General features: G+C 39.8%; 1 long non-coding RNA gene across 2 annotated transcripts; it reads right to left on the reverse strand.

Annotated features, from left to right (window-relative positions):
- Positions 1-36,822: 36,822 nt before the first annotated feature.
- On the reverse strand, positions 36,823-196,308 carry LOC115030088 (uncharacterized). 2 transcript variants are annotated; one of them, XR_003835708.2, is made up of 7 exons: positions 196,184-196,308; positions 194,786-194,868; positions 124,055-124,179; positions 118,052-118,232; positions 45,442-45,537; positions 38,587-38,643; positions 36,823-37,251 (listed from the first exon to the last, which is right to left on the reverse strand). It is a non-coding gene; the product is annotated as an uncharacterized LOC115030088 (long non-coding RNA). The 2 variants fall into 2 exon arrangements; XR_015045375.1 differs by lacking the exons at positions 36,823-37,251; positions 38,587-38,643; positions 45,442-45,537 and adding exons at positions 109,508-109,745; positions 110,306-110,899.
- Between the last annotated feature and the right edge of the window lie 87,048 nt (positions 196,309-283,356).

Below are 283,356 nucleotides of genomic sequence, written 5' to 3' on the forward strand. Positions count from 1 at the left end.
TTTCCTATGCATTGGGTTTTGGTGGTGGTGGTGTGAGCAGGACTGGGGTCCATGATGCAAAACTGACAAAGAGTGAATAAAAAGTTCAGAACAGTCTAAGAAGAGAAGCAGACACTGTAACCTCTTTAGGGAATGCATAGTATATTCTTTGAAAATTCTTGGTGATTAAAATAGTATCTTAAACACATAAGTATCTGCAAACTTCAACTCTGGAGATAACCTGCATTTGTGAGAAACCAGGAAACAAAAAGAAGGAAGCAAACTCAGAGTCCAGGAAACAGAATATTCTGGAAAACACCACTCAGCTCTGCACAAAGTATGGCCATATGAGAAGGGTCCACAGAGTCCAATTCACAACAATGGGAAGGGAGTTATGTACAAACTGTGAAACTGAAGGGACATTACTAAGTTCTGTGAAGACAATATTTCCATTTTTGGGACAACTGTAATAATCTCATTAGGGCCTGGGTAATAGAGAATTCCAAGAACTGCTTGTTCCAAGAAGTTTGACACACTGAGTAATAAAATATCTTCCACTGTATGCCCTTTCAAAGATGAATAACCTAGCATCTGAAACATTGCTTAATGCACTTCTAAAACATTTCATGTTTTTATTTTTAAGAGATAAATCAAGAGGATAAATCATTGTGGTAAAGTCTTGATAATCTTGGCCAAAATAGCTACTGGCTCTATGGTTTTTTGAAAAACTTAAGATTATTGGTATGAATCTACAACATGGTCAGCTTTAATGAAATTCATCTCTTTATGAAGCTGCACAAGATTCACCATTATCATAAAGCTATCTGAATACTTCCAGAAAACAACTAAATTGCTGTATTGACTGCTGGACTCATTTAATGCACAAATAAAGAGCACTTAAAATTGCCATTACTGTATCCAATTGGTACGCTTATCTGAAAATATTTTTCATATACACACCAGGGTAAATATTGACATTGAAGCTCAGAAATCCTCCATATTGAACATAACAGCATAGTACCCGACAAGGGAACTACACACATTTCCATTTCCGTTAAGACATCCACTCCCAATTTTGTTTTGTCTTTTATCTTTTCCTGTGGCTGGACAGTAAAGTACAGAATGATACCTAAATTTGCATACTAGCCCTGGGGGCATGGCTCACTTGCAGTACTTATTATGCAAATGATGAGGACCTCACTTGCCCCCACCACCCTCCCCCAAGAACCCCTGTTAAAAGCTAGCTGTTAACAGGTAGCAAGGACATGAAATCTTAGCACAGGGGAGGTGGACACAGAGATCGCTGTGGCTCACTTGCTAGTGAGCCTACTTAACATACTTGGAGGTTATAGAGAGACTATCTCAGGAAAATACAAACTGAACAGTGTTGAAGAACAAACACCCAAGACCTCCTCCTCCTCCTCCTCCTCCTCCTCCTCCTCCTCCCTCCTCCCTCCTCCTCCTCCTCCTTCTTCTTCTTCTTCTTCTTCTTCTCTCTCTCTCTCTCTCTCTCTCTCTCTCTCTCTCTCTCTCTCTCTCACACACACACACATGAACATATACACATCCAAAAAAAAAAAAAAACAGTCTATGAAAGAAATAAGCTGTTGGCTAAAGCTAGAATAACCCTCAAGGATTGAACTATGAGAAAGCATAGGATGTGCATGGAAAAACCCTACATCCCTGTTTCTACTCAATTTTTCTGTTCCAGGACCCAAAAACTGAAGTATCTGTTGGTTGCCAACAGACTCCAGTTTCCACACTACTCCAAGTCCACTGCTGTTCTAGGCCTACTGCATGTGTTATTTCTAACTAGATCTGCCATTGTGTAAAAATAGTATGTCATAGCCACTCCTCAGCAGTGAAAGCAGATTCAGAAAGCAACTTGCTCTAGGGCACAGTTCTCCCAGAGGTCTCTCTGAAAGCAAAGACGGAAGCACTTCTACTACCAGCATAAGAATCCCTGACATGTTTCATATTCTAAAATGTCCATAGACTGGTTATGAATAGTATGATTCTCTTCAAAGGAATAAACAAAGGCAGCCAATATGCAGACCACTGCAAATAATTAGATACATCTTGGCACATTTTCATATTTGTTCTAGATATTCTTTCAAGGAGCAGAAAGGTGGAAAGGGACCATAGTGTTTGTGAGGTACCCTTGTGAGGGCCTGCCAATTGACTCCAATTATGTGGCTTGAAATCTAAATGACCTCTGGCAAGTAAACCCGCCTTAGTCAGTCCATGACACCATGGAAACATAAATTATAGCAAATGGATGTTTCAGGAATAGAATAAAACTAAATGTGAAAATACCTAACTCAGTGTCCGGAATATAGCTGACTTTCTAAATGGCAATCATTTTTGCTTACCCAATTTTTTTTTCTGATTTGTGCAGTACACAATTCAAATCACTACTGTTCTTTGAAGGCTATTTAACAAAAAGTATTCATTGCTAGTAGCAAAATCAACATATCACTTTTATGTAAATAAAACAAATAGCCACCATATAAAATGTCTCCATGTAAAATTCTAGGTTTTAATCTAACATGAGAACTAAGTCAGGGCCAAAGGCTGCTTTGAAACGGACAGAGGTACATAATTCTCCTACAACATGACTGTAGGAGATACTGTCTCATCTGCATTACTGGACTCTTGTACACTCTTCTAGACAAGTGCTCTTCAGCCACATTAGAGACTCTGCCACATATTACCTATGCTTGAAGAAAATCGAGTAAGCCAAAACAATTAAAGCCTGCTACCACCATTTGGAGGGGGTTAACTAAATGCTTCTAAATTCAGCAATAATCTTGGTAGCATGATATTGAGACTTTAACCTGTACATACTCTTCAAAACGTTTTAGTATTCAGATCATATTTATGTTAATGGGGAAACACCCTAAGGACAAAGACAGACAAGCCACTGCGATTGTTAGAACTACAAAAGGATTAAGATATACTTTCACAGAAAAACATCTGGGAGCTGTATTTAGTAGTAGCCCTCTATGATGCTCAATTTGGCCACAGATTTGAAAGAAAAATCACTTTAAGATAAATCTAGGGCATCTTCCTCTCTTATCTCCAAAGAAGTACTCAAGTTCAAACGATACTACATTTTCTACTTTTAATTAGTTGCCATTTTGAAGTCAGCCTCTAAACAGCATGAAAGGCATCAGCTCACAGGAAACTGTGTGACAAAAAAAAAAAAAAATCAAGACATCTAAAACACAAAATGCCACCCTCTTTACTTTTGAAATTTCCTGTCCTTGCTGTTGTATTTGGAATGGTAGGCAACACTGATGAACGACAACTCCATGTCCTCCTCCTCCTCCTCCTCTTAATGAACCCGCTCCTTTTTCGCAGCTTTATCGAGTTGGCCAGCAGAGGTTAGCCCAGGAGAACAAGACCTGCTTCATTTCCAGAGTAAATCTCACAAGTTCGTCACAGGGCACACAAGAGACCAAGGTGTTTTACAATGTCCCAATAGCTGCCAGTATTAAAATACTTGAAGTCATTATTTACTGGGTATTAAAGAAAAACACAAGATGGAAAAGCTTCCTGAAATTCAGGTAAGAGGCAGATAGAAGGGTATATGATTTATGGGCTGATGTGTTCAAAGTGAACCAACACATCTGTGAATGTGAATTTTAGTTCTATATAGAACTACAAAATATAAACATAAGACAATAGGTAAGTAATACCATAATGAAATGTCTTAGTACTTAATACCTATTTGTGAACAATAGAAAGAGGATCTTGGTTTTTTTGTTTTTTTAATTGTCATGGTTTATTCACTCATTGAAATTGTGGAGGGAGAACTAGGGGTAGCAACTAGAAAGTCTCATTTGCCAGGGACCCAATAGGTTCCCAGGACCCAACAGGGAGGACTTTAACCGAAATACCCAACAAAGGGGAGAAAGAACCTGTAGAGACCATATCCAGAGGATAAGCATGGCCCCCAGTTGAGGGATGGGGCCACCCACACAACTCAAAGATATTAATTCAGAATTCCTCCTGTCAGATCTTCCATGCTCATGGATTGACAGAATTAATATAGTAAAAATGACATCCCACCAAAGGGAATTTACAGATCGAATGCAATTCCCATCAAAATCCCAACACAATTCTTTAAAAACATGGAAAGAGCAATTCTCAAATTCATCTAGAAAGGCAAAAAACCCATAATAGCAAAAACAATTCTTAACAATAAAAGAATGGCTAGGGGAATCACCATCCCTGACCTCTAGCTTTACTACGGAACAATAGTGATAAAAACTGCATGGTATTGGCACAGAGACAGACACGTTGATCAACAGAATAGAATTGAAGACCCAGAAATAAAACCACACACTTACAGTCACTTGATCTTTGACAAAGACACAAAAATAATACAATGGGAAAAAAAAGCATCTTCAATAAATGATGCTGGTCTAACTGGCTGTCTCTATGTAGAAGAATGAAAATAGACCCATATTTGTCACCTTGCACCAAGTTCAACTCCAAGTGGATCAAGAACCTCAACATAAAACCAGATATACTCAATCTAATAGAAGAGAAAGTGGGAAAGAGCCTTGAACTCATTGGCACAGGGGGAAATTTCCTAAACAGAACTCCAATGGCTCATGCTCTAAGATCAAGAATTTATAAGTGGGACCTCATGAAACTGGAAAGCTTCTGTAAGACAAAGGACATAGGCAATAAGACAAATAAGCAACCTACAGATTGGGAGAAAAAAAATCTTCACTAACCCCACATACTATAGAGGGCTAATATCCAAAATATATAAAAACTCAAGAAACTAAATACCAGAAAACCAAAAAAAAAAAAAAATCGAAAAATGGGGTATAGAACTAAACTGAGGATTCATAACAGAGGAATCTCCAATGGCTGAGAAGCACCTAAAGAAATGTTCAAAGTCCTTAGTGATCAGAGAAATGCAAATCAAAATGACCCTGTGACACCAATCAAAATGGCTAAGATCAACACTTCAGGTGACAACACATGTTGGAGAGGATGTGGAGAAAGAAGAACACTCCTCCATTGCTGGTAGGATTGCAAACCGGTACAACCACTCTGGAAATCAGTCTGAAGGTTCCTCACAAAATTGGAAATAGATCTGAAGACCCAGCTATACCACTCCTGGGAATATACCCAAAAGATGCCCCACCATGCCACAGGGGCATGTGTTCCACTATGTTCACGAGGGCCTTGTTTGTGATAGCCAGCAGCTGGAAACAACCCAGATGGATTGGATGGAATGGATACAGAAAGAATACCACTCAGCTATTAAGAATAAGGACATCCTGAGTTTTGCAGGCAAATGGATAGAACTAGAAAATATCATGCTAAGTGAGGTAACTCAGACCCAAAAGGACATGGATGGTATGTACTCACTAATAAGTGGATACTAGCCAAAATAATAATAATAATAATAATTTTTTAAAGGTACAGGATACTCAAGATACCATCCACAGAACTCAAAAAGGTCAACAAGCTGAAGGGCCCAAGTGAGAACCACCTCAATCCCACTTAGGAGGGAGAAGAAAGCAATCACAAGTTGGGAGGGAGACAGAGACCTGGGAGGAGGAAAAGTAGACAGGGTAGGGGGAAAACCTGATCTGGTATTGGGTGAGAGAAAAGAACTGAAAACCCTGAGGGCTACCAGAAAGAATAGAAACAAGCAATCTCAGGAGATAGGAGGAGAGGTTGGGGGGAACCCTTCAGAATGCACCAGAGACCTGAAAGGAGAGACACTCTCAGGACTCAAAGGGAGGGGCCTTAAATGAAATGCCCACCTACAGCAGGAAGTCAGGGCATCACATGAGGGAGTGAGTTGCCATCCCACAGTCAAAACTCTCACCCATAATTGTTCCTGTCTGAAAGAATTACAAGGATGGCAATGGAGAGGAGCCTAAGGAAAAGAAGATCCAGTAACAGGGGTCAAAGTGGGATCCAGCTCAAAGGGAAACCCCAAGGCCTGACACTATTACTGAGGCTATGGAGCACTCACAAAAAGAGACCTAGCATAACCACACTCCGGAAGATCCAACAAACAGCTGAAAGAGTCAGATGCAGATATTTTCACCCAACCAACGGAGAGAAGCTGCTGACCCCTGTGGTTGAACTAGGGAAAGGCTAAAATAAACTGAGGAGGAGAACGACCCTGTAGGAGGACCAGCAGTCTCAATCAATCTGGACCCCTGAGATCTCTCAAATACTGGACCACCAAACAGGCAGCAGACATCAAATGATATGAGACCCCCAACACATATTCAGTAGAGGACAGCCGGGTCTGTGTGCAAGCAGAGATGATGCACCTCACCCTCAAGAGACTGGAGGCCCCAGGGAATTTAGAGGTCAGGTGGGGTTGGAGGTCAGGGGTGGGGACATCCTTGTGGAGACAGGGGTTGGGGAGGAGGCATGGGATGTGTAAAAGTTTGAGAGTAGATGGGGGTGCAGAACAAAATCTGGAGTGTAAAAAATAAATCAATTAATTTTTTAAAAGAAAAGGAAATGCAGGAACAGAGCAGAGCAAAAACTGAATGAAGGAGCTAGAGAAAGCACCCAAGGAGCTAAAGGGTCTGCAACCCTATAGGAGGAACAAAGATATGAACTAACCAGTACCACCCAGAGCTTGTGTCTGTAGTTGCGTATGTAACAGAGGATGGCCTAGCCAGCCATCAGTGGGAGAAGAGACCCTTGGTCTTGCAAAAATTACATGCCCCAGTACAGGGGAATGCCAGGGCCAGGAAGCAAGAGTGGGTGGGTTGGGGAGCAGGGTGGGGGGAGTGTATAGGGGACTTTCGAAGAGAAAACTAGGAAAGGGGATAGCATTTGAAATGTAAATGAAGAAAATATATAATTTAAAAAAAAAAAAACTGAAGGAAAGGCCATCCAGAGACTGCCCCACCTAGGTATCCATCTCATCTGCTGACACCAAACCCAAACATGATTACTGATGCCATGAAGTACTTACTGACAGGAGTCCAGTGTAGCTGTCCCCTGAGAGGCTCTGCCAAAGCCTGACCAATACAGATGCTCACAGCCAAACAGTGGACTGAGTGCGAGGATCCCAGTGGGGAAGTTAGGGCAAGGCCTGTAGGAGCTGAAGGGGTCTGCAGCCTCATAGGAAGAGCAGCAATATCAACCAGCCAGACCACCCAAAACTCCCAGGGACTAAACCACCAACCAAAGAGTTCATAGGGGTTACCCATGGCTCTAGCTGGATATGTAGCAGAGGATTGACTTTTCTGGCATCACTGGGAGGGGGATCCCTTGGTCCTATGGAGGCTTGATAACCCAGAATAGGAGAACACTAGGCCGCTGTGGCAGAAGTGGGAGAGCAGGTGGGAGAGCCCCGTATAGAGGCATGGGGGAGGGAACAGGGGATAGGGTTCTTGTAGAGGGGAAACTGGAAATTGGGATAACATTTAAAATGTAAATAAATAAAATGACCAATAAAAATGGGGGGGGAAGAAATTGTGGTTGTCAACTTGTATGTATATAAAAATCATAATGGGTGCATGTTTCAAATTTTGAATCATGAAAATTAACCAGGAAAGTTCTGGTTGAGCAGACCTTGAAAAGGATTCAGGGAATCTCAATTTTTATTTAATAAGCATTCCACATAATTATAGTTCACATGGTTTAAGGACTCAATCTTGAAAAACACTAAACAAAACTAGAACCTTGCCTCTCAGTGAGCGGAGTCAAACTCAAATCCCAAACTTTAAATATCTATGTAAAATTGGTGTCCAAAAACATGAAAGCCAAAGAAAATTATGTTTGAAATCATGCCACAGGGCAGAGAAGCAGAGCTCAGACAGACAGCACATTCCAGGCCTGAAACTGAAAGTCACATGGAGAATACATAAGTCAAATCTTCTTTTTCCAAGATAAAAGGAGGATATGTAAATGGGTAAGTAGTGTAACTTACTGAGACTGGTTACAGCTCTTGGTTACAAGGAGAAATAAGAAAAGTTCACCAACTTCCTAGTTGAGTTGGTTTAAACACTGACTTGGGCACACATATATGTATATATACACATACACACACACACACAGACAGACACACACACATGTGCACATTTAAAGAAAGAAAACCATCCTTGATGAGAAAAATTCCTGCTCATCTAGAATATGCTCATCACCACCCCCTCCCAATTCGATTATTCCACAAGTGAATGTGGAAGGAAATATTTACCTCTCTCAAAAAAGAGAACTCACATGAGATTGTTTCCAGTGTAGCATTGCTGTACACTCAAAAATAAAAAATTAAACAGGTAGGCAAACAGATATTGAGTGGTATCATGAGAGAAGGGAAATATAACAGACGAATAGAGAAACAACTTCTATCAGAATCTGTTGGCCATAAAGCAGAAAATGTTCATATACAATCCCTTAACTTTTAAAACTCAAGAACTTACACTTATGCTAAATGATCTCACAATGCAAGTGAGAATTCAGGGTAGAGATGGAAGAAAATCTAGAAAGAGATGAACCAAAATCTAGAAAGAGATGAATCATGACAAGCAGAGTAGAATGTGGGGATGGAGGTATGGAGAGTGTTGATCAAGTATTAGGAGAGAAATAAAATGAAATATTTACTGATATAAGATCAACACAGCTGAGAACAGATGTTTGGAAAGTAGACGTAAAGTGAGTAAAGCATCTTGTAAGTGTATGTTTATTTATTTTATATATTTTTATTGAAGATATTTTTATGTAAGAATGAATTATATAGCTTTTTATTCAGAAAGAAAAGGCAAATGATCCAGCAGGGAGTATACTTGTCCTCCAGGACAAATGGGCAGTAGATCAGGAACATAAATTAGGGAGAGGAAACTACTCCAAAGAAAAAAGAAATGTCAACTGTGCACAAAGGGACTCTGTGTCCTTAGGAGAACTAACTCAGGAAAGGAAAGACCAGGAGAAGCCTAGCAAAATTTTTATGTTGGAATGATGATAAAACCATCATTTGAAAGGAATATTGCCTAGAGAGATTTTTAGAAATCTGGCTTGGTCTTGGTTTTCTCCACAGACACTCGATGTCCTTCAGAACACATTGAGAAAATTCATACAGATTCCTAACATATGAATCATGAGTCTGATATTTAGTCATATAAATCTGTTCCAAGAATTTTAACGTATTCTAGATAAGCACTTCACTTTGTAGGTCATATTAAGTAATTTTTTTTTATCTTACAGAGAATGTCAAGAAGACCAGCTACAAGACTCTTCCATGGGAGGTATCTGCTGCGTGCATGACAGCTTCTCCTCCAAGTACAGTGGCTTCTCTTTGGTCATCCAAGTACCTTATGCAAGCTCTGCTTGGGAGGGAAGCTGGGAAACAGTTTGCCCACAGCACCTACTAAAGAATGGAGCACAAAAGTAGACACGCCTAAATGAAACATAGAATGAGATCCATTCCCCCAAGACAAACCAGTCTCACAGGCACTGTCCTCTTGTTTCCTATGAACCGAAGGAGGACTATAATGAATGGTCAGTTAGTTCTATTTTGATATCCTGTGCCACATGATCCTGTGACTCACACAAAAGCATATTCAGGACTGATTGAGGGTTTAATCATTCTTCAAATTAGTAGCTCATCAACTACCACAATGAACAGGGAGGACAGAACAACAGTTGCATCCGTAACTGCTTCTAAAGAACTACCATCTTATTCCTTCCTACAAATATTCAAACATAAGCTCTGGGAAAATCCTTTGCTATTCTGGTTATTCCTGCTAACAAAAGTTACCTTGACTATCGAGAACATTATCAGTTTAGCATTAACCTTATTCATTCTCACCAAAATAGGGAAAATTACAGTAGATGAAAAATAGGCTTCTTCAAAAACTTCCTTAGCTCTGTCTACATTGAGTCAGAAAACTCTAGTTACAAAGCAAGCAGGAGGAGGAGCAACTCTATTTTACAAGGTTTCAGATTCTTCCCTCCTCCATCAGGGCCCATATGACCTCTGATCCCTTCAGAGTTAGCACAGAAAGGAGGGGAGTAAGCAATAGAAAATACTCTTGGGCACTACAGGAAAACCCTGTTTCTTTCATTACAATATATATCAGTCTAGGGCTTAGACACCAAACAAATCTACACTTTTCAGCAGACACCAACTGGGTGTCCTACAGACACACCCAATTAAGGGCTAGGCTCACAGGAGTATTCTTCCCGCTTCAAATGTCATTGTAAGTATGGAGTAGACATTTCTGCAAATCACAATTTCCCAAAACCCCTTCTTCCTGTTCATTCATTTGCTATAATGGTGCGTAGAAATCAACATACTTTCCTATTACTAGGTTTTTATATTGAGTACCACAAAGGGTAAAATGAAGACACAGATAATGAGGAATGCAGGGCAAGATCTAGGGAAATCTCAGTTACAAGAGCTTCTGTCCTGTAACTTCATTTGGGGTTTTGGAAGACCCCAGCAAACAGGTCTTTGGGCTCAAAGTTCTATTCCTCTAATCGTGTCTTGTTATCTCCTATGCTCTCACAAGATCCTGAAGCCACCAAGACCCCAGACACTTACATCTCGTTAGCATCACTCTAAAGAGTGCCGCTATTATGTTGGGAAGCACAAGCTGAGATAAAATAGTGAAACACTAGATGCTCTGGTCATCCCATAGCTCACAAATGGAAAGTTCTAGAAACTCCATTTATAGATAGGGGGTTGAACAACATACATATTTCTTGTTTAGTCATACTGACACAACTACCCCTGAACTTAAATGGTCCTTGAAGCTGCCATGCCCAAACAGAACACATTATGAATGATATAGAAACCTCTCAATACCAATGTTCCCTTACCTGCTTTACCTGTAGTACAAATATTTGCCCTCTGATGGGGTAACTACACTCTCCCCTTGAATTCCTCATAGCACCCCTTTACAGATGACCACAGGCCAGTTTGTTTGCCATGTCCCAGTGGCGGTGCATAGGAATGGGTTTACATGGCACTCATATTTGAAAACAAAAGTTTCCAATTTTTTAAGACAAATTTTGAAGGGTTTACTTTTAAGATTTCAAATTCTACAAGGATTTTAGCTTGGTGGGAACAAGGAATCTAAGATATTATGAAAGTATATTCACTGGTCACAAGTGAGATGTCCCCATGTCAAAGAGGCATGCCAAGTGGAGTAGGCAGGCTATAGTAGGACCCTATTCAGAGTTTACAAACAGGCTTCACAGGCATAAATCATCTTAAAAGAGGCTGTTACAGCCTAGTTTGTTTCACAGACTTCCTATTCTTCAATTGTTCCTCTCCATAACCACCCCACACACTGAATACAAATTCACATGAGTACTTGGAACTAGACCTAAGAGGGGAAAAAATATTTTTGTAATCAAGCAATGACCACATCCCACTCCCACATTCTGAACTTAGAGGCAGAACACAACAAGCCAACTTGCCTCTATAGTCAATGGGGACAATCAAGTGGATGGTTTTAAATAAGCTACTCCTAACTTGCACAGTGGTATATACATTCTTATATCTCAGGGGTGCACCATTGTGCATGTATTAACTAAGCCCATTTTCATGACAATACTATGAAGGAGACACTAGTGTCCAATGTGAAGGAATGGAAACTATGAACAGACCATTAAGGTTAATTGCCCATTTACTATCTAGTACCCATACACTCACACACCAATGTTTCTAGGCCAGGCTCAGGAGACTTTGTTGAATACTGTGTCAAGGAAGAGTCAAATAAAAAGCAGACTAGGACTTTTTTTTTCTCTCTCTCTTTCTTTTTTTTTTTTTTTAAATTTTTTATTAGGTATTTTCCTCGTTTACATTTCCAATGCTATCCCAAAAGTCCCCCATACCCCACCCCCTTCTCCCCTACCCACCCACTCCCCCTTTTTGGCCCTGGCATTCCCCTGTACTGGGGCATATAAAGTTTGCAAGTCCAATGGGCCTCTCTTTCCAGTGATGGCCGACTAGGCCATCTTTCGATACATATGCAGCTAGAGACAAGAGCTCCGGAGTACTGGTTAGTTCATATTGTTGTTCCACCTATAGGGTTGCAGTTCCCTTTAGCTCCTTGGGTACTTTCTCTAGCTCCTCCATTGGGGGCCCTGTGATCCATCCAATAGCTGACTGTGAGCATCCACTTCTGTGTTTGCTAGGCCCCGGCATAGTCTCACAAGAGACATCTATATCTGGGTCCTTTCAGCAAAATCTTGCTAGTGCATGCAATGGTGTCAGCATTTGGAAGCTGAATATGGGATGGGCTTTCTTAATCAATGTTGTTGTCCTACTCTGGCTTGCAACACGAATGACACACAGACACGGGTTGGGTTCACGAAGCAACTTTACTTCGGCCTTTTTCTTTTACAGCTCTCTTCCCCAGTAGCTTCTTCTTAGGGCAAGGGCTAAACTACTCCTATTCTACTTCTGGCTTCTACCTAGGGCAAGGGCTAAAACTCCTATCTTCACTACTCCCACCGACTCACCTCCTTCTAGCTCCACCCCACCTCATCCAATCAGAATTCACACATGCTCCAGGCACAAGCTTAGGTAGTTCACAGATAGGCTGACAGGTCCGGATCATGAGGAACTGTCCAGCCTGGCAGGCAGCCCACGCATGCAGCCTCACTGCACATGCTCGGGCAAGGCAGTAACAAGTGGGTTTCACAGGGCCTGTGGCCGCACCTGCAAATTAAAACTTTGAGAAAGCAGAGAGACTTGCCCAAGATTTTCATAGTAAACAGATCTTATAGGTATGGGGTCCTCAAAGAAAAAACATTAACTTCATACTGAATAGGGACTCGGCTAAGAGGGAACGAGGGGCAGTTACCAGGAGCTGTTTTGTTCTTGCTGTCCCAATTACAATTACTCTTCTGAAGCTATCAATTATGGTCTAAAGTTATAGGGACTGTGCCAACCTTACAGTGCCAATGACTGCATCTTCACCGGAAGCCTGTTCTTAGGCGCTTTCCTGTTAAGACCTATCCTTAGCTCAACTTGATGCCTCAAATCCCATCTTGACTGATTGCCTAGATGCCACATCATCACCTTTCACAGGGGTTTGGGGAGACTATCCTCCACCCTTTACGAACCTCCAACACACTACAAGGCCTTACCTTCCACTGGACTGTTCTAGCCTATCCAGTAAAATGTTCAGCGTTTTCTTATTTCCATCTTCCTTTTCTTTTCCACCCATAAGTTCTAATATATAGCTTGTCAGTCTGTAGCATAAAAGCAATATAGAACTCGAAGTCAAGATAAATTTAGAGGTCAGAAGAGATGACTCAGTCTAAATCCCATCTCTGGAATGCAGCGGGATTTGTGAACAGTACAGAAAAGCTCTGAAGAGACACCTAAGACCCAATATATCAGGCAGACATCACAATTCCCAAAGCTCTTATGGTTAGATCAGAAGCCAATTCTCCCTGAATATTTGATGTGCCAAAAAAAGGCCTATCTACAATACACATATAAAAAGATGCAATGCCAGAATTCTCAGCATGAACTAACAGTGCTCTTTAATGGAACTCCCTAAACTCCCTGGTATACATATGTCCAGCTGTATACATGTAAACACACAAATCATTTATACTACACACAGAGAGAAAGAGGAGAGAGAGAGAGAGAGAGAGAGAGAGAGAGAGAGAGAGAGAGAGAGAGAGAGAGAGAGAGAGAGAACCATTATTGCTTACTGACCCAGAACAGATTCCCATGATTTCTCAGGAAGGTATCGCTTTGAGTTACTTCTAAACAGGGCTCCTGTTTCAAAATCACTTTGTGATGCTGGTCACCTAAAGACCTTCTTTCCAATAGCCTTCGTTATAGCTCAAGGCTGAAGTATGGTGTTCCTAATTCAGGACATGCTTGAGGTGTTCGAATTTGCATAACCACTCTAGGAAATTTTTCCTGTAAGGACAAGTACTGACCTCATCACATATTTCCATTAAAGCAACACTAAAAATGTTTTCTATGGTGCAGACGCAGCCCTGTCTATTAGAAAATAGGTCAGTAGCCTGCCCTACTGAGCTCCCCTGCCATCAGTCAAGGAGAAGGCAGAAAGAAGGCAGAAATGACTCAGCATTCAACATGGACCAAGTGGACCAGAGTCTACTTTTCAAATGTAAATGCTGGAATCCTGATGGCTCCTTGCTTAGACTTTGTACAATCTCTACAGATAAGCATATCCCCAAACACACCATTGTAGCAGCATTTAGAACCAAGAACTGAAAGTGTGCTATACGTCAGTCACATTGCAGGCTTCACTCTCTAGATAGTAAATAAATATTTCACCATAAATAAGGCAGACTTCATAACAAATAAATTGGTGAAAGCACTGTAATTGTGTCTCAGAGTAAGTATTGAACACAGCATCCCAGGTTCTTTAACCAATAATTAGTGTTGCCACTTTAGCAAAGAACTTTAACTTGGCAATTTTATTGTGTATCATCTCTTACACTTTAATCTGAGGGGTGGGGGAGATGCATTATTGAGCCTGTGCTTGTGGGAATGGGTCAGAATGGAGATTCTTTGCTTTCTTATCCATGTAGATCTGAAGCTATAAAAATTTTACGTTGCGATTGATCTTTTTTATATATATCAGGGAAAGGTTTTCCCAACACAATATAAATCAGTGAGTACTGCAGAATTCAAACACTGACGTAAAAGAAGTCTTTGCATCTTGCCATTAGCCAAGAGGAAGGAATACCCTCTTGGGGAAATGAAGTCGTTGTCTTTGGGGAGTTACACACAACTATGTATAATAAGCCCTTGTATATGTTGGATACTGGCCCCTTATTGGATACACAATTTGCCCACATTTTCCCACTACTCTTCAGCTTGTCTTTTCATTATGCTTTTTTTCTTTGCTATTCGGGCATTTCACTCTCCAAAACAGTAAGTTAAATATGCTTCACCATAAGAAAAAAAGTCATTAAAACAAACAAATTGGCAGTGTCCCTTTCATTGTGTCAGAGTAAATATTGAACACAGCTTTGCAACAGTAATCAGTGTTGCCAGCTTAACAAGCAACCTGAACTTTAATTGCAGAATGGGGTCCTTCCTTCTGCCTTTGTTGCCTGTACATTTACGGTTGTAACATTAGTTGGCATTAGCTGCATCAGTATGACAGCTTCCCCGGTTTTCCCTCTGTGTGTTTAAGTTTTTAGAATTACATCATTTTATTTTCTTTCTTTCTTTTTTTTTTTTCTTTTTCATTTTGGTTTTTCGAGACAGGGTTTCTCTGTATAGCCCTGGCTGTCCTGGAACTCACTTTGTAGACCAGGCTGGCCTTGAACTCAGAAATCCGCCTGCCTCTGCCTCCCATGTACTGGGATTAAAGGCATGCGCCACCATCGCCCAGCTCAACTGATTTTTATAATCTAATTTCAGTTACTGCTTTTTGAAGGGATTGTTTGTTCTCAGTCCTTTTTGCTTTCTCAAAGTGAGTTTACCATGCATGTGTGTGTTTCTGGGTTCAATGTTCTGTTCCTTTTATTTATGCATCTGGCTTTGGTCTAGCACCATACAATATTGATTACTATGTCTTCAAAATGTAATTTAAAATTAGACAAGGTGGCTTCTCTCTCTCTCTCTCTCTTTTTTTTTTTTTTTTTGTCGGGGGGTGGGGTTGGTTATGATTCCTTTAGCTGTTCAAGGTTTTTTGTGATTCCATATGAATTTTAGGGTCTATTTCAGTAATCCCACTTCCTTTTTAATTTATTTGTAATTCATTTTTTTATACTCCATATTCCACTCCCTGCCCCTCCCCATTCACCCTCCGACTGCTCCACATCCTACACTTCCTCCCCTCCTCATCCTGTCTCCACAAGGATGCTCCCACCACCCACCACATCTGACCTCCAGTCTCTTGAGCGCTAGGTACACCATCCCTGAACGAACACAGCCCGGAAGTCCTCCACTGTATGTGTGTCAGGGGCCTCACATCAGCTGGTGCGTGATATCCATTTGGTGGTCCAGCTTTTGAAAGATCTCGGGGGTCCAGACCAATTAAGACAGCTGGTCTTCCTACAGAATTGTCCCTCTCCTCAGCTTCTTTCAGTCTTCCCCAGTTCAACAACACGGGTCACCTGCCTCTGTCTATCGGTTAGGTGGAAATAACTGCATCTGACTCATTCAGCTGCCTGCTGGGTCTTTCAGGAACTGTAGCCATGATAGATCCCTTTTTGTGAGCGTTCCACAGCCTCAGTAATAGTGTCAGGCCCTGGGACCTCCCCTTGAGCTGGAGTAATCCCATTTCTTATTACATATCCATAGGTAATAAAAATTGGTCTGTCCAAGATTATCTGTACTTCCATGTTCATTATAGTATCACTCATAAGTTAATGTATAGAACTTAAATGTCATCTGTGAATGAATTTTTAAGAATTATTTTTATATACATATAGATTGCCATGTAACTTTAAAAAGCAAATAATTTTCATTTTCAGTGAAGTGGAGAATATTGTGGTAAATGAATTCAGATACAGAAACACAAAAGCTGTGTAACTAATTTGTATACATGGAGAACTTGAGCATTCTCATCATTAAAAGAGGTAGAGGCAATGTACACATTAATCTAAGAGCAAGCTACTATGCTTCCATTGGTGATTTATTGTTATTGGAATGTTGTAAATAATATAATAAATATGAAGGCTGGTGTATTCTACCAGCTGATGGCTACCATAATTCTATGAACATTAGCCAGTAAATAGTTTACCATCTGACAGTAGAAGCTGTTTATTTAGATAGTAAACACAGTGGTGCCCAAATTAAGTGCATACTTAATTTGGTGAAGTGAAGACTATAATTTTCTGACTTCATCTTCTTGGCCCAGTCTCAATTTGCAATTTGTAATTTAATGGTCTGAATAGGTTATAAGCCCTCAGATCACACTAAGGATTAGCCTCCAAGTCCACCAAGTGGGTACCTAGCCTGTCTCTAAAATGTTTCACACAGGACAACTGGAACAAAAGCCAGCTTCGCTGCCAGCAGAAGTGGAGTTGACCTAATGAGATGTGGCATGCAGAGGCTTCTACTGCCTTCCCAGACTGCCACGGTCCTTCCATCCTCCAGAGCCTCTATGTGAACTCACAAACTCTAAGGGAAAAATAAATTTCAATCTCAAAAAGGATTGCAAATACCCTGAGGGGGGAAGCCGCTCAGCTCCCTCCCTCTCCTTCACCCAGGTTTCCTCTTTCCACCCATTCCTCTTACTACCTTGAAGTAACCAAACACCTGTCCCTCAAGCCCTCTCCCCTTCACAGGCAGGCTTGCCACTCTATCAGACAGGATAGTCTGGGTCTCGTTTTCAATATTAGAGTTATTCCTATGACAAAATGGCAAGAATAAATCAACAGTACAAAAATCATTTACTTGTCAAATCTTTGATAGAGGTTTGATGAAGGACAAAAATATTTTAAATTCATTCTATTCTCTTTGTAATACAGAAAAAAACTGTTGATGCATTAGTATCAAAATATTTAACTCTTAAGTTGCTAAAGCTTTTTCTAAAAAATTCTTTTTCGAGCAAAATTTCATTACATTGCTTAAAATATCAGAGACTGGTAAAATGGTTCAGTGTGTGATACACTTGATGCCAAGCCACCTGCGTGTGATCTCTGGAAGCCAAAATGTGAAAGGAGAAAATTAACTCTCAGAGTTGTCCTCTTCCATTTGCATATGTATATATGCACATACATGTGCCCTTTCTCAAGTGCATTTAAGCACACGCATATACACAGTCAAGAAAACAAATTTTAATACTTCAACAAAAGAGCATTGTTATGTTATTAGCAGAATAATACTATGTGGATGCTGGAAGATAGTTACATTAAAAGGCTTAAAATATTTTTCAATGGTATTTTCTTTTTTTTTTTTTCCATATTGTTTGTATGTAATGAGATAGCTGAGGCAAGTGGCTTAAAAGTATAACTGAAAATCATTAACTTATTAAAGTAAGACTGAACATGCCTTCCAAGTTATACAAATCATACCAAGACATTCAAAGGGAGTTACTTTGACACCTTACACTGAAACTATTCCTCTATCAGATGTAGGGTTGTTAAGATTTTTTTCCCAATCTGCTGGTTGCCATTTTGTTCTATTGACAGTGTCCTTTGCCTTACAGAAGCTTTGTAATTTTATGAGGTCACATTTGTCAATTCTTGATCTTAAAGCATAAGCCATTGCTGTTCTGTTCAGGACATTTTCCCCTGTGCCCATGTGCTCTTCCCCACTTTTTTTTTATTAGTTTCAGTGTATCTACTTTTATGTGGAAGTCCTTGATTCACTTGAACTCGAGCTTTGTACAAGGAAATAAGAATGGATCTATTTTCATTCTATGGCATGCTAGCTACCAGTTGAACCAGCACCATTTGTTAAAAATGCTGTCTTTTTTTCACTGGATGGTTTTAGCTCCTTTGTCAAAGATCAAGTGATAGAGGGCTAATTAATATCCAACATTTCCAAAAATCTCAAAAAGTTAGACTTCTGAGAAACAAATAACCCTATAAAAAATGGGGTACAGAGCTAAACAAAGAATTCTCAACCAAGGAATACTGAATGGCTGAGAAGCACCTACAGAAATGTTCAACATCCTTAATCATCAGGGAAATGTAAATCAAAACAACCTAAGATTCCACATTACAACAGTCAAAATGGCTAAGATCAAAAACTCAGATGACAGCAGATCCTGGCGAGGATGCAGAAAAAGAGGAACACTCCTCCATTGCTCGTGGGATTGTAACCTGGTACAACCACTCTGGAAATCAGTTTGGTGGTCCTCAGACAATTGGACATGGTACTACCAGAGGACCCAGCTACACAACTCCTGGGCATACACCCAGAAGATGCTCCAACTTGTAATAAGGACACATGCTCCACTATGTTCATAGCAGCCTGATTTATGATAGCCAGAAAATGGAAGAAACCTACATATACCTCAACAATGGAATGGATACTGAAAATGTGGTACATTTACATAATGGAATACTACTCGATACAAAAAACAATAAATTAATGAAATTCTTAGGCAAATAGATGGAACTAGAAAATATCATCCTGAGTGAGGTAACCTCATCATAAAAAGAATACACAAGGTATACACTCAGAATACCCAAGACACAATTCACAGACCAAATGAAGCTCCAGAAAAAGGAAGACCAAAGTAAGAATACTCTGGTCCTTCTTAGGAGGAGGAACAAAATGCCCCTGGGGGGGAAATACAGAGTCAGAGTATGGAGCAGAGACTGAGGAAAAGACCATCCAGAGACAGCCCGAACCTGGAGATCTATCCCACATACAGTAACCAAACCATGACACTATTGTGGATGCCAACAAGTGCTTGCTAACAGGAGCATGATATAGCTGTCTCCTGAGAGGCTCTGCCAGTGCCTGGCAAATACAGAGGTGGATGCTCTCAGCCAACCATTGGACTGAGTACAAGATCCCCAATGGAGGAGCTAGAGAAAGAACTAAAGGAGCTGAAGGGGTTTGAAGTCCCATAGATGGAAAAACAGGAGGAACCAACCAGTACCCCCAGAGCTCCTTCGGTCTAAACCACCAACCAAAGAGAACACATGGAGGAACCCATGACTCCAGCTGCATATGTAGCAGAGGATGGCCTTGTTGGACATGAATGGGAGGAGAGGCCCTTGTTCCTATAAAGGCTCTATGCCCCAGTGTAGGGGAATGCCAGGACAGGGAAGGAGAGTGGGTGGGTTGGTGAGCATGGGGAGGGGTGATGGTATAGAGGTTTTCGAAGTGGAAACCAGGAAAAGGGCTAACATTTGAAATGTAAATTAAAAATATTTAATTTTAAAATGTAAAAACAAAAATTTTTTAAAGAAACTATTCAATTTTTTTAAATTTTTTTATTACGTATTTTCCTCAATTACATTTCCAATGCTATCCCAAAAGTCCCCCATACTTCCACCCACTTCCCTACCCACCCATTCCCATTCTTTTGGCCCTGGCATTCCCCTGTATTGGGGCATATAAAGTTTGCAAGTCCAATGGACCTCTCTTTCCAGTGATGGCCGACTAGGCCATCTTTCGATACATATGCAGCTAGAGACAAGAGCTCCGGGGTACTGGGAAATTATTCAAATTTGAAACTACTAATTAACCCCCAAATAGAAACTTCCCATTCCAATCAAAGAAATGTTTTTTGTTAATTCTTCAACCACAACAATAAAAATTTTTGATGGCATCCTTCCTGTAGGAGAATGAGCTGCTGTCCTCTGGCACAGACTCTTTAATACTCAAACAGGAAACTTCAAATGTGCTAAGTTCTTTGTGAATCATTACAACACAGGTTCCATGGATTGAAATGTGGAATGCTTTGAGCATAGTTACCATTTCTGAGGAGGAAGTACAGAATAGATTCACAGTTGTGTAATATACAATTTTAAAAGGCAGGACACTGTATTAATTTGTTAACTCAAGTATGAAACTAAGATTTAAGATTGCAACTATTTCCTATAAAGCATAGATCTAGTTAGATTTCTCAGCTTGACACAGCCAAGTTATCGTGGAAGAACAAACTTCAATTGAGAAAATACCTCCATAAGACTGGACCATAGGCAATGTTGTGAAAGCATCTTTTCAGTTACTAATGTGTGATGGTCAAAGCCACTTCAGGAAGTGCCACCCCTGAGGCAGTGGTCTTGGGTTGTATAAAAAGCAGGCTGAACTTCTTTACATTTTGTTAAGTAAGTAGCAAGCCAGCAAAGTTCCTCAATGGCCTCTGCTTCAGTTCCTAGCTTAAGTTCCTGTCCTTTGAGTTCTAAGATGAAATAAACCCTTTACTCTCTAAACTGCTTTGGGTCATGCTAAGACACTCATCAAAATAAAAATTCCTGGAACAAGAAAAGTGAGTTTTCACTTTAAAACTTCTTAGAATCTTACAGTGAATTAATTCTGAGTGATAGAAATTCTATTCCCAAAAGACCAGATTGTTTAAAGGGGAATTTATTAACCATTTCGATCCTAACAGTGACAGTATCACTTAAGAACAGGTACAAAGTTTAGGAGGCATATCTTTGAATGACTGACTTCATTGTGTAAACACATCACAAATGCACAAATAAAGTTATGATATTTCTAGGTGATATAACCATATATGTCCTACATTGTGTGTGTACTCCATCACTGCCAAAATATTATGTTCTACATGATTGTGTTTAGCAAGCTCCAAGCTCAGCCATGAGAAGGAGGATCTGAATTCTATGAAGCCAATATCTCTTTCCTCTCCTCTCCTGTGTGTTGATTACATTTGCAGTGGCTTCCTAATTGAAACAAGAAAGGTCATGGAAGTTGTTGCTGACAACGCAAAGCTGCATCAACTACCAATTCAGTAAGCACTATGGCAAGGAATCTTGTCCTAACCCTCCCAGGAAGATCTAACAAGTTCTGAGTTAGCCAGCCTCAAATTGGAGGTGAACCTATCTGTGTAAAATGCATGGAACAACAACAGGAAGTTAGTCATTACCCACCATAGAGAAGACAGCTTTTGCAACCATCCAACAAATGGAAACTCTGGTGTCTCCTACAATTCCTGTTTCGAAACAGTGACAAGAAACATATTGTATGGATTGAAACCAATCTCCTCCATCTGTCAAGGTAAACAAGAAAAGCTTCACTCAACCATGCAGCACAGAGAAGGAAAAGACTGGTTTGGGGAGCCCAGTTCAAGTATATAATGAACTATATTTCTGAATATTTTACCCAGGTGCATAATCATTACCACAATCAGTGTTAGAACAGCTTCTTCATCCCAAGATGTCTATCATCAATCAGAGCACCCGACATGCACCAATCTACATGCTCATTGCTGTTAATATGCAAAAACCCACTCATACTCAATATGCCAAACTTAAGTCCACACATATGCATACAGCTGAGACACAGCCATAATTAAAGTAACATACGTGTCTATCACCTCTAAAAATTTCTTCTCTTCCTATGGGGTTACAATTCCTGTCAGCTCCTTCAGGCTTTCGACATAACAACAACAACAATATCAACTAACTAGAACCCCCAGAGCTCCCAGGAACTAAACTACCAACCAAAGAGTGTACACGGATGGGTCCATGGCTCCAGCTACATATTTAGCAGAGGATTGCCTTATCTGTTATCAATGGGAGGATAGGCCCTTGGTCTTGTGAAGGCTTACTTCCCCAGCATAGGAGGATGCTAGAGGAGTGAGAAGGGAGTGATTGTGTCAGGAAGCACCCTCTTAAAGGCAAAGGGGAGGGAGGATGGAATGAGGGATTTGTAGAGGGGAGACCAGGAAAGGGGAACAGCATCTGAAATAAATAAATAAATAAATAAAATAACCAATTAATAAAAATTCTTTTCTTCTCAACCTTTTCTATGTTTTTTTTAATTTGTTTATTTCTTTTTGTTTGTGTTTTTGTAATTTTGGAGCTTAGGAGTAATTGGTTGAATGGGGTGGCACTAGCCCTTGCTGTGAGATCTCTAGCTTCCTAGGAAAATCTTGAGTGAACAATCTTGAGTGAACTGTTCGTACTGGAAGATACAGTAGACCATTGATGACCACCATTCTCCTCTCTACATTTACTGGTTTCATTTGTTCTTACAAACATAGATCTTTTCTCCTCATCCCAAGATAAGGAGGTCAGCAGGTTCTCCCCTCTACAACTAGAAATGCCTGTCCATGAGAATTAAGTCTAATAATAAATGATATGAAAACTTCAGTTATCTATTAATTATAAATTACAATTTATTCAAAGAGGTTTGTGGGAACTAAAAGGGGGTAGGGGAAGAAGGAAGAAGAGAGGATAGCCCACATCTGACCAGAGTTCCTCCTATGCTCTGGGCAGGTGGATTTGGGAGGGCTGTCAGACACTTTCCACTCAGCCCCGGGTGGGCATCTAAGCCACTGACCTCATTCAGGGTTATGGGAGAGAGGGCTGAGGGAGAGAGGTTCCCATGCAGGTGAGAGTAAGTGCAGCGGGCCTTGATGAAGAGAGACAGTCAATCGTTTTAGAGCTTTATTGTAGAAAGGCAGGGGGAAAGAGAGAAGGTGGAGGGAGGGCAGGGGGAGGCAGGCCATGGCCAGGAGAAGAGAAAGGAGAAAGGAGAGAGAGAGAGAGAGAAGAAAGGCAAGAGAGTAAGAGGGAGAGAGTAAGAGGAGAGAGGAGAGTAAGTGTAAGGGGAGTATGAGTAAGAGAGCAAGGTGGGGCCAAGCAGCCCCTCTTATGGTATGCTGTTATCTTTACTGTTGCTAGGTAACTTGGGAGGAGTCTAGCCTGAAGGTCAGAAGCTTGGGACATTATCTATGTAACTAAAATCCATGCTTCTCCTGTAGGGGATGTGGGGGCGGAAACTTTGACAGGAGCCAGGGTCCGGGAGACATGAGAGAACTCCTTCCATCCCATGTAGGTGAATTATAACCACCGGGTCTCGGGGTTCAGACCTCAGCTCGATTGGAGACCAAACTGTCTGTGTATAGCCCAATGCCCCACAAAGGTTTTTCCACTGTGCCTTTAACAATAGATTGCTCAATGAACATTATTATGTTTACCTATACTCATCCTAAGAAAAGCACTATAGTAGTTCTATTTTTCTCTCAGACAATGCAATCTAGTAAAGTATCTCAGAGTCAATGCTTTAATGAGAATTTGTTGATCTGACTTGGTCTTTAATATTCTAAGAGAAAAGGTTCATTTGTTTTTCTTCTCATCACAAAACTACAAATTCCTGGGGAAAGATACGAGCTGTCTGTATCATATAAATTTTTTGAAGATATGTAGGTTTTACTCTAAAAAGGAAAAATATTTCTTTTTTTTTTTTTTACATCCATTGGTAACTCAGGAATTTGGGAAATTCCTTCAATACAAATAAAAATTTGAACTTTATTTTAAAGAAAAAATACTATCTTACTTTAAAAAAAAAGTAATTGTCTTTATGAGTATTTGTGTAGTGGCTGCAGAGGCCTGACAAGAACAAATGTTCACCTGGACTGGCAGGTGTACATGATTCTTGTACCACAACTGCTGCGAGACTTGTCTGTGAAAGGGAACTGAGATTATGGTCCATCATTTAAAAACAAAAAATTTATGAAGATACCATCTGGGAAAAAAAATCCCCACTCTCTCAGCATTTTTCTAAGATCAATGTACAGACTGAAGATTGTAACCTGCTCTCAAATGTTGCATCTTGATAAATACATGAAACCTGAGGGACATGAAGCCTAATTTTGGCCAGTGTGAGGCACAGTACTCCTCCTTTGTGTCAGGAATACAAATGCCATGGGTGTGCCCTCTGGATGTGCTTGCCTGCTTCATTTCGAATAGCCATACACTCTCCTGCAGAGGTAAGATGTTTTGCCTTGCCAAATACTTAAACTCGGATCCTTTTCATGTTACTCCAAACCCATTTCTTACAGTGCTGGGTACAGAGCCTGGGTCCCATAGTACATTTCTTAGTTGCTAAACCATCTCTCTAGTCCCTTTTACTCTTGGGGTACTTTTTTATTTTGTTTGCAAATAATTTTGTAACACTGAGATCAAATGCAAATCATACCTATTTACTGTGATTTCCAATAAAATAGCACAATTATAAAACCTTTTGGTTTTTAGTTTTAGTAAAGCCCGTTTACGATTCACAGCTAACACTACGATGTGCCAAGTATTCTTTCACCAATTACTTGTACTTCTAAGTGGCTTGCAGGTGCTTCATTATTTTTTTTTCTAAAGCTCAATTTTATTTTCTTCCTGGAATCTATCAACTGAAATCTTTCTCCTCTTGGGAGATCAAGTTTAGACTGATGGATGAATGTATTTATTCTAATTCGTTTATAGAAGCTGAAGCCATATTGAACACTCAATTATATCAGTTAACAGTTTTTCCCAAACCTCATAAAACTATGTTAACTGATAAATTTTACACAGAAGAGCATTGAAGAAATAAACGTCCTGGTTATGAATTTACAAGAGTCGCAAATAGTGGAAACATGAGAAGTGGGGGTACTATTCAGATTAAAACATCACCAAGATGGTACTTACATGCAGAACACAGCAGGCCTGACATGTTAAACTTTACTTTGCCTTTCAACTTTCTAATGGAGTAGTAACTCGTAGAGATGGATAGAACCATTTCAAAATATGTTTTGCTCTGTCTTCTATCTTAACAAATATTTTCTGTTTTAGCTTCTTTCTCTTAGCAAATGGTTTCACTAACTATAGTTCTTGAGTTATTCTACACCAATAAGTTAAACGGTGGACAAATGCAACTGGGTCATTAAAAATCTTATTTTCCTTTGATGATACTATGGTATCAACCCATGACTCTATAGATAGAATTATAATCAAATGTTTAACTGCTAAGCATCATAACCTATGATTCACATTTTATTTCCAAACATCAGTGGGTACCAGTAAGTAAAATGCTGATAACATATAAGCCATCACAGTTATACCAATGAGCATACAAACACTGAAGGAAACTCATAACCAGGCCATTTCTTCAGTGCTCTTCTGTGTAAAAAGAACTACAATCTTAATTGCTTTTGTTCTCCATAATACTAAAGCAAAGCTCTATAATACTCTGGAGGGCAAGAGAAGGGCACTTGTCTTTTCTTTTTTTTTTTCCAAAAATATCATTTGAAGCTCATTTTATTCCATGTGTCCTCTCCCGAAAGTTCTAAATTTGCAGAGAGCAGCCCATTTATTTAGGTGGTTTCCAACACATTTGAGAAGTCGGTGCATAAAGAAAAGCACTGGAAGGCTTTTAAAGTTTTAAGTCAAGCACTTTGCCTTTACCTCTGTTGGCTTCGAGCAGAATAGTAATGAGGCCATCTGAAGCGTATTCACTGGGGTCCAAGCACTGTAAAATGCATTTCCGGAAAGAGAAGTAACACAAACGGTGCTGCCTGCAGACCTGAATCATGTAGTCATTTCCACAAAATTTGCCTAACCCATCCCAACCTAAAGCTGAAGGCTTCAGGCTATTTCTCTGTTGCTCTGTTAAATGTCACCTTATACACTTGTTACTAGACAGCCCAGAGTGGCTTACAACCCAACCCAAATCCACTTCTTCTAAGGAATCAACAGTAATTTGTCATCTTCCATAACTTGACTCATTGCTCATAAAGAGTGTTGGCCTTTCCTCTTCTCCATGCAAACCTATACCCTGTAATAGAGGTCTCACCTGACTTTTATAAAAATAGCATACAGTGCTAATGAGCTATCCCAGTTGCTTCCAAATACCCAGTGACTAAATCATTACACTTCTGTTGCTACATAGTGCTAGGGATTGAACCTAGATCCCTCACAAATCAGTCAAGCACTGTACCAATAAGCTACAATCCTGGCACTAAACAGACATCTCAGAGTCTACTTCTCATCTATAAGCTAGTAACATAGCCCTGTGCTTCCAAGATTGTTCCATCAGAAGGACAGGTTTCTGGACAACGAATAGTTAAAAGACAAAGCCCGTGCAGAGGGCCTACGAAGCACAGCAGGTGGGGAATCTGCCACAGCTGTTCATCATTTTCCACTTAGCTCCTTCCTCTTAATCCTGAGAAACTCCCACACCTGTCTGATCTCATATTCCTATTTTCCAGTCTTCCTTTTCTTCCTTTCCTTGTCTCTTCTAGGATGTCACAGAGCAAGAAAAAGGAAGCAATATAGAATCAATTATGCTTCCTCTGCTTCCACACCAACCCCACCCAGTTTCAAATCATGATACTATCATTTTGTGAGACATTGTATACAAAACATGAGACAAGAACCACATAAAACAAAATAGAGTATACATGCATCTGGAGTCTATACACACCCTTAAATACAAAGCTACAGAACAAACTCAGTCCAAGATGAAAAGAATCCACTGTTTGCAGACTGAGATACTTACATGGAAAGCCAGAAACATGGCTCAGGGACACCATTTTTGTTTGTATTATACTTTGGATCTGTGCTACATGAAACAGAATAAAAGGTGTGTGGGTGTGGGAGTGTGCCCTATTTTGACTCAAATTCAATGTTATTCTACCTCTGAAATACAGTATCCTTAATGAAAAGCAGAGTCAAGAGAAGAGAAGAGAAGAGAAGAGAAGAGAAGAGAAGAGAAGAGAAGAGAAGAGAAGAGAAGGTTGATGAAGGATGTGAGGAACAGATGTAGAAGAGAGGGGTAAAGATATTTAACAGGAAAAACACTCAGAAAGACTAAAGAACAGAACAGATTAGGGAACAGTTTTGAGAAGTATAATTCTAGTAAACAAAGGAAAGAAAAATACAGAGATGAGGAAAACACTACTGGAGAAGTAAGGGGAAAGGGATGAAATGGGGAAAGGAGAGGAGAGAAGGGAAGGGGAAGGGGAAGAGGAAGAGGAAGGAGAGTGCAGCAAGAGAAGCCCAAGAAACAAACCAGGAGGGGATTATGTGTAACCAAGGGCACCTGAGGGGCTAAAAAGTTTACAGAGGGTTCATCAGCAAAGGGGGCCAGGTGAAAGAAAACAGGAGCAAAGATTAAAGAAATTAATATAAAAGCAGCGAGCCACAATTCTAATGTTTCAGACCAACAATTTGAAATGACATTAGCATAGTTAATTGGTTTAAAAAAAACACCTCAATACAGAAAAGCAATGAACTTTTGTAGGAGGAGAGAATTGGGTCAGGGGAAAGTTGAGGTGTCATTTGTAGAGGCTTTGGAGGGTTCAGAAAAAAATCTCTCACCATTTTTAAAGGCAATGACAGAAAATGGTCATCAAAAGTTGAAATAATCTGGTAAAGTGCTAGAGGATTTTTTAAAGCACTTATGAATCATTCCAACTTGCAGCAAAAAGATAAAAATGCTATGTCACTGCACACCAAAAGAATGAGCTTGTTAAATATTTATTGATAGAGTGAACTTACTTATTAATGCTGTAAGACAGCATCTTGGGTCATAAGACATTTGAAATTCTACAATTAAGTTGCAGTTAATTTTTTAAGTTAGTATATAAACAATGGATTTCATCATAACAGTTTCATATGTAAGTATCATTGCATCTTGCTCCAAGTCACCTTTTACTGTTCTTTCCCATCCTTTGCTGGGTCTATTCTTCCCCAAACCCCACTTCTGCTATCATTCCACCTACATATGTGTGTCTACTGTTAGATAAAGACTCCACTCACAAGCAAAACAAAAACCAAAAAAAAACAAAAAACAAAACAAAACAAAAAGCTTTTGTCTTTTCCATTTATCTTTTCCATTTATTTCCCACAGTCAGTCTTCTGCAGACGTTTAGACAGAAGTGCATATGCAGATTTGAAGTATTAGTGGGAGAATAGGATGCACAGACATGGCGTGCTTGCTTATTCGATGTCAATAAAGTTGTTGTCTTCACATAAAACTCAGGGACTAGATCCATGAGTCAGGAAGTAAGGAGTTAAAACAGGAATCTAAATAGAAAGGATGGAATCAGAAACAAAGAAACAAAAAAAAGTTAAAGTTGGAATACATGAGAATGGGCAGAAATAAATGCACACACATCTCTCACCACCTCTGACCTTAAAAAAAAACATGTCTTCCAAGAGCTGGTTTCCATTTCCACACAAGCAAATTCACCACTAGAAAGGCTAAAGGAGAACCCGAGGATGTCATGGTGGCAGAACGGAATCCTGTGGTACTAAGACCAACAAGAAGACAAGAAACTCTGCTAGCAAAGCATCTGACCAATCCTTGGAGTATAAAGCCAAAATGGGCATGGCTTCTGTCTTAGTCAGGGTTTCTATTCCTCCACAAACATCATGACCAAGAAGCAAGTTGAGGAGGAAAAGGTTTATTCAGCTTACCTTTCCACATTGCTCTTCATCACTGAAAGAAGTCAGGACTGGAACTCAAGCAGGTCAGCTCAGGGAGCAGGAGCTGATGCAGAGCCATGGAGTGATGTTCTTTACTGGCTTGCTCCTCCTGGCTTGCTCAGCCTGCTCTCTTACAGAAGCAAGACTACCAGCCCAGAGATGTCACCTCGCACAAGGGGACCTCCCAGCCCACCTTGATCACTAATTGAGGAAATGCCTTACAGCTGGATCTCGTGGAGGCATTTCCCCAACTGAAGCTCCTTTCTCTGTGATAACTCCAGCATGTGTCAGTTGACACAAAACTAGCCAGTACAGCTTCTCATCTCCCTCCCTAAATAGAATATATAAAGTTGGAGGAAATTTTAAGAAATGAAGCCCAGATGGGCCAAATTAGAAAAGTATGATCTCTTCCTTGAGTTTAAAGGACCGACTTTTCTGGAAGCTAGAGCTTATCCTTCCAGCACCCTTCCCCCATTGTTCCCTGCAACAGTTCACTGAAGCCAATGTGCAATGGGACTTACAAGGTCCCTTGTTGTCACAACAGCATCCTCTATGCCCATTTGTCACTCCTTCTGATTCTGTTAAACCTCCCAACTCACATGCTTCTCCAACATGCTCACTTGTTAAAATAAGACCACCCACAGTTAAATGCACCCCAGTACCTACAGCTGCAAGGCAGGAGCACACCTGAAATGACTACATGCTGTTTTCTGCCTTACTCTAAAGTTCATAGATTCCATCAAGTTCACTCAACTCAAGGGGTTCATGAGACAAAATTGTACTATGTTGCTCAGACTTGTTTCACACTCATGATCCCCTGCCTCAGTTTCCCAAGTGTTGGCTGGTGAGTGCTAGAACAGGCAGCCTTGAGTAAATTGTTAATACTCCCCAGAAGCCCTCCTTTATTTCCCTAGCTAATTCTAGAACATTCCTGGGTGTGCCATCACCCACTGCACTATTTCATGTGTTCTACTGAAATTTCAAACACATGCTCCCCATTTTCACACTTAGCTTGTGACCTTGCTACCTATTTACATCAGTGGTAGGTCCATCTCTGTATAACCAAGCACTAAAACAAGGAGCTTAAAGCAAAAACACAAACAAATAAAAACACAATGAAAACTGCCTTATTGTTAGAATAAGTCACTACTAAGTGACTTGATATGTCGAGATTACATTGTCCTCCTCAGATGGCTTCCCCCATGTGTAGGAGTCTCAACGGAAGCAGTCAAATAGCCATGGAGTTCTTCTGTGTGGTGTACAGCAGGATGCACAGCAACAGTGGAAGATTCGGGGCCTTTTAGAGCTGGCGATGGGAGCTCATACATCTCTTATACTGTGTTATATGGATAGCACACTTAAAAGGACTATGGAAATAGGCTCAGCCCCTTGGGGAGAGGATAATTTGTGACTATCTTTACAAACTAACCCAAGGTTTGATTATCCATAAATGAGCCAATGTAGCATCCATAGTAAGAGAGAAGAACCAAAAACCAAAGAAGATATTTTAACCAGTATGCTCATACAATCACAGCTCATAATTAGTTATCCAATATTCATGCTACAGTTTTAACCATCATACTGTATACTGTAGCTTTTTTGAGAAAGGATGACAGTATATAAAGGGCAAATTCAAGATGTAAAGACAACTTTATAAATAATAATAAAAAAAAGTTTGATTGGAAGGCAGTCTTGTTCATTCACTTAGGTATTTTTCTTGGCTGTTTCCAGTACAGCAGTGGCGTATGTTACACATACGCCAGGGTGTACTGAGGTACACAGGGTACTGAGGAGAGCCCAAAGCAGCAATTACAACCAAATTCAGTTTAGGAAATCAATGAGTTTATTGAGCTAGTTTATAGAGTATGCATAGTTATGGAGGTATATGTAGACACCACCACCACCACCACCACCACCACCATCACCACCACCACCACCATCACCACCACCAAACAGTCATACAACCAGAAAGTCTTGGCCTGAATGGATGCTACCTAACACGCAGGTGCATAGATGAGGTTCTATCTTCAGTTACCCTTCCATTCTCTGTGTAGTCTTGTACCCTAGAAGGCAATGTGAAGCTGGGTTGAACCACAAATTACATAGTTAACAAAGCCTAAAGTATTTCATGTCTGGCCTTATACAAAAAGAAAAAGAAAAAGTTTCCAACCAGCTTACCAGCTCTCCAGTAAATGACATTATTAAGTCTAACTCCAACAGACATACTGTCCGTTATTCAAATATTAAAAGATTGTGCAAAAGACCTGACTCCACAGGGCCAGAGGTTATATCTTCTGCTATCCGTGTTGTTAGGCATTACATTCATAGACATTGCCGAGTCCCACACATGAAATAGTTCCCACAGCAGAACAAACTCCCCTTTGCAGAGAACACAGTGCAAACAGCACTAGAAACTAAGCAATGTGGAAGACCTCTTTTACCTTCAATATAAAACTGTCTAACAATATTGAAGAGAGTGAAAACCTGAACACAGTTCTTAGGCATTATTGTACATCAGAGACATGGTGCAGAAAGTTTAAAGGATGACCCAGAAGCTGTATTTTTAGCAAGTACTACAATAATGTTGCATGGTGAGTTCATATTATATTTATGTGCAATCTTACTTTGAGAAACTCTGAACTAAATGGGCTAAGAAATAAAAAAAAAAAAAGTAAATAGGACTTAGTTAACCATGACTTTTCTTTCTTTACTTTCTGGAGAAAAAATACTCTATTCTCTGTATTTTAATATGTTAGTTATATATCTCATAATAACATACTCATTATTATATATTAATAATATATGATTCTTCAATTTTTATCCAGAAGTTGATGAAAAGCCATCCTTAAGCATTTTTGATTCAATTCCTAAAAATCACAGTATTTAACTTCTATTGCATAAACCCTTTCTGAGGAAATATGAACAAACATCTCTTTACTATGCACAGGGTACTGAGGAGAGCCCAAAGCAGCAATTACAACCAAATTCAGTTTAGGAAATCAATGAGTTTATTGAGCTAGTTTATAGAGTATGCATAGTTATGGAAGTATATGTAGACACCACCACCACCACCACCACCACCACCATCACCACCACCAAACAGTCATACAACCAGAAAGTCTTGGCCTGAATGGATGCTACCTAACACGCAGGTGCATAGATGAGGTTCTATCTTCAGTTACCCTTCCATTCTCTGTGTAGTCTTGTACCCTAGAAGGCCATGTGAAGCTGGGTTGAAGCATAAATATTTGGCAAAGATGCACAGAAGAAAACGGCTGAAATCTCAGATGAAAATCCACTGATTGTCCCTACTCCTTCCTTTTATTCAGGAATGTCAAAAGGCCTGAATCTGGGAGCCTTTTGAAGAAGACATGGCTGTTCTAACAAATGTGTAAATGTTTGTTATTCTTAGAGGGCAGCTATCCTTGTGCTTTTTCTGACAATATTGTGTGTGTTTTCTTTAAGAGTGTGTGTGTGGGTGGGTGGGTGATAACATGCATGATGAACCCTGCAAAGGCCAAAAATGGACATCAGATCTCCTGGAGCTGGAGTTAGAGATGTTGTGAGCTGCCCAGCAAAGATGCTGGGAACCAAAATGTGGTCCCCTGAAAAAGAGCAGCAAGTGCTCTTCACTGTTTTAGCCCCAGTCCTGTCATCGTTTTAAAATCATTCACATATTGAACATTACTGATGCCCTGGAAAACTTTTCTAGTTCTTCCTCTCCCTAGATTCTCCCTAGAACATTATATGCTGAAGTTTCACCTAAACAAATGTTAAGTATCTTGATATCAATACATATGTCTGCCTTGTATAGAGTTTAATAGTTTTATATATGTGTGTGTGTATAATGTCGATTCAAATTTTCAAAAACAATTCGGTGCTGCAGACAGTTAATTGAAATTAAAAGTCAAATATGACAAACCCAGTATGTGTGTGCTCTCAACGCAGCATGGAAATTGGGATGGGTTAGACTAACTGTTGTTTTTTGTATTTTCAAAGTTCCAGTCTGAATTTTTTTTTCTATCTACATTCATACAACGAGATCTTTAAAATGAATTTCAAGGTTCACAAGTAATTCTTAGGTAATAAACAATGGATACAAATCAATCAAAAAATATTGTATCCACCTTCATTAGCAACCTATGCAAAAACTAAGAAGAAGAATTTAAATTGACATGAATGGAGGAAATAGTGCCTTCTCCTTTTAAATCAATGAACACATTTAGGGTTCATTTCACTACCATTCCAATTCGATGTGACTCTATCACTTGGATATTGCTAGTGTAATCTAATGACAACTTGGGCTGTCAGCTCACTGGTGAGTAACTAAGACACCATACTGAATTTTTTCTATTGTCATAAATAATGTTCAAAGAGAAGTCTGTGGTAGTAAAGAATTTCCTGCAGTTCAGTCTAAAGCACAGATTCCCAGGGACCAGAAGTATTGTTTGTTTTCCATTATTTTCACTTACGTAGCACTTATTCATGAGATAACTTAAGTCTCATGAAAAGAAGAAGCACTGAACTGTCCCTAGATGAACCAAATCAACCAGATTTCAGGAGAAGCACAGAGGGAAGACAATGTCCCATATATTTAATAGGAAACCTGTATTCATTGCTTTTTGCATTGCTTCAGTGGGGTGCCTCATAGAACGAACAGAAATAGGGTTTTCTCTGGGCCACTGCATTAAGGCCACTCTGCCACAAAGAGGTATCACACCTGCAGCAGAAAGCAGAACATGAGTGCTGGGCCTCCACTTGCTTTCTCCTTTTTATCTTTTCTGAGACTGCACCACACGTAAGAGTGGGTTCTCATTCAAGCTAAACCTCTCAAAACACTCTTACTGATACACTCAAAGGTATGAGTCCTATGAGATTCTAAATCCTATCAAGTTGTTAATTAAACTTAATCATCACCTAAGCCCAAGACCACCCTTTGTATACCTGGTTGCTGTTTGTCTACTTGTGTACTCATATGCACAGATGCCACAAAAAAAAAAAAAACATAGTGATTTCCATCAAAGGCAACTATTAGCCTATGTACACATTAAGAAGAAAGTGGACAGTAGGCCCCAAGAAGAAGACACAGATTTTCCAGCAAAAAATTCCTGAATACATGTACTAGCAATGGCAGAATAAGGAATAGCACTCTCCTAAATATTCACATATTGTAATTTCACAAACACAAATTCTGGTTGGAGAAAACATTATAATTAAGTTGTTTAAAAAAATACATAGAACCAGGATTTAAGAGCAAATCTGATTTTATTTCGTCCTTTGTCTCGATTCAAATAAGTACAGTGGAACACATCTAATCCAAAACTCCAAAACAAAGACTATACATTACCCCAAATCGGTAACTTCAAGCATTGACCTAACTCCACAAGTATGAAACATACAACAGGCCTCTGTTTTATGTACAATGTTTTTGAATATTGGACAGAATTACTCTTAGGCTGTTTATAAAGTGATCAAGAAACATAAGTAAATTAAACTTAGGTCCCATCCCAAAATATGCAAAGTTCATTTTTTCAAAAAGCATGAAACTGTACTTATCATTTAGGATAAGAGAATATCAGCCAGAAACGGTGACTTCTACTTCTCAAAGACCTTAATCATTTATTGGTCTAAAATTGTTGCCAGCTTTTCAGTGCCCTCTTCTAACTCTTAATTATTTCTTCCCTCCTTCTTCCATCTCTTCCTCTCTCATTTTATAATGTTCCCTATTTAACCCTACTGGGCCTGACCTTCCTGCCCTGGCTCCCTGAGTGCTAGGATGGCAGACATGGGCATCACATCTGAATTTCTAAACTGTTCCTGGGAGGCGCCTACATAGGCTCTTTGGTGCTTAACAAATGACTCTTCTTTTCCTTTACTCCTTGTTCTCCATAATGACTCCTCAGTGGAGTTTTAATTTTGCATCTAAAGTGGAATTCTAGGCTGATGAACATAACATACTCTCAATGAAAACTGAGTAATGACAATTGACACTAACATGTGATCTTGGTACATTTTTACATATAGCTCCTAAGCAAACTAATGTGTCTGTCCATGTATAGGCTGATGATGGAGACAGCTATGGACTAACAGTTCTTCATAGAATGAAGGACCATGTCCATTTACCTGACTAAGAGGTTTCCTAGGTCCTAGGACTTACAATAAAAATCAAACTGTTCCCACAATACCAAGTTCACTGCAATTGTATGGATGTCTTCCTAAAACTAATGTGGCATTGAAACATAGAGCTTTTTTTAGTTGATTAGGCCACAAGAGCCCCACACCTTTGAACAGGACATTTACAAGTAGTTTTTCTTTGCTCTTCTGCCCTTGTGATAATATAAAGAATAGTATTCCTCACCTCTGGAAGATTTGATGATAAAGTAAACATATTCAGTACATATGACTATGCCTCAGCTTTAGACTTATCAGCTTTCAGAACCATACCGAATGAAATTCTGTTCTTTACAATTACCAAGTCTCAGATACTCTGCTATAGCAGCACAAAACAGACTACAAGTACCTATTCTATTTCCTCTAAAATAATTCTATTGATAGTCTCTCAGGGTAGACGTCCACATGCAAGAAAACTATATGTTGCTTTATTCATACCAACTCATATTCACACCAGGCTAGCTAGTTTTATACCAAATTAATAGAAGCTATAGCCATCTGAGAGGAGGAAACTACAATTGAGAAAGTGTCTCTATAAAACTGGGCTGCAGGCAAGACTGCTGGACATTTTCTTAATTAATGATCAATAAGAAGGGTCCAGCCCATGGTAGATGGTGCAATTCCTGGACTGATAGTCTTAGGTTCTATAAAAAAGCAGACTGAGCAAAGCAAGAGGAGGAGCAAGCCAGTAAGCAGCACTCCTCCATGGCCTCTGCATCAGTCCCTGCCTCTAGGTTCCTGCCCTGTTGGAGTTCCTGTCCTCACTTCCTTTGATGATGAACTGTGATGTGGAAGGACAACTCAAATAAACCCTTTCCTTCCCAAGTTTGGTCACAGCTTGTTTCATCACAGCAATAACTCTAAGACACAAGCATAATAAGCACAGGCAAATGTTGAAGAGGGGATGGTTTTGACCTAATGAAATCTCATCTTAATCATGAGGCTTCTATACAATTACAAGGAGCAGCAAGGTTCCCTCTCATGATCTCTCACCATCTTGGGTTGATTGGGGATTTGACTTATTCAAATATTTAACATTTGCATTATATAAACCTCTTCCAAACTGTGTTTACTAGCAACACAACTCTGTACTCATTTGCTTCCTCCTAGATAAGGAGCAAATGAGACTTAGAGCTCCCTCTCACAAATGTGTACTTATTTGTACTTGAAGATAAACTACAAACTGAAGCACTGTTTGTAATTTTATATGTAAGAATCTCATCAAGACTCGCTCCATAAGAAGCTACCCTTGCATCTTTGAAATAACCTAGTAATCTAGGTGTAGTATGATGTGCGATGCTATAACAGAATATCTGAAGCTAGGTAATTGTAAAGGACAAAATTTCATTCCTTATGGTCCTAAAAACTGATTTAAGTCTAAAGCCAAATAATCTAGGTTCACTTTCTAGAAATTGTTTTCACAAACTATATACCAATGAAAAGTGGAAGTTGGAGACTTCTAGACTAAAGCAGTAGGCAACAGCAGTACAATTGTCCTTGAAACACATTCTCAGAGAAGTACCTAAAGGCATTGAAAACTTAAGGTATTTATAGACTGAAATTGCCAACAACATGAAAACACAAATTATATGACATTTAGCAAAACAAGAATATATCTATGTATATTGAAAAATATTATATAACATAGTTTGTGCACTGGAATTACCAACTGACAGTAATAACCTTTTTTTTTTGATCCTTTAAATTTTATTAATTCAGAAAAATGTGAAAGAGGATTTTCTTTTTTTAATTTTTTTAAACTTTTTATTTTTACTTATTAACTTTATATCCTGCTCACTGCCTCCCTCCCAGTCACCCCCTCCCACAATCCTTTCCCCCTCCCCATCCCTTTCTCCTCTGAGAGGGTGGGTCTCACCCATCCTAGCACTTCAAGTCTCTGAGATGCTAGGTGATTGCTCTCTCACTGAGGCCAGACAAGGCAGCCCAGCTAGAACAACACATACCAAGTACAGGCAACAGCTTTTAGAATAGCCCCCATTCCACATACAGGACCCACATAAAGACCAAGATGCACACCTGCTACATATGTGTGAGAAGGCCTAGGTTCAGCCCATATATGTTCTTTGGTTGGTGGTTCAAGCTCTGACAGCTCCAAGGGTCCAGGTTAGTTGACTCTATTGATCTTCCTGTGGAGTTCCTATCCCCTTAGGCATTGCAATCCTTCTTCCTGTTCTCCTGGAAGAGTCACCAAGCTCCAACCACTGTTTAGCTGTGGGTGTCTGCATCTGTCTGAGTCAGTAGGTGGGTGGAGCCTCTCAGAGGACAGCCATGTTAGACTTGACTCTGCAAGCATAATAGAGTATCATTAATAGTGTCAGAGATTGGTGCTTATGCCTGGGATAGGTCACAAATTGGGCCAGTTATTGGTTGGCCTTTCCCTCAGTCTCTGCTACACTGACATTCCCTGCATTTCTTGCAGACAGGATAAATTTTGAGTGAGTTGGTGTTACTATAGCTTCACCAGAGTTCCTGCCTGGCCACAGGAGGTCACCTCCCAACGCTCCATATTCCCATTGCTGAGTCACAGCTAAGGACACCTCCAATGAATATTTGATGCATCTCTTATCCCAAGTCTCTGTCTCTTTATGGAGATACCCCCTACCTGCCCCACATCAGTTGCAGATTTCCATTCATTCTCATGGATACCTGGTCATCCCCCCTGCTCCTCCACTGACCCTGAAACTCCCCACTCCCCTCTCCCACCCAGTTTCCTCCCTCCATCTGCTTTCCATGACCATTCCATTCCCCATTCCAAGTGAGACTCAAGCATCTTTGCTTGTACCCTCCCTCCTTCCTGTCTAGCCTCCTCGGATCTGTGGAGTGTAGCATGGGCATCCTGTATTTTATGGCTAATATCCACTAAGTGAGTACATACAATGAGTGTCCTTTTGGGACTGGGTTACTTCACTTAGGATGACATTCTCAAGTTCCATCCATTTGCCTGCAAATTTCATGATGTCTTTTTCATAGCTGAATATTATTCCAGTATATAGATGTACCACATTTTCTTTATTCAGTCCTCAGTTGAGGGACATCTAGGTTGTTTCCAGTTTCTGGCTATTACAAATAAAGCTGCTGTGAACATTGTTGAGCAAGTGTCTTTGTGAGATGGTGAAGCATTTTTCAGGTATTTCCAGGAGGGGTATAGCTAGGTCTTAAGGTAGAACTATTCCCAGTGTTCTGGGAAACCACTAAATTGATTTCCAAAGAGGCTGTACAAGTTTTCACTCCCACCAGAAATGGAGGAGTGTTCCTCTTGCTCCACATTCTTGACAGCATGTGCTATCACTTGAGTTTTAAATCTTAGCCATTCTGACCAGTGTAAGATGGAATCTCAGGGTTGTTTTGATTTGCATTTCCCTGATAACTAAGGACTTTGAACATGGCTTTAAGTGCTTCTTGGCCATTCAAGAATCCTCTGTTGAGAATTCTCTGTTTAGCCCTGTGCCCGAATGACCAATTTAAATAATAAAATATCTATACATATTCTACTGTAATTTTTAAAGATTGCATATTCCATGAACCTGCTTAGGCATGTGAGGCTCTCTTACCCACGTCTGACACTAGTTGGAAAGAAATTGAAAAAGGAAAGAAAAAAAAAAACAATGAAGAATTTACCAATATATGATTGTTCATAACAATCTTGAATCTTGACAATCCCAGGTCTTCTGGATTCTGGGTGGAAAAGAGCAGAAAAGGTAGGAAGGCAAATTCACTGGCAGAGAGGAGCTGAAGAATGCATAGAAAATGGTTTGCAGGCCATTTTCTCAATCACATGGTGCTTCCTCCTTTTCTTTACACACAAACCACCTCTTCCTCCCATAAAATACCTTTCACTACAAGAGCTACAAAGACTCTCCTCCTTTTGATTTTATTTTTTTCCTCTGGAGCCAACCTTAACAGTAAATAGCCAAGAAAGTAGATTAAAACAAAAGTATAACTTTTGTATATCTAGAATTACTCCCTCATTTTGTGAAAATTTAGTCATAGTAAACTAAATTTTCCTCACTATATACTGTGTTATTATTTTTTTAGATGCCCAGTGAGTAATTGGGTTTTTAATTAAACAATAAACTCCTGAAAATTAAATGTAAATGCTTAACTTTAAAATTAATGAAGAGGGGACAAAGGATAAATGATGTCAAGAATTCCTTTTATTCTTGACAAAAGGAACTCTTCCCTGCTTTTAATAAGTAGTTTGCATTGCTCCCTATTCTGTTCTCAGAATTTAAAGCAATGAGGATAGAAGAAGATTCAGTCCCATGGGGAAGTCAGAGTCCCAGTTGGCCATCTCTTGTCACCAAATGAAGCTTCCAGTACCAGGATTCTGTTATATCTTAATTAAGTTGTATATCAAAGGGGTCCTATGGAAATCCCCAAACAGCCCATGATGTTTTCAAGACTATAGCTTGCTTTCCACAAACCTATGGCAAGATTCCATTGCTGAAGCCAACACCTACACAACTCATTAAGAAATGTCAAAACCATCAGCCCTTTGTGCTGCTGTCTTTGGGTATGGGAAAGTACTCATGCCAAAAGAGGAATGTAAACACAAAACCTTTGATCTACAATAATGTCCTGCCTAAAAAATATGCTAGGGCAATAATGACACAAAGCTTGGGGAAGTAACCAACCAATGTCTGGTTTGACTTAAAGCTCCCTCCAGGAGATGGAGCCCTTGCCTGAAACTGTTTGAGTGGCCAAGAACGAAAATTAGCCCAGAAACCAGTAAAACCAAAAACTACTGGTCATAATAATAATAATAATAATAATAATAATAATAAGTTGTGATAAAAATGCCTTTTAATGATATTCTGCTATACTCATAGACCAGTGCCTTGCTGGAGCACTGTCACAGAAGATTTCTCCTGCAATAGATGGGAACAAATATAAAGACATTATACAGAGGGAGGGACCTTGGAACACTCAGACATTAATGGATGTCTCTATCAAATCTTCCCCCTTAGGGCCCAGCGAACCCCAGGAAAGAGTAGGAAAAAAAAAAAGAAGAAGAAGAAGAAGAATATCACATCCAGAGGGGATGAAAAACACTAAGAAAACAAGGCCCACTAAATCACATGATAAAAGCTTACATGAATTCAGAGGGATTGAAGCAAAAAGCACAGGTCCTGCGCAGATGTCTGCTCCAGGTCCTCTGTGTATATTACTATGGAGAGGAACTGGGAGGAATCAAGGGAGGGGAAAGCATAATCAGGATACATTATATAAGGGAAAAAAATCTATTTTCAATAAAATGAAAAAAAAAAGTCTCTTCCGGTTAGGGAACTAGTCATCATTTGCACATGCATGTTGCTGTCCACATGCTGGGTACCTTAAAGATGCTTTTCATTTGTCAATGAAAGTGAGTAAGTACCTCCGTAAGGGCCTGGCCCAGAGGGAAGGTATCTCCACTTATCAGGAAAAGCTTAACCAATGCAAGTGATTTGACCAATTATATACATATGTGTATGTATACATACATAAACTAGGCTTTTAATAAAGCTGTTTCAGTTCCCAGTGATATGTCTTTAAACACTCTTAGCTTGCTAAGGAAAAAAACTGTCTATTTACAAATATGATATCAAATTAACAGTCAAATTTAGTGAATACTTGAGCAATATAAAGCTACACACAACATTGTAAACAAATCCTCAATTTTTTAAACACATTCTACATTAAAGAAAGGCAGATCAAATATATTATTATATTATTTTATTTACAATAACAAATATAGGACCATGTTACATAATATATTTCAATACACATTGATATGCTCTTATTTGTGCTATACAGTAAATATACTCCATATTGAATACTTATTTGAAAATTACAAATACTTGTTACATTTGTATTATGTAAACTTCAAAACGGAAGAAAGTATATCAATGTAGCTAGAATTCAGTTCTTTGAAAATGAGGGATAGTAACTGGAAAGAAAAAAATAGTGAGGGGAATAGTTCTCTAAGTCAAGAATTTATTATCATGCAAGTATAAGGACTGGAGCTCTAGCCCCAGCACCTAAAAAAAAAAAAAAAAAAAAAAAAAAAAAAAAAAAAAAAAAGAAAGAAAGAAAGAGTGTAGTATGTAGTGGTGGAGACAGGAGGGAGAAACAGATGGATCTTTCTAGCTCACTAGTCAACCAATCTAGCAGAATCAGGGAACTGCAAGTTAATAAGAGAACTTGTCTCAAAGACCAAGATGGACAACTGAAGAACGATAGCCAAGGTTGACATCTCTCACTCTCTCTCTCTCTCTCTCTCTCTCTCTCTCTCTCTCTCTCTCACACACACACACACACACACACACACACACACACTGGCTTCCTCTTTCTCCCTTCTTCCTTCCCTCACTTTCTCTCTTACTCTCTCACCACACACACATACACACGTACTTGAGAAGCTGTTGAGTCTGTTTTTTCTCACCCTGAGTGTCACTAATGTGGCATGGTAATTTGTGACAATGAATCAAACTCTGAACTATGACACGTGCCAATATTTGCATGTTTTTATTCCAGTAGACAGTTTTGAAGACAAGAGATGCTATAGTTGCCTACATGCCTGTGACTTCTCCCCTGCCACTCACAATTTTCAAAAAGATAAAAGGGAAAGAAGTTATTTGTAGTTCCCTGTATTTAATAATGCTTTGAATATTCAGCCTCCATTTTCTTTGGGGTAAATGATTAGAAATGAACTTTAAGGATGATGAGAAACCCGAACAGCCCATAATTAAGGAACTTGTTAATGAATAAAAAACCTTCTCCCTGAACATCTAGACAGACCCACCACTCCCCCAACACTGCACATAGACTCCCTCACAAGCACTCTAGCAGCATCACTAGAATACAGTGGAAGGGAAGTAGTGTTTCAGCCTCCCTTTAGAGTGGATGTGAAAAAGAAAACCAAAAGCTTTACCAAAAAGATGTAAGAACAATAATATTTAATTTCATGGCTCTAAAACCCTCAGAACATGAGTTACAAACAAGATATATCTTTCTCTAAACTGCCGTCTGGACCTTTTGAGCCAGAGACAATGAATAAAGAAAAAAATAAGGAAGAAAACACACCACATTTTCAAAGACTGTTTCTACTGGAAATCCAGTTTCGACAACTCTGTCACCTGCTTTATATCATTAAACTGAAGGAGACTATGAATAGGAAGGGGTGGTAAAGAGACTCTGCTAATAAAATATTTAAGAACATCAGGAAAAGCCATGCCAGGCTTTTAGTTTACCCAGGAAAAGCATCTTCTAAAGTATCAGTCAAATATGATTTACTGTATTAATAAAATCACCTTCCGATTACGAAGGTGGCTCACATACATAAAAGGCAGAGAGATGCCTATTTTTAAAATCTGGACGTAAAGGACAGAGTATTCTGGAGGAAAGACAATGTCAAGGCTCTTGCTCTTTGCAGCTGCAGAACTGACTTTGACCTCATCATTCACAGGTGAATGGTATGAGTCTCTGTCTCTGAAAATATCCTGGAGCCACACACTAGCGGGGCGGGAGCGCTCCTGTAATCTTACATAAGATTTAGTATGCCTTGGAACAAACAAGAATGACTATATAGCTAACGTCTGAAGAGCACCTCCCGGGCAATTATTATTGCTCCAGGAGATGAGTGATTGATTGCACGGGTTGGGGTTTACCATCTTTCAAATCTGCATTTTCCTCTAGAACACTGGAATAATGATGGTCCCAGAGAGTCATGAAGATTACCCAATCTATCAGCATTTTTCTCTGTGTTTGACTTTCATTCCTCTGCATGTGATTGCTTCTGAAATAATGGTCGTGGAATTGAAAGTGTTCTTTAGATTCCCCAGTGATTTTCATTTGTAATAGATAAGCAAATGCATTTTTTTCCTATTACACTAACCAGAGAAAGACACCACCACATAGAAAACCCTATAAATAGCAGGGACAGGAGTCCACTCCGGACACTAGCCCCTCCAGAGGAAAGAGAAATAAAGGATTCAGAACAATGAAGCAAGCAGACTGATTTCATCCACAGATGCCTGCAGAATGTGTGGATAATATCCCTGCCAGCATGAAAAGTTTATTTCTGACTTAGTTTAGGCCTATATTTTACACGGAAGTGCAGGAGTCTAACACAACGCTGCAAGGTCAGTCTGTGCTACTCCAAAGGCTGTGAGACCCTTCCATTGTCAACCGTTTATGTATCCAAGTGTCCACTTGGACCAGTTTCTCTACATGCAAAGTCTCTCCCTACCCTGGCCTTGGCCTCACCCACATATTAGTCTGGTTTTTGAACAATGAGAAGTTGTTTTCTTAATGGCATTTGCTGTTTATCGCTGACTGCGGAGGGGTCTGCGGAGGAGCATTCCTAAGAATTTTTCGAGAAAATGTGAGCTGTCAGCCTGACTGACCCTTCATCTCATCTATTTTTGCTTTTGTTTCCGATTATAACTGGGAAAATAACAGGAACAGAAAGTATTTTAAAAGCCCAACTTTAGGCTTGTTTCACTCCATAATTTGTTACTTTCTTTTTCTGGCAAGAAGAACTTAATTATGTAAAGTAGCGACAGCTCAACCAGATTCTTCACTGATCCACACCACAGATAAGCAATTCTGAGAACTTAAATATGCAGTGAAGACACTACTAATCACTACGCCAGGAGCAACCTGAAAGAAAGATTCTCCTGCACATTGTGAATGTGTCCATCGTTTGAACAGCTTTGCAAATACTTTAAATTAAAATAAAAAAATAGAGCCTTTGGGGAAAATAACTCTTTCATACATTATAATATATAAAGCCATGATAATAAAGGTGTTACAATACTCTGAAATTAAGACAGAGGCTAGTCCTTATAATTGCAGAAAAAGAAAAACACACATTCTAATACATAGGATGAAATCTACAAATTTAATCAGTTCACTGAAAACTGTCTAAAGGCAATGCACCATTCTATAGATCCAGCAATTCGTCCTGAGTGTTTCTAACTAGTATCAGAAATTCTATCTCCCATTTGGGGGAAGAATCTGGCCAACAACCTCAGGATGGGAGCCTGCACACATACTACCTTATTTTATCACATTGTATTGGACCATAAATTATGATTAGAAAATCTTCTTAACCTCGGAATTCAACCTGTTCTGTTTGGATAATTTCATAGTTTTTAGAAAATGCACTAATACACACATGTAAAGCAAAAGAATAAAACTTAAAGGCCAGTGAAAGTATAAGTAAAAGTGTAATAACATAAAACAGGAATGAGATATCGAAATTTTTGATTTGAGCAGTAGCATAATACATTTTACAATTTTAGATGGCATTTGGTACATGGAGGAATAACTCATCATGTATTTATAGCACATGTGAAAGACCTTCTGTGTGTGTGTGTGTGTGTGTGTGTGACTGTGTCCATAACTGTGTGTCTGTGTGTGTATTTGTGTCTGTGTGTGTGTGTGTCTGTATGTGTCTGTGTGTGTATCTGTTGTATCTGTGTGTATGTTTCTGTGTATGTTTGCATGTGTGTGTGCCTGTATATGTGTCTGTGTGTTTGTGTCTGTTTCTGTGTGTATCTGTGTTTCTGTTTCTGTGTGTGTGTGTGTGTATGTATCAGTGTTTATGTGTCTGTATCTGTGTGCTTCTATGTATGTATATGTGTGTGTGTGTGTGTGTGTGTATCTGTGTTTAGGTATCTGTGTCTGTGTCTATGTGTGAGTGTTTGTGTGCCTGTATATCTGTGTGTCTGTCTGTGTATGTGTCTGCCTGTGTGTGTGTCTGTGTCTCTATGTGTGTCTTTGTGTCTCTGGGTGTCTGGGTGTCTATGGGTATATGTCCCATACATGTCACATATGGGTATGTGTCCAAGTGTGAGTTTCTGGGTTTGTGTGTGAATGTCTGTGTGTCTGTATGTCTGTATGTCTGTGTGTCTGTCTATGTATGTGTCTGCCTGTGTGTGTGTGTGTCTGTGTCTCTATGTGTGTCTGTGTGTGTCTGTGTCTGAGTGTCTATGGGTATATGTCCCATACATGTCACATATGGGTATGTGTCCAAGTGTGAGTTTCTGGGTCTGTGTGTAAGTGTCTGTGTATCTGTATATCTGTGTGTCTGTCTGTGTATGTGTCTGCCTGTACGTGTGTCTGTGTGTGTCTGTGTCTGAGTGTCTATGGGTATATGTCCCATACATGTCACATATGGGTATGTGTCCAAGTGTGAGTTTCTGGGTCTGTGTGTAAGTGTCTGTGTATCTGTATATCTGTGTGTCTGTCTGTGTATGTGTCTGCCTGTACGTGTGTCTGTGTGTGTCTGTGTCTGTGTGTCTATGCATGTATGTCCCATACATGTCACATATGGGTATGTGTCTGAGTGTGAGTGTCTGGGTCTGTGTGTGTGCTGCTCAGGACAAAAGCAAGCTCTTGTCTATGAGAAGCCTGTGCTCTACCTCTCAGCTATACCCCTATCTACTCCATGAATTCTTGGCTTACATTGCATTTTCTATGATAACTCACCATGTTTTCTGAGCCCATGTTTCCACAATAAACATTGTGCTCTTCTTTTCTTTCTTCTCTTTCACTCTTTACATCAGTCTTCCTCCCACTGCAGTTCTGCATTGAAGCAAACATAGAATTCACTTTCTACAGCACAAGTAATTAATTGTAATGAAAGTTTGGGGACACCAAAAAGTTTTGCATCCAGAAAGAAAAATAAATGAGAAGAAGAAAAAGAAGAAGAAGAAGAAGAAGAAGAAGAAGAAGAAGAAGAAGAAGAAGAAGAAGAAGAAGAAGAAGAAGAAGAAGAAGAAAAAGAAGAAGAAGAAGGAATTCATCTCCCTGAGTCATAGATGCCCTTGTGTATAAAGAACATTGACAAAGAGCAGCCCTTCTCCACTGACTTTCTCCCCTTTTTTACTGGGTGCTTTGCTTCCCAGCTCTCATAATGTGTTCTGCAAATTGTTATGCAAATGATTTCATCTCCCCCCTACAGACTTAGACAATGAGATTCCCTTCCCACATGTAAGGAAATGTGTTTATTTGTTTTGAGACTGACTCTCACTACATCACCCTAGATGGCCTAGAACTTGCTATGTAGACCAGGTTGGCACCTAATTCACAGAGATCCACCTTCTTCTGCTCCAAAGTGTTGTGATTAAACACATGCCAACTATAAGGACATTGATGAGATATTTTTTTTTCTTGTGAAACCCAGTCCTTTTACAAAGATGAATCCTAGTGTTTGCTCTTAAGGTGATTGTTCCATCTCATACTCATTTGGCCTTAACAGTACCGTGTTTTAGGAGAGACATATTGTTACACCATTACGTAGACAGAAGGTAAACAATATTCAGAGAGATGAAGCAGCTACAGCATTTTGTGACTTAATAGAGGCAAGACGGTGACCCAGGTCACCTCACTTCCTCCTAAGCCGCCATCTGCTTCTCTATCGATTGTTCTTCTCTCCTTCAACTAAAGAACACAATGCCTCAGGAAGCACAGGACATGTGTCACATGGTTCCGTAGCACTCTAGACTGTGGGACTATATGTTAATCAGTTTCTTCTTCTTTCTAAGAGAGAGCCATCCATTTCCCCAACACCTTCAATGTAGCCAAAGGAATGTAAACAAACTGATGTCTACTGTTTCCCAAGGGACTTGTAGAAGCTTAGAAGCTTTCAAACCACACACATGGCACTCATGAAACTCCACCTCTGCTGTCATCAAACAAGTAAGTATAGTGACCACTAAAGGTATGTAGAAAAGACAATGTAGCCTTCTATACAAGGATCTGGGCATCTGAAGTACTACTTGAAGGAAAGCCACAGTTGGTCCACAACACCTAATATGTTGCAGGTATGCCAGGCTGGTCTGTAATTCCAGCTCTCAAGACACATAGGCAGGAGGATAGACAGTTCAAAGTCATCCTGGGATACCCCATCTCAAAATTCAATAAGTGAATAAAATTATAAGTTTTTGTTGAGGTGTCCGATATGTGTAAGCCACCTGAGGATAGGTGTTCGTCCTAATTGCTAGAGTCATCTTTACCCAGGCATGCAACTACTGAGTTGTCATCATTTCTAGGCTTCTAAAGAGGAAAGGTAAGATGCATGGAAGTGAAGCTACCCCCTCCAAACCTATGTACCCAATTACTGAAGAAATAAACCATAGAAATTTTCCCTAGGTTCTAGCTTAAGAGAAAAAGTCATGAATGAGATCTGGCTTGTTCCTTAATGGGAAGAGGAGACAGAGAGCAAATAAAAAGACAGGTCTAGGTTCTAGGAAAAGGAAGAGTAGAGGCCACAAGATGAATCCCATGGCATAGCTCATGGAACTCCGCATCTTGTGATTTGATGTGTGTACGGGGGATAGATGAGGATAGGGGAAGGCAGTCCTTTAAAGTTAAATATTGAGCATCTGGGGCCATTATGGGCAATTAGAATTATTGGGAAAGGGTCATTCATCTATCAAGGCCTTCACTAAACTGCTCTGGTTTCTTAAGTAGCATAGTGAAGCCTAGGATTCTTGTCCCAACTGTGGAATACAGGATGCTTTCCTATCAGCTAAGTTTCAACACTTTTCGCCTCAAAGGTCCTTTCGTATAAATATCATTTCCTTCTCTCATATTTCACGCTCTGAGGCATCTAGAGGTTAAGCATACTGAACTTGGCTGCACAGTCAATGTTTTAAGAGTTCTGACAGCTTTATTGACTAGATTTCCACGATAATCAGAGATTCATTTGTCCATGAGAAACTACAGGTAGTGAAAATAATCCCCAAATCCTCCATTTTTCATGAAAGGATGTGCACAGCGCTGAAAGAAGTGAGAAATGGAAAGGTTTGGGGCCGAAGGGATGCTCGCAGACTGCTATTGATCCTGACACAGCGTATTGATTGACCATGGAACTCTGCTCACTGTAATGTCTAGCCAAAAGAAAAAGTGTGGCAGCAGATAAAAGATCTCAGCAATGTCGCCAGCTATGATCACACGTTTCCAGAAGGGATGGGAACAGCCAGTGAAGCATCTTTAGTATTGGATCCTGCAGGTGTATTGTCAAGGGTTTATCTCAGTAAGACTGGAGAGTACATCTCAGTCATGTGCAGTTCTAATGTCAAGGCTCCTTGTCTACATTCTCACTTCCATTTTTATGCACTTCCACGTGGACAGAGTTTTAAAGGTTTTGCTTTTAGAAAGCCCTTTAGTGTGTGAAAACTATGTTCCATCAGTCACTAAACAGATCTCAGATGGGAGCAGCAGCACGATACAGAGGCCCACAGAGCCCAGAGCCAACTCAGCTTCCATTTTAGCAGTGAAAGGCTATGTCTTTGAGAAAGTTAGATGCCTAATATGTACCTCATTTTCTTGAACTATATGATGAAGGTAATTAATAGTAACTGTATTGAGTAATCAAATGAGGGCTTTCTTGCTTGCTGGTGGTGGTGGTGGTGGTGGTGAACAGGGTCCAACTTACTCAGCCTGGTCTTAAACTTCCACCCTTCCTGCCTCACCCTCCAGAGAAGCTCAGCTTCCAGGCTTGCATCACCAGATTTAGTCAAGATTACAATTTTAAAGTGCCTGTTATCTAACAGGGGACATACCAGTGTTTGGTAAAATAGTATTTCAATGAAAGTTCATGCTGAGCAGCAGGATAAAACTTAAGAACATGCTAGACTTTGTTACTGTTGATATGTTTCCTGTTAGACAGCATCACAAGATAAAATGATTTGGGCTGCACCCTGCAATGAGCTGTGTGGTTTCTGAAAACTGAAAAGTAAAAAAGGTATTTACATACTATTCAAAAAGTCTTTACATCCCACTAATCTCAACTAAAACTGCCAAAATCAACACACACACACACACACCTGACTCATGTCTAAAACCAAAAAAGAAATCACAAACAATCCATCTCCTTTGTTAGAGAAATCTTTAACCTCCTCCGTTAGGTAACCTCTGCTGCTCAGCAGGCTCTCCCATCCATCAATTATTGAGTATTCAGGGAATGCCAACCAATTAACCTGAGCAAACAAGAATAAAAGGATAAACTCCCAATGGTGAAAGCCATATGATGCTCTCAAAATGCTTATGCTGTGTGTGAATTATCTTCATTGATTCTCATAGCCTCTTCCCTTACTTAGAAAGTAGCTATTGAGCATAGAGAGATGTCCCAGTAGTCAAGAGCACTTGATGCTCTTGTAGAGGACCCAGATTTGCTTATAAGCACCCATATCCTGGTTCACAACCACCTATAATGCCAATCCCAGGGAATCTGATTCATTCTTTGGGCCTTTGCCAACATCACGCATGCACATAATGTATACACATACATGCAAGCAAACATTCATCATACATGTAAAATAAAATAAAAATAATTGTTTTTAAAGTTGTCTGTATACATTTTTCTATAAAGCTAACTTTTTCTGAAGGGTATAAAAAGTAAACAGAGTTAAAAATGAGACCATTAAACTAATGATCAAAATTATGTACCTCAAGAAGAAAAAAAAAAAAAAGACAGGGAAAGATGTAGAATGACCACAGGTTAAAACAGAAACCATTTGTCTAAGTGGGGGCGGGGAATCAACATTCAAGGACAGCTGCACAATTTTTGAGACAAAGTGCGCAGGCACCATGCTGCCGTTGCCATGAGGACATGAGCTGAGAAACAAAATGAGGACACGTACAAATAAATTGGAGTTTAGAGGCAAGTCGAGAAGCATCTAAAGAATGGGAAAAGTGAAGGAACTTACTAAAGTGGTATAGACTGGGACTGAAAATATGGCGCAGAGGTAGACAGATCCCTTACCAAGCACATGATCAGCCCATAACTTGTGGGGGGCAGGGGGCAGTATCTTAAGAGAAACAAAGCTGAAAAGTATACAGACAAAATGACCTGGCAACACAAATCTAATTTAACTCTGCCTGTCCAATGCACAATGGAAACATAAACAATAGGCATGTATGAATATGTCACAATGGGGTTCTTTCATATAACTTCTATATGCTAATAAAATGATAACTTTTCAAAATGGAAGTTAGACCAAAAAAAAACAAGGTCATATTTGAGACCCTAAAAGGAACAATGCACAGCCTTCATATATAGGCAGCAACCGTTCCGGTTACCCTAGGAGCCTAATTAAAAGTGGGGCAGGAGAGAGAAAAAGACAAATGTGTTATGTAAAGGTTCTTTCAAGTCCTTTGAGTAGGAAAACATCTAAATGCATCTAAATGTGGGTCAATTTTTTTTTTTTTTTAGAATACAGAGGATGTGTGCCGATTGAAACTATAGTAAATCATAACTGACTTTTTTGATGACAGGAGATATAAGGTACTTGAACATAAGCAGGCAAAATGCCCCATTATGAAACACTGTTTTATGCTGCACAAAAGTCAGGAGTTAGCTATTACATAAATGATGGTCAAAACGAACTCCCAGCCACTAAACACAACCAGGAAGAAGACAGAATAGATGTATAATGCAGGCTTACTTCACATTTCTAGTGCGTGCAATACTCAAAGACATCAAGTGCTGGTGTATATGCTCTGATATGAATAATAAATTCAGTGCATCAAATGAACTGGATACTCATATCTGTTAGCTTCACAACTCAATAAAGTTACAATTGCTCAAACCCTGTTTGGAGTCATCTTTCTTTATGTTAACATTTAACCTGGTGAGATTTTTAAGTTCTTTGTTTTTGTTTTTGTTTCTTAAACTGGAAAATAAACTAGAGCAAAATTTAAAAATTCAGAAAAATTCTTTTTTTGTGATTTGAATGAGTTCTGAAAATAAGATAAAAAGGAAATTTAGCAAATATAAAATGCTAACAAGAATATGTATCAAGTACACAAACTATCATCAACATAAATACCTAAGACTCTAGTGACTCAGAAAAATCACAATTAAAAAGTTACTTTAAAGACAATATAAACAAGCAATAGCTTCCTATTGAATGGATGACGATAAGACTCCAATAGGTTAAGACATGCTTAAGAATGTGGCTTTGGCTCTGGGATAACTATGGCTAAAACTTAGCTCACACTTTTTCTCATCATCTTTCCACATCACTTAGAACATTTGCCAAAATGCTACAACCTCCTAGAAAGTCATCAAGACATATAGGTATCAATGAACAGGATGAATCGTCATGGTTCTGAAAGTCGAGTCAGTCAGCCCAGGTTGTCATGACAATAATCCTCCCAGGCTGGTGACTGAGTATGTAAAATGCAGTCGACCCAGACAGGAATAAACCTTATTAAAACAGCATTCTAAAAATGGCAGAGCCTATCTGGTTTGCTCATTCTGAATTGCAGAATCTTGACTGAAATTGTCATCCAAGTTAAATTCGGTACAGATGACCACATTTAACAGCATCAGAAGATACTTATTTTTAAAGATTTATTTTATTCTTACTTGTGTGTATGTGTTCATGGTGCATGTGTATGCAGGTGTTCGAAAAACTTCAGAAGAATTCGCTGGAGCTGGAATAACAGGTGGTTAGGAGCCACTGGATGTGGGTCTAAGAAGCAAAGTCAGATCCTCTGCAACAGTAGTGTGTGTTCTTAACTGTAGAGCCATCTTTACAGCCCCAGAATGCATTATTTCTCTAGGGACTTCAGGGGGGAAATATAATGGTCAAGAGTAGTGATTGACATAAGGTAAAGTTTGAAAAGCTACTGTGTGCCTATAAAATGATCACACACACGCGCGCACACACACAAAGAAGCTGGGTTCTGACACAGAATCCCTTCAGTAAGAATTAACAGAGCTCTGTCTTCCTAATATTCTCCCTTCTTTTTATTAGAGTCTGTTTTCCCTGGTGCAGACTGTCGTTTTCAGGGCTGGCGTGTTGTTATGGTGGTTTTAGTATAACAGCATGAACACGGGCTCTATGTCTACAGTCATTCAGAATTCATATCCACAATAGTATCTTCTTCCCTTGCTTTATAATCTAAAAGAACAAAGGAGGGAGAGTAGAGAGAGAGAGTCTGTGACAAGTTCTAGAATGTATTTTTCATTCTAGCATGAAATTTTTATTCTAGTGGATTTTATTCGAGTCTTGTCGGTAAGGAGAGAACACTTCACATATAGCCTAACCTAAAAACTGATCATCCACCCCCAATCCTCCCTGCCCCTCCCCCAGCCCCCAAGGCAGAAGCAGCAGTCTTGAGGTTCAACTTAACCAACTTCCACAACCTAAGATTCACTCAATGGAAGAATCCTATGATGCATACCACATTTCAAACTTATGTAAATATTTCACCAAAGCACAGTTTTGTTTTGTTATGTTCCTTCAAAGCTTCTGATCGTGCCAAACTGGCCTGTCACGTGTATGTTCACTAAAACATCCACTCTCTGAACAGAACAATCATTCTAGAAAATGGAAGTTATCTGAGACCTTCGGTGCAGGCAGTGTGGACATCCTTGTCCGCTTCCTGACTCCTCTTCTCCCCGCTCTTCCACTCACTGTGCTTTCCGCAGCTTCAGAGCTCTGACCCAGAAACCCACTCCTGCTAACACCTCCGCCTCAAATTTCCCTTTGCCTGTGCTAAAATTATCTAAAATTGCTCTCTTGCAGCTGTCTTCGAGATAGAAACTTCTCTGATCCACAGTGCTACTTCTAAACCTTTCATTTCTCTAAAAGCATTGATATCCACAGCTTCGGAGCCTATGAGAACTTACTAGCCGCTCACCTCTCCTCTTGACTGCATTTACATGGGACCTCCTACTACCAGAAGATATCTTCTGACCCCCTACATTATTATTATTATTAGAATTATTATTATTATTATATTCCATATGTTTACATCTCAAATGATACCCCCCTTCCCGCTTACTCCTCCACAACCCCCCCATCCCCATCTGCCCTCTCTCCCTCCCCTTTACCTCTATGAGGGTGATCTCTCACCTACCAAACTGCTTCTGTCCCACCACTCTAGCATGCCCCTACACTGGGGCATCAAACCTCCACAGGATCAACCCTTCCCATTGATGTCAGATAAGGCCATCCTCTGTTACATAGGTATCTGGAGCCCTGGAGCCCTTCCTGTACTCTCTTTGGTTGGTGGTCTAGTCCCTGGAAGCACTGGGTGGTCCGGCCAGCCAACACTGTTCTTCCTAGAGGGTTGCAATCCCTCTCCACTCAAGTCCTTCTGCCAGCTTCCCTACCAGGGTCCCTGAGCTCAGTCTGATGGTTGGCTGCGAGCATCCACATCTGTATTGGTCAGGTGATAGCAGAACCTCCCAGGGAACAGCCACACCAGGTTCCTGTCAGCAAGTGCCTTGGCAACCTCAACAGTGTCAGGATTTGGTGTCTGCAGATGGGATGGATCCCTGGGGGGGGGGGGGGGCGTCCCTGAATGGCCCTTCTTTCAGGCTCTACTCCATTTTTTGTCCCTGTCTTTCCTTTGGACAGGAACATTTCTGGGTTAAAAACTTTGAGATGGGTGGGTGGTCCCATCCCTCAACTAGGGACCATGCCTATCTACTGAAGGTGGTCTTGACAGGTTCTATCTCCCCTTTTCTGCGTGCATTTTGGCTAACGTCATCCCTGTTGTGACCCCTACATTCTCACACCCTTCCTCAGTGCAGTATTTCATCAGCCTTGTGGATGCTTCCTCCTAAGCTTGGTTTACCACTTGTTCAACCGTGCTTCCTGTAACCTTAGTAACCATTTCTGGTCTAATCTGCAAGACCTTATTATCTTCACAGAAGACACTTCCTTAGGCTGTTGTCTGTTGCATAGCACAATACTACTGACTGTGTCATTTGTAAAGAGTGAGGTTTAATCAAGTGTTAGTTCTAAGAGGTAGGAGGACCAACATAGAGGGGCCACACATAGTGAAGGACTGTGACAGGTTCTAAGACAGTTCAGGACACCTCCTTTTGAGAGGGATGCAATACAGACACAGAGACAAACTGATTTTTTTTAATTAGGTATTTTCTTCATTTACATTTCAAATGCTATCCCAAAAGTCTCCCGTATCCTCCCCTCACCCACTCCCCTACCCACCCACTCCCACTTCTTGGCCCTGGAGTTCCCCTGTACTGAGGTATATAAAGTTTGCAAGACCAATGGGCCTCTCTTTCCACTGATGGCCAACTAGGCTATCTTCTGATACATATGCAGCTAGAGACACGAGCTCGGGGGTACTGGTTAGTTCATATTGTTGTTCCACATATAGGGTTGCAGATCCCTTTAGCTCCTTGGGTGCTTTCTCTAGCTCCTCCATTGGGGGCCCTGTGATCCATCCAATAGCTGACTGTGAGCATCCACTTCTGTGTTTGCTAGGTCCTGGCATAGTCTCACAAGAGACAGCTCAGTGATAATTCATTTAGCTCTTGAATGGATTAATCCACCCCTGAGTATAGATCTCTGATGACCTCATAGTCATCTTTAAAGACCCTACCTCTTAATAATTTATGATGGAGCTTAATTTGTAATTAGTTGTAGTTAGGATATCCATACCAGAGCATAGATCACCCCAAAGTCTTCATTTGAGACATGATCTTTCCCTTCTTCAGAACCCTCTAGAGCAGTGGTTCTCAGCCTTACTAGTGCTGTGATCCTCTAATACAGTCCCTCATGTTATGGTGACCCCCAACTATTGTTATTTTTATTGCTAATTCATAACTGTAATTTTTCTACCATTATGAATCATAATATAAATATCTGTGTTATCTGATGGTCTTAGGCAAAACCTGTGAAAAGGTCATTAGACCCTCGCCCCAGGGACATAACCCATAGGTTGTCCATCTGTTCTTTGGTTCTTCACTGATCTCAATCTATGATGGCATCACTAAATCTTCACATCTCTCCTATCTGTTTTTTTCTTCTCAAGGTCATTGATATCCCACAGTTTGGGGATATAATCTAGTACCTGTGAGCTTTAAAACTCCTTACCCTGTCTTACTTGACAAAACTTAACATGTAGAACTCTCTTCTCTCTCTCTCTCTCTCTCTCTCTCTCTCTCTCTCTCTCTCTCTTCCTTCTTCCCTCCCTCCTTCTCTCTTCTTGCCTGTGTTTATGTATGTGTGTCTCTTTCTCTTGTTTGTCTGTCACTCAAAAGCTACATATTACTATACTTTAATTAATTGAGCACACCTTAGTTTCATCCCAACAAATTAAAACAATTGGTCATGGCTCCCAGCAGTACTAAACTCTTCCCAAGCAACTTTATAGCCTCACTTTGAAGGTAGCCTTTTCTCCTCGAACTTCCCTTTGCTTTCAGAGGTAGATCTTGCTTCAAAGTCATTGGGGGGAAAAACAAATTGGCTAGATTAGAATCCCCTCATAGCGTTACCACCAACTCTACAAATGCTTGCAGTCTTCTCATGTCTTTACAACCATCACGAAAAATTGTCTCCATGCATGCTTTTGCTGTAGGTATGTCACCTTCTCAAGGATTTTCAGCTTCAGTAATCTCCTCCTGTTTTGCCATCCACTGTCTCTGCTAGGTCATTTCCATGAGGCTGCAAATATTCTTCTTCTAAGTTTCACTTTTACTTGAGTGGGCAGAACTTACAAACAAATAAAAAAGAGAGGAAGGAAGGAAGGAAGGAAGGAAGGAAGGAAGGAAGGAAGGAAGGAAGGAAGGAAAACAAAAGAAAAGAAGAGAAGAGAAGAGAAGAGAAGAGAAGAGAAGAGAAGAGAAGAGAAGAGAAGAGAAGAGAAGAGAAGAGAAGAAGAAAAAGAAAAAGAAAAAAGAAAAAGAAAAAGAAAAAGAAAAAGAAAAAGAAAAAGAAAAAGAAAAAGAAAAAGAAAAAGAAAAAGAAAAAGAAAAAGAAAAAGAAAACCCACTGTCTTCAGCTCATATCACCCCAAAGCTAACAAGAATTTTGTTTTTCTTGTTTCTGTAACAAAATACCTTATCTATATCAGCTAGCTCTGAATTCTTTTCTCTTTATCTGTCAAGCTTTCAAATCTGTTTAAGATCACCAATAACCTTTGGTTGAAAAGTATATGATCACTTTCCTGCTTTATTGTTAAGTCTTCAATGACATCTTTGAATAATCACATGTAGCCTTACACTTTTAAAAGTCATCTGGGGTAATGTTTCACATTTATACCTTGATATAAGCCCAGCCCCCCACCAGTTTCTACTTCTAAATGCATCTTGAATTTGTAATGGGCATCTTATAAGACAAAAACATAGCTCTTCCTCCAGGTAATTTCCAAGTCAGGAAACAGAACAACCAACTACTGAATCATTCAAGTTAAAATCAATGAATCTTTCCTTTCCCCATACTTTCTAATCCATCAGCAAGTCCTGTTGGTTCTAGCTCCAAAATACAACTCAAGTCAATCCCCTGCCCTCTGCTGTATCACTGCCAGTTCCCAAGGCACCAATGCCCCTACCAGCACTACATTCAAAGTATCAAATTGCTTTGCTGTTTAATATCACCCTTACAATACCAATTATTTGTGCTATAAAAAAGAGCCAGATGAGGACCAGTAAGATGTCTCACTGAACAAAGGCATTCGTCACCAAACCTGATGACCAGAGTCCCATCCCCAGGCCCTATGTGATGAAAGGAGAGCACAAACTTCTATAAATTATCTTCTGACAACCATACATATACCATAGTATGGGCATATGTGCACATACATGCACACATAAGCAAATCTTATTTTCTTATTTTTTTTAAGAACCAGATGCACTTAAATGTAACTCAGATTTTATTCCCCCTTGCTTGAACCCCTTTGATCTTGTTCCATTTCTACAGAATAAACCTAGAATCCTAACCACGGAACTGGGATCGTCAGTCTTATTTTGTTACAGTTCTCAGAGTTTTCTCCTATTCACAATGGTCCACAGCATGACAAGTCTTTATGCTCCTTACCTGTATACACCAAACCTTTTCTATTAATTAGAACTGGAGATAGAAACTAGTCTAGACAGAGAAGAGACTTCAGAGTAACAGTTCCAGAAATGTCCTTACTTGAAGCAAAGACACTAGTAGAGAATTTTGCTTCCTGTTTCCCCATTGTCTTAAATGAGTCCCTCTGCCTATATTCTATATGTGCCTACAAGACTGAATGTGAGAATAGGCATCTGAACACCTAGTTGAACTAAGTGGGTTGAGCAACTCATCCCCCTACCCATCCCTCATTCTATATCATAAGTCCTGTAAAAAAAAAAAAAATCCTCATGCTATTGATGCTTCCCCATTTCTACCTTTTCTACTTTACAGCAGTTCTGATCATTCTCATTCATACTCTCTCTCTCTCTCTCTCTCTCTCTCTCTCTCTCTCTCTCTCTCTCTCTCTCTCTCTCTCTCTCCTCTCTCAATATATATGTCATTTTAAAGACACCTCCATAGTCCTGTATAATTTATCTTTAAGCCTTTGTCTCTCTGAAGTACACACCACATACACACACATACACACACACATACACTGAGAGTAAATCAATCAATCAAAATCTAAAAGTTAAAAAAAAAAACTGTACTGCTATTATCATTAACTTTAGTTAACCTGTGAATGATAAACCTTTGTTAAACCAACCAAGTTATAGTACATAAACACACAACTGGGGTGAGAAAATGGCTCAGTGGTTAAGAGGGCTTGCTCTACAAGTATGCAGACCTGAGTTTGAAACCCCAACACCCATGTGAAAAATGCTGGTATGACTGTGAGTGTCATTAGCTCCTAGCTGAAAAAAATAAATTGGTGTGCTTCCTACCTCTTCAGAAAATATCCCAACGGAGGAAAGATAAAGTGATAGAGGAACACATTTAACATCCTACTCTGGGTTATGCATACATACAGAAACATGATCACCTACACATTCGTATCTGAGTGATGCACATACAACACACACACATACACACGAATGGAATGACAACATACATTCAACAACATGCAGTTTTGAAGTACTTCCCTTGTCCAGGTACTGCTAAGAACTCATGGTGTATACTAAACTACTGAAGTAATTATTCAACCTACTTTGTGAATGACAATATCCAAATGTCTCCTGACTTGAAGCAGTCACAGTCAGGCAACATTCTGTGATTCTCTTCGTTAGAATGCAGGAGTAATATCAGTTGAGAGTGACTAATAAAACACTAACTGACAACTTCCAAACCACAAAGGTTGAAAGGCTTTCCTGAATCTTGATTTTAAAAGCTGCTGTCATTAGCATAACGAGAGACATAATGTATTTAAACCAACAAACTAAATACTTTAAATCAAATGTCTCTCTAGATGTATATTTAGATCAGTGGTCCTCAACCAGTAGATTGTGGGGTTTTTTTTTGGGGGGGGGCGGGGAATGAACAACCCTTTCACAGGGGTCTCCTAACACCATTAGCACATCATATATTTATATTATAATTAGTAACAGTAGCAAAATTACAGTTATAAAGTAGTGACAAAAATAATTTTATGGTTTTGGTGAACCACAAAATGAGGAACTGTAATAAAGGGTCTCAGCGTTAGGAAGGTTGACGACCACTGATCTAGACGCACTTTATTCTTCTCTGTATAAGAAAATGAAGTATGCTTTCAGCAGCTTTCCAGACTTTTCCCTGGGCCCAGCACCACACTGAGCCATTCTGAAGGCAATGCTTCTGAGATAGACATTAGTAGCTAAGGTCCTATTGAGTGCTTTATCTCAATGTCCTTAAATATAACCATACTAAGCCATTCTCCAGTCGCCCAGGTCTGGGGTTGGTAGGAACTTCAGCTACCTGCAGAGCTGGGATTAACTGCTTTTCATCCTTTTAATTCTCCATCATGGGGGTGCTACTGAAACAGGGCTCCAGTCCCAATGTGGCAGAAAGGGTGTGGCCTACAGTAAAGACTGAAACTGAACACTGCACAACGTAGGGGTAATCACACTTTTTGTTTGGTCTTGTAAAAATGTGTGTTTCCATAATGTTAATGATTTTTCCATTTTGAATTATAATTAGCAGATCTCAGATGGTTCCAATTAGCACAAGTCTGATAATAAATAATTCTGAAGGACTAACAACATGTTTAGATAATAAAATAAAAATTACTAACTAAATGTGAAAGGAAAGGAAGGTGCATTTTTAAATGCTTCATTTATTTTTTATCCATCCAGGAGAGAAAGGGCATTGTTAAAATGCTTTTGGGTTCATCACATTCGTGGATCTTGGCAAAAGGATGAGGTGCAAATTACTCCTCACATCACTCAGGGGTTTGCCCCTCTCTGTCCTGAAGCAGCTCCTGTGTACACAGCTTGCACCACACCTCAGCCACAGCCGCCGTGACCCACCCTGTGAAGTTTCTGTCCACTTTTCCAAATGCAGTGTTGACAGGCCCCACCTTAGCCTGTCCTTGCCTGTCGCTCTAATCCAGGCTTCTCTGAACCTGATCATCACGCAGGCACCATCTTGGGAGAGCACAGCATTGCCTCCAGTGTTACCACAGACTCCTGTGGAACAGATGATGGAGCAAAATTTCCAATCCCCCATCCCGTTTGGGATGGTTCTAAAAATATACTCGATGAGCTCAGAAGACAGCAACAACCATATAACTAAGTATCAGTCAACACACAGCCATGGCTGACTAATAATGCATCCTGATTTCCTCATTCCTCATGTCATGCTCCTTAGTGACGACCAAGTCCCTGTAACTAGTTCCATATGAACTTACATTCAAACATCTTCTTAGCTTGTTCTTAAAGGGAATTCCACTGACACTCTCACTTACTTAAAGAACTCTTGGACTGCAGAAAAAAAGTTATGGCTTTCAACTGGTAAGCAATTTTAAACACATTATATTTCAATATAAAACAATTAGAAATATGTTTTCGAATTAAAGGTACACTTCAAATTAAAATGTGCACTTCAAATTTATTTGTACTTTATACTTCTAAAACTTCAAAATTTTACACTTCTAGTAGTTGAGACAGAAATACCGTCCCAGAAATCAAGTGGTTATTGTAGTGGACACAGAGTGAGGCCCTAAGGGTTAACAGCCTCTCAGTGTTCTGCCTTCAACTCCTTCTGCCTCTGTGGGCCTGGATGCCTGGGGGATTCTCTCTGAAACTTCTGAAAGCCTGCTCTGCGTGAGAAAATAGAATTTCTTGGAACTTAGCCCTCAGGTGCAGATCTCTAACAAAGTTCAATAAAGTAAGGGACTAACACTTAGAGAAATGAACTGTACATCAGTAGATAGATAGATAGATAGATAGATAGATAGATAGATAGATAGATAGATAGATAGATAGATGATAAACAGAAGATGGATGCATAGTAACATAGATGATAGATAAGTAGAATATATATGTGTAAAAACATGCTATATATATGCATCTGGAATATTGTACTGTGCAGAATTGTTTCAGCATATGTTTTACTATATATATATAGTTTTACTTCTGTGAACAAACACCATGACTAAGGCTACTCTTATTAGGATAACATTTAATTTGGGCTGCCTTACAGGTTCAGAGGTTCAGTCTATTACCATCAAGGTGGGAACATGGCAGCATCTAGGCAGGCTTGGTGCAGGCAGAGCTGAGAGTTCTACATCTTAATCTGAAGGCTGCTAGTGGAAGACTGACTTCCAGGAAGCTAGGATGAGAGTCTTAAGCCCACACCCACCGAGTGACACACCTATCCCAACAAGGCCACACCTCCAAATAGTGCCACTCCCTGGGCCAAACATATACAAACCATCACACCTTCCTTGTCCCCAATTTTATACCTTTTCTTTATTTGCCTCTGGGATTACATGTCAACCGTTATTGGTAATATTCTACTAGCTGCCTTCCTTTCTCTGTATTACTTCTCTAAATACCCCCACTGGTACTTCCTGTATTCCTCAAATAAATTGTACTACACAGAAAGCTGTCTGCTTGTCTGTTTCCATGGGCATGCAAGTGCAAATGGTTTGTGGGTATACAACCTATGAAGCACTGCCCTGGGTCATATGCAACTGGAATATTGTACTGTGCAAAATTGTTTCAGCATTACCTACCAGCATTCATAAAAGTCTACATAAGACCTTAAGGAAAAAAATTACACTTTAAGAGAGAGATCTGTATATATCCAAAAATTGCATATGTATATATTTTTTAAACATAACTCACAAGTTCCTCAGGGTCTACGTTGCTTAGAGAGGTGTGTGTGTGTGTGTGTGTGTGTGTGTGTGCCTGTCTGTCTGTCTATGTTGAATGGAGGTAACCAGTGGGATTTTGCTTTGTTCTTACTTTATTTTCATGAACTAGTGGTGCAGTTTATCTGCACTAATAGCAAACATCTTGTTTCAATTTTTTTTCAAAATATTATGAGCCCTATTATTTTTTTACTGCAGAGCAGAGAAGTGATAGCTAAATCGATTTCTACCACTTTCTCAATCTTTTCATAAAAGTCCCTTCAAATGTCAAACTGCTGTCTGAGGTATATATTTTTAACATTCCAATATCACCATGTGTTGTTTAAGATCCCAACCTTCACCTTTATCTGCAGACATACCTTTTTTTTTTTTTTTTTTTTTTTTGGAAGATAAAATTGAATCAAGGAATGTGCCTAAGGCAAGGAGATGGAGGAGACAACTGGCCTAAGAATATGCCTATCCAAAATAAAAAGCAGCACTTACCTTCCTCTCAGGATACTGTCACATTAAATCTGGTTTTAATGATCTCCTCCTTTGTGACCATGTTGTAAACAATATTATTTTAAATATTCCTATCTTCACCCCAGCTACATCCACAATTTTCCTCAGATTCCAAGAATAAAAAAACCCTGCTCAGAGGCAGCCACAAGAGGAAAAGCGAGATGCCAAAAGCATTGATTTTCCAAAGGATCTAGTCCAAATACAGACTTAAGATGGACTCAATTGAGGACTGGAATGGGAGAATGTAAAAGAAAGGCTGGCATTGCTCATTGGAGGGAAGGAACAATCACAGATGGCTCCTGATAAATCTCTAATACTTACAGGGCACTTTCTGTGCCTTGATTGTCATATTAGTTCCTGATACATCATTATCCAGTCATTTATGTTCATTCAGTAATCTTAAGGAAAGCTGAAAATTACTATAACATCTGAAATGCAAATCTCAGATTTCATCCTATAACATAGATCTCAGAAAAGGGACCCTCAATAAGCCTGAGATGGAAATGTTCAAGACGTCTCTTTTCTCTGCCACATTTTCACGAAAAAAAAATCCACTCTTCTGCCTCCAGTCCCTCCAAAATTAGGGTAAAAGTATTTTTCATTCCCTACGCACATAATGGCTGATTAGCATTTATAAATTATGAACACTACATTTGATGAAACACTGTCATTCATTGTTTAACAAAAGGTATACGTTTGGAGAAGTGGAACAATAGGTGACATTGTCATTGAGTGACAGGCTCATATGGCCACAACCTCACTAAGCAATCATAATCACATGGGTGCAGCAAATTCACTGACCCAAACGCTGCTAGTTGATGTATAACTGCATTGTCAGGCAATATCAGTTGCCCTTCCTGAGATATTTTTCAATCCTTTATTTGCATATACAAATTATACAAAATAATGAGTTCCATTTGGATATTTTCAAACATAAGCATAATATATTTTGGTCATATTCATCCTCTATTTGCCCTAGCTTGTTGCGCTCCCATCCTCCTTTCTCTTACACCACGATATTCTTTTTATTTTTATTCACTTCACATCCTGCTTACTAGCCCCCCCTCCCGGTCACCCCCTCCCACAGTCCTTCTCCTCTTCCCCCTCCATTTCTCTTCTGAGCTGGTGGGGGCCCATGGTACATCGACCCTGGTACATCGAGTCTCTGCAAGGCTAGGTGCCTCCTCCCACTCAGGCCAGACAAGACAGCCCAGGTAAAAGAACATATCCCACAGACAGGAAACAGTTTTTGGGATAGCCCATGCTCCAGTTGTTCAGGACCCACATGAAGACCAAGCTGTACATCTGCTATATATGTGGGGGGACCTAGGTCCAGCCTGTGTGCTCTTTGATTGGTGGTTCAGTCTCTGAGAGTTCCTATCACATTAGGGGCTGCAATTCTTTCTCCTATTCTTCCATAAGAGTCCTTAAGCTCCATCCACTGATTCTCTGTGACACCATGATATTCTTAAATATGAAATTTGGTTCATCTATTCTAGCAACAGCTTTTGCTTTTATGGACTTAGCCATGTAAATATTTTTACAATATTAGGAAACTTCTGCCATCCTGTTACCCCTAGTTCACTGAAAAACCTGTTCAACTTCTTTCCTCCACCTTGACACCAGCTCAGGCACAGGCTCTCACTTGGATTCCACGAAATCTCTGAGGACATGGGTTAATCATGATTGTTAATAACTTTACACCTAGCAGTAGTCTTTCAATACCATGGGATCACAACTTTGACTATCTCAGACACAGTGCCATGTTCAGAAGATAAAGAAATGAAGACATCTTCTCATTCAAAATGCAGAGACAATTAAGACATGCTATTCCAGTGTAAGGACTAACTTGCGATGGCAGCATGCGTGAGCATGAGTGAGGTGCTTTTTGAAAAGCATCACAGAAAAGAGAATGGAATAGCCATGGGGTCTTTCTAGAGGAGGATCAACTTGAGCTAAGTCTAGAAGGGCACTTCAAGAGTCATTAGGAGAAATGTGGCGCAGAGGTAGAATTTTGTGCAAGTAATGAATCCCAATATCCAAAGAGCTCACAGAACCCTCATGAAGAACAGAGGTACAAGGGCAACTTTGCTGAAAGGTAAACTACGCAGTTTGTTAAGTCCCAGTAGTGGCATGAGTCCACAAAGGCTAGGAAGAGGTACTGAAAACCTATTCGATGTGTACCTTACTGGGGTCTAGAGAGGAGAGACGGTTCAGGTTTAAAAGTACATACCACTCTTGCAGAGGTCCTGAGTTCATTCCCTGCAACTCATGTTGGCTAGTACACAAACACCTGTAACCAGGTCCAAGAGATTCAAACATTCTTCTTATCTCATAGGCACTGTATGCATGTGCATTTACCCCAACACAAACATACACATATACACGTAATTAAAAAATAATAAAGTTTAGTAGGTACCTTGTCATCCCACTAAGGGTAATTCTATCTCAATTATTTTAATATATGTGTATGTACATATCTTCACAATAGCCACAAATAGTATAAAATATCTTGGGGTAACTCTAATGAAACAAGTGAAAGACCTGTATGAAAATAATTTCAAGTCTCTGAAGAAAGAAATCAAAGATCTCAGAAAATGAAGAGATCTCTCATGCTCATGGATTGGCAGAATTAACATGGTAAAAATGGCCATCCTACCAAAGACAATCTACAGATTCAATGCAATCCCCATTAAAATCCCAACAAAATTCTTCAAAGACATGGAGAGAACAATTCTCAAATTCTTCTGGAAAGGCAAAAAACCCAGAATAGCGAAAAAAATTTCTAACAATAAAAGAACAGCTGGGGAAATCATCATCACTGACCTCAAGCTTTACTACAGAAGAATAGTGATAAAAACTGCATGGTGAGTCGGAGGACAGTGACCTGCCCTGCAGGGAGCGCCATCTTGGCTCCGGGACTCCGCCGAGCTTAGTCTCTACAGGTCAGAGTGGGGACCACAGAGGCAGACAGCTTCTGGGACAGACGGGAGCCACAGAGCCGCTGAGGCAACACCCTTTTGGGGCCGCAGACATCCGGCACCCTCCCAGTCGGAGGACAGTGACCTGCCCTGCAGGGAGCGCCATCTTGGCTCCGGGACTCCGCCGAGCTTAGTCTCTAGAGGTCAGAGTGGGGACCACGGGGGCAGACGGCTTCTGGGACAGGCAGGAGCCACAGAGCCACTGAGGCAGCACCCTTTTGGGGCCGCAGACTTCCGGCACCCTCCCAGCCGGAGGACAGAGACCTGCCCTGCAGAGAGCGCCATCTTGGCTCCGGGACTCCGCCGAGCTTAGTCTCTACAGGTCAGAGTGGGGACCACAGAGGCAGACAGCTTCTGGGACAGGCGGGAGCCACAGAGCCGCTGAGGCAACACCCTTTTGGGGCCGCAGACATCCGGCACCCTCCCAGTCGGAGGACAGTGACCTGCCCTGCAGGGAGCGCCATCTTGGCTCCGGGACTCCGCCGAGCTTAGTCTCTAGAGGTCAGAGTGGGGACCACGGGGGCAGACGGCTTCTGGGACAGGCAGGAGCCACAGAGCCACTGAGGCAGCACCCTTTTGGGGCCGCAGACTTCCGGCACCCTCCCAGCCGGAGGACAGAGACCTGCCCTGCAGAGAGCGCCATCTTGGCTCCGGGACTCCGCCGAACTTAGTCTACAGGTTAGAGTGAGGACCACAGAGGCAGACAGCTTCTGGGACAGGCGGGAGCCACAGAGCCGCTGAGGCAGCACCCTTTTGGGGCCGCAGACATCCGGCACCCTCCCAGTCGGAGGACAGTGACCTGCCCTGCAGGGAACGCCATCTTGGCTCTGGGACTCCGCCGAGCTTAGTCTCTACAGGTCAGAGTGGGGACCACGGGGGCAGACGGCTTCTGGGACAGGCGGGAGCCACAGAGCTGCTGAGGCAGCACCCTTTAGGGGCCGCAGACATCCGGCACCCTCCCAGTCGGAGGACAGTGACCTGCCCTGCAGGGAGCGCCATCTTGGCTCCGGGACTCCGCCGAACTTAGTCTGTACAGGTCAGAGTGAGGACCACAGAGGCAGACAGCTTCTGGGACAGGCGGGAGCCACAGAACCGCTGAGGCAGCACCCTTTTGGGGCCGCAGACATCCGACACCCTCCCAGCCGGAGAACAGTGACCTGCCCTGCAGGGAGCGCCATCTTGGCTCCGGGACTCCGCCGAACTTAGTCTGTACAGGTCTGCTGACAGAGGATACTCAGAATCCCCAGAAGAACAACCTCTGAACAGAGACAACTATAACAACTCCAGAGATTACCAGATGGCGAGAGGTAAAGGTAAGAATCTTACTAACAGAAACCAAGACCACTCACCATCATCAGGACCCAGCACTCCCACTTCGCCCAGTCCAGGGCACCCCAACACACCTGAAAAACTAGACCTGGATTTAAAAGCATATCTCATGATGATGGTAGAGGACATCAAGAAGGACTTTAAAGAACTACAGGAGAACATGGCTAAAGAGTTACAAGTCCTTAAAGAAAAACAGGAAAACACAACCAAACTGGTAGAAGTCCTTAAAGAGAAACAGGAAAACACATCCAATCAGATGATGGAAATGAACAAAACCATACTAGACCTAAAAAGGGAAGTAGACACAATAAAGAAAACCCAAAATGAGGCAACACTGGAGATAGAAACCCTAGGAAAGAAATCTGGAACCATAGATGCAAGCATCAGCAACAGAATACAAGAGATGGAAGAGAGAATCTCAGGTGCAGAAGATTCCATAGAGAACATGGGCACAACAATCAAGGAAAATGGAAAATGCAAAAAGATCCTAACTCAAAACATCCAGGAAATACAGGACACAATGAGAAGACCAAACCTACGGATAATAGGAGTGGATGAGAATGAAGATTTTCAACTCAAAGGACCAGCAAACATCTTCAACAAAATTATAGAAGAAAACTTCCCAAATCTAAAGAAAGAGATGCCCATGAACATACAAGAAGCCTACAGAACTCCAAATAGGCTGGACCAGAAAAGAAATACCTCCCGACACATAATAATCAGAACAACAAATGCACTAAATAAAGATAGAATACTAAAAGCAGTAAGAGAAAAAGGCCAAGTAACATATAAAGGCAAGCCTATCAGAATTACACCAGATTTTTCACCAGAGACTATGAAAGCTAGAAGATCCTGGACAGATGTTATACAGACACTAAAAGAACACAAATTCCAGCCCAAGCTACTATACCCAGCCAAACTCTCAATTAACATAGATGGAGAAACCAAAGTATTCCACGACAAAGCCAAATTCACACATTATCTCTCCACGAATCCAGCCGTTCAAAGGATAATAACAGAAAAAAACCAATACAAGGACAGGAACCACGCCCTAGAAACAACAAGAAGGTAATCCCTCAACAAACCTAAAAGAAGACAGCCACAAGAACAGAATGCCAACTTTAACAACAAAAATAACAGGAAACAACAATTACTTTTCCTTAATATCTCTTAATATCAATGGACTCAACTCCCCGATAAAAAGACATAGACTAACAAACTGGCTACACAAACAAGACCCAACATTTTGCTGCTTACAAGAAACTCATCTCAGAGAAAAAGATAGACACTACCTCAGAATGAAAGGCTGGAAAACAATTTTCCAAGCAAATGGTCTGAAGAAACAAGCTGGAGTAGCCATTCTAATATCAGATAAGATTGACTTCCAACCCAAAGTCATCAAAAAAGACAGGGAGGGGCACTTCATACTCATCAAAGGTAAAATCCTCCAAGAGGAACTATCAATCCTGAATATCTATGCTCCAAATACAAAGGCAGCCTCATTCATTAAAGAAACTTTAGTAAATCTCAAAGCACACATTGCACCTCATACAATAATAGTAGGAGACTTCAACACACCACTTTCACCAATGGACAGATCATGGAAACAGAAACTAAACAGGGACACAGTGAAACTAACAGAAGTTATGGATCAAATGGATCTGGCAGATATCTACAGAACATTTTACCCTAAAACAAAAGGATACACCTTCTTCTCAGCACCTCATGGTACCTTCTCCAAAATTGACCACGTAATTGGGCACAAAACAGGACTCAACAGATACAAAAACATTGAAATTGTCCCATGCATCCTATCAGATCACCATGGACTAAGGCTGATCTTCAATAACAAAATAAATAATAGAAACCCAACCTTCACGTGGAAACTGAACAACACTCTTCTCAATGATACCTTGGTCAAGGAAGGAATAAAGAAAGAAATTAAGGACTTTTTAGAGTTCAATGAAAATGAAGCCACAACATACCCAAACTTATGGGACGCAATGAAAGCATTTCTAAGAGGAAAACTCATAGCTCTGAGTGCCTCCAAAAGGAAACTAGAAAGAGCACACATTAGCAGCTTGACAACACACCTAAAAGCACTAGAACAAAAGGAAGCAAATTCACCCAAGAGGAGTAGACGGCAGGAAATAATCAAACTCAGGGGTGAAATCAACCAAGTGGAAACAAGAAAAACTATTCAAAGAATCAACCAATCAAGGAGCTGGTTCTTTGAGAAAATCAACAAGATAGATAAACCCTTAGCCAGACTCACTAGAGGGCACAGGGAAAGCATCCTAATTAACAAAATCAGAAATGAAAAAGGAGACATAACAACAGATCCTGAAGACATCCAAAACACCATCAGATCCTTCTACCAAAGGCTATACTCAACAAAACTGGAGAACCTGGATGAAATGGAGAAGTTCCTAGACAGATACCAGGTACCAAAGTTGAATCAAGATCAGGTTAATGATCTAAACAGCCCTATATCCCCCAAAGAAATAGAAGCAGTCATTAATAGTCTCCTAACCAAAAAAAGCCCAGGACCAGATGGGTTTAGTGCAGAGTTCTATCAGACCTTCAAAGAAGATCTAATCCCAGTTCTTCACAAACTATTCCACAAAATAGAAACAGAAGGTACTCTACCCAACTCATTCTATGAAGCCACAATTACTCTGATACCTAAACCACAAAAAGACCCAACAAAGATAGAAAACTTCAGACCAATATCCCTTATGAATATTGATGCAAAAATCCTCAATAAAATTCTTGCTAACCGAATCCAAGAACACATCAAAACAATCATCCATCCTGACCAAGTAGGTTTCATCCCAGGGATGCAGGGATGGTTCAATATACGGAAATCCATCAACGTAATCCAGTATATAAACAAACTCAAAGACAAAAACCACATGGTCATCTCGTTAGATGCGGAAAAAGCATTTGACAAGATCCAACACCCATTCATGATAAAAGTCTTGGAAAGATCAGGAATTCAAGGCCCATTCCTAAACATGATAAAAGCAATCTACAGCAAACCAGTAGCCAACATCAAAGTAAATGGTGAGAAGCTTGAAGCAATCCCTCTAAAATCAGGGACTAGACAAGGCTGTCCACTTTCTCCATACCTATTCAACATTGTACTTGAAGTCCTAGCCAGAGCAATTCGACAACAAAAGGAGATCAAAGGGATACAAATTGGAAAAGATGAAGTCAAAATATCACTTTTTGCAGATGATATGATAGTATATATAAGTGACCCTAAAAATTCCACCAGAGAACTCCTAAGCCTGATAAACAGCTTCGGTGAAGTAGCTGGATATAAAATTAACTCAAACAAATCAATGGCCTTTCTCTACACAAAGAATAAACAGGCTGAGAAAGAAATTAGGGAAACAACACCCTTCTCAATAGTCACAAATAATATAAAATATCTTGGCGTGACTCTAACTAAGGAAGTGAAAGATCTGTATAATAAAAACTTCAAGTCTCTGAAGAAAGAAATTATAGAAGATCTCAGAAGATGGAAAGATCTCCCATGCTCATGGATTGGCAGGATCAACATTGTAAAAATGGCTATCTTGCCAAAAGCAATCTATAGATTCAATGCAATCCCCATCAAAATTCCAAATCAATTCTTCAACGAATTAGAAAGTGCAATCTGCAAATTCATCTGGAATAACAAAAAACCTAGGATAGCAAAAACTCTTCTCAAGGATAAAAGAACCTCTGGTGGAATCACCATGCCGGACCTAAAGCTCTACTACAGAGCAATTGTGATAAAAACTGCATGGTACTGGTATAGTGACAGACAAATAGACCAATGGAATAGAATTGAAGACCCAGAAATGAACCCACACACCTACGGTCACTTGATCTTCGACAAGGGAGCTAAAAACATCCAGTGGAAGAAAGACAGCATTTTCAACAAATGGTGCTGGCACAACTGGTTGTTAACATGTAGAAGAATGCGAATCGATCCATTCCTATCTCCTTGTACTAAGGTCAAGTCTAAGTGAATCAAGGAACTTCACATAAAACCAGAGACACTGAAACTTATAGAGGAGAAAGTGGGGAAAAGCCTTGAAGATATGGGCACAGGGGGAAAATTCCTGAATAGAACAGTAATGGCTTGTGCTGTAAGATCGAGAATTGACAAGTGGGACCTCATGAAACTACAAAGCTTCTGCAAGGCTAAAGACACCATCAATTAAGACAAAAAAACCACCAACAGATTGGGAAAGGATCTTCACCTATCCTAAATCAGATAAGGGACTAATATCCAATATATATAAAGAACTCAAGAAGGTGGACTCCAGAAAGTCAAATAACCCCATTAAAAAATGGGGCTCAGAACTGAACAAAGAATTCTCGCCTGAGGAATACCGAATGGCAGAGAAACACCTGAAAAAATGTTCAACATCCTTAATCATCAGGGAAATGCAAATCAAAACAACCCTGAGATTCCACCTCACACCAGTCAGAATGGCTAAGATCAAAAATTCAGGTGACAGCAGTTGCTGGCGAGGATGTGGAGAAAGAGGAACACTCCTCCATTGTTGGTGGGATTGCAAGCTTGTACAACCACTCTGGAAATCAGTCTGGCGGTTCCTCAGAAAATTGGACATAGTACTACCGGAGGATCCAGCAATACCTCTCCTGGGCATATATCCAGAAGATGTCCCAACCGGTAAAAAAGACACATGTTCCACTATGTTCATAGCAGCCCTATTTATAATAGCCAGAAGCTGGAAAGAACCCAGATGTCCCTCAACAGAGGAATGGATACAGAAATTATGGTACATTTACACAATGGAGTACTACTCAGCTATTAAAAAGAATGAATTTATGAAATTCCTAGCCAAATGGATGGACCTGGAGGGCATCATCTTGAGTGAAGTAACACAATCACAAAAGAACTCACACAATATGTATTCACTGATAAGTGGATATTAGCCCAAAACTTAGGATACCCAAGATTTAAGATACAATTTGCTAAACGCATGAAACTCAAGAAGAATGAAGACCAAAGTGTGGACACTGTGCACCTTCTCAGAATTGGGAACAAAACACCCAGGGAAGGAGTTACAGAGACAAAGTTCGTAGCGGTGATGAAAGGATGGACCATTTAGAGACTGCCGTACCCAGGGATCCATCCCATAATCAACTTCTAAACGCTGACACTATTGCATACACTAGCAAGATTTTGCTGAAAGGACCCAAATATAGCTGTCTCTTGTGAGACGATGCTGGGGCCTAGCAAACACAGGAGTGGATGTTCACAGTCAGCTATTGGATGTATCACAGGGCTCCCAATGGAGAAGCTAGAGTAAGTACCCAAGGAGCTAAAGGGATCTGCAACCCTATTGTTGGAACAACATGATGTACTAACTAGAACCCCGGAGCTCTTGTCTCTAGCTGCATATGTATCGAAAGATGGCCTAGTCAGCCATCAATGGAAAGAGAGGCCCATTGGACTTGCAAACTTTATATGCCCCAATATAGGGGAATGCCAGGGCCAAAAGAATGGGAATGGGTGGATAGGGAAGTGGGGGGGCGCTAAGGGGGACTTTTGGGATAGCATTGGAAACGTAATTGAGGAAAATATGTAATAAAAATATTAAAAAAAAAAAGAGAAATAAATTGAAGAACTTATTTCTACCAAAAAAAAAAAAAAAACTGCATGGTTCTGGTACAGAGACAGACTTGTTGATCAATGAAATAGAATTGAAGACCCAGACATAAAACCACACACTACAGACACTTGATCTTTGAAAAAGATGCCAGAAATATATAATGGAAAAAAGAAAGCATTTTCAATAAATGTTGTTGGTCTACCTGTCTGTATGTAGAAGAATGAAAATAGACCCATATTTGTCACCTTGCACAAAGCTCAAGTCCAAGCGGATCAAGAACCTCGACATAACAGATTCACTGAATCTAATAGAAGAGAAAGTTGGAAAGAGCCTTGAACTCATAAGCACAAGGGGAAATTTCCTAAACAGAACTCCAGTGGTGCATGCTCTAAGATCAACAATTTGTAAATGGGACTTCATAAAACTGGAAAGCTTCTGTAAGGCAAAGGACATAATTGATAAGACAAATCAGCAACCTACAGATTTGGGGAAAAATCTTCATTAACCACATATCCAATAGAGGGCTAATATCCAAAATACATAAAGAACTCAAGAAGTTCATCACCAAAAAACCCAAACAACCCAATCAAAAAATGGGGTATAGAACTAAACCAAGAATTCACAACTGAGGAATATTGAACAGCTGAGAAGCACCTGAAGAGATGCTCAAAGTCCTTAGTGATCAGAGAAATGCAAATCAAAATGACCTTGTGACACCAATCAGAATGGCTAAGATCAAAACCTCAGGTGACAACACATGTTGGAGAGGATGTGGAGAAAGAGGAACACTCCTCCACTGCTAGTGGATTGCAAACTGGTACAGTCACTCTGGATATCAATCTGGAGGTTCCTCAGAAAATTGGAACTAGATCTACCTGAAGACCCAGCTATACCACCCTTGGGAATATACCCAAAAGATGCCCCACCATGCCACAGGGGTACTTGTTCCAAATCAGTAACCTACAGATTTGGGGAAAAATCTTCATTAACCGCATATCCAATAGAGGACTAATATCCAAAATATATAAAGAACTCAAGAAGTTCATCACCAAAAACCCAAACAACCCAATCAAAAAATGGGGTATAGAACTAAACCAAGAATTCACAACTGAGGAATATTGAACAGCTGAGAAGGACCTGAAGAAATATTCAAAGTCCTTAGTGATCAGAGAAATGCAAATCAAAATGACCTTGTGACACCAATCAGAATGGCTAAGATCAAAATCTCAGGTGGCCTTATTTGTGACAGCCAGAAGCTGGAAACAATCTGGATGTCCCACGACAGAAGAATGGATTCAGAAAATGTGGTTCACTTACACAATGTAATACTACTCAGCTATTAAGAACAAAGACATCCTGACTTTTGCAAGCAAATGGATGGAACTAGAAAATATGATCCTGAGTGAGTTAACTCAGACACAAAAGGACATGCATGATATGTACTCACTAATAAGTGGATATTAGCCAAAATCAAAAAAGTACAGAATACCAAAGATACAGTCCACAGAACACAAAAAGCTCAACAAGTGAGGATGCCTCAGTCCCACTTGGGAGAGAGAAGAAAGCAATCACCAGTGGGGAGGGACAGAGGGACCTGGGAGAGAAATTGGACAGCATGGGGGAAGGTGTAGGGGCAGAGGGGAACCTGATCTGGTATTGGGAGAGGGAAAGGGACTGAAGTCCTGAGGGCCAGCAGAAAGAATGTAAACAGGCAACCTCAGGAAATAGGAGGTTGGGGGGACTCCTCAGAATGTACCAGAGACCTGGGAGGTGAGAGACTCCCAGGACTCAAAGGGAGGGACCTTAGATGAAACACCCAACAGTCAAGAGAGGGAACTTACAGAGTTCACCTCCATCAGGAAGACAGGACATCAAATGAGGGATGGGGTTGCCATACCACAGTCACATCTCTGACCCATAATTGTTCCTGTCTGAAAGAATTATAGGGATGTAAATGGAAAAGAGCCTGAGGAAAGGAAGATCCAGGGACAGGCCCAAAGTGGGACCTAGCCCAAGGGGAGGTCCCAAGGCCTGACCCTATTACTGAGGCTAAAGACCACTCACAAAAAAGGGATTTATGACTACCCTCTGAAAGACCCAACAAGCAGCTGAAAGAGTCAGATGCAGATATTTGCACCCAAACAATGGACCAATAGGGAAGGCTGAAAGAAACTGAGGAGAAGGGTGATCCTGTCTGAGGACCAGCAGTCTCAATTAATCTAGACCCCTGAGATCGCTCAAACACTGAACCACCAAACAGACAGCGTACACCAGCTGATTTGAGGCCCCTAACACACATACAGTAGAGGACTGCTAGGTAGATCTGTGTTCATTCAGAGTTGATGCACCTAACCCTCAAGAGACTGCAGACTCCAGGTAGTTTGGCGGTCAGGTGGGATGGGGTGGGGAGGAGGTGTGGGATGTGAAACAGTCAGAGGGTGGATTGTGGGGGAGGAGGGGGTGTCAGGGAATGGAATATGGAGTGTAAAAAATAAACTAACATCCATCCCTCAACAGAGGAATGGATACAGAAAATGTGGTACATTTACACAATGGAGTACTACTCAGATATTAAAAATAATGAATTTATGAAATTCTTAGGCAAATGGATGGATCTGGAGGATATCATTCTGAGTGAAGTAACCCAATCACAAAAGAATACACATGGTATGCACTCACTGATAAGTGGATATTAGCCCAGAAGCTCAGAATACCCAAGATACAATTCACAAACCACATGAAACTCAAGAAGGAAGACCAAAGGGTGGATACTTTAATCCTTCTTAGAAGGAGGAACAAAATACCCATGAAAGGAGTTACAGAGACAAAGTTCGGTGCTGAGATGGAAGGAAAGACCATCCAGAGACTGCCCCACCTGGGAATCCATCCGTTATACAATCACCAAACCCAGACACTTTTTTGGATGCCAACAAGTGCTTGCTGGCAGAAGCCTGCTATAGCTGTCTCCTGAGAGGCTCCACCAGTACCTGATAAATACAGAAGTGGATGTTCACAGCCATCCATTGGACAGAACACAGGGTCCCCAATGAGGAACCAGAGACAGTACCTAAGGAGTTGAAGAGGTTTGAAGCCCCATAGGAGGAACAACATGAACTAACCAGTACCCCCAAAGCTCCCTAGGACTAAACCACCAACCAAAGAGTACACATGGTAGGACTCATGGCTTTAGCTGCATATGGAGCAGAGGATGGCCTAGTCAGTCATCAATGGGAAGACAGGTCTTTGGTCCTGTGAAGGTTCTATGACCCAGTATAGGAGAAGGAAGCAGGAGTGGGTGGGTTTGTGAGCAGGAGCAGGGGGAAAGGGATAGGGGGTTTTTGGAGGGGAAACCAGGAAAGGGAATAACATTTGAGATATAAATAACGAAAATATCTAATAAAAAATTTAAAAAGAAAAGTTGAAGAAGAAAAAGATTAAAAATAAAATTAAATTTAAAAATTATATAAATAAATAAAAATAATGTTTAAAGTTTTTAACACTTATTATGAGCACTGAAAAAGGCCAGATATATATAAATAGGTTTGGTTCACAGTTTAAAGAACTTGGCCTACAAATGCATATACATGTTTCAGAGGTCATTTAAGTACTTGGCAATTATGTAGTGTCAATGTCTTGCATGAATGTCTTTTATGTAACATAAGCTGGTGAGGTGGTTATGAAACAAGTCTTCTTTAGTCCCAGATTAGTCTCCGAATGGGATAAAGATCAGGGCCTTGCCTCCTGAGTGAAAACAAGACACACGGAACCAAATAATTAGAGAACTGGTATCTGTTTTCACTTCTTTGTGAGTTATAATTGCATTTTAATCAACATACAGCTCTTATTTATTTTATGAATTTCCTTAGCAACTGGAAAATAAAAAGGATTCTATCAAGGTTCTCCATGAAGTTAGAATAACTAATGTGTGTTCTAGTATACTGTTATTCATGCATATATATACTACATATGTGTGTAGTATGTGTCTAAAAATGACATGGTCCATGGTAAGAAAATATTTAATCTCAGCAATTTTAGCAATGTTAATGAGAATAGGGAAATGTTCATTATCTGAAAGAGAGAGAAAACCCACAGCAGGAACATGTCACCCATGCCAGATGGGCTGGGGGGAAGCAGCCATTAATGGGCAAAGGACCATTTGAGAGATGCTGACAAAACAAAATAAGAACTCAATAGCCTTGGCTGGGAGCATTTGAAAGCCATCAATGTTAGTAAAGTTAATTGGGTGGTTAATGGTGAAAGATGAACGAACAAAGAAATACCAATCTATGTTCAATGACAAGCAAAGCAAACGTCTTACATTCAGGAAGCAGCATAAATTAGCCTCGCAGAGTGATCAGGACAGTTCCAAAACTACCCTCTAGTTCAATACTCATAAACCAAGGAATTTTCCTATAACGCCTGTCTTTAATCAACTCTCATCTATTTTCCTCAGATGGCTCAGTGGTTAAGAGTAGATACTGCTCTCACAGAGTCTGTTTCCCAGCATGTCCTTCAGGTCACTCACAACTGCCTATAGTACACTTCAGGAGATCCAGAGCATCCATCTGATCTCTAGCTTTCTGTAATCACCTGACAGTAAAACACACACACACACACACACACACTGACACACACACATAATTAAAAATAAACCTCCTCTTCTCAAGGATAAAAGAACCTCTGGTGGAATCACCATGCCGGACCTAAAGCTTTACTACAGAGCAATTGTGATAAAAACGGCGTGGTACTGGTATAGTGACAGACAAATAGACCAATGGAATAGAATTGAAGACCCAGATATGAACCCACACACCTACGGTCACTTGATCTTCGACAAGGGAGCTAAAAGCATCCAGTGGAAGAAAGACAGCATTTTCAACAAATGGTGCTGGCACAACTGGTTGTTTTCATGTAGAAGAATGCGAATTGATCCATTCCTATCTCCTTGTACTAAGGTCAAGTCTAAGTGGATCAAGGAACTTCACATAAAACCAGAGACACTGAAACTTATAGAGGAGAAAGTGGGGGAAAGCCTTGAAGATATGGGCACAGGGGAAAAATTCTTGAATAGAACAGCAATGGCTTGTGCTGTAAGATAGAGAATTGACAAGTGGGACCTCATGAAACTGCAAAGCTTCTGCAAGGCAAAAGACACCATCAATAAGACAAAATAAAAACCACCAACAGATTGGGAAAGGATCTTTACCTATCCTAAATCAGATAGGGGACTAATATCCAATATATATAAAGAACTCAAGAAGGTGGACTCCAGAAAGTCAAATAACCCCATTAAAAAATGGGGCTCAGAACTGAACAAAGAATTCTCACCTGAAGAATACCAAATGGCAGAGAAGCACCTGAAAAAATGTTCAACATCCTTAATCATCAGGGAAATGCAAATCAAAACAACCCTGAGATTCCACCTCACACCAGTCAGAATGGCTAAGATCAAAAATTCAGGTGACAGCAGATGCTGGCAAGGATGTGGAGAAAGAGGAACACTCCTCCATTGTTGGTGGGATTGCAAGCTTGTACAACCACTCTGGAAATCAGTCTGGCGGTTCCTCAGAAAATTGGACATAGTACTACTGGAGGATCCAGCAATACCTCTCCTGGGCATATATCCAGAAGATGTCCCAACCGGTAAGAAGGACACATGCTCCACTATGTTCATAGCAGCCCTATTTATAATAGCCAGAAGCTGGAAAGAACCCAGATGTCCCTCAACAGAGGAATGGATACAGAAATTATGGTACATCTACACAATGGAGTACTACTCAGCTATTAAAAAGAATGAATTTATGAAATTCCTAGCCAAATGGATGGACCTGGAGAGCATCATCTTGAGTGAGGTAACACAATCACAAAGGAACTCACACAATATGTATTCACTGATAAGTGGATATTAGCCCAAAACTTAGGATATCCAATATATAAGATACAATTTGCTAAATGCATGAAACTCAAGAAGAATGAAGACCAAAATGTGGACACTGTGCCCCTTCTTAGAATTGGGAACAAAACACCCATGGAAGGAGTTACAGAGACAAAGCTTGGAGCTGTGATGAAAGGATGGACCATCTAGAGACTGCCGTATCCAGGGATCCATCCCATAATCAGCCTCTAAACTTGGACACCATTGCATACACTAGCAAGATTTTGCTGAAAGGACCCAAAGATAGCTGTCTCTTGTGAGACTATGCAGGGGCCTAGCAAACACAGGAGTGGATGCTCACAGTCAGCTATTGGATGTATCACAGGGCTCCCAATCAAGAAACTAGAGAAAGTACCCAAGGAGCTGAAGGGATCTGCAACCCTATAGTTGGAACAACATTATGAACTAACCAGTACCCCGGAGCTCTTGTCTCTAGCTGCATATGTATCGAAAGATGGCCTATTCGGCCATCACTGGAAAGAGAGGCCCATTGGACTTGCAAACTTTATATGCCCCAATATAGGGGAATGCCAGGGCCAAAAGAATGGGAATGGGTGGGTAGGGAAGTGGGGGGCGCTATGGGGGACTTTTAGGATAGCATTGGAAATGTAATTGAGGAAAATATGTAATAAAAAATAAAAAAAATAAAAAAAAATAAACCTCTTCTAAAAAGTAACTTGATTTTTTTTCAAGTATATTCATATTTAGTTCCCTGTCTGGTAATTCTGGCTTAGTTTCACACACACCCTGTGTTTCCTGTTAGTTTCACTGCAGTATTACAAAAGGCAGTGGCATAATGAATTCCTAGACTGATGTGATAGGAATCTACCCATCCTCAAAGCAGGCACTAAAAAGAGCAGCAGGAATGTGAAGCAATGCTACTTTTATCATTCCAGTTTTGTCTCACATAAACAAAATCTTGAACTTGTTAATTCTCCTTAAGATTGGAAGCATATGGAGATTCCACTGGTTGCTGAATATTTAACTCTGCATTCTGGAGCTAGATAGACTGTCCTGGGATGGGACCCTGGCCAAGACAGAACTGAGCTAAAACCATCTTTGTCACCAAACCCTTAAAGCTCCTTACTCCAGACCAGATGCCACAGTAACATCTGGGTTATCCTGGAATCAGTATCAGTTTAGAAACATGGTTTAATGGCCCTCAAGAACAGTGAATTTTTTTCTTTTCTCAGATATGTAATTGTTATGGTAAGAAACCATTCTTTCATTTTGGAAAAGCTAAAAAACTAGCATCAGATGTTTTTTGCAGGAGCCCTCAAAATCCTTTTCACTATAGCCCTGTAAACCAAATAGGACTTTCTATTTTTATGTTTCAACCCGGACTTTTTGCAGTTGACCTGGAACTTTTCTATTTATATAGCTCAAGTATGAAGATCTTGGGGGAGGGGGGTGGCGGTTCTCCATTTCAGGTATAGGGTTCTGAAGGCTAGCTAGTGCCATAAACATATAAGACTTGGGCTATTCTGAATGCTATACTGATGATGTTGCAAGTCAAGAAAACTACCCCAGCCTTGCTTTTCATTGCAATGCTACCACTTGGTCACCGTTACCCAGTTCTACTCACTTACTGGTCATGTGATCAGCTGTATTTTCTACTGTAAGGCAGAAATATAAGAGAGTGATGATTGGACTCTACAGAGTCCTGGGGTTCCCTATGCAAGTTATTTCCCAAGGTAAACAGTGTATCTTCTGGTTACTCCTGAAGACAGGAGTAAACATTCAAGGGAAAAATGTACTGTAATCTTCCAATCCAGCTATTCCTTTCAATCCCTGCTATATCAGTTGTTCTCAATCTGTGGGTCATGACCCCTTTGGGGGACAAATGACGCTTTCACATAAGACCATGGGAAAACATGGGTATTTACAATATGATTCATTACAGTTATGAAATAGCAATGATTGGTTGGAGTCATCACATGAGGTACTGCATTAAAGGATCATAGCTTTAGGAAGATTAAGAAGTGCTGCACTACATCGAAGAAATGTGGTCAGGTCTTTCCATTTTGCTCATAGAGCAAAATATTTTGATTCATGTTTCTATCAACCAACCAACCAGTTAGAACCCTTCTGTGTTCCCTACATTGCTCATTCCCTACATTATATCTCATCTCACCATGGACAAAAGTAACTTAAGAAAACAAGGGTTTATTTTGGATTACAGATTGAGAAGGGACATGGTTTATCATAGCTAGTTAGTATATACATCACTGTTCAGTTGTCAGCAGAAGATCGAAACAGCAGGCTACACTGTGTGTACAGTCAGAGAGCAGAGGAAGGATAAGAAGTGGAGCTTGACGATAAAACCCCAAGGTGTTCCCAGTTACCCCCCTTTCTCCAGTGAGTTTTTATTTACTAAAGGCTCTATAACCTTTCAAAGCATGCCACCAGCTGGAGACCAGGTGTTCAAAGACATGAACCTGAAGAGGACATTACATACCCAACCTACATTTCCCTAACTGTAGTGCAGAACCTTTGTTCAATGAACACTTATCAACACACTAAGCCTTCTCCAACTTTGTTTCTTGAACCAGTTGCCACACCTCTCATGTCCATTCTCACACATTTCCCCGGTATATCTTACATAATTTAGGAAATGTATGTCATTCTTTTGCAATGTGATATGCTCATCATGTGCCGTGGTTTGTACTTCATCTTGGAAGCTTTCAAGAAACTGAGTCCTGTGGTAGGTCAACATGAAAATGGGGTGAATCTTCAGGAGAATCAGCATTGACTTAACATCAATTGCATCAGTTAGTGGCCACATAACTTCTTTGGGCAATGCAACATAAATCAACTATAGTGATCATCCTGTTATAGAGAATACAGTCACTTCCACTGTGGAAAAAGAGATGAACTCTGAGATGCCACTCTCTTTGAAGGTAGGCAGACTTCATCTACAAGGATGTAGGAAGTCATCTTTGTGAAGGATGATGCCAGTCTCACTGGTAGTGAAGTCTCATTCACTGAGAATGAGAAGGCTTCAACAGCAAGAAAGACTAATGAGAATTCAGGCCAATGTTCCCATCATCACCAGGGTCCTTCCCAGTTAATGCTGTCAGTTTGCCAGCAGACATGTGCAAGGCTAAGAACTCAACTTGTGCCACAATCCCACACTGAGTGTCAACTGAGGTTCTGTGTTTAATTTTCACCAATTTCAGCCATTTACCTGCAACAGACAAGACCATCTGAGAGCACCTTATAAACTCTGGGGACATTAATATGTTACTTCAGATTGAAGTTTGAATCTTATTATAAGTCCATTTGTTTCAGCATTTTGTCCAGTACATAAGAAGCAATTAGTCATTTACTTTTTTGTTTGTTTTTTGTTTTGAGTTTTGAAAAGAATTTGACAGTGTGTCTATCAAATCACTTACCTCCTTCCTTCTTATAAGTAGTTCATTAGGGGTGAATAATGCAGATGCTGTGAGTATTTACTACAAACCATTCAGGCCAAGAATTATTGTTAGAACTGGAGCATATTAGAAGCTAATTTCAGAAATTCTGGGCTTGACTCAAAAACTTATTAATATTCTGTTCCCTTAGAACCAGCCTCAGTACCGAAATCCAAGTTAATCAAGGATCTCCAAAGAAAAAGATCCAGTGGTATCTACACAGATATGGAAGACTTATTTCTGGAATTGGCTAACACTATCTGCTGCCTGCATGCCAGAGAACCAAAATACAGTGGGATACTTAATTCCCAGAGCAAGTCTAAAGAGCAAAGAACCAGCATTGCTGGTGGCTAAGGACAGGATGCACGACTTAGTTCAGAGAGAGAGAGAGAGAGAGAGAGAGAGAGAGAGAGAGAGAGAGAGAGAGAGTTATTTTTTTCCCCCAGCTTCTTGATCTACCTTTATCTCTGACAGATTGGAAATACCAACTTCTGTTGATAAGGACAATCTTTCTTCCCTAGTTCACTGTGGCTCAAATGCTATCTCTTTAAGAAAAGTCATCAGAGGGGCTAGGAAGACATTTCATTGGATAAAATACTTGTCATGCAAGGAAGAATACTGAAAGTCACATCCCCAAAATCTACATTAAAATTTTGGTGGCCATTAGTTGACTCTATGCAATCACAGCACAGGGGGTCACAAACAGGGAGTCTTTGGAGCAAGCTAGCTATCTAGAGTAGCTAAAATAGTGAGCTCTGTGTTCAATGAGAGTTCTAGCCTCAATACATAAGGTGGACAGGGATCAAAGAAGAAACCCAACATCGACCATTAACCTGTGTGCGCGCGCACATGAGCGCATGCACACACACACACACATGCACTAGCACACACATGTGCATTCACATACTCATGCACACCATATACAAATGAATACACAAATACATATCACATACACAAATACATATCTTCAGAGACAAAGTTTAAACTATTTACCTCTATATCTTTTAAGTAAAACTATAACTATAAAATGGTCTTAAGACCTTGAAAAGTGCTAATGAGCACAAGTTTAAAATTTATCTTGGTATTAAGTCTAATATCCCCACGTTCTTATGGTATGGTCATGGGTAAAGACTGCACCTTCATAAACTTTTATTTCATCTCATGAAAAATGGAGCTAATATTAGCTACCTCAGTAGATTTCTTTAAGTCACAATTGGTCCTTGACATGTAGAAAATGCTTAGTAGGTGAAAACTCCTATCATTACATCTTTAAAGTACAAGATGAGACTATAATGACATGAAAGGAATAGTGTTATAAAATCTTTAAAGAAAAAGGAACTTGACGTTGTTGGGTAAGTCCTTGGAAAACTGTGTGAGAAACCCAACAGATTCAGACAGGTGTAGTAGGTGGGCTATGATTAGGAACAATGAGGAAGTCAAGCATGGAAGCCCTTCCTCAAGTGTCTCAGAGTTCATGAACATACTTGGCAGTGACCTTGACAATGGTCAATGATGACAATTACACAAGAGAGCTTCACTCAAAAATCATGTTGCCAGCATGGATCACTGAAGAGCCCGGGTCAGTCTGGAAAGTATTCTTTTCTTCTAATCACACATTCTGCCTTGGATTGTCTCCCTAAATGAGCTGACATAGCCCTGCTTTCCTCCTTGTGAGAATTCAGAGTACCAAATAAATCTACTAACGTCTTCCATAGACATCAGTACAAAGGAGAAAGTCAAAATTGAATTGAATAGGTAGTTTCTACAATAGAAATACATACAGTGACCTGGAGAAGTGATTGGCACAGGAGTGCCAGGTGGGGTACTAGAAAATTTCATTCATGGCCCTTGAACTACCTTAATTTCATCTGATAGTCTCCAACATGAGTTATCCTCTGGAACTCATAAAGTCTGAATAGCGAGGACACTATTATCCTGGGTGAATCTCTGCAAAAAAAAGACTCTGTTATTAAAGTCCTACTGATCTCTGCCTCTGTGACCTCACAATGGCCTTAGCAACATGCTACATTTGTCACTTTTGATTAGGTTTGAACCTAGATGGCCTCTCTGTGACATACAATTAAACTTTATTACTTTGGATAATACTAATTTAGAATTATCCCTAATTCAGGTATATAGTTGAGAGGGGAAGAAAGAATTCATAACTAATTTAAATTCTGACCTTAGTCACAGTGGTGTTTTTTTAGAAATTAGCTGTAAGATAAGAAAGTTTGAGTTGCCAGTCTCCTTTAACCTTTAATAAGCAATATAGATGGGTTTCAAACAGTGAGATCATTAAAGCTATTCAGTAACATTCTTTTAAGTGTAAGTTCCTTTATTCCTCTATAAATTACAGAATAAAGAATTCAAGCTTCAGGTATATAAGTATAAAAAGCTCCGATGTAAATCTAATCACTAGCCAACATTGAGAATCACAGTACTAAATTATTTTCAAGTATTCTATATTGGTCACTGTAGCCTGTTTGTTGTGATAACCAATTACTCCAAATTCATAGTAATTTATACCAAGAAGAATGTTATTTCCTATTCATTTATGTGCTCCTTGTAGTTTAACTAATGTTTTGTTCATTTCTACATCTTTTTGCCCAACTCAGGTCTGACAGAAAGCTTACCTACAGCTTTTCCTGCTGTAGAAAGATGTCAGAGAAAATCACCACCTGTCAAATTGCCATCCTGATGAAACAATGGGACTATATGGATAATTATCAACAATATTGCAGTCAATCTCTCTAACTCAAGAGATACAAACCAAAATCAGTGGTTTCAATATAGACATTAGAATTTTATTTATGGGATATAAATGATATAAAGATATTAAATGTTATTGCTATAAGAGTTAAATAGACATGTGGAGGTGTAGTTGCTATACAAAGATTAGATTTATCATCTGCATACTCCTGTAAGAGTGTCAACCCAATCAAGTAATTAACATATCCATTATCCCCCAAACCTTCTTGTACCACCATTGTGACCGTTCACTCGTATTATTTTGTTTTATGCCAGGGACACAGCATAACATTTATCCTTTCAGAGAGTTTAGTTCATAATCCAGTATTGTCAACCATACATACTGTCATAGAATGGATTTCAATAACCTACTCCCCCCTGCACAAATGAACTTTAATAAATTGCTATTGTATAGCTCAGTATAGGATATTTGCTTAGCATATGCCACACTCTGGGTCTTGTCCCCAGCATTGCAAAAGAGGGGCGGTAGAAGTGTCTGTAAACCAGCACTGAGGTGGTGGTGGAGGTGGAGACGGAAGAATTGCTATAAATTTCAGGCCAGCCTGGGCCTATATAATGAAACTCTGCCTCAAGTAAAAAGAATAAGAGAGAAAGGGAGCCATGGAGGAAGGGAGCGATGGAAGGAGGGAAAAAGGGAAGGAGAAAGAAGTGCTCTCTAAGATCCTTAAGGATAGAGGTAGAACCATGTTATTTCTCTGTAGGAAATAAATCCAAATAGGTTCCCAGATAAATGATCCTATCTTAGAAAACGTGGAAATCTAAGAAGAAATGAGCAAAGGCTGGTGGGCTTTGCCATTCTTTCTTACAAATTATGTGGTTATCAAGTCTAAGAATCACCAACAATCCTTTAGGAGAGTGGGCATCTGTTGCTAGCCCTCCCTTCCTCTAACAAGCAGTAAAAGGTCTTAGATACACAGAGAGCAAAGATGGACTTGGCCTCTCTTCTTGGCTAATAGGTAACTTTCTGGTCTCCCCAGCTGAGATTTCTCCCTTGCAGTTGGTTTCTGCCTTGTTAGGCATCTTTTGACTTGAGCTGGAATAGAGATCCTGAGTGAGCCTGGTTCTGAAAGATTTACAAATGGTAACTAAGGCCTTATTCCTCTGCCTGACCCTGCCTGGGCCTGCTTTCTGTTTATGCTTCTACCTGATACCATCCTTTCTTCTTTTTGTCTAAACTTTGGCTGTGCAAGGCCTCCTGCACATCTGACATTCTCTGACCCTTAGTCAGATTGTCACAAAAATTAGACCAAATAGACCAAAATTAGACCAAAACCGGGTGCAACTTATAACATTTTCTTTTTCTTTCCCCACAGGAAATGAAAACCTTAAAAATTTGTAGCCCCTGAGTGCTTTGCTGGATAATAAGGTTTACGATCCAACCACCATTTAGCCAAGAGCAACTTTTCAAAAGGCTTGGGATATTTGATAGTCTGATTAGAAATTCATTTCAACCCTCACCAGTGACATTAGATTATGTAAACTTCCTGGTCTGTGATGAGACATTCACACATAAATATGAAAGTGCTACCTATTAGAGAGTAGCCCAGGGCCTGAGTTCCAGAGTCAGACCCTCCCTGCTGTGTTGCCCTGACCAAGCTGATCTGCCTGCAGCACACCGGTGTCTTCATCCATTAAATCAACTCTACAGAGTGATCGTGAAACACATATGTAAATAAAAGATGCAGGTACAGGATTTGGCTACATTTGCCTCTCTAGAAAAGAAGAGAAATGCTCTTATTTATGAAGACCTAAGAGCTCAAAAAGAATGCTAGCGGTTCAATCACTAGACCTTGCTGACTCAGTTGCTATTAGCTTTAAGACATGAGCCCTAAATTCCTTTGTATTCCTCCTATTAACAGGTAGGGACTATGTGTTTGGTTGACCCTGGTAGGTCTCCTTTTGGGGGGGGCGGTGGTCTGGCGGAAAGGGAAGGTGGCAGGGAACTACAAGGAGGGGAAGAAGGAGAAACTGCACTCGGGGAATATTGAATAAGAGAAAGATAAATAAATTTAAGAAGAAAAAAAGGCAGCGTCTAGCTGAGAGTGTAGTCCATTGTGAATGCTTACTTTGTTGCCGTGACTCCCTGAGTTCATTCCCCAGCATCTACAGAAGTTAGCATGATAGAACACATCTGCAAACCAACATCCGGGAGGCAGAGAGAGGATCTTTCACCAGACCTATGGCTTGCTGATGAGCTAGCCAGAGAGCCCTGAGGATCTGCCTGTAAGCTGAGCCCAGGCTTCCAGCTCATTCAGCCATGAAGGGGGATGAAGAAATCACCTCTAGATTCTAGTTATAACTGATGTAGAGCTTTCCAGGTGATACTCCAGACCTTGTGGAGGAGAGGAAAGCCTCCCCGGTGTGCCTTCTGCATACTCCCACTCTTAGATCTTTAAGTATAATAAGATGGCGGCTGCAGATTCAAGGTGATTGGTAATACAGCAATACATAACCGGAACAGTAACTGAGCAAAATGATGGAAAGAATCCAAAAGGACACAGGAGCCAGGCTCATTCAAATTAATGCTTTAAATTTAAGAGCAGATAATGCCACAACGTGGAGGTTCGGCTGTTTGCATATTATACAGCCATCCTGCCCAATCTTGGAAATTTCTTCCTGCACGAACCATCACATGGACTTCAATAGAAACTGCTTACCAAAACAAGATTGGTTCACTAAAAACGGTCACAATTTTACTTTTAGGACATAAATGTACTTACATGGATTTCAATAACATGATATTAGAGTAATGTTTATTTAATTAAATGGGGATTTGGTGATGTTCATACTGCTTACCACTCTGTGGAATGAGTAGATTGTAAACTCCTGGGTGGCAAGAATCACCTGGGATGTGTGCAAAAGTTTAATCTCAAGATTTCCCACGGAGATTCTGCTTCAATAGATGTGCACTTTTGACACCTATATCGGTAAATGGAGATGCTGATAACACAGCACAAACCTCTAACAATCTCCTGAAGGAAAGAGAAAGTACACAGAAAATTCTGCCTGCCGTTGCTTCTGCCCCGCAGCAACTTAAGTTGAAATAAGAAAAAAGGCACTTCTGTGAAGCTTTATAAAGACAGCATTTAAGCTTCGAGTTATAGCTCAGGTTCTAATCCGGAAGTATTTCTCTTCCTTAATTTGAATTGTCAGCTAAGAGAAATACTGGACCCGGGAGTCTAAGATTTTCTAACTGGCAGGAGAATGCAGGCAATTTACTTAGTGGCGGATCTGATTAACACAGTGCATTTACAATTTATATGAGCAATATATTCTAGAGATTAAGTGAAGAATTTACTGTCTTAGAGCTCAGCGTTACTGCGGGAAGACTAAGAGAAGCTCTGTATTTCATGATGCACAACCAGCCCAGAAAGAGCTCTGAAGTGCATGTGCCAGGCAGGTGCTCAGTTACAGGGAAGAACGCGCCGGATGGAATTTTAATGAGGTCTTCCCTCCACCTGTCTCAACTCTGCCTCCCTTGCAATTTTGGGTTCATAAGAGTATACATATTTCTAAAGTTCCTTCTTTGAAAGCCCCACAAAATATATTTTAGGTTAGACATGGAAGACTGAACACATCAGTCCTCTCTCTTCTATACCACTGCAGAAAAGAAAAAAGAAAAAAAAAGAAAGAAAGAAATCTAAGATATACAATTTTACATAGAAAAAACATGGTGAGTAGCTCAAAGGAGCCTTCAACTCCAACTTTGGCTGATCCTATTTCTTCTTCTGGCCTCTGTGGATGTGGACACACACACACACACACACACACACACACACCTGATATGCACCCCTGAATCCTAGACTCAGATGCAAGGCTGCAGTGAGCAGGAGGCTTAGTAAAATGCTTGTTTGCACAGGGACAACTCAAACCCAGATTTCCTCCTCTAAAAGCCAACACCAGTGGCAGCTGCTAATGCCCAAGCCCAACCAAGCCCACATTCCATTCCCTGATTCTGCCTCTGGGCGGTGGACAGAAAAAAAATTAATCCAGCAACCAGACCTTATCTTCAAATCAAAAACGAATGCATCCTGTCACCTCATCCCACAACAGGGGAGTTCAAAGGAAGGTCTTTTACTCATATATACAATGAGCTGCCAACTACTTGAAAGGCCTCCCTCTTTGTATGAATAGTCATAGTCAAAGATTAGGAGCAGTCTTTGACATAGCATCTAATGTTGAAAACAGACAAAGAAGAAGAAAAGTTTTAAAAATGTATTTAAATATGGGAAGCAGAAGAAAATCTCAAAGCACTTACAAAAATTGACATATAAGCGAGATATGTTGCAGTACAAAATAAGAATTACATGCTAGAAATGAACTTTTTTATACTTGAGTTACATACACTAATGATAAACTTTAAAGTGTCTATGTATGCACATGACCCACTCCACCTGAACAATAGTTTGATGACAGAAAGAAAAAATTGATAAAATTAAAAGACTGACTGATAGATTTGTATCTGCTGATATTGTATAAAAAAAAAACCTAAAATGCAATATGTTGCTACTTACATGCTAAGCAAAAAATTCTCTACAAACAAGGGATATGTGTTCATAAAATTTGTCAACAGAGTGCCAAACCAAAACTAGGAATATTGTATTATTTACAATACATACACACATACATACATACATACATACACACACACACAACACAATTTCTTTAAGTTATCCTAAGAAATGCCTCAAATATGGTAGGCTATTATCTCATTTATGTAGACGTTCAGGAAAGGAAAGGAGGTCAGCTCCATATGATGGCTCAGGTGCCCATGAACACTTGTTTGATGGATAGTTGTCTCATAGTCTGTCAGAGCACAGAGGAAGCACTCCTATTTCATGAAAGGCTTGGTCCACACAGTAGTCTTCCCTTCTACCACCATTCTATTGATGAAGACTAGTCCTAGATATCATTCTGTTCCCAGAGAGTTGGAAAGAGTGCCTCGCAATCAGCTTATTTTTAGCTTCAATTCCATACTATGGAAAAGAATAATGAATTTTCGTGAACCTGAATAATTGCCATACTTTAAGAAATATCACCATAATATTTCAGATTACCTGAGATAAAGAAAAAAAAAAACTAAAAGTTCCCAGAAAATGAGACACAAAAGACTAGAAATGAGAAATTCATGAAATTTATCAAGAGAAATACAGTAAGGCAATAGAGAAAACCCATTAACACTTAAAGGATTTCAGGCTTTATAGATGTGCACAGTGTCAAAGATTCACCACCAAAATATTGCCTTGGGAAGAAGTGTTCTGTGTAAACAAAAGAGGGAACCAAAAAAGGCCAGGATGCAAAACCCAAAACTTGAGAGAGAAACGGACTGAATTACATTGGTGATTGTACAAATGTCCCCAGGCTGGTCGCTGTGCTGGAAAGCTAAAAAGTACATTCTGATTCATTCTGATTGGGACAAGAAGATCAAACGTTCTCAGAAGGATCAGCCTGAATAAACACAACTTGAACTAGTAGATTTCTTAGAACATGTGATAGATATATTCTGAGAAAGTCTGATGTTCTATTTGAAGAATGAATCACTAATAACTTATAGGCATGTTAAAACTAAGTAAAAATAAAAAAGTTTTTCTGTTATGTCGTGTGTTACCTGCAAATTACACATAGGTAACTATAAAAACACAAATATCATTCAACCAAAGTTTATAAAAATGTATGGCATAATCTTATCAGTGATTAGAAAAGGTGATAATGGTAAGGCTTCATTTTTTTTCATGAAAAAAATCAATCAATGTCAGTCATTTAGAAATCAAGCAAAGAGTTTTAAACATGTTTGCAAAAAGGAGAAACTTTATCTGTGTTCCCTAGAATATAGATCCTGAGGCAAAGATTGGTTTGTTGTTTAATTATCAAAAAAAAAAAAATGATGAGAAGAACCAAGAAAGGGGCATATGGTGGGTTCTGATCAGAGGATTACCAAGTCTTTAGCCATGCCAAGAACTCTGATACTAGTCTTAACAGGTTCAATTCACATTAAGGAGCTAAGCAGACGCTGTCATCTGTGGACAAGGTGTTGACCCTGTAGCAATAGGGAATCAAGAAGGGTACACAGACAGGCGGGATGGACAGAGAGATTATGTGATCACTGCTGAGGTCAGTGAAGGCTTATGGAGTCCTGGACACTGGAGAGAAAACAGAGCAAATAGCCAAATTCTCCAGAGACAGGTGAGGCTATCTGACTTTGAAGTAGCTCATACGAGATCTGATCAAGGGAGTAAATATTAGGACAAATGTACTGGAAGAACTAAATGGAATTTCCCAAAGGAAAACTAACAGGCACAAGAAAGATTCAGATAGGATTTGTGTTTTGTTTGTTATGACAGGGTCTCCTAGACAGCCCAAGCTGGCCCTGATCTTCTTCCCTCAGGATCCCAAGAGCTGGGATTACAGAAGTTTACCTCCATGTCTGGCAAGATAGGACTTTAACAATAAAGTTTGCTTAAAAAAAAAAAAAGAATAAAACCTTGTGTATATGTATTTTTAGAACAAAGGGGTACACAACATTTAAAACAATTAAGTATTTTACATAATAGAATTCTCTACGCGAGACACCTAATAGTATAACTAAGAATTATTTCTAATTTTAGCAAGGTGTTAATGGAAATACGTTTGTTGCATTTTTATTTTCTATGTCCATAATATAAAGTTAGCCAGCAATTCTCAAAGTCTAAGGACCATTTTATACTCTAAAAAGTCTATAGAATTTTGGTAATTAGTGTTCATAATATTAGAAAAACTAAGACTTTAAAGCAGCTATATAATGATTTGCTGCAAAATAACAGTAATACTTTGTTGCATCATCAATAACATTTTTATTAAATTATAGCCTCATTGTATTAGTTTCTTTTGGGTTGCTTTGATAAAATACCAAGCAGCTTAGTGAAGAGGGCTTTTTGGTTGGTTGGTTCGTTGGTTGGTTGGTTCATTGGTTGGTTTGTTCATTTGGAATTATAGTTCCAGAGGGGACCATCCAGAATGACAGGGAAAGTATGGCCTGCCATAAGGAGCTGGTTATATCTGATCCACACACAGGGATCAGAAAGAGAAAGCAGGGAGTGAGCAAAGCTATGAATTCTCAAAGCCTACCGCCCAATGACATACTTCCTGGGGCAAGGCTCCACTTCCTAAGACTCCAGAGCTTCTCCCAAGAGTGCCACCAAGTGGGTTCAAGTATCCAAATACATGAGTCTTCAGAGGGCATTTCTCAGTCATACCACCACAATCATCTTCCAAAATAAGTCTTTTAGTTTAAAAAAAAAAAGTGGTATTAACTATCACTTCTGCAATACTCTTTGTCTTCTGACATTACTGAAGACAGTTCAATTTGCACAAGTTTTCTATATTCAGCATTTTTTCTGAGATGTTAGTTGGTTAAAGCTATGGAAAAGGAAGTAGTTTCAAACAAATAACCTGTACTAAAAGGAAGGAGTATTTTAATAGCCTTTTCACACAATTGTGTTTGTTCTCCTTTGATACACCAAGATCTGACTGGAAACCATATCCATGAAGTTTTTGTACTCTATTCCATTAAAAGCCATTAGTCCATCTTACAGTTTGAATAGACTATCCTGATAAGAATGTGTGATTCTGTAACATAATGAGAATTAGTCAAGGTTCTCTGGAGAAACAGAAAAAATAGACTACACATAAAGAGAGGAGTGATAAGAAGGAATTTACTAGAGAATTTTCTCTGAGAAGTCCCAGAGAAGGTTATCTGCTAGTGGGGACCCTGGGATGCTGGAAGTCTACCTATATCCATATTCAAAAGTCCCAGAACCTAGGATGCTAACATTGTAATTCTTATTCAAGTTGAAATCCTGAGAGTCTGGATCCTGGAGCACAAAGGCCAGACGGCCTATAGTTCTGATGGTCAAGCAACAAGAATGGCCCAGTCTAAAGAGAGACCAAGGAAATATTTTCCTCTGCTTTTCCCTTCTGCTACCAGGCCCCCAGGTCAGTTAGAAAATACTTATCCACGTTGAAGGTCGGCTCTTCCTCATTCTGTCCAAGTCATTGTGCCCATCTCCTCTGGAAGCAACCTCACAATCATACCTAGAAGTAAGACTTTACCTATTGTCTGAGTGTCCCTAATTTGATCAGGCTGACAACTATGGTATTCATCACATAATGCATAGCTCGTGTGAAGAGTTCTGGTCCACTGAACTCTTTGGATCTCACTGATGCTGGTTTCCTTACACATTCACTAATATCACCAGGCCATCTAGAAATGCCTTTAGGTGCTGGGAAAGTACATAAGTCATAGTGATGGGTAAAAGCTTTTCAAATTTCTGGTTTATGTGTGAAAGATTAGATTTCCATATTGGCAACAAAAATAGAACTTAAAAAATATCTTACTCCAGAAAATCAAATAACCCCATTAAAAAATGGGGCTCAGAACTGAACAAAGAATTCTCACCTGAGGTATACCGAATGGCAGAGAAGCACCTGAAAAAATGTTCAACATTCTTAATCATCAGGGAAATGCAACTCAAAACAACCCTGAGATTCCACCTCACACCAGTCAGAATGGCTAAGATCAAAAATTCAGGTGACAGCAGATGCTGGCGAGGATGTGGAGAAAGAGGAACACTCCTTCATTGTTGGTGGGATTGCAAGCTGGTACAACCACTCTGGAAATCAGTTTGGCGGTTCCTCAGAAAATTGGACATAATACTACCAGAGGATCCAGCAATACCTCTCCTGGGCATATATCCAGAAGATGTCCCAACCGGTAAGAAGGACACATGCTCCACTATGTTCATAGCAGCCTTATTTATAATAGCCAGAAGCTATTTTTTTTTTTTTTTTTTTTTAGTTTTCGAAGATGTATAATTTTTTTAATTAGGTATTTTCCTCATTTACATTTCCAATGCTATCCCAAAAGTCCTCCATACTGTCCCCCCTACCCCCTACCCCCCCCACTCCCACTTTTTGGCCCTGGCCTTCCCCTGTACTGGGACATATAAAGTTTGCAAGTCCAATGGGCCTCTCTTTCCAGTGATGGCCGACTAGGCCATCTTTTGATACATATGCAGCTAGAGTCAAGAGCTACGGGGTACTGGTTAGTTCATAATGTTGTTCCACCTATAGGGTTCAGATCCCTTTAGCTCCTTGGGTACTTTCTCTAGCTCCTCCATTGGGGGCCCTGTGATCCATCCAATAGCTGACTGTGAGCATCCACTTCTGTGTTTGCTAGGCCCCAGCGTAGTCTCACTAGAGACAGCTATATCAGGGTCCTATCAGCACAATCTTGCTAGTGTATGCAATGGTGTCAGCGTTTGGAGGCTGATTATGGGATGGATCCCTGGATATGGCAGTCTCTAGATGGTCCATCCTTTTGTCTCAGCTCCAAACTTTGTCTCGGTAACTCCTTCCATGGGTGTTTTGTTCCCAATTCTAAGAAGGGGCAAAGTGTCCACACTTTGGTCTTCGTTCTTCTTGAATTTCATGTGTTTTGCAAATTGTAACTTATATCTTGGGTATTCTAAGTTTCTGGGCTAATATCCACTTATCAGTGAATACATATCATTTGAGATCTTTTGTGATTGGGTTACCTCACTCAGGATAACACAAAAAAAACTGTTCTGTAGGACTGATGAGATGACTCAGTGGGTAAAAGCACTGACTGCTCTTCCAAAGGTCCTGAGTTCAAATCCCAGCAACCTCATGGTGGCTCACAACCATCCATAATAAGATCTGATGCCCTCTTCTGGTTCATCTGAAGATAGCTACAGTGCACTTGCACATAATAATAAATAAAGCAAAACAACAAAAAATAATAATAATAAATGGAGCTTTGGGCCAGAGCAAGCAGGGACTGAGCGAGCGGGGTTGAGCGAAACAAGCAGAGGACCTAAAAATTCAATTCCCAACAACTACATGAAGGCCCACAATAATCTGTACAGCTACAATGTATTCATATACATTAAACAAATAGATAAATAAATAAATACATATTTTTTAAAAGGAAAGGAAACTGCTCTATAAGTATTTCTGCACTAGAAAAGAGGAGAAATGAAAAACCCTTGTGGCCAGGTGGAGATGCTCCTCACTTCCCAGACACATTAGCAACAATCAACAGCTTCCTGAAGATGACTCTTCTACTTTAGAACTCTCAAAAGAGGGAGAAAAATGCAAACAGTATAGACGCTTGTATCTATGCAATTTGGCCTGGGAAAAGAAAAGTAAATCAAAAACACAAAGACCTTGGAGCTGAAGTTGAGTTTATCTGTTTGTGTGGACAGAGGGACAGAACCAGGTCAGCATGTCCTGCTGGGATTTATCTGTCCTGGAACAGAATCACTCTGAGTAAAACTAAATGCATTTAATGTAGGGTATATGATAGCACTAGTAGGAGAAACCCCCCAGGTTTGACCCTTAATTAAACCAAGCTAATTACATAAATAAAAGATTATCCAGAGCTATCCCTGTCAAAAGCATTCAAATTACTCTATGCTTCTGGCTGCAATTACACTGGAAGTGGAAGCTAATAAGCCTTCGGAGAGTGACCCAGATCAGGCGACATTAAAGCTTAAAGGAAGGCAGACAGTCAACATCAGAGTGCAGAAGAGATTTGAGGGTGTACAGAATTTCATCTTCTTTCTTAGCTCCCCAAGCTGTTCAGATTTCCTTAATTTAAACTGAAGACAAACACATGCATTTGATTAAGTAGGCTGCTACAAAGAGGCCCACACAAAGCTTTTACCAGTATATAGAGCATAAAGAAACTTGGTTTAAAAACAAACAAACAACAACAACAAAAAACCCACTTGATCAGCTAACATCCAGTCAACCAATTGAATTGAAAGCAAGACCTATTTTTGAATGAAAACCATTACATGTTTGATAATATAGTATGTAAATTGTAATTGATTCATTCCTTTTTTGTTCATTCATAGAGAATATATAGTACAAAGCTATGGTTGTGGACAAGACCATGTATGTCTCTGTCTTCATGATATGCATACTCTAACAAGGAAGATCAGTAAACACATGAGGAAAGAGGGAGGAGAGATGAAAAAGGGAAAGTGGGAAGAGGAGGAGAGAAAGAGATAAGTGTGACTAGAACTATACTAGTATATAAAGTAAACTGCATGTATCAGGTAGAAAACATGTGGCTTCAATTACGCTGATACCAAAACCATACAAAGACCCAACAAAGAAAGAGAACTTCAGATCAATTTCCCTGATGAATAACGATGCAAAAATACTCAATAAAATTCTTGCCAACCAAATCCAAAAACACATCAAAACTATCATTCACCACAAGCAAGTAGGATTCATCCCAGGGATGCAGGGATGGTTCAATATACTGAAATCCATCAATGTAGTCAATTACATAAAAATATTCAAAGAAAAAAAACCACATGATCACTTCATTAGATGATGAAACATTTTTGTTGACAGAATTCAACATCCCTTAATGTTAAAAATCTTGGAAAAATCAGGAATTCAAGGCCCATACCTAAACACAATAAAAGCAATATACAGCAAACCAGTAGGCAACATCAAACTAAATAGAGAGAAATTTGAAGTTTCCACTAAAATTCCACTAAAATCAGGGACTAGGCAAGGCTGCCCTCTCAACCTTATCTTTTCAATATAGTAGTTGAAGTTCTAGCAAGAGCAATTAGACAACAAAAAGAGGTCAAAGGATACAAATTGGAAAGGAAGAAGTCCAAATATCACTATTTTTAGATGATATGATAGTAAACTTAAGTGACCCCAAAAACTTCACCAGAGAACTCCTACAGCTGATAAACAACTTCAGCAAAGTGGCCAGATATAAAATTAACTCAAACAAATCAGTAGCCTTCTTCTACTCAAAGGATAAACAGGATGAGAAAGAAATTAGAGAAATAACACCCTTCACAGTAGTCACCAACAATATAAAATACCTTGGCGTGACTCTAACTAAGGAAGTGAAAAATCTGTATGACAAAAACTTCAAGTCTCTGAAGAAAGAAATTGAAGAAAACCTCAGAATATGGAAAGACTCCCCCTGCTTATGGATTAGCAGGAATAATATAGTAAAACTGGCCATCTTGCCAATGTAGAAAGCAATCTACAGATTCAATACAATGCCCATCAAACTTTCAACTCAATTCTTCATAGAGTTAGAAAGAGCAATTCTCAAATTCATCTGGAATAGGAAAAAAAAAAAAAACAGGGTAGCGAAAACTATTTTCAACAATAGAAGAACTTCTGGGGGAATCAGCATCCTGGACCTCAAGCTGTACTACAGAGCAATAGTGATAAAAACTGCATGGTATTGGTACAGTGACAGGCAGGTAGATCAATGGAATAGAACTGAAGACCCATAAATGAACCCACACACCTGCAGTCACTTGATCTTTGACAAAAGAGCTAAAACAATCCAGTGGGGAGAAATCAGCATTTTCAACAAATGGGACTGGTTCAACTGGCAGTTAGCGTGCAGAAGCATGCAAATCGATTCATACTTACCTCCTGTACAAAGCTTAAGTCTAAGTAGATCAAGGGCCTCCACATAAAACCAGATACACTGAAACTAATAGAAAGTGGGGAAGAGCCTCAAGCACAAGGGCACAAGGGAAAATTTCCTGAACAGAACACCAATAGCTTATGCTCTAAGATCAAGAAATGACAAATGGGACCTCATAAAATTACACAGCTTCTGTAAGGCAAAGGACACTCTCAATAGGACAAAACAGCGACCAATAGATTGGGAAAAGTTCTTTAGCAATGCTAAATCCAATAGAGGTCTAATATCTAATATATACAAAGAACTCAAGAAGTTAGACTCCAGAGGAAAAAAAATAATCCTATTAAAAAATGGGGTATAGAGATAAACAAAGAATTCTCAACCAAGGAATATTGAATGGCTGAGAAGCACCTAAAGAAATGTTCAACATCCTTAGTCATCAGGGAAATGCAAATCAAAACAACCCTGAGATTCCACATCACAATAGTCAAAATGGCTATAATCAAAAACTCAGGTGACAGCAGATGCTGGCGAGGATGTGGAGAAAGAGAAACACTCCTCCATTGCTGGTGGGATTGCAAGTTGATACAACCACTCTGGAAATCAGTCTGGCAGTTCTTCAGAGTATGCAGCAATACCACTCCTGGGCATATATCCAGAAGGTGCTCCAAATTGTAATAAGGACACATGCCCCACTATGTTCATAGCAGCCTTATTTATAATAGCCAGAAGCTGGAAAGAACCCAGATGTCCCTCAGCAGAGGAATGGATACAGAAAAATGTAGTACATTTACACAATGGAATACTATTCAACTATTAAAAACAATGAATTCGTGAAACTCTTAGGCAAATGGATGGAACTAGAAAATCTCATCCTGAGTAAAGTAACCCAATCACAAAAGAACACACATGATATGTACTCACTGATAAGTGGATATTAGCCCAGACACTCGGAATACCCAAGATACAATACACAGATCAAATGAAGCTCAAGAAGAAGGAAGATGAAAGTATGGATAGTCTGGTCCTTCTTAGAAGGGGAAACAAAATACCCATGGGAAGAGATACAGAGACAAAGTATGGAGCAGAGACTGAAGGAAAGACCATCCAGAGACTGTCCCACCGGGGGATCCATCCCACATACCAAACCCAGAAACCATTGTGGATGCCAACAAGAGCTTGCTGACAGGAACCTGATATAGCTGTCTCCTGAGAGGCTCTGCCAATGTCTGACAAATATAGAAGTGGCTCACAGCCATCCATTGGATTGAGCACAGGATCCCCAATGGAAGAGTTAGAGAAAGTACCCAAGGAGCTGATGGGGTTTGCAGCCCCATAGGAGGAACAACAATATGAACTAACCAGTACTCCCAGAGCTCCCAGGGACTAAACCACCAACCAAAGAGTACACATGGATGGACCCATGGCTCCAACTGCATATGTAGCAGAGGATGGCCTGGTTGGACATCAATGGGAGGAGAGGCCCTTGGTCCTGAGAAGGCTCAATGGCCCAGTGTAGGGGAATGCAAGGGCCAGGAAGCAGGAGTGGGTAGGTTTGTGGGGTGGGGGGGGGGAATGGGATAGGGAGGTTTTGGTGGGAAACCAGAAAAGGGGCTAATATTTGAAATGTAAATAAAGAAAATATCTAATTAAAAAGAAAAAAGAAAAAAGTGACTGGAGATGCACAAAAAAAAAAAAAAGAAAGAAAGAAAAGAAAAGATGTTATCTATGCTGGGTCTGGTGGCACAGGTCTATACCCTGACTACACAAAGGGCAAGGAGAAAGACTGTAACTTCAAGGCATGTCTGCAATATAGAGGATGTCCAGGGGCATTTAGCAAGACCCTGTCTCAAAAATAAATAAATAAATAAATAAAAATATAAAAAATAATGTGAAAAGGAAGAGAGACTGCATATGTAGTTGAGAGTTAGCATGCTTATCTAGCATGCATGCCATTCTGGGTTAATTCTCTGTACCACAGATAAGCAAATAAATAATAAGTTTTCATCTTTAAAACAAAAAAAGAAAAGAAAACATGTGGCTTAAATAAAAAAAAAAGAAAAAGAAAAAGAATAAGTATCACAAGAGGCATCAAAGAAGACAACAAAAGTAAAGGCTGAGAATGAAAAACCATATATGCATCCATATAAAGAATAGAGAAAAATTAGTGGAAAAAAAAATTCCCAGTCTAGTGCTGGTCATGTTCAAAGACATGAAAGAAAGTAAGTCTGTCGTGTTCAGCTCTTCTATAGGCAGCCATGTTGGTGAGACTTTGTGGGTGTGGCTTCTGAGCTTACTAAGAAACACAATCTTACAGCCAACTTCCCTTATCCCCAGGCTCTTAGTCTTTCTGTCCCTTGTTCCACAGTGATCCCTGAGCCCAAGGTGCAGGAGTCATAACAAAGATGTATCCTTTGGGGCTAGACTCCACAACTCTGCATCTTGATTGAACATGGCTTTCTACAATGATGTCCATTGCAAAAAAGAAGTTTTCTGGATGAAGAGTGAGGACTATACTTATTTTTGGATATTAGGATGCATATATAGGATGTAGCTAGGGATTATGCTAATTTACTAAAGTGGCAATTGTAGATTCCTTTCCAAGGTCCATGACTTCACTAGCCCCAGATAGTTGACTAGGTTTCCAGTTTCAATGTGTGAATTTTCCTCCTTTTGAACAGGTCTTAAGTCCTCGAGGCCTCAACCCTACACAGAGGACTATGGACAAGAAAGAAATGTAGAGAGCAAGAGAAATACTCTTACCCAGAGAAGAATTTCAAATGGTCAGCCTTGAAAACATATGTATAAGTAATATGAGACAGAGTGAGCAGGTTTTACTTAAGTATTTCTCCTTCTCTTTCTCTCTCTCTCTCTCTCTCTCTCTCTCTCTCTCTCTCTCTCTCTCTCTCTCTCTGTGTGTGTGTGGGTGTGTGTGTGTGTGTGTGTGTGTGTGTGTGTGGTGTGTGTGTGTGTGTGTGGTGTGTGTGTGTGTGTGTGTCTGTATGTGTATAAAAACAAAAACTTAATTTAACACAAAGTGTCTATGAGTGTGAAAGAACATGAAGGGGTATGTGGGAGGAGGAGGAAAGGGAAGAGGGCAATGTTGTAATTATAGTATAATCTCAAAAATAAAAGATCCAAGTAAAGGACAAAAAAAAAAAAACAAGTCTTGACTCTTCATGCTACCACAGACAGAAAGGAGCCAGCACATGTGCCAAGCTTGATGGCATGGGCACTATGAATTGTATTAGCACTGGGGTAAGGATACTGTCAGGCATCTCAGTGGAATTAGTAAACAAGGAGAACAGTAACAAAGTAAACAGACCCATCATCCCACCAGCTCTGTAAAGTGGAAGTCACAGTGAAGACATTGCTAAAAGGAATATATAAACTCAGCAAGCTTGGGTTTCCTCTTCCAAACACAAGAAAGATAAGTAAATAGTTGTGTTCTGGTAAGACTGAATGGGCTAGGGTAGGGGAGAGGCTGGTGGGAAGCATCAATGGGGTGCAGATCACAAAATTAAGTATGAGGAGAAACATTGCAGAGCAAAGAAAGACGGTGTGAGCCCAGGCTGCAAAAGCATCATCCCTCTCTGTTTCTTGCTCTCCTCATCTCTCAGTTCCCACATTACTCCTTCATTTCCCCTGACTCTTCACCTCTCAGAGCTGTCTAGACTCCAGCCATCAATAATTCTATCGGCTTCAAAATCACCTCTAAGTAAACAGTTATTTTTCTAAATCTGAACTAAACCCACAGTGCCCTTCCACTGTCAATGTTTAGCTTGATGGTCTTAACAATTTTATTGGCAAGATTTCATGTAATGAGCAAAATAATTTAGGAAGAAAAAAAGAAAAATCAAAAGTGGCCTTAGTGCAAACAAGATCCAGCCTCGATGTGTGGAGTTTTCCTTGGTGTCTTTTACTGTATCATGTGGATTTTGATGGTCATCTTTCTATCCATGATGCTACTTTTTTGTTTCAGTGTGTTACTCTAATTGTTTCTTGGTTATAATATCACCACTGCTTCATGGAATATGTATCTCATTCAGAAATATGTCTTTCTGCATTGACACAGCAAATCATTTACTTTCCATTGCCCAATTAAGGGATAATAGAAAATGTAACATAAAGCCCATTACTGTACCTTGTTCATCTGGGTAAATACATCACTTTTGGGTATAGTACTAAAGGCTGTCTTGTTACAAGAGAGTTTTCAACTTTTTAAATCCAAATTCACTGAGTTAATTTAGGCTTTGCTGCCATCAGTCAGTCTCCTGGTATCAAAAAATATATATTTTAGATAAAGCTTGGAGAGTGTCTGGAGTCATAACTGCAAATCACTAGTTGGTGTGCTGCTCAGAGCAGCGATGCTAGATGAACAGTCTTTCCCCTCAAAGCCTGTGGTGTTAGAGTTGATGCTTACTGCTGCTCGTGCAATCTGTCATCCCTCTATACCACATTAGAGACAAAAAGAAACACATCTCTATATTGACATTACAACTGCCATTTTTTATTTGTAGATGTTGTGAAATTTCTCTGGCTTCTCATATTAATCTAGAAATTTCTACTTAAAGAAGTACTGAAGAAGAAGTTTGATCCTAATAATGTGTCAACATCTTTAAATGAAATAAAACTATCTCCACTTTAGAAGCATTTCTGCCTGCCACAAATGCAATCATTTCTCCTCTTGGGTAAGCTCCAGCTTAGATATCAACTTAGTTCTCGAGTTAGCACAACAGCTCCCACTTCACTAAGAAACACATGTCCTTCAAAACTCCTGTATGAGGTCACAGGTGTGGGCTCTGGGTTAAGTAAATTTGGAATAACTCAAATCTTTCCAAGTACTAAGTAAACTCAAAATAAGATTCCACCACATATCCACCAGAATGGCTAAACTAAAACGAAGACACCCAATGTGTGGGTAAGAATGTAACATAAATGTTCTTAAATACTGTGGGTGATACTACTCACTCAGAGTACTAAAACCATCACTAGAGTCAGTAATGTGCCAATTTCCATGGTATAAATAAATACTCAACTGGAGTCATTTTCATGTTACCAATGTGTTGTCACTAATCATGAATAATATAGGAATATTATTATTCCTATATTAAAATAAATAATAATGAATAATAAAGGAGACATGTGCAAACTCACCTCTAAAACACTTGTATTTCCTATAACTGTGTATTTCTGCTTTAATTATAATTCCAGCTGAGATAGCACGGATGTTCACCAAAGAATGCTCAAAACAACATGCTTTATAAAAGCCAATACCTAGCAACAACTCAAAAGCTCATCTATTAGAGAACAAATAATACACACATAAAAAAGGAATACAACTAATAGACGAGAATGAACAAGACAAATTATTCTAACAACACCACTGGATAGAGCCACATATCAAATAATAATAATTCCATATACATGAAGTTTCAAAATATGCAAAACTAGTCTTTGCTGCTAGAAATCAAGTCATGGTTCCCTTTGTAGAATAGAACCATCTGTGAAGACCACAAAGAGATTTTTATTTAATTGAAAAATGTTTTTCATGCAGTATATTCTGATTACACTTCCCCTTCCTCCCTTCCCAGGTATTCTCATCTCCCCACGCACCCAATTCCATGCCCTTTCTCTGTCTCTTTAAAAAACCAACCATCCAACCACAAACTCAGACACACACATTTAAAAAGTCATAACACAAAACCAGAAACCACAATATACAGGGAAAAGATAGATAAAATTAAGACAAAAAATGTTCAAACAAAGCAATATGGGACAAAAATAACAACAGTTCCATTTTGTGTTGGCTGGCTCCACACTGGACATGGGGATTATCCAGAAGGGCAGTTAATATACCCAGTGAACCTCCATTGGAGAAAACTAATTTTTCTATGCAAGCAAGTATCAGTTAAGAACAGCTCCTTGGGAGAAAGTGGGGAAAAGCCTCGAAGATATGGGCACAGGGGACAAATTCCTGAATAGAACATCAATGGCTTGTGCTGTAAGATCGATGAATCTACAAATGGGACCTCATAAAATTACAAAGCTTCTGTAAGGCAAAAGACACCGTCAATAGGACAAAAAGGACACAAACAGATTGGGAAAGGATCTTTACCAATCCTAAATCAGATAAGGGACTAATATCCAATATATATAAAGAACTCAAGAAGGTGGACTCCAGAAAAAACAAATAACCCCATTAAAAAATGGAGCTCAGAGCTTAACAAAGAATTCTCACCTGAGGAATACCGAATGGCAGAGAAGCACCTGAAAAAATGTTCAGCATCCTTCATCATCAGGGAAATGCAAATCAAAACAACCCTGAGATTCCACCTCACACTAGTCAGAATGGCTAAGATCAAAAATTCAGCTGACAGCAGATGCTGGCAAGGATGTGGAGAAAGAGGAACACTCCTCCATTGCAGGTGGGATTGCAAGTTTGTACAACCACTCTGGAAATCAGTCTGGCAGTTCCTCAGAAAATTGGACATGGTACTACCGGAGGATCCCGCAATACCTTTCCTGGGCATATATCCAGAAGATGTTCCAACTAGTAAGAAAGAAACATACTCCACTATGTTCATAGCAGTCTTATTTATAATAGCCAGAAGCTGGAAAGAACCCAGATGTCCCTCAACAGAAGAAAGGATAAGGAAAATGTGGTACATTTACACAATGGAGTACTACGCAGCAATTAAAAAGAATGAATTTATGAAATTCCTAGGTAAATGGATGGACCTGGAGGGCATCATCCTGAGTGAAGTAACACAATCACAAAAGAACTTACATACGTACTCACTGATAAGTGGATATTAGCCCAGAAACTTAGAATACTCAAGATACAAGATACAATTTGCAAAACACATGAAACTCAAGAAGAATGAAGACCAAAATGTGGACACTTTGCCCCTTCTTAGAATTGGGAACAAAACACCCATGGAAGGAGTTACAGAGACAAAGTTTGGAGCTGTGACAAAAGGATGGACCATCTAGAGACTGCCATACCCTGGGAACCATCCCATAATTAGCCTCCAAACGCTGACACCATTGCATACACCAGCAAGATTTTGCTGAAAGGACCCTGATATAGCTGACTCTTGTGAAGCTATGCCAGGGCATGGCAAACACAGAAGTGGATGCTCACAGTCAGCTATTGGATGGAGCACAAGGCCCTGAATGGAGGAGCTAGAGAAAGTACCCAAGGAACTAAAGGGGTCTGCAACCCTATAGATGGAACAACAATATGAACTAACCAGTAACCCCAGAGCTCGTGTCACTAGCTGCATATGTATCAGAAGATGGCCTAGTCGGCCATCATTGGGAAGAGTCGTCCCCTTGGTCTTGCAAACTTTATATGCCTCAGTATGGGGGAATGCCAGGGCCAAGAAGTGGGAGTGGGTGGGTAGGGGAGTTGGGGAGGGAGGGTCTGGGGGACTTTTGGGATAGCGCTTGAAGTGTAAATGAAGAAAATACCTAATTAAAAAAATAAATTTAAAAAAAAAAAAAAGAGAGAGAGAAAAGCACCAGGGTAGCTAGGGCGCAGGGTCGGCTGACACTCGCCAGCTACCCACAACACCCGCCACAGGATCTTTTTTTTTTTTTAATTTTTAATATTTTTATTACATATTTTCCTCAATTACATTTCCAATGCTATCCCAAAAGTCCCCCATAGTGCCCCCCACTTCCCTACCCACCCATTCCCATTCTTTTGGCCCTGGCATTCCCCTATATTGGGGCATATAAAGTTTGCAAGTCCAACGGGCCTCTCTTTCCATTGATGGCCGACTAGGTCATCTTTCGATACATATGCAGCTAGAGACAAGAGCTCCGGGGTTCTGGTTAGTACATCATGTTGTTCCAACAATAGGGTTGCAGATCCCTTTAGCTCCTTGGGTACTTTCTCTAGCTTCTCCATTGGGAGTCCTGTGATACATCCAATAGCTGACTGTGAACATCCACTCCTGTGTTTGCTAGGCCCCGGCATCGTCTCACAAGAGACAGCTATATTTGGGTCCTTTCAGCAAAATCTTGCTAGTGTATGCAATGGTGTCAGCATTTAGAAGCTGATTATGGGACGGATCCCTGGATACAGCAGTCTCTAAATGGTCCATCCTTTCATCCCAGCTACGAACTTTGTCTCTGTAACTCCTTCCCTGGGTGTTTTGTTCCCAATTCTAAGAAGGTGCACAGTGTCCACACTTTGGTCTTCATTCTTCTTGAGTTTCATGCGTTTAGCAAATTGTATCTTATATCTTGGGTATCCTAAGTTTTGGGCTAATATCCACTTATCAGTGAATACATATTGTGTGAGTTCTTTTGTGATTGTGTTACTTCACTCAAGATGATGCCCTCCAGGTCCATCCATTTGGCTAGGAATTTCATAAATTCATTCTTTTTAATAGCTGAGTAGTACTCCATTGTGTAAATGTACCATAATTTCTGTATCCATTCCTCTGTTGAGGGACATCTGGGTTTTTTTCATTCAAAATTCCAAATCAATTCTTCAATGAATTAGAAAGTGCAATCTGCAAATTCATCTGGAATAACAAAAAACCTAGGATAGCAAAAACTCTTCTCAAGGATAAAAGAACCTCTGGTGGAATCACCATGCCGGACCTAAAGCTCTACTACAGAGCAATTGTGATAAAAACTGCATGGTACTGGTATAGTGACAGACAAATAGACCAATGGAATAGAATTGAAGACCCAGAAATGAACCCACACACCTACGGTCACTTGATCTTCGACAAGGGAGCTAAAAGCATCCAGTGGAAGAAAGACAGCATTTTCAACAAATGGTGCTAGCACAACTGGTTGTTAACATGTAGAAGAATGCGAATCGATCCATTCCTATCTCCTTGTACTAAGGTCAAGTCTAAGTGGATCAAGGAACTTCACATAAAACCAGAGACACTGAAACTTATAGAGGAGAAAGTGGGGAAAAGCCTTGAAGATATGGGCACAGGGGAAAAATTCCTGAATAGAACAGTAATGGCTTGTGCTGTAAGATCGAGAATTGACAAGTGGGACCTCATGAAACTACAAAGCTTCTGCAAGGCTAAAGACACCATCAATAAGACAAAAAAACCACCAACAGATTGGGAAAGGATCTTCACCTATCCTAAATCAGATAAGGGACTAATATCCAATATATATATAAAGAACTCAAGAAGGTGGACTCCAGAAAGTCAAATAACCCCATTAAAAAATGGGGCTCAGAACTGAACAAAGAATTCTCACCTGAGGAATACCGAATGGCAGAGAAGCACCTGAAAAAATGTTCAACATCCTTAATCATCAGGGAAATGCAAATCAAAACAACCCTGAGATTCCACCTCACACCAGTCAGAATGGCTAAGATCAAAAATTCAGGTGACAGCAGATGCTGGCGAGGATGTGGAGAAAGAGGAACACTCCTCCATTGTTGGTGGGATTGCAAGCTTGTACAACCACTCTGGAAATCAGTCTGGCAGTTCCTCAGAAAATTGGACATAGTACTACCGGAGGATCCAGCAATACCTCTCCTGGGCATATATCCAGAAGATGTCCCAACCGGTAAAAAGGACACATGCTCCACTATGTTCATAGCAGCCCTATTTATAATAGCCAGAAGCTGGAAAGAACCCAGATGTCCCTCAACAGAGGAATGGATACAGAAATTATGGTACATTTACACAATGGAGTACTACTCAGCTATTAAAAAGAATGAATTTATGAAATTCCTAGCCAAATGGATGGACCTGGAGGGCATCATCTTGAGTGAAGTAACACAATCACAAAAGAACTCACACAATATGTATTCACTGATAAGTGGATATTAGCCCAAAACTTAGGATACCCAAGATATAAGATACAATTTGCTAAACGCATGAAACTCAAGAAGAATGAAGACCAAAGTGTGGACACTGTGCACCTTCTTAGAATTGGGAACAAAACACCCAGGGAAGGAGTTACAGAGACAAAGTTCATAGCTGTGATGAAAGGATGGACCATTTAGAGACTGCCATATCCAGGGATCCATCCCATAATCAGCTTCTAAACGCTGACACCATTGCATACACTAGCAAGATTTTGCTGAAAGGACCCAAATATAGCTGTCTCTTGTGAGACGATGCCGGGGCCTAGCAAACACAGGAGTGGATGTCCACAGTCAGCTATTGGATGTATCACAGGACTCCCAATGGAGAAGCTAGAGAAAGTACCCAAGGAGCTAAAGGGATCTGCAACCCTATTGTTGGAACAACATGATGTACTAACCAGAACCCCGGAGCTCTTGTCTCTAGCTGCATATGTATTGAAAGATGGCCTAGTCAGCCATCAATGGAAAGAGAGGCCCATTGGACTTGCAAACTTTATATGCCCCAATATAGGGGAATGCCAGGGCCAAAAGAATGGGAATGGGTGGGTAGGGAAGTGGGGGGCGCTATGGGGGACTTTTGGGAATGCATTGGAAATATAATTGAGGAAAATATGTAATAAAAATATTAAAAATTAAAAAAAAAAGAATAGCTCCTTGGTTAGGGTCGGATCCTGTGTCCACTTTTGTTTCTCAGTACTGGGACTAAGCTTGAACTTAAAACAGGCTCTGTGTGTGTTGCCCCAGTTTCTGTGTGTTTATATGTGCATAATTCCTATTGTGTCTGAGGAACACTGTTTCTTTGGAGTCATTCACCACTTCTGGCTCTCACAGTCTTCCTTCCACATAGACTCCTAAGCCCTAAAGGGAAAGATCTAATGAAGACATCCCATTTAGGACTGAATGCTTCAAGGTCTCTCAATCTCTGCCCATTGTCCATTTGTTGATCTCTGTCTTAGATCCCATTTACTGCAAGAAGGAAGAAACCAGGGAAACAACCTCATTCATAATTGCAACGAAGAAAAATAAACTTCTTCAGAAAAAACCTAACCAAGGAAATAAAACACCTCTGTAATGAGAACTTTAAAACGAGAGAAATTGAAGACAGTAGACAATGGAAAGACTTCCCTTGTGTACATGTTGGAAGAATCTAAATTGTGCAAATTGATATCTTACCAAAAGCAATCTGCAGATTCAATACAATCCTCATCAAAATTTCAATACTATCCTTCACAAAACATATAAAAAATTTAACCAAAACGCATTTAGAATCACAAAAGATCTCAGACCACCAAAGCAATCCTAAGCAAAATTGAGTCATTAATTAAATGAAGCTGATGGTACCCTCATGCCTGCTTTCAAGTTGTATAGAACTGTAGTAACAGAAATAGCACTGTTTGACACCAAAAGCAGACATATTGATTAATGGAAGGGAATGGAAAAATCCAGATACAAACCCAAATACTTATATCCACCTGATTTTTCACAAAGACGCCAAAAATATACACTGGAGAAAAAGACAGCCACCTCGACAATGGCTGTGGGAAAACTAGATAACTGGGGGCTATCCTCATCTCTCACTGTGTATAGAAATCAGATCCAAATGAATCATATGATCTGGAACAGAAAATCCTGGAGGGAAAACTTGGAAAGGCATTTAAAGATATAAGTATAGGAAAGGGCTTTTTAAATAGAACCCATGGGAAGCAGAGGAACCCTTAACTGGGGCAGATGAAATTCTGAGTAAATGTATGTCATTCACATGAGCACAGCCATGTCAAGGACCCAAATGTCTCAGACCCTTGATGATGGCAAACCTTCCCTGGTTCAGGTTCAGGGGAATGACATAGCCACCCTCTGCTCCGAATATGGATGTTTACCTGTAGCTAAAAGCAGTGTGTGCTGAAACTATCAACCACATACAGCTTCTCCAGAATAATACCAACCTAAAGCTATCCACTCCGCGAAGAGCTCCTGAGAGTAGGTAACTTGCCTCCTTGTTCAGCTGTATACTAGAAACCCACCTCTGTGATTCAAATATATGAAATAAGTGTTCTGAATTCCAGAATGCTAGTGGTGTTTCCTCCATTAGAGCATTGTCCCACCCAATTCTGAGGGGAGAGGGGGTTGGTTGCTTCCTCATCCCACATTGCCTCCGTTAGATCAATCCCTAAGCTGTGCCAATGACATCAAGAACTCCGTTGTCTTACACCCACTGATTGGAACTAAATTTCAGGAGAAAGGTTGTGGAGAAGAGTCACGTGTGATATGAAAGTATAATGGGGAATACTAGAAGGATTTAAGTGGAAATAGGAGGCATGGAGAAGAGGGGTGAGTCAAGGAGACAGCCAAAACTGAACATATACGAAAATGCTGAAGAGAAACTGTTATGTTATAAGCTAATTTTAAAAACTAAACAGAGGGTTAGGGAGATGGTTCTGCAGATGAACCACTGCCATTCAAGTGTAAGGACTCAAGTTGGAGTAACGAGAAACCACACAAAGCTAAATGAAGTAGTGTACATGTGTACATGTATGATCCCAAGACACCTATAGCCAAACAGGAGGCAGACAGAAATAACTCTAGAATCCCCAGGTTCCCTCGTCTCTACAAGGCAATGAGCAGAAGACCATGTCTCAAAAAGCAAGGTGAAAGGTGAAAAACAGTGCCCAAGGTTAATCTCTAGTCTCGATGTAAATACCATGATATATGTGCCTGCACCACAAACTTTCACACACGTACAAACTTGCCCACCCATACTTAAGTTCCACAACACACCATGTAAACACACATACACATATATACACACTTTTCTTTTTTTTTAATTTTTTTATTACATCTTTTCCTCAATTACATTTTCAATGCTATCCCAAAAGTCCCCCATACCCTCCCCCCTACTTCCCTACCCACCCATTCCCATTTGTTTGGCCCTGGCATTCCCCTGTACTGGGGCATATAAAGTTTGCATGTCCAATGGGCCTCTCTTTCCAGTGATGGCCGACTAGGCCATCTTTTGATACATATGCAGCTAGAGTCAAGAGCTACGGGGTACTGGTTAGTTCATAATGTTGTTCCACCCATAGGGTTGCGGATCCCTTCAGCTCCTTCGGTACTTTCTCCAGCTCCTCCATTGGGGGCCTGGTGATCCATTCACTAGCTGACTGTGAGCATCCACTTCTGTGTTTGCCAGGCCCCGGCATAGTCTCACAAGAGACAGCTATATCTGGGTCCTTTCAGCAAAATCTTGCTAGTGAATGCAATGGTGTCAGCGTTTGGATGCTGATCATGGGATGGATCTCTGGATATGGCAGTCTCTAGATGGTCCATCCTTTCGTCACAGCTCCAAACTTTGTCTCTGTAACTCCTTCCATGGGTGTTCTGTTCCCATTTCTAAGGAGGGGCAAAATGTCCACATTTTGGTCTTCATTCTTCTTGAGTTTCATGTGTTTAGCAAACTGTATCTTATATCTTGGGTATCCTAAGTTTTGGGCTAATATCCACTTATCAGTGAGTACATATTGTGTGAGTTCCTTTGTGATTGTGTTACCTCACTCAGGATGATGCCCTCCAGGTCCATCCATTTGCCCAAGAATTTCATAAATTCATTCTTTTTAATAGCTGAGTAGTACTCCATTGTGTAAATGTACCACATTTTCTGTATCCATTCCTCTGTTGAGGGGCATCTGGGTTCTTTCCAGCTTCTGGCTATTATAAATAAGGCTGCTATGAACATAGTGGAGCATGTGTCCTTCTTACCGGTTGGGACATCTTCTGGATATATGCCCAGGAGAGGTATTGCTGGATCCTCTGGTAGTACTATGTCCAATTTTCTAAAGAAAAGAGAAAAATAAGCTACCTTGTTGAGATTAAGTCTGAGGTAATTTACCAGGATAGTTTTATTATAAAATATTACCTAATCAATAATGTTTTTATAAACAAGTAAGTTAATTCTTGATCTCCTTTCCTAGACAGACTTTCAGGGCACAGGTGCTGAGAGGTATTTACTTTATTATTGCTATGTAGTTGCTTGTTGAAAGAGTAGTTGATTAATAAGTTATAAATGTCTGTTTTCCCCCAGAAGGAGCCATTGCACCTTTCTAGGATGTTTTCAACACAGTTTAATTGGAAGTGACTGGTGTTCCCCTTTGGAATATCCACATGCATTAAAGCTGTGCATCGACAATGATCATAGGGGAAACCCTGGCTGCATGAGTTCCTTTCAACATATAACATTTACATACGTCCAGTTTTCTTTCCACTACTGAAGATCAGGATAAGCTTAGGAAGTACCTTGAAAACAACATGTTTATCACAATGATAAAACACATTCGTTGACACAATACATGACTTGAAATCACAGTCACTGAAGACAGTGTTGCCTTCCCCTTACCTGAGAGTGGGTGTTGATCTAACAAGATTCTGGCTTTTGGAGCATCTATGCTTCTTGGAGAGCTGTGGGTAGAGTGTTTTCTCCCCCTAGATTTCCTAAAATTGGAGAAATCCTAAAATCCTGCCTTCAGCGTAGCTCTTTTAAAAGCAGTTCTTCTCTCACTTTTCCTTGAAACATAGATCTTTAAATCCTTAGATATTTTCCCGGGTGTAAAGTGAACAATTCTTTTAGGACATTAAAAATATTGTTTATCTGTACAGACTTCTGTTTGCTAAAGCCGGAGCTTTCTTTCTTATTGTATAGCCTGAAGCCGAAAAGACAATGCCTCATTAAAACTCACACCAGTCACCAGTATGGAAACCAGACCATCAGACAAAGTTTTGTTTGGTTTTGTTTTTAAACGTATTTGAACCTGCTCTATTCAGATCCACTGTTAAAAATTGTTTAAGGACAGATTAGGAACTTCGTGGTGGTTGCACACACAATTAATTCCAGAACTCAGGAGGTGGGTCTCTGTGAGTTCTAGGATAGCCTGGTCTACAGAGCTAGTTCCAGGACAGCCAGGGCTACACAAAGAAACCCTGTCTCAAATATCTAAAAAGAAAAAGAAAAAGAATGTATTAGGTTCTGCAAAGTCTAAGAATAATACATTATCACTATAGCATATTATGGAAGATGGCACACAAAATGTTGCCATCTAATTAATTTAAGAGCTATCAGAAGGATTATTGTTCAAAATAGACAAAGAAATACCTCCAGTTGCAATTATTTGGTGTATCTAGTAAAAGACTATAATCCACTGAGGCAGCATCTGTTCCATGCTGCATGATGCAGCAGAGATAGGCTGGAAGCAGGAAAGGAAAGGATGCAGAACAGAGAAACAGAAACTTGCAAGGAGTGATCTGGAAAGCCATAGACTCATCATGGACAGCACTGTATCTCAGGGGGAATTAGTAACAGAAGAAGGATGCTGATAACTTTGATCACTGGAAAACCCTGGAAAAGAGAGACTTATAGATTTGAAAATGCTTAGAGAAGACAAGGTGGCCGTGAGTGCCAGACGTTTCTTAAGTAATGGTAGTCAGCAAACACAAGAACCATGTCCTGCCTTGAATGCTTCACCGTCAATCACAATTTTCTTCCCACTACTGAAAAATCATTATTTCATAGAATTTGGGTTAACTTTAAAAAGAAAATACTTCTAAAAGTGATGAGAAAATGGTAAAGTTTCCTTTAAATATCGTATTTAAATAACTGTTGTTAATAAGAACATTGTCTAATGGGTTTAGATATTTGATCACATATTTTTCTCAGGGGATCAACCATGTTTTATTGGCCAGATGGTGACGCTGACCCTTATTAACACAAATTAAAATTGCACATAGCACCTAAAGTAAGCCTCACAGTTTCATCCAAGAAATACAGTGATTAGCATTCCAGCCCTACATGGAAGTTTCTGCTATAGAGAAAGAAAGAAAGAAAGAAAGAAAGAAAGAAAGAAAGAAAGAAAGAAAGAAAGAAAGAAAGAAAGAAAGAAAGAAAGAAATCCATTTAAAATATTTTTTACCATCGTATGCCCAAATCTGAATCAGTCATATGATTGCTATATAAGCATAAAATACAGTTTTTCTAGCAAATACTTGAGGAATACAAAAGGAAGTCTCTTATTCTGATTTCAAGTACTTTGGCCAGTGATGTCACTGGTAAAATAAGATGTTCTAAGGACGTTAAGAATTCCCTAAAATGAATGAAAGAGACACACTTGAGGTATTTTGCTCATGAAATTCAATGAATACAGGAAGTTCTTGTCATTGAAAAAGATTTGAAGTGCATCTTACTCTGGTAAAAGTCATGCTGAAAATTATTCCTTATACAATTAGTTGTGAGAAACCAGAGAAAGAAAACTTTGGCATGACACATCAATGTAATTGGTAACAAATGCTGAGAAACCAAACAAATATGCAGGCCAGCAATGATAGATGGTGTCAGCATGACAATGTTGAGGGGCACCGTCAAGTAACGAGGTTACCTCTATTGTGTATCCATGATTCTACTGGGAATCTAACAATGCCTGTGAAGTTTAATGACTTCTTTTTTTCAGGAATGCAAAATGCACTCAGAAGAATGATTAAAATTCAAGTGTAAATTTAAATTCTATAATTTGTAATACGATAAGCAAAATCTTTCTAGAATGGGACCTAAAGAAACAGTTCAATGGTTAAAGACACTTATTACTCTTGCAAAGGACCTGGGTTTGGTTCCTAGAATCCAGATGGCAGTTCACAATCACCTGAAACTCCAGTTCCAGGGTATCCAATGCTTTCCTCTGTCCCCCAAGAGCACCAGGCAGACATATGGTACATATACATATATGTAGCAAAATGTTCATACACTTAAAGCAAATAATAATAATAACATGATAATAATTTTTTAAATTAAGTATCTTCTTATAATGCTGTTGTAGAATGTAGTTAAGACTATTAGTCCTGAGCAGGGAGTGGTGGTACAAACATTTAATTCCTGCAGTCAGGAGGCAGAAGCAGGTGAATCTTCATAAGTTAAAGGACACTCTGGTGTGCATAGCATATCCCAGACCATCTATGGATACATAATGAGATCCTGTATCAGGAGGAGGAGGAGGAGGAGGAGGAAGAGGAGTGCTGACCTTAGAATTGGGTTCTGGGGACTGCCAGACTGCCTGTTCTCTCCCTCACCTTAGCAAAGTAACTTAACTATCCTGAGCTTTGGGGTCTCCATAGTAACACAGTAACAACTGTACTAAATACAGTGAGCTTCGGGGTCTTCATAGTAACACAGTAACAACCGTACTAAATACAGTGGACAGCAGTAATGTGACACAAAGATACTGTGGTACCTCTCAGATATTCATTTGTTTTCTAAAGTTACCATAGTAGTTGGTCAAATACTTTGGAACACTTGGAGGAGGTTCTTATCATCATCACCATCTACTGAGTCTTCAGTAGTAACAATAACTAAAGTCACCAGTACTCTTAGGCCACTAACAATTACAATACTTAAAAAATAGTACCACGAAATAAACATTCTTATATGTACTTTTCAGATAAGAAAACTTTCAAACTTTGGCTCTACTGACATTTTTTAAACCCACTGAAGGTCAGAATTCATTTAGAGATCCTAGATTTCAACCCTCCAATACCACTTTACAATAATAGCCTCATTAATATGTGTTTACTCTACCATTTAAAAAAATGTCTAGTAATGGTCCCAATAATCTAGTACTATGGGTCTGAAAATGTGAGTTGGGAACTCCAGGGGCTCCTGAAGACCTTCACAAGGTACGCACAAGCTGGAAGCTATTTTCATAACAATGCTATGACTCCATTTTCTCCTTTTGTTGTTGTTGATGTTATCTTCATTCATTGGTAAACACAGTGAAGTTTCCCAGAGGCTAAATGACCTATGACACTACAGCAAATTGAGCACCAAAGCCTACATGAGAACACAGCTGTCCTCGACTGAGTCTGACATTAAAGACAATTGCAGAAATATGGAATAACGCCACTCCACTAACCATTCTTCTTTTCTTTTTGGAAATTAATATATTCTCCATTAAGATGATATTTGTATTAATAAGCTTAATGTCTTTAATAAGATATGAATATATAATCCTCAACTTAGAAGGGGTTATATCCTGGCAAACCTCTAACAAGATAAGGTTATAGTAAAACCAAAGAAACCCTTCATACATCTAACCTACCATGCTTTGTTGCTTAGCAAAACACTGCACTGGAGAACATTGACTGTTTAGCCTGTGACTGCATAGGGAAGCAGAAGCTGACATTCAGTGCCGATGCCCAGCATTTTGTCAGTATCATACTGCATATTGCTTGCCTGAGAAATGATTAAAAGGCACAACAACCTAATGAATGTATCTTTTCCAACATCATAAAGTTGAAAAGTTGTAAGATGAAGACCATATGCATATGTTTTTTTTTAATTAGCTTTTAATATAAAATACTCAATACACCTAGATTTAGGATCTATAAACAAAAGTTCTTGGGAAGGGCTTAATAATTTGTAGTAGTCTAATGGGTTTCTAAAAAGAGATGCTATGAAAATTCACACAGTTTTACGTGACTGTCACTACAAAACCACAGGTAGGGAAAGGAATGTAAACAAGGAGAGCTTTTCAATGAATGTACAGTGTAGTTCAGCAATGATTTGGGTACTCTGGAATACTGGGGACTCATCAGTAAGATACATAGTATAGATAAATGGTGATAGGATGATAGATTAATGGATAGGTAGGTAGATAGATGATAGTTAGATGATGATGATGATGATGATGATGAAGGAGGAGGAGGAGGAGGAGGAGGAGGAGGAGAAGAAGAAGAAGAAGAAGAAGAAGAAGAAGAAGAAGAAGAAGAAGAAGAAGAAGGAGGAGGAGGAGGAGGAGGAGGAGGAGGAGGAGGAGGAGGAGGAGGAGGAAGAGGAGGAGGAAGAGGAGGAGGAGGAGGAGGAGGAGAAGAGAAGAAGAAGAAGAAGAAGAAGAAGAAGAAGAAGAAGAAGAAGAAGAAGAAGAAGAAGGAGGAGGAGGAGGAGGAGGAGGAGGAGGAGGAGGAAGAGGAGGAGGAGGAGGAAGAGGAGGAGGAGGAGGAGGAGAAGAGAAGAAGAAGAAGAAGAAGAAGAAGAAGAAGAAGAAGAAGAAGAAGAAGAAGAAGAAGAAGAAGGAGGAGGAGGAGGAGGAGGAGGAGGAGGAGGAAGAGGAGGAGGAGGAGGAAGAGGAGGAGGAGGAGGAGGAGGAGAAGAGAAGAAGAAGAAGAAGAAGAAGAAGAAGAAGAAGAAGAAGAAGAAGAAGAAGAAGAAGAAGAAGGAGGAGGAGGAGGAGGAGGAGGAGGAGGAGGAGGAGGAGAAGAGAAGAGAAGAAGAAGAAGAAGAAGAAGAAGAAGAAGAAGAAGAAGAAGAAGAAGAAGAAGAAGAAGAAGAAGAAGAAGAAGAAGAAGAAGAAGAAGAAAGGTAGATAGATAGATAGATAGATAGATAGATAGATAGATAGATAGATAGATAGATAGATAGATAGAAAGAAAGAAAGATAGATAGATAGATAGATAGATAGATAGATAGATAGATAGATAGATAGATAGATGATAAATACAGAGACACATTAGTAGATATTATAAAACATGGATTCACATGATTATTAAAGCTAGGAGTTTCCAGTATCTGCCATCTGCAGGATAGCAAGTTTTGTACTTGATAGCTTATGAGATAAAGAAGTAATGGCATAAATGCCAGACCAAGATTGGAGGTTAAGAACCAAGAATACTAGAAGAAAATTGAGTTTCCACCTTAGGAAATCTGACTGGAATATGAATCCTATCTTCTCCCATCTTTGCCCTGTTTGGGTCCATGAACATGATGATGCCTATTCACTTGGGAGAGGGTTATCTAGTCCACCTTAGCTCATCAACCTAAATGCTTAGCTCTTCCAGGAACATGCTCAAAAACATACCCAAAAGCAGTGTTAATTAAAAGCCTGGGCAATCTCTGGTCCATAAAACTGATATATAAAACTAAACATCACAGATGGTGTGAGTATCATCTCTAACCTGTAAGCAAAGAGAACATAGATGTTTTAGAATAAAATCGTTTTTGCAAATTAAATCACAGATGGTCTTTAAATTGTGATTCTCTGTTCAATTTACAACTTTTCATCTTTACTATGATGTAAAGGCATACCGAATACAACCATTTGTTTTGTACTTTCAGTAAATCAGTCAATAAATTATGAGACACTTAACACTTTATCACAAAATAGGGTTCATGTTAGATGATTTACCCAATGCAAGCTGTTGGTGTTCTAAGCAGATTTAAGGAAAGCTAAGCTAGATGGAGATGTTCATGGGTTAGATGAGGCAAACATTCTTTCAGTGTATAATACTTTCAATTCAAAATAGGTTTGTGAAGTTACAATCTCATAAATCAAAGAATATCTGAGCCGGGCGTGGTGGCGCACGCCTTTAGTCCCAGCACTGGGGAGGCAGAGGCAGGCGGATTTCTGAGTTCGAGGCCAGCCTGGTCTACAAAGTGAGTGCCAGGACAGCCAGGGCTACACCAGGGCTACACAGAGAAACCCTGTCTCGAAAAACCAAAAAAAAAAAAAAAAAAAAAAAAGAATATCTGTATTTGTAGTTTGTCTTATATTTTCTCCCTTATATAAAGATTCTAATTTGTAGGACAGCAGTAAATGGTTATAATGGATAATTATTCCAGTCCTCAAATCTGATAAAATCAAAACACATCCACTGAGATATTAAGTGTAGAAAAGAAAAGATACCAGTTTGCTTTGTTTGTAGCATATTACTATGTAACAACATATTATAGAGGCATGGAAAGAATACAGCAGCAAAATCAGTTACCTCCTTAATAAAACAAACGCAACAAGTTTTGCATGGCTACTTTCTGTGTGTTTTTTTTAAAGATTGATTGATTGATTGATTGATTGATTGATTGATTGATTGATGAGTGCTCTGTCTTCCTGTACATCTGCATAACAGAAGAGAGCATCACATCCTATTATAGATGGTTCTGATGCACCCTGTGGTTGTTGGGAATTGAACTCAAGACCTATGGAAGAGCAACCAGATAGCTCTGGACCACTCAGCCATCTCCATAACCCTTTCATGACTACTTTGACTCTAACATGTCTTAGACTTGCTATTTAACCAAAACTAACTTAAGTAAATATAAAAAAACAAAATATGTGCAAGTAGCAAGCAGAAGAAAAAGAATTATGTGCTAATCTTGTTCTTAGATTAAGTTCGGTCAGATGCTGTGGGTCCTCCCTAGACATAAAGGATCGGTTTTCAAGTTAGGGTGTATTTCAATACAGTCAGCTGGCATTAGCTAATGATTCTTTGTCTGCTTTACACGAAGGTCAACCTGACAGAACCGTCTGAGCTTCATGTGGGATATTTAATTTCTTAGATGACCTCTAGTGGTCATTCAAAACACACACTGAAGTGTGAAATAAAAGCTGCTTATATTACCAAGAACAAAACGATCAAATGACAGAAAGGATCCTGAAATTTTCATTTACAAGTTACTAAAATTTTTAGAAATAAGTGTGTAGAATCTCAAAACACTTTAAGTTATATATCTATTCCCCATGTTTAAGAAAGCATCCTAAAGAAAAGATATAGAAAATTTCAAAAATATTGTAAAGTAAGAAATTAATTTTAGCATTGCCTAGCAACAACATGATGGCCAGTTCTGGCAACTGAATAAACAAATGTTTTTTTTCATATAATGAAATACCGCAGCTGAGAGAATGGCATAACTATTTAAATAAGATGTATTAACAAATATCATTCGATTAAAACTCAAGTTGAAAACAGGTTAAAATAACGTGATGAGTAAACTGTCACATTTGCTTGAAAAAAAATCTGTGAATGTTTATTTTAAACACACACAGAATAATAAATGGAGCAGGTGGTCTTTTAACAATAGAAATAAAAATAATATATTTTTCCCACCACAAAGATACTTGCTAAATCATGTACATTACTGGTCTATCCGCTCTAGCCAGAAATTGGAAACAGCCTCAACAGATGAATAGATTTTTTTTAAATGTGGTACATATACACAATGGACTATTACTCTACCATTTTTTAAAAAATGAAATATGCAGATAGATAGAAGTAGAAAAAAATCACCTTGATTGAGGTAACCCAGACCCAGAAAGGCAAACATGCTTTTACTCACTTATATGTTAATGTTAGCTATGAAGTCGAAGCTAAGCAAGCCACATCCACAGAGCCATAGAGGGTCAGAGAAGCTTCTTGCTGCAACAGATGGAACAATTACAAAGACCCACAGCCAGACAATGTGCAGAGAGGAAGAGAACTGGGAACACTCAATTCTCAGCAGGATGTCTCCGTGAGCCCTGGAGGGAGGAGGTTGAGACAGTGTAAGAGCAGCTGGAAGGGTGGAGGACCACAAGGAAACAAGGCCATCCCAACACAGCAGGACCAACATGCATATGAACTCACAGAGACTGAAGTGGCATGCTGTGGTGGCTTGAATATGTTTGGCCCAGGGAGTGGCACTATTTGGTGGTGTGGACTTGTTGGAGTAGGTGTGTCACTGTGGTCCTGGGCTTTAAGACCCTCATCCTATCTGCCTGGAAGCCAGTCTTCTCCTGTCTGCCTTTGGATGAAGATGTAGAACTCTCACCTCCTCCTGCTTCACATCTGCCTGGATGCTGCTACACTCCTGCCTTGATGATAATGGACTGAACCTCTGAAGCTATAAGCCAGCCCCAATTAAATGTTGTACTTTAAAAGAGTTGCCTTGGTCATGGTGTCTGTTTACAGCAGTAAAACCCTAACAAAGACACATGCATAGGGCCTATACCAGTCTGCACCAGATGGGGTCCTAAAACTGAAAGTGGCAATATGCCCCATGCCCAGTGCGGAAGCTACCTTCCACTGATAACCACTTCCAGATTGAAAATTAGTTATCACAAGAGAGTCAGAGGAGGCCCAGCAGTAGATGACCTATAGAAAACAAACCCAAAATCAATGGCCTCTTGGCATCTCAGGCATCTGTGCAGCCGCTGCTGCTTGTTCTTGTTTTTCTTCTTGCTCTTCTTGTTCTCCTCCTCCTCCTTCACCTCTTCCTCCTTTTGTTTGTTTGTTGTCTGTTTCTTTATTTATCTTGCCCTACAGGTTTTTTGTATATGTTTTACCCTCCAGTTTGTATTTTGATGGGATTTCTTAATGTGTGAACCAGGGTGTTTTGTGTCTATATGTGGTTCTTGTGCTTTTTTTTTTAACTTAGTCTCTTTTCCTTCTGTTTGTTCATCTTCTCCTATTCCAATTTTTATCTAATTATATTTTACCTTGTTTTATTACTAGCTCTTAGATTCCTGCTTGTTTTCTAAGGAGAGAGGGAAATGGGATAGATTCAGATGGGAGGGGAGGAATTGGGAGAAATAGATGGAGGGAAAACTACAATCAATATATTGTATGAAAAAAAATTTGTTTTCAATAGAAGAAAAAACAGGAATTTTTTACCCATACGGGTCTCAGTTTTGCTGCATAATATTTTACCTTGGAACAATGTTTTTTCACAAAAATAAACATAAATGTATAATTATAATTATATAATGTAATTATAACTTATAGTCAATTTCTCTCACATTTTACTCAGGAGTCATTCTTCTAACCTACCTATCTCTGGTACTCGTCATAGCTCAGGACACTATTTGACCCCCTGACATGCTTTGTTTTCCAGTTGAAAAGAGTGTTGAATACAGGCCGACACATAAAGTTAAAACGTTTTCCCAATTTTTTGCAATTCAATTATGGAATTCTCAAGTGTAGACTTTGCTAGATCCCAATGTCAGGAGGCTGAGCTTCCTAGTCTTAGAATTTTCTTCTTTTCTTTCTTTTTTCTTTGACATACTGATTTTATTCCTTATGTATGTCGGTCATGGAAGCATATGTTGATTCTATATTTAAGTTTTGGAGGAACCTTCACACAGGTTTCCATAATGGCTGCACCAATTCACACGGCCACCAGCGGTGTAAGAAACGTTTCCTTTTCTTCATATTCTTGTCCAGTCTTGCTATCATGTATGTATGTAAGAGTTTTTATGCTTTATTCATATGGAATTTGCTTATTCCATATAAGAATAACGTAGGTTAACATACAGGAATTAAATCTTAAAAATTACTTTTTTTATTTTTTTGAACAGTGTCTGTCTATGAAGTCCAGACAGGACTTCAGACCATGAACTCTTGATACTTTTGCCTTAGCTTCCTACTTTATATATTTGCTCAAGTGAATTGATGTGCCCTGAACACGGCCATAAAAGCTTGATTGTTGTCTCATGAGATGCTGGAAGTACAATACAAAGGTCTTTGTGCCCACAAATCTCCAGAAAATACAGGAATGTTACGCACACAGGATTGCCCTCTCAGAGGAATGGATCTAAAACCTGTTCTTCCTTCTTCAGGGTGAGCCGCCATCACTCAGTGCTACAGACCAGCCCTTGTCTGCTGCAGGCCAACATATTTCTCCCACTCTCTTCATCACCACATCTGTAGTTTCACCTGCCCTCTTCTGCCCTCGTGGTTCTGCTCCACCATATTTCCTTCCAGTTTTGCGAGTCCACTTTAAAAAAAAAAAAAAATCTTCCCATATGGCCTGTCCTTTTTTAGTCAGCGCGGGGATACTGAGGGCTCTGCAGACTACTGCTCCGCCTCCGTGTCTCCCTCAGAACCTCCGTGTGACTCTCAGGCTCCTCGGAGCTGCTGCTTCATGGTCCCACCCTCTTCGATCATGGCCATGCTTCAGGTTTGCATCTTTGTTGGCAACGACCTGCTCCCAGATCTGGTTCTGCATCATTGGTTCCTCCATGTGCTCTAGCAACTCTTACAAAGATGGAGTAGATGTTGGGGTGGGCCAACTGGAAGCGCTCTGCCCAGATGGCAGAAGGGTTGGCAACAGAGTGCACAGAGCACAGAAAGCACGCAGAGCAGAGTGGCTCTGGGCACAGGCAACACCTGACGCAAATTTTCATTCTCACCTCCTACCTGCACCTCTCTATATGAAGGAGGGAGAGCAAGAGGAAAGAGGGAATATAAATTTCTCCTATTTTAGCTTTTATTGGTTTTTGGTTTGGGGGGGGTTGTTTTGTTTTTATTTGGTTGGTTTTGGTTTTTCGAGACAGGGTTTCTCTATGTAGCCCTGGCTGCCATGGAACTCACTCTGTAGACCAGGCTGGCCTCAAACACAGAAATCCACCTGCCTCTGCCTCCCAAGTGCTGGGATTAAAGGTGTGAGCCACCACTGCATGGTTTAGCTTTCATTGTTATAAACTTTACTATAAAAACAAGTAAATAAGTTCATTAGGTTGTGTAAACTGGTTTATTTGGATGTGTTATGTTTTTCATTTATTTTTGTTTATCTTCTTGAAGAGATTTTAGTCCAAGGGGTTTTGTTTTGTTTTGGTTTGGTTTTTGGTGTTTTGGTTTTTGTCTCAAGTAGTTAATCTTGGCAATCTCAGATGTTTGAGGTAGAGAACAAGTTATGAAATATAGCATTTTTGTGTAACTTTCTAGATACATAAGTCCTGTCATTATTTCTTAGATCTCACCAAAACTGCAAGAATTATGTTATAAAGATGCTCTGCTGCGAGATAAAGTTTGGAGCTGTGAAGAAAGGATGGACCATCTAAAGACTGCCATATCCAGGGATCCATCCCATAATCAGCTTCCAAACGCTGACACCATTGCATACACTAGCAAGATTTTGCTGAAAGGACCCAGATATAGCTGTCTCTTGTGAGACAATGCCGGGGCCTAGCAAACACAGAAGTGGATGCTCACAGTCAGCTATTGGATGGATCACAGGGCCCCCAATGGAGGAGCTAGAGAAAGTACTCAAGGAGCTAAAGGGAACTGCAACCCCATAGGTGGATCATTATTATGAACTAACCAGTACCCCAGAGCTCTTGTCTCTAGCTGCATTTGTATCAAAAGATGGCCTAGTAGCCCATCACTGGAAAGAGAGGCCCATTGGACTTGCCAACTTTATATGCCCCAGTACAGGGGAATGCCAGGGCCAAGGGGTGGGGGTGGGTGGGTGGGGGACTGGGGGGGGGGAGTGTATTGGGGACTTTTTGGATAGCATTGGAAATGTAATTGAGGAAATTACCTAATTAAAAAAAAAAAGAAAAAAAAAGATGCTCTGCTGCACACATTGCTGCATAAAGATGATGTGTAACAGCATCAGACCATTCCCTTGAAGTCAAAGTAAACCTACAAATGACACAAGTAAGACATGTGCATAGTCTGCTTTCTAAGCATAATCTGGTCTATCCTGATGTTTGTGTGTGTTTTCTATTGTTCTTACAAATGATCAGAAACTTAGTGGCTTGAAACTCATTTTATTCATATTGTGTCAGTAATTCTCAGTGAAAAAGGCGAAGGCCATTCCTCTCCCTATCTCTGAGAAAAACCTATTTCCTTACTTTGTTTGTACCTCAGACGATCCCTGCCCAGTCTGTCTTCACAGGGAGCAAGACAAACCCAGTCCTCACAGGTAATCCCTAGGTAGGTTTGTTTCTTTGTTTATTTGTTTGTTTGTTTTTGTGTTTTGCCTGCATGTGTGTCTGTGTGGAGGTATCAGATACCCTGGACCCCCAGAGTTACAAACTGTTGCAAGCTGCCATGTAGCTACTGGGAATTGAACCTAGGTCCTCTTGAAGAACAGGCAGTGCTCTTAACCACTGAGCCATCTCTCCAGCTCCCATCACTAGGCCTTTATTTTCATGTCTTGGCACTGCTTCCTATGTTGCATCTCCCATCTAGTGTGAAAGACCCTTCTAAGTGAACTGGTGCACTAGGTAACACCCATTATTCCTATCTTACAGTTACAGATACTGGCTGCACTTCCACTTGCAATCTCAGTTACCATTCTCTGTGTAATCAAATATTTACAACTTTCAGGAACCAAGAAGTGGGCATTTGGAGATCTATTATTCTGCCTCTTGAACTTTTTAAAGTATATTTAAAAGGATATAGAATTTGTAGGATGGTTTGCTATATAATGAATAACATCATGTTCCTAAATACAAAATTCATACAATAGTAGCCTGTATGAAATTGCATGGTACTTATCATTCAGACTACAGTGTTAAATGGGATATGGTTTCTGATCTCAAGTGTTATAATCTTGGGAGTCAGATCTCAAGTGTTACAATCTTGGGAGTCAGATATGTCAGACAAGTAAGTCAATTTTATAATACAATGTGAACGGTGTGAAGACAGGGAACTGAGCAAGGCATGTGAACACAGAAGAGAGGAGCTAATGTGTGCAGGGTTGAGAACCCAATATAATGTTCAAATCATCTTCCTGGGAACAACAGCTGAGATGTGTCTGAAATGACAAACATTGCCTAAGAAATTTCAAGCAAAAGAAACAGCAAGAGCAAATTCTTAGGAGAATAAAGTTACTGTATGTATTTACAACTGGTACTTGAAGGTAAAGAAATAATCCTAAAAATTAAATACAAGATAACTGTCATTACTTTTCTCTGACTGTTCTCAAATTGCTTCCAGTATGTGTGCTGTCCCCTTTGTGATATTGGAAAGCCAGGTCATGAGGGTCCCTGGGAGTCGCTAAGCCTCTGTCAGGAAAGAGAACCTTGTGAGGATGGCTTGCTTGCTTCTGAATAGCAAATACCAGCTACACCTATAGATCACAATAATCTAAGCAAATAACACATAATTTAGGTCAATTTCTCTCCAAAGAGAACAGCAAATTCCCAGAAAGAAAATAAATTTGACTCATGATTTAATGGACTGTGATTGTACAATTGCTCATAACATGACATTGAAAATATCTACAATATCCAATGGTGGAACTCATAACCACTTAGTGCAATAGTCAATTTCAACCTTCACGAACAAGAACTTTTGGTTTTCTCTGTTGTTTTTTGACCAGCATCTCATTGATCCAGCAAGTGAATGATATTTAAGAGTAATGAAAACAAACAACTATTTTATTTGCAGGAAAGGGGAACAGAGAAAGGCAGGAATGAAGGGCAGAAGGGTAGGAATGTTGAATATGAGCAAGATGCAACATGTGTGTATAATCAAACAGGTTGTTTTGTAGGGCAACTAAAATAATAATAGTTATATAAAATCAATCAGCCCTTGAGTCCTTAGTTCAATGAATGCAAACTTGTAAAGATACCTGAAGTTGGTTGAAGTCTCCTGTAAAATCCAACTTCATTCTTCATCCTTTTCAGAGTAGCCAACGACCCAACCCATGAGATAACCTGAGCCTCCTGAGTCAAGTTGAAATGCTTCATTACACTGCTACAAACACAGACAAAGAAAAATCCTGGTGAAATCAGCTCCATTCACTGGGAGATGAAAACCTTGACACCTTCACAGAGTACTTCAATGTGTTAGAAAACATGCACAAAACTGTTACATTAGACCCAAATAAGTAAAGTAAAACCAATTAAATCTCATGTTATTTCTCTGCCAAAATGAGTTCCTCAGTAAATGTCAACCTTCTTAATAATTTTTCTCGGGTAGGTGTGTTACTAGAGTTGTAAGAAACTAATAAGGCACATTCCCAAACTGCATACAAGTGAATGTGTGTGTGTGTGTGTGTGTGTGTGTCGGGCTGCCCTTCAATTTGTTGTATAGTTCAAGCTGGTTTCTTTTTTTAAATTTTTATAATATTTTAATCAGGTTAGACATAAATACCAGCACAAGTATCATTGCTATTTTTATTAGATATTTTCTTCATTTACATTTCAAATGCTATCCCCTTTCCTAGTTTGCTAGTTTCCTAGTAAAGTCCCCTATATCCTCCCCCTGCTCTGCTCCCCAAGCCACCCACTCCCACTTCCTGGCCCTGGCATTAGCCTGTACTGGGACATATAATCTTCACAAGACCAAGGACCTCTCCTCCCATTGATGACCAACAAGGCCATCCTCTGATACATATACAAGAAGAGACACAAGGTCTGGGGAGTCTGGTTAATTCAGATTGTTGTTCCTCCTATAGGGTTGCAGAATCCTTTAGCTCCTTGGGTACTTTCTCTTGCTCCTTCATTGGGGCACTGTGTTCCATTCAATAGATGACTGTGAGCATCTACTTCTGTATTTGCCAGGAACTGGCATATCCGTACAATAGACAGCTATATCAGGGTCCATATGCAATAGTGTCTTGCATTTGGTGGCTGATTATGGGAGGGATCCCCAGGTGGGGCAGTCTCTGGATGGTCCATCCTTCCATCTCAGCTCCAGATTTTGTCTCTGTAACTCCTTCCATGGGTATTTTGTTCCCCATTCTAAGAAGGAACGAAGTATCCACACTTCGGTTTTCCTTCTTTTTGAGTTTCATGTGTTTTGCAAATTGTATCTTGGGTATTCTAAGATTCTGGGCTAATATCCACTTATCAGTGAGTGCATATCATGTGTGTTCTTTTGTGATTGGGTTACCACACTCAGGATGATATCCTCCAGATCCATCCATTTGCCTAAGAATTTCATAAATTCATTGTTTTTAATAGCTGAGTAGACAATTTACATTGTGTAAATGTACCATTTTTTCTGCATCCATTCCTCTGTTGAGGGACATCTAGGCTGTTTCCAGCTTCTGGCTATTATAAATAAGGCCGCTATGAACATAGTGGAGCATGTGAGTTTGTTTATATAGTAGATTACATTGATGGATTTCCATATATTAAACCATCCCTGCATCCCTCAGATGAAGCCTACTTGATCAGGATGGACGATTGTTTTGATGTATCACTGCTATTTTTACAATCTTCTTAGTTCTTTGATACTTTTAGCCAATGAATTTTGTTCATTTTAATCCCTTCCCTGACTCCTCACAGAACCTTTCCCCCTGTGGGTCTACACAGCTTTTTTTTTTTAATTCTATTCATTTACATTTCAAACATTGTCCTCCTTTCCAGGTTTCCATTTTGCAAACCTTCTATCCCATTGCCCCTTGCCCCTGTCTCTATGAGGGTGCTCCTCCACCCATTCACCCACCCACTTCCCCCTCACTGCCCCACCATCCCCCTAGGCAGGGGCATCAAGTATTCACAAGACTAAGTGTCTCCCTCCTATTGATTCCAGATAAGGCCATCCTCTGCTACATATGCAGCTGGAGCCATGGTTCCCTACATGTGTATTCTTTGGTTGGTGGTTTAGTCCCTGGGACCTCCGGGGATTGAGGGGGGGTCTGGTTGGTCAATATTGTTGTTCTTTCTATGGGGCTACAAACTCCTTGCTCATTTGATTCTTCCACTAACTCTTCCACTGTGGTCCCTGTGCTCAGTCCAATGTTGGCTGTGTACATCCACATTTGTATTGGTCAAGCTCTGCCACAGCCTCTCAGGAGACAGTTATATCAGGCTCCTGTCATCAAGTGCTTCTTGGTATCCACAATAGTGTCTGGGTTTGGTGACTGTATATGGGATGGATCCCCAGGTGGGGCAGTCTCTGGACAGCCTTTTCTTCAGTCTCTGCTCCACTCTTTGTCCCTGCATTTCCTTTAGACAGGAATAATTCTGGATTAAAACTTTTGAGATGAGTAGGTGGTCCCATCCCTCAACCAGGGTCCATGTCTATCCACTGGAAATGGTCACTAAAGGTTCTCTCCCCCTTTAATTCAGATAATGCCATCCCCATTGGATCCCTGGCATCTAGGACTTACTAGTTCTACACACCTCCTTTCAATTTCCTGAATGTCTGTACTTCTCCTCAATCTACTCCCACTCCTTATCCTGCCCCCACGTTTCTCTCCTACTCCTCTCCCCCTTCAGGTCCCTCCTTCCCTCTACCTCCCGTGATTACTTTGTTCCCCCTTCTAAGTAGGACTGAAGCATCCACACTTTGGTCTTCCTTCTTCTTGAGTTGTATCTTGGGTATACTGAGCTTTATGGGCTAATAATACCATGTGTGGTCTTTTGTGACTGTGTTACTTCACTCAGGGTGATTTTTTTTTAATGCCATCCATTTATCTGCAAATCTCATGAAGTCATTGTTTTTAATAGCTGAGTAGTAAATGTGCCATATTTTCTGTATCCATTTCTTCTTTGAGGGTCATCTGGGTTGTTTCCAGCTTCTGGCTATTATAAATAAGGCTGCTATGAACATAGTGGAACATGTGTCCTTATTACATGTTGGAGCATCTTCTGGGTATATGCCCCAGAGTGGTATAGCTCAGACCTCAAGTTGTACTATGTCCAGTTTTCTGAGGAACTGCCAGACTGATTTCCAGAGTGATTGTATCAGCTTGCAATCCCACCAGCAACAGAGGAATGTTCCTCTTTCTTCACATTCTTGCCAGCATCTGCTGTCACCTGGATTTTTGATCTTAGCCATTCTGACTGGTGTGAGGTGGAATCTCAGGGTCATTTTGATTTGTATTTCACTGATGACTAAAGATGTTGAACATTTCTTTAGGTGCTTCTTGGCCTTTCAAGATTCCTCGGTGGACAACTGTTTAGCTCTCTACCCTATTTTGAATAGGGTTATTTGGTTCTCTGGAGTCTAACTTCTTGAGTTCTTTGTATATATTGAATATTAGCCCTCTATCAGATGTAGGGTTGCTAAAGATCTTTTCCCATTCTGTTGGTTGCTGTTTTGTCTTATTGACAGTGTCCTTTGCCTTACAGAAGCTTTGCAATTTTAGGAGATCCCATTTGTCTATTTTTGATTTAGAGCCTGAGCCATTTGTTCTGTTTAGGAAATTTTTCCCTGCACTGATGTATTTGAGGTTCTTTACCACTTTCTCTTCTACTAGATTCAGTATATCTGGTTTTATGTGATGATCCTTGATCCATTTGGACTTGAGCTTTGTACAAGGAGATAAGAATGAATCAATTTGCATTCTTCTACATGCTGACTGCCACTTGAGCCTGTACCATTTGTTGAATATGCTGTCTTTTTTCCACTGGATGGTTTTGGCTTCTTTGTCAAAGATCAGTTGACTATAGGTGTCTGTGTTCATTTCTGAGTCTTCACATACCAATTCCATGTGGTTTTTATCACTATTGCTCTGTAGTACAGCTTGAGGTTGCGGATAGTGATTCCCTCAGAAGTTCTCTTATTGTTGACAATAGTTTTTACTATCTTTCCTTTTTTTTTTTTTTTGTTATTCCAGATGAATTTGAGAGTTTCTCTTTCTAGCTCTATGAAGAATTGAGTTGAAATTTTGATGGGGATTGCATTGAATCTGTAGATTGTTTTTGGTAAGATGGCCATTTTTACTGTGTTAATCCTGCCAATCTATGAGCATGGGAGATCTTTCCATCTTCTGAGATCTTCTTTGATTTCTTTCTTCAGAGACTTGAAGTTCTTATTATACAGATATTTTACTGTTTTGTTAGAATTACCCCAAGGTATTTTTTATTATTTGGGATATTGTAAAGGGTGTTGTTTTCCTATATTCTTTCTCAGCCCCTTTATCATTTATATAAAGGAAAGCTACTGATTTGTTTGAGTTAATTTTATATCTGGCCACTTTGCTGAACTTTTTTTTATCAGCTGTAGAAATTCTCAGCTATAGAAGTCCCTCCTGTGAGCCTGGGTGTGTCAGAATTCCTGGGTGTCAAGCTGTCTCTGGGTATGATTGAAGTGTGGAGGGCAATAGCACAGGGCCAGCTCCCAGGTACAGATGAAAACTGGAAGGCCAAGTTGGCTTCTAACTTATAAGTGTTGTTATTACAGGCATGAGCACAATATCTTTTAATGACATTACCTAGAATTCTACCCGCCCACAAATTGCTTTTGCGTCAGTAACATGTAATTAGAGTAGACAAAGCAGTGAAAAATTACTTTCATGTGAGTTCAAATCAAATTCCCTTTGACAATTTCCATCTGGTCCATTGCGTTTGACAGTGCCAGTCCCCAGTCTCCCATGTGATATGATGAGTCATGACTGGCTTAACCTGGACACATCAGCACAAAGAAGCACTTGGCCAAAAATACCCCATGGGAAACAGTTTTTTCATGGATAATGAATGAATCATAAGTGTATGCTGTATTTTATAGTCACTGACATGACAGTCAGCAACTACAAAATGCAGAGTGGTTTTGTCAGGTTACTTTATTCTTTCGATTTGGAAAACGAGCAATTAAGTACATAAAAGAACATTCTAATATCAGTTCTGCCTCTCCAAGTAAAACAAGCTTTAAAAAAAAGAACCTTGGTACTGGTGTAGAAACAGAGAATGAAGAGGAAGGAAAATTACTAGAGAAACAGTGTGCATTGACAATGTTTTATAATACTTTTAACTCAGAAACATTTTATAGAATATCTTAGATGCTTAGGTTTTAAAGTAACCAAATGGCCTATACAAAGCAAATATGTGAAGTGTTTACTTAGCGCTTCAGTTTATCTCCAGCTTTAGCTATCTCTATGCTGTGTAACAAGTAACCCACAAAATGTTAGCAACTTGAAACAACATGCATTGTGTCACAGTTTGGCTGGGTTGTGTAGCTAGGTACCGCTTAGCTAGGTTCTCTGGCTCTGAGCCTTTTCTGAGACTTGGTTACCTAAAGGTTCAAAATTAGAAGAAAGCCAAGCTTGTATGTTTGTTAACAGCATTCATGCCCCATCATGCTGTAGTACCTGAGCATTGGTTTCTCGAGGTTAGAGATTAGCTCAGTTCACTGCTACATGAACCTCTCTACATAGTTCTGTACAACATAGCAGTAAGCAAGAGGATAAGAAAGAGTACATAAAAGGAAACAAGAGGGCTGGACAATGGCTCTGGAAGAGTCCTTCCAGAGAACTTAAATTTAAACCCCAGCACCCACATGGTAGCTAACAACCATCTGTATGTAACTCCAGTTCTGGGAGATCTGACCCCCAATTCTATTCCTTGTAGACACCAGTCATACATGTGGTATACAGCCATACCTGAAGTTAAGACACTCATACACATTTTTTTAAAATAAGTTAAATCTTTCAAAATTATAAACAATTATAAAGAATTGAACAAAACCAATGTGAGAGCCTATCAGAAGACATCCCAGCCAATAAAGCAAATTTAAAAAGACAGGAAATGATAGTTACTCAAAGACAAGGGTAGCAACATTTGCGTTTTTTCACAGCAAATTCTTATTAGCAATTCTATAGGGTTGTCCACATTTGGTTATGGGAGACAGTAGGCTACAGAATAGTGTGAATATAAAGATGCAAAATCACTGAGAGCCTTGGTAGAAGCTACCTTTTCCAACTGGGCATGGTAGTACACACCTAGGAAATCCTACCACTTGGCAGGCTGGGTTAGAAAGGCTGGAGATGAGAACAGAGCAGCTGTAGAGCGCCTACAAGAAGACACAAGCAAGGGCTGTTTCAGCATAAAGCCTAATCTAATTGCTATTCACCAAAATGACGACACTAATGTAAAGAAGAAAGTGGAGCTGGTAATTGGTAACACAAAGCAGGTATCACTTTCCTAAAAGCATATCTTTCAGTTCTCCTACCTCAAACATTCATGTCACGTTTTCTTTCTCTGGCAAGATGATGTCAAAATTAACATTCTGTGCTGAGAGAGTCTTTGACCTTTCAACACTTAATGGTAATGAACTCTACAGTCACTATTGAAATAGACAATACCAAAATCAAAAGTTCAGACTGACAATCGGCTACTTGTATTCACAACCACCAGAATAGGACTTACTTCTACTTATTTAATACAATATACAATGAAGTAATATTGTCATAGTCCCTGAAAGTGTCATGACTGGCAGGGAAATGATCATCACGAGGTGAAGAATAAAACTTGGATCAGCATCACATTAGCAGGTCCTGGTCAAAACTTCCAGATCCTCACCTCATGGTTTATTTTTCTTATGTATTTAAATACAGTAAATTAAAAAAGAAAAAAGTGTCCCTGTGACAATTATCATAACAAACTTCAGAGATGGCTACATCAAAACTTCCTTGCAAAGTACACCTCTATAGCAAAGTACTTGTGACCTTTACCAGAAGAATGAGTCCTAGACACTGGGTAGAGGAGTGGGTGAACCCACCCTGGCCCAGAGAATATGAGCACAGAAGAGTTGGCCCTGCCCCTCTTACTGGCTCTGACATTAGATGAGCTAGCTGGGGCAGTGCTAGAGAGCTGACCCTCGTGGTGTGGGTGTAGGAGTGCTGGTGGGCTGATCATCTCAGCTACCTCCCAGGATCAGGCAAAGGACTTTGAATAGACCCACCCCAATATCTACCCTCTTTATGATCTGCTAGACCTGATGATGGGGGCTGACACTTAGATTCAAAGATGAAGGATCTCCGTGACATAGGGCAACAATAAGATATCTGAGAGAAATCCAGATGACAATCAAGTATTGATGGTGTAGAAGCCAGAGATCTCATATCAGATCAATGATTTACTGCAATGAACATTTGCAAATAAAGATGTTTGGACGAAAGGATACTATGTGACACACTGCAGCTTCCAAGATGAGATTTTGGTGGTAGTGGTGGTAGTAGTGGTTATTGTTGCTGTTGTTTATTTTCTTTGAGGGTAGAAATTACAAGGTAGAGGGTGAATTCAAAGAGACAGGGGGATGAGTGGGATTGAGGTGCAGGATCTGTGATTCACCAAGAACCAACAAAAAGTTAAAATAAAAGAATGAGTTCTATTGACTGAAAAGCAATGCTCAGGGGAAGGGCCTTACGGTGAAATGTTTATAATAAGCATAAGGATAGATTCTCTTGATGGAGAATGCAAAGTACATGAGACCTCATTCATTAGTGGGGGTTCTATTTACTGAGGGACAATGCTCAGGATTAGGGCCTAAACAGTGCTCAGGATTGGGGTAGATTTAGGTGAAGGCTAGCTCCATAGGATAGCAAAAGACCAGCAGGTTGTTAGATAATTTCTACTCCAACCTTCTGGGTGACCAGGTGTTAAAGATTTTTTTTTTTTTATCATGAAGAAAAAAAGGCACACATGTTTAACAATTCTGTGTTTTCTAGTGCTTTCTGTAATCTGTGCCTCCTACATAACATAGAATTAACTTATCTGTATAATTAAACTCTACAGAGACCTTACTATCATCTACTTAACTCTTAGTATAAATTCATACACACTTATTAATAAATAGAGCTCTACATGTAAACTCAAGAAACCTCTATTAGTTCTAGAAATATAGCTCCGTGGAAATTGATGGTCTAAAGTTCATAAGACCCTTGGTTTCAACCTCAGCAACACACACACACAAGCATACATGGGGGGAGGGAGAGAGAGAGAGAGAGAGAGAGAGAGAGAGAGAGAGAGAGAGAGAGAGAGAGAGAGAGAGAGAGAGAGAGAGAGAAGAATTTCAATTAATTGAAAATGCTGAAACAAAATACAAAATACTGAAACATTTGAAGTACCAATTTTCAATTAGAAACAACTCAACTTTTCCAACCTTACCATTTCTGCCATTCCCCTCTGAATGGCACTGAAGCTCAGTGAGTAATAAAAAATTGTCAAGAAAATTATACACAAAGTCTACAGTGACTACCTACATTCTATTTAATGAGTGTTGCTTATACCCATTTTGAATTTTCTCATTTGACATGAATAAAATAACATGTGTTGAGAGCTAGTTGGTTTATTTCTGCGTGAGGAAATTACTTCTTAAATTTGTGCAATTGCTTTTCAACCCTGAAGTTGTTTGTTTTGCCCTCCTATCAGTATGAGCACATTATAAAACGATGAATGAACACTTTGCATTTGTTTTTTCTGCTTAAAAAAATATATTGATAGCATATTAAATATATGCACTATCTGCATTGTAATTTTCTCTGCAAAACTTTCAGAAACTAAACTAAATGCTGTAGCATTCGCTCCAAAACTAATATGGATACATTTAAAGTACTCTACAATAATAAAATATGCTTTCAGTTATTAAGTGTTATACTTTGGTAAAATTTTCTTTTAATTTTTTTATTACGTATTTTCCTCAATTACGTTTCTAATACTATCCCAAAAGTCCCCCATACCTCCCCCCCCCCACTTCCCTACCCACCCATTCCCATTTTTTTGGCCCTGGCTTTCCCCTGTACTGGGGCATATAAAGTTTGTGTGTCCAATGGGCCTCTCTTTCTAGTGATGGCCGAATAGGCCATCTTTTGATACATACAAAGCTAGAGTCAAGAGCTCTGGGGTACTGGTTAGTGCATAATGTTCCACCTGTAGGGTTGCAGATCCCTTAAGCTCCTTGGGTACTTTCTCTAGCTCCTCCATTGGGAGCCCTGTGATCCATCCACTAGCTGACTGTGAGCATTCACTTCTGTGTTTGCTAGGCACCGGCATTATCTCACAAGAGACAGCTATATCTGGGTCCTTTCAGAGAATCTTGCTAGTGTATGCACTGGTGTCAGCATCTGGAAGCTGATTATGGGATGGATCCCTGGATACAGCAGTCTCTAGATGGTCCATCCTTTTGTCACAGCTCCAAACTTTGTCTCTGTAACTCCTTCCATGGGTGTTCTGTTCCCAATTCTAAGGAGGGGCACAGTGTCCACACTTTGGTCTTCATTCTTTCATGCCTTTAGCAAATTGTATCTTATATCTTGGGTATCCTAAGTTTTGGGCTAATATCCACTTATCAGTGAGTACATATTGTGTGAGTTCCTTTGTGATTGTGTTACCTCACTCAGGATGATGCCCTCCAGGTCAACCCATTTGCCAAAGAATTTCATAAATTCATTCTTTTTAATAGCTGAGTAGTACTCCATTGTGTAAATGTACCACATTTTCTGTATCCATTCTTCTGTTGAGGGGCATCTGGGTTCTTTCCAGCTTCTGGCTATTATAAATAAGGCTGCTATGAACATAGTGGAGCATGTGTCCTTCTTACCGGTTGGGACATCTTCTGGATATATGCCCAGGAGCGGTATTGCAGGATCCTCCGGTAGTATTATGTCCAATTTTCTAAGGAACTGCCAGACTGATTTCCAGAGAGGTTGTACAAGCTTTCAATCCCACCAACAATGGAGGAGTGTTCCTCTTTCTCCACATCCTCGCAGCATCTGCTGTCACCTGAATTTTTGATCTTAGCCATTCTGACTGGTGTGAGGTGGAATCTCAGGTTTTTGATTTGCATTTCCCTGATGATTAAGGATGTTGAACATTTTTTCATGTGCTTCTCTGCCATTCGGTATTCCTCAGGTGAGAATTCTTTGTTTAGCTCTGAGCCCCATTTTTTAATGGGGATATTTGATTTTATGGAGTCCACCTTTTTGAGTTCTTTATATATATTGGATATTAGTCCCCTATCTGATTTAGGATAGGTAAAGATCCTTTCCCAATCTGTTGGTGGTCTTTTTGTCTTATTGAAGGTGTCTTTTGCCTTGCAGAAGCTTTGCAGTTTCATGAGGTCCCATTTGTCAATTCTCGATCTTAGAGCACAAGCCATTGCTGTTCTTTTCAGGAATTTTTCCCCTGTGCCCATATCTTCAAGGCTTTTCCCCACTTTCTCCTCTATAAGTTTCAGTGTCTCTGGTTTAATGTGAAGTTCCTTGATCCACTTAGATTTGACCTTAGTACAAGGAGATAGGAATGGATCAATTGACATTCTTCTACATGATAACAACCAGTTGTGCCTGCACCATTGTTGAAAATGCTGTCTTTTTTCCACTGGATGGTTTTAGCTCCCTTGTCGAAGATCAAGTAACCATAATGTGTGGGTTCATTTCTGGGTCTTCAATTCTATTCCATTGGTCTACTTGTCTGTCACTATACCTACACTATGCAGTTTTTATCACAATTGCTCTCTAGTAAAGCTTTAGGTCAGGCATGGTGATTTCACCAGAGGTTCTTTTATCCTTGAGAAGAGTTTTTGCTATCCTAGGTTTTTTGTTATTCCAGATGAATTTACAGATTGCTCTTTCTAATTCATTGAAGAATTGAGTTGAAATTTTGATGGGGATTGCATTGAATCTGTAGATTGCTTTTGGCAAGATAGCCATTTTTACAATGTTAATCCTGCCAATCCATGAGCATGGGAGATCTTTCCATCTTCTGAGATCTTCTTTAATTTCTTTCTTCAGGGACTTGAAGTTCTTATCATACAGATCTTTCACTTCCTTAGTTAAAGTCACGCCTAGGTATTTTATATTATTTGTGACTATTGAGAAGGGTGTTGTTTCCCTAATTTCTTTCTCAGCCTGTTTATCCTTTGTGTAGAGAAAGGTCATTGACTTGTTTGAGTTAATTTTATATCCAGCTACTTCATTGAAGCTGTTTATCAGGCTTAGGAGTTCTCTGGTGGAATTTTTAGGGTCACTTATATATACTCTCATACCATCTGCAAAAAGTGATATTTTGACTTCTTCCTTTCCAATTTGTATCCCCTTGATCTCCTTTTGTTGTCTAATTGCTCCGGCTAGACTTCAAGTACAAAGTTTAATAGGTATGGGGAGAGTGGACAGCCTTGTCTAGTCCCTGATTTTAGTGGGATTGCTTCCAGCTTCTCACCACTTACTTTGATGTTGGCTACTGGTTTGCTGTAGATTGCTTTTATCATGTTTAGGTATGGGCCTTGAATTCCTGATCTTTCCAAGACTTTTATCATGAATGGGTGTTGGATTTTGTCAAATGCTTTCTCAGCATCTAACGAGATGACCATGTGGTTTTTGTCTTTGAGTTTGTTTATATACTGGATTACGTTGATGGATTTCCGTATATTGAACCATCCCTGCATCCCTGGGATGAAACCTACTTGGTCAGGATGGATGATTGTTTTGATGTGTTCTTGGATTCGGTTAGCAAGAACTTTATTGAGGATTTTTGCATCAATATTCATAAGGGATATTGGTCTGAAGTTTTCTATCTTTGTTGGGTCTTTTTGTGGTTTAGGTATCAGAGTAATTGTGGCTTCCTAGAATGAGTTGGGTAGCGTACCTTCTGTTTCTATTTTGTGGAATAGTTTGTGAAGAACTGGGATTAGATCTTCTTTGAAGGTCTGATAGAACTCTGCACTAAACCCATCTGGTCCTGGGCTTTTTTTGGTTGGGAGACTATTAATGACTGCTTCTATTTCTTTGGGGGATATAGGGTTGTTTAGATCATTAACCTGATCTTGGTTCAACTTTGGTACCTGGTATCTGTCTAGGAACTTCTCCATTTCATCCAGGTTCTCCAGTTTTGTTGAGTATAGCCTTTGGTAGAAGGATCTGATGGTGTTTTGGATGTCTTCAGGATCTGTTGTTATGTCTCCTTTTTCATTTCTGATTTTGTTAATTAGAATACTTTCCCTGTGCCCTCTAGTTAGTCTGGCTAAGGGTTTATCTATCTTGTTGATTTTCTCAAAGAACCAGCTCCTTGATTGGTTGATTCTTTGAATAGTTCTTCTTGTTTCCACTTGATTGATTTCGCCCCTGAGTTTGATTATTTCCTGCCGTCTACTCCTCTTGGGTGAATTTGCTTCCTTTTGTTCTAGTGCTTTTAGGTGTGTTGTCAAGCTGCTAATGTGTGCTCTTTCTAGTTTCTTTTTGGAGGCACTCAGAGCTATGAGTTTTCCTCTTAGAAATGCTTTCATTGCGTCCCATAAGTTTGGGTATGTTGTGGCTTCATTTTCATTGAACTCTAAAAAGTCCTTGATTTCTTTCTTTATTCCTTCCTTGACCAAGGTATCATTGAGAAGAGTGTTGTTCAGTTTCCACGTGAATGTTGGCTTTCTATTATTTATTTTGTTATTGATGATCAGCCTTAGTCCATGGTGATCTGATAGGATGCATGGGACAATTTCAATGTTTTTGTATCTGTTGAGTCCTGTTTTGTGCCCAATTACGTGGTCAATTTTGGAGAAGGTACCATGAGGTGCTGAGAAGAAGGTGTATCCTTTTGTTTTAGGGTAAAATGTTCTGTAGATATCTGCCAGATCCATTTGATCCATAACTTCTGTTAGTTTCACTGTGTCCCTGTTTAGTTTCTGTTTCCATGATCTGTCCATTGGTGAAAGTGGTGTTTTGAAGTCTCCCACTATTATTGCGTGAGGTGCAATGTGTGCTTTGAGCTTTACTAAAGTTTCTTTAATGAATGTGGCTGCCCTTGTATTTGGAGCATATATATTCAGAATTGAGAGTTCCTCTTGGAGGATTTTACCTTTGATGAATATGAAGTGCCCCTCCTTGTCTTTTTTGATTATTTTGGGTTGGAAGTCGATTTTGTTAGATATTAAAATGGCTACTCCAGCTTGTTTCTTCATACCATTTGCATGGAAAATTGTTTTCCAGACTTTCTTTCTGAGGTAGTGTCTATCTTTTTCTCTGAGATGAGTTTCCTGTAAGCAGCAAAATGTTGGGTCTTGTTTGTGTAGCCAGTTTGTTAGTCTATGTCTTTTTATTGGGGAGTTGAGTCCATTGATATTAAGAGATATTAAGGAAAAGTAATTGTTGTTTCCTGTTATTTTTGTTGTTAAAGTTGGCATTCTGTTCTTGTGGCTGTCTTCTTTTAGGTTTGTTGAGGGATTACCTTCTTGTTGTTTCTAGGGCGTGGTTCCTGTCCTTGTATTGGTTTTTTTCTGTTATTATCCTTTGAAGGGCTGGATTCGTGGAGAGATAATGTGTGAATTTGGTTTTGTCGTGGAATACTTTGGTTTCTCCATCTTTGTTAATTGAGAGTTTGGCTGGGTATAGTAGCCTGGGCTGGAATTTGTGTTCTCTTAGTGTCTGTATAACATCTGTCCAGGATCTTCTGGCTTTCATAGTCTCTGGTGAAAAATCTGGTGTAATTCTGATAGGCTTGCCTTTATATGTTACTTGGCCTTTTTCTCTTACTGCTTTTAGTATTCTATCTTTATTTAATGCATTTGTTGTTCTGATTATTATGTGTTGGGAGGTATTTCTTTTCTGGTCCAGTCTATTTGGAGTTCTGTAGGCTTCTTGTATGTTCATGGGCATCTCTTTCTTTAGATTTGGGAAGTTTTCTTCTATAATTTTGTTGAAGATGTTTGCTGGTCCTTTGAGTTGAAAATCTTCATTCTCATCCACTCCTATTATCCGTAGGTTTGGTCTTCTCATTGTGTCCTGGATTTCCTGGATGTTTTGAGTTAGGATATTTTTGCATTTTCCATTTTCTTTGATTGTTGTGCCGATGTTCTCTATGGAATCTTCTGCACCTGAGATTCTCTCTTCCATCTCTTGTATTCTGTTGCTGATGCTCACATCTATGGTTCCAGATTTCTTTCCTAGGGTTTCTATCTCCAGCGTTGCCTCACTTTGGGTTTTCTTTATTGTGTCTCCTTCCCTTTTTAGGTGTTGGATGGTTTTATTCAATTCCATCACCTGTTTGGTTGTGTTTTCCTGCAGTTCTTTAAGGGATTTTTGTGTTTCCTCTTTAATGTCTTCTACCTGTTTAGCAGTGTTCTCCTGCAATTCTTTAAGTGAGTTATTTAAGTCCTTCTTGATGTCCTCTACTATCATCATGAGATATGCTTTTAAATCCAGGTCTAGCTTTCAGGTGTGTTGGGGTGCCCTGGACTGGGCGAAGTGGGAGTGCTGGGTTCTGATGATGGTGGTTGGTCCTGGTTTCTGTTAGTAAGATTCTTACATTTACCTTTCGCCATCTGGTAATCTCTGGAGTTAGTTGTTATAGTTGTCTCTGTTTAGAGATTGTTCCTCTGGTGATTTTGTTACCCTCTATGAGCAGACCTGGGAGACTAGCTCTCTCCTCTGAGTTTCAGTGGTCAAAGCAGTCTCTGCAGGCAAGGTCTCCTCTTTCAGGGAAAGTGCACAGTTATCTGGTGTTTGGACCTCCTCCTGGCCGAAGATGAAGGCCCAAAATAGGATCTTTCCCAGAAGCTGTGTTGCTTTGGCCTGTCACAGAAGCCGTTGTTTCAGTGGTCCACACTCTCACCTGTGTCGACTATTTTTTGAGGAGTCCCAGAACCAAGGTGGCTCCCACAGAACCTGAGGCAGAAGCCTCTTGGGCCGGCCAGACACCTGTGCTCTGACCAGGAAGGTGGCGGGTTGTCTGGAGCCGAAAATGGCGCCACCTCAGAGGCTCTGTGGCTCTCGCCTGTCCCAGAGACTGCTGGCCTCTGTATTCCACAGTCTCACCTGTGCAGATTGCCCTCCACGGAGTCCCGGAACCAAGCTGGCTCCCGAGGAACCTGAGGCAGAAGCCTCTCAGGCCAGGCGGACACCTGTGCTCTGATTAGGAAGGTGGCTGGTTGTCTGGAGCCGAAAATGGCGCCGCCACCCAGTACACATTTTCTGCTCCATCCTTTCATATAAGCAGTGATCATTTGGAAATGACCACTAAAGCATTCTTTCTTTGTTTATTGATTAGGATCTTTCTTCTTCCAAATGTAGATATGAATTAATTTAAAGATTGTAAAAATATTCCTATTTGTACAACTACGTGTCTAGCTTTACTCTGATGTTAATGTTCCAAATTACCCACAAGTGGTTTCTCTTTTTTTTTTCTGACACTTATATTTTCTAATTGAAGTTTTTAACCTAGTGTACATTTCAAAGACTATGTCAAAAATTTCACACTCACTTCAACGTTTCTTTATTTGTTGTTAATTCTCAATTTTGTTTTTTGAGACAGGCTCTCACTATATAGCGCTGGCTGTCCTGGAACTCATAAACCAAATTTGAACTCACAGAGATCAACCTGCCTCTACCACTGCCTCCTGAGTGCTGGGGTTAAAGGTGTGGACCACTATACCCAGCTGTTAATTCCCATTTTAATTCTCTATGTTCTATATGGTTTGTGGATATGACAGTCTCCATGAACGATAACCTGTCTCTTCTATAACTCTGACTCTAAAATCAGATTGTAGATTCAAATGAAATTCTAATTTGTATTTTAAAATACCACACAATTAATGATGGTGGGAGTCCTACTATCATCCCAAGTTCCAGTCATTGTTAAGGGAGATCACATAACTACATATAACCATACTTTTAGCTGCAATCTATTTTACCAAATGATACAAACTAAATTGGTAAAGTAAATATATGCCCTGGGCAAGATCCAAGACAGGTACAACCCCTACCCCTGACCCTAGAGTCCTCTCCTATCCATCCCCAACACAGGACATACTGAATTTCTCCAATCTTGAATTGTGAGGGTGCGTGTGGAATGAGTTCATGAGAAGCTCAGCATTTGCTAGATTCTGATTACAAAAGCACACTTGCTGTATATTTATCATGTTTTCAGGGTCCCAAAAGGAGCCTAAGTCATCAACACAATGTGTATATAATCTGTGCACAGGAATCCCTATTATCAAGTAGAAAGTTAGGAATCAAACTAAAATCTAAGTTCTTTTGGGTCAGCCAAGAGCTAATCCAGCAAGCAAGCCTTGTAAAGCTTCTGGCATATGTTATGAACTCTTTACTAAACACTAGAGTTGATTTTGCTAAGCAGTTTTGACTTCTAGTGCTGTAACTTTATGATTAAACTCAATAGATTTCAGGTAAATTTTACATTGATGACCCTTAGAACCTAGAGAAGTCAAAGTCATCTTCTGAGAGTCTGTTCTTTCTGAGAAGCACATCAACGCAACAAGATAATAAGCAAGTTTCTGGGGTCTAATAGCCTAAGTTTGACTAGTAACTCCAGCACTGGTGTATAATTAAGTTAATCACTTCGAGCCTCAGTTTCTTCATCATAAAGTGGATACAGTAACCATGTCACCTTCATGCTGTGACTGCAGGGATTTCTGCTCTTAGGCTTTTTACTGTTGTGATAAAACATCATGGCTAAAAGCAACTTGGGAAGGAAAGGGTTTATTTCCATTTATAGTTCTCAGCTCACACACTATCACTGAAGGAAGTCAGATCAGGGAACTCTGAAAGGAATTTATACAGAAGCCATGAAGTAATGCTGTTTACTGGCTTCTTCCTCCTGGTGTGCTCTGCCTGCTATCTCATATACTCAGGACTACTAGCCCACAGTAATCTGGGTGCTCCCACATCAATTAGCAATCAAGAAGATGAATCACAGGATTGCCCACAGGCCAATCTGGTAAGGGTAGTTTCTCAAATGAGGTTCCCTCTTCTAAGTGACTCCATCCTGTGTCAAGTTGACATAAAACTAGCCAGCACAGTACTCAGTGTGGCCATTGTTTCATAACCCTTTACTCCAGATGACACAGCTGCTCCTCAAGTTCCTTATGCTGCACTGGCAGCAGGGCCACCAGACTCTGCACCTTCTCAGTACCAAAGCTGCATGGAGGATGCTGGGTAATTAGACAAATGGAATTATATGAAAATGCACACCAAAGACCTAGAATAGACAAAATAATTAGGGAAAACCCGTTACATGATGAGATTATTATCTAGGAAATTACTAAGGCACACTTCTGAATGTATGTGTGATACTAATTCCAAAGACTATTAGTTTGTGGGGAATCTGACATAATGAATTTATTATATGAATTTAATGAATTTATAATATGGTGTCATCATTGGGAGGTGGTGAAAGGTACCAGGGCCTAGTTTTAAGTAAGCCATTGCGGATATCTGGAAGTTACACCTTGCCCTGGATCCTTGCTATAATCCTTCAGTCTGTTTCCTGACCACAATGGCATAAACATTTCTACTCAACTATGGTTTCTCCTTGCTATGAAGAACTGAAATTTCCAAAATCAATAGTTAATTATGGACTCAATCTTATTATAGTTTAAAGGAAAAACCTCCAGGACTTGTAAATCTAAGCAGCTTCTCAGAAAAGAATGGAGGGGAATTGGCAGTATAATATATAAGGATACCAAACATAACTGAACTAAACACTTTAGAGAGTAAATTACACACTATATAAATTATACCTCAGTAGAACTCTTTTTTTCATAAGATTCTGTAACCCTGGAGTCAATGATTTCTAAACTAGGGCTTTTGGATAACTCAGGCTACATGATTAAAAATAGTGCCTTTCTGGAAGTATTCATTTTACTCCCTGCTAGTTAACAGATTAGTGCTAAACACTGTTATTTCATGGAAACAAACATGCACTCCAGAAAGAGGTGCTAGGTGGAAACAACCCCAATGGGAACAAGCAGGAGATGTGTTCAGGGTGCAAGCACAACGACAGGGATACAAAGGCACACAATGAAGTGTGAACACTTCATGGGAAAGCAGGAGAAGGCATCAAAGAAGCTCTCTGTAGAAGTTGTGGCCCCTAAAATAATGGGAAAGAGGCTGACAGATACAGAGTGTCTTGTATGCTTGGTGTGGAGAGCATGTTTGTCTTTCTCTCATTGGTTCTGATTTGGAAGTTGAGTCAAAAGAGGAAGCATGATCATTGACCACAGTCCCACCAATGGGTGTTGGTTGTGTAGGCTGTGGTTTGGCTTCCTGGAATTATTGCCCCAGAGGATGTGGTATGGCCTCCTGAACTATTTACTAAAGAGGCTGTGGCAGGGCTTCAGGCTAATGAGGTAGATCAGACAGGAAAGAATTTTGTTGTCTTTTGTATTCTGGACATTGTCTGTTGCTAGATTCATTCTTAGTTGAGTACAGATTTCGAAGAACAAAAAGCATCACTGTTAGGTCACTCAGGTCTTCCTCAGGCAGAAGTGCACTCAATGCTAACAAGCTACCAATACGCTCCTGTACAGATTTTCCAGTTAACCAGAAATCTTTCTCAAGATCAAGTCTTAAGATCAAAGGGACACCATATTTGACATGTATTCTTGATAAATTGCACGGTGCACCCAGACAAAGCTCTCTTTACTCCTCATGGGTTTTCTTCTTCTCTCTGGGGTACCCCCTACACTTTGCAAAACAAGTATATATATAAAGATATATAGATATAGATAGATAGATATAGATAGATATATAGATAGATATGCACATATATATTGTATGGTTTTTAGAATGGTTTACAGGATATGGTATGGTCCAGCTATTTCAACAATGGCTATCTACCAAGAGAAAGCCCAAAAATCCAACACTTGTTCAGTTCATAATGCTGGATATCTTTGCTGAGCTTTGGTATATACCAGAATCCCAAAGAAGTAGACTCCAATGCTAGTGAAGAAACGGAATTGCCAGCACAGTGATGGCAAGCAGACAAAGAGCAACGCTTCCTTCTTCCATGTCCTTTATATAGGCTACCAGCAGAAGGTGTGGTTCATATTAAAGGTAGATCTTCCCACCTCAAAAATATTTGGATTAAAAGTCATTCTTCTCACTTCAAAATATTTAATTAAAAAAATCCCTCACAGGTTTACCCAGCCACTTGCATTTTAGTTAATTCATGTAGTCATGTTTACAACCAAGAACAGCCACCACAACCTCTATTTGTCATTTCCCCCTACTCTTCCACCACCAGCCAAATCTCCCTGCCCTGGTAACCCAAGTTTCTGGGTTATTTAGTCTGTGACAGATTGAGGAGGTCACTTTGATCCAAGCGTTCTCCCTGAATACAACTCTGCGACCTTGGCCAACTAAGTTATAGCAACCGTAGAGGTTCTTACACTGTTGATAATTCTTTTGTGAATCTCAATCCCCTATAAGTCTCCCACAGAATTCCACTTTGACAACTATGGTATCTCAAAATACCTGCTTGGTCTCATTGTGATGAACTGGCTAGCCCCTGGCTCTCTGAGCTTTGTTCCCCAGCCCACCTCACTCGCTCCATCAGAGGAAGCTCGGAGTCCGTGTGAATCCTCTTCTCAGGCTTTGTGGAATTCCTACACCAATTCTGTGAGGCAGGGCCATTGAGCATTCTCCAAGAATGTTTATTTTTGTTATATAAATCTTTTTCTATTGAGAGTATGATTTTAAAATAAGCATGGGATAAAACCTCTGACATCAAAACTCAAAGGAGTTTTCAATAAAAATGTACCCAACCACAATCAGGAAATTTCTTACTTTAAAATTAATACAAAGAATTCCTGCTCTCAGTGCCTTACCACAAAAAAATTCTCAACCTGTGTGATGTCATTAGTAACAAGGAATATTGAAATAATTTCAATAGTAATAATTAGAGTGTCAGTCATGCAAATGGTTTATTTTTGATGAATTGGAGCAGATTCAGGGTTGTTCCCTGAAATTCTACCATTCTTTCATTTGCTTTCCCATCAACTTTCTAAAATTAGAAGAAATCATTGGAGAGGTGTGAGCAGACACAACCTGTAATTTCTTGTTCCTCTGCCTCACCTCTTAGTGAGCCCTCGTTAATGATACACCATTAATAACTGTAGCAATTATGAATTATTCTAGTACTTTCTGTGCTGATTCTGGAGGTATTTCTACTTCCAGTTCAGTTTTACCCAGGGAGAAATTTTTAATAAGGAAATAGAGATAGAAAAAATAACATAGGAAATGCATCTTTACATGAGTTTTCAAATATCTTCTTTAGAAAAGAAAATTCCTCAAAAAAAAAGGACTTTCAAGAACTCTAATATAGAAAACAAATGAACATGGATATGTTCTAACTTAAACCTAGGCAGAGAAGATGATGCCCATGTCTACCATTTGATTACACTGGAGAAATATCCACAGAGCCTACAGCATCACTGAACATTGGTTGAAAGTCAGTCATTTTTGTTGGTCTTACATATGAATAACATGATGCTGTTGACAAGAATTGACATTCTGACGACCAAATCAAATGTAGACCATGATAGTAGTAATGATACTAGGGATACTGGCCTTGAAACTCTTCATGCAATGAATTAATAATTTAAGTGATTTTAGCTCACAAGAAATATTTATTTAATAATTGTATCCAGTTGTTCATCTCAATATTACCAAGAGAATATAGATCAGGAATAAAATATTCATAGTTTTAAAAAATTATAGTGCTTTAAAATATATTGGGGGACTGTAGATATAGCTCAGTAACAGAGTACTAGGGTAAGACCCTAAATTCAATCCCCAGCACCATGAATAAATAAATTTGCCATTATATAAATATTGCATAGTTTTCTCTGGGAATCAAACATGGATCCCCCATTTGAATTGTGTTTTGAGGAGAAAAATTTGAAATAACCTGCTTGCATTGTTTAAGGAGCTCAATTTTAATATACCCTATCTTCTAAACATTTCATCCAAAGCCTAAATTCAGTTGTTACCAAGTTAATCCTCCAAATTACTAGACAAAAAAGATGCTACCGTACAGTTCCTGCAGATTAGGGAAGTGCTTTAACATGCTTAATCCCACTTCCTTCGAGCGGTGGTCAGATCATTTCTTGGATAAGGAAGCTGGGCCCTGGTGAGACTGGGTCCAAGTGAAAGCTGAAATCCAAACTCATGGTTCCCAGCTTCAAAGCCCACTTCCTTCTTCTGCACAAAGGAACAGCAGCAATACCACAGAGAAGTCCAAAGAAGACAACAGGAAGGGGACATCACTCTCGGTATTAAATTGAGGTAACTAAAACTTGTCTGTAATTTTGCCAGTAAGGAGGAACACAACAATTGTAGCTTAAGAAGACTGTAACCTTAATTAAGAAGGGTCAAGGGGAAGACTTTTAAGTTTCCTCCAAGCATTTAAGCTCTCTCCTGACTATCTTCCCCCTTGCCTTGTAATGAAGTCACTGGATTAGCATGCACTGAATCCATGGCCTGAGTAAAACAATGACTTCTCACTGTGGGGGAAGATTCCATTCCATCAAGGGCATGGATAAGAGAAACAGTGAACAACAGCTCAATTGGGCCTCTTTACCTGAGTCCGTGGGCTCAGACACCAATATCCCCAACCTTTCAAACTGGCCTTTGAATCTACTGACTCTCCATCTTTCAGGTCTTCAAACTATACCAAAGTTTGTTTTAGTTCCCAACTTATAGACATTAAAGTTATTAGCTTCCGTAATTATTGAACCCAGTGCCTTGGAATAAATCTCTTTCTAGGAAAAAAAAAAAAAAAAGATGCTACCTTTTAAGAAATTTTAAGCTATCCATATCATAATATATTAGAAGAGAAAGTTTGTCAGAAAAAGTTGTAGGAGAATTTGGGAACTTAAACATCAACAACCAAAACAGGCCTAAATTCATTGTTCTTCAATAGTTTTTCTGAGACCTTTTCTTCCATTAAACTATACAGTGGAAAACTGGGACACAGTATGAACATGCACCTTAGAAGGATTTTTCTCCTTCTCAGCCCATCCTCCTTCTAGCCCACTCCAAACCTGTCTCTGATCTGAACAAGTTGGTCCCACACAAATAAAGATCCAACTATGCTCCAAATTTTTCAATTTTATATATTTCAATATACATAAAATAGAGGTCAGAAGAAGAAAAATATTTCACTCTTAACCTTGCTCAGAAAGTGGGGATGGATAGCAATAATAAATTAGAAATAAAATTTAAAATGCAGAAGTTACAAGATGCACCCTTACCTTCCCAGAGGTTCTTTCTTTCAAACTGGAGGCTAGCTATTCCTTTTCCATATTCCTTTTACAAATAGCCAAAAAGATTTAATGTGAAAAACGCCTTAGAGAAACACTTCCCAGTGCAATTTCCAACTCATTCTTTTTTATGTATATGAGTACACTGTCCCTGTCTTCAGACACACCAGAAGAGGGCATCCGATCCCCTTACAGATGGTTGTGAGACACCATGTGGTTGCTGGGAATTCAACTCAGGTCCTTTGGAAGAGCAGTCAGTTCTCTTAACCACCAGCCATCTCTCCAGCCTTCTCTTTGAAATGTAACAACTTGACCCCAATAGAAAGTTACATTTTAGAGGAATACAGATGGTCTAGATGTCCAACACCTAAGCAACAGACCTTTAACTTTCTGAGAAAAGTAATCTTCAATGCATGCCTTTGTTCAACCCATTAATCCTAAAGATTTCTTCCTTCCAAAGCAATATAATGGATGTGTCTAAGCTTTTATTCCTTTCTTAAAAAAAAAAAAAAAGTGCTCAAATACTAAAAGTTCAGTACCAAAACAATAGTCTACATATTAATCTAAAATGTATCTATGTATATATCTATGGAATTTACTAATATATACACCGATATCAAGAGCACATACAAAGAAGAAAATCAAGAGAGATTCCTTTTCCCATTCTTCTTACCCTTCATTCTCTTATGTGTTCTTGTGGGACTGAGTACTTATGGCCAAACTCCCCACAGGAGCAAAGCTGATATTTACACTCAGATGTAGACATTTTACTTTCACAAAGGGCTATTGGCATCTTCAGCATTGTTTTCCTAAGTTATGTATTGAATTATATCCAAATTCAACACAAAGACATGTGAAATCCCCAATCTTCCCAAAATCTCCATGCATCTGATTTAATTAATCATATCTAACACTTAGCCAGAAACAGTAGAATTGAAAACCATGAAGAACACAGTGTCCCTGCCCTCCAGGAACTAATAATCTGGGGAGATAAAGTGACATGAATATAAATCACTTTGAAGAGACAGACTCTGATAAGTGATATAGATTTATAAATAAAATACACACTATAAGAGAACTAGGAAAAAAAGATTCATGCTACCAACTAGTCAGCTAAAATGCATGGCAATTCGATTTCTACAACCCTGGGGGCATTTGCTAGTACTGATTCATTTCAGTGTCCCACATCTACAACAAAGTATGAACATTTATATTTATAAAGATATTTATGAATCACTAAGATCTTAAATTATTTAATTTTATACTGTGCACTAAAGTCTGAAAGTTTATTATATTGTTTTCAGGATTTCAATGTGCTATAATTAGGTTAAGATCACATCGTATTTTACTGTAAGTTTTAACTTTCTGAAAGCATTATTTGTCCAGAATATTGTATGTCCCTATAACTCTGGATAAAATAGTACCTAAGGGTATGCCCATGAATTCCAATCTTTCCCTTTATGCCTTAATTATTTAGAAAATCTTATCTTTAAATAAGAACCCTCAATTACATACAGTGTCCAATATAATTCTGATCACATAACATGTTTATAAAGCTTAAATATCTCACTGAGTGGTTATTGTTTGTGTAAAATCATATAACTCTATAATACTGAAGAGCGTGTTCATTATATTTCTTTTTTAAAGGAAAAAATGAAATACTTATCATCAAGAGAACAGTTGAAAAGTTTCAGTATATAAATACAAAATAAATACATGCCGCACATATGAAACAATAATTTTAAAGATATTGGGTATCAAGCAATTAAGGAAAATGTTTTTGACATACAAGTAACAAAAAGAAGTCCTGTGGGCTTGTTTCTTGAAATGCATCTTGTTTCTTGAAAAGCCATGTACATGGAGCAGGAACTTAGGTAGATACCATTAATTTTAAGTAGTTAAATGAAAAATAAATAGAAAGATTGTCCTAAAGATCTGCAAGGGGTCCCTCAAGTCTACAGATGAGTGGCCATTGATATACCGCCATGAGTATCAGCACAGAATATTTCTTTAAAGTTATCCTACTAATAGATCATTTATCAAGCTTACAGTATCAATATATATAAATTAAATATGTTCCTATATACTAGAAACAAACAATTCAAAGCAAGAAATTCATAACTGGAAAAATATCATACACCACAATGGAATATAATTGGTTTTAGGCATATAGGCAATAATAGTGAAAATGTGAATTAATATACATGTCAAAATAGGAAAGTCACATGATCATAAGCAGATCGCTTTACAAAATTCAATGCCCATGTGTGATTTTTCTGAAACTCTATCAGCAAACTGGGAAAAGAATTTCTTCCCTTGATAAAGAATATCTACAAAAACAAATTCTACAGCTAACATCACTATCAAGAGTGAAATAGTGCCAGCTTTTTCATGAAGATAGGAAAAGCAAGGTTGCCTCCTCTCATTCCTTCTTTGCAATGGTGTTCTAGAAGATTTGGATAATATGATAAGATAATGAAATAAAGGGTTTCTTGTTTAGGAAAGAAGAAATAATACTGTCTTTTCACAAATGACATGATTATTAACATAAAAAAGCAGAAATAATTAGCATTAGAGTTTCTGGAATAAATAATATCAAAATTGCAGGACACAAGGTAATTATATGGGACTAAGAATTAACAAGAATAGATTTAAATCACAATACAATTTATGTTAGTACTAAAAACATAAAATACTGAAGATATATCTGACATTGATATCTAGAGGAAGAAAACTTTGTGCTAATCTCAGTTGTAAATGGGAAGTCTCCATCAAATCCCTTCTTCCCCTAAGACTCAGAGACCTCTGAAAAAGAAAGCATAAAGACTGTCAGAGCCAGAGAGGATGAAGGACACCCAGGAAAGAGAGCTTTCTGAACACAGTAGGACCAACCCACATATGAACTCGCAGAAACTATGGCAGCATGCATAGAGTCTGCATGGGTCTAAGCCAGAAGGTGTCCACTGATGAGAGGAGAAGTGGACAAAAGCCCCACCCCTACCCAGAATCTATCTCCAATTAATAACTGCCTGTAAAGGAAAACTTGGTTTTCTCCAATGGATTCTCACTAGGGATACAAACCACACTTGAGGATAGGTCCTATGCCTAACAGAAAAAAAACAGTGGCATTCTGGAAGTTCTTTCTCTCACAAGGCTTTTTCTGAGTTGTTAGTTTGTGTTTTGTTTGTTTGTTTTTTAACTTTACATATCTTTTGCTTAGTTTTTTCAGTTTTCTACATGTGCAAATGTGTATATCTCAGCACCTATATGTTTCTTGTGTTTTGTCTTTGGCTCTTTTTCTGTTTGTTTGTTTATTCCTATTCTTTCTTGTTTTTCTTATTTTATTTTATTGTTTCTTTAGACACTTGTTTGTATTCTAATGAGAGAAGAAAAGAAAGAGTATGAATTTGAAAGGGTGAAGAGGACTTTGGAGGATCATGGAGGAGTCCATAGAAGAGAAACTACAACTAGAGTACATTGTATGAAAAAAAAAAATCTATTTCCCATTAAAAATAAAATTTAGTTCTAACTAAAGAAATCAAGAGAACTAAATAAATAATGATATCTCATGTTAATAGATTTAAAAACTCAATAATATTAAGAAGGTAGTATTTCTAAACTTTATCTATAGATTAACACAAGCCAAAATAAAACAAACAAACAATACTTTTATAGACATCCACAACCCAATACCAAGGTTGATATAGAGACTCAAAGCAATGTGTGCAGCTCACACATTGACAGAGGATAAACCGGCCAGAGGACTGACACTATCTAATGCTAAGACTCACGTAGAACTACAGAACTAAAACAGTGTAGCGCTGATGACAAATGTAGACTTAACAGTGGAGCCTAACAGAGGACTCAGCAGTAGTCCCACTTTAGTAGAGCCAGTTGATCTTTGACAAACAAACCCAATATAATCAGGCAAAGATAATTTATTTCAAGACCAAAGATTGGCAAGGATATGGGAAACTAAGAATTGTTATTCATTGCTTAAGGCTATACAAAATGTTGTAAGTATTTTTGGAGCTCTGGTTAGCAGTTTCTTAGAAAGTGAGCGTGATTTCATAATACAAACCAGCAGTTTTGATCCTTGCCATTTGCCCAAATGAACTGAAAACATGTCTACAAAATAATCCTGTCGTGAAAACTGGGGCTTAGACCTGTAATGCCAGCGTTCAAGAAGCTGAATAAGGGATAGCAAGAGGCTCCAAGGACCCATCAGGAATGACATTAGCTGTAATACCCAACAAAGGGGATGAAGAACCTATAAAGACCATATCCAGGAGTTAGGCATGGCCCCCTGTTGAGGGATGGGACCACCTTCCCTTCTCAAAATTTTAATAAAGAATTACTCCTGTCTAAAGAAAATGCAGGGACAAAGTATGGAGCAGAGACTAAAGGAAAGGCCATCCAGAGACTCCCCTACCAGAAATCCATCCCATATACAGACAGCAAACCCAGACACTATTGTGAATGCCAAGAAGTGCTTGCTGACCGGAGCCAGATATAGCTGTCTCCTGAGAGGCTCTGCCAGAGTCTGACAAATACAGATGTAGATGCTCACAGCCAACCATTGAACTGAGTACGAGGACTCCAATGGAGAAGTTAGGGGAAGGACTGAAAAAGCTGAAGGGGTTTGCAACTCCATAGGAAGGACAACAATATCAACCAACCAAAGCTTCCCCCACCCCGCCCCAGAGCTCCCAGGGACTAAACCACTAACCAAAGAGTACACATGGAAGGACTCATGACTCCAGCTGTATATGTAGCAGCAGATGGATATTTATCTGACATCAATGGGAGGAGAGGCCCTTGGTCCTCTGAAGGCTCGATGCTCCAGTGTAGGGGAATGCCAGGGTGGTGAGGTGGGTGGGTGAGCACCAAAATAGAAGTAGGGGGAGAGGGAGTGGATAGGGGGTTTTCAGAGGGAAACCCAGTAAAGGAGATAACATTTGAAATGTAAATAAATAAAATATCCAATTAAAAAAATAATATGAGAAAGAGCATTACTGCAAGTTTCAGGCTAGCCTGTGCCACAGTAAATTCCAGGCTAGGCTGGGCTACAGAATAAAACTGTGTCTCAAAGAAAAAGTTCAGGGATATGGATATTTATATGAGAATTACTTTTAATTATCAAAGTTTAGAGCTAATCAAGATGACCTTTAATAGGTAGGTATGCAAAGGGTTGCATCCATACAATTGAATGCTGTTCCATCATGAAAAAGAAAGGGGCTATCCAACCAGTAAAAGGTATAGGAGTCTCCTAAAGGACAAGTGCTACGTGGGATTAGTCAAGATAAGATCATAGACCACATGAATCCCACTAGGACATGCCAGAAAGTTGGCAAAAGGAGCAATGAGTGCCAGACAGCACAGGAAAAGAGAGTGCAGGTTATAAAGCACAGTGGAGTTTTGTGGCACTGATATTATTCTGCGTGCCATTCTAATAATGGGTACATGCCATAACGGTTTCTCAGAAACCACAGACTCTGCACTCAGGGTAAACTCTTAGTAAGCTGTAGGCTCTGGGTGACAAATAGAAGGTGAGTTTCTCAGCTGTGGTAAGTACACCACTGGGATATGGGATATTGGTCATAGGGGAAGGCTGTGCATAGAAAGTACAGAGTATATGGCAGTGGTTCTCAACCTGCGGGTCGCAGTCCCTTTGGGGTCACATATCAGATTTTCTATATATCAGATATTTACATTACAATTCCTTACAATACAAATTGCAGTTATGAATAGCAACAAAGTAATTTTATGGTTGAGAATCACCACAACGGGTTGGAGAGATGGCTTGGTGGTTAAGAGCATTGGCTGTTCTTCCAGAGGATCTAGGTTCGAATCCCAGCACGTAGATGCTAATTTACAACTGTCTATAACTCTAAATCCTGACATCCTGACATAGACATATATGCAGGCAAAACACTAATATACATAAAAATCACTGCAACATGAGGAACTGTATAAAAGGATCGCAGCATTAGGAAAGGTAAGTATAATGGGACTTTGCATCGTCTACCAGCTTTCCTGTAAACCTAAAAGTGCCCCCCAAAACAAAGTTGATACTATTGAATAATTCAATAAATATGAGATATTGGCAAGTTAACCAAAGTGTCAAAAAAAAAAAAAACAGAAAAGATCAGCATACTTAAGACTACAAAACATTACCATGGAGACTTAGAAACAAAAGCAAATAGATGCAGCTAAACCACCCTGAAGAAACTCACTGTGATTATGATGTTAACTCTCTCCCGAACTGAGGTTGGTTCCATAAAATCCACAACCAAAATCCTAGCAAATTATTGTCAGAAACTGATGAGCAATTTTCAGAAATTGCATGAAAATGCAAAGTACCTAGATTGACCAGAAACAAACTTTAAAAAAGAAAAAAAAAAAAAAGCTGAAGGTGTAACATCGTGTACTTTCAAGGTCTGCTACAAGGCAGACGCCATCAGGACAGTGAGATGACAGCCTGGAGACATATAAGTCAGTTTGGGACAGGGAGAACACTCAGAACCACTCATATGGATAACTGAATTTGCCCATACCTTTATTTAAAAGCTACCGTGGGACTATTTCATAGAAGCTTTAAGTTTAATTGCTAAAAACTGGGAAAGACCCAAAGATCCGAAGCAAACCCATAAAGTATAGCATACCCATACAATGAAATGCTACTCAGAAGTAAAAAGGAGTGCGATATGAATAAGCTGAACAATATAGGTGAATATTGAAATAAACATATTCATTGGCACAACAGATGAAAAATAAATGCATGCTCTATTGGTCTCTTTATATGACATTCTAGAAAATGAGAACTATTCGATGGCAACTGAAAGCAGATCTTTGGCTATGTGGGAATAGAGAAAGACAAGAAGCAGGGATTCTTTTTTTTTTTTTTGATTTTTAATATTTTTATTACATATTTTCCTCAATTACATTTCCAATGCTATCCCAAAAGTCCCCCATAGCACCCCCCACTTCCCTACCCACCCATTCCCATTCTTTTGGCCCTGGCATTCCCCTATATTGGGGCATATAAAGTTTGCAAGTCCAATGGGCCTCTCTTTCCATTGATGGCCGACTAGGCCATCTTTTGATACATATGCAGCTAGAGACAAGAGCTCCGGGGTTCTGGTTAGTACATCATGTTGTTCCAACAATAGGGTTGCAGATCCCTTTAGCTCCTTGGGTACTTTCTCTAGCTTCTCCATTGGGAGCCCTGTGATACATCCAATAGCTGACTGTGAACATCCACTCCTGTGTTTGCTAGGCCCCGGCATCGTCTCACAAGAGACAGCTATATTTGGGTCCTTTCAGCAAAATCTTGCTAGTGTATGCAATGGTGTCAGCGTTTAGAAGCTGATTATGGGATGGATCCCTGGATACGGCAGTCTCTAAATGGTCCATCCTTTCATCACAGCTACGAACTTTGTCTCTGTAACTCCTTCCCTGGGTGTTTTGTTCCCAATTCTAAGAAGGGGCACAGTGTCCACACTTTGGTCTTCATTCTTCTTGAGTTTCATGCGTTTAGCAAATTGTATCTTATATCTTGGGTATCCTAAGTTTTGGGCTAATATCCACTTATCAGTGAATACATATTGTGTGAGTTCTTTTGTGATTGTGTTATTTCACTCAAGATGATGCCCTCCAGGTCCATCCATTTGGCTAGGAATTTCATAAATTCATTCTTTTTAATAGCTGAGTAGTACTCCATTGTGTAAATGTACCATAATTTCTGTATCCATTCCTCTGTTGAGGGACATCTGGGTTCTTTCCAGCTTCTGGCTATTATAAATAGGGCTGCTATGAACATAGTGGAGCATGTGTCCTTTTTACCGGTTGGGACATCTTCTGGATATATGCCCAGGAGAGGTATTGCTGGATCCTCCGGTAGTACTATGTCCAATTTTCTGAGGAACCGCCAGACTGATTTCCAGAGTGGTTGTACAAGCTGAAGCAGGGATTCTAAAAGACACACACAAATGTTTGGGGTGGTAGATGTGTTCATAACCTAGATTTTTCAGATGTAGAAACTTTGAACTTTCTTCTCATTGCATATGTATGGCTTTTTTTGCTGTATGTAAGTTTGTGTACCAGCTGTGTGTGGTGGCTACGGATGCCAGAAGAGGACAATGGAGCCATAGAGCTGAGTGAGTCTACATTCATTTTTTCATCTGTTCTGAGTAGCCATTTAATATGAATGGCTGGCCAAGCCAGTCTGCATTCCCTAATACTATTTAAATATAGCAGCCATAATACAATGCAATCATTACCCTGAGCCACATTTATATTCTTATATGTCAAAGTTCATTCAGAATAGTATAATAGCCTTATCAGCCATGAAAATGTCAAAGCATGTGGCAAACAGTCCACATACATCCCAACAACCTCAGTTTGACTCCCTGGATCTACACTGTTGAAATGAGTGAATTATAAAGCAAGTTGTCTTCAAATCATACATGAACCTGGGCATGCATTTATATGAGAGTGCACACACACACACACACACACACACACACACACACTAAATTAATTAATTAAAATATAACTGAAGAATGCTTAAACTATATATGAGCTTCTAGCTCTTGGTAAATATGTTATTTCCCCCCTCAACCCTGCCTACTGCAAACAGTGACCAAAATGAACAAGTTCAAACTTCTAAATCAGATTCTAAAGGACTACATCAAACCTCAGACTCTTAACTTAAAAGATCTTCCACAGCCTCTCAGCTCAAAATGAAAATTTTTAACTTTTGCCTCTGTTTACTGCACAGGGCTCAAACACAACACAGTTTGGAAAAGCAGTGTTTGACGCCAGGTTTCTAAACAGCCATTCCTCTTGCTACATAAATGGGGCTTAAGTGGGTACCGTTTATGTCCATGAAAACAAAGAGCAAGCAATTTTGTCAGTCAGAAAATTACCGAGAGATATGGTTAAACTGTGCGATGAAGAGCGGAGACCCGACAGGCGGCACAGCCGGTGGGTAAGTAATGAAAGCCACAAGCAGCGAGCCTGGGAGCAGCCAAGGACCTCTCCACTCATAAACCATGAGCAGTGGGTCGCATGTAATCTGAAAGCACATTTACTGGGTTAGTGCTCTACCAGTTCAATTCAGATCAATCAATGCTTCAGGAATCAGACTTTTTCTTCATAAACAAGCAGGCAACATTTTCATAGCACCAGCAAGAGATGTCATCATCTCGGACAAAGAGAGCCATTTTTCTAGAGAGATTACCTGGTACCCGTTTTGGATCACATCCTCTGTAATTTTCTAGGTATTTTACAGGCCTTCTTAAAGCAATCTTCAATGTAAAGCCATGAAGAAGGTAAGACAGATGGAGCACCTCCCTGGTACGAGGACTTGGAGGATGAGGATTGTGCCCAAGGCTTACACTGGCAGCCAGTGATAGAGCCTTAACTCAGAACAGCCTTTTCCCAAACATTCCCTTCCCACCATCTTCTTTATTCATTCTAACTTTAAACACAAAGATGTCACAAGAATGGCAGTGAATGACTACAGCCTCGGCACTTGCGAAAGACATTCACAAGTTCAAGCCCAGCCTGACATACACAGGGAAATCCTGTCTCAAAAACACAATCAAAACAAAACCAAACCAAACACAAAAGAAATGTAGGCATGTCATGTTCTAATCTCGGATCAGGGGAACCCCAAAGAAGATGAAAACAGACAGATAACAACCTTACCCCGATGCTCTTCAGCCACCTGCCCTATCTCTTTAACCTCTCTATCTACCAGCTGTTTAAAGAGATCCTCCCTGCTTGGGCATCCCCTCAATCAGGCCTCTGTTCTCACCACTCAGTGAAAATTGTTCTCTTAAGAAATCAAAATTCAATTATCTTTTTCAGACCTCTTCCCCCCACCCTCTTTCAGTAGCTGGCCTTGTTTAAGTTTAAGAGTGTAGCAGATAATTGACAATCAAAGGCTTAGAAAAATTCAATTGGGGGGACCTCCTGGACTTTAAATTGCAATAATTGTAGCAATAAATTAATTTTAAAACACCTTTGCTCAAGAGTCGAAGACCACTGTCTCCTGGGCAAATGCTGGGTAGATCCGCATGTTTAGTTTCAATTTTTACAGCACTGCTTGAAAACAGACAATTCCATCTCTACTCCTGCCTGTCTGCTCCATGCTTTATTTGAGCCATGTCAAGTTCATGGAGATGTAGAAAGTTTGTCCAATGTAACACAGCTGATGAGTGGTCTCTGGTCCCCAACCATCAGGTTCTTTGATTCACAACAAAGCCATCTTTCTACCCATTACCCTGTTAGGGAATCAGATGCCTCATGGGAATTAGCCTTCCAAGGTACTAGGGTTTACCAGCAAAACAATGGGTTGAAACAAAGAGTTTTAAAGACATTTAAAATGTGTTTTTCATCCTAACAACACTATTCTGTCGTCTACCGAACAAAGATTTTATGAGCACTTCCTGGAGTTTCTGTCTTCTCATGCAGCATTAGACTCTTGTTAAGTCTGCTGACATTCTAGCTGTCTATATTTGATGCTACTTCTACTCCACACCAGCATTTCAAACAGAAAAGATATCACGGCAAAACATCATGTCAAATAATTTCTGTGTGAGAATATCAGGTTACCACACTTGACTTGGCTCAGATTTGGGGATGGTTTGGTTTTTAACCTTTGCTCACTGTCCCTTAGGGCCTTAATGGGTATTATATTTAAGGTAATTATATTTAAGATAATATATTTAAAAATGATTACCAGGGCAAATACATTTGGGAAATGCTGCAGGATAATACTTAGCCATGCATAATCACCATGCAGTGAAAAACTGCATGGTATTTCATACTTACTCTATAAGCTAAATAGATCATAAATGCATATATAGATGCAGACATTATTATGGATATTAAGGTTTCCCACTTGCTTTATCTTTCAAGAGATTTCAACATGTATCTTACAATCAGCGAATAAGTCTATGAATTTATATCAAGTTATAATAAATAAATTGTGCAAATAATTTTCAAAAACAATGAAAACTAGGAATAATAACATTTAATAGTCATTATATTATATCAATTCACATTTTTCACCAATCTGTGGTGATTTGTATAGGAATGGCCTCCACAATCTCATAGATTTTTGAATGCTTGGTTACCAAAGAGTGGCACTATTAGAAGGTGTGGCCTTGTTGGAGGAAGTGTGATGCTTTGCTAGTCTCTGTCTTCCTACCACCTGCAGATCCAGATGTAGAACTCTGACCTCATTCTTCAATATCATGTCTTCCTGTAAGACACCATGCTTCGCACCATGATGATAATGAACCTTTGAACCTGTAAGCCAGCCCCTATTAAATGTTTTATAACACTGGCCTTGGTCTTGCCTCTTCACAGCAATGGAAAGCCTAACTAAGACTCCAGCCCCTTTAGCCCTTATCACTCTCATAATGGTGCTGTTACTAGTACCAATTACTGAAGATCTCAGCTCCTTGGGAGACTATAAAAATGATCTGGGTAATAATGCACAGTGGATCAGAATAAGTCTAACTCTTTAGCTCATCTGAAAAAAAGTTCATGATTTTAGAATAAATTCAAAATACAATAGACATATGGCAGGATGATGAAGTGGATAAGAGACAGAAAAGGAATATATTCTTCATCTAATAAAGATGTAGTAGCACATCACAAAAAAAATGCTAAGATACGGCAATTTGAGCTACATGGTATAAGAAGGGAGGAAGGCAGCAGACTGAGTTGTCATTCATGCTGATGTAATGAAGTTCAGTGAAAAGTGTGGTTCCCCAAAGTAGCTCACATGATGTGATACTTACAAGTACCAATATCCTGCCCTCCACAAAAGGATAAGGAAAAGACTCGAACCTTGAGATCATCCAAGACCATGCCCAATGAATCTCTCTCCCACAGGCTGCCTCTGTATCTCTTTCTTGCTTTAAGACTGCATTCACAAGCACAGCGTGTGTCTGAGGTTGGCAAGTCACCCCAGTAAATTATCAAGCCTTAGGGAGCAGCCAACATCTCAGATCTGTGCCTAGCTTCTCCCAAGAGAAGGCAGCCCAGGATCTTGTTTGAAGGGAGAGGAGACTAATGGAGAGTTTTGGCCTTAACTTTGAATTCTGGCTGGGTAGTTTGTTTCAGAGCCACTATGGCCACATAGCTCCCCAGGGAGATTGTTATTTATTATCTGACTCTTACACATGAGGAAACTAAGATTCTTGATTACCAAGCTGCCAAGTAAGTGAAACTACCCCTGGACTCTGGCAGATCTTTCTACAGATTCCCTATGTTTCTCCTCTTCACGGAACTACACCACATGAAGTTTGAAACAAAACTCCAAATGTACAATCTGTCAATGTTTTTCTTAATCCTGTATTTCTTTGCCCCATCTATGTGGTGAGCAAAATTTTTTAGCAATTAAATTTTATTGTAATTTTACACATATTCAACTTAATTTTTCATGGAAGCAATGTTCTCTTCTTTTTATGTTTATATTTCATTAGTTTATGCAATATTTAAATCAATTGCATAGTTCCAGGATACAATAGCCAAGCAGAAATTTCAGGCAAATGCCTTGTTCTCTGTAATCTGACAATGTGAATAGAAAACAAATGTGTTACAGCTATTTAGACAGCACTTTTCTTTTTTTATTTTAAAGTATTTTGGTTTTTTAATTATGCATACTTCGGGGGATTGTACATATGAGTTCAGGTTTTCACAGAAGTCAGAAGATGTCCAGTCCCCTGGAACTAACATTACAGGGGGTTGTGAGACACTCATCCTGGGTCGGAAGTATCGAGTTTGAGTCCTTTGCAAGAGCAGTGGGCACTCTTAACAGCTCTTCATCACTGATTCAACTCTGTTGGCCTTAGAGAGCAGTCTAGACATAGGTGTGCTTTGTATACACATCTCTAACATGTAAATTGTGTTCAGTGAAACAAGAGTTGGGTTAAGGATTCTGATGTGCATAAGGAAAAGCCTGCAGACACCACAACCTTCTATGGATTCGTTTTTTTCTTTTCTTTTCTTTTCTTTTCTTTTCTTTTCTTTTCTTTTCTTTTCTTTTCCTTTTCTTTCCTTTTCTTTTCCATTAATTTATTTATCTATTCACTTCATACTCTGATCACTTCCCACCCTCACATAGTCGCTTCTCCCTGCCCCTTCTCCTCAGAGAATGGGGAGCCCTCCTGGGTGCCAACCCACCTGGGCACATCAAGTCACTGCAGGACTAGACAAATCCTCTCCCCCTGAGGCCAGACAAGGCAGCCCAGTTAGGGGAACAGGATATGGATCCTTTTTTCAGTTCTCGAAGCTCTGTTCTCATTTAGTGGGTATTCATTGGCTCCTTGTAGAGCCTCCCTAACTACTCCTACTCTCTCAGCACCTTTCAGCACCTCAGTTTGATGAATGTCATACAGGTATTCTCACATATAGCATCCTCATCAGACCAAGCCGATAGATGAAGCATTGCACAGAAACTAAGACACTAAATCTGCATCATCTTATTACCCATCTAAACACTTCTGAATTCTGCTACCACCCTCGGATGTCAGGCATTTCAATAATATTGTCATTCACTCTCTGAAATCTGCAGGCCTCTAACCTTTCACCTCACTAGCCTTATCCTAGTCTGAGAGAGCTCCTAGATTCTAAATCACCAGCTACCTGAACACACCTACCCACCCTGGCATGTCTCCTATGCATGTCTCTTTAAACCCTGTTAAGTATTTTTGCATATATTTGGCCTCTCACTTTAGACAAAAGCTTCCTATAGGTTATATTCATAAACATTCATTCAACAAGTATTTATCTCATACATCCCCAATTTATTTGTACCTATCATGAACTACATATACTCCAATTTCTCTTTAGATCATATCAATCTTTTTTTAGTTTGTTTGTTTGTTTTACTTGGGTTTTGTTTTGATTTTTTAAGAATTCTCTGTGCAGCTCTGGCTGTCCTGAAACTCACTCTGTAGACCAGGTTGGCCCCAAACTCAGAGATCTCCCTGCCTCTGCCTCCCAATTTCTGGAATTTAATGTGTGTGCCAACAACTTCCAGAATAATCTTTTACCTCTTAATATTTATAAAAATAATAAGAAAAACATATAGATCTACATTTATTTCTTGCAAATTGAAAGTCATAAATACATTTTGTATCTCATTCAGGTCTTGTTGCTTCCATTTGGTGGGTTCCATTAGTGTTGCTTACACTTGCTTCATCTTACCTTTAACATAGTACATTTTTCCAGGTCATTCTAATGATGCCTCAGTGAGAATTGCATGTCCTGTGGTTTTGATATCAAGACTGGCCATGGCACTTGCGCTAACCAATAGAACATGATCTGAAGAATTATATATCCAAGATAATCCAGTTCATGGACTCCCACAGTTCTCTGTTCTTTTAAGATGAGCAGTGTGTCAGGTAGAACCAACCCTGTCACTCTGTCTACTAAAGTAACATAATATGTGTAGATCTGACACAAAGTAGACAGGTAGCTAAGCCAAAAGTAAATCCTGGCTTATTCAAACCAGTGAAACTTTGTAGTTCCTCATCTCTGCTTCATTATTTGCACAATTTACGTATCACTTGTACGCTGTTTTAAAAGGAGTGAATGTTTGGCCTGGTGTTGTAGAGAGACCTGTCACTGGGTAAGATAGCAAGTGTAATTATTAATGCTATGCCCAGACTCTGCCCTCACTTAATATATGATATTGATTACTTTACCTGTGAGTACAGGTGGGAGTGCTTCTACTTGCTACCATTCTGCTATTTCAACATCAGAATCACTAAGCCAATATTTTATTTAATTTGTAAAAAAAATCCCAACCTATAAAATGGGCAGTAAATCCTTCGAAGAAGGAGTCAGGCTTCCATTAGAATTTAAGGGGCAAATTTGCATTATTTTGTCAATAAAACTAGAAAGTCAGGCAAGAATTTTTATGTAAGGATTTGAAGCTAAGTTGAAATCTGCCTGTGCTGCTGGAGAATCGATACAGGCAGGGTCACTGGAGTGTTAGTAATTTAGTTAAGCCTGCTATTGCTCCAGATCACTCATTTAAATTTACCCCTTTTTGAATTTTATTCCTCAGGTGTTCAAACCAATTGCACTATAATGTAACTAGCACTTAAGTTATTTGTCAGAGCAGAGGCTACACTAGCACTGTCCTCGGGGTCACTTCTTAAATTCTAAAAGTGTGTTCCTTACACTCCAGGATGCAGTGCTTCTTTAGGAAACATCACACACACACACACACACACACACACACACACACGCACGCACGCATGCGCGCGCGCACATGCACATGCACATGCACACGCACTTCCATTTCAGCTTCTTCCTCTGGATGCAAAAGGACATAATCCCCCCATTGGAAATGCTTCCAGACATGTCCCCATCTCCTGACAGTGTCACTTCTAAGTAGAGGAATTCCCTTTCAGACAGCTTGGCAAGACTGCCAGTAAGAGATTACACAATGTTAGGTCTAACCCTAAGGGACTCCACACCCTACTTTAACTTTCTCTTACTTACTTCACCTTCCTAATAACAGTTAATGGAACATTTGGAAGACTCTTGACCCACATTAAGGCTGTTTACAGTTTGACACATGCCCTAGAATAGAACCATATATAAAACGGAATGGTAATTTTAGAGGACCACAAATGAAACAAGAAAACAAATAGAAAGACTTATAAAGCTTAATGCTGGGCAGCCTACCATGCCAGTGCTCAGGAGGCAGAAATGGAGGGTCTCTGGGCAAGCTGGTTAACTGCAATAGTAGATCACCAAGCTCCAGGTTCGGCAAGAGATTCTATCTCGATAAAGTAGACGGTCACTAAGGAAGACACTACACGTCAACTTCTGGCCTCTGCATGCACACATACGCACATGTGCATGTACACCTGTATACATATACACTCAGACATATGCAAACACATATACACAGAATTAAAAAGAGATATAAAATCACTTATACATGAATACTTTTCCTAGAACAAATTTGTGTGGATAGTAAGAAATGGGAAGAAACAAGGTAATCATTTTCCATGAAACATGGTCTTAGTCTTCTTAGAGAGGAATTCATGACAAAGCACAACTGCTATCTGTCCAGGATATAGATTCAATTAACTGTGTTGCTGACTTTATCAGTTGCAACTATCCACTAAAGTAGATTTACAATGAGACCAAGAGTTCACAATTTAGAAGCCATTATTGTTTAGAATTAAGGTGAAAATTCCTATGTACTATTGCTCTTCATAGTCCAGGTGATATAAATTGACAAAACCTATATTTCTAATCATGCCTATGATTACACAGCTATTTGGAATACTTCTAAAGAGAATGACTGGTAGAAGTCAAGATGGCAATGATGGCTTTTATGAGATTTAGGATCCCATGACAAGCATTTCTCTAGACAAACGCTTATTTGAAAAAGTAGTTTTCACAACTATAGAGTCCAACATCCAGCATGGCCCCTGTGGTGGTTTGAATAAAAATGATCCCCATAGGCCCATAGGTAATGAGTGGTACTATTAGGACGTGTGGCCTTGTTGGAGTAGGTATGACATTTTTGTAGGAAGAGTGACAGAGTTATCTTTCTGCTGCCTGCAGATCAAGATGTACAACTCTCAGCTCCTTCTTCAGCACCATGTCTGCCTGCATACCACCATGTTTCCCACTATGATGACAATGGACTAAACCCCTGAACTGTAATCCTGCACTAATTAGATGTTTTCCTTTAGAAGAGTTGCTGTGGCCATGGTGTCTCTTCAGAGATAAGGATACCAACCCACCCACAAAACATTTGGCCCAAAACTTATCCTGTCTAAAATAAATGCAGGGACAAAGATGGGGCAGAGACCGAAGGAATGCCCAACCACTAACCAGCCCAACTTTAGACCCACCCCTTGGGCAAGCACCAATCCCTGACACTATTAATGATACTCTGTTATGCTTGTAAACAGGAGCCTAGCATAACTGTCTTCTGAGAGGCTCTACCCAGTAGCTGACTGAAACAGATGCAGATACCCACAACTGAACACTGGATGGAAGTCATAGGCCCTTTTGGAAAGGTTGGAGAAAAAATCGAATGCCCTGAAGGGGATAGGAACCCCACAGGAAGGTTCACAATGTCAACTAAGCTGGATCCTGAATGTTCTCAGAGACTAAGCCACCAAACAAAGAGCATACACAGGCTGGACTGAGGCCCCTAGCACATATGTAGCAGATGTGCAGCTCAGTCTCCATGTGGGTCCTAAAATAAGCAGAGTAGAGGCTTTTCCTAAAGCTGCAGCCTATCTGCGGTATCTGTTCTCCAACTGGGCTGCCTTGTCTGGCCTCAGCAGGAGAGGATGCACCTAATCCTACAGAGACTCAATGCACCAAGATGAGAGGAAATGGGGAGGGAGGAGGTGAACCCTCTTAGAGAAGGGGAGAGGAGATGGGGGAGAGACTCTCTGAGGGGGAATCAGGATGGGGAAGTGTTTGGGATGTAAATAAAATAATAAAGAAACCCTAAGACAGACCCAATTTCTTTGCCTAAGCTATGTCTCCTACTCACGTCCTGGTCCAACAGCTCACACATCATAGGACACTTATGTAGACAAAGAGATGTCACATGAATAATAAAACATCGTTATCAAGAGAGATAATACAGGACATCAAGGTTTGCACATTATTTCTCTGGTCCCTTAATTGAGAGGAAGCTGAATGACCTGTCACTCATAAGACACTCCAACAACCCCATATATAGGTTTTAAATATGAGATTCAAATGTTTCCTCCAAATATTAACTGATGTTTTCAGCCACCAAACTTGGGAGTGATTTATCATGCAGCTATAGAAAATAAATGCAATTGCCAACATAAAGACAAATGGCTGTAAGAGAAACATGTTACTGAGACACTAAAAACTGCAGATTGGAAGCTGTTAGTAACAGAAAGCCTTATACTGTCTCCTTCTAGGTTATTGATATCATTTAATGTGTCTAATGTTAAGTTTCTGTCCTAAATCTATTAGAAAATGAAGGTGTTTGAGTTAAAAACAAAGTTAAGGTGTTTTTAGTGTTAAATATTTAAAAAAGAAAAGAGAGAGAGAGATGGGGTAAGCTTGAATTGTTCTTAGTTCAATGAGTATGTGAACATCTTCCAAAATATATTTGCAAAGAAAATGAACTGAGCTCCCAGTCGGAGGACAGTGACCTGCCCTGCAGGGAGCGCCATCTTGGCTCCGGGACTCCGCTGAACTTAGTCTACAGGTTAGAGTGAGGACCACAGAGGCAGACAGCTTCTGGGACAGGCGGGAGCCACAGAGCCGCTGAGGCAGCACCCTTTTGGGGCCGCAGACATCCGGCACCCTCCCAGTCGGAGGACAGTGACCTGCCCTGCAGGGAGCGCCATCTTGGCTCCGGGACTCCGCCGAGCTTAGTCTCTACAGGTCAGAGTGGGGACCACGGGGGCAGACGGCTTCTGGGACAGGCAGGAGCCACAGAGCCGCTGAGGCAGCACCCTTTTGGGGCCGCAGACATCCGACACCCTCCCAGCCGGAGAACAGTGACCTGCCCTGCAGGGAGCGCCATCTTGGCTCCGGGACTCCGCCGAACTTAGTCTGTACAGGTCTGCTGACAGAGGATACTCAGAATCCCCAGAAGAACAACCTCTGAACAGAGACAACTATAACAACTCCAGAGATTACCAGATGGCGAGAGGTAAAGGTAAGAATCTTACTAACAGAAACCAAGACCACTCACCATCATCAGGACCCAGCACTCCCACTTCGCCCAGTCCAGGGCACCCCAACATACCTGAAAAACTAGACCTGGATTTAAAAGCATATCTCATGATGATGGTAGAGGACATCAAGAAGGACTTTAAAGAACTACAGGAGAACATGGCTAAAGAGTTACAAGTCCTTAAAGAAAAACAGGAAAACACAACCAAACTGGTAGAAGTCCTTAAAGAGAAACAGGAAAACACATCCAATCAGATGATGGAAATGAACAAAACCATACTAGACCTAAAAAGGGAAGTAGACACAATAAAGAAAACCCAAAATGAGGCAACACTGGAGATAGAAACCCTAGGAAAGAAATCTGGAACCATAGATGCAAGCATCAGCAACAGAATACAAGAGATGGAAGAGAGAATCTCAGGTGCAGAAGATTCCATAGAGAACATGGGCACAACAATCAAGGAAAATGGAAAATGCAAAAAGATCCTAACTCAAAACATCCAGGAAATACAGGACACAATGAGAAGACCAAACCTACGGATAATAGGAGTGGATGAGAATGAAGATTTTCAACTCAAAGGACCAGCAAACATCTTCAACAAAATTATAGAAGAAAACTTCCCAAATCTAAAGAAAGAGATGCCCATGAACATACAAGAAGCCTACAGAACTCCAAATAGACTGGACCAGAAAAGAAATACCTCCCGACACATAATAATCAGAACAACAAATGCTCTAAATAAAGATAGAATACTAAAAGCAGTAAGAGAAAAAGGCCAAGTAACATATAAAGGCAAGCCTATCAGAATTACACCAGATTTTTCACCAGAGACTATGAAAGCTAGAAGATCCTGGACAGATGTTATACAGACACTAAAAGAACACAAATTCCATCCCAAGCTACTATACCCAGCCAAACTCTCAATTAACATAGATGGAGAAACCAAAGTATTCCACGACAAAGCCAAATTCACACATTATCTCTCCACGAATCAAGCCCTTCAAAGGATAATAACAGAAAAAAACCAATACAAGGACAGGAACCACGCCCTAGAAACAACAAGAAGGTAATCCCTCAACAAACCTAAAAGAAGACAGCCACAAGAACAGAATGCCAACTTTAACAACAAAAATAACAGGAAACAACAATTACTTTTCCTTAATATCTCTTAATATCAATGGACTTAACTCCCCGATAAAAAGACATAGACAAACAAACTGGCTACACAAACAAGACCCAACATTTTGCTGCTTACAAGAAACTCATCTCAGAGAAAAAGATAGACACTACCTCAGAATGAAAGGCTGGAAAAAAATTTTCCAAGCAAATGGTCTGAAGAAACAAGCTGGAGTAGCCATTCTAATATCAGATAAGATTGACTTCCAACCCAAAGTCATCAAAAAAGACAGGGAGGGGCACTTCATACTCATCAAAGGTAAAATCCTCCAAGAGGAACTATCAATCCTGAATATCTATGCTCCAAATACAAAGGCAGCCTCATTCATTAAAGAAACTTTAGTAAATCTCAAAGCACACATTGCACCTCATACAATAATAGTGGGAGACTTCAACACACCACTTTCACCAATGGACAGATCATGGAAACAGAAACTAAACAGGGACACAGTGAAACTAACAGAAGTTATGGATCAAATGGATCTGGCAGATATCTACAGAACATTTTACCCTAAAACAAAAGGATACACCTTCTTCTCAGCACCTCATGGTACCTTCTCCAAAATTGACCACGTGATTGGTCACAAAACAGGCCTCAACAGATACAAAAACATTGAAATTGTCCCATGCATCCTATCAGATCACCATGGACTAAGGCTGATCTTCAATAACAAAATAAATAATAGAAAGCCAACCTTCACGTGGAAACTGAACAACACTCTTCTCAATGATACCTTGGTCAAGGAAGGAATAAAGAAAGAAATTAAGGACTTTTTAGAGTTCAATGAAAATGAAGCCACAACATACCCAAACTTATGGGACACAATGAAAGCATTTTTAAGAGGAAAACTCATAGCTCTGAGTGCCTCCAAAAGGAAACTAGAAAGAGCACACATTAGCAGCTTGACAACACACCTAAAAGCACTAGAACAAAAGGAAGCAAATTCACCCAAGAGGAGTAGACGGCAGGAAATAATCAAACTCAGGGGTGAAATCAACCAACTGGAAACAAGAAAAACTATTCAAAGAATCAACCAATCAAGGAGCTGGTTCTTTGAGAAAATCAACAAGATAGATAAACCCTTAGCCAGACTCACTAGAGGGCACAGGGAAAGCATCCTAATTAACAAAATCAGAAATGAAAAAGGAGACATAACAACAGATCCTGAAGACATCCAAAACACCATCAGATCCTTCTACCAAAGGCTATACTCAACAAAACTGGAGAACCTGGATGAAATGGAGAAGTTCCTAGACAGATACCAGGTACCAAAGTTGAATCAAGATCAGGTTAATGATCTAAACAGCCCTATATCCCCCAAAGAAATAGAAGCAGTCATTAATAGTCTCCCAACCAAAAAAAGCCCAGGACCAGATGGGTTTAGTGCAGAGTTCTATCAGACCTTCAAAGAAGATCTAATCCCAGTTCTTCACAAACTATTCCACAAAATAGAAACAGAAGGTACTCTACCCAACTCATTCTATGAAGCCACAATTACTCTGATACCTAAACCACAAAAAGACCCAACAAAGATAGAAAACTTCAGACCAATATCCCTTATGAATATTGATGCAAAAATACTCAATAAAATTCTTGCTAACCGAATCCAAGAACACATCAAAACAGTCATCCATCCTGACCAAGTAGGTTTCATCCCAGGGATGCAGGGATGGTTCAATATACGGAAATCCATCAACGTAATCCAGTATATAAACAAACTCAAAGACAAAAACCACATGGTCATCTCCTTAGATGCGGAAAAAGCATTTGACAAGATCCAACACCCATTCATGATAAAAGTCTTGGAAAGATCAGGAATTCAAGGCCCATACCTAAACATGATAAAAGCAATCTACAGCAAACCAGTAGCCAACATCAAAGTAAATGGTGAGAAGCTTGAAGCAATCCCTCTAAAATCAGGGACTAGACAAGGCTGTCCACTTTCTCCATACCTATTCAACATTGTACTTGAAGTCCTAGCCAGAGCAATTCGACAACAAAAGGAGATCAAAGGGATACAAATTGGAAAAGATGAAGTCAAAATATCACTTTTTGCAGATGATATGATAGTATATATAAGTGACCCTAAAAATTCCACCAGAGAACTCCTAAGCCTGATAAACAGCTTCGGTGAAGTAGCTGGATATAAAATTAACTCAAACAAATCAATGGCCTTTCTCTACACAAAGAATAAACAGGCTGAGAAAGAAATTAGGGAAACAACACCCTTCTCAATAGTCACAAATAATATAAAATATCTTGGCCTGACTCTAACTAAGGAAGTGAAAGATCTGTATAATAAAAACTTCAAGTCTCTGAAGAAAGAAATTATAGAAGATCTCAGAAGATGGAAAGATCTCCCATGCTCATGGATTGGCAGGATCAACATTGTAAAAATGGCTATCTTGCCAAAAGCAATCTACAGATTCAATGCAATCCCCATCAAAATTCCAAATGAATTCTTCAACGAATTAGAAAGTGCAATCTGCAAATTCATCTGGAATAACAAAAAACCTAGGATAGCAAAAACTCTTCTCAAGGATAAAAGAACCTCTGGTGGAATCACCATGCCGGACCTAAAGCTCTACTACAGAGCAATTGTGATAAAAACTGCATGGTACTGGTATAGTGACAGACAAATAGACCAATGGAATAAAATTGAAGACCCAGAAATGAACCCACACACCTACGGTCACTTGATCTTCGACAAGGGAGCTAAAAACATCCAGTGGAAGAAAGACAGCATTTTCAACAAATGGTGCTGGCACAACTGGTTGTTAACATGTAGAAGAATGCGAATCGATCCATTCCTATCTCCTTGTACTAAGGTCAAGTCTAAGTGGATCAAGGAACTTCACATAAAACCAGAGACACTGAAACTTATAGAGGAGAAAGTGGGGAAAAGCCTTGAAGATATGGGCACAGGGGAAAAATTCCTGAATAGAACAGTAATGGCTTGTGCTGTAAGATCGAGAATTGACAAGTGGGACCTCATGAAACTACAAAGCTTCTGCAAGGCTAAAGACACCATCAATAAGACAAAAAAACCACCAACAGATTGGGAAAGGATCTTCACCTATCCTAAATCAGATAAGGGACTAATATCCAACATATATAAAGAACTCAAGAAGGTGGACTCCAGAAAGTCAAATAACCCCATTAAAAAATGGGGCTCAGAACTGAACAAAGAATTCTCGCCTGAGGAATACCGAATGGCAGAGAAACACCTGAAAAAATGTTCAACATCCTTAATCATCAGGGAAATGCAAATCAAAACAACCCTGAGATTCCAGCTCACACCAGTCAGAATGGCTAAGATCAAAAATTCAGGTGACAGCAGTTGCTGGCGAGGATGTGGAGAAAGAGGAACACTCCTCCATTGTTGGTGGGATTGCAAGCTTGTACAACCACTCTGGAAATCAGTCTGGCGGTTCCTCAGAAAATTGGACATAGTACTACCGGAGGATCCAGCAATACCTCTCCTGGGCATATATCCAGAAGATGTCCCAACCGGTAAAAAGGACACATGTTCCACTATGTTCATAGCAGCCCTATTTATAATAGCCAGAAGCTGGAAAGAACCCAGATGTCCCTCAACAGAGGAATGGATACAGAAATTATGGTACATTTACACAATGGAGTACTACTCAGCTATTAAAAAGAATGAATTTATGAAATTCCTAGCCAAATGGATGGACCTGGAGGGCATCATCTTGAGTGAAGTAACACAATCACAAAAGAACTCACACAATATGTATTCACTGATAAGTGGATATTAGCCCAAAACTTAGGATACCCAAGATTTAAGATACAATTTGCTAAACGCATGAAACTCAAGAAGAATGAAGACCAAAGTGTGGACACTGTGCACCTTCTCAGAATTGGGAACAAAACACCCAGGGAAGGAGTTACAGAGACAAAGTTTCGAGCTGTGATGAAAGGATGGACCATTTAGAGACTGCCGTATCCAGGGATCCATCCCATAATCAGCTTCTAAACGCTGACACCATTGCATACACTAGCAAGATTTTGCTGAAAGGACCCAAATATAGCTGTCTCTTGTGAGATGATGCTGGGGCCTAGCAAACACAGGAGTGGATGTTCACAGTCAGCTATTGGATGTATCACAGGGCTCCCAATGGAGAAGCTAGAGTAAGTACCCAAGGAGCTAAAGGGATCTGCAACCCTATTGTTGGAACAACATGATGTACTAACTAGAACCCCGGAGCTCTTGTCTCTAGCTGCATATGTATCGAAAGATGGCCTAGTCAGCCATCAATGGAAAGAGAGGCCCATTGGACTTGCAAACTTTATATGCCCCAATATAGGGGAATGCCAGGGCCAAAAGAATGGGAATGGGTGGATAGGGAAGTGGGGGGGCGCTATGGGGGACTTTTGGGATAGCATTGGAAACGTAATTGAGGAAAATATGTAATAAAAATATTAAAAAAAAAAAAAAGAACCAGGGGAATGCCAGGACCAAGAAGTGGGAGTGGGTGGGTAGGTGAGTGGGAGGGGGGTCTGGGGGACTTTGGGGATAGCATTTGAAATGTAAATGAAGAAAATACCTAATTAAAAAAAAATGAAAAAAAAAAAAAAAGAAAATGAACTGAAAAATGGATATTGTATTTGTGCTTCAAAAGACATTTGATCCTTTCTCTGCATTTTACCAGGTAAAGCCAGTGCTGGACTTTGCTTTCATCTTACTCCATACAGCCAAATGAATACAAAGCCAGACACCATTACAGGAGCAAAAAGTCTTAAAACAATGAACTATGGTTATTTTCATTACTAAAAGTGGAATTAGAAAATTTCAAGATGAGTCTCTAAAATCCTTGAACCTTAACAAAACATTGCTTAAGTTCTTTCTATTCCCAAACCTTCAACCTTTCTGGGTCAGATTCCCCTGATCCTGGGCATTTCTTTTCCCAGAATCTACACAAGAAAGGATGTGGAAAAGTTGGAAGCAGTTAAAGTTCAGCATCTGACAAGACCCAACAGGGCTCCTTTAGTGTTGACATGCCTAGGATTTGATTCTAAAAACCTCAGATTCTTTAAGTCATAAAGTAACATCCTCACTTTAGACTTCCAAAGCCCCTCATGTCTTCTCCATTCTGTGAATGGGACCAACATCCAGTCAACATTCAAATGGGAAACCTGAGAGTCATCCTTGACTTCTTTTTTTCTTTTTGGCTCTCTGCATACTATCTATCACTACCTGATTCTTTTACAAACATCTGTCCTTTCTCTTGATCCTCACTTTACCAACTTCTAGAAACAGGACATTTCTCTTCCTGAGCCTGCCTATCAGTTTAAATCTAAACTTTCATTTTAAAATCATTTGGAAACATGACCCCCCACCTCCCAGATAACCTGTAATGTATCACTGTTTGAATAAAAAGTACCATCGTGGGATGCCTCTATAAGATTTGACATTGCCTTAATGGGTTATATGCTAATTACTTTTCTTTACCACAATTAATTCTCTACTCCCTGCCTGGTTCACATACAAGAGTGTATCTCTGTAATATAAGAAGGCAAAGACTAATTTTCTATTCATAACATGTTTTACACAGTGTCTATATATTGTAAAAACAAGATGAGAATTCTTTAATATACTATTACAATCCTCTGTACCATAGGATCAAGACTATCATTATAAGCCAAAAGCTGGTCTCAGACACTACAAGTCCTTATCATTCAGCATAGTCTGTCCATTGGTCAGCAGCTCCAGAGTCTCCTGGGAGCCTCAGCATTGAGATACACAGAATGTCAACCCCATCCCCAACCAGAGGTTCAAAAGGTCTACAGCAGTTCAGCCAACACAGTGTCAGTGTTTGAGGAACCTTGCTCAAAGCTCAGTTCAGCGGCCATTATGCTTGCTACATACCAGGTACCAACAGAAACCTGTCTCCATAACCTGTAGAGAAATGGGAACAATGTTCTAAATAGCCAAATGCATGTTGATCAGATGGCCTTTTATCCCACTGGGTAGAAGACAGAATGGTTTGGGTTGTGCTGAGTCAAAACACTGTATCCTGCTAACTGGATTCTAATGTGTGCTTTTCTATGGGAAAGTGTGTTTGAGTGTTGTATTTACTATAAGGCTTTAGTAGGGGCTATGTGTACTAAAAACGGGAATCATCAACTGTAGGTTACAATTCACTAAAATAATTAAAACTTAAAGGTGACTCAGTACATGCATGCATTTGCTAATATACAGACACCAAAGAAGGCTGGAAAATATGACAATCAAGAAGGAATTCTTCCTCTCCATGTACAATCCACCTTGTAAAATCAGGGCAAACTTGCTCTTTGGGCAAAATCCTCCATCTGTATAATTCCTAGCACATGCTATAGAGTCAGTGAACGATTACAGGGTAAATTAATGAACAAATATCAGAAACTTCCTTTGGCAGTGATCAATGACTCCCTATTGCTCTTTAGTGGAAAATCATTACCTACTTCTCTGTTTTCTTCTACAGCAGCCTTCCTGCCTCTTCACCCAGGGACACCTCTGTGCTTACTTATACCTCTGTATAAGCAGTTTAAATTATTAAAAGCACGGGAATGGTTGTCTTTGGTTGAGTATAAGCGAGTCATAGTGAAATTATTAGAGAAAAACTCTCTATTTACAGTTCTCTTCTAACATGATTCCCCATTGTAGATATCTGTCTTTGTTAGGGTTTTACTGCTGTGAACAGACACCATGACCAAGGCAAGTCTTATAAAAGACAACATTTAATTGGTGCTGGCTTACAGGTCCAGCGGTCTAGTCTAAGAGCATGGCAGCATCCAGGCAGGCATGGTAGAGGAGGAACTTAGAGTTCTACATCTTTATCTGAAGGCTGCTAGCAGAATCCTACCTCCAGGCAGCTAGGAATAGGGTCTTAAAGTCCACACCCACAGTGACACACCTACTCCAACAAGGCCATACCTCCAAATAGTGCCATTCCCTGTCCCAAACATATAAAAACCATCACAATATCTGATTCTTATTTGTAAGAAATATACAATAAATCCAAGTCATTTGCTCTTTCATGAAACAAGCACACCAAGTTTGGAAATGTTGCTTCCCTGCATTCTTTCTCCCTCTCCTCATTCTCCCTCTTCACCCACTCCATTTATTTATTCAATAGACTTAATTACTAACCTAATAGCCTGCATGATATGTGTACTTAAAAACACACAAGGGGGGAGGCTGAGTATAAGAGTGCAAATTTTAAGCAAGGGAAAAGCTGGCTTTTGCCTCCTGAGTATTATTACTTTCTCCTGAGGACAACAAACACAGAGAAAGGTATTTCCCTAGGCATCTTGTTCACCCCAGAAACACCTGCAGCCCTTGGGGAAAACCATCTATTAATGATCTTCCTCAAAAGCTGTTCTCAGCCTAATTCGTCCTTAATTCCTGAGTTTTAATTTGCTACTTTTCAAGGCAAAACTTAAAACATGTTGTCTATAGTAGAAATAACAAGTTCCAAACTTGTTCTTAATCCCCTAAAGATTTTTTTAATTAAATTGGGATCCAATAGACTTTACTTTTAAGTTTTATCTTAATTTAATGTGTGTTTTCCATGTATGTGTATATGTGCACCATGTGTGAACCTGCTGTTTGCTGAAGCCAGAATCTGAGGGTGGAGACCAAAAGAAGGTATTCATTCCCTGGCCTGGAGTTACCAATGTTTGTCTGTTAGCAGGTAGGTGCTGGGCCCAGGCCCTCTGCAAGAGTAACAAGTTCTCTATACAATTGCTTAAGCTATCTCTCTCCAGTCTTTACTTGTTTTTACAGACATGAGAAACAAATTAACTTCTTTTAAGGTTGTTTTACACCAGCTTTAAATTATTAAAAAAAAAAATCACTTATTTTAAGTATGACTTTTAAAAAATGTTTGGTTTTCTTGAGTACAAGTTTGGGAGTTTGCAGCATATTTAAAACTCTGACATTAATTCTACTCTCTTTTTGTTATATTGATTTTTTTATTTTTATTCCAGTTCCTCATGACAGAATCTGTTTATTATTCCCAAATTGGGCTCCATTCTCAAACCATCTTGAGATTCAAGTGAAATAATCAGAATTAACAAATAAAAATGCCAAGTTTAAATGGGAATTTTAATATAAATATGGAGCCTGAAACATTTAGGCTATATTTACACATATTTACATACTTACACAAATATTAGTGAGGTGCTTCAATCAACAGAAACCTATTCCCTCACAGTTTCTGAGATCACAAATGTGGAATAAAGGTGTCTGTGGCTGGGTTCCCAACAGAATCTCAGGGTGGGTCCTCCTGATGCCTCAGGCCTTCTTGTCACTGTGACTATATAGTCATATCATATGACTCTTCCTCTGACTCTTAGCTCTCTCTCTTCAAGCTCAAGGACTTTTGACATTTGTTTTAAACTCCATCTCTAAAAATTCAAAATGTTCTCATCTCAGGGCTGGCGTGATGGCTCAGCGAGTAAGAGCACTGACTGTTCTTCCAAAGGTCCTGATTTCAAATCCCAGCAACCACATGGTGGCTCACAACCACACATAATGACATCTGATGCCCTTTTCTAGTGTGTCAGGAGACAGCTACAGTGTACTTATATATAATAATAAATCTTTGGGCCGGAGCGAGCAGGGCCTACTGGAGCAAGCAGAGGTCCTAAATTTCAATTCCCAACAACATGAAGGCTCACAACCATCTGTACAGCTACAGTGTACTCACATACATAAAATAAATACATCTTTTTAAAAAAATGTTCTCATCTCAAGATCCCTCACTTAATTACATCTGTAGGACAATTCTTCCAAATAAAGTAATGCTCACAGAGTCTAGTTATGAAAATGTGACCGTAAGTTGAAAATAAACTTTTCACCTACTTCAGGGGAGCTAAAGGCTCAAGCATCATCTGAAGATGATGAATTGGTGGCTCAAGAGTGACAAGCAGCATACCCAAGAAGGAAATCAAGATGCAGAAGAAAATCCATGCAAGGGTCTTCTGACCTTGTCTTATCAACACCAGCTTCTTTCTGCTAAGAGTCATGGAGAGTCCTGCCAGGTCATTTAGCAACTCATTCAGCTGACATTTGTTGAGCTTAGCGTTAGGTGCCAGAGTCTTAGAAACAGACAGCCCTTCTGAAGATTATTAGCAAATCAACCAGTAAATAAAATTTTTTTTTCACAGCAGTTCTATTGCAGAGCAAACGGAGGCGGAGCATAGAGTTGGCAACTGATCACTCTGAGGGGACAAAGTTCAGTTTACTGGGGATGGTGAAACATTATTGCATGGTGAGGATTCCTTAGGGGCCAACAAAAAAGGTGGGGGAAGAATCATACACACGCGCGCGTGCACACACACACACACACACACACACACTGGGTAGATGAATCAAGTTTCAACAAGTTCCAACAACTTTGCACACATACATACATACATACATACATACATACATACATACACACACATTCACACATTGGGTAGATGAAGCAAAGCTCAAACCACTTTACATGTGTTTGGTGGACAGAGCAGCACTCCAACAAGCAACATTCAACGATGTTATTTTTTCTTTTAGTCTTCTTATACCACCTAACACAAAAATTCTCCATGTAAGAAAAAAAAAAAAAAAGATTGCCTCATAGCTACAAGTTACATATCCTCCAAAAACTATCACCGAAAGAACACATTCTTCAAGAACAGATTAAAATCATTACACAAAAGGAAATTACAACAGGATTATTGATTATGTATTTTTTGAACCTCATACCTAAGTAAACATTTCCCATCTATCTTGCTTTCCCCAAGTTCATTATAACCCCCAAAGCAATAATTCTTTTGTCATTGATCAACAAAGTTTAAGCAAGTCAAGTTTATAGTAGCAAATTTTTCCTATGCTTAGTTGATGACAAACAATTTGTATTTACCAAGAAACAGATTATCATCTATCTTATGCCTCATTTTTTGAAATCTTGTTCTATTCTCTCTTCTTATATTCATTATAGAACTATTTACTCTTTATTCAAAACCCTGTCTTTTCATGGTGCACATCAAAACCTATGGCCATATATCATTAGATCACAAGATCTAGGAACTTAGACCCAATCTAGAATAAATATTTTCTTTGAACATTAACTTGTTCTGAGCCTATTTTTCTGCAAGTACAGTAACATGCTTGTAGTGCATGAAAGCTCACTGTACTTCTATTCTAGCCTGTGCAGCCCTCACTGTTCTACAAGGGAGGGAGTTCATTATACACTTAATTCTAACCTTATTGTATCTTTCTGACAAAATAACTTAAACCATCTCCTTAAACTTTCTACAAATCACACTAACTTTCTAAAACTGTTTAAATAAAATTAGAAATTTCTGCAAAATCATTAATGTACATAAATAAATTGATTTTTAAGAAAGTGCATCTTCATATTGATCTGCAGGAAAATTGCCCAATAGAGTGGACTATCCCCCAAGAAGCAATCACACCAAACTAGAGGCAGAGAGGATCTTCTCACACTCGACCACACCATGCTAGATACAGGTGGAACGTAGCAATGACAAACATGAGAAAGCACAGCAGCAGCAAGAAGCAATCCAGAGATGAACTCTCTGGGGTCATGCCTCTCCCAGCTACCTCCACTGCAGCTGTGGTGGATCATTTCCAGAAACCTCACCTGCCCACCAGAGCTCTTCCCGTATGGCATCAACCAGAATATTTTTCCTAAGTAAAAATGTTATGAATCCTAACAAAATCAAAATGATGACAATGTTTCTTTTTGATGGGTTGAAAGGAAGATTTGCTGTAATAGTATAGTATATATCATTGCAACTTAACTACATATACAAATTTTAGAAGCTGATCAAGGTAAATGGCACAGTAAGTGATTTTAAACTTTGTGATGTTTTGTTTGCAGTGCTGAGAGCCAGAGCTCTTGCATGCTAAACAAACACTCTAAACTACACTACACCTCAGGCTCTTTCAGTGTTTCTTAAGTTCTAGGAAGAAAATACATGCGGTGATGTGATAAGTATCTGGGAACAAGGTCTTCTGCTTTGGAAGGGGTAATTAGGAAACCTTCTCACAATAGATGGTATTTGAGCTGAGTGCCAAGAGATAATATGTGTATCAGAATCCCAGCAGAATGTTTCTTCAGGACAAATAGTATTAGGTGCCTGAGGCAAGGAATTATCACTAAGTTCTAGAAAGAACTCTATGCTAGAATAGTCAGAGCATTAAAGATCAAACAAAAGCACCATGTAGGATTGAACCAGAAGGATTAGTGCCAGCCTTTACTAGGCCATAAAGGCATCTGGAGCAGAATTTGATTTTATTCTATGGGAATGAAAACATACCAAGGATTTAGAATGACACATGATGACTTGGTTTGTGTTTACAAAACTCAGTGGTTACTATCAGTGACTTGATGAAGCAAGTGTGGAAGCACACAGACCAGCAAGGAGGCTATTAGGATACTCTAGGCAGAAGCCATTCTTAGGATTATGAGAAATGATAGTAGACACCATTTAGAAAGTGGACTGTCTGAATTGCATATTATATGCTGACGGTAGAAGAGAAAGGATAAAAGTATGTTGCCACTTGCACAGATAGAAACTACAGTGCCCAAACTTACCTGCAAGTGAATAAGTCTACAGAAGTTCTGATGGAGTGGTGAAGGTTGGAATAACGTGAGCAAGTTTTAAGAAACATTAAGGAGGGGGAGGGAGGCTTTAGATCCTTCTTCTGTTTTCTCCTGATAGCTAGGAAATACAGCACCTCCAAGAGTTGCCTTAGATCTACAGAAAGAAGCCAGACACTAATAGTGGCAAAGCTATCCTACCATCCAGGTCTATTACTCTTAAGAGCAGGGTAGGGTATGCTGCCTGTCCTGGACCACTTTCTCTACTACCTCACTGTTAGGAGAAAGACAAAGCCCTAATCCATGAACCCAACCTCTAAAATATTTGGGATATTTTAAAACAGCTCAGAGTACATCCTCCTGCTAGAATGAGAGTTCTGCTCTTAGTGATGAAGCCAGAGCATACAGCATCACTGAAGCCATGTTGATAGAAAAGTCCCTTCCTCATAGAGACCAAAGTGAAAAGGCTTCTTACATCACTGTGCCATGATACTTTCCATAGAGTGAGCTAAATGTCATTTAAGCACAGCAAATGAGTACTAATTACTCAAATATTTAATATAAAATAATGTGCTGGTTACACAAAGTCCTAGGGCACAAGATAATATTTGAAAATTCAGGGTAGATATTTAACACCTGCTAGAACTTCTTTTTTTAAAAAACATTCATTTATCTTTAGTTTATATGTGTGCCTATTTTGCCTGCATGTAAGTCTGTGTACCACATTGCGTATTACCTGCAGAGACCACAATAAGATGTTAGATCACCTGGAATTAGAGCTACAAATAGTTGTGAGTTACTAGTTGGGTGCTGTAAATCAAATCCAGGTCCCTCTGAAAGAGCAGCCAATGTCTTTAACCACTAACTAATCTCTCTAGTCCCTAGAGTCTAAACCACAGAACTTAGAACAGCAATTATAGAAGATAAATTAAAATTAGTGATAAAATAATTGTATAAATTATTTAAATTATATAAATTATTATATAAACTATAATTCCATATATAATTTTTCTATACTCTTAGACTAAACTAACATGATATTAATGATTTTGGTTAACCTTAGTCATTTCAGAGTATACATATTTATAATAGTTTTTTTATATTTGGGTTCCATTTTATTGAAAGCATATTAAACTCAGGCACATATCTTCTTCATCATTCTTAGTAAGAATCATAAGAATAAAAATAATCATCTCTGAAAACAGGGAAAATCACATTTACAAAACCCAGACTTTGGCTTATGTTAGAAAAAACAACCATGTTCTATCAAATATTAGTAATCATGAAACAAAATAAGTTAATAAGATAGTTGAAATCTTTCAGTCTAATTATGATACTTTCTAACTAAATACAATCTTTATGTATCTTCTATAGAATATTCATCAAAAGGCTCTATTTCTCAGTGTAGAGAAATGCCAGGGCCAGGAAGCAGGAATGGGTGGGTTGGTGTGCAGGGGGAGGGGATAGGAGTTTTCTGAGGGGAAACCAGGAAAGGGGATAACATTTGAAATGTAAAGAAAGAAAATATCTAATAAGAAAATAAAGAAATAAAAATAAGAATATTCATCAAAGAGTAGTCCCATGTACAGGTAATATTAATAAATATTACCAAGAATTTAAACTTTAGAGTTGAAAAGAACTTCTACAAGCTGCAAAATCTTCACAATAATCTTTAACTGTGATCATAATAAACACATGTTGTAAGACAGCATAGTTTTTAAATTATATAAGTGTCCAGATAATCTAATCGACAAATGTCAAGTCCTGGCATGTGGAAGGGATAGCATGACATGGTTTTCATCCCAGGAGCAGAGCTAGCAGGGCATGGACCTCCACCAGTGCTGTTGGTTGCTGTGGGCGTGAGGCTTGTTTGTATGATAATCTCCATACTTTCGTATTCCTCCTCCTTCGGGGAATGCTCTCCCTGTTAAGGGTAATGATTCCATGACAACTAGAAACAGCACAAGCCCTATTAAAAAATGGGGCTCAGAACTGAACAAAGAATTCTCACCTGAGGAATACCGAATGGCAGAGAAGCACCTGAAAAAATGTTCAACATCCTTAATCATCAGGGAAATGCAAATCAAAACAACCCTGAGATTCCACCTCACACCAGTCAGAATGGCTAAGATCAAAAATTCAGGTGACAGCAGATGCTGGCGAGGATGTGGAGAAAGAGGAACACTCCTCCATTGTTGGTGGGATTGCAAGCTTGTACAACCACTCTGGAAATCAGTCTGGCGGTTCCTCAGAAAATTGGACATAGTACTACCGGAGGATCCAGCAATACCTCTCCTGGGCATATATCCAGAAGATGTCCCAACCGGTAAAAAGGACACATGCTCCACTATGTTCATAGCAGCCCTATTTATAATAGCCAGAAGCTGGAAAGAACCCAGATGTCCCTCAACAGAGGAATGGATACAGAAATTATGGTACATTTACACAATGGAGTACTACTCAGCTATTAAAAAAATGAATTTATGAAATTCCTAGCCAAATGGATGGACCTGGAGGGCATCATCTTGAGTGAAGTAACACAATCACAAAAGAACTCACACAATATGTATTCACTGATAAGTGGATATTAGCCCAAAACTTAGGATACCCAAGATATAAGATACAATTTGCTAAACGCATGAAACTCAAGAAGAATGAAGACCAAAATGTGGACAATATGCCCCTTCTTAGAATTGGGAACAAAACACCCATGGAAGGAGTTACAGAGACAAAGTTTCGAGCTGTGATGAAAGGATGGACCATCTAGAGACTGCCGTATCCAGGGATCCATCCCATAAGCAGCTTCTAAACGCTGACACCATTGCATACACTAGCAAGATTTTGCTGAAAGGACCCAAATATAGATGTCTCTTGTGAGACTATGCCGGGGCCTAGCAAACACAGGAGTGGATGCTCACAGTCAGCTATTGGATGTATCACAGGGCTCCCAATGGAGAAGCTAGAGAAAGTACCCAAGGAGCTAAAGGGATCTGCAACCCTATAGTTGGAACAACATGATGAACTAACCAGTACCCCGGAGCTCTTGTCTCTAGCTGCATATGTATCGAAAGATGGCCTAGTCGGCCATCACTGGAAAGAGAGGCCCTTTGGACTTTCAAACTTTATATGCCCCAATATAGGGGAATGCCAGGGCCAAAAGAATGGGAATGGGTGGGTAGGGAAGTGGGGGGCGTTATGGGGGACTTTTGGGATAGCATTGGAAATGTAATTGAGGAAAATATGTAATAAGAAATATTAAAAATTAAAAAAAAAAGAAACAGCACAAGGCCAGGAGATGAGAATGTGTTCCTTAGCAAAATGGTGACTACCGTGTGTCACCTTCAGGATGACCCTAAGGTTGTAGGAAAGAACTCTGAAAACACAAGTTTCAAAATTTATCATTTGTCAACTATGCAAAATATAAGGACACAATATGAATTGTATGAGGGGCTTCACAGACCTAAAAGAATAAAGGCAGCTGCATTAACGAGCCGGCTTGTCAAAAGGATACAAAAGGCAGGCAGATTCCTGAGTTCATTTGTTATGTCAAAAAAAATGTATTTGGTGTCTTTTCTAAGAATAAAGGGGCTAAGGTCATAAAATGGTGATTTGTGGGATAATCAAAAGAGAACCTGGGGTAAAGATTGAGTTGATATGCAAATAAAAGACTTCGCTTTGTTTTCCAAGCGCTGAGCTATCTACATCATCTACACAGCTGTCTGGAGAGCCAACTCAAGCTGAATACAGAACTGTCAGTTTGTACCCACTATTGACCTAGTGTCATTCTTTTGCTGCTTCCAAACACCCCTTCCTCAGAATCCACTCTCAAAGCTGAGGCCAGTCCTTGGCAAACAAGTTACAAAACCTGAGTTTATACGAAGACCTTCTCATTTGTGTTCACAGAAGCTGAAGTAATTTGGTTCTGTGGTTAAGAGCACTTGCTGCTCTCCCAGGGAATCCAGTTTGAAAGTAGCTCACAATCACCTGCAACTCTAGCTCCAGAGCCTCTGATGCCTTCTTCTTGCCTCCATGTTCACCTGCATTCACTTGTGCACATACCCACATATGTACCCACAATAAAAACTGAAATAGATCTTTTTTATTAGATATTTTCTTTATTTACATTTCAAATGTTATCCCCTTTCCTAGTTTCCCCTCCAAAAATCCCCTACCCTCTTCCCCCTCAACCTGCTCCCCAACCCACCCACTCCCATTCCTAGTCCTGGCATTCCCCTATACTGGGGCATAGAGCCTTCACAGGACCAAGGGCCTCTCCTCCCACTGATGACCGGCTAGGCCATCCTCTGCTACAAATAAAGCTAGAGCCACAAGTTTCACCATGTGTTTTCTTTGATTGGTGTTATAGTTCCAAGGAGCTCTGAGGGTACTGGTTAGTTCATATTGATGTTCCTTCTATGGGGCTTCAGTCCCCGTCAGCTCCCTGGGTATTTCTCTGGCTCCTTCATTGGGGACCTTGTGCTCTGTCAATGGATGACTGTGAGCATCCACTTCTGTATTTGCCAGGAAATAAATCTGTTTTAAAAGGCCCTTTAATCCTCTTTATGCTCAAACCATGCTTAAAATATTTACTACCCAACACCTAAAAACATAGTTTGCCAATGCCATATGCCACTCTTAAATTTTCAAAAAAAGAAATGATATACATTTACATTTTTCTTTATTAAAACATTCTTATGTGTTAAGAAATTAATATATATACAAGTAGCAAAATTTAAACATACTTATTAATTTCAAGATTTGTCTCCCATACTTTGGCCACTCCCAACCATTCTGATACTATAATCCTGAGAAATATAAATGCCATAAGCAAGTCCTTCCTTTCTTACCATTCGTTCACTTCCATTGAACAACCTCTCAGTATTTTCAAGGTCACTGTGCCCTTGCTATCCCCACTCTTCTCAGGCTTATCAAGCCAATCTGGCTTCTCTGATCCTTGTACCCAGCATAGGCCTACCAGTCAGTAATCTTCGTAGTTCGTTTTTAATTCCTCGTCGTTGAAGTCACAGAACTATAACACTCTGCTCATAAAGAACTCACAGGAATGAATGTTGGCTGACCCTTTCATAGGCCTTTTGTACCCCTTCCAGGCAAAGCAGTTGGTTGAGCAGTTTCAAACTATCAAGTGTTTTGCTGTGATTTTAGAAAACAAGATTATTGTGATAGGGTTTGTATGCTCAAAGAAGTCAGTCCCAAGAACACCTCTATGTTCTCTGGAATTTTTTGTAATTTACATACTTTTAATAACATACCAACAGAGAAAAGGAACGGGGTATTTTAAGTAGTTATGGAGTTTGAAACAGGCCAGAAAGCCAGAGAGAGATAGAGGAATCTCAGCATCTAAAACTCCAAAGGCATAACTGAAGGCAGAAGATTTCAGTCTTCACTCTTAAAGTCTTCAGCTGTCTTGGAACAGGTCCATTGATTTTAAAGCAACCCACTTTACTCAGAATTTATAAGTTCAAATATTAATAACTTTTTTTTTTAGAAAAACACCTTCACAAAAAAAAAATAGACTATTCTTTGAACAAGCAAGATGTCATAGTCTAGCCAAAACTAAATACATCATCAAAATCAATCTTCACTGTGTTTCTTTCCTCACTGGAAACTCATGCTGATTTTGCCGACTTGCCAAAGTCAAGCCCTCCATGTGAATTCTTCACCTTCTCTGTTCTCTGAGCTCCAAGAATTTTTCAGTTATTGCTACTGTTCTGTATCATCTGTGTCTCCCAGTTCATTCCTCTTCCTGAGCAAACAGGGTCAAGACTGTCCTCCCTTTGAATAGCCCCTCATTAGGACATATGCTACTGATGCTCCCCTCCAGTTTCCTTAACTCATCTCCAAATTTCCTGCAGAACTGGTTTTCTTCAAACCTTGCTCCCTCTTCCCCACTCATTGACTCCTTACTTCAAGGTCCAGCCTCAGTTGCTGTCACTCTTTTATCCTGCTCCCTTTTCCTCCTGGAATACTCTCCACCTGTTCTTATAGAAGTGGTCACATGCTGATTTTCTACTCTATCAGGCCTCCTGTTCGAACCAATCTAGATTCAGGGCAGAGCCTGTAATTTAGAGGCATGAAACATGGAAGGGGAAAGAAAGAGAGAAAGAGAGAAAGAGAGAAAGAGGGAAAGCGAGAAAGCGAGAAAGGAAGAAAGGAAGGAAGAAAGAAAGAAAGAAAGAAAGAAAGAAAGAAAGAAAGAAAGAAAGAAAGAAAGAAAGAAAGAAAGAAAGAAAGAGAGAGAGAAAGAGAAAGAAAGAAAGAGAGAGAGAGAGAGAGAGAGAGAGAGAAGAAAAAGAAGAGAAAAAGAAAAGAAGAAAAAGAAAAAGAAATAAAGTGACTAAAACCTGACAAATGTAGACCACATTGCACTGGAACACCGGTCGAACCAAATGATGCTTGCTGGGTATGTTGAGTTATCTATACCCAGACGATGGGTACAGAAGCCATCATTTAATCATGTGGACGTTATCTTTTCCACAAGCTTCCAGAGTATGTGCTTTATAAAATTCTTCACATATGTGACTACTGAGTAGCTTGGCTAATGATTTTTTTCCAAATCATAATTATAGATTATTGATTACCAGAGGAGCCTCTGTGTCAAACACTGGAACAAAGTAGCCCAAATAGGAAAAAACTTTTGCAGAAAATGGCAAATTTGAAATATTCCTCCTTAGGATAAACTTTTAAAATCTTTTTAATATAAAAACTATTTGACATCCATGAGTCTTTGCCTGCACACCTGCCTGGTTCCCTCCTGCATGCCTGGTGCCCCCAGATACCAACAGAGGGAAATGAGTCTTCTGGAATTCGAGTTAAATCGTCAAGCCTGAATCATCTGGAGGAGAAGCAACTGCTAATAACCACTAGGTCACTTCTCCAGGCCCTTGTGTACAGTCCTAAGTATAACAAAAATACATGAGCTAGAGTATCTCAGAAAATAAGCCCATGACTGTGAGTATCCACAGACATAGAAGGACATAGAAGAAGAAAAGATATATGGCTTTGCCTGAAAGGCTTGAGATCATGGATATTTAAGAAAAGACTAGATCACACGGGAAGAGTCAAAAGGTGCTGAAACCCCTGGAGATATACTCTTTCTTTCTCGGTTTTGAACTTACTGTGATCAACAGAATGAGATCAAACTTATCACAAATTACCTTAGAAAGGGAAATTATTAGGTGTGATAACTTGGTAGCAGGAAGCAAGTGTCCCTTACACAAATACCACAATTAGTTATGGAAAGCCAAGAGGTATTTATGAATGCCTTGAAAACCATTTTACTCAACTCATTCGTTTTCAGAGGATGTGGCTTGAAATAGCTAAATCTTTGTGGATGAATAATGTATGAAAGCTCTGGTACCCTTTGAATAACATAATTTAAACTGGAGCCATTACAGCATAAAGAGAAAAAGAAGAACTCACTTCAGAATTCCTCCAATTTCAACATGAATTATCACAAGATTTTGATTTAAGGTAATCTCATCTCCATTTTGGTTCACTGCACAGCGTTTTACTAATTGTGTTTATATAGCCCTGGTACTAAATAGATGATAGAGTTCAAAGCAGCTTAATGTGAACAAACTTATCTAAGGCAAGACCTAATTCAAATCCATTTCAAACGTAAATTTTTATCATGCGTTGGTACTTCCCTTTTCTAAAACATTTTGTGATTCTGCATCAAAGAGAAGAGTCAAGTAGAAGTAAGAATTGAAGCTGGCAAATCTAGCAAAACACCAAAGGGACCGTCGTTTCTATTTACTGCATCACAAAGGTCCCCCTTTTATGTCCCTGACATCCTTCTTTAAAAGGAAGTGTTCTACTTAATATATTTGAGTCAAATAAAGACCACATTATCATTGATTTAGAATTTTCTCTGGCAGGACTATCTACAGGACCTGACTGGATGAAAGCTAGACTGGAGTAGGCCCTAATAGGAAAATTATGCCCAGAAAGTGGGCATAATCAGTTGGTTGGCATATGATCGTCTTCTCCCTGAATACAGTTCAAGTCTTCTCCCACAGCTCATGCATGTTTAAGCTTCCCACCCCCATCAGCCATCTCTCTTTCAATTGAACAGACTATTATAGCTTAAATACTGCATAAAATTGAATTCTTTACATATATTTGCCTGCTCTAAACTCCTGTGGTCAAGTTATTATATTCATCCCTTCACCTTTATGATTTGCAAGTCATGCTATCAAAATCAGATGTGGATAGAAGAGCTCACTCATCCTTTGTTTAGGAAGACAGGGATGGTGACAAAACAAATGATCGCTAGGACGGAATGGGAGGAGGGGCAGAGCTTGTCCCGTATGCATGTGAACAAAGCAAAGCATTTCCACACGATTTTCAAATTGTCCAGTGGCGAGCTATTCTGCATTTTTTTTTTTTTGGTACTGTTATTTTATTTAATGTATGCTCCTCCATTTCAAGGTTGCTGTTGGTAAGGTGCTACCTATCACCGAAGACACAGCCCTGAAAACTTCCAAATTTGGCTTCCACGTTCTTCAATCTCTCTACCACACTGGGAATGCAGCCAGGCTCGGCCCCAAGCCCCTTCCATTTGAGCAAGTCCCTGAGCAGTTCTGGGTCAACATAAACTAACTAAAGATGATTCAAAGCTCAGAACCGAGTTGAAAGGCCAACCTGACTGAACGAGAAACAAACCTTTGGAAAAAGCGAAAGACCCGATTTTAAAGCAAAACTCCTTATTCAACGCTTTGCTACAAACTGCACTCATATCTTTAGCGAGTACAGGACTCTGCCCCTTTTCAGGTGAGGCCTTTGTAAAGAAAGCTAGGAGAGACGGCTTGAGACAAACCCCCACTCCCGTAGAACCCAGACACAGATGCTAGTAAGAATCAGGAATTTAAAACCGGAGCCTATTATCCGTCCTGAGAATGTAATCTCCCCAGCCCACACTGCCTCTCGAAGGGCTTGATTTAGCTGGCTTGCTACTTCCACACCTTCTAATTGTAGAATTTCCTTTCATTTAAATCTCCTCCGGGCCAAACTCTGATTAAACTAACACATATGGTCTCTAGGATTTAGAAACTGAGCTTCGCCAGCAAGAAGCTACTTAAAGAGTAAACCACCCAGCCCTCTTCAGTTTACCCTGCCTGAAGTAGACAGGGCAGTACCCAGGCAGGCAATTAATTGACCCAGACTCCCTTACATTTTCTCTTCTACGTGATGACAAGACCAAGGGGGGGAAAAAAATCCTCTGGCAACTGCAGGCCGGATATCAGCTTACCACTAGCTCAGCACATTCCAAGTTAATGTTCTCAGCTCTTTAGAATCTAGCACAATGTTAACATATTACTTACATCTCATAGATAACATTACTTTCTAAAACTTAATTGAAACTCTCTTTTTTTTTTTGAAGAGAAAGTATTGATTGCCACTTAAGATTCATGGAACATAGCATTTTCAAGTTGACAACGTACTGTCTCAGAGAATCAGCACTTGGAAGACTTCATGGTGAACAGGAGACTGGCATGTCTGCAATAATAACAAAACCATTCCTGCCTCTCCCCCACCCCACCCCACCCCACCCCCACACCAGGCCTCTTCCTAGACTCTTCCCTATCTTTCTCTCCTGATAAACTTCGAGTTCAAAACAATAATAATAATGTTTTTCTCTCTGTGTCCATTGGTATTATGTACATTCATTATTCGATATCTCCATGGCAAAACCATTTTAGCTTCTTTTTTTTTTTACTTTTATGAATACATATCTGTACACATTCATGTTCAGTCTTATATTTTATTAAGCACAATTCCAAGCCCTGCCAATATATCACAGAGTAAGAAAAAAAAAAACAAGGTTTGTAACTCAGCCCCTGGGGAACCTCTGTCCTGGGAGACGGAGGTGGAGCACAGGGAAACCCAGATGACAAATCATTTCACATATTTTAAGATCTAGAGAGATGGTAATTTAGAGAATGTGATGGAGCAAGAGAGGTACCCACTGTTACATCTCAGAGCTGACATCTGAAAACAAGATGAAGTAGCCATGACAAAACTGAGAAGATACAAGTTCAAACAGCCCCAGGTTCTGTCACATCCTGGCCTGGTTGATGTACAAGGTCAGAGGTGGGAAGTTCCTGTGAAAGGCAGAACAACATGAGGTAAAGAGAGGCCACAATTAGAAGATAAACACTTTGAAAACCATAGGAATGTCTCTGAATTTTATCCCAGTGGCAGAGGAGAGGGAGGCACAGCAAAATGATTTATGACTATCATATAGAACACCTCAACTTCTGTGTGGCAAACTCTCAGTGAAGGGGGAAAAAAGGAAAAAAAAAAAAAAAAAAAAGCAGAGCTACCACTCAGAGGCTACTGAAGAGGTGTCCTAAGTCAGCAGTGGCTTGTGTGAACACAAACTGGAAAGATGAAAGGAAGGAGACAGACTGGAGGATTGTTTTTGAACTGCAGATGTCTGAACTTCCTAATGAGTTGGACACCAGCTTTACACACCCACCTGCCCACCTTCACACACACTCACACACTTATTCTACTGCACCGTAAGATAGTTTCCAAGACAGAGACTATATTCACATAACTTATTACAGTATACTGTTAAAGTTATTTGGTTTTATTTGTAGTTATTATTGTTAATATTGTTAATCCATAGATTAAAAGTGTGTGTGTGTGTGTGTGTGAGAGAGAGAGAGAGAAAGAGAGAGAGAGAGAGAGAGAGAGAGAGAGAGAGAGAGAATTACATGTCTATAATATGTAGATAAGATTTTGTGCTCATCATGGTTTCAGGATTCTGTTGAGTGCCCATATGTCTTCCATGGATAAGGGTAACCACTAGATATAAAAGGGGAAGAGAAAGGCATCAAGTAACCACATACCTAAGATGACACAGTCGGTTTCTTATTAAAAAAAAAAATTAGTAGGTATGTTGTAGGCTTATCAAATGTGAGGTTCCTACTAAATTGTTCAAATAGGAAAATCAGACACAAAGCTGAGTTAAAGCACTGGAAATAACTGCAAAGTCAAGAAAGAGGACTGTTCCTGGGCTTTTTTTTTTTCTTGGTTGGGAGACTATTAATGACTGCTTCTATTTCTTTAGGGGATATGGGACTGTTTACATCATTAATCTGATCCTGATTTAATTTTGGTACCTGGTATCTGTCTAAGAGTTTGTCCATTTCATCCAGGTTTTCCAGTTTTGTTGAGTATAGCCTTTGGTAGAAGGATCTGATGATGCTTTGGATTGCCTCCTGTTGTTGTTATGTCTCACTTTTCATTTCTCATTTTGTTAACTGGGATACTGTCCTGTGGCCTCCCTTCCCCCAGCCTGGAACCTGCGGGCAGGCCGCAACACTGTCCCTGTGCCCTCTAGTGAGTCTGGCTAAGGGTTTATCTATCTTATTGATTTTCTCAAAGAACCAGCTCCTGGTTTGGTTGATTCTTTGAATAGTTCTTTTTGTTTCCACTTCCTTGATTTCAGCCCTGAGTTTGATTATTTCCTGCCATCTACTCCTCTAGGGTGAATTTGCTTCCTTTTGTTCTAGAGCTTTTAGGTGAGCAGTAAAGCTGCTAGTGTGTGCTCTCTCTAGTTTCTTTTTCCGAGGCATTCAGAGCTATGAGTTTTCCTCTTAGGAATGCTTTCATTGTACCTCTAAGTTTAGGTCTGTTGTGGCTTCATTTTCATTAAACTGTAAAAAGTCTTTAATTTCTTTCTTTATTTCTTCCTTGACCAAGGTATCATTGAGTATTGTTCAGCTTCCATGTGAATGTTGGCTTTCTATTATTTATTTTGTTATTAAAGATCAGCCTTAGTGTGTGGTGATCTGATAGGGTGCATGGGACGATTTCAATATTTTTGTATCTGTTGAGGCCTGTTTTGTGACCAATTATATGGTCAATTTTGGAGAAGGTACCATGAGGTGCTGAGAAAAAGGTACATCCTTTTGTCTTAGGATAAAATGTTCTGTAGATATCTGTTAAATCCATTTGTTTCATAACTTCTGTTACTTTCAATATGTCTCTATTTAGTTTCTGTTTCCAGGATCTGTCCATTGATGACAGTTGGGTGTGAAGTCTCCCACTATTATTGTGTGAGGTGCAATGTGTGCTTTGAGCTTTACTAAAGTTTCTTTAATGAATGTGGGTACCCTTGCATTTAGAGCATAGATATTCAGAATTGAGAGTTCATCTTGGAAGAATTTAACTTTGATGAGTATGAAGTGCCCCTCCATGTCTTTTTTGATAAATCAATCAACATAATCCACTATATAAACAAACTCAAAGACAAAAACCACATGATCATCTCTTTAGATGCTGAGAAAGCATTTGACAAAATCCAACACCCATTCATGATAAAAGTCTTGAAAGGATCAGGAATTCAAGACCCATACCTAAACATAATAAAAGTAATATACTGCAAACCAGTAGCCAAAATCAAACTACATGGAGAGAAACTTGAAGCAATCCCACTAAAATCAGGGAATAAACAAGGCTGTCAACTTTCTCCCTACCTATTCAATATAGTACTTGAAGTCCTAGCCAGAGCAATTAGACAGCAAAAGGAGATCAAGGGGATACAAATTGGAAAGGAAGAAATAAAAAATCTTCTACTTGCAGAAGATATGATAGTATATATAAGTGACCCTAAAAATTCTACCAGGGAACTCCTAAACCTGATAAACAGCTTCAATGAAATAGCTGGATATAAATTTAACTCAAACAAATCAGTGTCCTTTCTCTAGTTCTGTCTTAGTTAGGGTTTTACTGCTGTGAAGAGACACCATGACCAAGGCAAGTCTTATAAAAAACAACATTTAATTGGGGCTGGCTTATAGGTTCAGAGGTTTAGTCCATTATCATCAAGGTGGGAGCATGGCAGTATCCAGGCAGGCATGGTGCAGGAGGAGCTGAGAGTTCTTTGTCTTCATCCAAAGGCTGCTAGTGGAAGACTGACTTCTAGGCAACGAGGGTGAGGATCTTATACCCACACCCAAAGTGACACACCCATTCCAACCAGGTCACACCTATTCCAACAAGGCCACACCTTCAGATGGTGCCACTCCCTGGTCCAAGGATATACAAACCATCACATTCCACTCCCTGGTCCCCATAGACTTGTTCAAAAACATGAGTCTATGGGGGCTATACTTAAACATAGCATAATGCAAAGGATAAACAGGCTGAGAAAGAAATTAGGGAAACAACATTCTTCACAATAATCACAAATAATATAAAATACCTTGGTGTGACTCTAACTAAAGAAGTGAAAGATCTGTATGATAAGAGCTTCAAATCTCTGAAGAAAAAAATCAAAGAAGATCTCAGAAGATGGAGAGATCTCCCATGCTCAGGGATTGGCAGGATTAACATAGTGAAAATGGCCATCTTGCCAAAAGCAATTACAGATTCAATGCAATCCCCATCAAAATTCCAACTCAATTCTTCACTGAGTTAGAAAGAGCAATTTGCAAATTCATCTGGAATAACAAAAACAACCTAGGATAGCAAAAACTACTCTCAACAATAAAAGAACTTCTGGTGGAATCACCATGCCTGACCTCAAGCTTTACTACAGAGCAATTGTGATTTAAAAAAAAAACTGCATGGTACTGGTACAGCAACAGACAGGTAGATCAATGGAACAGAATTGAAGACCCAGAAATGAACCCACACACCTATGGTCACTTGATCTTTGACAAGGGAGCTCAAACCATCCAGTGGAAAAAAGACAGCATTTTCAACACATGGCACAACTGGTGGTTATCATGTAGAAGAATTCGAATTGATCCATTCTTATCTCCTTGTACAAAGTTCAAGTCTAAGTGGATCAAGGAACTCCACTAAAACCAGAGACACTGAAACTTATAGAGGTGAAAGTGGGGAAAAGCCTCAAAGATATCGGCACAGGGGAAAATTCCTAAATAGAACAGCAATGGCTTGTGCTGTAAGATCGAAAACTGACAAATGGGACCTCATAAAATTGCAAAGCTTCTGTAAGGCAAAGGACACTGTCAATAAAACGAATAGGCCACCAACAGATTGGGAAAGGATCTTTACCAATCCTAAATCAGATAGGGGACTAATATCCAATATCTATAAAGAACTCAAGAAGATGGACTCTAGAAAATCAAATAACCCTATTAAAAAATAGTGTACAGAACTAAACAAAGAATTCTCAACTGAGGAATACCGAAGGGCTGAGAAGCACCTGAAAAAAATGTTCAACATTCTTAATCATCAGGGAAATGCAAATCAAAACAGCCCTGAAATTTTGCCTCACACCAGTCAGAATGGCTAAGATCAAAAATGCAGGTGACAGCAGATGCTGGCGAGGTTGTGGAGAAAGAGGAACACTCCTCCATTGTTGGTGGGATTGCAAGCTGGTACAACTACTCTGGAAAACAGTCTGGCAGTTCCTCAGAAAATTTGACATAGTACTACCAGAAGATCCAGCAATACCTCTCCTGGGCATATACCCAGAAGATGTTCTAACTGGTAATAAGGACACATGTTCCAGTATGTTCATAGCAGCCTTATTTATAATAGCCAGAAGCTGGAAAGAACCCAGATGTCCCTCAACAGAGGAATGGATACAGAAAATGCTGTACATTTTCACAATGGATTACTACTCAGCTATTAAAAACAATGAATTTATAAAATTCTTGGGCAAATGGATGTATCTGGAGGATATCATCCTGAGTGAGGTAACCCTATCACAAAAGAACACACATGATATGCACTCACTGATAAGTGGATATTAACCCTGAAACTTAGAACACCCAAGATAAAATTTGTAAAACACATGAAACTCAAGAAGGAGGAAGACCAACATGTGGATACTTCTTTCCCTCTTAGAATGGGGAACAAGATACCCATGGAAGGAGTTACAGAAACAAAATTTGCAGCTGAGAGGGAAGAAAGGATCATCCAGAGACTGCCTCACCCGGGGATCCATCCCATATACAACCACCAAACCCAGACACTACTGCATATGCCAGCAAGATTCTGCTACAGGACCCTGATATAGCTATCTCTTGTAAGGCTATGCCAGTGCCTGGCAAATTCAGAAGTGAATGCTCACAATCATCTATTGGATGGAACACAGGTCCCCTAAAGAAGGAGCTAGAGAAAGTACCAAGGAGCTAAAGGGGTCAGCAACCCAATAGGAAGATCAACAATATGAACTAAGCAATACCCCCCAGAACTGTGTCTCTAGTTGCATATGTAGCAGAGGATGGCCTAGTCAGCCATCAATGGAAGGAGAGGCCCTTAGTCTTGTGAAGATCATATGCCCCAGTACAGGAGAATGCCAGGGCCAGGAAGCAGGAGTGGGTGGGTTGCGGAGCAGGGCGGAGGAAGGGTATAGGGGACTTTCGGGATAGTATTTGAAATGTTAATGAAGAAAATATCTAATAAAAACATGAAAAAATTTAAAAAAAAAGAAAATTCCAAGTCAGCATGGGATGTGCAAGACCTTCTCTTAACATAAACCCACAAATAAACAATAAATCCTAACTATAAAAGAAAAAAAAAAAAGGACTGTTTCATTTGAAAGGTGTGGTAGTTTGAATAAGAATGGCCCCTGTAGGTATAGATATATAGATATATAGATATAGATATAGATATAGATATAGATATAGATATAGATATAGATATAGATATAGATATAGATATATATGCTTAGTCACCAGGGAGTGGTATATCCTGTGTCATTGTATGTTAGAAGTATGTGATCTGCTTTTTTATTTTTATTTTATAGTGGTAACAGTTAAGAAATTGTCATGAGTCTCAGAAGAGACTTTGAACTTCGGATTTTTAATGTTGAGACTGTGACAGATTATAGGGACTTCAAAGTTGAACTGAAAACATTATTTTCTCATCATGATATGACTAAAAGCCTATAGGGACCAGATAGTAGAATGTATTGTTTTGATAAAAATGGCCCCCGTATGCTCATGTATTTCAATGCTTAGTCACCAGAAAGTGGCACTGTTTAAAAAGATTAGAAGGATTATGGGGTAAGGAGTTGTTGCAGGTAGTATGTCCCTGGGGATGAGCTTTGAGCTTTCAAAAACCCATGCTAGCCTAGTCAGTCTGTCTCTCTCTGTCTCTCTCTCTCTCTGTCTCTCTGTCTCTCTCTCTGTCTTTCTCTGTGTGTGTGTGTGTGTGTGTGTGTCTCTCTCTCTCTCCCTCTGTGTGTGTGTGTGTGTGTGTGTGTGTGTGTGTGTGTGTTTCCCTTCAAATCAGGATGTAGCTCTCAGCTACTACTTCAGTACTATGTATCCTGCCATGCTCCCTGCCATGATGAAAATGGACTATACCTCTAAAACTATAAGCAATCTCACAATTAAATGTTTTTTTTTCTTTTATAATAGTTACCTTGGTCATGGTATCTCTTCACAGCCATAAATTAATGACTAAGACAAAAGGTATTTGGAGAGTGACTCTATGTTCAACCAACACCTAATGCCTATTGTGCTCCTGACACAGCCTAAAAGACTAAACATAAGAGAAGTACCATTTTCATAAAATTTTGGGTCTAGTGAGAAGACAGAAAAATATCCAAGTGAATAAATATGTCAGGTATTATGGCATGCCATGAAAAAATAAACCAAGGTAATAACACACATGATGGAAGCTTTATGTGTATGTTGCTATTGTGTGAATAAACAGGAAAGATTTTGCAAGCATTTGGAGGAATGTAAAAGGACTAATGTTTGAGCAATAAAAGAATTAGCAATCTGTTCAAAGTTACAAAGTATGGGCTTCCAGGTGAAACACAGATGTTCAAAATTCAGAAAGAACTCATGGAATTTTTTCAGTGAATTCACAGATTTACTCTATTTACAAGTAAAAAAGGTTTTTAAAAAAAAGAGAGAAAAAGAACGTAGGCTTTCTTCAGGAACTGAAGTCACTCTAACAAGACCACAAGAGTGTTTTTCCAAATAAGACTTTATGGCCATCCATCTCTTCAATTCTTTTTATGCTTCTAGACACAGGAACTAAAACAATAAAACATTTCTATCTGATTTTATAAGCTGATTCTATGTGAAAATACCCAGAGGAGATTTCTATTCTTTTCAAATGCACCGCTATCGTTTATGTTCAGTTTACCTTTCTCCTTGATGTTCAATTCCTTCTCTGTGACTGGGAGTATCGAGTTATCTCCATCCCTGAGAGAAGGCCAAAGGTCAGCACTGAAAAAGCAAAGGAACAGTAAGTGAATGAAATGATAAAGGTCTCAAACCAACCTTGGCAGCTGTTTTCCCAAAGTCAGAGAAGAAAGTGAGTTGAAAGCCAATCACATGGAAGCTGATAAAAATCTGAGCCTAACATTACATCCACCTGGGGAGGAGCTATATAGCTCGAGATTGGAATGCTGGAACTCTGAAACATGTTTTCACTAGGAGCTTAAAATAGAAAAGTAATACTGAGTAATATATGGAAGAGATTTACTGTGGGAGTCTTAGCTGACTGTTAACAAGAAGGTCAAGAGAACAAATAACAGCTTTTTCATATTTATAGGAAAAAACTACTAAGTTAGTTAAAAATCCAAACCATGTTTTCTCTTAGGGATAGGCAGTACATACAGTGAACTAAGAAACAAAAACTCTCTGTCCTACCAATGCTGTACACATTTCGATTCTGGTAAAACACCAGCAGAACTCACTGTGTACCTACAGTTTAAGTCTGAAACCAAAGTCATAGAAATTGATTCTTCTCCAAAAATTAGATTACAGCATATTGAATCAGCTCCTGTTCCAATTCTCAGCACCAGGCTTCCCCTATCAAACCATGGAGTGACATATCCAATATTCAGAACAGGTTTTCCACAGCTACATCCAAATTAGACACAGGGATTAAAGAAATCAGAACCTGGTCATTATTCTCATAACTTTATTAGAAATGAAGAGATGACAAACAAGTCTGTGAAGGACATAGATAATTCTAGATGTGCCACTTACCTAAGATTGTGTGTCTTTATCAAGTAAAATTTCTCCCATGTTAGTATTTTAATTATAAAGTTTATATTTTACTTAACTTCTCAATAAGACACATCACCCAAATAATCTTTTGCACAGCTCTCCCATTTTTCTGATATTCTGAGGAATAGCCAGAAACTTTAAAAAAAAAATGTTTGTTTGCTGTCATTTGACAAAGATTTAATGTATTTTCCTTTTTTTCCTAGCTGTAACTACTGAGATTATTATATTACTTTCCCTACAGCTGGGCTAACTATATCAAGCCACAAATAACTCCAAAACATTGTTCTTGGGAGCAATTGTGTTAAACAAATATTGCTGTAAGGATATCAAATTGAATCCATGCCTAATTGATAATATTGAAAACAACAATAATAATGAAGAAATTATAATGCTATAATTCATAGTATCAGTATGATTAGAAAAATAAAATGCTTTATTTGATGGTTAGCCATGATTCCAATATAGATGGAATTTTGAATCACCTAGAAAACAAATCTCCAGGCATGTGAAAGATAGGAAGACATACCTTGAATGTGTATAGTACCACTCCATGAGATGAGATCCCAAAGTAAGAAAAGGTCCCAAAGGAGGAAGGGAGCTAAACACCAGTGTTCACTTCTCTCCACTTCCTTGCTACAGTTTAAATGTGACCTGTTGTCTACTGTATCTACTATCATGACATTGTCCACTGTCAAGTCCACAAAAAGCCTGGGACAAATGACTAACTGTGGTACCCATTAGCATACCCAAGTGCATGCTGGCTTCTGGCCTGTGGCTCCTCTCAGCTCTTCTCATCTACCCCTAGCCTAAACTTCTCCAGAAGGATTCCCTTCCCCCTACTTTAGTATGGACATATCCACTAGTGCTGTTAAGGCAAAGCATGAATACTGACAGCCAATCAACTTTTACCAGACACATTCTGTGTACAAATGAATAAAAGTATAAAAGTACTTTTATAATAAACCTTCAAATTTTCTATGAAAGCATTTCTCTATTATCTAGAGACCATCGTGATGATGACCATAAAATAATTATCACTATCTTCTGGGATATATTATCACACACAAAGAATATATATTTAGTCATATATTCTTAGATATGTGTCATTTATAATTTATAATTATCTAAAACTTTATATGCTAAGAGCTTCCACCAGTGTCAATATTGGCTGAAGGGGAAAGATGATGTGTTTATATATTATTAAATATACCATTACATATATAGTGTGGTAATCATAGGAAATACACAAATGAGCAAAAGACAATAGCCTCCCTCTCATACATATGGTCACATACCAGGATGTGGTGGTTTGAATACAAATGGCCTCCATAGGCTTATAGATGTGAATGCTTGGTCTTTAGAAAATGGTATTACGTCAAAGATATTAGGAGGTGTGGCCTTGTTGAATGAAGTGTGCCCTTGTTGGATGAAGTGTACAACTGGGAGTGGGTTTCAGATTTCAAAAGCTCAAGCCAGGTCATATCTCTTCTGCTTCCTGCAGATCCAGATGTAGAACTTTCATCTTCTCCAGCACCATGTATGTCTGCATGCCACCACACTCCCCACCATAATGACAATAGACTGAACCTCTGAAACTGTAAGCCAACCCCAATTAAGTGCTTTCCTTAATGAGAGTTGCTGTGGACATGTTGCCTCTTCATAGCCACCGAACACTGCTCAGGAATTACAGTAAAGCACTCTGTGGAGAGAGGAGGATCTTGTCTCTTCTTTTAAAGAGAGTTTAAAGTTAAACTTGCCTGGTTTGGAACTAGACTATCAGAGGCTTCTTAGGCAGTTCCTAGCATCTCCATGATGGTCATACACCAATGATGCTGCTGTGATGAAGATAAAGAGGGACAGCTCTGAGGCAGCCAGCCTGACTGTACAAAAAAAGCCCTTTTCTTTTTCATCATAGCCAATTTAATTTCTTTATCCAAATTTTTTAATATAAAGCATTATCAGCCACTTGATTCCTTGGAGCCTGTATTGAAGGTAACTTATGACTTCCAAAAACAAAATAACCCATAAACGATATAATAGTATTTAAGATATGCAAAAATGGTAGGTATTTGAAGGTAATTTCTGTAAATATATCTGAAGCATTTTTTTATTTTTTTATTTCATTTTTATTTTATTTTTTTACACTCCACATTCCATTCCCGCCCCCATCCACCCTCCGACTGCTCCTCATGCCACACCTCCTCCCCACCACACCCCGTCTCCACGTGGATGCTCCCACCCCCCACTCCCACCCCACCAGACCTGTAAACTCCCTGGGGCCTCCAGTCTCTTGAGGGTTAGGTGCATCATCTCTGAGTGAACACAGACCCAGAAGTCCTCTACTGTAATTGTGTTGGGGGCCTCACATCAGCTGGTGTATGCTGTCTGTTTGGTGGTCCAGTGTTTGAGAAATCTCATGAGACAAAATTATTTAATATTAAGATTGCTGGTCCTCCTACAGGATTGCCCTTCTCCTCAGCTTCTTTCTGCCTTCCCTAATTCAACAACAGGGGTCACCTGCTTCTGTCCATTGTTTGGGTGCAAATATCTGCATCTGACTCTTTGAGCTACTTGTTGGGTCTTTAGAAGGGCAGTCTTGATAGATCCCTTTTTGTGAGCACTCCATATATCTGAAGCATTTTAAATAGAGATCCATAGTGGTAGAGTCTGTAGTTGCAACTGGGAGCTTTGGAATTGCCTGGAGGTGGTAGAATCTTTAGGATGATAGGTCCTTATGGGAGGAAGTTGGGCTCATGCTATCAGAGATGATGTTGGGAGCTCGATATATTTGCTCCTTCTCTGTTTCCTGTCTGCCACAACGCACTCTTACCTGTTTTTCCTCCTCTGCTGTGACACACTGCCTCACTAAAGGCAATCTCAGAAACCAGGAGCCTCCCTCCAAACCCTTTCACACTTTACCTCAGGCATTTTGTTTTAGAAGAGAAAAGCAAAAAAAATCTAATGTAGTCCCCAGTCTGTGATAGTCCAACTCAAATCCTTTCATCTCTCTGGGGGTAAGAAAGCAACATGTATTCAAACAACTGTATTTCATACTTTGAATTTAGATCCTTTCTTGTGCTGACTATATGCTGCACAATACATTTCAAGCCAGTCATACTTCCCAATGAGTCACATGGTCATTTGGCTAAAACAGCCTAAGTTCTATGTGGTGCTGTGTTGTTAAGCTAGGATGCTTATAGGTTAAATATTCTAAATGCATTTTCTACTTAGGATACTTTCAATATATGGTGAATTTGTAAGTCAAGGAGCATTACAGTAACAGTGTTGAGGAAAAGGTAGAGATGCTTGGGTGGGGGATACTTGAGGGTAAAAGGAATGCAGTGTGGGAAAAAATAATAAAGAAATTCTTTTTGGAAGACAGAAAAAAGATGATGATGCCATGGATGAAGAGAAATAATATAAATATTTATTTGACCATATCCAAAAATGTTTATTTTAAGATTAAACCCAGGTTTAGCAATTACGATGTGCTTTGAATTAGACTGGACTTCTAAAAGACAATCTCTCTCTCTCTCTCTCTCTCTCTCTCTCTCTCTCTCTCTCTCTCTCTCTCTCTGTGTGTGTGTGTGTGTGTGTGTGTGTGTCCCTCAATACATTAAAAAGCATAAAACTGTTTAAAGCCATGCTAGCACTCACCTATAAGCCTGATAACCCTGACACCCAGGAACTTGGGGCCGATAGATAGATAGATAGTTAAAGATCATACTTAGCTACATAGTGCTTCTGAAGCCAGCCCAGGCTCTATGAGACTCTGTCTCAACAGAACAAAGAAAAAATATATTTCACTCTTCTGTCAGTGTATCTTGAAGGCAGCTCATCATTGTAGACCAAAGGGATTGTAGCTGCATTGTTGTTTGCCTTTCTCCTTTGGTAGTATGTAGAGTACCTTCCAGTGCAGGTGAAATTTTTTAACGTAACAAACTCTATGTATTGAGTGAGATCCACACTTCCCTGCCTTTCTCCTGGGAACGCTTCCCAGTGCACATGTGATGTAGGGTACAGAAAACTGAGAAGGAAAGTGCATATTAAATTAAGAAGCCAGAGAGCAGAGTTCAGCTCTGCCCAATGAATGGCCTTCAGAAGCTACATATAAATTGTTACAAAATTCTTGGCTAGTGCCTCAAAACTATGCTTAACAGAGATAAACTCCATAAACCTTATAAGAAAAAAGAGAAAGAAAGAAAAGAAAAATAGCAGGAAATATAAAAGAACTGAGTAAGAAATTGATTTGCTGTGGAGGCTGGGGTATAACTCAGTTGGTAGAGTGCTTACCTAGCATGCATGGAGTCCTGTGTTCAACCCCCAACACCACATAAACCTGCTGTGGGGATATTTATAATCAGAAAGAACAGACGTTCTAGGTCATTCTCGGAGACATAACAACTTTAAGGCCAGTCTGAAAAGCATGAGACCTGTCTCAAGCAGGAAAAGAAAGAAAACTATTTGCTACACATCGGGAAGAAGTTTGCAATCTGAATCCTATCAATTAGAAGGGTTTAGGAAACCTTCAAACTTTTCCAGAAATATGTTACCACAAAACAAATGACCAGAGATACCCCGCACACAGGTGTCAAGCCAATAACTGAAGTATTCACAGAACCAAATAGCACTCAGGAGATGAAGATAATAGAGTTACTGCAAGCTTTTAATGGGGGCCTGACTTAGTTAAGTGCTTGTCTCACAAGCATGAGTACCTGTGTTTCAGTCTCTAACACCTACATATAAAGCCAAGCATAAGCTGTTGGGTTGCTTGTGCACAGATAAAATGACCTAAATTGGATTCCCAGATCCTACAAGGTAGCAGGAGAGGAGCAACTTCTGAGAGTTGTCCTCTGATCTCCATATGTGTGCTGTGCTACACACACACACACACGTATATACACACTAAAAAATAAATAAACCACACTCAGACCCATATACCTGTACACTAGGGATAGCAGAGACAGTAAAATACGTGAGACAAACTAGCCAACAAGTCTAGCTGAATAAGCAAGGCCCAGGCTCATCAGGATACCTTGATCCAAAAAATGGAGTATTTGAGGGAGACATGAGACATAGACCTCTGGCATCCACATATACATGGTATGCACATGTACACATATGAGCATGTACACACACACACTACACCCCTCAGCATACACACTCACCCACAAAATGAGTAAATAAAAAAATTAACCATGTTCCAGTGAATGAATGTAGACTTATAAAATAAGCTAATGAACTTGAGATTAAACTATCAAAAGGCCACTCCGGAGGGGAAAAAAAAAAAAAAAAGCAAAAGTTTCAGTGATATTCAGTGATGATATACAGGACAAGAACAAGGGGCCTCAGAAAATGGTGAGAAAAAAACCAAATACTTTAGGTGATAGCTACAGATTCCCCACATCTTCTGAGGGGGAAAAAATAACTTACAGATCACACAAACCCAGCTACTAATCTATGCAGCAATATGCCCAACCACAGAAGCCTGACAATGAACAAAGAACAGAACACAGATGTGTAAGAGGACACATTGCTTGGGCTTACACATCCAAAGTTCCAGAATAGGCAAAAATATGTGCTGACAGAAAAGCACATTAGCCTACGGGAAGGGGGAAGAATGTAAATGTGAATGGGCAAATTCGCCAGGGTGAGAGAAGTATCTGTATTTTAACACAGTGAACTATACAGATCCCCCAAGAACTGCGCACATTTCACTGTATGAAAACTCCACCTCACTAAAAGATGGAATATAGAAATAAACATTTTTGTCACATTCAATCCTTTGCTTAAAACGTGAATATAGATCATCTTGAATGTGGAAACAACATCTGGGAAAAGAGGAAGGGGATCTTGCATCTGTTGTAAATCATTGTATGATAAAAGGTTTATCTACTTTGGACCGAGTGTCTTTCATCTGAGAATATGTCAGCTACTATCAAGCAAGTTCCTTGAATAGCAAGTGCATGATTCCAAGCATTTCTGAACAAACTCGTAATACTTTGATAATCCCTTCCTCTGTCACTGAGTAGTGGTTAAAGAAAGCTGAGCTGCAGGATGGCAGCTGCAGTGTAACAGAACTTGGTGTCATCTCAGTTAAAACGGCATCACTTTCCTTTGAAAGGACTGAGTGTAGGATGCCTCCGAAGCACTGCGCCTCCTTCTCACGCCTGGGCCAGCCCTGTGAGTGACCTCTGATGAACCAAGTGTCTCAGGAATGCTGACCAACTGGAAACTGAATAGAATGCCTTCCGAAAATAGAGACTGAAAGCCATACTCTAAAAATTACATCCAGCTGGCATGGCTCACACTGGGTTCTTAATAGCTGCTTTCTCCACATGGTCGAATGTGGGCCATGCTGGAATTACAAGAAAACAGACCAAAGTCAGACTTACAAGTTCATGGAGGATCAGGACAGTAGTTGAGCTTATAGATTTCCATCAAGATATATGGAGCTTCTTGTAGCTGTTGTCTCCTTGTATACTACAATCAAAATCAGTCCTACTTGGGAGTTATAGAAGAGCCCTGCTAAGGTCAGATAGGACCCTATCTACTTTACCAAATGACAGATGAAGACTGAGTCATGTGAATACTCATGAGTACTACGGTTAAATACCTAACCACTTTTGAATTACCTTTATTTTCTTCATGACCTCTTTGTGAAACCTTATACTATAAGAGTAAAGGTGTTGGCCATAAGAGGAAATACATAGGTGTGTATCATCATGGACATTTTCCTGTCTCACTTTCAAGATGGAAAACTGACCAGTACCTACTGGAGGTGGATCTTGAGTCTGCATTTAAATTTCAGCCAATGATGTATTAAATGGAGATATGTGTAGAAGATGTACTCATACAAATTTAGAGCCATATGAATATATCCTTCTAGATAGCATCCTATTCTTCTCATTTCCAAATAAAGATCTAAAATGTTTTTTTAAGGACAAAGTGATGTAAGAAACTCTTAAATATGTTTTTCATATTTCTATTAGTTTCCCATACTATACATTCATATTATCTGAATAAATACACTTAAGAAAATGTCGTGGAAGATCATTCTATCCTGGAATTGAGGCTAAGTCCCAAAGCAGAGAGCACATGACAAACCTCCTCACACTGTAAATGGACACCACCCCAGTAAGCTATTTGGACTCCCTTAGGAATAACTGAGCAGGATCAGTTCAGAAAAGTACCAACAAATACTTCCTCCCAAAAGATGAAAGGAATCTTAGAGAGAGGCAAGGCATCATGCTTGTAGGGCATGAGGAGTCCAATGAAAAAGGCTACTATTTCTACCTTCCATAACAGAAACAGAAAGGAGATGCTAACCTTTTACCCCGAACACAGGGGAAAGGCTCTAAGAGAAGCCAATCAAGGAAACTCATAAGAAGAATAAGTAATGTCTCCTTCCACAACTGGAAGACTGCTCAACTGCAGAACCCATGTCGACCACATGATCTCCCATATTTAAATGATGGAACTATACTAAAGAAATAAGAGGAGTAGGGCCACAGGCCTCATCCGGCCGGATCAGCACCAGGGTAGCTGGAGCGCAGGGTTGCCTGACACCCGCCAGCTACCCACGACCCCCTCCGCAGGATTTTGGGACTGCTGGTGAGTGGAACACAGCTTCTGCTCCAGTCCAATCACGGGGAACCTGAGACTGCTCTGGTTGGGGAGAGAGAAATCCGGCCTACATAGGGCCACAAGCCTCATCCGGTCAGAAAAGCACCGGGGCAGCTGGGGCGCAGGGTCCGCTGACACTCGCCAGCTACCCACAACACCCGCCACAGGATCTTAAGACTTCTGGTGAGTGGAACACAGCTTCTGCTCCAATCCAATTGCGCGCGGGACCTAAGACTGCATTAGTTAGGAAAGCAGAAACCGGCCTGAGTAGGGCCACAGGCCTCGACCGGCCGGATCAGCGCTGGGGTAGCTGGAGCGCAGGGTTGCCTGACACCCGCCAGCTACCCACGACCCCCGCCGCAGGATTTTGGGACTGCTGGTGAGTGGAACACAGCTTCTGCTCCAGTCCAATCACGCGGGACCTGAGACTGCTCTGGTTGGGGAGAGAGAAATCCGGCCTACATAGGGCCACAAGCCTCATCCGGTCAGAAAAGCACCGGGGCAGCTGGAGCACAGAGTCGGCTGACACTCGCCAGCTACCCACAACACCCGCCACAGGATCTGAAGACTTCTGGAGAGTGGAGCACAGCTTCTGCTCCAATCCAATTGCGCGCTGGACCTGAGACTACATTAGTTAGGGAAGCAGAAACCGGCCTGAGTAGGGCCACAGGCCTCATCCGGCCGGATCAGCGCCTAAGTAGCTGGAGCGCAGGGTTGCCTGACACCCACCAGCTACCCACGACCCCCGCCGCAGATTTTGGGACTGCTGGTGAGTGGAACACAGCTTCTGCTCCAATCTTTAAACAGTGACAACTATAACAACTAACCCCAGAGATTACCAGATGGCGAAAGGTAAACGTAATAATCTTACTAACAGAAACCAAGACCACTCACCATCATCAGAACCCAGCACCCCCACTTCGCCCAGTCCAGGGCACCCCAACACACCGGAAAAGCTAGACACGGATCTAAAAGCATATCTCCTGATGATGGTAGAGGACTTCAAGAAGGACTTTAATAACACACTTAAAGAAATACAGGAGAACAATGCTAAACAGGCAGAAGACAGTAAAGAGGAAGCACAAAAATCCCTTAAAGAATTGCAGGAGAACACTGCTAAAGAGTTACAAATCCTTAAAGAAAAACAGGATAACATAATCAAACAGGTAGAAGTCCTTAATGAAAAACAGGAAAACACATCCAAACAGATGATGGAAATGAACAAAACCATACTAGACCTAAAAAGGGAAGTAGACACAATAAAGAAAACCCAAAATGAGGCAACACTGGAGATAGAAACCCTAGGAAAGAAATCTGGAACCATAGATACGAGCATCAGCAACAGAATACAAGAGATGGAAGAGAGAATCTCAGGTGCAGAAGATTCCATAGAGAACATCGGCACAACAATCAAGGAAAATGTAAAATGCAAAAAGATCCTAACTCAAAACATCCAAGAAATACAGGACACAATGAGAAAACCAAACCTACGGATAATAGGAGTGGATGAGAATGAAGATTTTCAACTCAAAGGACCAGCAAACATCTTCAACAAAATTATAGAAGAAAACTTCCCAAATCTAAAGAAAGAGATGCTCATGAACATACAAGAAGCCTACAGAACTCCAAATAGACTGGACCAGAAAAGAAATACCTCCCGACACATAATAATCAGAACAACAAATGCACTAAATAAAGATAGAATACTAAAAGCAGTAAGAGAAAAAGGCCAAGTAACATATAAAGGCAAGCCTATCAGAATTACACCAGATTTTTCACCAGAGACTATGAAAGCCAGAAGATCCTGGACAGATGTTATACAGACACTAAAAGAACACAAATTCCAGCCCAGGCTACTATACCCAGCCAAACTCTCAATTAACATAGATGGAGAAACCAAAGTATTCCACGACAAAACCAAATTCACACATTATCTCTCCACGAATCCAGCCCTTCAAAGGATAATAACAGAAAAAAACCAATACAAGGACAGGAACCACGCCCTAGAAACAACAAGAAGGTAATCCCTCAACAAACCTAAAAGAAGACAGCCACAAGAACAGAATGCCAACTTTAACAACAAAAATAACAGGAAACAACAATTACTTTTCCCTAATATCTCTTAATATCAATGGACTCAACTCCCCGATAAAAAGACATAGACTAACAAACTGGCTACACAAACAAGACCCAACATTTTGCTGCTTACAGGAAACTCATCTCAGAGAAAAAGATAGACACTACCTCAGAATGAAAGGCTGGAAAACAATTTTCCAAGCAAATGGTATGAAGAAACAAGCTGGAGTAGCCATTCTAATATCTGAAAAGATTGACTTCCAACCCAAAGTCATTAAAAAAGACAGGGAGGGACACTTCATACTCATCAAAGGTAAAATCCTCCAAGGGGAACTATCAATCCTGAATATCTATGCTCCAAATACAAAGGCAGCCACATTCATTAAAGAAACTTTAGTAAATCTCAAAGCACACATTGCACCTCATACAATAATAGTGGGAGACTTCAACACACCACTTTCACAAATGGACAGATCATGGAAACAGAAACTAAAAAGGGACACAGAGAAACTAAGAGAAATTATGAATCAAATGGATCTGGCAGATATCTACAGAACATTCTATCCTAAAACAAAAGGATATACCTTCTTCTCAGCACCTCATGGTACCTTCTCCAAAATTGACCACATAATTGGTCACAAAACAGGCCTCAACAGATACAAAAATATTGAAATTGTCCCATGCATCCTATCAGATCACCATGGACTAAGGCTGATCTTCAATAACAAAATAAATAATAGAAACCCAACCTTCACGTGGAAACTGAACAACACTCTTCTCAATGATACCTTGGTCAAGGAAGGAATAAAGAAAGAAATTAAGGACTTTTTAGAGTTCAATGAAAATGAAGCCACAACATACCCAAACTTATGGGACGCAATGAAAGCATTTCTAAGAGGAAAACTCATAGCTCTGAGTGCCACCAAAAGGAAACTAGAGAGAGCACACATTAGCAGCTTGACAACATACCTAAAAGCACTAGAACAAAAGGAAGCAAATTTGCCCAAGAGGAGTAGACGGCAGGAAATAATCAAACTCAGGGGCGAAATCAACCAAGTGGAAACAAGAAAAACTGTTCAAAGAATTAACCAATCAAGGAGCTGGTTCTTTGAGAAAATCAACAAGATAGATTAAACCCTTAGCGAGACTCACCAGAGGGCACAGGGAAAGCATCCTAATTAACAAAATCAGAAATGAAAAAGGAGACATAACAACAGATCCTGAAGACATCCAAAACACCATCAGATCCTTCTACCAAAGGCTATACTCAACAAAACTGGAGAACCTGGATGAAATGGAGAAGTTCCTAGACAGATACCAGGTACCAAAGTTGAATCAAGATCAGGTTAATGATCTAAACAGCCCTATATCCCCCAAAGAAATAGAAGCAGTCATTAATAGTCTCCCAACTAAAAAAAGCCCAGGACCAGATGGGTTTAGTGCAGAGTTCTATCAGACCTTCAAAGAAGATCTAATCCCAGTTCTTCACAAACTATTCCACAAAATAGAAACAGAAGGTACTCTACCCAACTCATTCTATGAAGCCACAATTACTCTGATACCTAAACCACAAAAAGACCCAACAAAGATAGAAAACTTCAGACCAATATCCCTTATGAATATTGATGCAAAAATCCTCAATAAAGTTCTTGCTAACCGAATCCAAGAACACATCAAAACAATCATCCATCCTGACCAAGTAGGTTTCATCCCAGGGATGCAGGGATGGTTCAATATACAGAAATCCATCAACGTAATCCAGTATATAAACAAACTCAAAGACAAAAACCACATGGTCATCTCCTTAGATGCGGAAAAAGCATTTGACAAGATCCAACACCCATTCATGATAAAAGTCTTGGAAAGATCAGGAATTCAAGGCCCATACCTAAACATGATAAAAGCAATCTACAACAAACCAGTAGCCAACATCAAAGTAAATGGTGAGAAGCTTGAAGCAATCCCTCTAAAATCAGGGACTAGACAAAGCTGTCCACTTTCTCCATACCTATTCAACATTGTACTTGAAGTCCTAGCCAGAGCAATTCGACAACAAAAGGAGATCAAAGGGATACAAATTGGAAAAGATGAAGTCAAAATATCACTCTTTGCAGATGATATGATAGTATATATAAGTGACCCTAAAAATTCCACCAGAGAACTCCTAAGCCTGATAAACAGCTTCGGTGAAGTAGCTGGATATAAAATTAACTCAAACAAATCAATGGCCTTTCTCTACACAAAGAATAAACAGGCTGAGAAAGAAATTAGGGAAGCAACACCCTTCTCAATAGTCACAAATAATATTAAATATCTTGGCATGACTCTAACTAAGGAAGTGAAAGATCTCTATGATAGGAACTTCAAGTCTCTGAAGAAAGAAATTATAGAAGATCTCAGAAGATGGAAAGATCTCCCATGCTCATGGATTGGCAGGATCAACATTGTAAAAATGGCTATCTTGCCAAAAGCAATCTACAGATTCAATGCAATCCCCATCAAAATTCCAAATCAATTCTTCAACGAATTAGAAAATGCAATCTGCAAATTCATCTGGAATAACAAAAAACCTAGGATAGCAAAAACTCTTCTCAAGGATAAAAGAACCTCTGGTGGAATCACCATGCCGGACCTAAAGCTCTACTACAGAGCAATTGTGATAAAAACTGCATGTTACTGGTATAGTGACAGACAAATAGACCAATGGAATAGAATTGAAGACCCAGAAATGAACCCACACACCTACAGTCACTTGATCTTCGACAAGGGAGCTAAAAACATCCAGTGGAAGAAAGACAGCATTTTCAACAAATGGTGCTGGCACAACTGGTTGTTAACATGTAGAAGAATGCGAATTGATCCATTCCTATCTCCTTGTACTAAGGTCAAGTCTAAGTGGATCAAGGAACTTCACATAAAACCAGAGACACTGAAACTTATAGAGGAGAAAGTGGGCAAAAGCCTTGAAGATATGGGCACAGGGGAAAAATTCCTGAATAGAACAGTAATGGCTTGTGCTGTAAGATCGAGAATTGACAAGTGGGACCTCATGAAACTACAAAGCTTCTGCAAGGCTAAAGACACCATCAATAAGACAAAAAAACCACCAACAGATTGGGAAAGGATCTTCACCTATCCTAAATCAGATAAGGGACTAATATCCAATATATATAAAGAACTCAAGAAGGTGGACTCCAGAAACTCAAAATACCCCATTAAAAAATGGGGCTCAGAACTGAACAAAGAATTCTCACCTGAGGAATACCGAATGGCAGAGAAGCACCTGAAAAAATGTTCAACATCCTTAATCATCAGAGAAATGCAAATCAAAACAACCCTGAGATTCCACCTCACACCAGTCAGAATGGCTAAGATCAAAAATTCAGGTGACAGCAGATGCTGGCGAGGATGTGGAGAAAGAGGAACACTCCTCCATTGTTGGTGGGATTGCAAGCTTGTACAACCACTCTGGAAATCAGTCTGGCGGTTCCTCAGAAAATTGGACATAGTACTACCAGAGGATCCAGCAATACCTCTCCTGGGCATATATCCAGAAGATGTCCCAACCGGTAAAAAGGACACATGCTCCACTATGTTCATAGCAGCCCTATTTATAATAGCCAGAAGCTGGAAAGAACCCAGATGTCCCTCAACAGAGGAATGGATACAGAAATTATGGTACATTTACACAATGGAGTACTACTCAGCTATTAAAAAGAATGAATTTATGAAATTCCTAGCCAAATGGATGGACCTGGAGGGCATCATCTTGAGTGAGGTAACACAATCACAAAGGAACTCACACAATATGTATTCACTGATAAGTGGATATTAGCCCAAAACTTAGGATACCCAAGATATAAGATACAATTTGATAAACGCATGAAACTCAAGAAGAATGAAGACCAAAGTGTGGACACTGTGCACCTTCTTAGAATTGGGAACAAAACACCCAGGGAAGGAGTTACAGAGACAAAGTTCGTAGCTGTGATGAAAGGATGGACCATTTAGAGACTGCCGTATCCAGGGATCCATCCCATAATCAGCTTCTAAACGCTGACACCATTGCATACACTAGCAAGATTTTGCTGAAAGGACCCAAATATAGCTGTCTCTTGTGAGACGATGCCGGGGCCTAGCAAACACAGGAGTGGATGTTCACAGTCAGCTATTGGATGTATCACAGGGCTCCCAATGGAGAAGCTAGAGAAAGTACCCAAGGAGCTAAAGGGATCTGCAACCCTATTGTTGGAACAACATGATGTACTAACCAGAACCCCGGAGCTCTTGTCTCTAGCTGCATATGTATCGAAAGATGACCTAGTCGGCCATCAATGGAAAGAGGGGCCCATTGGACTTGCAAACTTTATATGCCCCAATATAGGGGAATGCCAGGGCCAAAAGAATGGGAATGGGTGGGTAGGGAATTGGGGGGCGCTATGGGGGACTTTTGGGATAGCATTGGAAATGTAATTGAGGAAAATATGTAATAAAAATATTAAAAATTAAAAAAAGAAGAAATAATGCATGTATATCAGAATCAGATGAGGCTATTTTTCCAAGATTTTGGCATGGAATTGAGAAGTCAGCTGAAGCCTATACTGAAATCACATCAGCAATGACCATCATGATTAACCATAATTAGATGATGTTTGCCTTCCTAATTCCTCACTCTTACTTCAAACACTAAACAGAGCTTGAACAAGATGCAGGGAGCAGACATATTCCAGAGTCAGGCTCTAACACCTTTCTCCATATGGCTTGAGATAAAAAATAGGATATGAGCCCTGACCAAAGGCTACAGAGTTTCAAACAACCCAGGTAGATTTTTCAAATGATGAAATCAAGCTGTTCTAATAAAGGTAATCAGAAATTTAAAGAGATAATTATCCAGTGACACCAGGGAATTGTTGCAAAGTGTTATAAGAAACATTTAAGAATTTATATTTGTATGCATACACATAGAGGACAGAATTCATCAACAAACGTAACACTTATACAAGAGGGTATATATCCAAAGCTGGGAGACAGTTGTGCCCAAAGAGTCAATGTCTTTATGTGTCAAGCTAAGGCAACAGAGAGTCCTTGCAACATTGTGAATGTTGTAGTATTAGAGGGATGACAATAGAGAGCATTTAAGGGGAAGATGAGGAAATGGGAAAACTAGTTAGATGTGCCATTTCTACCACAATAAGAAATAATAAAGATCTCCATCACAATCAGAAATAATATACACCCAAACTTCAGAGATCTAACAAACTGAAGTAAAAAAAATCAACAAGATTTTGGATGTGTATATATAGATATGATAGAAATATTTATCATAATATATGCATATCTTATGATAGATATGACATTTCTATCTTATGTCATGTCTTATGTCATATCAATCATATGCCATAACATATAAATAACAAGATTTAAGAACAGGTTGAAAATTAGAGTTTAGAAAGAGCTTTCATTGTCAAAAAACCTAGGATTTTGGCACATTGAATAGATACATAATTATCCATCTCACTGACCTGTGAAATGAAGAACAAACAGAAAGTTTCTCTATGTAATAAGATGATAACTTAATTGGATATTGCAAAATATATAGAAGACAGGATAATGAGTATTCCCAACACAAAGAAATTATAAAGGTCTTTGGTGATAGATATGCCAAATATAAAAATGTTAAAAAATATTGCACCATAAACTCTAACTATATATAATTGATATGTATCAATTTAAAATAAAAATATCAAGAGTAAAAGGTATTGACCATGTGTTCCATGAATCATGGAAATTACATACCATGGACACATAGTAAAGAAGACATGCTTAACTTTATACAAGTTTGAAATGAAATGTTCATGAGCAAACCAAGTGAATGCAGATGGTGGAGAGTTGAGAATACTGGTTTCAAAGTTTATGAAAAATTGGTAGTTGTACTGGCTATTTTTGTGTCAACTTGACACAGCTGGAGTTATCACAGAGAAAGGAGCTTCAGTTGAGGAAATGCCTCCATGAGATCCAACTGTAAGGCATTTTCTCAATTAGTGATCAAGGGGGAAAGGCCCCTTGTGGGTGGGATCATCCCTGGGCTGGTAGTCTTGGGTTCTATAAGAGAGCAGGCTGAGCAAGCCAGAGGAGGCAAGCCAGTAAAGAACATCCCTCCATGGCCTCTGTATCAGCTCCTGCTCCCTGACCTGTTTGAGTTCCAGTCCTGACTTCCTTTGGTGATGAACAGCAGCATGGAAGTGTAAGCCGAATAAACCCTTTCCTCCCCAACTTGCTTCTTGGTCATGATGTTTGTGCAGGAATAGAAACCCTGACTAAGACAGTAGTATAGTAAAATAAATTTAAGATTATTAGTATATAACATGGATGAAAGAACACCAAGGTCTGAAACTTGGGGAACAAAAATATTTTGAGAGTTAGGCCAAAGGAGGCAGGGATGTGTGTGTGTGTGAGTGTGTGTGTGTGTGTATAGAGAAACTGTCAATAAAAAAGAAAAGGAAATTCAGAAAACCATCTCAAAAGTGGTCAGCAATAGTAAATGCTATTGAAAAGCCTAGTGAAATGAGAGCTGGAAAAATCATGGCTTTAATAACTGAGTGTGAAATCTAGGAAAACACCGAGAACATCAGGAAAAGCAATTCTACTGTGATCCCTGGGAGCAGATGTCAACTTGCCATGAGTTTAGAAATGAACCAATGGTGTCATGGACGCTCACAGTTCTATTTATGATTTACCAAGTTTAGATTCCAAACAAAACATGACCACAAGGGAGTAATATGGTTTAGAAGACTGGCCAGAGTGTGGCCTGGACGGCAAGTCAAAGGGAATCCATTGGCTTGATGTTTCTGGTAGCTGATAATCATTACACACGTTCAAGAACTTTGAGGTAAGAACCACTGGTTGACTCCTGGTGACACTGAACGTATAAGAGAGAAAAGATAACAAAATAGAAAAATAAGCAGAGACTCACAGATATAGTCTTAAGATCAAGAATGGGAATAATGGGCAGAGAGATGGCTCAGTCAGTCCAGCACCTGCAGAGCCGAATGAACATGAGGATTTGAATTTGATCCCCAGGACCCTTGGGAAGAGGCAGGTCTGTTCTCAGAAAAACAACCATCTCTTTGTGGATCCTACATTTTATAGATATGTAAAATCCTATGTGTACTGACAACATGGAAATGAGACCAGGGCAATAGAGAATTCATGAGAAAGGGAAGATCACGGAGGGGAAGGCCAAGCGGCACAGAGGGTATGGTTAAAGCACATTAATTATACACTTGCATGAAAACTGCCATCTGGGACCATATGTGTGAGCATAATATAACGTCGTGATAATTGCTGCGTGGATCGCTGACCTGAGTTTCATAAAACTGTTAAGTGAATTTTGGCAGGAGATTAGGACAGAATTCCAACACTTTCTGAAATGACCCTCAGCATACTTCTACCATATTGTGCTTTGAATTTGAGCAAAGCAGACTTCTCAGAGCTGACAGTCACAAAATCATTTACCTCTTTCCATGAAAAATAGACAAGCACCCTCACCTTGTTAGTACATACATTTGCTTTCTTCTTCTTCTCCAAAAAAATGAATGAGGGTCCACTTCCACATCATTCTGTGTGGCCAGTACACCTGATATAAAAAGCAGACAAAACACTGAAGAAAAAGCAAGCAAGTAATCAAGCAAACCATAGACTAATGTCAGTGTGAATATAGGAGCAAAACTTGGCAAAAATACTCCACGATAAGCATTGTGGTGCATATCTGTCTCCCATCAGTGAGGGGCTGGGTAGGAGAAGCAAAAGCTTGAGGTCAGCCTGGTTTACATGGTAACCTAGTCAAAAAGAAAGAGATGGTGGAGGGGGAGGGAAGGAGGGAGAAAGGGAGGGAAGGAAGAAGGGAACAGAAAGAAAGACAGGGGAAAAGAAGAGGGGAGGAGGGAGAGGAAGGGAGAGGGGAGGAGGGGGAGGGGAGGGGAGGGAGGAGGAAAGAGGAGGAAAGTTGTGTTACACAAATTTTCCTCAGGAGATACAACACATGTCTACTCAACCCAGACAGTAAGCGTATGACAGACCAAAGTACAGATACTATCAAAGTCCAACTGATGAACCAATGAGTTTTACTGAAGTTACTTATAGGAGCAGAAACGACTCAAAGACAGTTGCATCACCAAAGCCCACCCCAGCACAGGTAACAGCATACAAAAGATCGGAACCTGGAGTATACTGCATAGCCTGCCAGCAGATCAACAGAGTGGAAATTGTCTTTCCAGCAGCCTCCAGGCTGGTTTCTGCTTCTAGGAAATTTGTCCAGCCTCAAGCAAGGTTGGTTGTTGTTTTTTTTTGTTTGTTTGTTTTGTTTTGCTTTGCTTGTCAAAGACTTTTCCTTGCCACTTAATTTTGCTTATTCTGGCAAGGCAGGCCCTGGTGAATCTAGTCAGTTTCAGAGATTTCCTGAAGATATCAGAGAGAGAGAGAAAGCAGGGAGGGAGAGAAGCACTATTATGAGAGAGAAGGAGGGGACTTTAAAATACTTGACACATAAGCATGAAGACCTGATTCACATCTCTAAACCCATGTAACTAGCAAAGTGCTACACTCTGTGCCTCCCCACTCTCTGGGGAGGTAGAGACAGGAGACTCCTCAATGATGGCTGACCAGTCTACTCAAAAGATGGGCTCCAGCTTCAGTAAGAGGCACTGTCTCAAAAACTAAGGTGGAGGATGATTTTAAAAGATACTTGACAACTGGGTAATCATGATGAATGCCTTTAATCCCAGGAAGGAAGGAGGTACAGGCAATTGGATCTCTGTGAGACTGAGGCCAGCCTGATCTACAGAGCAGGTGCCAGAACAGCCAGGATACACAGAGAAAACTTGTCTCCAAAAACCAACCCCCTACCAAAAACAACAGAAGGAAGAAGAAAGAAAGAAAGAAAGAAAGAGAGAGAGAGAGAGAGAGAGAGAGAGAGAGAGAGAAAGGAAGGAAGGAAGGAAGGAAGGAAGGAAGGAAGGAAGGAAGGAAGGAAGGAAGGAAGGAAGGGAGAGAGAGAGAGAAAGAGAGAGAAAGAGAGAGAGAGAAGGAAGAAAGAAGGAGGGAGGGAGGGAGGGAGGAAGGGAGGAAGGGAGGAAGGGAGGAAGGGAGGAAGGAAAGGAAGGAAGGAAGGAAGGAAGGAAGGAAGGAAGGAAGGAAGGAAGGAAGGAAGGAAGGAAGGAAGGAAGGAAATATTTGACAAGACATTTGACATCAATCTCTGGCCTCCCCATACATATCCCCTCTTTCTCTCTTTCTCCCCCCCCCCCATACACACACACACACACACACACAAGAAGAAAGTGATGCAGCAGCAGCAATGACACCTAAGGTTATACACTGTGCCCAAAGAAGAATATGTCTCTGGAAACCCAATTATATGAGATAACATATTACTAGAATCAATTTGAACAAATTCAAAGTCACAGGATCACTCAATGGTCACTGAAGAAGCACATGGAGAAATATTATATCCCTCCATGATTTAAAGCATAAATCAGAAATAGTGGAGACACACCCAGCTGAGCAGAAACTTCCCAAACAGCCAACATGGTACTTAGTGGTGAAAGACTGAGAACATCCCCTTAAAATGGGAAGAAGACAAAGATGATGATGTACATGCTTGACCACGCTGTGCTTCAGCGCCAGCCAAGCAGTTAGGCAAGAAATTAAAGCATCCAAATGTGAAGGAAAGAAGGAAAGCTATTTGCTTGTGACAGGATTGCATATGCAGAATTCTAAGAAAGCTATACAAAATTTGCATTTTCTATTTTTTTCCCAGAACTTTTAGTGTTTTATCATCAAGGAGATATAAATCAAAGTCACATTGGGTTGATATCAGTTTATAACAAAGTCAGATGGGTATAATTTTAAAAGCCAGGGGCTGAGGAGATGGATAAGGAGGTAGACCCCTAAGCATGAGAACCTGTGTTTCCTCCCCAGCACCTACAAAGCTGTACTTGGTAGGATTTGCTAATCTGTTCTGCATAGATAGAAATGAACTGAACTGTGTGATGCTTGAAATCCAGCCTGTCACTCTAATTCACTGAGCGATTTTGTATCCAAACAGCATGTATGGCTCTTGAGTAACAACATTTAAGGTTGACTTCTGGCCTTCTCATACATGCACATACATGTTTCACACATATACATGTTATAAATAAACTAGGGGATGAAAGAATGGCTCAGCAAAAGCGCTAGCTGCCCTTGGAGAGACCTGATCTGTTTGGGTTTCAACACCCATATCCAGTGCTTCACAGGGACTTATAACTGCAGCTACGGGGGACCCAGCATCCTCTTCTGACTACCATGGTGACCGACAGTCCCATGTAAATACCTACACACACACACACACACACACACACACAATAAAAGTTTAATATTTTAAGTTAAGTTAACTAAATAGACTTTAAAAATTAAAAATTAAGGTAATTTAAAAGGAAATTTTAAAATTAAAGGGTAGACAACCAGCATGTGTAAAATCGCACCAGCATGCAGGCCTTTGTTAAGAGCTGAATCAGGGCCCATGAGTGCATTCAACAGCCTCTAGCCTGGTGGTTCTCATCTTGTGAGTCTTGACCTCTTTGGGTGATGACTGCTTCTTTCACAGGGGTGGCATATCAGATATCCTGCATATCAGGTATTTACATTACAATTCAAGACAGTAGCAAAATTACATGTATAAAGTAGCAACAAAAATAATTTTATGGTCTATGGTCAGAAGTCATGACAACATGAGGAACTGTATCAAAGGATCACAACATTAGAAAGACTGAGAATCACAGAGCCTGACTCTGGCCATAGTGAAAGCTGCTCTTCCAACACTGTACTTTCTCCAAAAGGTCAGAGACAGACACTCACAATGTCCCTGTGGATAGCATTTGTTCCCACTATGAGGGGAGAAGAAGGCGAACACACAAAATGAAATCTATTGGTCCATCTTGACCTTGCCAGTTAGAACCTGATTTATAAAGAGATGTGAAGCATGATGCTTCTCTTCAAAATCGCATACAGCAGCTTGCAGATTTTAATTTCCTGAAGATGATGCAGTTGCTTACGTTGCCTTTAGGAAATTTCCAAAGGCAGCTGAATAGCTCACTCTAGATTCATCTCTTCTTGATGCAAAAAAGAGTACTTTGTAATTAGTAGTGCAGTCTACCTGAACTAGCATTTTGATTTAACTATAAAGTCAGTTTCTCTTCATGCCTAAGGATTACAGAACCAAGGTGAAGGTGTCAAAGAACTAGTGTATTATTAACCAGCTGGTATAAGATGCTCACAGTTCACCTACTTGTTTCTAGATATAAAGAACACAAATTGAATACTTCCAATGTAAACTATTTTAGCTTTCAAAAGAAGTAGTTGTTTAACTAGATTTTTTAAAGCTTAAATACTTCTTATTTCTAAACCCAATAAGGCTTTCTAAACCAGCTGAGGGGTTCCCAAATGGAAATAGTAAGAAAGCATGTTCTAGAATCAGTGTTCCCAAAATCTATGTACAAGCTCTTGCTTTCTGAAGACCCTGAGGCTCAACACAGGAACTTCTGAAAGTACAAACTATGTTATTATCTAGCTTTGTACTATCATTTTTTTTCAATAATAAGTGCCTCAGATCAGAGCTGCCTTTCCACTTTAAGATAAAATAGTTATTTACTGAGTCTCAGCTCTGCTCTCATCAGGGGGCAAAGTCCTATGGAGAAACTTTGATATGTGCTGAATGTTCCACACCAATGTGGGAATAAAAGAGGAAAAAAAAAATGTTTTTCAGAAATTATCCAGGCAGAGCCTAGCTTCACCACCAGAATATAGTAGCATAGTGGTGCTTTAGTGTAAGAACAGCTCTAAGCAGGGATGGCAATATTTAAACTGATCTTTAGCTGAGTGGATTAGATAGAATTTTCAAAGACTCATAGTTTCTTTTCTTCCCTACGACAAATCTGGAAGATTCTGAAGGTTGGGGGAAAGTGAGATTGTAACCATGACAATCCAGAAGCCCTTGTGTCTTTAAGATATAAATCAACTTGTCATTTTTCTGCATAGATCCAATCTAATGCTACCCACGAGTTGTAGGGAAAATGTCAAACTCTTTGGAGCAACCTTCAGCCATGCTACCATCTCTAACCCCAACACGGCTGCCCGTTCTCTGGCCCCACTCCCATCAGCCCGTCTGCTGTCAGTTGGTTGGCTCTGCTCATTCAAGCCTCAAGACCTGCCTCAAGTCTGCAACCAACCTTCTTTCTTTCTGCAGCCCTCTCTCCCCTCCATGTTGTCAGCATCTCAGCAGCTGTCCTTGGAGCCTCTAATGGAGCTCCTTTCCCACCACTTTCTTCACAAAGCCTCATTACCATCTACTTGTTTGTTCTTCTGTCATTCTGTAAGGTAAGCTCCAGGGGGCAGAGAAAAAGGAAAATTCACATTACGCTCTAGCACTGATTAATCAATAAATGGAGGGGAGGCCAGTGGATTCTCAGAATGGTCTTCTTTGTGGGTAGGTCCCTACTCTGTAAATCTGTTCCAACACCCTAAAACTGCATCAGCTTCTTCATGACTTCTTCCTTCATCATAGGTTCAGATGACCCCATAAGTCATTTGGGAAATGACCAGAGCCCTTTAAGGCGATATATTTCCATTTTAACATCATAAATATCTCCTTCTCTAAAAGTGGTTGTGAGCTCAAAAGAAGAGAACAAAGAAATATACATGCAGGATTTTAGGCAAATCTGGATGTAACTGCCTGTGTGGGGTAGTTAATTTTCACCATCGATTTGACAGGATCACCATGGAAACACATCTCTGATGGTTTGTATAGGGGTCTTTCCAGAAAGGTTTAAAATTGAAGAGGGAAGATCTACTCTTTTATTCCCTCTATAAGGTGTGGTCCAAGATTGACAGCAAACAAAAACTGTACATCAGAATTCATCTCTGCTTCCTGTTCCACCAAGAAGGAAGGCAAAGCCTGGCAGGTACACACTCCTAAGTCATTGGAGATGCCCACCCCCGTACTATCCCCTCCAGGATAGACTTAATCCCCTCAAACTGTGAGCCAAAACAAACTCATCTTCCTTTAAGTTGCTCCTAGCTAACAGCATCAAACAAACGTAATTAATACAATGCCTACAAAAATTTGGACATTAGCCGGGCGTGGTGGCACACACCTTTAATCCCAGCACTTGGGAGGCAGAGGCAGGCAGATTTCTGAGTTCGAGGCCAGCCTGGTCTACAAAGTGAGTTCCAGGACAGCCAGGGCTACACAGAAAAACCCTGTCTCAAAAAAACCAAAAAAAAAAAAAAATTTGGACATTTTTGCAAAATCTCTTCTCTACTTTGTTTCTAATTCTGTGACAACTACCATAACCAAAAGCAAAGTGGCGAGAAAAGGGTTTATGTCAACTTACAGCTGTAGTGCACGAAGGGAAGCCATATAATGTGCTACTTACTGGATTTTTCTTCACAGCTTGTTTATTTTGCTTTCTGGTATACCCCAGGACCACCATTCCAAGGATGGCACCACCCACAGTGGGCTGGGCCCTTCCTTAACCATCATGAATCAAGAAAATACCCAACAGACATTGTCCACCTCTGTCTTGTAGGATACTAAATTTTTTCTTCCTTTCTTAAAAAAGTTTCAAGATGAGACTTAACAGGATGCTAGAGGAGTCATCATAGAATAGATGCTTAGAACTTCAAAGTGTTATTGATTAAAATAGAATACATCCATTTAGAATAACAGTAAGGTGGGAATCAAGATAAAAGGAACACTGTTGTGGGGGCTGCCTGGAGAAAGAGTGGTAGATGCACAAAGGTATATTCCACTTGGGAAAACGAAGCCAGTTGTCCAGAGTATCCCAAAAGATAGGAAATGAGAAAGATTGACCAGGAGAAGAAAATGGGGCTGGGGGAGAGAAGATGCTTACTCTTTACCAACGGATTAAAAATGAAAAGTGGTATTTCTCTTGCTAGGATACACAGAGTTCTAAGAAAAGTTCCATGTATGGGCTTGGTGATGCATATGAGTACACAAGAAAAATATAGTAATTCCTAGAGGTTGGAGATATGCTGACCTCAAGAGTCCCGGGATGACAGATGTTCTAAAGAAACTGTTGAATTCTGTGGGCCAAGTTCCCTCAGTGAATCTACTAAAAAATAGATGGCAGGATGCTTGCTTTATATGAGATCAGCTGTCTTAGTTCTCAGCATGTAGCAGGGACTTGTGTGTGCTGTAAATCATCTCTTACCGATTCTCACATTGGTCTTCAGGACAGTGAATGAGGACTATAAAAGTTCAAGGCTTCCTTATCTGTTTTCAGAAAGAAAAGGCCTAAAGATCAGTTGACTAGAACATAGTCTACAGATTTCAATTTCATAGCAAAACAAAGCAACAACAACCAGTTTGTTGATTCACACCTGTAAACCTAGGAGACAGAGCAGGAGGTTCAAATCCTGTGTGCGCTATAGAATAGTGAGTTCAAAGCCAACCTGAACAATTTAGAGTGTCCATGTGTATTAAAATTTTTAAAAATTTAAAGTGTTGAAGATAAAACTCAGTGGTAGAGTGTTTGCCTAGAATACATAAAGTCCTTACTCTACTTCAAAGTTCCAGGGGGAAAAGTTCCAGGAGAAAAAACTCAAAAGAGCTGAAGTCAAGGAGAATTTTTTAAGAAATAATTGATACTTTCAACTTGAGTAATGCAACCCTTGGTCACATAGGAATTACAAAAGAATGAGTCTGTGACTTATATAGGGACTACATATATGACAACTGAACAGCACAGACTTCCTTCAATCCTCTGATGAACATACTTTCTAACCCCTCCCCCCTACCAGTTTTCCACCACCATCCTTCCACTCCCTCCAAGACAAGAAATTAAATTTCCCACAGCCATGACTGACCATACAATTTCTGTGGCACCTCCAAACATTCAAAAGTTCTTCATTTGGCTTGCCTATGACCTCTTGTATCCTTGTACTCTCTCCCTATCTTTATTCTGAAGTTCTTTGCAGCCATGTCCTGGTGTGACTCATAAATGAAGTTATGCCTGATAATGTTATGCCTTTTGTAACACTTAATCATATTTTCAGACTGACAGTCAATCTAAGCCCTGTCATACATGAAGAAGCACAGAGCCCATGTAGCTTCTCTGAAGGGTTCCAGGCAATGGCACAGAGCATGAAAAAAAATGCATCTGTGTTTTTTTAGGCATCGCTTCCTGCCCTCAACCCTGAGTGCTGTGTATAATAGTCCTACCTTTGAGACACATAAGAGGAAGCATTAATATAGTGACAGATAGTTCAGACAAGGGACCCGTCTAGCTGTTTGAAATGGTCCATGCCTTCTTCACAGTGTGATTTCCTCCTTAACTGCAAAATGGGATTTGAAAGTATTTAACTATTGAAGATTGTACTATAAAGATTAAATGTTACATAAACTGCTGCTGAGGACTAACACAGGATTAGTTCTCTTGGGGGCTGTGATGTTGGCTCTATCGTCTCTTTCCCGGTGCCTCTGGTCCTGAGTCATCACAGAGCCAAGGCTAGGTGGGCTTCTCAGTTGAAAGCAATGACTATCTATTTCTGAGACTGAACGCTATGTTTGTTTTGTGAGTCACCGGGCAGAAGGTATCATTGTTCCACAGGACCTTTCAGAGCTCATAATGTGTTGAGTCACAGATGATTTTTCATTCCCAGAAACCCAGAAAGAAGTTCATAGGTAGCCATGACAAGAATGATGTACCACTGAGCTATGGAATTCTCCTCTGACTCTCCTGTTCTCCTAAATAGCACCAAACCAAAGGTACAGAGCACATTCTGACTTACAATGGAAAGAGTTTATGTACATCACTGAGACATATAGATATTAATGCTATGTATCTTCATATTTCTCCCTAAATGATTCAGTATACTGAAGATGGAAGAACACCCTATTAAAAACATAGATACTTTTACTCCGGTTATAACCCCATAAATAATACAGCAGAACACCCACTTATACAGCATTTGCACTGCAGTGGGCACCAAAAGAAATCAAAGGTGGTTTGAGTAGCCTGGAGGATGTGCATAGATCACTGCAGATAATCTGTATTTAACAGGAGGCTTGAGCTTCCTTGGATTTTGGTATGTTTGGGGGGCATTTGAGGTGGGATGTTCTGGAACAATACCCCATAGATAGCAGAAGATGACTTGTTTAAGTCATCATCTTCTTCTTGAAGTATTTTGACCACCTTTAATCTGCTTTTCTCTCTTCTTCCTCTGTAGCCAGCAAGCCATGATCTCCTCCCACTCTCCTCAGGTCTCCTTCTCTTATCCGTTGGCCTCTTCACCAAAATCTTATCTCTTCATCAAATCTTCTCTCTTAAGCTGAACACCTCACCATCTCGCTATTGCTCATTTTCTAATAGCAACAGGGGGACTTTGCTTTCCATGCTGGTAGCAGCCTAACTTGCTCTTTTCTCCCAGGCAAGATTGGTCCTTTCTTAGGGGAAATCAGGACTGCTTAATAGCAATTTTCTTCTGCATCAGCAGTGAAATGAACATTGGACAAGACTGCAAACCACATTGGTACACCATCCTTTGATCCTGGTAGGGGATTTTTTTATCCTGGTACCCTCCTACCTTTTCCTGATAGCAGCATGACTCCTAACAATAGAGAATGCAGTTCTGGAGTGGGAGAACATGGGGAAGCATTTCCCCTGTGTTCTGTGGCATGTGCAAGAAAAATGTGGGAAAACGAAAGAGAAAGCACTCCTGGACACCATGAAATGTGTGGATCCAAAGCTATATAAAAATATATATCAAAAATTCAGGTGACAGCAGATGCTGGCGAGGATGTGGTGAAAGAGGAACACACCTCCATTCCAGGTGGAATTGCAAACTGGTACAACCACTCTGGAAATCAGTTTGGCAGTTCCTCAGAAAATTGGACATAGTACTACCAGAGGATCCAGCAATACCTTTCCTGGGCATATACCCAGAAGATTTTTCAACTTGTTATAAGGACACCTGCTCCACTAAGTTCATAGCAGCCTTATTTATAATAGCGAGAAGCTGGAAAGAACCCAGATGCCCCTCAACAAAGGAATGGATACAGAAAATGTGGTACATTTACACAACGGAGTACTACTCAGCTATTAAAAGGAATGAATTTATTAAATTCTTAGGCAAATGGATGCATCTGGAGGATATCATCCTGAGTGAGGTAACCCAATCACAAAAGAACAACCATGATATGCACTCACTGATAAGTGCATATTAGCCCAGAAACTTAGAATACCCTAAATAATATTTGCAAAACACATGAAACTCTAGAAGAAGGAAGACCAAAGTGTGGATACTTCGTTCCAGACACTATTGCATATGCCAGAAAGATTTTGCTGACAGGACCCTGATGTAGCTCTCTCTTGTGAGGCTATGCCAGTGCCTGGCAAATACAGAAGTGGATGCTCACAGTCATCTGTTCGATGGAACACAGGAATCCCAATGGAAGAGCTAGAGAAAGTACCCAAGGAGCTAAAGGGGTCTGCAGCCCTATAGGAGGAACAACAATATGAACTAACCAGTACCCCCCCCCCAGAGCTGGTGTCTCTAGCTGCATATGTAGCCGAAGATGGCCTAGTCGGCCATCATTGGGATGAGAGGCCTTTGGTTATATATGCCTCAGTACATAAGAATGCCAGGGCCAGGAAGCAGGAGAGGGTGGGTTGGGGAGCAGGGCTGGTGGGAGGGTATAGGAGATTTTCGGGATAGCATTTGAAATGTAAATGAAGAAAATATCTAATAATAAAAAAAGAATCTCACACACACACACACACACACACAAAACAGCACCAAGCTCATTCCAGCTGCCCCCATGAAATCACTTCTCCCTTATTAAATAAGATGCAAGCTACTTTCAATCGATATGCGGTCAGCATATTCATGGGCTTCAGGATCTCCCTATGTTGGTCCCTGGCTATGAACAATAGTGATTACTGTTGCTGTATGTGGAGCTGCCCTGTCAAAACAGTTGAGTGATTGACAGTAGGCAGGCATCAGAAGGGCAGAATAGAGTATTCTAATATCTATTGCAGTCATTTGCCAGTGTAATGTAGGCTTGTCAATTATCTTGTCATGCATCAACTTAAGTTGAATTTGAAAACAGTAAATGTCATACAAAAGTATAAGTGATTTATATACAAGTCTACAGGATCACTTAAAATCTGCAAGGAAATGAAACAAGATATACCAACAGATTGCACATTTTGTGGTTATTACTATAGAGTAAAGATAAAACAAAAACAAAACAAACAAAAAAAATACCCTTAAGAAGTGAAATAAAATAACTGAGAGCCATCAGTCTAAAAGCACAAATGGATCCTCACTTCACTCCTCCCCCAACTTCAGAAACTTCAGTCCATCAATCTGACTAATAATGCTTTCCTAGTTTTAGATAACAAAGCCTGTAACACTCAAATCAAGTCTATTCTTTGCTGCACTTTGCAGCCTGACAATACATCACCTGATAAAACTGCAGGGAAAGGGCGGGGAGGGGGCTTAAACACACACACACACACACACACACACACACACACAGAGCAGAGGAGGGGACAGAGGGAGAAAGGGAAAGATGGAAAGAAGGAGAGAGAAGGAGAGAGAAGGAGACAGACAGACAGACAGACAGACAGACAAACAGACAGACAAAGGAAGCAGAAAGAGACAGAAAGAGGTGCTGAAGACAGATAAGATGGAGCTGAGTGACCACAGCATGGTAACCTATTTTGAAAAAGCCACACTCTCATTAGTGAGTAGAGGCTGGCCCTTTGCAATCACATTTTTTAATGGAAACGTTGAAATGTTTTGCTTTTTGTTGCTGGATCCATTAAGGAGATCACGACAAGCTCAGAGGGAAGGAATCAGAAGTTAGTCACACACCTAGTTTCTTTTTTCTATCCTGGCCCCACTCTGGTGTTCTGTCATGGAAGCCGCCGTGACATCCTATCTGGTGACATGATTTCAGTATGTCTGCCTCTCTCCCTCCACACCCTGCATCTTTCTCGGTTTCCCCATGTGGACCCTAAACTGTGCCCATGGCTTCCTTTAGATCGGCTGCTTGCCCTTGGCTTACAGGGTTCTTCTTTTCTATTCTGTTCACACGCTCGCATCGCCTGGGCTGCTGTCCACTTTCCCCTTTGCCTTTACAGCCCAATTATTTTGCTATTTTTCTTTTATCTTGACTGCTATTTTTTTTTCTACAGAACTTTTATTGTGGTTTCTATAATTACATGTTTCTATGTGGTTCGGAAGGTTGCCACTAAATGTTCAATGCCCCAGTTTTCTTTTATTGTACCACAGATAATTTTCCTAGCCAAAATTTCTGTTCTCCCTTTCTCAAATCCACCTGAATATTTCTGCACAAAGCCAGGCTTCCTCTACACAGGCAGAAACTGACCAGACATAATTAAACATGGTACAGACAAACTCTAAATTAGTCCAGCCTGTCACATAGTCACGCTGGCTTCTTTTTTCTAACAAACAGACACAGGCAGTTTTGCTAAGAGCAAATTGAATATTCCAGCCACTATCACTGAAGTGCTATAATAATTATTCTATTTATGGACTTCATAGAACACTAGCAAATTCAAATTTTTAAGAAGAAATGATAAATATGGGACCCAATCTGAAATAATCAAACTTGCTTTGGTCTTTCATGCTAGCCATGGCTTAATGCAGTTAACAAGTTAGAAGATAATGAGGTAAATGGGTTTCATTATTTTCTGTGCCTTTATATTTATATAGAGCAGCATATCTGTAAAGCTTATAGGTGAGTAACTGACCTCAGCAGATCATGAATCGTACTATTCTACTTTACTTAACACTAGAAATGGAATGTTTTCCCTAAGGTATATAGAAATCTCTTCAAGCCTTTTTGCCTATTTTGACATCATGAACAAAAACTAGGTAAAGGCTTCAGGTTACATACAATGAGCCACTGTCTTCCCAACTCTGACTTGTTGTTTTTTTCATAAGGAAATGTCTGCAGAGAGGCACACTGACTCGTTGTTTATGATCAACACAGTCAAAAGGATGCCTTGAGTCTAAGGGTCATGACACCTGGTAGCTTTCGAAAGCAGGATGAAATTAGAAATCTCAAAAGCAGTAACTGCTGTATCAGTAAGAAGTGATTATGGGCTAGGCAGACACCAGGAATCCCAACATGTAGAGAGCAGCCCAGGATACACAGCAAGACTACGCATCGAAAGTAATGACTCTTCAGCAGAGATAAACTCTTCACATTCATTTGCCGAAGAAATTCTCACAAAGGTGTGAGAAATACATTGAGCCAGATTAGAGTTCAGATTCCAGTTCTATCTACTGCTCCTGTCCAGTTGTTTACTCTGGTAACATCCCATTTCTTTTGTTTTCATCTGGATACAAGTGATAATTCCCAATATCTTCATAATTAAAAACAGTAACAAAAACATTTAATAAATGATGGTTCCTCTCTCTCTCTCCTCCATATGTCCCAGCCCAGAAGTCCATCCTACTATCACTGCTATTAGCTGCTCTGTGACCCTTGACCTACCCAGCTCAGGGCCTTGAGGCTTGCTCCTCCTGTTGGAGGGCTTATACCCACAATCCTTCTCAAGGCTGTCTCCATCATTCAACTCTAAATGCCAATTTCTCTCACTCAAAAAAGAAGCCAGCCTGGTCGCAGTGACTTCTTATCGCATTGCTGTGGCATCCTCATGATCGTACTTACTGCACATGAGCTCATTGTACTATTTGTCAGCTCCATTATTTATAGATTGTTCTCTCTCCCCCCCCATAAAAGGAGAGAACCCAAACACCTCATTCACTGCCAAACCAGCCCTATATTTAAACCTGACTCCAAGCAATAGAGAACCAGGGGAGTAGATGAGATGGTTATAATCTAGTAAACGGCAACCTGGCTACAACATGAAAATGGATCGAGTCTGAACAAGGCAAAGCTAGGGAGTCAGGATAAAGATTAATGTTTGCCAGCGTTTGATGGAAGGAGGGATGAATAGGCAGAGAACAGGGGTTCTCAGGGCCATGGAGCAACTCTGCATCATACTCTGATCATGAGTTACATGTCATCATACATTTCTCAAAACCAATTAGAATATACAACACCAAGAGGGGATCCTAATAGAAAGCATGGCTTTGGAGGGATAATGTAGTACCTGCTGGGTTTATCAGGTATAACAAAGATACCTGGAGTTCCTATTAGTGGGGGAGAGGAGAAGGATATGTTCCAGGTAGGGAGGATGTGAGAATTTTTGTTTTTGAAAATGAGTTTGTGAGGGCAGCACTCCAAGCAAAGAGAATGAAGCGAGACATAACCTGGCAAGATATAAAACCAGCGTAAGTTGCAGTGATAGCATACTCCCTAGGCATGCCAGGTTCACATCCACAGAGTGTAAATGTACCTCTTAACAACACAAAATACCTTCAGACGTACACAACACTAGGAGTGGTACCCTGATGATTGACACATTCTCTTAGCTATGTTGATCTACTTGCTTGGCTGTTAGGGACTACAATAGGTTCCTAATTAGTGTTCATTTGACTAAATCACAAAAATATGCTATATAACATGCCACTAAAATACATTTGCTCTCTCCTGTATATTTTTTTAATATTCAATGATTCTGGGCTGGCCTCTTAGACTCTTGAGGTCATTTTGATTCCTTACTATATTGGCTAATCGTGACTATCACCTTGACTGAATTTGGAATCACCCAGTAGGCACAGCTCAGTGGGTTGATGAAGGTGTTTTCGGAGAAGTTGAAAGACCTGCCCTCAGACCAAGCAACTTCTAGTGGGCAGTTTAATACGAAGAGGTCAGGGAAAGCAATGCTTTTAACAGCTTTTTGTTTCCTAAGTACATCTACTGTGGTTGCTGCCACCCTCCATTGGCACCAGCCTCCAGCTTCTTCAGCCTGCCACTGTGAAGTTAGTACTTATGATTTTCAAAGGAGCTTTGGCCCTTCAGCACCACATCGGTTCTCCTGTGACATCCATTTTCACAGAGTGAGCAGTTACCAAGTTCTCTGTCTTTCTATAATGCAGACAGCCATTGTTGGACTACCCAGCCCTTATCTTATAATCCAATGTAATAAATTTTCTCTTATGATTTATAGAGTCTACTTGTTCTGTTTCTTTAGAGGATACTGCCTAATATGCTTCCTCATACAATCTAATGTTTGATTCATCATACTAAATTATCTATCACCTGCATATTTTATAAGCAGGATATCTATATTTTTTTCCTGATACAACAAACACGCCTTTATAAGCAACTACAGGGTGTAGGGACTTCTAGGGCCTATGATTATCATTCATCCCATATTTAAAGCTATGTTCTAGGTGCTAAATCCTGGTACAAGAAAGAAGCTGCCCAAGAGTTTTTACAGTTCTATATGGGGAAAAAATATGGGAAAAGTGAAGCAGCAGATGCAGGAACCTCTTCATTTGGAATTGCTGCATTAACCAGAGTTCTTGGCCTTTGATACTCCTGTCACATTTCTTTACAGTATGTACAAGGTTATCAAGAGATAATAACCGAAGTTGTCAGCAGCATTGAGAATAAGTCTGTAGTGCCCAGTGTCTACATACCACATACCATTCTATCTCCATGTAGCACTGGTTACAAGTGACCACAGCCCATGCTTTCATGGTGCCTTGGTGCAAGAGGAATGGCATTATGCTGGTACATAAGGGTGGGTCTTTTCTTTTAGGGGACAGGTGTGGGCCTTTTCTATGAGCAGCAATTCATTCTCTTTATTGGTCTCTCTAAAGGACTTGAAAGTTGGGAGCTCTTCAAAGTTCACACTGCTGCTTTGTATTTGTCCTTTGAGCCTCTCCTTCTTCTAGTTTCATATGATCCTTTTTAAGATTCTGGACTCAACAGTCTGCTTAGGATACAAAGGCATTTATTTCTTTGGCTACCTCTTCTGTCTACAGACTACTCATGACCACCCCTGGGGATAGGCAGATTTGTTTGCCATCCTGGCTGTTGTTTGAGCAAATTACTCAGCCTCTCAGCCTATTTCCTCATCTATAAAATATGAATAAACAGACATCCTGCAAAGCACTGTTGTGAAGAAGAAAAGGGCAGCTGACATAAAACCCTTCACAAAGGGACCAACCCAAAGGAACTCTTCACCCTTTGTTTACACAAGGAAGGGCTAATCCTCTTGATTTGTATGTTCACTGGGTTGCTAACAATGCCCCCTCAGCTTTTTCTTGTATCTTCATAAAACTATAATTGTACGTTGCAGTTTAATGTTACCTTCTTCCCAGTGCTCTCTTTGTTCCTTTAAGTTTGCTTCAGGTAAGATGCCCAAGTGCTCCTGTAGCCCAGGCACCCATTGCCTTACCTGGGAGATGCTGGGCTCCTCCACAAGAGCCAACAAGTTTGTTTTCTGTCTTCCTCACAGTCATCTCTATGGGCGAGCACACAAAAGGCATACAAGTACATATTGAGTGAACTGACTTGATTTAGCACACATTTGTACCTATGCCTGCCTGCTCTCCCTTAGTCCATTAACACTAATTCAAGAGCACCAAGCCACGCTCTCCGTTCCCTTCACTTCTAAATCACCAACTACATTTTCTTGGCCCCAGGCAAAGGCACACTCATCTTGAAGGTCAAGGTCTAGACCTCAGAATAACCATATTTGTCTTGAAAAATTCCAGGAGCATGAAAAGCTGCCCGTGTGATTATGACATGAAAATTTGCAGTAGATTCTTTGGGTTGTTGCCACAACGATCCAGCAGTATTTCACATTTGATTTTACATTTTATTTTTATCTGACATTTGTTAACTGCTACATCCACTCTAGTAGTGACAATCGCAACAGGCCCTGAAAACATGGGCACTGTCCCTAGGCAAAAAGTTCATGAAAACTTAGTCTCCTGGAATCCTGGCATCCTGTATAAAGAATGCTCCAATGTCCTTGCTTTAGTTGGTAAACGGATCTGTGTGCTTTCCCTTAATATTGCTTTATTACAAGTGCTCCTAAGGATTGATATTTTGACATATAGCTAAGTTAGATTCTAGGCAGTCCTTGATCCAACCTTGGGCATGGATAGCTAAGTCACTGCCCAACACAGAAATTTACCATTATCTAGGAAGAAGGAAGTTTGTGACCTAAAGAGGAACCAGAGTAGATAGTTAGGACTATAAATAGTTGAGTTACACCCATACACAAGTATTTACAATTGTCTAAGGGGAAGGTGAACTATACAATAGACTAGAGTAGGAACAATGGCAAGGGCACGAAGTCCTTGCCCCTGGCTTCTAAGATCTTAGGTGGAGCTGTTTTTTTATCCCAGTTGTTTCCTGGGAAACAAATTATCAAATTTTACCCCAGTTGGTTCCTGCCAGTTCTTCCGTGTTTGCATTCCTCTGTTTTGTGTAAGAATCCAGTAACCTCTTTGTACCTTGCCGGTGTGTCATCCAACTTCCCTATTTTCTTCTGTATAAAAAGTTTGATGCTCGATTTGACAAATTACATTCAGATCCACACTCCCTTGTGTCCAGTCTGTCTGTCAATTCCCACCGACTCCTTACCCACCTGTGACCAGAGACCCGTTCCATGCAGACAGGGACCAAAGAGGGTCTGTGGCAGTTAACATCAGGCAATGGGAGTCTTCTGAGTCTGCAGGTTGGCAGGAAGTCTAATACAAACACTAGCAGTCTATCTCTATAACTTTGAGGCTGTGGGAATGGGTCAGTGCATCACACTGTAGTGGTTACTTTGGAGATGGGTTACAAAAACCTATTTAAACAGCAAACTTTGTATTAAAAGATACAAATGACCCTTTAGCTAGACAGGCTTGAGAAACCAGAGCTTCTCCATTGCTGGTGTGATTTGATGTCACTATCTTGGACAGTCTATGCAAGGGAAGGAGAATAGCAAACAGCAGGTTATGTAGATGCGAGTGTAAAAGGCTGTCTGTAACGATCTACATGACCTAACTCTAAGCATACACCTTGTTTATTTCCATAATTCTTTGATGAAAGAAAACTACATATAAGGACCTTTGTTATTAAGCACTATATTAACGATCAGTGTCTGAAGAATAGGCGAGTAATGGAATCGATGCTCCTGAAAGTATGTATGTATTGTTCTTATCATTTCCTTTATTCACACCAAGGTTTCGTGGTGACTGTCTGCCCTACAATGTGATGGGTTAAGTATGCAGTCTACTGATGTCTGCTAAGTTATTTCAAGTTTAAGAAGTCAGAGGTGCCCAAAAGGGCTGCTCACAGGCTTTGGTTAAAGTCTCTCTATCTTGCCAGCTACCAATCTGCTACTCCCATTAGTATTCTACTTCAGAACTTGGGCAAACACAAATATATACAATTAAAAACTCAACATCCAAGAAACCCTGTCTCGAAAAAAACCAAAAAAAAAAAAAAAAAAAAACTCAACATCCTCTAAAAAAGCAGTATGTCCCTTAAAATTATCTTCAAAGACAGAAAAACCCTAAAGACCTCTATACATATAAATAAATATTTTTATTGGGTATTTATTTCATTTATATTTCCAATGCTATCCCAAAAGTCCCCCACACGCTCCCCCACCTACTCCCCCACAAATAAATATTTTTTTAAAGAACATAACACACATTAGTCCTTAAATTGGAATAGGAGGGGCTGATCTACATTTTTTTCCATGATTGAATTTTTCATTATGTTATTTCTTTGAGGTATGTAAGTGGATCACCTATTATAAACAACTTGTAAGCATTTTAAAATAAAATTATAAACACATTAATCTATAAAATAAAATGATTAAAAGCAATCTTTATGGGGCAAATAAATAAGCTAACAGGTGTCATGCAATATTGAGTCTGCCAATACCTTAAAGAAGGACCTTAAATGTCTAAGTCATTGGCCAAGTCTGGGTAGTTGTGTGTTTTTATAAGTGAAGTTTTCTTGGAACTCAGCCATGCCCTTTGCATGTATGTTTGCTACAGTGACATGGTTAAGTAGATGCAATAGGGACCAATTAGTCTCAGAATTTTAAATATTAGTTAACTGTAAATGGACATAATGCCATTTCTGACTTCTCCTGTAGAATTTACAATGTCCTGGTCCTGCCCTTTCAAAAAGACAATAAGTAAAATAAAAATATCTTTTGTGTGTGCATATATCTGTGCATGCCTACAAGTCTGTATGCATGTTTATGGGTGAGCATGGGGAGGCAGAAGTCATTTCTCAGGAGACATCCACCTTATTTTGAGACATGGTCAAACTGGCAGAGAACTGAACAAGGAAGCTAGATTGGCTGGCCAGCAAGCCCCAGAAGTCCAGCTATCTCTGATTCCCAGTGCTGGGAATTAGAAGCACAGATCATCACATGTGACTTTTTCACTAAGGTACCTCTCCAGCCCCTAAAAAAAAAATACTCTTTAGTGTTTAACAAAACCTGTTGAGATCAAAAGCGTATAAAATGTGAGCATAATATGATAAAAAGATTTCAACAAATTTACATTAGTAATTGTGGTCAATACCCCAGGTATTCTGGTAGCTAGTTTACACACATTTTTTTCCAGTATGCAGAGCAAGCCCTTGGAGTTCCTCAGATATATCAGTCTTACAGCTACAGAAGCTGAAGCCAACTGTATTGAAGGCAACAGTTTATGTCCTAACACTCATGGATTGAAGTCCTAAGTGCCAATGTGGTATTTGGATATAGAGCCTTTGAGAAGTAAGTAGGTATGGATGAAGTCACAGGCTGGAGACCCTCATTATAGAGTTGGTGTTCTCGTGAGCAGAGATTAGATGCCTTGTGCTCTTTGTCTTATCTGTCCCTACCCCCATCTCTTTACTAAGCAGGGCAACACCAGGGAAATGGAAGAGCTTCCTACAAGGTTGACACCTTAACTTCACAATTCAGTCTCCTCTAGAACTGTGAGAAATACAAATTTTCTATTTAAGTAACCAAGCTAGAATATTTTGTTATGACATCCATAACATAATGCAAACACCCAGGTCAATTCCAATGCACAGCCTGGATTCCAGGTGTCTCCTATCCATGCTTCCCAGCTCATCAGGAGCCTCTTGTGTAACCAATACTAAGTAGTAATCAGGACCACAAATATCTCCGGCGTGCTCTGAAATCCTGCATTAAAAAATGCTAATATAAAAGAGTACTTCCAAAGACTTCTCTTTGAAAACAAAGGACAAAAGGCATTTCTGTTCTACGCTCCTGTCTGGCACCAACTTTAAACTGAGAAGCAAGGTGAAATACAGTAAATAGAAGACTCAGCTCCAAGCCATTATCAATGAAAAAGGGCACCACCTGCAGTGCCGCTTGGTTTCCATCCAGGGAGAAGACTGAGAATAGATGCAACAAGCTGGTGTCAAGTAGTCCATGATTTATGTATCTGCTAATTTGTTTGTCTTTAAGCTGAGTCTTCTAAGGGGGTCATTTTCCATATGATTCAGTTAACAGGGCACAGTAGTCCAAGGAACTTATTTAAGCTGACATGAATGCCATTGAAATGCCACAGAAAACCTTACCAACTTGTCATAATCCCCTCCCAGTCCCAAAGCTTGCAAACCTTCCTTTCCTTACAGCCACACCCTGCTCCTTTTGTCTCCTACTTTATAAAGAACGGGAGCTAATGTGGATAGACAATTGCATTCATAGACAATTACTTTATACAACATATATTGCTTCATTAAGATCTCCAAGCTTCTCAGGAGACAGTCATTGGCAGGCTTCCATCAGCAAGTACTTCCCAGCATCCACTATAGTGTCCAGGTTTGGTAGCTATATATGGGATGGATTCCCAGGTGGGGCAAGCTCTGGATGGCCTTTCCTTCAGTCTCTGCTCCACACTTTGTCTCCATATTTCCTCCTGTGAGTATTTTGTTCACCCTTCTAAAAAGCACTGAAGCATCCACATTTTGGTTTTCTTTATTTTTAGGCTTCATCTGGTCTGTGAATTGAATCTTGGATATTCCGAACTTTTGCCTGACAAATACAGAGCCGAATGCTCGAAGCCAACCATTGGAATGAATGCCATTGAAGCTCCAAGCTTCCAAATATCTGATACATTTTGGAATGAGCGCAGGGGTCCCTGATGAAGGAGTTGGAGAAGGGACGGAAGGAGATGAGGGGTTTTGCAGCCCCGTGGAGGGAGCAAAAGTGTTAACAGACCAGACCCGCTTGAACTCCAGGTGACCTGACCACCAATCAAAGGATACACATGGAGAGACCCGTTGCACTGGCCACATATGTGGCAGAGGATGGCCTTGTTGGACTTCTGTGGGAGGAGAGGCCCTTGGGCCTGAGGGTGTTCCATGCCCCAGTGTAGGGGAATGCCAGGACACGGGTGGGGATTTGAGGGCAGAGCACCCTCATAGAGGCAAGGGGAGAGGGAAGAGGGGGAGAGGATTTCCAACGGAGACACCTGAAAGGGGGGAAACATTTGAAATGTAAATATCCAATTTAAAAAAAAAATTCTATTAAAAAAAATCTCCAAGCTTCCAAATATCTGATACATTTTGCTTTGGACTGTTTAGTGCTTCTTTGATACTAGAATAATTTAATTGAGCTTTTATTTGTACTTTTGTATCTATGTAGAGTGAGTGGAAGTGTGGTATGTGCACACACACATGTGCACACTGAAGCTGGAGAACTTGGATACCCTGCCTGGTTCTCTTGAGTCAAGATCTCTCATCTGGTTGCTAGCCTCCTATCTTTGCTCCCCATAATACTAGGATTACAGTGGCATACAAGTTACACTGAGTGTTTTATGTAAATTCTGGGGATTAGAACCTTGGTCCTCATACTTGCATATTAACTGTTCCTTCTCACTAAACCATGTCTCCAGCCCCTAGAAGTACCTTATTTAAATTGTTGTACATAAACTAAAAGGAATAACTATTTCAGGACTTTGACAAGTATGTCTACCTTTGTAATTATCATCCAGAACAACATTTAAACCACATCCATCAAGCCAGGAAATTCCCTCATGCTCCATTTACAGATATTTATCACTGTTCCCTGATGCAAATGTTTTGATCTCTATCTATGCCCACGGACTAGTGATTGTTTTATTCTAAAACTTCATATAATTGAAGCCATTAAGGCTGCTTTTGTTTCTCACTTGTTTAGCTCAGCATCTTTATAAGATTCATCTACATGTTTATGCTGCATGCCTAAGTAGATTATTTTTTACCATACAGACAACACATAATGTGTTTACCCATTCTCTCCTAGGTGACTGTCTAAGTTATGTTCCGATTTGGACTGCTATGAATATTCCTGTGGGTTTGCTTGTGAAGTCATTTTGGGTGGGAGTACATAGCCAGTATTGAAATTACTGGGTATTAAGGAAGCAATTTTTCCATCTTTTTGGAACTGAAGAACTGATTTCCAAGGTCATTAGACTATATAATTTCTATGTTTAAACATTCTACTTGAAATTTCCTCAGTTTTGCATCCTTATGCCTTCTCCTATTGCTTCCTAGAACCCACTTCTGATGCTTGTTTATTGAGTTCCAACCAACCCACTTCTGATGCTTGTGCATTGAGTTCTGCCTGGCTTCTGGGTTCATTCCACTCATCCTATCTTCTGTAAAGTTGTCATATCTCCAACTCCTGCACCATCAGCCAAAACATTTTTTTCTCCAATAATTACTCTTATTTTGTCTTTTGATCACTCCCTCCAGGGCCCCTTTCACTCAGCTGTTCCTATACTGCACACCATGACCATGTTATACACTGTTTTGTTCTCCAGGCCTCGCTCGCAGACAGTGCCAAGCGTACCACTGATACAAAGAGTTTTTCAAATGATGAACTGTTACCTTCATATATATTTAATCTCTTCTCTAAAATTGTAAACTCCTTGATGACAGAATCATGTTTTATTAATTTGTGCAGAAAAGAGACTTCTCTGAATTAAAGTAGCTGAAAAAATATGATGTGTACTAAGAAATACTGTATTAAAGATGCACAAATATTGTAATTAAATCAAGTTCAATTTAAATAATATGCAAAATAAGCAAGAGATTTAAATTTTATCATGGGATTTTATAATCTTTTTTTCCGATTCACTGAAGAACTACTACATTTTGTTAAAATATAATGCTAATATGGCACCATAAAAATGGTACTTCTTAAGCCTTTTTTCAAATCAGAGCTGATTTTATAGATACTATTTTCACAATATACATGTATGCAAATGTAGTCACAGAGATTCTTAAATATTAATCAAGAGTATTTAAGCATTTGGTCATTGCAACTGATTCTCAATTGATAGGAAATTTAATTTTTAGAAAAGACTTGTATTAAAACTCAATTATTTCTTAGGATATTATTGTATTAATATCCTTGATTCTTGAATCACCAGGCATTGCTTTAAACAAAAACATTAAATTAGTGTAGAATTGGGAAAAGTGCCTTTCCTCTAAGATAAAACATTTCTTTTACAATAATCTTATAGGATCATCTGAACTCAAAGGAGAATGTGGAGTGGCCTTCTAAAATGTTGATCTATGTTCTAGACTATCCATCCACCTTTTGAGATCAAAGGAACACTTCAGGATGCTACCACACCATGCTGCTTACTAGGTGTTTCCCAACATTTTGTCTGCGAGTTCCAACACACACTATTATGAAAATGTTAAAGGATATAATACATTTCATTGTCAGTGGGAATTTAAGAGGAAGTATGGACATGACATTGAATTCTAGTATTTTATTTAACTGGTCTCAGAGATAAGTTTTCAAGTAGAAAATGTATAAAGAGAACAATCTAAATTTTAAAATGATACATTGTCGTAGTAAGAGAAAAAATGCAAAGCATGGATGTAACTATTATAGCAAAAATTACATCTTAAAACTTTCCAAAAGCTGGTGCCCTCTCCCTCTCCCTCTCTCTCACTTCCAGTCTCTGTTGCCTCTACTCAGTTCTGTTTTCAAAGATGAGCGAAATAATAGACAATGTCCAAACCAATGGGCCAAGTTGGGTTTCAGTGTTATTTCTATTTTAAGTTAACTCTAACTCAGCCAAACATAAGATCACCTCTATTAGCTGTTTTGAAAGTGCAGGCTAGTCAGGTACTTTAACTAACCCACAGCTCCCTCTACCCCCTTTTGTCAATTTTAACCTTTACCCCTGAACTGTTGTGTTTATTGAATAATTTGTAAGATTTCAAAACAGAGCTTTGGGAGTGGAAGCTCCCTATGGTATTCAGCAACTTGTGGCAAGGTGACAGCATTTGAATTTTTTACCTTTGATCCTAAATTGCCCCAATTAGCCTTGAGCTTTGATCCTCCTGCCTCAGTCTTCCGAAGAGTTGAGATTACAGACATGAATCGTAAGTAACCGCTAGTGTGTGATATAAAGTGTGACAGAGGGTTTCTCATTTCATTTCAACTCCAACATGAAAAAAAAAAAAAAAAAAAAAAAAGCCTGGAATCCTTATCCCATCCTCACAACAAAACAATAGCTGTTGAACAAATGAAAATTCAATAGTTTCATTTTGGTCAATTAGTGAAATGAGTTCAAAGGAAAACCACCATCCCAGAAACCTGCAGAGAAATCAAATATAGGAAATAATAGCAACATCAGCTCACCTACAAAGCACAAACTGCTGGTGCTACAGTCTCAGAGGAACATGTGATTATTCAGTTCAATGAAGAGTTAGGAGGTAGTTCTCAACGTATGGATCGAGATCCCATTGAGAGTTGCATATCAGGTATCCTGCACATTAGATATTTACATTATAATTCATGATAGTCACAAGATTACAGTTATGAAGTAGCAGTAAAATAATTTTGTGGTTGGGGGGGTCAGCACCACATGAGGAACTGTATTAAAGGGTCCCAGCATTGGAAGGTAGAGAACCACTGAGCTAGAGGGAAAGAACCTGGATTAGCTTTGAGAGACACCTGGAGTCCAGCCTTCTGCTGCTTCACCTTAAGTGGCTTTCCCAGGAAAAGCTTTTAAGAGATTGTCTCCAGCTGAGGGCCAAGCACAAGCACAGGGAATGGAATTCAGACTAAGGAAGGAAGAAAGGCATCATTCAATAGACTCAAGGTACTTTCATATGTTAAACAGACCCAGAGCCCTCTCCCTAACAGCCTTGCTGTTCTGGACAAATTACTTAACTGAAACTGAAGCCTTGTCCACTTGATGGCCTTATTTTTCTCCTCCACCCAAATGGCTTTGGAAATAAACAAATGGTTACAAGCCTATCACTAAAAGATGGAAATGTAATCACAAGATCATAGAACACATCTCCTTACCACCCTAGTTCCAGGTCAACAGTGCTGCAGTTTAAGAACGAATTGCAATACAGCAGCAAGTCAGACTATGGGGTTTCTTAGAGAAATCCAAAGACAACACGAGAGTATGGCTCTCAAACTCTTTTTGCCCGTTGGTTGTTCCGTTAGTATTGTTTGCAACATTCTAGTAAAACCCAAAGAAAATATATTGAAATAAAAACTGGAGCAGGGCAGGGCAGTGGTGGCGCATGCCTTTAATCCCAGCACTTGGGAGGCAGAGGCAGGCGAGTTTCTGAGTTCGAGGCCAGCCTGGTCTACAGAGTGAGTTCCAGGACAGCCAGGGCTACACAGAGAATCCCTGTCTTGGAAAAACCAAAACCAAAACCAAACAAACAAAACAAAGCTGGAGCAAATGGATCTCTAAGACCTAGTTAACTCCAAATGACTTTTCATGTTGGATCTTAAAAGAATGTCAAATTTTGTGGGTGGGTTGGTGTCTCTATAGCTCCACTGAGGTTCCTGTCTGGCTACAGGAGGTGGCCTTTTCAGGTTCCACATCCCCAGTGTAGTGAGTCACAGCTCAGGTCATCCCCATTGATTCTTGGGCACCTCCCTTATTCCAGGCATCTGTCTTGACCTGATGATGTCTCCCACCTCCCCTTTCCCATGAGTTGGAGATTTCCATTCATTTTCTTGGTCATCTAGCCATCTCTCCTGTCCTTTCCCACACCTGATCCTGAATCCTCCAACACTCTCTCCATTCCCCTTCCTCCCAACTCCTTCCCTCCATCTGCCTCTTATGACTATTTTATTCCCCCTTCTAAGTGAGATTCAAGCTTCCTCTCTTGGCCCTTCCTTCTGGTTTAGCTTCTTAGGGTCTGTGGAATGTAACATAGTGCCTGTATTTCATGGCTAATAACCACTTATAAGTGAGAAAACACCACGCATGTCCTCTTGGGATTGTGTTACCTCACTCAGGATGATATTGTCATGTTCTGTCCATTTGTCTGCAAAATTCATGATGTCTTGGTTTTTTAATAGCTGAATAGTATTTTATTGTGTAGATGTACCACATTTTCTTTATCCATTCTTCAGTTGAGGGACATCTAGGTTGTTTCCAGTTTCTGGCTATTACAAATAAAGCTGCTATAAACATAGTTGAGCAAGTGTCTTTGTGAGATGATGGAGCATCTTTTAGGTATATGCCCAGGAGTAGTGTAGCTGGGTCTTGAGGTAGAACTTTTCTGAGGTAGAACTATTGCCAGTTTTCTGAAAATACCAAATTGATTTCTAAAGTGATTGTTCAAGTTTGCACTCCCAAATTTATCCTGCCTACAAGTAATGCAGGCACAGACAAGGGAGCAGAGACTGAGGGAACGGCCAACCACTAACCAGCCTAACTCGAGACCCACCCCAGAGGCAAGCACCAATCCCTAACACTACTAATGATACTCTGTTATGTTTATAGATAGAAGCATGTTATCCTTTGAGCTGACTCAGACATATAGAACCCACAGCCAAACAGTGGATGGAGCTTGGGGACTCTTATGGAAGAACAGGAGGAAGGATTGTGGGCCTGAAGAGGTAGGAACTCCACAGGAAGATCAATAGAGTTAACTATCCTAGACCCTTAGGGATTTCAGAGCCTGAACCACCCAACCAAGAATATACACGGGCTGGACCTAGGCTTCCCCACTCATATGTAGCAGATGTGCAGCTTGACCTTCATGTGGGTCCTGAACAACTAGAATTGGGGCTATCCCAAAAGCTGTTGCCTGTAGGTGGGATATGTTCTTCTAGCTAGGCTGCCTTGAATGGCCTCAGTGGGAGAGGAAGTGCCTAGCCTTGAAGAGACTTTGGAAGGTGGGGAGGTGTGTGTGATAGTGATGGTAGGAAATACCCAGGGGGGTTCCCATGCACTCAGAGGAGAAGGGGAGGAAGTATGGGGGAAGGATTGTGGGAGGGGTGACCGGGAGGGGGGCAGTGAGAGGGATGTAGAGTCAATAAGTAAAAAAATTAAATTTAAAAAACAAAAGAAAGAAAGAATGTTAAGTTGTTAATGAAATACCTAAATTGCTTTTACTTTCCCATAGGTAAGAAAGAGAATTCCCAAGGTACCCTAACCTAACTGGGTTTGTGTGCCCAGACTCAAGCCTTTCGAATAGGTGTGTAGGTGTGTGGTTATTTTTCAGATAACCTATGATGTAAGCATATTTTCACATGCTTATTTTCTACCTCTGTATCCTCTTTGCTAGAGTGTCTACTATGGTCTTCATCTGTTTCTTTTTGTCTCACCGTTCAGTTTACTCCTCTGTGTAGTTCATAGAACAATCCTTTATAAAGTATATCTTTTGCAGACATTTTCTCCCCATCTATATCGTGTCTTCCTCATGACAGTGCTTCTCTGACAGCAAAGGGCTTCATTTTAATGAAATGGATAAAGGCCTTTCCTTCTGGGATCAAACTGTTGGATCTAAAAACCTATCACCAAACACAAGTCATCTCAAATTTTCCCTTGCTGCCTTCCAGCAGTTTTCTTCATTTGTGTTTTTTATTTAGAGCTATGATCCATTCGATGTTGGTTTAACAAATGGTCCAAAGTCTATATCTAGAGTCTGTGTTTAAAATCAACTTTTAGGGAGCACACACAGTATTAGGTTTCGTTGCAGCACTTTCAAACAAAATGTGTATGTGTTGATTTTTCCCCTTCCCTGCTCTCCCCATCTCTCAGCTCCCCTTCCACCCTTTGCCCCCACCCATAAACTCCTTTCATTTTCATGTATCCTGTGACCTACTGACCCCCTTCCTAAGACCTCTTTTCTCTCATTGTGGTCTACTCTCTAGTTTCATAGCCCACACCCACACTTACTCCCACTTATTTACCATACATCAGATGTACTTTTTGTAGGTGAATGTCCAGTCATTTCAGTACCGTATGTAGAGAAGACAGTTTTTTTGTTATCATGATGCTCTGCCTTCTCTTGAAAGAGCTGGCAGGGCCACCAAATTATTATTCATTTTTGTTACAAAGGGTTTTTGAACTCTGGAATTTTATTGTTTCTTAGAGCTTCCATCTCCCTGTTTCTTTTATATTTCTCCTTTGCATGTCTTTTTCCACTAGAGCTCTTAGCACATAAATCAGCTATAGAAAACTCTCAGCCTAGTAATTCCATCAACCCTGCCATACATGGCTCCAATTCTCCTGCATCCTCTTTCTCTCAAAACTGTGTTTGTTGGGGGAGGAATGTGTTTTGTTTGCCTGTAAAATATACCTTGTAATTATTATTATGTGAGCCAGACATGATGTGTAGAAAGAAAGGCATTGTGACAAATATACCTCTACTGACAAGACAAGTAAGGTAAATGGCGAGAGGCACCATTTCTTTTTTTTTTTTTTTTTCATTTGAAACTGTTTTATTTCTGATTTGATACAGAAACAGCTAATTGACTTTTTACACTTTAACCCCAAACCACATCCACTCAAGAAACATGACATAACCATTAAGCTCTGGAATAGGGGCCGAAGCTCACTTAGTAGAGAGCAAGCATATGCCTCAAGCTCTCACACCTTTTGGGGTTGTCAGAAGAGAGGCACCATTTCTAGTTGATCTTACAATGGCCCTCTGTTTCTGAACTGTGACATTCTCATGACCTTCTCAGAGTCTCCAATCCCCTATAGGTGAGGCATGAAAGCTAGACAGGACAAGTGTTGACTATCTCTTTCCCCAGCATGAAGACTGAAGAAGGCTGGATAAGGCATTTCTCTTCTCCCAGGGGATGGATGCAAGGAAAGCCCAGAGTGCAGTTTGGTTTAAAAAAAAAAAAAAAATGGCTTCCTAAAACAGACCTAGTTTAGAAGGATGGAATACTCTGGGCGTATTTTTAAGTATCTTATTTTTTTCTCCACCCTCCTGCTACATGGATTTTTTTCCTCTAATGTTCAAGGTGAGATACTGCTGGCCTGCTGGAGATAGACAGGCAAATGTAGCCACTGCCAGTGATGGCCCCTTGAGTATAACTCACATCTGTCCCCACTGAAGCTCTAGCCAGGTCCTCAATTATAGTTATGTTTTCCTGGTATGGGTCTCATTCATATGGAGGTTTCTGCTTCTACTACTGTGATCTCAGTGCCAGCCTGTCCAATCAGAGTCCATAGCAACTCTTTTACCTTAACTACTGACAGATACAAGAGGGATTGGTAACAGTCTGATTGACATTTTGCTTAGTGTTGTTGTACAGACCCAAATTCTAAGCTCCTTACAGGCTGTATCAGAAACCAGTCTAAGAGCATTTCCAGATATTAGTTAAAGCTAGGAAGCAAACTTGGATGGAGATTGCTACAGAAGAGGAGAGGCCAGTGTACACTGGGTAAGATTCCAACTAAGACAAAGGTGACTGAAGAGTTTCAAGTAAGAACAAAGGGAGCAAAGGAAGGCCATGAAAAGTGAGGGGAAATATAGGAACTGAATAGAAATGAGGAAGTGATAAGCTAGAGGAAGTGGGTAAGTAGCCAGTTCTAGAAAATGACTGGCAAGTGAGTGGACAACCTCACTGTTGGCAGTGTTTGTTCTCTTGAGCAAAACTCAGCATGGAGTCACTTTTAGGGCCAAGTGACAGGTGGCAGACAGGCTAATGTTTGCTGATGATGAATGAATCCAGTATTGAGATAAGGCTTTGAAGTCATATGAGAATTTGTATTTCATAACGGCATTTGGACCACAGTCTAAACGTAAAATAGTACAATAATCATTATGTCCCTTGATGGTTTGTTTGGTTTGCGTTGAAATAGGTTCTCATTATGTAATAACAGTTGGCCTCAAACTCACTGTGTAGACAAGGATATCCTCAAACTGACAAAGATGTCTGTCTCTGCTTTCTGGGTACTGGAACATTTAAATAGCCACCTGACACCAAATTTAATACTTTTTTGAAATATTATTTTTTTATTTTATTTTTAAGATTAGTATATAATTACATTATTTTCCCCTTTCTTTTTTTCCCATAAGCCTTCCTGTATTCCACTCTTTGCTCTCTTTCAAATTTCTTTTCCTTAATTGTTATTATGTGCATATACATATATACATATATATATATATATATATTCCTAAATATAAGCCACTCGGTCTGTACAATATAACACCTTTAAGTAAATTATGACTTTGTAACTACACTTTAGATGCCATTTGAAAAGCAGTTCTCTTTCTCTTTCTGTTGATTCACATTTTAAAAGCTTAATTAGGCATTGTCATATAGGAACCAATTTATGTGTTGGAAAAATTTATGTTCATGGGTTTACTGTTTTGTTTTGTATGTTTTTGTTTGTTTTGCATCCATCCTACTAAAATTTAGATATCTCAGCTTCAACTAAACATTCTTCTTCAGAAAACTCCCCTATACTGAAAAAAAAAAAATCAGTTTCTTGAGACAGTATTTTAGTTTTTTGGGACAGTATTTCAGAAATTTTCAGTCCTAGATCTGTGCTCCTTAAATCTTAACCCCTGGTAAATGTCCATTTTCAAAGCAACTAGAAGCATGACATAATTAGAAATGGGAAATCTACTGGCCATTCACTTTGCCAGCACAGGTCCATAATTGTTCCCTGGAAAATCTTAACCCAATCATTTGGAAATTAATATATATATATGCGCAAAAAAGTAATTATGTGGTCTGGGCATTTGGCTGAGTCAGAAGGCAGTTGCTTGCAAGCATGAGGACTTGAGTTCAGTCTCTAGAAGCTACCCAAAAGAGCCAGGTGCAGTGGTACACTTGGAATTCTGGCACTGGGGAGGCAGAGGTAGGCAAAATGGGAGACTTGCAGGCCAGCCAGGTGAGCTATTCTCAGCCTGCTCTGTTTCAACCCCCCCCAAAAAAAAAACCCAAAAACAAAAAACATGATGTGTAGCATCTGTGGAATGACACTTGAGGTTATCCATTATCCATTGGCCTCCACACACACATGCATACATGTATGGTTACCTGTACACACATATGCCCCTGTACGCAAACACACACAAAAAAGTAACATTTTAGGTACACTCTTATATAATGCCCACTGTGCAGTCTGGAATCAATCTATATGTGAAGCACATTAATATTTTTACAACAAAATATGTGAATATTCACATTAAATAAGACCGTGAGAGACTAAAAGCATACATACAGTTCAACCTCACATCAGTTTCTACATAAAAATTCACCTCACCAAAATTCTCAGAATTGCATATAAGGGATGGGGAGCCTGTGTTGCCATGTGCCCTTTGCATTTCTAAACTGAGGTGTTTCAACACAGATCAAAACCCATGTGGAACTGATAGAGAAAAGCAGACTAGGACTAAATGTTATTCCTAATAACTAGCTTCTCGGCTCTTTCAAATTCATCTTGACTGGTATCTAATACCTGGTAAGATTATTTCATTTGGGGCTGTGTATACAGACGTGCCAACTGTCTAGTTGCTTTTCATGTGGGCTTTCTCCAAATCTCTTGTAATTGTCTGCATGCTCAGGCATGACAACCTCTAGCTCCTATGCTCCTCCGAGCACAGTCTGTCAAATTCCTCCGTGGTGTGCTCCCTCCTGGGCTGATATTTTGACAAGTATCTGATATGCTACAGCTCTTGAAATCCATTTCTTATTGAGCAAAGGAGTTAGAGTGACCACAGGTCTTACGTACCCTGGCTTCCCTCCCTCTCATGTCACTTGGGGAGGTTTGCGATGACAGGCAGTTTAAGGAGCATTGTGCTATGAGACAGCTCTCCTTCTACCCCTCAAATGCTACTTTTAAATTAGTTCAAATGTAATTTCGCTTTCATTTTTTCTGCCAAAAGACTTCCTTTCCAATCAAGCCTTATCTATGCATTTATCACTGTCAGAAAAGATGAATGGGCAAATTATCACACAGAAGAAGATTAGAACTCAATGTTTTAATACTTTCACAATCATGTTCAATTCTTCTTCCTGGGTGCTTTAATAAAGACAGGCAAAGAGAAGCAGCAGTGTAACTCTGCCTTCATTTAAATTCTGGGTTTCCTTCTTCATAGATGACCTTGAAGAATCTATGCTGATGTGTTGTCATATAGAACTTCATCTAGCTCGTCAGGAAGATGATTTTTTTTTTAAATTTTTCCATTGTGGACTAATTATACTAGTTTTGTTTTATTTTTTACAATTTCATACATATATGAAATGTATTGTGATTACATTCACACACAGACACACACACAAACACACACTACCCTCTTGTCCCCACTCTCTCTCTTTCAGAACCCTTTTCATCCCAACTTCTTTATGTAAATCTGCTGAGCCCCTATGTGCATGAGTAGTGGCCATCAACTACAGCAAGAACTCAACAGTGTCTATACCACTGGGGGAAAAATATCACTCCCTCCTATAACAACCATTAACTAACTGACAATGGCTACTGATGGTAGGGTAGGAGCTCATGGCTGCCTCCCTGTCCATCATGTTCAGCTTCATCACAGCCCACAAGCAGTGTAGCACTCCCCATGCAAGAGACAGTGCATGTTCGCTTCATGGCATACATCTAAAAATGGTGATTCCAAGGGCTACAAAATCAAGCTGCTAGAAACGCTCACATACTTGTGCTCAACACTCATCCAGAAGGGTGTGAAGCAAAAGGCAAACTTCTTGAGCTGCATCTCTCAGTGGCTGCCATTATATCACCCATGTTACTATTAATAACCTGCCATTTATGTATCTAATAAAGAACCCCCAATAAACTTATTGCTTCACCAAAACAAACTTGGGTGGAATCATTTCTTTGGTTCTTGGTTCCCTATCTAGGATGAATATGTGTGTTTGTCTCTCCCTAGATAAGTCACATAACAGGTTCTTGAGGTAGGTGGGAGGCTTGGACTATAGAGGAAGAGAAGTCAAAGAACTCAGTCACTGGATGATCCAATGAATAAGTCCTAGCCATAGCTCTGTCAGCCAAACTCAACAATTTCTTATCAGTGGGTCTCATCTTCCATATAATACACATCTGATTTGTAATATGTATTGAATGTGAAATTTTTATTTAGTCTTTACTTGTTTAGAACTCTAGTAATCTTGTCTGAATTCTCCGTCTTGGTGACTGAACTTTTGTTTCCTACCCTTCTGGATGAAAACATGCACCAGTCTTGACTTGTGTTTGTTCCTTGGAAGGATGATGCTCTGTTGTTTGTCAGCTTTGGCAGGAAGCACTCATGGGTAGAACAAAGTTGTTCTTTGGGAAGAGCTATTGGACTGGTCCCGTTATCCCCTTCAGGAGTGTGTCTCCAGTAACCTACTTTCTCCAGGTAGGTCCAACTTCTTCTTTTTTTTTTTTGTAAGGTGTGCACTTTTATTAAAATGGTCTCAAGTCAGGGTACAGGCCAGCCCTGGCTGCCTCAACACCTCAACCCACTCCCTGGGAGACCAAAGCCTTCATACATCAAGTTGGGGGGGGACAAAAATAGGGGGGGCACGATGGCTGACCATTCAGAAATTAAAAACAAAAATGAAGTATTAAGGCAGAAGATTTTTAAAATTTTTTGCAGTACATAATTTACACAGAAGCAATACTGTCACCTTCCCCGGGGTGGACTCAGGGCGTAGGTCCAACTTCTTTAAGGTTTCATCACAAGCTATGGACCTAGACTTCAGCACATGAGCTCTGGGAAAATTTGAGGATGCGAACTATAACAAATGCACTATAAATTATCTTTGAAAGACTCTTCTGATTTCCTATATAGAAATCTTCTTTGTTATTTCTTTTTTTAGATTATCATCTAATTACATTTCCCCTTTCTCATTCCTCCCTCCAAATCTTCCCATATGCCATCCATTGCTATTTTTAAATTCATAGCCTCTTTAATTAATTGTTGTGTTTGTGTGTATGTGTCTCTGTGTATGTATATGTGTGTTTGTGTGTGTGGTTTTCTTTCTAAATAAATAAGTACAATCGGCCCAATCTGTATAGTGTTATTTATAATTATGCATGTTTTCAGGATTGGTGATTTTGGTATTGGATAACCAATTGGTGCACTCTTCCCTAGGCAAAACGGTTTCTCTGCTATCAACACTGCTTAATTTCCTGTAGTTCAACACTGCTTAATTTCCTGTAGTTCTTTGTGTAGGGTTGGAGCTTCCTGGGCTTCTCACTTAGCATGTCTATGTTTGTTGTCCTTGTTCAGTTTATAGTTAGGCAGTCATGTTGGTAAGACTTTATGGGTCTGGCTACTAAGATTCTTAGGAGACACAATCTCACAGCAAACTCCCTGACCTTCTGGCTCTTAATATTTTTGCACCCCCTCTTCCGCAATGATCTCTGAGTCTTAGGTGTGGGAGCTGTGTTGCAGATGTAGCCACTGGGACTGGGCTCCACAACTCTGCAAATTTTATTGCTTGTTGTTTCCTGTAATGGCCTCTATTGCAAAGAGAAGTTTCCTAGATGAGAGGTGAGGACTACACTTATCTGAGAATATAAGCACAAATATTTTTAAAGTCCTTGTTTTAACAATCAAAGTATTGAAACTTTGCACACTGCTTTCTACGAACACATCTCAACCTGAATCTAAATCTACACTCAGAGATAAATCAGTGGCTGAGTTCTGCTCACTCAGCTCAGCCTGTTATTGCTAAGACTGCCAATAAGGTAGCTATTGCAATAGCAATTTGGGCAATGAAAGCATTGGTCTATAAGAAATTGGATTGAGAACAATTTATTTTACACAATATCCAGCCATCAAGTGATATAATTCAATCTCTATCAAACCATGACAAAAGTGAAAAATGCCTGCATTCCCTCTGGAATAGAAATCCTGTCCCTATATATCCACATGGTTTTTGCTTTGTTTCTTGCTCATTCTCTCTCTCTCTCCTCTCCCTCTCCTCCATCCCACTTCCTCTCCTCTCTCTCTCTCTCTCTCTCTCTCTCTCTCTCTCTCTCTCTCTCTCTCTCTCTCTCTCTCTCTCTCTCGTGTGTGTGTGTGTGTGTGTGTGTGTGTGTGTGTGTGTGTACAAATGTATGCGCCAGTACAATTCCCAGTGCATGTGTATATAAAAGGTCTGAGGTTGACTTTAGGGTTCTTCAGGATTCTGCATTTATCACTTTTTTTTTAAGGCAAAGTATCTCACTAAACTAGAAACTCACTGTTTGAGGTGCTCTGGTTGGCCACTGAGCCCCCCAAAGAGCCACCTCTCTGTGCCTTCACTCTTGAGGCTGTGGTTAGAAATATGTGCTACCGTGTCTGGCTTTACATAGATGTTAGGAATCCAAACTCAATCCTCATGCTTTCAGGGCAAGTACTTTGTCCATTGAGCCTCATCCCAGATTCCATGCTTGTTTCCTTTGTGTGCGTGTGTGTGTGTGCGTGTCCACTTTTTAATAGTTAGAATATCCATGAAGGGTTCATCTTACCTCAGTCAGAATGGCCAAGGAAACAACTAACAAGAAACAAGGATGAAAATGCAGGGAAAGAGGAGCTGTCATTCACTGTTGGTGCGATTGTAAACTCATGCAGCTACTATGGAACTCTGTATGCAGAGTCCTCAAAAAGCTGAAACTACATCTACTATATGATCCAGTTATACCACTCCTTGGCATATGACCAAAGGACTTTTCTCTACAATTATTTGAGCAGCCCGATTCATTGCTCCTCTATTCACAATAGACAGTAAATGTCTTTTGACAGCCTGAATGTCCTTGTTTTCATCCTCATACATTTAAATCAAAACACTGGACTCAAACAGTAGTACTTACCATACACATCCCAAACAGTCTCCAAGTCAACAGACCAGAGTGCCTTAATGGTGGTAAATGAGAAGTCAATTTCCGTATCAGCAGGTCAGAAACCTTAAAGGTTTTGTTAGCCTTTGCCCATAGGTTCAATCAGTAGATCTTGACAACGATTCTAAGTAGCTCTGGGACCCATGGGTTCATGACTTGAGCACTCTAATCCTTTACTTGAGCCACAGCTCCATCAGTACCTAGATGTCTCCAATAGACTCCCTACACCTCTAGAGTCTACTCTTGCACTTCTCTATTAACCGTAGTGTATAAAACAGAAATTCAACACATATACATGTAATGTATAACATTTCATAACATGTAAATTCATAACATGTATGTAACATGGACAAAGGACATGCGCGTGAATGTCCCTGCCCCACCCATCATTTCCTGTAGTGTCCAGATTTACGGCCAAACACCCATAACAGTGAAAAGGGTGATATATGCAGCCAGATCTGTAGACTAAGCTAAGTACAGGCAGCACAATGTGAGCAAGCATCACAAACAATGGTGAGTGAAGCAAATCTCCATGGAGAGGGGATATCTCCCTGAGAGCAGGGGGTGTCTCCCTCAGAGCAGGGGATGTCTCCCTCAGAGCAGGGGGTGTCTCCCTGAGAGAAAGGGGTGTCTCCCTGAGAGAAAGGGGTGTCTCCCTGAGAGAAAGGGGTGTCTCCCTGAGAGCAGGGGATGTCTCCCTGAGAGAAGGGGGTGTCTCCCTGAGAGCAGGGGGTGTCTCCCTGAGAGCAGGGGGTGTCTCCCTGAGAGAAGGGGGTGTCTCCCTGAGAGAAGGGGGTGTCTCCCTGAGAGAAGGGGGTGTCTCCCTCAGAGCAGGAGGTATCTCCCTGAGAGAATGGGGTGTCTCCCTGAGAGCTGGAGATGTCTCACTTACAAATAAGCACTTGTAATTCCATGTGTAAGAAGTTGAAACTCAGGGAAATGAATTTGTGGTTCTGGAAGCCAATACAATGACATTCCGAGAGGAGACGGGGACTGAAAAGGGCCTCCTGCTCTTGCTCTAGGTATTGGTTACATTTTCCTCTGAAATTTAATCTAACTGCAAGCCTATGACTTGTGCTGGTTTTTTTTTTTTCCCAAACATTATACATTATACAAAAAAAAAAAAAAAAAATCTACTTAAAAAAGCTGGCACCAACTTGATCATGGCATGCTCCTACTTAACACCAGCCATGGAACTAAAGGCCAGTCTCATTAACAGGGCCTTCCAAGACCTTTACAACACAGCTCCTGCTTTCAGAAAAATCACCTTCCCTTCCCGCATGCTGTAGCTTCTTTCAAAGGCAGTCACATCTCTTCCCACATCATGGCCACATCACAAGACATCCGTTCACCTTGGAGGCCTTTTCCCTGCCAGTCTCTGGTAGTCAAATGGCAACTTAATTACCTTCTTCTTCAACCCTTAGACAGGCCTGGGCCTCCCGCCATGACTACTCCCCCTTTCCTCACGTGTTTATAACACTCATAACCCCTTTCCCAACTCTTATAAACATGACTGTTTTCTTGTCTTCCATCAGTCACTCAAGGGACCACCCACCCGCACCATTAAGGAGCAACCATTTCTAAAGGAGACAGGCACACTAACGACCAACCAACCTTGATGTCTAGCTTTCCAAATGAGAAGATGGAATCTGCCAAGTCCACCTTCTGTCACATCTTGCTGTCACACTTTGACAGTCAAAATAGCCTTCAACAGTTGCATCACCCTGACTGAGCCAGGGTCTGGTCAGACCTAGGCCATATCATACTTACTTCACGTCCACTTACACAGGTCATCACAGTACACAGCAGCCTCAGGTTCCCTGGCTTATCTTTTCTATACTATCACATCTCTGTTCATGACGGCCTATGCACCAAATGCAGTCTGAAGCTAAACTCTTCATCCAGTGTTCACCCAGTGTTGCTTACTTGGGTTAAGAGCAACTTTTAGCATTGTGACTAAGATGGTAGATTAGGAGCGAGGTATATTTTTCGGCATCTTTTTTGACTCTGAATCAGATCAGTCAGAAGCCAGTTTTTCAGCAGCTTGGCTAAGAGGAAAGGTTCCAAAGTTTGTCAAAAGGGTGACTTGAAAAAACCCAGAAGATTCTTAAGAATAAAAGAGAGTTCTCAGTGACAAACCCCCAGCAATTCAGTGTCACAGTGCAGGTGAGCAGTAAGAGAGAGAGAAGGGGAGGTGTTATAGGTTACACTGGCACAGAAAGAGACGCAAATCAGAAAAGCAGGTCAATGCTGTGTGTGCAGGCTGCACAGACCTGGCATCGGAGAAGCACTCTGTATTTGTCAAAGTCACTGCATGGTAATGGAAGAGGAAGTCATCCTGAAAGGTCTGTGTTTAAGCTTGCCGCTCTGGAAAACATAAATTCCTCTTTTCCTTTCTGCTGGAACTCACAGCAAGCACTGCAATGTTATCCTAGTCAATCAGTGTCTCTCTTGTGGTTTAGTGTGGCCTCAGCAAAATACCACTGAAACAAGCTCGTTAATGGATGTATGCCACAAGATTCAGGTCAGAGACACGGGACAGCAGACTTCATCTTCTCATTGAGCCTGGCAACCAGCTAAGGTAGGGGTGGGGAGTCAGGAGAATAAGCAACACTTACACACTGGAACTGGGGCCTTAGAAACCCCTAGTTATGAGTAGTGGAAATAGTGAGGTTCCAGTAGCTCCAATTACCCCTGTATGATGAGAATTAAGAAACAGAGCAAAGGAAACAATCGTCCCAGTGAAAAGATATTATGCACAATTGCAGAAAGTGTATGCCAGGTATTCATTGATCAGCTAATTCTCAAAAGACTGCAAATGGACAACATATAGGTTCTAAAAGTTCAATATTGTTATCCATCAAGAAAAGGCAAAATAAAACTACCAAGAGATTTCAACTAACCCCAGACAGAATTGGCTAGCATTGAGAAAACATGATGAGGGCCAGAGAAATAGCTGGAGGTAGCTTGCCACCAAACTTGCTAATCTCAGTTCAATGCCCAGGACCAACATGGTGGAAGGAGAAAACTGATTTCCTATGACCTCATACATGTGTACCATGATGCATGCATGCCACATACATGTGTCTCACTCACACTAAATAAATGGTATAAATATTTTTAAAGAAATCGTATGATGACAAATGTTGGAAAAGATATGGCACAGGGAAAACCCTATTCACTTGTGGGATTGAAAACTAGTGTAGCCACTGTGAAAAGTGCATGGACAGTGAGAAACTGTATCTTGATTCAGCTCTCTCACTCCTTTGTGTGTGTGTGTGTGTGTATACCAAATGATTAATTATCATTCCTCAAAGACAGCTATCCATCCGTGTTTATCATAGCACTACTCATTCAGCCTTGAGGCCTGTTAACAAATAAAGAGTAAAGGAAACAGCATAAAATACAGTGGAATATTATTCATCCATAAAGAAAAACAAAATCATACTGTTTGCAGGAAAGTAGATAGAATTTCCTACATGTGACCTACATTCTCTGTGGAAATGATGGGCAGAAATGGAGAAGCCGTTTCTTCCGTGAAAGTGTCTTGTCACGGTCGCTGCTATTCCCTGTTGCCTCTTTAATTCAAAGTGAAGTGTCAGATGCCATTTGTCAGTGTCGATGAGCTACCTCTTTACTCGTAGTTCTCAGATGTGGAGGAAAGGGAGGAAAAACAACTTCTGTCATTCAAGAAGAATTGGAAACGGCTATTTATTTTTCAAGATGTGAAAGCATCTGATTTGTTTTGCAAAATGTCTTTAACAAAAGAAGGCACACTAGGCACAAAGCATTTCGAATGTTCTTCATTTATTTTATTGGGTATATATATATGTGGGTAGGTGCAAATGCCACACCACACACCTACAGAGGACAACTTTCGAGAGTTTTCTTTTGTCCACTATGTGGGTACCTGGTAAGGGGAGAGAACATGTTAGAACCTTTGTTGTTGGTGTTTCTTGTTTGTTGTTAGTTATTGTTGTTTGAGACAGGACTTACTGTTTAGCCCTAGCTGGCTTAAAACTCCCTATGGAGACCAGGCTAGCCCGTACCTCACATATATCTGACTGCCTCTGCCTTCTCCATGCTGGGATTAAAGGTGTACTCCACCACGCCAGGCCAATTATTGATTGTGTTACACTACTAAGCTTCAGGCTTTGTTACTGAACAAGAGGTGATAAGGACACCCCAGATGAATCTGATAATACAATCCTATCAAAATAGGAGCCTTACTGCAAAATCTAATCCAGGGCCTATCTGTGCAACTATTTCCTAATACTCCTCATGATTGACTTATGTTTCAAAGACTGATTGATTGATTGACTGACTAGAGTAAGGGTGAATGCTCAAAATAGCACTGTGCCAAGAGCCTTATAATATTTCAATTAACTTTTCAAACTATATTAATAGAGTATACTATCACACGTCTGTTAACCTAGATGGCTAGAACATCACTCAGAATATTATGAACAAAGTTGACAGAATAATACTCATAATGAAGATACATCTCTCAGAAGAACTACCTCTAAACTGCAGCCTAATAATTGAGTAGAAGAGATATATCCATTAAAATAACACCAACAAAGGTCTCTGATATCAGTAGCTTTAGATTCCTCTTGCTTATTGTCATAGTTGACAAGGAAATGTGTTAGTAGGAGGGAAAAATAAAAACATTCACATGGAAGAACTTGACAATTAATATTAAATATTCATATGATGCTGAATTATAGAAATGAAAGAAGAAATATTTAGGACAAAAGTTCTCAATAAATCACAAATGCCTGTTTAGAGAATTCTAATATGACAACATAATAAACTGAAAAGTGTTCTCTATTGAGACCTACTACTAAACTACTCTTTTCCAAGGAGATTCCACCTTCAAAGCTATGTCTTCAATCATATTTCTATTATGATTTCTTATATAGATAACACCACATTTAAACTGGCTGCCAAATCAAAACTTTTAGCATTTACAATGTAAAGTTTCATTGAAATATTTTTGACAAAGAAGCCAAAAACATCCCGTGTAGGGAGTTGGGGGACAGCATTTTCAAGAAATGGTGCTGGTTCAACCGGCAGTTGGCATGTAGAAGAATGCAAATTGATCCATTCTTATCTACTTGTACAAAGCTCAAGTCCAAGTGGATCAAGGACCTCCACATAAAACCAGATACAATGAATCTAATAGAAAAGAAAGCAAGCCGGGTGTGGTGGCACACGCCTTTAATCCCAGCACTCGGGAGGCAGAGGCAGGCGGATTTCTGAGTTCGAGGCCAGCCTGGTCTGCAGAGTGAGTTCCAGGACAGCCAGGGCTACACAGAGAAACCCTGTCTGAAAGAAAGAAAGAAAGAAAGAAAGAAAGAAAGAAAGAAAGAAAGAAAGAAAGAAAGAAAGAAAGAAAGAAAGAAAGAGAGAGAGAAAGAAAGAAAGAAGAAAAGAAAAAGAGAAATTAAAGAAAAGAAAAAGAAGAGAAGAGAAAAGAAAAGAAAGTGGGAATGAGCCTCACATCAGCACAGGGGAAAAGAACAAAACACCAATGGCTCATGCTGTAAGATCAACAATTGACTAATGGAACCTCATAAAATTGCAAAGCTTCTGTAACGCAAAGGACCCTGTCAATAGGACAAAATGGCAACCAACAGATTAGGAAAAGATCTTTACCAACCCTACATCTAAAACATACAAAGAACTCCAGAGAACCAAATACCCTATTTAAAAATGGGGTACAGAGCTAAACAAAGAATTCTCAACTGAGGAATCTTAAGTGCTGAGAAGCACTTAAAGAAATATTCAAGCTGGGCGTGGTGGCACACGTCTTTAATCCCAGCACTCAGGAGGCAGAGGCAGGCGGATTTTTGAGTTTGAGGCCAGCCTGGTCTACAGAGTGAGTTCCAGGACAGCCAGGGCTATACAGAGAAACCCTGTCTCAGAAAAAAAAAAAAAAAAAAAAAAAAGAAAGAAAGAAAGAAAGAAAGAAAGAAAGTAATGTTCAACATCCTTAGTCATTAAGGAAATGCAAATTAAAATGACCCTGAGATTCCACCTCACACCAGTCAGAGTGGCTAAGATCAAAAACTCAGGTGACAACAGATGCAGATGAGAAACACTCTTCCATTGCTGATAGGATTGCAAGCTGGTACAACCACTTTGGAAATCAATCTGGTGGTGGTTCCTCAGAAAATTGGATCTAGTACTACCTGAAGACCTAGCTATAGGACTACTGGGCACATACCCAAAAGATGTTCCAACGTATAACAAGGATTCATGCTCCACTGTTTATAGCAGTCTTATTTATAATAGCCAGAAGCTGGAAAGAACCCAGATGTCCCTCAACAGAAGAATAAACAGAAAATGTAGTACATTTACTCAATGGAGTACTATTTAGCTAACAATGACTTCATGAAATTCGCAGGCAAATGCATGGAACTAGAAAATATCATCCTGAGTGAGATAACCCAGACACACACACACAAACCCACACATGGTATAAACTCAATGATAAGTGGATATTAATCCAAAAGCTTAGAATACCCAGGATACAACCCACAAACCATATGGAGCTTAAAAAGAAGGAAGACCAAGTGTAGATGCTTCAATCCTACATAGAACAAGGAACAAAACAATAACAGGAGGTAGAGAGAGGAAGGGGGCTGGGAGGGAGAGAGGAAGGGGAGGGGAAAATTGTGTGGGTTGCAGGGTCAAGAGCAGGTATTGGAAGGGACAGGAGAGAAGGTCAGGAAATTGAATAGAAACGTAGCAGTGGGGGATGAGGAGCTGGGGGTAGTGACTAGAAAGTCCCAGACTCCAGGGAATTGAGAGGCTCCCAGGACCCACGGGTGATGATAACTTTAGCTGAACTACCCAACAAAGGGTAAATACAACCTCCAGTAGATAGGCACGCGCCCACCCCCCCACTCAGTTGAGGGGTGGGGCCATCCACCCATCTCAAAAATTTTAACATAGAAATGTTCCTGTCCAAAGGAAAGACAGGGACTAAATATGGAACAGAGACTGAAGGAAAGGCCATCCAGAGACCACCCCACCTGCGGATCCATCCCATCTGCACAGACCCCCACACTATTGCTGATGCAAAGAAGTGCTTGCTGACAGGAGCCTAGTATGGCTGTTCCCTGAGAGGTTCTACCAGTACCTAACCAATGGCAGATATCCACAGCCAACCATCTAACTGAGCACCGGGACCCCAATGGAAGAGCTAGGAGCTGTAGCAGGTTGTAACCCCATGGGAAGAACATCAACTAACTGGACCACCCAGAGCTCCCAGGGACTAAACCATGAACCAAAGAGTATACATGGAGGCAGCCATGGCTCCAGATATATATGTAGCAGAGAATGGCCTTATCTGACATAAAAAGGAGTGGAGGCCCTTGGTCCTGTGGAATGTTTGATGGCTCAGAGTAGGGGGATGCTGGAGCAGTGAGGTGGGAGTGGGTGAGTGGGTAGAGGAGCACCCTCATAGAGGCAAAAGGGAAGGGGGAGAGAAAGGATGGGATGTGGAGTTTGTGGAGGGGTAACCGGGAAGGGGGATATCATTTGAAATGTAAACAAATAAAATGATTAATTAAAAACGAAAGGAGCAGACAATAATAAAAATGAAATATAGTCTAGGTAAAAAAAAATTTTTTTAATTATTCCATGATTTATGGTTGGGTTTTTTGCCAACTGATGTAAATTTGAGGTAGTGAAAATAGATTCTTTTCAGTGATGTTCCATATTGGGAAGGCAGGCGTCTCTTTAAAAAAATATATTTTTACTAGATGATGAGGACTTATGTAAACAGAGTTAGTAAGTTTTATTTTAGACATGACTATTTTTTTTTTGAGACAGGGATTTACTATTTGTCCTGGATAACCTGGAACACATTACATAGAGCATGTCAGACTCATGAAGAGCTTCTTGCTATCACCCAGGATGCTAAGATTAAAGTTACACAGCGAGAAAAGCACCAGGACAGCTGGGGCGCAGGGTCGGCTGACACTCCCCAGCTACCCACAACACCCGCCACAGGATCTTAAGACTTCTGGTGAGTGGAGCACAGCTTCTGCTCCAATCCAATTGCGCGCGGGACCTGAGACTGCATTAGTTAGGGAAGCAGAAACCGGCCTGAGTAGGGCCACAGGCCTCATCCGGCCGGATCAGCGCCGGGGTAGCTGGAGCGCAGAGTTGCCTGACACCCGCCAGGTACCCACGACCCCCGCCTCAGGATTTTGGGACTGCTGGTGAGTGGAACACAGCTTCTGCTCCAGTCCAATCACACGGGTCCTGAGACTGCTCTGGTTGGGGAGAGAGAAATCCGGCCTACATAGGGCCACAAGCCTCTTCCAGTCAGAAAAGCACCGGGGCAGCTGGGGCGCAGGGTCGGCTGACACTCGCCAGCTACCCACAACACCCGCCACAGGATCTTAAGACTTCTGGTGAGTGGAACACAGCTTCTGCTCCAATCCAATTGCACGCGGGACCAGAGACTGCATTAGTTAGGGAAGCAGAAAACCGGCCTGAGTAGGACCACAGGCCTCTTCCGGCTGGACCAGCACCGGGGTACTGCCAGCTACCCACACCCCCGCCACAGGATTTTGAGACTGCTGGTGAGTGGAACACAGCTTCTGCTCCAATCTTTAAACAGTGACAACAACAACAACTAACCCCAGAGATTACCAGATGGCGAAGGGTAAACGTAATAATCTTACTAACAGAAACCAAGACCACTCACCATCATCAGAATCCAGCACTCCCACTTCGCCCAGTCCAGGGCACCCCAACACACCGGAAAAGCTAGACACGGATCTAAAAGCATATCCCCTGATGATGATAGAGGACTTCAAGAAGGACTTTAATAACACACTTAAAGAAATACAAAGGAACACTGGTAAACAGGTAGAAGACAATAAAGAGGAAACACAAAAATCCCTTAAAGAATTGCAGGAGAACACTGCTAAAGAGTTACAAATCCTTAAAGAAAAACAGGATAACATAATCAAACAGGTAGAAGTCCTTAATGAAAAACAGGAAAACACATCCAAACAGATGATGGAAATGAACAAAACCATACTATACCTAAAAAGGGAAGTAGAAACAATAAAGAAAACCCAAAATGAGGCAACACTGGAGATAGAAACCCTAGGAAAGAAATCTGGAACCATAGATACGAGCATCAGCAACAGAATACAAGAGATGGAAGAGAGAATCTCAGGTGCAGAAGATTCCATAGAGAACATCGGCACAACAATCAAGGAAAATGTAAAATGCAAAAAGATCCTAACTCAAAACATCCAAGAAATACAGGACACAATGAGAAGACCAAACCTACGGATAATAGGAGTGGATGAGAATGAAGATTTTCAACTCAAAGGACCAGCAAACACCTTCAACAAAATTATAGAAGAAAACTTCCCAAATCTAAAGAAAGAGATGCCCATGAACATACAAGAAGCCTACAGAACTCCAAATAGACTGGACCAGAAAAGAAATACCTCCCGACACATAATAATCAGAACAACAAATGCTCTAAATAAAGATAGAATACTAAAAGCAGTAAGAGAAAAAGGCCAAGTAACATATAAAGGCAAGCCTATCAGAATTACACCAGATTTTTCACCAGAGACTATGAAAGCCAGAAGATCCTGGACGGATGTTATACAGACACTAAAAGAACACAAAATCCAGCCCAGGCTACTATACCCAGCCAAACTCTCAATTACCATAGATGGAGAAACCAAAGTATTCCACGACAAAACCAAATTCACACATTATCTCTCCACGAATCCAGCCCTTCAATGGATAATAACAGAAAAAAACCAATACAAGGACAGGAACCACGCCCTAGAAACAACAAGAAGGTAATCCCTCAACAAACCTAAAAGAAGACAGCCACAAGAACAAAATGCCAACTTTAACAACAAAAATAACAGGAAACAACAATTACTTTTCCTTAATATCTCTTAATATCAATGGACTCAACTCCCCGATAAAAAGACATAGACTAACAAACTGGCTACACAAACAAGACCCAACATTTTGCTGCTTACAGGAAACTCATCTCAGAGAAAAGGATAGACACTACCTCAGAATGAAAGGCTGGAAAACAATTTTCCAAGCAAATGGCATGAAGAAACAAGCTGGAGTAGCCATTCTAATATCTGATAAGATTGACTTCCAACCCAAAGTCATTAAAAAAGACAGGGAGGGACACTTCATACTCATCAAAGGTAAAATCCTCCAAGAGGAACTATCAATCCTGAATATCTATGCTCCAAATACAAAGGCAGCCACATTCATTAAAGAAACTTTAGTAAATCTCAAAGCACACATTGCACCTCATACAATAATAGTGGGAGACTTCAACACACCACTTTCACCAATGGACAGATCATGGAAACAGAAACTAAACAGGGACACAGAGAAAATAAGAGAAATTATGAATCAAATGGATCTGGCAGATATCTATAGAACATTCTATCCTAAAACAAAAGGATATACCTTCTTCTCAGCACCTCATGGTACCTTCTCCAAAATTGACCACATAATTGGTCACAAAAAAGGCCTCAACAGATACAAAAATATTGAAATTGTCCCATGCATCCTATCAGATCACCATGGACTAAGGCTGATCTTCAATAACAAAATAGATAATAGAAAGCCAACCTTCACGTGGAAACTGAACAACACACTTCTCAATGATACCTTGGTCAAGGAAGGAATAAAGAAAGAAATTAAGGACTTTTTAGAGTTCAATGAAAATGAAGCTACAACATACCCAAACTTATGGGACGCAATGAAAGCATTTCTAAGAGGAAAACTCATAGCTCTGAGTGCCTCCAAAAGGAAACTAGAGAGAGCACACATTAGCAGCTTGACAACACACCTAAAAGCACTAGAACAAAAGGAAGCAAATTCACCCAAGAGGAGTAGACGGCAGGAAATAATCAAACTCAGGGGTGAAATCAACCAAGTGCAAACAAGAAAAACTATTCAAAGAATCAACCAATCAAGGAGCTGGTTCTTTGAGAAAATCAACAAGATAGATAAACCCTTAGCCAGACTCACTAGAGGGCACAGGGAAAGCATCCTAATTAACAAAATCAGAAATGAAAAAGGAGACATAACAACAGATCCTGAAGACATCCAAAACACCATCAGATCCTTCTACCAAAGGCTATACTCAACAAAACTGGAGAACCTGGATGAAATGGAGAAGTTCCTAGACAGATACCAGGTACCAAAGTTGAATCAAGATCAGGTTAATGATCTAAACAGCCCTATATCCCCCAAAGAAATAGAAGCAGTCATTAATAGTCTCCCAACTAAAAAAAGCCCAGGACCAGATGGGTTTAGTGCAGAGTTCTATCAGACCTTCAAAGAAGATCTAATCCCAGTTCTTCACAAACTATTCCACAAAATAGAAACAGAAGGTACTCTACCCAACTCATTCTATGAAGCCACAATTACTCTGATACCTAAACCACAAAAAGACCCAACAAAGATAGAAAACATCAGACCAATATCCCTTATGAATATTGATGCAAAAATCCTCAATAAAGTTCTTGCTAACCGAATCCAAGAACACATCAAAACAATCATCCATCCTGACCAAGTAGGTTTCATCCCAGGGATGCAGGGATGGTTCAATATACGGAAATCCATCAACGTAATCCAGTATATAAACAAACTCAAAGACAAAAACCACATGGTCATCTCCTTAGATGCGGAAAAAGCATTTGACAAGATCCAACACCCATTCATGATAAAAGTCTTGGAAAGATCAGGAATTCAAGGCCCATACCTAAACATGATAAAAGCAATCTACAGCAAACCAGTAGCCAACATCAAAGTAAATGGTCAGAAGCTTGAAGCAATCCCTCTAAAATCAGGGACTAGACAAGGCTGTCCACTTTCTCCATACCTATTCAACATTGTACTTGAAGTCCTAGCCAGAGCAATTCGACAACAAAAGGAGATCAAAGGGATACAAATTGGAAAAGATGAAGTCAAAATATCACTTTTTGCAGATGATATGATAGTATATATAAGTGACCCTAAAAATTCCACCAGAGAACTCCTAAGCCTGATAAACAGCTTCGGTGAAGTAGCTGGATATAAAATTAACTCAAACAAATCAATGGCCTTTCTCTACACAAAGAATAAACAGGCCGAGAAAGAAATTAGGGAAACAACACCCTTCTCAATAGTCACAAATAATATAAAATATCTTGGCGTGACTCTAATTAAGGAAGTGAAAGATCTGTATAATAAAAACTTCAAGTCTCTGAAGAAAGAAATTATATAAGATCTCAGAAGATGGAAAGATCTCCCATGCTCATGGATTGGCAGGATCAACATTGTAAAAATGGCTATCTTGCCAAAAGCAATCTACAGATTCAATGCAATCCCCATCAAAATTCCAACTCAATTCTTCAACGAATTAGAAAGTGCAATCTGCAAATTCATCTGGAATAACAAAAAACCTAGGATAGCAAAAACTTTTCTCAAGGATAAAAGAACCTCTGGTGGAATCACCATGCCAGACCTAAAGCTTTACTACAGAGCAATTGTGATAAAAACTGCATGGTACTGGTATAGTGACAGACAAATAGACCAATGGAATAGAATTGAAGACCCAGATATGAACCCACACACCTACGGTCACTTGATCTTCGACAAGGGAGCTAAAACCATCCAGTGGAAGAAAGACAGCATTTTCAACAAATGGTGCTGGCACAACTGGTTGTTAACATGTAGAAGAATGCGAATCGATCCATTCCTATCTCCTTGTACTAAGGTCAAGTCTAAGTGGATCAAGGAACTTCACATAAAACCAGAGACACTGAAACTTATAGAGGAGAAAGTGGGGAAAAGCCTTGAAGATATGGGCACAGGGGAAAAATTCTTGAATAGAACAGCAATGGCTTGTGCTGTAAGATCGAGAATTGACAAGTGGGACCCCATGAAACTACAAAGCTTCTGCAAGGCTAAAGACACCATCAATAAGACAAAAAAACCACCAACAGATTGGGAAAGGATCTTCACCTACCCTAAATCAGATAAGGGACTAATATCCAATATATATAAAGAACTCAAGAAGGTGGACTCCAGAAAGTCAAATAACCCCATTAAAAAATGGGGCTCAGAACTGAAGAAAGAATTCTCACCTGAGGAATATCGAATGGCAGAGAAACACCTGAAAAAATGTTCAACATCCTTAATCATCAGGGAAATGCAAATCAAAACAACCCTGAGATTCCACCTCACACCAGTCAGAATGGCTAAGATCAAAAATTCAGGTGACAGCAGATGCTGGCGAGGATGTGGAGAAAGAGGAACACTCCTCCATTGTTGGTGGGATTGCAAGCTTGTACAACCACTCTGGAAATCAGTCTGGCGGTTCCTCAGAAAATTGGACATAGTACTACCGGAGGATCCAGCAATTCCTCTCCTGGGCATATATCCAGAAGATGTCCCAACCGGTAAAAAGGACACATGCTCCACTATGTTCATAGCAGCCCTATTTATAATAGGTAGAAGCTGGAAAGAACCCAGATGTCCCTCAACAGAGGAATGGATACAGAAAATGTGGTACATTTACACAATGGAGTACTACTCAGCTATTAAAAAGAATGAATTTATGAAATTCCTAGCCAAATGGATGGACCTGGAGGGCATCATCTTGAGTGAAGTAACACAATCACAAAAGAACTCACACAATATGTATTCACTGATAAGTGGATATTAGCCCAAAACTTAGGATACCCAAGATATAAGATACAATTTGATAAACGCATGAAACTCAAGAAGAATGAAGACCAAAGTGTGGACACTGTGCACCTTCTTAGAATTGGGAACAAAACACCCAGGGAAGGAGTTACAGAGACAAAGTTCGTAGCTGTGATGAAAGGATGGACCATTTAGAGACTGCCGTATCCAGGGATCCATCCCATAATCAGCTTCTAAACGCTGACACCATTGCATACACTAGCAAGATTTTGCTGAAAGGACCCAAATATAGCTGTCTCTTGTGAGACGATGCCGGGGCCTAGCAAACACAGGAGTGGATGTTCACAGTCAGCTATTGGATGTATCACAGGGCTCCCAATGGAGAAGCTAGAGAAAGTACCCAAGGAGCTAAAGGGATCTGCAACCCTATTGTTGGAACAACATGATGTACTAACCAGAACCCTGGAGCTCTTGTCTCTAGCTGCATATGTATCGAAAGATGGCCTAGTCGGCCATCAATGGAAAGAGAGGCCCATTGGACTTGCAAACTTTATATGCCCCAATATAGGGGAATGCCAGGGCCAAAAGAATGGGAATGGGTGGGTAGGGAAGTGGGGGGCGCTATGGGGGACTTTTGGGATAGCATTGGAAATGTAATTGAGGAAAATATGTAATAAAAATATTAAAAATCAAAAAAAAAAAGAAGAAAACAGTCTACTAGAGTTATGTAAGTGTTCTTAGTAGAGGATCTCTTTGAGTCGGATCTATTGGCTGGGGACCAAGTGTTCAAACACGTGAGCCCATGGGAATGGTTGGATCCTTGATTCATAGGGAAACATGAGTGGAAGAGCTTGTTAAGTGAAGCCTGAGACCTGGGGAACTGGGAAAAACATGGTGTAAGACGAGTCCCCTGGGATGGCTCAGTGGGTCAAGGTGCTTGCATCCAAGCCTGAGGAACTGGGGTTCAATCCCCAGAGCCTACAAGATGGAAGGAGAGAACTGAATTCTGCAAGTTGTCATCTGGCCTCCACATGCATGCTATAAAATGCACACACCCACCACTTCCTACACACAGAAACCAAACGAATAAATGTAAACTTAAAATAAAAAGATGATCTGTCCATAAAGAAAAAAAAATTTTTTTGAAGTAGTATTTTTTGTTGTTAAGACAATATTCTTTTAAGCTTTTTTCTTCCTGTTGCAAGATTTAGAGTCTAAAACCTTGCTATGTCTATTGTTTCTGCGCTCATAAACTTTCTCTTTTGAAAAAAAAAAAAGTTACACGGCATGCCTGACAACATATAACATTTTCATAATTTAGGTTATCCTATATATTGTGAGATGTAATAGCAAAAATTATAAAAAGTGCTTTAAAAATAGGAGATAGGGAAAAAAAAGCTTGGTAGTAGAATTTTTGTATAGCACACTCAAGGCCTCGTGCTCCCTCTCCAGAAATACACACACACACACACACACACGCCAATGAAGAAATGTCATAAAAACACAAGAAGTAGGTGGAAGGATATTCCACAGGGCAAAGGTGGCAGAGTGATGGTTCTGTCTTTTTTAAAAGTTGGAACATTTGAGTTAAGATAAAAGTATATATTTAAATATATTGATTGAAAAATAAAGTCTCTGTGGAATGATAACAAAGGCGTGGGAGTTGGAAAACCACAATTTGTAACCATCATGGGAAAGATCTATTCAGGGAAGACAAGTTAATAGATGCTAAATACAGAAGAAATATTTTAGAGGAGGCATGATATTTACATGGTCTTAAAATAATATTGAGAGACAGGGTACATGGCTCAGTGGTTAAGACCACTTGCTGTTCTTGCAAAGAACTCCCACTCAGTTCCTAGCATCCATGTTGAGTGTCTCATAAATGCATGTAATTCTAGCATCAGAGGACCCAGTGCCTTCTTCAGGCTTTGGCTGGTACCCACATACATGCAGAATTTACTCACTTAGACACACACATTTACAGTATTGACAATAAGCCTTGGGGGGGGGGTTCAAGACAAGGTTTCTCTGTATAGCCCTGGCTGTCCTGGAACTCACTTTGTAGACCAGGCTGGCCTCGAACTCAGAAATCCACCTGCCTCTGCCTCCCAAGTGCTGGGATTAAAGACGTGCGCCACCACCACCCGGCAACAATAAGTCTTAAAGATAGATCTCAAGCAGCTCAGTCCCAACAGGAATGCAGTCGAAGATAATAACCTATAAAAGTTCTATAGCTCTATAGGATAATTATGTTTGACAATTGTTAATTACATATTTCAAAATAACTGCTAAAGAATATTTTTAAATGTCGCTAGCACAGAAAAATGATCAAGAGACGGTAGATATGCCAATTATCCTGATCGGATTACAACACAACGTATGCATGCATTTAAATGCTACACTGAATCTCATAAGTATACATAGTTATGCCAACTAGCAATAAAAAGATTATTAAAAATGTGTCCTTCTACAAATTACTAAATAGAAAAGAATTATATAATAAAGGCATTGGTAATATGCTGGCCAAGTAATCAGAAATGCCATCAAAGAAGAGGTAGCTGTCACGTTATCATGAATGTGGCATCTCAAGAAGGATTTAAATCCTATGTGACATTCTCATCAGAAATACTATTTGAAAGGCTGAAAGAAACCCTTATAGAGGCAAAGGGGAAAGAGGAGAGGGTGAATGTGGGATGGGGGGTTTGTAGAGGGGTAAATGGGCAGGGGGATATTATTTGTGATGTAAATGAATGGAATGATTAAGAGAGAGAGAAAGAAGGAAGAAGGAAGGAAGGAAGGAAGGAAGGAAGGAAGGAAGGAAGGAAGGAAGGAAGGAAGGAAGGAAGGAAGGAAGGAAGGAAGGAAGGAAGGAAGAAAGGAAGCTCAGTGGGTCAGAGTACTTCTTACAAAACCTGACAACCTGAGTTCAATCCCTAGGACTCATAGGTTGGAAGGAGTGAACTGACTCCCACACACTGTCTTCTGGCCTCCACACATTCACCATGGCATATGCACCCACACTCAACACAGAAAGAAAAACAAAGAAATGTAAACAAGTCAATAGATGAGAATAAATAAAAACTACCTGAGAATCTAGTCATGGGCAAATATCTAATAAACCCCAAATGGGAATATTCTAATCAAAAGAAGGCAACTATATTCTTTAGAAACTTCAGTGTCATACAAAGTGAGAAAGTGTCAGAATGAAGAAGATTGGAGTACAATTAATATATATTGTTACTGGGGGTTAAAATGCCTTAAAATTACATTATTGGCTCTACTGGCAAACATAGACAGTGGCTCAAGGTACTGAATCAATGGTAAGTGTATTGGTTTGATAAATCATCATAGTTGTACAAATCTACAGTGATGCACCAGGTCTATAACATATATGACATACTCTCAAATAAGTCCCTGTGCATGTGTGTGCTCACAGAGAAGCAAGGGCTGAAAGAACAGAAGAAAGAAAAAGCAAATGTTACAGTCCTTGAATATTGACAGTATATAAATGTTAACAGTGTTGAACTATATTAACACTATGCAAACCATGTTGGATATAGGCTATATGGATTTCTTAGTATTTTTCTTGCATGTTTTCTGTAAATTTGAATTTTTTCCATGTAGAAGTTCAATAACACTAAATCGGCATATAAAATTAACAGAAAAAAAAATAAGATACAATATCAAAATGGTAGTATGTACTGCTCTTAGAGATAACTATCAGTTCACAGCACCCACACGCAGTGGCTTATTATCTCCTATAACTTCAACTCCAGGGGATCCTGGACTCTCTGGGCACCTGTACTCACAGGAGCACACCCACAAAGAAACACACACACATACTGTTTTAGTTAGGGTTTCATTGCTATGAAGAGACACTATGACCAAGGCAACTCTTATAAAAGGCACTCATTTAATTGGGGCTGGCTGACAGCTTCAGAAGTTCAGTCCATTATCATCATGGGGGAAAGCATGGCATTGTAGAGGCAGACTTGGTGCTGGAGGAGCCAAGAGTTCCTTGATCCAAAGGCATCCAGGAAGAGACTCTCTCCCACAGCTTAGAAGGGGGCTCTCTTCCACACTGGGCAGACAGAGCCTGAGCATAAGAGAAGACCTCATAGCCCACCTATATAGTGACAGACCTCCTCCAACAAGACCACACCTATTCCAACAGGGCCAATTCCTAATAAAGCCATTTCCCATAGGTCAAACATATTCAGACCACCACAGGCGCATATAATTGAAAATAAATCTTAAAACAAACATTTTTAGACAACTCCTCTAAGCACTACTTTTAAATTAAGTATTCATTCGTAGTCACATATGATTGCAACAGCAATAGGTTTTATGTGTGCCATTTCTTGTTTTACAGGTTCAGGGTGACAATACCATGTGCTGACTTTTAAAAGCTTCAGGACTACCCATGAACCTTGAGTTTCTTTGGAATCACATACAGTCTTTGATCCTATGATAGTGGCACTTACACCAAAACTGTTAATCTACAAAAGTTCAAGCCAGACAAGATCTCATCACAGAGGAAGAGAGGTAGGTATGACATGCCACTGTTGACTGAGGAGCTGTTGGCATCCCATTACTTCTGTGGTTAGCACACATGAACACACACGTACACACGTGTGCACACAAACACACACACACACAATCTCTTTAGCTCTCACGACAAGCTTTATTCTGTGTTTCAATTAGGCCTGGACCTTTGGACACTGAAGTCCCTGTGGGTGTCCTTTGTTTCCAGTGCTTTCTTCCCTAGTTAGGCATAGAGTCTCATCACAAATCTTTCTCTAGGATGGCATAATCTTGAGTGTCAAATGGCTTCATTTGTTTTCAGTCCACAAAGCTAATGTCATCTCTTCTTTTTCTTCATTCCCCTCTCAGCACAGTGAATTATTAGGTTTTGAAAAAGTTTTAAAATTCTGTATACTTTCCCGCCTTTCAAATCTATCCCAGGGTAACCATCCCCATAAATGGTACTACATGAGTTCAGAACTTAACTCACCTTGTTACTCACATCTAGGTACATCCTTTGATCTATTCTCCCATCATGCTAAGAGCATTTTATTAAAATAATTTGTGTAGCCATATTCACTGATATATAGTTATTTGTACACCCATGTTCACTGATGTATAACTAGTACAGCCATGTTCTCTGATGTATAATTTATACAGCCATATTCACTGATGTACAATTCATAAGAACCAGTAAGAAGATATAGCCTAAATGTCCATCAGCAGACGAAAGATGCAAAATCTGCAGCACACATACTGTAGATGCTGCTCAGCCTCCAAAAGGAAGGGAATCTTCTCACTAGCTGTGCTTTGTAAAATAATTCAGTCGCCGAAGGACAAATACTCTTATGATTTCACTCACATTAGGTATCTACTTGCAGAAGGACACAGAAGGAGCTGAGGAACAGGAAGTAGGAAAATTGTTGAGTGTGCGCAAATTTTAACATATTCAAGTAAAAAAAACACTCTGTGTACGAATAAATTAATATTACTGGACTATTTAACAATAAACCAAGTGGTAATTTTTTGTCACCTTTTTATAATTGTAAAATTAAGCATATCACTTCTATTTTAAATCTCTCTATATTATTCTATCTTTTCTCACAGTCTAAAGCCATAGCTCATAGAAACAATTCACCTCTTTCTCTCACTCTTTCTAGTCTTTGCAAGCAAAGGACTCTGTTCCTGGACTGAGGTAGCCACACTCAAATCATCCAGGTCATTGGCAAGATTTATTGTCAATGTCTACAAATGGTGATGTTCTCGAGGACAAAAATATAAATTCATTATTTCTGGATCTCTATGCCCTGGCACAGTACCTTGTACTGAGTCGAGGCATGCATATTAAGTGTGTAAGTGAATTCACAACTAAGCTAACTGAGGAAAAGAAATAATTCTCTCCACTTCAAGCATCTTACATTTCATATTTGTCAACATATCACAAACTACTTATAATAAAAATACGCAGCGTTACTTAGTAAAGGATTCTGTAATTATTTTTGGTAGACCAACATTAATTATGCTTCTTTTTTAAAGGGAGTTAACACACCCTCCATAAATAGAAGCTGGTGCAAACGACAAGGTAATAACGTTCCATTTTCTAGCCAATGTATGAGCACATGACAAAAGTTAGGCCAAATTATCTCTTTATTTATAGCATTTGAGTGCTGAGAATAATGACAAAAGAACTGAAAATAACTTTGCCGAAAATAGGTATCCATCGGCTCCTCTCTGCCTCACGCGGGGTTTTGTTTTTTTAATCAACTATGCTAAAGCTCAGTGCTTTAAGAAGATATGCTTCATTTCAGTTAAACTGGACTTCACAGGAAGGTTCTTCGCACTTCGGTGGGGCGGACCCCCATGCTTGCAAGAGACCTGTTGGTTCATGGCATTGACAAGAAATGTGGGACCGGTAGATGATTCTCTCCCCAGTGTGCTAGGCTGGCACTCTTTCATGGTGATGACAGAAGAATAAAAGCAAGTGCTATTGTGAAAACACTTCAAGCTTTGCTTGTGTCGCTCACAGTCATTGACATCCCACTGATTAAAAGTCCTGTGAGCCCAGAATGGGGCAGGGAAATCATCTAGAGGTCAACATACTGAATATATGACCAAAACCTAGACATGGGGATTACAAGGGAATCTGGCTCTCGGGGCAAGCAATGTACTACACACAACTGAGCTACACACTACCTGTCCTTAATTCCCATTCTAACTTTTTGTAAAAAAAATAGATTTTTTCCCTCATAAAATGTTTCCTGATTATGGTTCCCCCAAAGCACGACTACTCTCAGGTATATGTCTCTGCATTTGTTCCATCTGCTATGAACAAATCTCTTTGATGGGAACAGAAGAGATTCATCTGGGAAGTCTCTTTGAGATGACTGCATAAGACACCTATCTGCTATAGCAGAATATCATCAAGAGGCAATTTTTGATGTGCCAACAATTTATTTTTTTATTACATACTCAAACAAATCAATGGCCTTTCTCTACACAAAGAATAAACAGGCCGAGAAAGAAATTAGGGAAACAACACCCTTCTCAATAGTCACAAATAATATAAAATATCTTGGCGTGACTCTAACTAAGGAAGTGAAAGATCTGTATAATAAAAACTTCAAGTCTCTGAAGAAAGAAATTATAGAAGATCTCAGAAGATGGAAAGATCTCCCATGCTCATGGATTGGCAGGATCAACATTGTAAAAATGGCTATCTTGCCAAAAGCAATCTACAGATTCAATGCAATCCCCATCAAAATTCCAATTCAATTCTTCAACGAATTAGAAAGTGCAATCTGCAAATTCATCTGGAATAACAAAAAACCTAGGATAGCAAAAACTTTTCTCAAGGATAAAAGAACCTCTGGTGGAATCACCATGCCGGACCTAAAGCTTTACTACAGAGCAATTGTGATAAAAACTGCATGGTACTGGTATAGTGACAGACAAGTAGACCAATGGAATAGAATTGAAGACCCAGATATGAACCCACACACCTACGGTCACTTGATCTTCGACAAGGGAGCTAAAAACATCCAGTGGAAGAAAGACAAAATTTTCAACAAATGGTGCTGGCACAACTGGTTGTTAACATGTAGAAGAATGCGAATCGATCCATTCCTATCTCCTTGTACTAAGGTCAAGTCTAAGTGGATCAAGGAACTTCACATAAAACCAGAGACACTGAAACTTATAGAGGAGAAAGTGGGGAAAAGCCTTGAAGATATGGGCACAGGGGAAAAATTCTTGAATAGAACAGCAATGGCTTGTGCTGTAAGATCGAGAATTGACAAGTGGGACCTCATGAAACTGCAAAGCTTCTGCAAGGCAAAAGACACCATCAATAAGACAAAAAAACCACCAACAGATTTTTTACATTTCAAATGTTATCCCCTTTCCTGGTTTCCCCTCCGAAAACCCCCAATCCCATCCCCCCTCGCCCTGCTCACTAACCCACCCACTCCACTTCCTGGTCCTGGCATTCCCCTACACTGGGGCTTAGAGCCATCACAGGACCAAGGGCCTCTCTTCCCATCCTCTGCTACATATGCATCTGGAGCCATGAGTCCCACCATGTGTTTTCTTTGGTTGGTGGTTTAGTCCCTGGGAGCTCTGGGGGTACTGGTTGATCCATATTGTTGTTCTCCCTATGGGACTGCAAACCCCTTCAGCTCTTTGGTCCTTTCTCTAGCTCCTCCCTGTGCTCAGTGCAGTGATTGGCTGAGAGCATCCACCTCTGTATTTGTCAAGCACTGGCAGAGCCTCTTGGGAGAGAGCTATCAGGCTCCTGTCAGCAAGCACTTGTTGGCATCCACAATAGTGTCTGGGTTTGGAGACTGTATATGGGATGGATCCCCAGGTGGGACAGTCTCTGGATGGCCTTTCCTTCAGTCTCTGCTCCACACTTTGTCTCTGTATCTCCTCCCATGGGTATTTGTTCCCCCTTCTAAGAAGGACCGAAGTATCCACACTTTGGTCTTCCTTCTTCTTGAGTTTTATGTGTTTTGCGGATTGAATCGTGGGTATTCCAAGATTCTGGGCTATAAAATATATATACTTAACAGTGAGTACTTACCATGGGTGTTCTTTTGTGATTGGGTTACCTCACTTAGGATGATATTTTCTAGTTCCATCCATTTGCCTAAGAATTTCATAAATTCATTGTTTTTACTTACTGAGTAGTACTCCATTGTATAAATGTACCACATTTTCTGTATCCATTCCTCTGTTGAGGGACATCTGGGTTCTTTCCAGCTTCTGACTATTATAAATAAGGCTGCTTTTAACGTAGTGGAACATGTGTCCTTATTACACATCTTCTGGGTATATGCCCAGGAATGGTATTGCTAGGTCCTCAGGTAGTACTATGCCCAATTTATCAAGAGGCATTTTAAAAATGCTTCACCCCCACCAGTAGTGTTTGTTTTTTCCCTATGCCTATGGGCTATCTAGTCTGTGGTTCTTGGGTACACAAGTAGTATAGGGTGTGGGTTCCTTCTCATTGGAACAGACCTTAGGTCAAATCAGACATTGGTTGACTACTCCTACAAGTTGTGTGTCACCATTGCCCTAGCACATTTTGCAGGCAGGACAAATTTATACACCATTCCCCAAATGGCAGTACTAGGTTTCTACCCCATCCCTCAAATAGCCCCTAATTCTGATTCTTTCTCCTTCTAATCTCGAATTCTGCTCTATCTTCCTCCCTTACCCTTACCATTCCCATTGGCACCCATCCCTATTCCTTCTGCAAATTTATTCCCCACTCTCAGGGAGATCCACATGTTCCCTAGACCCCTCTTTTTTAACTAACCTCTCTGAGTCTATGGATTGTAGCAAGGTTATTTTTTATTTTACATTACTTTATAGTCAGTATCCACTTTGTTTGTCTTTCTGGGTCTGGGTTACCTCAGGATGATATCTCTTAGTTCTACTCATTTGCCTGCAAATTTCATTTTTTTTTTTAAATGGTGGAATAGTACTCCACTGAGTAAATGTACCACATTTTCTTTATCCATTCTTCTGTTGAGGAACATCTAAGTTGTTTCCAGTTTCTGGCTATTATTAACAAAAAGCCACTCGAATATGGTTGAGCAAGTGTCTTTGTGGTAAGATGGAGAATTCTCTCGGTACATGCTCAAGAGTGCTAAAATCTGGATCATGAGATAGATCAATTCCCAGTTTTCTAAGGAGCCATCATATTGATTTCCAAAGTGACTGTACAGTTTTGTACTCCCACCAGCAATGGGGAGTGTCATTATACTTCACGTCTTCTCCAGCATGAGCTATCACTTGTGTTATTGATCTTTGACGTTCTGACATGTGTAAGATGGAAGAAATCTCAAGGTAGTTTTGATTTGCATTTCCCTGATGGTTAAAGATGTTGAACAATTTTAAATGTCCATTGTGTAAATGGACCACATTTTCTGTATCCATTCCTCTGTTGAGAGACATGTGGGTTCTTTCCAGCTTCTGGCAATTTCTCTCTCTCTTTTTTTCTTATAAGATATTTTCTTTATTTACATTTCAAATGCTATTCCAAAAGTTCCCTATACCCTCCCCCTGCCCTGCTCCCCTACCCACCCACTCCCACTTCTTGGCCAGGGCATTCCCCTGTACTAAGGCATATAACATTTGCAAGACCTAGGGGCCTCTCTTCCCAATGATGGCCGACTAGGCCATCTTCTGCTACATATGCAGCTAGAGACATGAGCTCTGGGGGTTCTGGTTATTTCATATTGTTGTTCCACCTATAGGGTTGCAGACCCCTTCAGCTCTTTGGGTACTTTCTCTAGCTCCTCCATTGGGGGCCCTGTGTTCCATCCTATAGGTGACTGTGAGTATCCACTTCTGTATTTGCCAGGCACTGGCATAGCCTCATATGAGACAGCTATATCAGGGTCCCTTCAGCAAAATCTTGCTGGCATATGCAATAGTGTCTGGGTTTGGTGGCTGATTATGGGATGGATCCCAGGGTGGGTTAGTCTCTGGATAGTCCATCCTTTCGTCTTAGCTCCAAACTTTGTAACTTCTTTCATGGGTATTTTGTTCCCTATTCTAAGGAATGAAGTATCCACACGCTGGTCTTCCTTCTTCTTGATTTTCTTGTGTTTTGCAAATCTTGGGTATTCTAAGTTTCTGGGGTAATATCTACTTCTCAGTGAGTGCATACCTAGTGACTTCTTTTGTGATTGGACTACCTCACTAAGGATGATATCCTCCAGATACATCCATTTGCCCAAGAATTTCATGAATTCATTGTTTTTAATAGCTGAGTAGTACTCCATTGTGTAAATGTACCACATCTTCTGTATCCATTCCTCTGTTGAGGGACATCTGGGTTCTTTCCAGCTTCTGGCTATTATAAATAAGGCTGCTATGAACATAGTGGAGCATGTGTCCTTCTTACCGGTTGGAACATCTTCTGGATATATGACCAGGAGAGGTATTGCTGAATCTTCCGGTAGTACTATGTCCAATTTTCTGAGGAACCGCCAGACTGACTTCCAGAGTGGTTGTACAAGTTTGTAATCCCACCAGCAATGGAGGAGTGTTCCTCTTTCTCCACATCCTCGCCAGCATCTGTGGTCACCTGAATTTTTGATCTTAGCCATTCTGATTGGTATGAGGTAGAATCTCAAGATTGTTTTGATTTGCATTTCCCTGATGATTAAGGATGTTGAACTTTTCAGGTGTTTCTCAGCCATTTGGTATTCCTCAGTTGAGAATTCTTTTTTTAGCTCTGTACCCCATTTTTTAATGGGGTTATTTGAATCTCTGGAGTCCAGCTTCTTGAGCTCTTTGTGTATATTGGATATTAGTCCCCTATCAGATTTAGGATTGGTAAAAATTCTTTCCTAATCTGTTGGTGGCCTTATTGTCTTATTGACAGTGTCTTTTGCCTTTGCAATTTTATGAGGCCCCATTTGTCAATTCTTGATTTTACAGCACAAGCCATTGCTATTCTGTTTAGGAATTTTTCCCCTGTGCCCACATCTTCAAGGCTTTCCCCCACTTTTTCCTCTACAACTTTCAGTGTCTCTGGTTTTATGTGGAGTTCTTTGATCCACTTAGATTTGAGCTTGGTACAAGGAGATAAGAATGGATCAATTCCCATTCTTCATGATAACTGCCAGTTGTGCCAGCAACATTTGTTGAAAATGCTGTCATTTTTAAACTGGATGGTTTTAGCTCTCTTGTCAAAGATCAAGTGACCATAAGTGTGTGGATTCATTTCTGGGTCTTCAATTCTATTCCATTGATCTACCTGTCTGTCGCTGTACCAGTACCATGCAAATTTTATCCAATTGCTTTATAGTACAGCTTAAGGTCAGGCATGGTGATTCCACCAGAGGTTCTTTTATCCTTGAGAAGAGTTTTTGCTATCCTAGGTTTTTTATTATTTCAGATGAATTTGCAAATTGCCCTTTCTAACTCAGTGAAGAATTGAGTTGGAATTTTGATGGGAATTACATTTAATCTGTAGATTGCTTTCGGCAGGATAGCCATTTTGACTATATTAATCCTGCCAATCCATGAGCATGGGAGATCTTTCCATCTTCTGAGATCTTCTTTAATTTCTTTCTTCAGGGACATGAAGTTCTTATCATACAAATTTTTCACTTCCTTAGTTATAGTCATGCCGAGGTATTTTATATTATTTGTGACTATTGAGAAGGGTGTTGTTTCCCTAATTTCTTTCTCACCCTTTTATCCTTTGTGTAGAGAAAGGCCATTGATTTGTTTGAGTTAATTTTAAATCCACCTACTGCACTGAAGCTGTTTATCAGGTTTAGGAGTTCTCTGGTGGAATTTTTAGGGTCACATATATACTAGCATATCATCTGCAAATAGAGATATTTTGATTTCTTCCTTTCCAAATTGTATCCCTTTGATCTCCTTTTGTTGTCTAATTGTTCTGGCTAGGACTTCAAGTACTATATTGAATAGGTAAGGAGAAAGTGGGCAGCCTTGTCTAGTGCCTGATTTTAATGGGATTGCTTCGAGTTTCTCTCCATTTATTTTGATGTTGGCTACTTGTTTGCTGTAGATTGCTTTTATTATGTTTAAGTATGGGCCTTGAATTCCAATTTCCAAGACTTTTATCATAATTGTTCTATCTGAAAGAACTGCAGGGATAGAAATGATTTTCTGTGTATGTTTACATTTTAAAAGTTTGTAGCAAGTTTAAGGTACTAATAAGCAAGTCATACATGCATAAGGAGTTACAGCAGAAATGTTTACATGTGTTTTCGCTAAGAATAGTTCCTAACTAAACACTCATTATTTATCATCTAGATACATAAGTTCATTAAAAGTTTAAAGCAATAATTTTTATGCTAAAGTCAGCACAGTTTTGTCAAAAGGCAAATAGTCTGCCTTATGTCTCATTAGTTTTGAAGTTTTGTATAGATAATTAATCAATATTTTATTTTCTGAGCTTGTACTTACAATAAATTGTCCATTCCCCGCCTGCTTTCTTATCCTAGTGCAATTAGCAGAAAATCTGCCCAATAGGGTGGGTTTATGCCCAGGAATCATTAGACTATTTAATGTCAGAAAAGGCACAGCAACAAGAAGCAATCCTGAGATTAGATCCCTTGAAGGCCCTGCAATTCAGAGTTTACCCATCGCAGCCATGCAAAACTTGTTAGTTTTGGCTTCTCCTACATGGCTTTTGACACAATTTTATCTACTCTTTGTATTGTTCTCTTGTTTTCTAGTTATTCATTTCATTCCTCAGTTTGATTATTTCTTGCAATCTATTACTCTTGGGTGTGATTACTTCTTTTTGTTCTAGAGCTTTTAGGTGTGCTGCTAAGTTGCTAGTATGAGATCATGCCTTTCTCGTTTCTTAATGTAGTCACTTAGTGCTATGACTTGTCTCTTAGAATCATTTTTATTATGTCCCATAAATTTGGATTATGCTTTGTATTCATTTTCATTGAATTATAGAAATTCTTTGTTTCTGTCTTGACTCATTTTTCATTCAGTAGAGATTTGTTCAATTTTCATGAGTTTGTAAATTTTCTATCATTTCAATTTGTAGTGCTATGATAGTATGCAGGGATTATTTCAGTTTTCTTGTATCTCTTGAGATTTGTTTTGTGAACTAGCATGTGGTTAGTTTTGGAAAAAGTTTAATGAGGTACATAGAAAACGGTATATATTTGTTTATATTTGTGTAAAATGTCCTGAAAATATGTTAGTTCCATTTTGTTTATAATGTGTTATATTAGGTATTACTTTGTTTAGTTTTCTTTAGATAGTCTGTCCATTGGTGAAAGTCAGGTACTGAATTCTCCCATGATCAATGTGTGAGGGTCAATATGTGATTTAAGCTGCAGTGATGAGTTTTTTTTTGGGGGGGGTGGGGGGGCGGGGTTGTTTCTTTCTTTCTTTTTTTTTTTTTTTTTTTTATTCCAAACTTGGGTGCCCTTACATTTGGGGCATAAATGTTAAGAATTGAAATGTCATCTTGGTAGATTTTTCCTTTGATGAGTATGTAGTGTACCTCCCCATATCATTTGATTAGTTTGGTTTAAAATGTATTTTATTTTATATTAAAATGGATATACCAGCTTGCTTCTTAGGTCTAATTTGGGGGTGGGGGAAATATCTTTTTCAACTCTTTAGCCAGAGGTAATATGTCTATCCTTGATGCTGAGGTATGTATCAGAAGGATGGATCCTGTTTGGCATCCATTCTGTTACTCTGTGTCTTTTTTATTGGGGAATTGAGAGCATATGATGATGTTGAGAGATATCAATGACCAATGACTGTTAATTCCTGTTACTTTGTTGTTGTTGCTGGTGGTGGTAATATGCATGTGTTTCTCTTCTTTTGATTTTGCTGGTGTGAGATTACTTATTCCCTGGATTTTCATGGGTATAGTTAACCTTCTTAGGTTAGAGTTTTCCATCTAGTACCTTCTGTAGGGCTAGATTTGTAAATAGATGCTTAAATTTGACTTTACCATGTAATAACTTATTTTCTCCATCAATAGTGATTGAAAGTTTTGCTGAGTATAGTAGTCTGGGCTGGTATCTGTGGTCCCTGAGAATCTGCAGCCCTTCTCTTCAGGCCCTTCTGTCTTTCCAAGTCTCTAATGAGAAGTCAGATATAATTCCAATCAGTCCACCTGTATATGGTACTTGGTCATTTTCTTTGCATCTTTTCAATATTCTTTCTTTGTTCTGTATACTTAGTGTTTTCATACTATGTGTTAAATGGGGTTTCTTTTCTGATCTACTTTATTTGGTATTCTGTATGCTTCTTGTAGATTTATAGTTATCACTTTCCTTACGTTAGGAAAATTTTCTTCTATGATTTTGCTGAAAATATTTTTTTGACCTTTGAGCTGGGACTCTTCTCCTTCCTTTATTCCTATTATTCTTAGGTTTGGGATTTTCATAGTGTCCCAGATTTTGTAGTCCACATGAGCTTTGTAAAAGCAGTAGCATCGTTTATCATATTTACCATGTATGTTCTCAGTATCTAGAACACTCGACAGAGTGTCTCAATAAATTTGTTCAGTTGGCTTAACTCAGTTGGGCAGATATAGCCAATTAAAATAATAGAGCTCTAATAATATTTATTCATTATTATAATTTTTTACTTTTGCTTTATAATTCAACTACAAAACTAAAATTTTATTCTTGTCATGCTACAGCATCGTGGTTAGCATGTTTACTAATTATTTGTGGACTTTACAAAATTATAATATCAGGGAGACTGTTTAAAAATATAAAAGCACAGAATAGGTAATAAGTTTATGTGATTTCATTCAGAAGGCAAAAATATTATCTAAATACAGACTCTAAACCTGGATACATTTGCTTTATCATAAGGTTATTTTGAGTTCCGTGACACCTTCATTTAAAAAAAAAAAAAAAAAAAAGCTAAGAAGGGAAATGAGGCTAAGCTTGATTCTAAAATGACTACAAATTTGTTTGTTTCCATAAGTGTACCAGTAAAGCTTGCCTGCTCCTCCCAGGAAAAAAAAAAAAAAGAATCTATATCATCACTTACAAATCCAATTTGGCTATAGACTTTGTTTGCCATTGGAACACTGGCATCCATGCTTCAGACATTTCTAACCTGCAACCTACAGGCTGTGTGAATCCTTCGAAAGGTATGGAAATGACAAAGCACATTTGGAGATAACATCAGACTGCAATTTTGAAAGGTTAGACAAGTCTGTGTATGTGTGAAAAATATTTTTTAAGTCTTATACTTTGTTTCTCTCCCATTGCATTCCCAGAACCAGAAGAAAACAAAGCTAAGAGTCTGGTAATAACCTACTTGAAGATGAAAGACTATTGGAAACATACACTAGTTGTCCCATCACTGGCAGACACATCTTCCAACCATGGCAGATCAGTCAAAACATGGAATTTGTGTTGAGTGATAGTCTCACACTTTTCAGCCAAGGCCAAATAAGCTCAGAAGGCACAGTGAAGTTAACCCAGGATCATAAACACACATGAATGAATTCATGTGCATATGTATGATAGTCTGAGACTAATATTGAAAACTTTCCTCAATATCTCCATCTATTTTTACTTCATACACGAACAGTACATATATATATATATATATCACTCTTGCCCCTCTCTCCTCCAATTTCTCCCAAACCCACACCCAAATTGTTTTATACACACAAATATATTACTATTACACACACACATATATATACATGTACACTTATATACATATATACATTTATATACATATACACATACACACCACACACACGTGTGTATATATAGTTCATATATATATAGATGGTCTCAGGCCTAGATGAAGAATTATAGGTGATCGATGGCTGCTGAGAAAGGGAATGTATGTTATACACACACACACACACCACATCCCAAACCTATGTATGTAACCTGAGTTCATTTATCTTTGTTTATATAAACATGTGTTCAGGACTGACCACTGGAATTGAATAACCCAGGAGTTTATCCCTGGGGGAAAAAAACCTGACTCTCCCCTTCTCATCAGCCTTGGCATGAGGCCACATAGAATTTTTTTCGGTTTCCATGTCAACTAGTGTGGTGGTTTGAATAAGAATGACCCACATAGACTCATGTATTTAAATGCTTGGCCCCTAGGGAGTGATACTATTAGGAGGGGTGGCCTTGTTAGAGTAGGTGTGGCTTTGTTGGAGAAAGACCGTCACTAAGGGGTGGGCTTGATGGTCTCAAATCTCTAAAACAGTTTTACTTCTGCTGCCTGTGGATCAAGATATAGGACTCTCCACTCCTCCTTCAATGCCATATCTGCCTATATGCTGCCATGCTTCTCATCATGAAATAATGGACTAGACCTCTGAAACTGTATGCCATCCCCAACTAAATGGTTTCCTTTATACGAGTTGCTATGGTCATGGTGTCTCTTCACTACAACAGAAACCCTAACAAGGACAACTAGTGTTATTATGATCACACTCGGGCAACCATATTGTTGAGAGTTCATGAGTAGGGCTTCCCTGTCACATAAAAGCAGATAACCTAGGCCTTAAGCTCTTTCTGTCTTTGTACTCTCTCTTCTGTGATTTTGCCTGAGCCTTAAATGTAGGAGTTTCATTGAAGGTCTATCAGCTGGGCATTCTGCAGTCACTCTGCATTTTGACCACTTATGGATCTGTCATTTTGTTCAAATGAAGCTTCTTTGACAAAGGATAACCGCTGCACTTACCTACCTATAGATGTAAGTATTTAGAAAAGAGCTAGAAATTATACACAGTGAGGAACTTGGCAGCAGTAGTTTCTCCTCTCAGGTCCATGACGTCGCAAATTTGGATCTCTGGCTAGGTTTATAGTCCTAAGCACTAATTCCTTCCTTTTATTCTAGCTTTAAGTTCACTGACTCTCCTAGCTTGGATTCCCCTGGCCAACAACTCAAGTGGAAGGTTTGCATGACTGATAATGGGGGTTTTGGTAAACAGTCTATGGTTCTTACCAGGGAGATTACCCCAAGCGGTAAAACTTTATTCCAAGGTGCCAAGATCTCTTTTTTTTTTTTTTTTAAAGATTTATTTATTGATTATATGTAAGTACACTGTAGCTGTCTTCAGACACTCCAGAAGAGGGAGTCAGATCTCATTACGGATGGTTGTGAGCCACCATGTGGTTGCTGGGATTTGAACTCCAGACCTTCGGAAGAGCAGTTGGGTGCTCTTACCCACTGAGCCATCTCATCAGCCCAGTGCCAAGATCTCTTACCTGAGGCTCTCCAATTCCTTTCCTGTGTCCTAAATGGAAATCTGGCTGCACACTTGCCATAAAAACACCCCATCCTATAAAAAGGTGTGAACAGACCCCACTTCTGTCGTATGAACCCTGATTTTGTCTCTTCAGAGCCCTTACTAAGCCATCTGGTACTGGGGCCTAAATTCTCCTCAAAATGGTGGTCCCTCTCCATGGCATTAAATACATTTGTGGCATCAAAGAACAATCCATCTCAGTCTTCACTGTCATTTTGGAGACCTTTCATTTCTGTCTCCACCTCCCCAGTTCTGTGATTATACCTGGGCTTGCCACACCTGGACTTTTACAGATGATCAAACTTGGGTGTTGACACTCATGTAACAAGTTCTTTATAAAATGAGTCATCACCCTAGCCCCAATATTGGTTTAAACCATAAAATGTTGGTGCTTCAGAAGTGGATGCTCACAGTCAGCTATTGGATGGATCACAGGGCCCCCAATGGAGGAGCTAGAGAAAGTACCCAAGGAGTTAAAGGGATCTGCGGATCTGCAACCCTATAGGTGGAACAACATTATGAACTAACCAGTACCCCAGAGCTCTTGACTCTAGCTGCATATGTATCAAAAGATGGCCTAGTCGGCCATCACTGGAAAGAGAGGCCCATTTGGACTTGCAAACTTTATATGCCCCAGTACAGGGGAACGCCAGAGCCAAAAAGTGGGAGTGGGTGGGTAGGGGAGTGGGGGGGAGTGTATTGGGGACTTTTTGGATAGCATTGGAAATGTAAATGAGGAAAATACCTAATTAAAAAAAATGTTGGTGCTTATACTGTTGTGTATAATGAGGACTGTGTCATCAATAATCTTTCATGTTGAAAATAACTAGAAAGGTACAGCTGCAAATTAGAGAGGATGGTTCAATTTTTATGTTAAGTTCTAAGGTTTCAATTTCTATACATGGCTTACTCAAAAAACCTTTAAAAAAATGTAAGCACAAAAGACAAATAGTACTGAGAACTTTGCTAAACTTTGCACTTCTAAGATGATGTTGTTTAGTGATATGCTTTGTTTTCAAACAACCAAGGACACTGTGAGAGTGGCATTAGGGCCAGCAAGATGGCTCGGTAGGGTAAAGGTGCTTGCTGTGCAAGCCTGGTAACCCTACCTAGTTCAATCCCAGAGCCAGTGAAAACGGGGCCATTGTCAGCTAAAAGACAAAAACTTTCCACCACTGTGCAATCCAAATAATAAACTCCAAGTATTATTACCCCAAGTGGTAAACTTTATTCCAAGGTGCCAAGATCTCTTACCTCCCAAAGGATTCTCAACTACTTTTCTGCATCCTAAATGGGAATAGGGAATAAATTTCCAATGCATCCATACAGGACATTAGCATGATGATAGAGAAACATGTAAGAAAGGGCTTCCTAGGATTTATAAGAAAAGAACTTTTCTCCCACTTGTAACCCAAAAGATCGAATCATATGCCTCTCTTACTGTAGCCAGACTGCAGACTGCAGATGACAGGCCATTGCCTATGGATGTAGAAATTCTGTTAACTTGTTTTTCAGCAAGTCTGATAATAAAGAGATGTAGCAAGATGTTAAAACTAAAACTTTGAGACAGAAGATATAATCTATGTGAATATTTAAAATCAAATCACCATCTTCATAATTAACAAAAGTAACATAGAGTTTATACCCAGAGTCTGGCACGGCCTCATTCAGTAAAAGAATAAATACTTAAAGAAAAAAACTACAGAAAGAAAATATTTTTCAGATGATTAACTTTGGAGATAGCAGGCTGCAGTGCTGCGTGGAGCCCTGTAAAAACAGCAGGAAGAGTAGAGACACACTTGCTTCACTCCAACTCGGAGTCTGCAAGAATCACAAGGAAAACTAGAGTGCCTCTAACCAGACAACAGAGATAGCAGCCGAAGGCACAGCTATGTAGATGTTTGTGGGTTATCCATGGCTTTCTCAAGAAGCAAAGCAACCTTGAAAGACAGAAGGCTGGGGATGACGTTTTTCTGGTAGTGGAGGAAGTCATTTCAAGAGGTACCAGGAAGAGTTGATTTCCCAGAGCATCTGAATTGCCAAAGAGAGACACTCATCAGGAAATCTCCAGTCAACAAAAGGCATCCACAAGAAACATCAATTGCTGTAAACCTTCACTGGTCTCAAGGAGTATTTAGTCAGCTCTCACGGGTAACTTGTTCACATAAGAACTCAGGGCTACACAGAAAAACCCTGTCTCGAAAAACCAAAAAAAAAAAAAAAAAAAGAACTCAGTATTTCCTTAGCATTTCTCCCTCTTAGTTCAAGCATGCAAAGGGAGGGAAAGAGATTTGGATGGAAAGAACAGAGAAGCCAACCACAGCCTCTCCCCAGTGTATGCTGCCACCAAGCAGGAAAAGCGGTTTCAGAATATGACAGAGTTTCTTTAGTTGTACATTTTAATACCTGAATTCAGGCTGATTCAGGATTTGAATTTAGTATCAATTAGAGAAAGCAGAAAAGGACCCACAGAAGTTTTCATCTGGAGAAAGCATAAAACTTGCAACTTGCCAGCATCACAAGCAGGGCTTCCCGAACACACTGAACATGCTAATCACTTTCTAGTTGTAGAGTGCTTTCATATAAACACAATTTTCAAAACTTTAGTTCTGAAGAGTTCCTAAGGGACTACACTAAGCAGTTCTCACCTGGTCAGTCCCTCTTATGGAATTCCCCAAATTCAAGATATTGAATTCTTTAATCCTCAATGTATCAGAATATAACTGTGAAGAGAATGTTTTAAAGATGTAATTAATGTAAAGTTAGGTCATCAGGGTAGACCTCACTTCACTCTGATTAGTGTCCATATAAGAGGAGATTAAGAACAAACAGAAGAAAAGCCTTTTGAAGATGTGGAGATGAACAGAAAGGTCACTTCCAAAACCAATACTGTAGACAACTTGATCTCAGAACTCTAGTCTCCAGATTGAAGAGGGGGAAAATGCATTTTCATTGGTTAAGCCACAAGGTCTGTAATACTTGGGTCACGTGGGTCATAGCAAGCCAACACCATGGGATGTAAGGGATAGAGTGACATATGTAAAGTTTACATACATTTAAATTGCACTTTTGACATTTTGTTTTAATCAAAGGCAGCCTCTCACTTTCTGTCTCTTAGTATAAAACATAGACTCGGGTGTAGTAATTCTATTTATAACTGCTATCACATGTTTGTTCAGAGAAATACTTAAGGGTCTTTAGAGCATTTGCTGCCCCCCCACCACCAAAAGTTGAAGTTTTATACATACCTTTTCTCCAAATGAAAAGTTCAGCAGACCCTATTCTGCTTCTCTTAACTATACTAAATTCTAGACTCTCAGGAGCACTACAGCAATTACAAATGCTGACCAACTGTGTGAGCTTCCCATTTTGAATGGCTGCTCTCTAGAGTCTATTAGTACCCCCCTATAGAAGCC

Source organism: Mus caroli, unplaced genomic scaffold (assembly GCF_978045245.1).
Source record: "Mus caroli unplaced genomic scaffold, Mus_caroli_1 scaffold_1, whole genome shotgun sequence".
Classification (NCBI taxonomy): domain Eukaryota; kingdom Metazoa; phylum Chordata; class Mammalia; order Rodentia; family Muridae; genus Mus; species Mus caroli.